Raw genomic sequence first — 237,089 nt, 5'->3', positions numbered from 1 at the left:
CCCAAGACAGATTATGTGCAAGAGCTAGTGAGCTTGAGGATGTGCAGTGTTGCAGCAACTACACTTGTGGGTCCTGCAGATATCACTGTACAACATCTCATTTTTTCAAGTTTTGATTCTATCAGTTATTTCAAGAGGCCGTGAGTAGCGATTCCACACAGATGTTGATTTTCTGTCAAGGGTAAAGTTTTCCTGATATGAAGGAAACTGGGCTCTCTGTACATTATCTTTCACAGTCCATCAAGTGTATTTGACCTGTTTTAGAATAAAGTGCTACAGATGCAGTGTGTGTTTCCCTCATGTGACAGCTACTCTGCACAGACACTGCACAACATTTCAGAGGGAAACATTGCACTTTTACCCCATTACATGTTATTGATCACTGCAGTTAGAGGAGAAGTTGGTGACCTCATTTATTATTATTATATACAGTAAAATAATGTGATGAGTTTATAACCATCATACAATGATACAGATAAAACAATTCAAATCAACTCCCACTTGACCAGCACCAACATCCACAAGGGCCATACGTACTGTGCATAATTAATGACTACTTTTGTTAGCCAAAGTGAACAACAGTCCTTACAAATGGTAAATTAAGCACTGAAGTAAAGATGAATATGAAAATTTAAGTTGACAGCATGTTCATGAAAGTTTATCTCATAGTAGGTTATTCATTCATTTTATTAAGGGGATGCAGTCACCATAAAAAATAAAACATTAATAGTAATTAACAAAATTGTGATTTATTTATTGACTCAAATAAGGTTAAACTCATCTTGACTTGAGCTGATAAGAACTCTGCTCTGCTAAAGGAGACTTCTGCAGCCTTTAGGATTAAGGGAGATCTATAATTGTTGTGACATAATAGGCTATATTTAAGTATGATTTCATTAGTGGATAATTACCTGAAACTAATAATTGTTGTCTTAAAATTATAGCCCTTTATATCTACAGAGAGTGGACCGTCTTCTGTGGAAGGCTCTAGAGAGGGCCTATTATGATTTAACTTCAGCAGACTTGGAAAGGAAGGAGTGGTTATGTGGTTACAATCTGCAACCTCACTGCTAGATGCATGCCACAAGATGCTACACACTAGTCCTTTAATTTGAAACTGGGCCACTTACTATTAACCGAGGACCTGCTGAGGGTCTTAAAATGTTTATAAGAGGAGTGAACGTTTCTTTTCTTACTTAACATAGACAATAGCATCAGTTTACCCTTTGGATGTTAGTACTGTAGTTGTCATAAAGTATTTGAATGTGGTAAAAACCTTTAGCAAAATCATTAAATGAATGACCTTTTTTTGTTAATCACCCCATCCTTCACCTTTCCACTTCTTATCTCAGTTCAGACATGGACAGATCCTGCCCTCTCTCATTGTTTTGTGTCTCTTTGTGGTTGTTTTGTGGTGCTCTGAGACACTTTGTCTAATCCTTATCATCCTTTAACTGAGCCCTGTGATTATAACCAAGCAATATTACTTCACTTCATCTGGACCCGGGGCCGTCCCTGACCTGTGAGGTGGGGGTTTGGGTGACCTGCACATTACTGGGCCTCAGTAATGTGTGCAGATCATTGGGAAGTACTGACAACCATGTGATATAAACGTCAAGAGATGACTGCACTTAATAAACAATTGTAGCCTTGACTAATGTAGGATATCCAGCTGTTGCAAGTTCCATTCACTGTTCCAAAGTTATTTAGTTCTTTACATGTGGCATGAGTGAAAACCATCTCAGGGGAGAACAATTTTCCTTTTTTTTTTTAACCCTGAAAGTAAACAATCCAAATTGCACCATTTATGTAATAGATATTTGATAAGTAACTTGGTTCAATTATACAGTATTTGCATAGAATATAAGAGAACATAGGTGTATTGTGATACCTAACATCCAGTAGCCTACTAAAGCTACAGTAGCTAGGCTAGGCCTATAGCAAGAAATACCAAAAACATCACTCAGGGGCAAGTGTTTTTGCCAAAAGTATAGTAGCTGTAGGCTATACACAAAACTTGTCTATTTTTCTTTCTTTCTTTCTTTCTGGTCACATTTTGTTCAGTAGGTCACCGTATGAGTAGGGCTGTGATTCATTTGAACTGGACTTGGTTGTAAATGATGTTGCCATAAAATGTTTGAAATACACAGGATAACAATAATATGCATTTCATTAGAAAACATAAAAAGCTACAGTAGCCTACTACAGGATGAGAATTAAAAAGAAAAGAGGGGCAAATAAAATAAAATAATTAAATTCAAATTCAGCACACCACCGGACATGTGGGCCATAAGGCAGGTAAAGCTTGATGGGTTGTTCTTGCTTTCTTCCATTCAACTTTTTGCTGCAAAAATGAGTGTAAAGCCCTTATGTCATTTTTTTTTTTTTAAATAATGCAATTGAAGCCTGAACATCTGCACAAAGTTGATGAGGTTGAGGTGTTAGCCATTTAAAACACAGCAACTCAATATCTAATGATCATCTCTTTGGGCACACACATTTGTTTAATTTAATATGAAAATGTGATGTTGAAGCTGAAGGAGACGAGTAGCCTAACCTTGGTCTCCTCTACATTGGTGTCCCTGAGCCCTCAGACCAATGGGCCTTAGTAACATGGAAGTGCTGACAAACATGAAATAGAAATGTCAAAAGATGAATGTGTATTATGCACTGAATAAGCGGTCAGTGAGACAGACAGGAGTCTCAGTTAATCCCACACAGACTGGATTGAGGCTGAGCCGTGATCCCGAAGTGACCGTGTCGCCGCCTTGTGGACACAGCGGGCACTGACGCTGTTTAACGAGGTAATGTTTTTCTCGCAGTAGTATGAGGATAACGAGCCCGCGGATCAGAGTTGCAGTTACCAGCCCTGTCAGCGGTCAACAAGCCGAAAACATCAGCAGCACTTTCTCAGGAGAATATCAGCTTTCTCGGCGAAGAAGAAACCCATCTTTCGCCTCTTTCTTCGCGTTGTTTATTGTGTGTCTTCATGGAGGAGTCGTCGGGCTGGAGTTTGTCTGAGGTCTCTCTGCTGTCCGTGGATTACCACCAGAGTCGACTCCGAAGCGCTATGATATCTGTTTAAGAGTGAAATTGTGGATTATGCGCCTGCATCACGTGTGAATGTCTGCGGGATTTTTTTGGAGATTGTTGTTCCCCAGTTTTGTCGGTAACACAAACTCGTAATTCAGTAAAGTCCGGACAAGACCAAGCGGACACTTGTTGAAATACAATTTACCGAGAAACCCTTTGCCCAACTGCTCCGAGTTGTGCTAATGTCAGTAGCGACATTTAGCTAACGGGGCTAACAACTTTCTCTGGCACTGGTGCTGAATACGTTGGACGAAATAGTTTCTAACATAGTGGAGAGTGTGTTAAATGTTGACCGAAACCGAGTATCCACAAGTTGGTGTAGTATGTTGGTCAAAAATTGTTGAGATGGCACTGACAGCAGCTTAGCTAACTTCGCTAGCTGCCGCAGTTCCTCCGTTCACCTCCAGTGTAACGTTAGCAATGACAGCTAACGTTCTGTCAACGGTAGATTCAAACAAGTGGTTCTCTGGAACTGTGTCAGTGTGAAGTCATAATGAGCCGTTAACTCCAGATAAACAGCACGTCATTCCTCTGTAAAGTTACTAAAGTTAACTTGCAAGCACGGATAATTTGCAAAGGCTTCGTTTACCACGCCGTGTCAGCGTTAGGAAGCCAACTTTTATTATCGGGAGCTTTGACGTTAGCTTAGCTACGTTAGCCGCTATCCGGGCTCACAACAACACACGCCGAGTTGACTCTGAATCAGCCGTAGACAAACCAGTAATGTGTTTCTGTGCTTGTGAAACTCTGATGGGCTCACCGAGAGACTGTAAAAAATAAAGTCCCAGCACCGTCTTCCACTTTGCCCCCCCTCCCTCTCCTTCCTTCCCTCCCTCCACCCCTCCACCACCACCGAGTCGCTGAAGTTGTAGAACTACGGCCCACACAATGTCCGGCTCCCCGGGCACAGGTGGCTCAAACCCCAGGAAGTTCAGCGAGAAGATAGCGCTGCATAACCAGAAGCAAGCAGAGGAGACGCGGGCCTTTGAACAGTTGATGACAGACCTCACAGTGTCAAGGGTAAGGATACATTTATTATCTCAATGCATTGCCATGTATGTCATGCAATGTCGTTCATAGTGACAGGGGACAGCCCCGGCTGCAGTGGGCTGACAGAAGTTTCTGGTGTTCACCATTACTTCTTGTTTCTCTTCGTGCATTCTCCGTTCAACAGTGACAAAGCCCATCTGCTGCAAACGTAGCGCTACTCGGCGCATTAATAGAGAAATGACGCACTGTTAAGCTTTTATAAACATAGCTGTACCAAAACAAAGAACACCCGTGACAGAATTACAACCAGCGTTGAAACAGGAAATGCTGAAGTGTCACAGCTTATATGAGCACCACCCACCTAAAGTTCCCCTGGATGTGCTGTTACAAACCAAAGGAAGCAGGGCTGCATGCTGAGATGTGCTCCTCTTTTATTATATGTAATGGATTGACACGGGTTAAATCTTGAGGTGTCACCTGCTGCAGTCTTTTGGACACACTGCATGGAGGAGGAGGGAGAGGGAGGAGGGACCAACTCAAAGAAGACAGTTCATAATTTGGGTATTTTAGTCACACACACTTAGTTTGTATTTGGCGTGCTGTTGTCCATTTGCAGTGCGTGAGTTCAGGTGACCCATTGTCGACTTAGCAACTAATGATATTTTGAGAAACATGTCCAAGTGTCCAGGCATGATGATTCACAACAGCCACAGTCAGGTGCTTTGTGCCGTCATATTTGGGTATCTTAAGCTCAGCAAAAATAAATACGACCAAGTCTTTCATTCAATTTTCCAGGTATTGCTAACATTAATCTTCATGAAAGTGTATTTCAGACTTCATAGTGAAGCATTGTTTTTAAGGTGCTCAGTTGCCGTGGTTTCTTAGCAGCAGCAGCAGTGGTATAAAAGAAAGAAAACAAATTACGGTATGCTTTGTAGGATATCGAGTTTTTTGTCATTTCAAAATGCTCCTCACAAGTTCTTCGAGTTCAAGATCAACTATTCAAAGAGACTATTCATTCAGTGTGTTAGAAAAAAACACAGGAACTTGGTCATGTTTGGGATTTCTCTAGATAAACGAATAAAGTGGCAATTTTACATTTTTTTTACATTTTACTAATTGGTTTATCAGCTATTTGTGTACAATATGATTCAGTATGGCATGATGCTATTTCATGTCAGCGGTAAATCAGAAAAAAAAAACAGATTTGGGTGCAAATCATGTTTGATAGATTTTTTTTCTGACCCCACACAACATTGAAAGCATAAAATCAATTTGAACAGAACAGAAATAAGAAAGAAGGTTATTTTCTTGACCTGCCTGTTTGCTTGACAGCCGTATTATTCTACTGATGACAAACTTCAGGGTGTGACATACACCACGAAAGATTCCATTACAGTTTAGTGCAAAGGACAGATCCAATAATTTTTTTAATCACTTTCCTTGACACTTAGATGAGATATTCAGTATTTTTGTCAGTTTCTCACAAAACTCAATGGAATAAAATCAGAAGTAATAATGTTGTTGACGATGATGAGTTTGTGCAATCAGATGAGGGTAGTTTGGCTTAGGTGGAGGTATTGGCTCTACTGAGGACCATTCAGTTTAATCTCTTTTAGGTTCACAACTGTTGTCAGACAAAACAACACTTTTAAAGTGGACATCGCCATTGCCTCTGGAAACGTGAGCTGTAGTCAGTCAGTCATCAGTTTTAAAACTAAAATCTAGTGGGAATTTCACATTTGTTCAGAATAATGCAACATGCTCTTTTAAAAGTGTTAATCCTTTGATTTTTTTTCTCCATCCCATGAAAATTTCATGAGTACACTCTCCTGTAGCACAGTGTACACATTCCAGTACACAACAACAGTACACATTGCAAGAAATAAAAATAGTATGGGAGTATATAAAGGCCCTTTTCACATTATTCTCATACCATTGATTCACAATGTGCTCTTTCTGTGAGAGGGAGAGTCCTGAATGGCCAGTCAAAGAGGATGTGGTTTTGAGGCGACACTGAACGAAGTTTGCCATAAGGTATGAACTGTCAGTGACCCCGGTGAGACAGAAAAGCTCAGTCAGTGCGGCTGGGACTGGCCAGGACACAGGACACACTGCCAGCAAACAGCTGGAATTAGAAGTAGCTGCTTCAATATTTATACCAGTGACGAAAGCACTGAACATAAACCCCCCGAGGGCTCCTGAAGAACTGTACATTGAATGCACAAACTGACTCCTCCTTTCTTTCATCAGCTGGTGCGCTGGCAGTTGGCATCCTTGTAAATCGTAAAGTCTGTGTTGGATGTTATGTAAGGCTAACACCAACAGTGGAGTAAGAGGTTTAAGTGGGGATTTATTTATTTTCATATTTTTTTCATTTGTCCCAGATTGGACATTGAATGTTACTGATGTGGACATCCAAGTTGTTGATGAGGATGTCTGAAATACTGTGGCAGTCTTATGTCTTCTTCTGTTCTGTGTTGTGGTTGGCAGGGCCAGACACTTGTTGGCCACAGGTAACTAGGAATAAAAATGTTTCTCATAGAGGAAGCTTTCAGATTTTGTTGCCATAATTATTGGAACTGTTGAAAAGATGAAAAGATGGAAAATAATTTGGTAAAAGTTGCTGGCAAATGGTAAATGCTCACCACAGTCTTAATGAACAGTATGTAGTTGTAGTTTTCACTTCACCATTTTTATTATGTGTGAACTGACAAATGTTGTTGCACCAATGGATAAAGTGTTTAGTCACGTCTTCCTTGCCCATCCCAAATACCCAGTCACGTTTATGATCTCTTGTAAAGATTGCTGTCTGCTCTCTGTAAACCTATTGATAAAATCAAATGGGTTCAACCTTTGAGAGTCAAATTTTACCCTTTTAGCAGTCTAAGGAAGAAATGCCTCTGTGATTTGCCTATTCCTGATCACAGCCAATGATTGGCTCTGTTTACCTTCCCTTGGCAGAACAAACCGCCTTCTGTTTTCTGCGAGGTAATCGTTGTGGCACCTCTTGGTAGGCTGCTGGTTTGGAAGGTAGCTGCTCATTTCCTAGAATGTGTTTCCTTAACTTGTGTTGCTTAAATAGAAAATCTCAGTAATTGTAATGTGTGACAGCCGGAAGAACTGCTTGTGTTGCAGTATGGCATCACAACATTTGAATTCTCCACATCCCCACTTATTTGTGATGTATTTGAACAGGCGTGTATAGAAAAATGATAAAGATATCTTAGGCATTCAGAGGGGCAGCGTTCTGATAGCACATGGCAGGGTATGAAGATGGAAAACAAAGGTCACCAGAGACGTGGTATCTGGGTTCATTTTTCTCATGTAAGAAATGATGACAACCATGGAAAAAAAAGTTCTCTTGGCACCAGAACATGTACTGATGTGTTGATATAGGGGTGGGCGATATGGCAAAAATATCATATCACGATTTAAAAAAAATAAAATAACGATCTCGATTTTATCACGATCTTAAATCAAAAATTGAAAAACAGACAGTTTAGGTCAAAGAGCCTTTCTGAACAGATTTTAATGGACTCTATGCACCGTTCCACTACTTCCTGAATTTAAGGTTGCTCCTTTATTTCCTGTCTTACATTATTGAACAAACTGATGTGTCTGGTAGTCACAATGGTCAGACTAGGGCTGCCACAAACGATTATTTTGATAGTCGACTAGTCACCGACTATTTTTTTCGATTAGTCGACTAATCGGATCATACGTAAATTGAATGTAAAACATACAGCTTATCGCACCAGCATGCAGCTGCCCTTATATACCATCATTAGCTTTCAGCTTGAAGTGTTTAAGGTAAAAATAAAGAAAATTAAGATGATAGTTCATTAAACTTTTAATGAAATATGCAGCTTTAACTGTAGCATAAAGTGCAAACAGCTGAGTAAAATAAGGATAAGGCACTGGCCTAAACAACACCAAAATAAATACTTAAAGGTTTTTTGTCTTTCCTTCATTTGTCTCTGGCATTAAACATAACATTTAAATAAAATGAGGTGGACACCTGAAACTAAGGAATTGTTCACAATAATAAAGTTTTGGTAGGCCTATCAATCAAATATAACTTGTGCTCAGTGTAAATAATAGGAGTCGTTCTGTTAAAAAAAAATCAAATAGTTTATAAGACAATCGTCTTGTCTGAAAAAATGTAAATGTGCCTTTTTACTGTCACAGAAGGAGAAACATAGAAAGACTCAACAGAAAGTTCTGTGTGAAACTGTCAAATGAAAACAAGTGAAACTGAGGTGCAGCTCAAACTCTGCAAGGTGTGGACTGTGATGAGAAGCTACCGGAAAATATTGACGTAGTTTTACGCCGGGAGAGAAGACTTCCTCGTTAAGATGAGCGCTCATTACGTGACCAGGACGCTGTGACCAGACGCGGTAACGTTCCAATATTCTCCAACACCGACTCTCAAAGTCCGCGGTTTTATTTTTAAATGACGAACGGCTGTTTTTCAGTCCGTGATTTAAAACGGTGGAGCGGCGGTACCGCTGCTAGTATCGCTTCTCATTTAAAATGACGAGAGAGAGAGAGAGAGAGGGAGAGGAGCGGTGGCGGCGGCGGCGGCGGGCGGGGGGCGGGGGCGGGGGGTTAGAGAGAGAAAAGAGAGAGACCACCTGTAAACTCACCCTGAGTGAGTGAGTGCACGTGTGTATGTGTGGTGGGCGGCTGCAGCGGTGGGTGCGTGTGTGGAAGGTGCCCCAGCAGTTTTGAGAGAAAAACAAAGTTTAAAAAAAAGAAAAGAAACGACGCATCGACTATTAAATTAGTTGTCGACGATTTTAATAGTCGACGTAGTCGTGACTAGTCGACTAATCGTGGCAGCCCTAGGTCAGACACACCTGGATTCATCAGCCATGGCTCACCATGCGGCTACCGCTACACACACAAACAAGGAGGCGGGTAAGAAAGCGCGTCACTGCCCGTAATTCACTATGATTGGCCGTTCAGGTTGATGACATAATAGGCTACGTCAGGTGCGTCGGTGCATCAGCATAGAACTGGAATTTATAGAATGTGCCCTAGAGACGATCCTACGATCTCTGCACTTTGGCAGATCGTCTACATGCTCTAATCCTTCACGATCTAATATCGTCATATCGCCCACCCCTATGTTGATAACACAACATGACTGAAAATTCAGGCTTCATAAACCCTGATTGGTGTCTGTTTCTTTTTCTTTTTTCTTTTTGACAGGTGCAGTTTCAGAAAATCCAGCAGCTCCGTTTGTCTCAGCCACGGGTACAGTACTATGGAGGCTCCCTGCCCAACGTCAATCAGATTGGCAACGCCAGCGCTGAATTTCAGGTGGGATCCTGTCAAAGTGAAAATATACGATCTCAGCAAAGCGGTCCAACAGTAAAATTAGTTATGGAGAAATAAAACCTTATGTTTTCACAATTTCGACACATAGGCCTACTCAATACCAAATTTACTTCCATGTGGTTTCCAGCACTGGACGCAATTCCTGTTTGAATAAAACAGTTGTGTTTATTCCAGGGTAACTGGGAGGTCATGCACAATATTTTAAGTATTTTCTTCTCCTCATCTGTTTTCTTACCATCGTCTTTTTCTCCAGCGTATTTGAACCAAAATTGTTATTGTTTGAAGTGCGATGCAAAGGACTGCATTGGTCGGAGTGTGTTAAAATGAAATTAAATGTGATCTAGGGAAGGTTATTTAATGCTAATACACTACATATAAGTATGCAGTATTATGATATAGGGATGTACAACTTCATTTATTCCTTGTCTTGATGGTCATGAAGTAAATAGTAGAGATACACTGATAGAGAAGACAAAGCTGTATATACTTGCTGCTATGATGTCCTGCAGTTATGTGGCAGATTTTGTGTAAATGTGTTCCAATGCTTTCCTTTTAAAGATATCTGGTGTAAAACTAAACATGAGTATTTTCTTTAAAACCCTGTTTACCTTGGGATTGCCATCTGTCAAATTCAAGGCCTTGTTCTAATTCAGGGGTTTTCAAGGCTAATTATTTCAGACCATTAGTCTAACTGCAAAAACAGCAAAATGCTGCACTGAGCCTTCAGAAGTGCAAACAAGCTTGTCCCAAGAGTCTTAAATAATTCACAAGAGTTTCTGAAGCCCGGACAAGACGATGGAATAAAAGATCTGTGCAGTGGTTCTCAGCGCTCCCTCGAGCAGCGCTGTATGCGATCTTACAGTGTTGTTCCAAGGCACTGAGCCTGTATCTGTGTCAGCTCTCCAAGGAGTGTGTTGTGTTCAGATACAGAGGGTCCAGGTGAAAGTGCCCTTGTTACTTAGAGGCAGAGCAGTAATTGCAGCAAGGATGCCAGGTCCAGAAATCAATCCCCCCCGTGCAGGAAGAAAGCTCCACTCACTTATGGAGTCCATTCACTTTCTCTTCTGGGAAAAACTCAACAAACTTAATGGCTTCTAGATTCCACTTGATGATAATCATTTGTTAGCACTAATGCAATTAAATGAATGCAGAGTACTTAATGTGGCCAACTCTGTCTCCACTAAAACTGATGGACTTTTATTTAAAGCTGCATATTGCAGTTTGTGAGCAGTGTCTTCATGACTGGCATCCAATGTGGATCATACATTCAGTTTCAGATATTGGCAGCAATGAAAATGTGAACCATGTGGTCCCTCAGTTGTAGCATAATACCACATTCACCTGCAGCTCAGGTTTGATTGACATCTGGCAAAGTGACTGGCAGATGCTTTTCTTTCTCTCTTCCTGCCAAAATGCTGGAAATGGCAGGTTAATGTGTTTGGTGGTGTAAAAAGACTCTTCCTGTGTCTTTCTCAGGGCGGCTTCCCTTCAGGATTGGACTCGGTCAGAGGGACCCGCCACCATGGGCTGGTTGAGAGGGTCCACAGGGACCGCAACCGTATCAACTCCCCCCATCGCCGACCCATTGACAAGCACGGACGGCAGATATCCTTCCAAACATACAATGCTGACAGTAGGAGATGTTAACACACACATGCCCATGGGATGCAGATGTCATCGTGAAAAGTTAATTGGTGATGTGAAAGGTTTGTTTTGTGGCTTACAGGTGGTTTGTCTTTTTATTATGGCTTTTCTGATAGCTTTTGTTTATGGTGTGGTTTTAAAGGCGCTATATATAAACTTTGCCATTCATAAAATCATTGTTTACCTAGCAGTCTAGAAGAATTAGTAGTTCAGCCACGGCCTCTTTCTTTTCCTCAAGCTGTTTACAGTGGGGGGAAAGAACCATTAATATAATGTTTTGCTTCTATGTATGTCACTTCTTTTCTTTGCCGCCAAATGTGTTGCCTTGTCCTCAGGGCAGCAGTACTTCCCCATTTTCATCTATAGTGACTCGCTGTCACCTCTTGAGGTATAACGCAGCAGTGTGTGACAGGACCAGCTGCTGCTAGCTGGTTGGCATGCTAACTTTAGAAGATATCTCAGCAACACAATTCGTAGACATCTACAAAAAAGTTAATTTCTTCACATTAGTGATTTAAAGTTCTTTAATGTCTTTGTTACTGGTGTAGGGAGCTGTTTGCAGCATTACGAGCAGAATTAGTCATTCTGTTAATTTCAAGATTGAGACAGCGAAGGGGTCCTTTAACTCTTGCCTAATGGACTTTGACAGAAAAAGATTCTCAGCACATTCAGATTGAGTGTGTATTGGTGTATTTCTTATGTGCATATGTGTGTTTCATTTATAAAGCATCAGCTCTGATTCTGTGAGGAAGCTCCAGAAGGGTATAATTGTTCTAATGGTGAAAACCCACAGAGCGAGTAACGGAGGAGCGAGTGTTTGCGCCGTAACTCTCAGCTACACCCTTCAGAATCCATTTCCCCAGAGTCTCCTCTCAGCTGAAATGAGTGAGAGCAGAAACTTAAGTTTTTCTCTGCTACATTTTGGTTACAATTTCCATGGCTTCTTGTCATATAACCCTTACATTGTAAGATTTTGTAACTCAGATTGGGTTATGAAAACTGCTCCTATTTACAACGTGGAGCTGAAAACCATGAATGTGTTGCATGTGTTTCATAATTCATTGCAAAGAAAATGTGTCTAATTTCGTGAAGTGGAGATCAGACACTCAAACCAGTGGATGAATTTAGACTGAGAATCACGAGCAGCTGTTTTAAATTAACAAATAATGGATTGGGTTTTTATTAGTGTCCTAAAAAATTAAACACAAATAAGTTCTGCTTCCAACTTTGTCTTGAAGTTTGAGCTACACATAAGATTAAGTCAATTTAAGAACCCTGGAAATCATAATGTATTCGACTGCAGGTGACAGAAGGAATGAATGCGGCTGTTATGCACAGTCCCTAACTATACACAAATATATCAAATAGAATTCAGATTGACACGCAAGTGTATCTGCTGCACAAAGCAGGTCAGATCTTGACTGTCTAACATCGGAGTGCAGTGTATTGAACCCAGAGTGAAGGAGGCACATCCACCTACTAAGACTGGTCTGACACCACAGACCAGTCTAAAAAGTCTTGGTCCCAGGAGAAGTGTTGCGTTAATGGAAACACTAAATGCACCAGACCTATGAGCCAAGCCTCTGCAGTGCCTCTTCTCCTTACCCAGTCATTTTATTCTGTAAAACAGTTTTTGAACGCTGTTTAAAAGCCTCTTTATAAATGTCATGTTTGTAGTAAAGAGGACATGGAGTAGATTGCACGATCTGGATTCACACCCAATATGTCGCATTTACATGAAACACCATTAGCCCACTGATCATCCATCAGCACACCCCCACTTCATAGCGTTTTAATAAGTGGATCTGTTTATTCCCTGCCTCGGGACAGAGATGATTCAGTGACTTGTCACCGTGGTGCATGATACTTAGAGAAGAGTTTGTGCTCTGTCCCAGCGCCATCGTGTCAATGTCATAGTGGTGTATATTTCTGGCGGAGAACAATCAGAAGAGATGCATAACGTCACGGTCAACATGTGGTATGTTCAAGAAAACAGAGGCTTGTTATCGAGCCTGGGCGCTGTATGCTTGGTGGGATGGCACCTTTTTTTTCTTTTCCCATCTTTGTCAGTGCAGGTTGCCTGCATCCAAGTATAGAAATCCAAACCGTTTCCAATTCACTGGAGTTGCATGACCTCTGTTTGCCACGTGTTCTTCAGATCCTGACTCATTCATGTTTACGTTTCCTAGATCATTGGCGTTTTTCTTTCCTTGATTCAGCCCTGCATGAGTTAGCTTTGGAAGCCCATCAGCCTAATTGGCCCAAATACTGACCAGAGGCATTTCATCGTAAATTACTCATGAGTCTATCATTATTGTGGGAATTTTTTCACGATAAGTATCAGAAATGTTTTATCACTCAACTGCACTAGGGCAGGATAATTTAACCAGACTCAGACACATGGTGGACAGCGGATTGGGGCTCCTGGTTGTAGCTCTGCTAGTCTCATCAACAGTTGAGGTTTTTCATCACACACCTGTTGTTCACTGAGCTTTGATCATGTAGAAAAGCAACATTTTCTACTTCTCCAGGCCAGCACCGTTTGTTTTCCACAAACAGCAAACTGAAATGAAGCCAACACAAAAGTACCTCAAACTGCACTTCTTCAAATGACCGCTTGTGTGTGGCTCCAACAATGTCCAACTTGACAGCAGAAATAAACATGTTTACAGCATGGTACAAAAACAGTTATCATCTCTGAAGTTTATTTCCACCTTCATGATGACTTAATGGGATTGAAAAATGTTGATTGTTTTAGGCCTTAAGGTCTATGTAAGGTTTAAAGAGAGTGGGCTCTCTCTCTCAGGTGGGTGAGCGTATGGTTGTCACAAGTCAGTATCCAACGAAGTCTGGGTGCCACACACGTCCAATCCCTTTGACCATTTTTAGATTATCTGGTAGTTAGGGGCGGAGTCAGGTACTGCCAAATATGGCGATGACAGAGCAGCTTACTCTGAGCTTTTAAAGAGTGCTCCTCAGTAACCTGTGGGTGACGGCTACATCCATCTTTATTTACAGTGTATGGTTTTTCAGGAGCACAGCACACTAACTTCAAGCTAATAGTGAGTTGGTATGGGGGCGTTCTGGCGGCTTACCCCATGAGTGCTTCCCATGTTGGCTCAGTCCTAACCGCAGTGGCTGGGGTTCATAACAAGGTCCCAAAAGCCCCCAAATATATTTTAGTAGTGTTTTTTTAATGTATAAATAAGCTGAACTGCAGCTTAATTTCCTACAAACTTTTAACTGCAACAAAAACACCCCCGCCCCCCCCTCCAGCAGCAGCAGCAGAGGTAGGAGGATAGAGGAGATGGCCTTCAGTCCCCTCTGTCTGTGTTTTTCACTCGGTGAACTGTGTATGCACACTTTATGTTTGTTTATTGCGAGTCATATCCATGCAGATTTTCCTCACATTGCGCCACCCCCCAACTCTGTGGCTTGTCTTATATCTTCCCGTTTATTGTGGACATGTGTTGTAATGTGGAACTGGCACTGTAATGTAATGGACACCGCATGGGTGGAGGCACTCCTATAGACGTCTGCTCTTGTTAGTGTCAAAACAGAAGCAGTTGGCCCATCTGTATTTGGTTGGTGGTATTGTCTCCATCTGTATGCATACTGCACAGTCACGTGACCTTCTGTATAGATGGTGTGTTTAAAATGGTGTAAAGGTCACCATAGAGAGAGAGAGAGAGAGAGAGAGGCTGTTAGGAGTTGTTGCTGCCAAAATAGACAGGACTGTCCAGTCAGGTTTTGGTCACCAGAGTGTCAGCATCTCATTCACAAGAGCATTTAAATTGTCACCTAGAGGGAAGTTATGAGAGCTTAATCCTTCCTGCTCCTGTCTTTGTGTCCGTCATAGAAACAGTGCATTTGTTTGAGGAGACATTTGAGTTGCAGGAGAGGTCAGAGGTCAGGGCAGTGACACAGCCAATGCAAAATATGACAGAGAAAAACAAGGCCTGGGGAGTCTTACAGTATAGGTCATGATGTGTGTGTGTGCGTGTGCGTGTGCGTGTGCGTGTGCGTGTGCGTGTGCGTGTGCGTGTGCGTGTGCGTGTGCGTGTGCGTGTGCGTGTGCGTGTGCGTGTGCGTGTGCGTGTGCGTGTGTGTGGTTCATTTTGTAATGTTTAGATGAAAAGAAAACGGATTAAAAAAAAAAAAATCCCATCTTAGTCACTATAAATGTGACATTGGGTGGGGGGGCTCTGTGTGGGTCCTGTTTCTAAACCTGGCAACCTTCGAGATATAGACCATCATATGCTGTGGAAAGTGATTTCAGTGATGACAGGGCGCAGTGCAATATCTTGAAAATGAAAATGTGTAATGTGGTTTGTGGCTCTGGCTTATCCAATCAGAGCACCATATTCTGAAAATGGAAATGTGGTCTGTGGCTTTGATTAGCTGAAGAAATACATGGTGATTCTGGAGTTTTGTATCCCAACGTGCTTACCGCTTAGTGTATGGAGGAGCCTCGGAACCATTCATTCTTTTCTACCCAGTGGCTCATGCCAATTAGTTTATGTCTGATCCTGCCATTACAGGCACTGATAGGTGTTGAGTGAGGTGGCCTGAGCCAGTCAGTGAACCAGTTTGACAGGATTGTTCCCTCTGTCTGGAGAAACCACAAACATGTACATACCACTTAGTTTGTATATTTGTGTAATCTTCAAAAGGGACTTATCCCATGTTTTTTGTGAGAGGTGACGAGCAACAGATCCTCTCCTGTCCGCAGATCTGACTCACTACTGATAATAATTTGTCCGAGGCCTAAACAGACACTCTGTGGAGCAGCGCCTGGCCTTGTGTGGCACCAGTCTCCCTCCCCAAACTACCACCCAGTGCCTGTTTTGTTTCCAGTGTGGAAGAGCTTGCAACTTGCTAACAGTAAAAGAGTGGCTGTGCCGGGCAAGACGACACACCGCCCTCCTCAAGTCCTGCCCTCTCACAGACAATGCCAGGAACTCTGCGTCCGCATTCAGTTGTAAATCAAATAATGTTGTCATTGTTTCTGTAAGCATTTTTAAAAAAGGTAGCTCTGTTGTTGACACTTGTCTTTCACCACAATGGGGCAATGATGATGAGAACAGGCTTACAGTGTTAATCCTTTCTCTTCTCTTAGGACATTCCTCTCAGTTTGAGCTACAGTCGGATCACATCATTTGTTTGATTTTGAAATAGAGCCAGGGTGAAGACATAGAAGCTTCAAGTCAGATTGGCAATGTGTTTTACTGTTGTTGTGTTTGTTTTGTGGTGATATCAAATATATGGTGTTTGTGTATTTGTCCCAATATTTTTCTTAACAAAAACCCACTTGGAGAGCTCTCCATATGGAGCGGTGTACCTGTCCCCACCTCCGGACAACAACTGGAGAAGGTGAGTAGTGCCTCTTTTGAGCTACTGACAGAGTGCTTATTGTCTCCTCTCCTTCCTCTAATGAGATTGTTTTACAACAGGAACTGTTTCCTCTCGCCAGCCTGTTTCCTGTATCAAACCTCTCTCTACCTACCAGTATTTTCTTCCTAGATCCAAGCAGCAGCCATGTCGATCAAACAGATTTATGCCCAGAGCAGCACTGAGGCGGGGTGAGGGGTGGAGCTCTTTGGCCTCCATTGTTTCTGCAGAAATGCTTCACATATCAGGACGCTGTGTTGGGCCTGGTTATGACTGCATCTCACTAAAGGTGTATGACAGATAGCCTTTTGCTTTAAAGGTCATGCCCAACAGCAGCAGTCCTACTGTGAAGGGATTTTATGTTGTCACTGCATCTCTGCCCAATGGCGTACAAGCTCCAACGTAGCAGAAATCCAATAGCAGGACCTGCTAGAAAGCAGTGCTAGGCTAGCAGGCCTCGATGAGAGGCTGCAAGGTCCGTTTTCCAGCCCTGGCTGTGCCTACATTGAGCAGCCAGTGAGTTGGTGGATAGCTTTTGCTCAGTGTTTACAAGGCAGTGAATTATGGCCCTGTGATAAAAAGCCGAGCCAAGCTCCTCCCCACTCACTCTTTCACTCTTCCTCTGTCTCCACACTTGTGCTCAGTATGCTGGCTTCTGGCCGGCTGCCAGTCACCCTGCCTCATCTTCTTCCACAGCGCCGGCACAGGACGCTCGCCAGGCTCCGTGTCGAGCTCACTGTAACAGCTTGTACTGTAGAAGCGAATAAGGCCCACACCCTCTCGTCATTGTTGACAGCACAAAACAGGTTGGCTGACAAACGTCCTCACGGAGCAACCAGGCGTCAGTGTTCTCGGAGTGGGTGTGTGTCTGGTCGAGCCATGTGGCACTAAGCGCCGAACACAGACTCTCACATTTGATTTAAATAGCACTGATTTGTTGCTTACTGCGCTTCTCAAGCAAACATTGAGCATCGTGTAAAATAAACAAACGTTACAGCACGAAAGAAAAACACAACTCCCATTTTCATTCAATGCAGTTTCTGTCAGGAAGCCACATGCAGGCTTAGCTGGTGGATCCGTAGTTTAAATCTGTTTTAAATGCGGTAAAGTGATTGCACATGGTGTGTGTGTTTGTGGACATAAAATCACTCGTTTTTGATTACAGCTGCTTTGTCACAATGAAAAGACGTTTTCATGTAACGCCGTAAAATGGGACACGGTTTATCTCTCTTCTATTCTAGTCATGCTCATCTCTGATTGTTCCCTCTCTTGCACCATTCCCCATCATAGCCTTTTCTATGTGATTGGCATCGGCTCTGTCAAGTCTCTGCAGGCCAAGCCCAGCCTCCTGCTCCAACCTGCAGCAGATTGTCGTCACAGTGTGTAACAGGGATAAACTTCCCCCTCAGCAGTGGATTTTGGCCCACTGCACTGTCACGGGCAGAGATGTAGATATCAGTGCCTTAGTGCAGGGTTAAACTGACTGTGTCCAAACAGACAAGACTCCCAAAGCTTGGAAAGCATCCAGCTTTATCCTCTTAATTTCCAATGATCCACTTATTGGACTCATTAGTGTGTTCCTCGCTGCTCTTTCTGATTCCTTGGAGCTCACTGCATTCCTACCATGTAAAAAAAAACAAAAACAGCCAATGAATCCTCACTTATCAGGATCTGACAGGATTTCATGATTGCTGGCTGATTTTCAGAACATGTAAAAGTGATGCATAATGAAGGTGGAGATGACCATCATCACATAGCAGTAAATGACCAGTACCGTATTTTTATTTTGTTAAGCATTTGTGGTTTTAAGAACCAAAAGCCATCTCTGTAGTTTTACAAATCCTCAGACTTCTCTGTGAAGCTCTCATAACAGCAGGTCAGTTTCATCCTGAAGGGAGGCTCATAGTTAGCAAGCCAGGTCTGGGGGGCCGAGGGCTTGGCTCACAGCGGTGGCAGCTTTGTTGTGACATCACAGTGTTACGGAAGTCCTTGCGGCTGGTTTTCGGGCTCAGTTTCTGAATGCAGGCTGTGTGCATTTCATTGGGGATAAAGGCTACTTTCTACTTTCACAGTATTGTTATAGAACGTAGACCGACTGTATAATCAAAAAAGAAATGTAAATTAATTAGGGATGCAACTAATGATTATTTTCATAATCGATTAATCTGTCGATTATTTAAAGGAGAAAAATGGCAGTGTCAAAAGTGTTTCCCAAACCACAAGATGATGTCCGCAAATCTCTTTTTATGTCCACAAACCAAAGAGATATTCAGTTTATTGTATTCACATTTAAGAAACTGAAATCAGAAAATATGGACTTTTTTTCTTAAATAACTACTCAAACGGATCATTCGATTATCAAAATAGTTGACGATTAATTTAATAATCGATTATTGTTCAGTTAATTGTTGCAGCTCTAAAATATATAGAATAATTCTATATATTTTAGAGCGAACACATAGTATTCTGTAAATTCTATTAGAATTTACAGAATACTATGTGTTTGCATTAACTTTAGTTGTTTGATAGCTACTTAAGCCCTGGGTCCTCTGTTTAGACCTCTAGGTTTGGGCAGAATCCAACAGTAACAATATCAAATTTTAAATTTACTTCTATTTAAGTGCTGGTCAACAACTACTCGGCCTCAGCATTTTAAGCAGATGTTGTTATTGAAACCTGGTAATTCTTAGTGTATACCACGGTTAGTGTCATCACAACAGCAACATTATACAAGAGTGTCCTTGTCCTGCAGGCTATTTTTGTGGGCAACATGAATGAACAGTACATGAGCTTGCTTTTGCACAATCACTGTGTTTTTACTCTGAGTGCTGCTGACTGCGCTTGTAGCTTCAGTCAAGACATAACACACAGACGGAGAGGAAATGGGAAATCAAAGTCTTGGCTGAAGTCATGGCAGATTAGAGAGGCTCCTATTTCAGTCACCTGGGAAATCCCACTTGAAGAATATTCTTCAAGAGGCTATTGTTAATATACGTAGCGTATGTACAGTACATGAAATCCACTCTGCTCTTGGTCAAAGAAGCGATCAGGGGCTCCAGTAAATATCCACCCATGGAAAACGTCTTGGGCTGTTGAAGCAGCGAGAGGCCGATTCTCTGCTTGTCCGTCTCAGGGGAGAGTGGGGCGGTAAGTGTTTACAACGCCAACCACATCTGCACTGCATTACATCCAGTCAGCTCTGGAGAAGAGCCACAGAGCTTTTTAACTGTTTCAGTGCTTTAATTACCACGACAGCGATTGGCTATCTCCGACACATGAACCTCCTCCAGCTCTGATGATAAAAGAACAAGTGTCTCATTTATCTGTGTATTTTTGTTGTTCTGTAGATCCAACAAGATACACTTTTTTTTTTTTTTTTTTTACCCGTGTTTGTATTGAGATGGCTTGGGTCAAGCTTCCCAGCCTGTACTACACCAAAACTTAAAGGCAGTGGGCCAGGACTAGGGGATTGTGAGGCATGACAGAAATGCAGGGGAACGGAGCAGTTCACACAGCCTTTAACCGCTCCATGACCAGCAGCCTGGCCAGCAGATCTTATCCTCTCTCTGGATTTGTGGAGGCTGCTTTTTTGTCTTTGGGGAAAAAAGTAGTGATTTCCCAACTTTGTCCATCTGTAGAGAGTTGGACCAAGACTTTTGATAACCACCATCTGTCCTCTAGAGCCTACTTAAAGTGTAGCGCTTCCTTGGAAACAAGGCATATTAAAAAATGTGACTGTACCCTGGTGTCTGGGAAGTGATGCGCTTAAGGGGGCCAGGATCCTGGGGGTGCATGAGGCATCAGACCTGAGTACGGCCCTGGATGTGTCCCTCCGGAGACCATCTGCTTCAGGGTCAGAGCTTCAATCCAGTCCCACGCCCTCCTCTGCTTCTATTCACCCATCTTAGGCCTGCTATTCCTGTACCAGCCTCTCTCGGGATGAAATCTCAGACCAGGCTCCCTCGAGACTGTTCTGCAAAAAGGCAGTGCAGGGGAGGCATTTAAATGTTTTTACTGCTGCCTCTTCGAGTGATGTGGTTTGATGATTCTTGAGGATGTTTATCTTCATATAGGTGGTCTGATTGTATCTGTTTATATTGAAATATTTAATCCAAAAATCACATCACAAACAGACAAGCATCACATGTAAATAGCATAAAGGTAATCTACTACCTGTGGTGCATAAAAGGACACTACCATGTCAGAGATGGCTCCCTGTAGTGCGACTTGACAGTTGTAATACTGTTGACAGTGACTGCAAATATTTTTGCATTGCTAAATAAAGCAAAACAATGTTTTGTCATTTCTTAATAAATGTACCACTAACCCACTGAAACAGCAGAGCTCAGGACAGAGTAAAGTCTTAGGACTGGTACGAGTACTGGTTAGAATTCAGGAGAATAAATCTGGTCTGTGAAGTCGTTGCTTTACACCAGTGAGGCAGCAGGGTACCTAATTTGTACAAATGAGATGTGGAACTGCTGTAATTTCACACAAAATACTGTATGTTAAAGAAAAATTTTGTTTGTTTTTTTTGTCCACAGTAATTGGTTTAGATCAGGGGTTTTCAAAGTGTGAGAGAGTGAGCCCCCCTTAATGAAAAATAAACAGCTGTGCGCCCCCCCCCCCCAAAAAAGGAGAGAGAATTAAACATAGCCTATTTATTATCAGTTACTATGACCAAAACAATATTTGATTCATTAAACGTATATATTAATTATCATGACAACATAAAGCACTGACTAATAAACCTAAACATTGATATAGAACTCTGTAACACACTCATCACACAAGCAGCTTCATGCTCTCTCTGTGTGATCATCTGGGAAGCAGACAGTCTGAGGTGAGGTTGAAGTTTGTATCAATGCACAGGTGAGACTGTGAAAGGTCTCCACTGTACGACTTGACCACATGTCAGCTGTTCAGCTGTAGTAGAGGAAAACTCCGCTGTTTACAGCTCCGCCGCGACGTGCATCTTTTTTTTTTTTTAGGAGCGGTATATTGCGGCTTTACGCGGTAGGACACGCGGTGCTACAGCTGATCCAATGTATTTATCTGAGCTTGGCCACTGTGAGAGGTACCGGGTCGCTTTGAGCTGCGTTCATATGAAGTTATAGGCTACCTGACGCTCTTCTTTTTCTAACCAGAATAGTTCCGCAGCCGACGTACAGTAGTGCTACATTCAGCCGAGGCCAGCTGAGCTCCGCTCTCCCTGCAACACAGATCACTTGCTCTGAGCGTCACATATCGCCGCGGAGGGGATTGTATTGGAATCAATTGAGATCCCCCTGCGTCGGAATAAAGAAATAAGGCGCTGAGGGGCACCTTGGGCATCAGTGCACAACGCGAAAGGGCCCTGACCAAGCGTCAGTTTATGACGCGTCGGGAGTGATAAGACTGTGTGTTGCTCCCTGACACATCAGTCGAGCATAATCGCAGCCTGTGTGTTACAACAAGATTGTGTTTTATCATATTGCAGTATAATTGCAAATTATAGACTACTGCAAAAAACATTAATCATTAGCCCTATGTGCAAGTGACATGTAACTCATCTTTTGTTTGAATGTTTTCAGTTTTTTTTTTTTTTTTTCTCATGTCGCGCCTCCCCTCAAACTCTCTGGCGCCCCCCAGGGGAGACGTGCCTCACACTTTGAAAACCCCTGGTTTAGATAATCCATCTCAACTGTTCTTTACAACCCATCTGATCATCTCAACACTTAGTTGTAGAGACATCAGCGTGATGCACTTGCTGTAAATTGAAATCAAGCAGAGATATGACTTAACCCTCGACCTTTCTAGACCAAGAAATCACCATAGCTACTTTATTTAAAGCTGAAAGACAAGAACTTTGTGTACATGTCAGGGCTGTCACGTTTTATTCGAATTTGGGAAGAAAAGTTAATATTCAAGCGGTAATGACCTGCTCGAAATGTAGGCTGGAGCCAGTTTCCTTTCGGCGCCCATATTAACTGCTGCTCGCGGCCGGCTCGCGCTCTGCAGCGATCATTTCGGCGTTCAAATTTATCCAAATGAATTACAGGTCATTTGATATTTGTTCGAATCTAATTTTTCTAAAAATTGACAGCCCTAGTAGATGTTTTCTGTTAAGAAAGCATGCCAAGAACATGTCTCCCAGCAGGGCTGTACATCCGACTGCTGAGACCTTAATAAAAAATCCATATGAGTTCTTCTCTTTGCGCTTTCAGAAGTCTGGTTCTTGCAGTGAGAGAAAAAACAAACAGATTTCTGCTCTGTACTTCCAGTCGGAGGGAGAGTTGGTGCCCCTTTTTTTGCTGAACACTTCAGAAAAATCCACTTAGTCACTGTTCCCACTTCATCGTCTCAGGCTTTGACAATGACTCTTCACATCAAGTTGTTTACACTGTTTCTCTCTCCGTCCCGCCAATCCCCCAGAGAGCTGGTGGTGTCGCACCAGCTTTCTCCTCCCATTAGATATGGGAGAACAGCTTGTAACTGCCCCCCAGCTGCAGGTTTATAAACCTGGCTTGCAGTTATTCTTCCCATTAGCGCTCCTGTCTTTGTTTGACTTCATTTTTTCCGTCTCATCTGTCTTCACTCTGCTTTTAATTTACTCTCTTTCCATTTTCCTCAATGTAAAACAGTATTGTGCTGTATTTGAGTGTTTTCCAGTTTTGTTTTGTTTTGTTTTTCTCCACAGATACATAATATTTACATTACCATTATATTTTCTCCTTTTCTTAAACCTCAGGTCAGCAGTCAGGGGCCTCTGCTTTCACCCATTAAATTTGTCTGTCATACTTTTCCTCTGTCTGTCTTTGAAGGGAACAGCAGCCATGGACTGAGGAAAAACGGCCTGGGTTTAGATTAATATCACAACTCAACAGGTGACCCTTGACCCCCCCATCCGCCCCTCTGTTTTTCTCTCTCTGTCCATCTCTCTTTCCCTCAGTCTAGCCTTGCTGCTTTATCCCTCGCTCACACAGAGGCCAACAATTCTGTTCTTTCTCTTTTTCAATCTCTCTTGGCCATGCACAACATCCTGGTTTCTATCCCTTGTAAATCTCTGCCTGATTTGTAACATTTCAATAATCCTCTCCTTTCTTCCTTTGAAGCACTGAGATAAAGGGCCACAAAGCCTCTGCTAAAGGCTGCTATGGTCGATTCATTATTAATAATTTTTTTCTCTTCGTAGTTTTCCACTCATCTTTCCAGTCTGGTATTTCTGAAACATTAATCAATAGTTCCTTTCTCACTAACCTAGCTTCAGGACTCACAGCTCCTTCGCAGTCTAAACTAACCCTAATCAGAGCTCCTTATTCATTTTTTCTGACTCTCAGCCTTTTATGTTTATCTCCCAGTGTTCAATTATTGTTTGAGAATAAGTTCAGAGTTTTCTGAAGTTACTGAATTTGTGCCGTCAGTTGGAAGCACATAGGCAGGACTATGGCATCGCAGGATGAGTTCACATTAAATGATCAGACTTGGTTAAAATTAATACAAGTGTCAGCTTTGTGTTTGAAAAAGTTGAAACAGGAAACATCCTTATTACTGAGGGTTATATGAGATGATCAATAACATATTTAGCTCTTTTCCTAATTTCTTACTTGAAGAGATCTGAGTATTTTTCTATAAAACTCCTTTTGTGTCAGAGCTCAAGCACCTGTGTACAGGGCTGAAATGTGATTGGCTCATCAAGGCAGAACTAACCAGCAAGTATGTTGATGATCAGTGAATTAACTTAAACATTTTTTCACACAAGAAATGCCAAACAACTCTGTAATATAAAGTTGCAGTTAATGGTGGCAGTGTTTGAAACAAGCAGTTTGAAGACCATAACATTTTTACTACTTTTTCAGTTCTTCAGTAAATCTACATAATAATCAGGAAAATCTATTAATGCTAAAAATAATGTTTTGTATATAGTTTATGTTGTGATGCTCAGGCTGGTGAAACACACCATGTTTAATGCTCAGAGATAATAAAATTCACATTAATCCTCTTTCCTAACTTGCATTAAGATGACAAATAAATCAAAATTCTCCAACTGTCAGTCTTATCAAAAGATGACTAATATAGGCTATATAACATGATGTAACTCATAACGGTTGCCAGAGTGAAATGAAGTATTGACCTTGTTGTGAACTTGATGTTTGATGTAAAATATTGCAAATTAATTCCATCTTACATAAGAGCTCCAACATTAGACTGTGAAGTGTGTTTTGGCTTACAGAGTCTGAAAAAAAAGTGTTAACTATGTAGAAAATCTTTCTATATCATCTCTTTATAGATGCTAATGTACATTTCTTCTCCTTTTATTATTTATCAGTTTCCATTACAATTACTACAAGAACCGAACCAATCTTACATACTATTGGACTGACGTGTTTTTCCATGAAACAGGAGCTTTTAAAGCCATCAGGTTTTAATTGATTGAACTTAAAGGACACTTCCCGGCAAATTCAACCTGGAGCTATAGTTTCCTAATATTCTAAAAGAAGGGATCTGAAAGATTTTCTTTTAAAATGCTCCCGTTTTGCAATCGTCGTGTCTGTCCCCACATCGCCACAGCAGCGTATAATGGGAGTGGACCGATCTTACGCTGTTTAGGCTATTTGAATCCCAGAAAACCACTTTTTTTTTTCCCGCAGACAGCGTCAGATGGCTATTCAAACATACACTGAGTGGTTTGTTTACTTCAAGAAAGCCGACATGTTTGTAAACAGAGCTGTAATACAAAGTCTCGTGTGAAGTTGAGGCCTTCAGTATGTTTACAGGCAGAATAAACAATATCCAGACTTACTCTTACTGCTACGAAGACATTGTGGCTTCGAGTTGATATTCCTTTGCTGATAAAACAAACAGGAGAGCCTCAGACGACCTGTAAACAGTTAGCCGTCAACTTGGCGCGAGACTTCGTGAGACTTTGTATTAAACCTCCATTTACAAACATGCCTGCTTTCTTGAGGTAAACAAACCCCTCAGTGCAGTTTTCCTGCGTTCAAAATTGCGTGGCGGCCGCCTCCACCTTTATTTTGTGCCGCCCCCAGCGATATGCAGGGTTTTTTCTGCATTATAAATTTTGGGGCTCATTGGGGCTCCGCTCCGTTCGCACGTTGTGCTGAGCGTGAACCAACGCACCCCACCGCCGCAGAGCGAGAGAGAGAGAGAAGGAGACGCGGTGGTGTCCTTTGCAGCTTGGTGACAGGACTTAGGGTAGGCTACCCGTAAAAGCCGACTCCCAATTTACTGCCGGTCCCAAATATCCAAGGTTACCGTATCAAGTTGAACAGCTTGTGTGTCAAAGACACCAGAGGCAGGATTTGAGCTTATCCAGGTAACTTAAGGGTTAACTCTGGGTCTTCCGTACTACGACGGTGGTTCACTTCTTACCGGGATAAATCTCCATGGTAAGATGCTGAACGACTAACCTGGTCCACAGCAGGTTATGTTCTCTTGGAAACTGACGGGACAGTGAGCGCACGACATGGTTCAATCATCTGACACAGGTCTGTCAGTTTGTCGCTCCCTGAACACTCAGGATCCTCTCACGATCAGCGCTCCGAGTTTTTTTAATTTTTTTTTATGACACTAGTGTGTGTGAGATATTCACACACCTAACTCATATACACCAAAATTACATGTGCGCAACAGGCGAGTTAAGAGGAATATAATGTGATTCCTGTAGAGCCAGTGATTTTATTTAATGTTAGGGTTAGGTTAATGTTATGGACTAGTCTACTGTATAAGCATTGTCACGCAACACCCCCCCCACCCCCGCTGCCGCCTCAGCCGAAATTTTGGCCAGGAAAAACCCTGCCTCAGTGTATGTTTGAATAGCCATATGACGTTGTCTGGGGTGGGGGGGTTGGTTTTGTGGGATGTAAATAGTCTAAACAGCCTAAGATCCATCTGCTCCCCTTATACGCTGCTGCTGCCGTAGCGATACAGGGGCAAACAAAACTTCTGCCTAACAGGAGCAATTATAAAGAAAATCTTCAGAATCCTTCTTTTAGACCTAAACTATTAGGAAACTATAGCGCCAGGTTGAATTTGCCTGGAATTGTCCTTTAAGTGTTATTATAATCATTTCCAACGATGTACAAGAGGAAAAGTAGGAGTGACGCATGAAAGAAGTCATTGAGGCTTAATGGAGAGCACTAGAAGAAGCTCTCAGCTGGAGTGACAGAGGACTCAGACATGTGTGGGCTGGCCGATGCAAGTGAACATGTGTGAGTGTGTGAATTTACAGCTCACATCGGACTCTAAAGAGAGGACCAGGACGGTGGTGATCTCAAATCAAATAATATTTTGTAGCTCTCAGTTTGAATTGACTATAGTTGTAATATGGAGCTATATGGACATATTAATGGAGCTAAGTCCCGGACTTAAAGCAGAAGTAAGCGATCCGGTGGTTTTGGCTAACTTCATGTCAGCGGATGGAGTTAGCGGTCCCCGCCCTCGTCCCTACGTCACCACATTCACGCGCATCCCTTGGCTGCACACACAGAGAGGACCGCCCCTTTATGCCGTTCTCTCTCCTCATTGGATAAAGGTTGTAGGATACAAGGAAAGTTTTCTCCTCGGCTTACAGCAGAGCAGAGTGACTGACAGACCCGTGTTTTAGACCAAACACTCTATATAAGTGATTGCTGTCGGAAGATAGAACTATTTAAGACTTATATTAACACAAACATTCCGCTTACTTCTGCTTTAATACGCAAGTAGGATTGTTTGGCCTTGGCGGAGGAACGAATGCCACCCTAGTGTGACAAGTAGAAACATATTAAATCCACCTGGGTCCAATCAGTCTGGAAAATAACTCCCAAACTTTATTAAGTGCATTAAAGATGGTTAATCCTCACGTCATGTTAAGAGGTTTTTACAGATATTGCAGAGTTGTCAGTTCCTCTGTATTTTCCTGTACCAGTGTTATTATGGATAACAAACATCAACATGTTTACACTAAGTGATTTAGGACGATTGTAATTTCATCTCTGAGCCAAAAGGTGTTTTCATGGCAGGCTAATGAAGAATTAGTGGTGTGCTGTGAGGGTGTTGAAGTGTAAGGTCAGTGTGAGCCTGCAGATGAATGCAGCCTGTGTGGAGGCAGAGCAGGAAGCTGAGTGACTCACTGACCTTATGGTCCTGAGGAACCTTCTGCCTCTGTCCAAGGTGCTGGAACACTTCACATCATTTTCCTCTCTTTCCTCCTCTTCCTCCTACACAGAACCAACTCAGACTCTGCTCTTCATACGAGCGCTATGAATCCAAACCCTCAGGACCCCTTCGGCATGAACCAACAGATGGGTCGAGGTCCCCCCCAGCGCAATGGTGAGAGTAACACACACAGCACAACATACTCAAGTTCAGTAGGCAGCTGTTTTACTTGTCTATATATAAGGGGTGCAACAGTACAGGTAGCCCACGGTACAATACATACCTCGGTTTTTTTGGCCACATTTTTTTTCTCCCATCCCTAGTACATTTTGGTTTCTGTGTCCTTTATGCTAAAGGATGTCTCAACACCACCTCCTATATTTGGACAAAATTACTGTAGGTTCCTAATCAATGAAGCCATGAGCTTGACGCTCTCCCCCCTCTTGACATCCACTTCAAAGGCAAAAAAAAAAACTCCACACGATTCTTTCGTTCCTTTTCATAGTTTACTCCAAGAAAAATAAAGCAATTTACAATAATCCAGCATGACAAAAATATAAAAGGCCAGAGCAAAAAGATTTAGAAAATGTTGAGCAAAGGCAGAGGTAAAGGCAGAGGTCAAAAAAACTGTGTGGCTCCACTCCATGACGACTGACCTGACTGACTGCTTCATGTGAATCACGCACACACATATCAATCCGCATTAAAGGTCACATGTGTGATTTTTTAACCTCTAAACGTGCACACATTTTTAAGTGAAATGAATTAAACGGTAACTTATTAATATTAACTGTTCACCTGTAAATAACCCATTTTTATCATAATTAACAACAACCTCTTTTTAAATGTAAACTTAAATTATTATCCAAATACTAATCAACTAAAAATAGCATTTAGGCTCCTATAATTACTTTTTCCACCTTATCTGCATTTCATTAGTTTCTTCTCTAGTGTAGCTGCACAATGTAAAATCTCATTGACCTCAAGCCACATTTAATCTAACCGTGATTTCAAAGTGGAGAAGTCACCTGTTGTCCAGTGTGATGTGGGCATTTTAAATCTCCAGTCGACGTGTAAAAAAGGACTTTGCAGTGAAGTAGATATTTTATATCTAGCAGTTAGACTTTGAAAATTGAGCTATAACTTTCACAAGGAAGGGTCTTTTTATACATGACTTAGGAAGAGATCATTTCAAACTAACTTGTTTTGAGGTTTGGACTGGCAGTGTTAAACAGTCATCCCTGCCTACTCACCCAGTGTGTGTGTGTGTGTGTAAAACAAATATATTTGAATTTCTGCCTGGGCTTTATTTGGCTGCACTGTAACCTAGCTAGAACTAACTTGGTCTGGCATGTGCTGCTGACCTGTTGTGAGACAAACTTGTGTTGTGTTTTCTGAGTGTGAATGACCATGAGGTGCAGGGCTGACAGAATCTATTAACAGATTAGAAGGAGGTGGAATATTCACAGTGTGACATGCGTACCACCAGCGAGGCAGGAAGCGGCGTGGAGACTCATTCAGATCCACTGGTGAACAGAGACATCACCTCTGACACTCACCCAGTGCGTTGCACCGTGGGAGCAGAAGTCCAGGTCACTGCAGCTCAGAGCCAACGTGTTTGAAAACGAGACACCCTCCCAGTCACATGCAGTGTGCAGACGGCTCCTGCTCTGGGTCCATGTTGTAGTAATCATGCTAGTTTATGGTGTTTGTGTTTCTGTTCCTCTGGTCATTTATTAACAGGGAACACAGTCCACCCAGCCAGCTGCTCTCAGCTCTCAGCTCAGTCACACAACTCACCATCAGTCCAGCAGAAATATTGTGTTTATACCTTTGTAATTGGTCCAAAGAGGACTTTAAAAAAAATCATCCTCTCCTCTCTCCTTTCACATCCTCCTTCACTCGCTTCTCGGCTGAGCTGCTTCCATCGGAGCATCCATTGTGTTTTTGACAGTGTTTGTCACTTGAGTCTGATCTCAGCGCTGATGAAGTGTGGACTAGAGGAGAGAAGTGCTCCTCCACAGGATTACTGCTCACTGTGTTTAGCCAACAAGCTTAAACAGGATATTGCTTTAAGATCTGGGCCAAGTATGAATTTCACATACAAACAGAATCAGTCCAGTATACATGCACAAATTATAGCACACTGTCAGCCCACTTTTTCATGTTCATGAATGCTTGATGCTTGTCTACTCATCTACTGTCAATCTTAACTATTGACTATACTAAACTAATGATTATTAGTTTTACTAATGAGGAGAAAGGAATTTCCCCTAGATAAATAAAGAATCTGTCTTCTAGAGGGCAAGTGTTATTTTAATTATGCAGTGATTTTCTCCAGTGCAGATGGTCTTCAGCCTCCAAAGGACACGGCTGCTAACTGAGAACGCAGCTAGTAAATTGAAAGTCAAAACATCCCAAGTTCGTGCATTATTTATCAAAAGGAGATCATGTAACTGAGCCTTATTGTGAAGACTTGTTTTGGGGAATTTTACCGTAGAGTCAAAAACTAATCGAGACCTGAGGACAGACCTTTTTAATGTGTTTGGTCTGTAGTTACGTCAAACAGCAGTTATGAGGCCCGCTAGGCTCAATTCTTGAGTGCGCATGGGATCAAAATATACAATCATGATGAAATGGGTATCCAGGAATTTACTGTAGTGACTCACATATTTTCTGATTAATATTCTGTCTTTTAATCAGCTTTTAATTGCTGTTCAGCTCTTCTTCTGGTGCAGCGTTATATTCACAGATCATCCAGGCTGTTACATTTAACGGCACATGTAAGGGGTTTGGCATAAAGATGAGCCGGCTGCCTGTGGATTGTCACATACAGTGCCGTCTTCTTGCATAACCTGCTGTATATAGTCCACCAGCACATAGTGCACATAGCAGCGCAGGCTGTATATCCTTCCCTCTAAAAAGAGGCTATGGCACCAAACTGGTTCCTGTTGTGGAACCAGAAGCGCTTCCTCGTCAGCTCACTGCTGCTGCCGCTGCCGCCGTCACAGCGGTACACAGAGCCACCAAGCCCCAGGGCCTCGTTGACACCTCAAGGTTTCAGCTGGTTTCGAGTGGTGTTAAGCCCTCGCTGATTAAAGAAGCATCTAACTAGGAATTACAGCTATGAGTCACAGAGTAACAGCGCTGGGGTGGAAGCACTTGAGAGCAGAGGAGTTTAGCTGCCGTCTTTTTTTCCAAAGGAGCAGCAGCTTTAAGAGGAGATCTAACGGTACCTGTACAGCTGACAGGCCTCTGACTGCTGATGCACTCTTTTTTTCTTCTATTAAACCTAAACATCCGCAACATAAACTGAGTGCACTCTGCCGTGTAAGTGATCCAGCCAGGGACGGCAGCCAGGCATTTTCCATCCCAGTTGTCCTGTTTCTGTCCTAGTTGTCCCTCTGTGAGCAACAGTGACCAGACACCTTTTGAAGAGAGAGAGAAGTGATGCTAGACTTGTTGTATCGCCTCATTGTCCCATCTGTTCCTGCAGCTGAAAAGCAGCCTCTCGAAATGAATGGGCCTCAGAGAGGAATGAGAGCATGGAAGGAAGAAGGAATGGGCGGGCAGTCGATCAAAGGCTAATGTAAGAGAAGCTGAGCTCAAGTGAACGATGAGGAGACAGAGAGGAGAAACTAGGATTTTTTTTTTTTCCTAATGAGCAACAGAGTGCACGGGAAGTGTTGTTGCTTAACACAAGAGCTCGAACAGAGAATAGAGAAAAGTTAAAAGGAGGAGAAGACAAAGGCTCGTGTATCTGGCATCGAGTCTGAAGTGAAGGGGAAGAGAAAGAGCCTCTTTGTGGCATGGGAAAAACAATGGTCCTCTCTTTAGTCCTCATCAGTCTGTGACCCCACCAGCCACCCACCCACCCCCACAATTTCTCTCCCCCCTTTTTCCTCATCTCTGTGACTAATAACATGATGCCAGATCCCCAGCTGTTGTGTTTATGAAGCTGCACGGTAATTGTGGAGTGATTTCCATCGAGCCCGTTCCTGTCACTGGGACTGATTATTGTTCCAGACGTGTCGGAATGATTCAAGCAGCTGCTTAACATTGAACATCCTCTAATGTTCCTCTGCTTTTGTTTTTATGTCTGTCTTTATTTCTTCATCTATCAACCCCCGCCCCCATCCTTCGTCTCCTCTCTTTCTTGTGGTTGTTTCCGTGGAGGCTGGAATGCAGCTAGTGTGAATGAGGCAGAGGTGGATGGCTCTGGTGATGGTAAGTGGCATTTTTCTTCAGTAATCAATAATATAGTTTGAAAACACATATTCATTGAATTATTTCTTCTTCTTTGCAGTCTTCTCCTTCCCCTCCCTGGCTAACGAGGAGAGTCTAATAGGCGTCAGTAAGCCCCTTCCCAAGCAGCTGTGGGAGGCCAAGAAGGTGAGACTGCTGTTTAAAGTGGAAACACAGATCAGACCATCGACATTACACACTACATGTGTGCCTGTGTAGAATGGTCAACATGTCAGCGTAGGTTGTGTCACCTTAAATTCCTGACGTGCCATTGTGTCACGTCGGATGTGTCACAAGTAACAGCACGTGCACAAACCAGTCTTTCCTGTGTGGCGGTAGTAAGGTGATGAGACAAGGACCGGCCAGATATCACAGATCAGGACTGTCAACAACCGGGGAAATCAGGCATGTTTTCAAACCGGATGAGGAAAGAGCCGAGTGCTCGGTGGTTCCCGACTAAGACAATTTTTTACGGTTATGTCATTCCTCCAATCGTTCACCCTGCTTTCTTGTCTCTCCTCACCATCCTGTCTAATAAAGGCATAAAATGCCTGAAAAATATCTAGAGGAAAAGAATAAGTTCAATCATCCTCTTTTCTTAAGCAGTGCATGAGATAAAAAGCAATCAGTGTCATTTGGATCCAGACATGACTTCAGTTCTCAAGTGGAGCGCCCAACCAGAGTGGATGGTTCACGTTCTTCAGTTTAGTACATATAGTATGGGTTGACTATTTAGTGGTTTACACACATAATAATAAATACATATAGACAACAAGAGATGGGGTGGAGATTTGCAAAAAAAAAAAAACCCTCCGGGGGCTTCATCTGGGAAAAGGTTACATTACAAAAAGGTGAGGATCATGAAAACTAATTAGGATCAGTCAGTTGGCTGTAAAGATAATCCATTAGGATAAAACTGCAAAGATAAAAGCAAAACCTTTCTTAAAACAGCTTTCTTAAAGTGAAAAGGGTCTATTTTTGTAACTTTGTCTTTCTATCTGGCATTATCAGATCTGAATATTAATTGAGTGTAAATGAGAAGATAAACAAGGTTAATTGTCCTTGATTTTTTTTTTTTTTTTTTTTTGCCAATGAGAGTAGTGTGAAAGTGCAGTTCAAAAAGTGGTTTCGATAGAAGTTAACAGCACAGATGATACCTGACAACTTAAAAATACTTTGATCTCAGTGACGCATGAATCCTCATGTTATGATCCAAAAATGATCCCGAGGAGTACCATCTAGTGACGTATACAGCTGTCTCATTTTGGTGGAAAGACAGTAGTGGTGTCTGATTACAGTGGTTAGTGTCTGATTGAGGCACAGGGGGAAAATAAAAGTTCAAGGTTTTTGTTGTTGTTGTTATTTTTGGAACATGCACAGCTGTAATATTGGGTTTCTGCTCCAGGTCCAGTCTCTGGCGTCGAGGCCTAAATCCTGTGAAGTGCCTGGAATAAAGTAAGTCAGTTGTTCTGTTATTAATAAATGAACTTTTTTTTGTATTCCATTGTAACATGATACGTCAGGTTTTAATGCCACCGTCACCATGTCCCATATTGAGAATAGCATGCGGCTGTTTTCCACAGGCAGTAACTGCTGCAGTTGGTCAACAGAAACAATGAAATCCTAGAAATGAAATGCCGCACATTCCCACTGCGTCAAACAGGATGTCTGTGTTCCTCTTTACACCTCTAACCCTTTTAACTCAGAGGAACAGAGTTATCACAATCAGATTCCATCGGCATTGTTCAGCGTCAGTTATTGTTTTCCAACTGTAAACCACCTCCGGTGTCGCATTGTGATTGAGAGGCAAACGGACGTCTCTTTACCAGCAGTTAGCCTTTCTGTGTCATGTTGCCAGTGGTCAGTGGTGGGCAAATTCAATTTTTGATTACCGATTATTACTCCCTTTAAAAGGAATCACTTTACTGTTATGATTACTTCATTTCAAAAGTAATTAGTTACATTAGTTACGCTATTCCCAGAACAACAGAACAACCTCTAGCAGGACGGCCGACACTTTGTAGCTATAATCTAATGATCTAATGACTAAGAAATTATAACGTGTAACATTACTCCATTACTAAAAAAGGAATCAAATTACAGGAACATGTTACTAAATAACGTGTTACTGCCCAACACTGCCAGTGGTTGCTACAGTCTGACATGATTTACAATTCCTATAATCTTTATTATTATTAAATTATAGCGACAGTAGTCCAGCCCTCTGAGGAGCCTTATGAGGTTCTTAGAAAATCTCTAGTTCATTTTGTAAATAAATGATAATAAATATAACTAAGTTGCTTTGGCTTCTTTGTTTCACACTTTTCTTTTTCCTTACTGAGAGAGAAACACTGTTGGTGTGTTTGTGGAGGCAAGCATTTGTTGTGCAAGATTGTGCGTGTGTGTGGGGACAGACAACAATGAGTCATAGTTGCTGCTCATTTGCTGTTAATGCAGCATATGAGCAGAGATGGAAATTGGAGGAATAATAGAGGAAATGGAGAGTGGGTGGAAAAAAAGAAGCGGCTAGAACAAGTGGATCGGAGTCAAAGACACATCTTGTCAATGTGAAATGGCGACGGCAGCGACATCCAGCGTCTCTGCCTTCTCCCAAAGCAGCGCAACGTTTCAATCCGTTCAAGTGTGTTTTCTGTCCTCCTTCTTCTGCAGCATATTCCCCTCTCCAGAGCAGAACCCGGGTCTGTCCCACTACCAGGGCTCGTTGAACACAGGCGGCTCCCTGCCCGACCTCAGCAACCTGCACTTCCCCTCCCCGCTCTCCACCCCACTGGACCCCGAGGACAACGGAGGGTATCCCAACCTCAGTGGAGGCAGCAGCACCGGAAACCTACCGGCCGCCATGATGCACCTAGGCATCGGCAACTCGCAGGGTGGGTGGAGTGTGTGTTTGTGTTCTTCTCTTTTGCCAAATACACTGAAGTTGTTAAATAAAAACCGGTCCACCCAAAGATAAGAACTGACCGAAACTTTAGAGCAAACAGAACCAAACCGCCATTTCATCCAAACTTGAGTGACTCCCCTCTCTCTCCTTCTTATTTGCAATATTGTCAGTCAGCACAGTCCACATGGAACAAGCTGTGATACATCAAGTATATCCCCTAACATTCCCACACCCAAACATGAAGGTTTGATCCAGCTTAAGACTTCAAGTCGGGAACCGCTGCTCCAGGGTTTGTTGAGCAGGTTCCAGGTTTCTCCCTCCGCCAGCCGACCGACCGTGCATTATGGGGCTGCTCATTGAATGATCTCTCTGTCTCCAACTTCCTCACTCTGAACTCCGCTGCCTGATCGGATCACACCCACACACACACACACACACCGCTGCTCCCTCTCAGTCTTTCCTTTCTGCACTCTGTGAGTAGGATGTGTGCTTGGGCTCCCATGTCGAGCACAGTTCAGCTTGGCCGAGCACCAAAGTGACAGAGGAACTTTGACCCTGTTTTGGCTCGTTACAATCAGCTCTTTTCTTCCCCCCTCAGTTTCTCTCTGTCTTCTCATTTTCCTTTCCTCTGCTCTCCATCTTCCTCTCCCTCCAATCACACAAAAGTCTAGTGTTTTGGGTCTCGGGCTGGAGAGCGCGCTGGAAAATCAAGTGCATACATCATAACTTCCACATGTTCTCTGTGGTTTCTAAGGGCCCGTATCTGCTCCAGAGTCATAGCTTCCTCATTAGATTCACTGTAAATGTATATTCACACTCTGTTGCTCTGTGAATCTGTTGTGTCATGTTTGTCTTTTTACTGTCCCTGCAGGACTCTCCTCCTCTCTGAGCAATCCCTCCATCCAGGCGTCCCTCAACAACTGCCAGCTGCAGTCATCGCTCAGCAATCCCGCCATCAACTCGTCCCTGCGTATGTCCAGCAACTCCCCTCGGCGACGGCCCGCTCCCATCAGCCCCCTCACCCTGTCTCCGGGAGCTGAGCAGCGCAGGGGTCTGGCCAAGCAGCTGTCCCCCACCATGTCCCCTTCACTGTCCCCCATCACACAGGTACACATCACACAGCCCACTGATAACAGGAGGGATTGTTTTTCATAATTGGAGTTCATTGCTCAGAGATTAACTGGCGGGGATGTTGCATTGAAGTGTCTTTGCATATTGCAAACTTGAGAAAAGAAGGAAAGAAAGAGGGAGAAAGAACTGTCGCCAGAATTATTTAATTAGGCCCTAAGACAGGTTTGTAACAGGAGAAAAAGTACAATTATATAAAGTAAAATCCAACCCACCAATAGAAATTCCTGCCATTGAAAAACACTGGTGCAATTGTTTGTACTCCTGTCTCTGATGGGGGAAGTGGAGCTGAGTAATGGCACTGTGATCAGAAGAAATCAACTTCAAGTCTTTATTAAACTTGTACTTGGTCTGTAGTGACTCCTGCTGGTTTCCTCTGTCCTGTGTAGGGAGTTGCTTTGGATACCAGCAACATGCCAAGGGAGCCGCCCCCACCCTACCCGCTGTACCAACAACCCCAGCATGCAGTGGACCAGGGCCGACAATGCCAACACCAACACCAGCACCAGCATCAGCATCAACACCAGCATCAGCACCAGCATCAGCATCAGCACCAGCAGCAGTCACAACAACAACAACAGCAGCAGCAGCAGCCTGTGTCCCCCCTTCAGAGCATCCAACTGGATTTCAACACGAGCCAAGTAAGTGCTATGTGTGTGTGTGTGTGTGTGTGTGTGTGTGTTTGAGAGAGAGAGAGAGAGCATGGACACAGATATTCTGTGCACTAGTGATGGAGGTGTTCTGTCCCCCTGCAGATGCAATTCTGTTAAACCCACTCTCATTTGAGCAAATACATTACAAATTACTCTGTGGAGCAAAGAGCAAAAAACAAAAAAAAGAAAACAACAGATAACAGTCTTCTGAACACTTGTGGTGAATCAGGAACAATAATAAATTGAAGATTCACTTTCTTTGAATGGAGTAACTCAGAGCGAGGACCTCACATTTGCAACTGCAGGCCGAACTGTTCCCCTCTGGCACTGTAGTCACATCACTGATCAGCTGTTGATCGATCCTGTTCTATTGCACCTTAATGAACCACTGTCGTGTTGTGAACCCTGACAGCACAACAACATGGCAGCTCTCTTCAGCGACCCCTTCATGGAGCCTCAGTTCTCCAATCGCCAGAGCAAGACCCTCCCCTATCAGGTACTGGCTGACACACACACACACACACACACACACACACGTACAGTGTGTATGTTCAACCAGAGTTCATCTTCACAGAGAAATGTCAGCAAGGTTAGCTTGTTGCAAAAGGATAAAGGCTTGTTGGCCTATTTTTCCTTATCAGCAGTGACATGAAGGCCGTCAAACACAGACAGTATCACACTGTCTGGACGTGAGCGTGCAAAGTGTTTTTTTGTTTTTTCAACAACATGAAGGTGGTGTTCATCAGCAAGACGTATCCAAATCTTATCAATGGATTGTCATGTCATTGTAGCCCGGCGGAGTGTCTCTACTGTTTTCCTGAGCTGTCAGTGTTATGAGAAAACACAGGAAACACAGTGAAGCACCCAAACAGGCTGCCAGGGTGAATACGAAGACTGACTCTCATGTGTCTCTCCTCTCCACCATCTGCCGTCTAGTTGGACCAGTTCAGTCTGTTGGAAAACACAATGAGCTCCACAGCAGGGGGTTCTTGCTTCGACCCTTCCTCCTCGTCCTCCTCGCTCTACTACTCTCAGGCTGCTCTCTCAGGACTGGGCGGCAGCCACGGCAACCTGCAGGACCCCATGCACATGAGGGCCAACATGCTGTACTCCAACTGCAGCGGAGGGCTGCCCAACATCATCCTCACCGGTGAGTCAGTGCTGATAGATTTACACAGATCTGATACAATTAGTACTTCATGTCTTCTCATGTCTGTTGTTTCTGTGAAGCACTTTGTTTGACCTCCGTGTTTGATAATGTGCTACACAAATAAAGTTGCTTTGTCTTGCCTGGCCCTGGACAGGAAGAGGTAGGTATTGTGGGTATGTTGATTAGAGCCGCAACAATTGATTGATTAATCGAACAATAATCGCTTATTAAATTAATCGTCAACTATTTTGATAATCAAATAATGGGTTTGGGTTTTTTACATTGTGTAAGTTCTCCTGTTATCTATTCACGAAAATCGATTATTTCGTCCAAAAGTATGTTTTTCATTCATCAATAATTACCCCCATCAACAAACTAAAGTGTTCCTTTCAGCTCTGAATTAGCCATTCATATCATCATTAAATGTGAATTTTTCTGGTTTCTTTGTTCCTTTATGACAATAAACTGAATATCTCTTTGGTTTGTGAACAAAACAAGACATTTGAGGACGTCATCTTGTGGTTTCAGAAACACTGATTGACATTTTATTGACCAAACAACCAATCAATTAATCGTTTAAATAATCAACAGATTAAACAACAACAAAAATAATCATTAGTTGCAGCCCTAATGTTGATTGTTGTTTACAAAAACAGCGGTTGAAGGTAGATATGATGATCCTGATGAATGCCTCAAAGCTGAGGTGAATCATAGAGGATGGGCAACCTGGTGGTCTTACTTTGGTATATGATCTACTCTTCAGATGATTCGTTAATAGTTTCTATATTTAGATACTCTGCAGCCTCAGCAAGGTTGTGCAGCAAGACAACATAATGTAGCAAGTGATAAATAACCACCAGACAAATTCTCCATGTCACCAGAATCAAAGTGTGTTTGGTTATGACACAGTGTTGCTGCAGCTGTGACTGAGAACAGTCAGACACAGCAGTGAGGAAATATTGTGTTCAACCAAAACATTGTGAGACCAATATAAACGTTCAAGAACCTGAGTCATGATACTGGAAGAGAATAATTACACCCTTATGAATGATCATAGAGCTGCAGGTCATTAATGATGCTTCACTGTTTAAATTATAGTAGTGATGTAAAAAGGGGCAAATGATTTCCGACCAACAATGTCTTGTAGTCACTGCCGACGCAGTGTGATTCTACACAGGAATCACTGCAGATATTTTTGCAGTAAAAACATCAATTGTCTCCAGACGGATCAGAAGTGCTCATTGAATATTCACATGATTTCAGCCGCAGGCTTCAAACTGAGCTGTGTGGAGCGTCTGCAGAGCTGCTGCTTGTTGAGGATGGTTTGTATAGATTTCTCCTCTTCAGGAGGAAAATCAACAAACGCTCATGAAGATGTCGACTTGTGTCCATGTTGCCTCCGGCTGCAACTACAAGCACAGAGTTATGTTCTAATTATGGCAAAAGTTTGAAGGCCACAGTCATAACAGGGGGGAGTGTGTCGGATGAGTTTGAGTGGTGGGGGAAGTGCAACTGTTAACTGTAGCAGGAGAAAGTGTTGTCCATACTGGAAGAACAACGTTCACCCACCATCATCTGTTTGTCTACCCCCAGATGACTCCAACCCCAGCCTGTCCAAGGACATCAGCAGCGCTCTCTCCACGGTGCCGGAGTGCTTCGACTCGGAGGGAGGCTTCCCGCTGGAGGACGAGCTGCGCATCGAGCCCCTCAGCCTGGACGGCCTGAGCATGCTCAGCGACCCGGACATGGTGCTGCCGGACCCGTCTGTGGAGGACACGTTCCGCAGCGACAGACTCTGAATGTAAAAAGATGGTCTCAGGCTTCGAGAAGAGCTCACACACACACACACGTGGATTTGCAGTGTATAGAGTGTACAGATCTGAATATGCATGCTAAACAATCTCCGTAGGGCCACTGTGCATGCACCCACTGCCACTAAGATTCGTTCAATGTGAAAGACACCGACAAACACGAACACGGTCGTCATGCGCCGTTTTAAAGAGGAGACTTGTGAACAAACACTGTTTACACCTGCTTCATGCAAAGTTACCCTCACACAGCTTCTTATCTGTCAGTCGTTGTTTTAAACTGAGTAGGGGTGGAGCAGTTTGGGGTTTTAAACTCAGCACTGGGAGCAGGTCTGCAGGTCTCTGAGACCCTGTGTCTGCCCCCACCCCACCCCACCCACCCTCAACCAAAAAAAAGAAGACTTGGATGAACGCGTGAGACGATCCTGCGAGGAGCCCAAGTCCTCCCGCTTCCTTTCTCTCATCACCAGCTCACAGGCCTCCTGGAGCCATAGCAACCTCATCACCATGGTTACACACCATAGCAACCCCATTGCAGCGCTGAACAGCAGCAGAAATGCCAACACACAATTCATCTTCTTGTTTTGTTTTTTTTTATTTGCAGCTCCAATAATATAAGTGAATGGGAGCTAGAGCTGCTGATCCTGCTCACAGCTGAGCAGCGGCAGCAAAACATCTGGCGGCCCACTTCTGTTCAGGTGAAGCCTGAATCCGCGGCTGCTTCAGGCTCTCAAGCAATCATGGTAGAAATGAAGACTAAAAGAATGAAAGTTTTGTTTGAAATGTATTTCTCTGGTATCAGATTATTTTTCAAATGTTTGCCACAGATTTATAAACGTATATTATATGTCACATACTTGTACAAGCCTCAATATCAGTCTGATTAGTGTGTTTTCAAACTAGAGACAAAAAGGGCAAACTGTTTACAAAGATGAGATTTTAATAAGTAAATATTACTAAAGAGTATAGATTTTTTTGAATTTCTAATTAAGAAATACAATTCTAAGATGTATTAAATAAATGCTATATTTTTCCGTGTGATCTGGATGGATGTCCCCCGATGCCCCCCACCCATTAATCCTCTATCACAGTAGAGTCACTGTGATTTCCTCTGGCAAAACTTTGACAGCACTGGGACAGTGTCAAAATCCACTTTAAGAAAGGAACTTCACATTTTGGACATGTTTTTTTTTTTTGTTGTTGTTTTTAAAAAAAAAAATTCTATATGTACATTAATTGCGTATGTTTTATTTTACGTTTTGTACCGACTTGTAATGGCGCTTGTACTGTACTTTAAATCTTGTTGTGAATAAGGGCATGCGCTATGCTACTGTGGATCGATTATGTCCCAAATATCTGTTTGCATCCAGCTCCCTGTCCCTGTGTTTCGGCAGCACAGTAACCCCCCACCCCCCACCCACCCGCCCCCTCCCTCCCTCTGTGGCTGAGCAGTCAGATTGACTCACTCAGAGAGCAGACTGTGATCATGTGGACATCGGACATCATGTAACGTTGCACTTAACCTTTTATTTTTGCACTAATTGTGTGGACTAAATAGTTTCAGAGCAGGTAAGAGTGTTATTGTTTTTTTACTTGATATCCCAAAGAAGTTGAATGAAGCCATTAAAATGAAAAAGTCATCGCACATGCACACCTCCCATAACACCAGCAACAGGTGTTAACTCGTAAGGTGATGTTGAAAACTGATGACATTTATTTTCTGAGTTTGACCATGAGCTCATATTCAGTTGATTATGTAATAACTGGGCCATTTAGGGCATTGAGTGCCCCCTAGTGTCTGTTTTGATAAAGTCAAAGCTATTTTTAATAGTGCTTATTAAAAAGCATTTGGAGCTATGCAACTTTTTGTTCAATCAATGTGTCAAACCTGTTGAGCAGGTGCAACTTGTGCATTATGCAGCGTACACAATGCGCAGGATCAAATTTGTTTAGAATTCACAATATTACATGTGTCCAGTGTCCACAGTGTGTGTTCATCTGCATTGAGCTGATCTACAGTCAGAACAAGAGCGTTTGCAGTGAATGATTTTTAAAGGAGCATTTCTGAATTGCAGACAAATTGCTGCATGGCACTGTTAGTGTGTTGTAGTTGTTTCTTTTAACGTGTCGGTCAGAAGGCGGCACACCTGCACTGTGTGGACTGTGGGGTGGAAGAGATTCAGTGTGATTTTATGTCCAATACAAATCTAGGAGGGGTGTTGGGGTTTTTCTCCAGGTGGTTTTCTTAGAGTTTATATTCAGTCTCAGCTGTTATATTTTTGTACCTGCTCTGTTGTTGACTCTGTGAGACAGTGGGTGAGTGATGGAGCCACTTTGCATTTAAATTTTCTATTTTGTTTTCTTTATTCCTTCCTCTGCCCCGGCCTGTTTCCTGCTGTCTGAACGCCTGCCTGCCTTCTGCTGCCTTACTCTGTTGTATTTTGACTTGTTGTATTCCAGCAGTAACCTGTATCAGCTTGTAGTCACTTCCCTTTAGTTGTAGCTCTGTGTGGTACTAACTGTCCGTGATTGTTTTCTGTCATGTAGTCTCACTGTTCTGTTTGGTTTTTGTTTTGTTTTTTTCTTTTTGGTGTCTTACTTTTTTAGTTGCATATTAAAATGTACAGTTCTGTTATTTAAAGAATGTTTATGTCCACTAGTGTTACTACTTTTTTTTTTTTTTTGTTTTGTAATATCAGTTTTTTTCCCCCCAAGATATAAAATTTTCTTAGTTTGTTACGTATGTTATAGTGCTTATCTCTCTGATTTAATATAAACAATAAAACTATAACTGTGTATGAAGACTAAAGGTTATGTCGTGGTCAGGTGTCAGAGGATGTGGTGAATGTTCCTGCCAGTAGGTGGCAGCAGAGCAGTGATGTTCAGTTTCACACATGCCACAAAACATTGTAGGGAAAAAAACAGCAGCTTTTTTATTGCTTGATATATTTTGTGTTGAGCTCTGTTTTTTTTAAATATATTTTTGGGGCTTTTTTTTTAAGTATATTTTTGGGCTTGTATGCCTTTATTTGATAGCCATAGTAGAGATAGACAGGAAAGGGGGAGGCAGAGAGAGGGGGACTGACATGCAGGAAAGGTCTGCCCGACACGGGATTCGAACCAGGCTTTTTCGCCTTTAATGGACAGGATAGTAGAGCGAGAGACAGGGAATGGGAGGCGGGGGGGGGGGGGGTGACACGCAAGACAGAGCCGCTCGACGCGGGATTCGAACCGGGGCCGCCTGCAGTGAGGGCCACAGCCTCAACACATGGGGCGGGTGCTTCACCAACTGAGCCAAACGCCGCCCCGTGTTGAGCTCTGTTAAACTTTTCCATCTGTTTTATTCTTTAAACAAACTAATAGACCATCAGCTCAGGAAGTGATGAGGAGCCAGAGGTGACGGTGAATCTTAACGAAGTTCAACATGAAACAATCTTTTCCCTCATGTCCGCTCTAATTTGTCGTTTACTCTCAGTCACCGTTCACTGAACTTCATCACCTGTTTTTCTTCTTCACTTGCAAATTCACCACTGTTAAGGTAGCTTTCATAGGCCGCGTCTCTACGGTGGCCTGGAGAGCTCAATGAACCACAGCTTAAGAAAATACATGCCATTGCATGTGTTGTGTTCAGTTGCAAAGAGTTGAGCCCTCTGGTACAGGTACAGGAGACTTTATTGATCCCCACAGGGCAATTCTGTTTCTACAATCCACCATACACATACAGTCAATCACACACAGCCTAACACACAGCAAAGGTAGCATGATGGAACGTAGGGATGTACAAATGTAACTCATATATCTAAAAGTATAAATAAAACTCGTAACACACGAGGCAATGACGATAAAGTGCAATCTTAGGAGAATAAATAAGTAACAATGTTAAGAATAAGAGGTAAAAAGCCACCGTATGTCAGCTCATTGACTTTGCCTTCAAGTCCTGCCCTCTGTCTCTCCGTAGGTGATTCATCACTGACCCAGATCCTATTCTCACATAAAGACGACTTTATGAAGTGTGTTACCACTTGGCATCCAGCTCATCCAGAGGCCGACAGTGAGTCCTTTCAGGTGAAATTGATGGCAGCAGCACTTGTGTTTATTTGCCAAGAACCAAATCAGAGTCAGATGGTCACTGATGGTGATGCGGTCGGACCTAAGTTGTCTGTGGGATTAATGCAGTCTTCTTCACCACCAAATTCTTTCTTTGTTTCCCCAAACAGAGAGTCCTTGTGAACAGCTGTGGGGGGAGAATCACTGCACTAAAATACTACAAATATGTTTTAATAGAAAGGTTTAAATTAATGTTAATCTGCTTCAAGAACTGGACAAACACAAACTGTCATACTGTTGCGTACTACGTATATGACTGCATTCAACCAAAACAGTGCTTCTTGCTTGTTGAACATAAATCCAACATTTGGTGCCCAGCAGGTTGAAATCACAGTCTTTACATTCACACACATACACACACACACACACACACATGCAAATGCCCCATACTGTACATATGAGTGTGTGAGGACAGTATAGTCTGGCAGATGGACAGCGTGGGCTCCTGGAAATCAGCCAGAGCTCATATGTAGAATGCAATCTGGGACTAAGTTCCCAAAACAAGAACACACACACAGGGTGAGGGGGCAGAGCAGATAATCAGTCAGAGCTGGAGTCGGTCCATGAAGTGAGTCTGAGCAGGTCAGGATGCCAACCTGACATTCCTCCCAGAATGGTGTGTGTGTGTGTGTGTGTGTGCGTACTGTCCAGCTGGTGGGAACCTGGAGGAGAAGTGAACTGAGCTGCTGACTGAAAGTAATTAATGAAGCTAGTGGAAGGTTAACTGTGGCACACACCTGCTCCTGTTTTATTTAAGGGAACAAACAGTAGTGACGATCGGCCCATTAAACATTTAGGTTACTAGGATGTAGTAAAGACTGGTTGCCAGGGATAACTGCTGCGTAACAGATTGGTCAGTGGAGAAATTCATTCTTGGAGAAATTGTCATAATTTGTTTTCGGCTGCTGTCAAAGGTTTTCTAGCATCTTGTAAACACAGCTGTAAAACAGGCCTGTGTTTTCAATCAGACATGACACCAGAAAAAAAGCAGTTTTTTCCCATTTATAGCTGCATACTGTACCTCAGTATTATTAAAGTATCAGTATCCGTTTTATTAGGGTCTGACCAATATGGAATTTTTGGAGCTGATACCAATGTCATTATTAGGGAGTAAAAAAAAAAACACAGACTGTTGCATCGATCGATATTCCTCATGTTTAGATCTACTCGGAAATCAACAAGGAGCTCATTTCTAAATTAAACCCAGACAGTTTGAAGTTCAGCTGTGAAGTTTGAAGGAATAATAAAATAAAACAAATCATCTCATCGGTTTATCTAGCCACTGACACTAATATGACTAAGAAACACTCAGATTAAGATTGATTTACTTTCTGACTGTGTGATGACCTGCAGGTAGAGAGTCCTTGATTAAAATCTCTTCTTGTCATGTCCTTGTTGTTGAACCGAGTGTGTGATGAAAAGCCTCCTTCACTCTCTTTGCCTCTGTGTTTCTACCACATGTTTTGCTGATGTTTGTGTGGCTCGACTTGTCCTGCTCTTTAATTCCCCCCAGACCCCACAGAGAAAAAGTGTAGTAGAAAACATCTCCAGACTGGATTTCTTCAGGTGGTTGTGATATTGTGTGCGTTTTGAACACTTTGTCCCGTTTTTTATTTAAAGGCTGGGCAGATTTCAAAAAGTGCTGGCACTGCATGAAAGTCAGGGAGCAGCCCACACTCTGCTCCTCCAAACAATCAGTCTGTGCAGTGTCAAAGACTCGTGACACACAACAATGCCATTTCATGGTTGCATGTGTGTGTGTGTGTGTGTGTGTGTGTGTGTGTGTGAGAGACAGAGGAGATATAAATATGAAAAACGGTTTAGGTTGCTGTGTTTTTGAAATCAGCTCCCGGTGTAAATACCAAGCAGGACGAGTGTTGTGTGGGTTTCATTAAGATTGTTTACATTCTTCCATCAGCTTGTGTTTGATTTCTGTCATATGATTCTGGTTTCTGCACCAAAGCTCTTTGATGTATAAGATGTAAGTGGTGTGATGTGTTTGTCGTCTGATGGCGTAGGAGGCGTCAGTATGTTGGACAAATAAGGTTTGTGTCAGAGCAACTTTGAGCATTTCCTTAAAGAAAATATGTCAAATGACAGGAACGTTTAGTCTTCAGAAGAGTAGAGTTTTAAAACAGAGATGACAGGTCTGGAATAGCAAAACAATTCAGTGATTTATATAAATGTCCTGCTCGTTATTATTAAACACATAATTGAAATGTCTCTTGGTCCTATTGGGATCATGTAGGGATAACGTTGCTGTTTTCCAGTGATCTAATTACCCCCTGAGAGCTCAACACACAAATTTTGTTGAGTTTTAGTTAGTGTGCTGAGCCCTCGACCTAGTTCATTCATCTGTTGGCAGGTTTTGATCTGATCCTCTGGAGTAAACCTGCTCCGAAGCAGGTTTGTAGTTCAGCAGCATCAGTTACCATAGTGATCTACTCTGGTAACAAGAAGAGCCACCGTCGTAGAGCTGATAACCCATTGTTAAACCTGAAGTCACCTAGATTACATTAAATACTGCTTCATAATACAGGCCTCTGGACCACAGACTGACTTTGTCCTCAGAGGACAACCCAAGAGATGAGTCTCATTTGATCCTGTAACACAACCGTTTTTGGATGACCCCATTTTGACATCACAAATTTCTGGTGACCCTCAATCAAGATACGCAAGCTCAGATATTTTTATATACTGCATGTTATTTGATCTCGATTTATATTCAAGACAGTGAAAGTGTGAAATAGTTAAAACTTTTTTACTTTTTTATCAATTACTAGACATTTCAGGTGACCCCACGTCCCGACCCCAAGGTTGAAAAACACTGCTGTAACAACTGAAATGTTTTTAGTGTGTTGTTGGTTGCTGTGTGTTGTGAGTGACTAAAATAAACCTTAACCCCACTCAACGGGAGCAGAAGCAGATCTGAACAGCAACATCTGATCTTAGGTCTGCCTTGTGAATGGATTGGTTCTGGTCTGGTTTGGGCTTTTTTTGTTTACGTGCCTGCGTTATTCTTTGCAAACAAACATGTTGAAGCCACATCACTGCTCAGTGAACATCTGGTGGCAACGAGAGGCTTTTCTGTTTACTACGTGTTTGTGATTCAGTCATTTGTGGATCACTTGGTGGATGTAAAGTTATTTTACACACACACACACACACACACACACACGCATAGTACCATCGAGTTAAGTGACCCCTACAGCTGTGTTTAGTGGCCTATAGGTGTTTGTGCTGAGATGTTTCTTAGACATCCGAGCAAGTGTGCGTGCATGTGATTTATTGTGCCTGTGGTAACATCCAGTGTGCTGCATGATGTTTACTGGACTTCACATGTGAGGGATCGACACTGAGATGATGTTGGCCTGGACAGATGTTTCCCATCCAGATGTCTGGTATACACCAGCGCTGCCGTCTTATTGGTTGGTGTGAAGTTACAAGAAGAAGCAGCGATGTTAACGACCTCGGTGTGGAAGTGTCCTCCATGTGTCCCACACGTTGACGGCCCCGTTTGACAGTAACGACTGATTCAGACAACGTATGTGCAAACTACAAACACAACATGTGGCCCTGTTCAAACAGCTGGACATATGTTTACTGTGTGTTGTTCAACGTGACTCAGGACGATGCTACCGTGACAACAACTTCCTTTTTTTAGAGGCTCGGCTATGGTTCATAGAGGACGTCCTCAATTTGCAAAGTGTCCCCACAGAGGTTGTTTTTTTTTCAGTGGTTGTCCCCATAATAAATGTTCTCATAGTAAATGTCCCCACCGTGAATGTTCTCATAGTAAATGTCCCCACCGTGAATGTATTCATAGTAATTGTCTTTATATGTCCACACAGTAAATGCCCACTGTATTTGTGCACCCACCCACCACCGCACACTGTAAAAAAAATTACCCCCCAAACTTTTTTCTTTTTTTTTCTTTTTTTGAGTTTCATATGGATATGTTTCTGCACAGTTAGTTTCATCTGTCCAGTTTAGAGCAACATGTGACTGTTTGGTTTCCGTGCATCACATGATGTTGCAGATGTTCAGCCTGTTTTACAGTATTCGAACAGAGCAGTAAACGTAGCTGATGGTATTTACTGGAGGATTCAAGTGGCTTTTATGCGTGTTATTTTGTTATGGGAAAGCAGTTGGTTCAAGTACCACGGTGGTCGAATGTAATGAATAGTTCTTATTAGGATGAGTTTGGACAGCACATAACTTTGACTGACTCAGGCTCTGAGGCGGTATTGTTTCCGAGAAACCTGAGAGTGTAATTTTCTTACACCTTCCTGCCTGCAGTAAATCAATCTTATTGTTGTCTTTGTTTCACCTCCTTTATTTTATGAACTTTATGAACCTCATACATCAAACCTTCATGGCCCCTGAGAGTCTCTGCTCTCCACATAATCCTGCTACAGCCATTAAGCCAGCGCCACATCCAGAACATGTCATAACATCACGTCCATGTATACGGCAATGTGTTGCCCAGGTGACGGACGACAGCCTGAGATCCTGAAAGCATGAAGTGCCTCCAGCGTCTCCTGAAGCAGCACATATCTATTTCTCCATCTCACCTCCATTACCACCCATGATGCGTCCTTGGATATGCAGACAATCCGATATCTTTCCTACTTTATACTGTTCCTTCTTTATCATCATCATCTCTAAGGTGTTAGATGGATTAACTTCAGTCTCAGTCTTCATGTGTGTGTTTGTGCATGTGCTGTGAAGCATCCACGTTGCCTTGTTTTGATTAAATTCACAAACATGCTGCTCCCAATGATAAGTATTTTTTCCACTGCTCGATGACTCTCAACCAAGTTTTAATTACCTGCCTGTTTTGCCCAGACCTGCATGTTGTCTTGTTACAGTCACAGTTTCAGCCGCCCACTGAGTAAATATGAGTGTGTCCCACTGCCAAGTTGCACAAGTAGCGTTTTAGATTATTGAACCTGCATGTGCATCGTAAACACACGGATATAATCATCGGATGCATGTTAAGGAAAAACTAAATAGTGTAAATGCTCACAAATGAAGTATGTATACAGTTTACAGACACAAAGTAAACATATATTTATACTGCACGTATGAATCTGGTTGCATGTAGTCCAAAGCCACTTATATCCGGGTGTTTATATCATTCTAAATCTGTACTAATATTTAGAACTTTATGCCAAACAATAGTAGGTTGTTAAGAACATATTGTGACACTTTGCAGTCATTAAATTATCTCTATTTGTGTCCAAATTTGATGTCATGGTGTGAGCTAATCTCCTTTTTCCAATTCCCATTAGAAGAACTTTAGCAACAAACATCTGCATCATGTCATCAGTGTTTTCATAACAGAGGTACGCTTGTGTTTTACAGATTAGTCAAAATGAACCCATGTATTCAGACCACAGGCACCTGCCTGGGGTTCAGTCAGCAACAATAATAACAACAAAATATTTTCATTGATTTCTCTCAAATCCTACTGCACCACTGTGATCAAAGGTCAAAGTTTATTTATAGAGCACATTTAAAATAACTGTACTGTGATGTACAAGCTTAACTATGAAAGTAAATCTAATTAAATACAGCACTAGAAACACCATGCAGTAAGAGCTAAAAAAGAAAAACAACTGAAGAAATTCAACCCAACTGTTGGAGCTATTTATTGTTAGCTTTAGTGTTGTTTAGTTTAGTATTTAGATTTGATTATTCTGAATCATTTGATTTCATTATGATTAGATTTCTGTTAGATAAGGTGTTTTCTTGTTTATTATTTGTGTTTTGGGGTCTTAGGGTAGATGTCACCTTCTGAGGGAAACTATATCGAAGTCAGAGAACAATATCATTCAGTGTGTTTTGACACACTCAGAGCCTGAGCTTTTGTTTACTTTTGTAACATCTGCGTGTAAAGATGCTGCGTGTTGATTGTGTGTATTCTCAAAGCACATGAACCTGTGTCTGTCTGTCTGTCTGTCTGTCTGTCTGTCTGTCTGTCTGTCTGTCTGTCTGTCTGTCTGTCTGTCTGTCTGTCTGTCTGTCTGTCTGTCTGTCTGCCTGTCTGTCTGTCTGTCTGTCTGTCTGTCTGTCAGTCAGTTAAACAGTTGAACCTCTCTGGCTGCTCCGCTCTCCTCATGTTAACGTCTCTGCAGCTGAAGCTCAGGTACTGTAACTCTCTGGCTGCAGCTGTGGAGGCTCCATGTAACCTATATGAGTTTTCACACCAGTGTCGGCAGTCTTTCATCAAGGCTGCGTGTGAAACCCTGTCCACCCATCAAGCTCTCCATTCATGCTGGCAGACTGCCAAGCCCAGTAAAGAGCTGATAGAGGAGGGTGGGGGGAGGATGGATGGAAAGGGGATGCAGAGTCTGCCCCCCCCCCCCCCCCCCCTGCTCCCCCAGCCCTCCTGTAATGTCTTTGAGGAGCAGTGGAGAGCTTCTTCAGTTCAGGAGCCTCTTATTACAGAGCAGCAGGGAAAGAGAAAGAGAGAGCATACATGTGTGAATAGGATGATTACTGTAAACACTTGGCTATCTGTCTCTCACTAAACACACACACACACACACACAACACTTAACGGTGAAGTGTGTTCAGTAATGACGGGGAACCATCGGGAGGGTGGAGGAAAATCTGTCTACATGCAGGAACAAGCACAGAGACCTGGGAGCACTTATCTGATCATTATACACACCGGTAGAGTAGAGCAGCATGTATACACAGTCTCTGTACACCTGACCTGACTGGATACATGTATACATTTATAATGGCTTGTTTAACCACAAGGACATCATCCTACAGTCAGATTTGAAGATGATAAAACACCTTAGTTCGTATGCAGTCGTTTTTTGGCGCAGAACTCCTCTCTTATTTCTTTCCCCACTCGATACACTGGGTTGATTAACAGTAGTTGTGTTTTGTTCTTAAATAACAGCTAGTGTAGTTTAGCCAAGGGCGTAAGCACCGTATTCTTTGGGGGGGACATGCCCCCCCCACCCCCAATATTAGGGGAACACCAATCTGTCCCCCCCAATAATATATGAAATATTATAAAAGTATGTGACATACATTCTCCTTTTAAGAACCCCAGCTGTTAACACATCTGTCTCTTGTTATTTACGGTTTATTTTCCATTTAATTCTATAGTTTAATTACTGTTTAGCACTAGCAACTCCACATTCTGTCTCTTGCATCATTTCTAGTCCACGTCAACTTTGTTTACTTAAACCAACCACTCACTCAGAAACCAACCAGTAGTAAAGAAGTTTTCTAAATATTCAAAAAATCTATACCAAAATCAAAAATATTTCCAATACACTGAATTTGCAGACTCAGGCGGCTTTGCTGTGTTTGCTTTACAGAAATACAAACACATCTCGATGTGTGTTTCCACTGTTTCCACAAACTGTTAAAACACGTTGGTGAACCACACTGTTGCTCTGGGCGACACCTCCCTTCTTAACCATCAACACAACAACACACCGTGGTTTATTTCGACTCAGAGCACTGGAAGTGGATTCATCCCCTCCGAAAATACTCCCCCCACAAATGCACTGTGTGCTAAAAGCAGTGAGCAGCTATTTTAAGAAATGACTGAAGCTTTTGAAGAAATTAAAATACACTTGTGTACAAATATTTCCTGTATGTCTTAAGTACGAACCAGTTGGTTAAATTTGACTGTTATATTTTTGTACACAAAAATATGGGGCAATATTAGAGCCTTATGACTTATGGTTTTGAATATATTTATAGGAAGAATCAACTTGTATCAATACCCACAATCACTGATTCAATGTTTTTTGATCATATCAGACAACGACAAACATGTAGGAGATAGAAAAACTCAACTTGAATGATACAGTACAAACCATCAATAAATGAACAGGATAAAGAAAAGTTAATAAAAGTAAGAAAATAAAAGGTACACAAACAACTGGGGTATTTAAAGGTTCAAGAAATGCGCAAAAGTGCAACATAAAGTACCCTTAATATGGCAGCATAATACAGACATTCACCTGTAAGTCACCTGTAAAGGGTACTGACCTAAACAATGAACCAGAAACACATGGAAATCTCACATGAGTACCCTCCTCACCCCCACCCTCATCCCTCCCCAACACCATCCAGGACTGCAGAACGAACATGTTCCACCTGCCAGAAGACCAATCAGAGTTTGCCAAATGTTCTTAAAATCTGCAGCTTGTTCCTGAGTAATAAAATGGATTCTTTCTAGATTTTTAGTTTTGACCGGCTCTGTGAGTCTCAGTGTTGGAACTTGTTTCTTTTTCCAAACCAACAGAATAGGTTTCCCTGTACTGGTAAGTCAAAATGCTATAGAAACTATTAGAGCAGTTTCAACTTCTGGACTTTTATAGATTTCCTCAGAATTACTTAAATTAGTTTTTTCAGGTTTTATCTGAAACTTCAGTGACAGAGATGCAAAGACATCTCTACAGTAGCCTTGTGTTTTGGGACATACTGTAGAGACAGCTGTGGAGTTATATTTACTTTATCATGTTTTCACATTATAAGCACACAGAATAGACCTTGGTGTAACCTGTGTATGATTTAAAATTGTGTTTAACAATGATGTATATTTATAGTACAGTACATAGTATAGATATATAGATATAACCCAGGCTCTCATCCCACATATCATTTCATATCACTACACCCAACAGTCTTCTCTCTTAGAAACAATGTCTGCTCTGGAAGAATATTCTAGACCTGAAATAATAAGGTAAGATAAGGGAAAACATGGTGAAACAACAACTCAAGCACAGAGGTTGAAGGAAAAACTAGGATATAACTTATATTAAGTAAGAATGAAACTTGAATATCAAAAGTATTTGTAAATGAAATATAAATATAATATTGCATCGGGTAGAATGGATATTGCACAGTAATTAAATTGTGTTGTTGAGGAAGAAAGTGTTGTGTAGACAGCAACATCCCACACACTGGCTGTGTAATACTGAGGGCAGCTGCTGCAGGCTCAAGTTGTCAACATTTGTTGGTTTGTAAATCACTCCTTTGGCATCTGTAATGGCCGCAGCATCACATCCTGTGTACTGTTAAGCGGTCTGATTCAGGATAATATTTACACCGGTTACATGACCCCACACAACCACAAGTAGCAGTGAAGGCTGATAGCTGTGACCCTGAGACGGCTGAGACGCCTTTAACATCCCTGCAGCTCCGTCGTGTTTCCTCTGTTATGTCTGCACGGCTCCTCATGATAGCTGAAGGTCGCGTGCTCAAGCGTAAGCACGGCTCAGATGAATAGTCTCGGCCTTGGCTGAGCTTTAAGGGGCTGTGACAGACGTGAGGGGGGAGACGGTGGTCTGGGTTCACACAGAGGTCAGGGTGGCTGCTGCATTACTAAGTCATCTCATTTGTACTCTGCTCTGGAGGAAACTGGAGAGGAGCTGCGTGTTACTGCCTCATACATCACAAAGTGGCTCCCACTGTAAAACAAAACCTGCTAAATAGGGATGTGGCACTTATCACTGAAAGTTCAGTGAGAGACAAAGGAAATGCCCGAGGGATAGAGTTACACGTTTTACACGTCCCTGTGGAGGAGGATTGGCTGGTATGAAGTGATGATCACAGGAAGGTGTCTTGACATGTAGATGAAGATGAGGTTTATCTCCCTGAAGCAGAGCACGAGGAAGGTGAGGAGAGGCTGATGGGAAGAGAGGGTGAGTCAAACAGGGATGAGGGAGGGGGGGACTGAGGGAAAAATGGAGATGTGGAGGATCATGTTTTATTTTCAAGCTGCTATGCACTTGTGTTTTCACTGAAGCTGTGAACCAGCAGCAGCTCGTACATCCAGGAATGATGCATTGAATATCAGAGTGATAATACTGGGAAGTGGATTGCATCAAAATATCAACATTAAATAAGTTTAAACTCTATACTGATGGATGGAAGCAAAGGTTCATGAAGGAAAGAGTTCATAAACTTCTTGGAGCTTGAGGAAAAAATAACTAATCCCCTAATAACGATTACATACTACAACAAATAATGTGATGGATGCAAAAACAAAAAAGATAATAATAATAATACGGTAATAATAATTGTCTGTCTGTATGATTATTTATTTCATCATTTTTATCCTTATTATGACATGACATATTTCTAATGTCCAATTCTTATATCTTCGTATCTGTTCTCCCACATGCTAATCTAATATATGGACATACATGGACATATTGCATTTCTATATACCATATAACATTTATGTGCATTTAAAATAAAATAATGTGTAAAAATTGTATATTGACCCTTTAAAAAATTAGAAGGATTTCATACTCATAAATACAGTATCTGTGTATGTTTTTGTTTGTATGCCAATGCGACAGACACATTTCATATACCATATATCCATCCCAAGCCTGTCAGTATATGTGGATATGAACAGTGGGTTCAAAAGTCTGAGATCACATTCTCAAAATGTTTAACATTAATGAAAAAAACATATATAGGCTAAGCAAATATAATTTCATATATATATATATTCTGTTTAATAAGTTTAATTATATATAGAATGAACACATATAGTTGCAACACTTTTAATGAAAATATATTCAGATGCTTTGTATAATGTGACAGTAAGGCTACATCACTTTTGATGCAGGGACACACATACAGTATTACATTTCTACATGGGCAGGCACATTGGTTAACTCAATGAATGAATGAATGATACTTGAATGATTGATAGTTAAAATTTTTAATCTTGAGTGATGTTAATTTTCTCTTCCTCTCCAGCGTTGCTTGGCTCACTGACTCCACAGCAGCCTGTCTATACACTGAACCTGCTCCTGTTGGAAGTCTGAATCCACAATGAACTGTTCCACTGGTGTTACAGTAAAACACTGCAGGTGAAGCTCAGTCTCTTTAACCTTTATGATTTGTGAAGGAAAAGTTGTGTTATCTCTGGCGGGCTGTGATTGGAGGAGAGAGGCGTGTTCACCGCAGGAATGTAGCGCTCAGGTGGAGAGAGAGAGAGAGAGAGAGAGAGAGAGAGAGAGAGAGAGAGAGAGAGAGAGAGCTGCAGACACACCGACGGCACCGCACCGCAGCGCGCTCACAGCAGCCGAGGACGGTGCAGCGCAGCGCCGTGACTGACTGTGCGTCTAAAGTACCGGACAGGGCTCCTCTGCCGCTGGACCCCGATCGACCCTCGCGTGCGTTGGGACTGAGAGGAAGAGGAAGGTGAGAGGAGCAAGAGGAGGAGGTCTCAGGTACCAGGAGCGCGCGGGACTGAGCAGACGTGAAACTCACCTGCCCCGGAGGCGACAGGAGACACACACACCCTCTCACCTCACACACACGGTTTACCTACACTGTGTGTCCATGTGGGGAGAAGTGGCACGTGAGGCACAGTCACACACACAGAGAGAGAAAGAGGCTCGTGCTGACTTTTTCCTCACTTGTTGTTTTTGCACCTGAACGCGCAGCAGAAGACGCGTCTTTTTTCTTTTTTTTTTGCGTGTCCACCACAGGGACAACTGTTAAGTGGTGCGTTCAGGGAACTAACACAGCTGATCGGATGGAGAAATCCTGCCACTGAGAACTTTAAAGGAGAAAGAAGAGAGGAAGTTTCTTTGCAGAGTTTTTATAATAAGAAAAGAAGAAGAGGACGCAGAAGGAGAAGAGAAGAGAAGAGAAGAGAAGAGAAGAGAGAGAGAGCTGGACATGGAAGGTGTGGGGTCTGGGGTCCGTGTGTTGGAGCAGTCTGCAGCGGGGACGCACTGTGCAGCTGAGCCGCGACGCTTCACGCCGTGATCCGGGAACAAATCTGCACCTGACCGCGAATGTAACACAACCTGAAGCCAATCCACAAGGCTCGACCATGTCCTCGCTACTGACCAGGTAAAGCTGCTCCTCTGTGTGTGTGTCTGAGTGTGTGTCTGTGGTGGTGGTGCCTCAGGCTGATTGCCCCCAGCCTTGATGGGAGGTGATAAATTCCAGAGACAGGTTGAAGGTTTTGTGTTTTTCTCTGAGTCGGGGCTGTTTGTTCTCTGATTGAGCTGCAGAAATATGTGCTGCCTTTAAATATTTACCTTCAGTTATGTTGTGCTTGCATGGAGCTGCAAAGCCTGGAAATGTCCTGTGCTGTACAGTGAAGGAAGGGAGGTGATAAATTCCAGGGACAGTTGAGTTTTTCTGTTTGTTCTGTGGCTCTGTTTCATCACTGGAGGGAAAAGTTGCTTCATGTTGTGGCTCCACACACACACACACACACACACACACTTGAACCTCGGTGCTGTGGGTGCAGGTTTGCAGTGAGCCCGGTGTCGGAGCTCTGATTTGACTTTTCCATCAGTGAAACTTGATTTGAAGCAGCTCAGTTAATCCCTCAGCCGCCTGTGGAGCGTGTGCGTTTTCTCTGGGGGCAGGAGTCATATCCACTCTGTGGCAGGACACTTCCTGCCAGTGGGGTGAGGTAATCCTCCTGCCATATCTGCCATACTGCAACCACTGGCTCCTGCATTCCACCCATCCTTCTACACCACCTTTATCTCTTAAATGTCAAACTGGCTATAAATACCCTGCTCATATTTTATCTAATCCCACCCCTGCAAAACACAGAGCACAAACACAGGAGGCTGCAGAGTGACTCAATCTCTGCAACTCTGCATGCAATTTTCTTAAAGCTGTTTATTAATATCATAAAATCAAACTAACCTCTTCTGACTCTCATTCCCATTTGGGGACATTTCCACTTTCTGCATTCAAGATGTTCGAGTGTGATCATTAGTTTCATGGGCTGCATTTGAAGTTGTCAAAACCTGGTCTGCAGAAGGATCAGGATTTGGCTTGGGGCACCTTTGCCGTCCCTCTGATATCTCTTTGGAGCAATATTTGTTTGGGAAGGAGCCGCCGGCCCCTTGAACGCTTTAATCTACTTACCATGGAACACTGAGCATATAGCTTCAAAACGAGGACTCTAATTTGGTGTTGCACGCAGTGATGTCACTTTCTCCAGCGGGGAGGAATTTCAATCCTCCTCTTCCCTGTGGATGTGGACTTTTAACACTAGAGAAGCCATGACATCGGTATTTTAAATGAGTCTTTGTGAAGTGTTTGTTTCCTCCAGCACTGGCTAAACCCCAAAAGAGCCAAGAACTTGCGCTGTTTCTTAATTTGAAAATTGCCTTTATTTCACACAGTCATTCGGCGCTGAGGTACATATTAGTAGTGAAAGGTTCAGTTTTTACAGATGTACCATCACAGGCACAAACTATAACTGTCCCCAGATGGAAACAAACACAGTCTCTGATCCACAGCGAGGGTTAGGATTTAGATCTGTAGTGGTGGGGAAATTATTCATCCACCAGGACAGAAACTTTCTGTCCGTTTGGTGATGCCGTTCTGAACACTGTGATGCCCTGAAGCGTGAGACACTGCCTAGAGGAAGCGATATGATAAAATGCTGCAACATAGGCTGGTATATTCACCAACAACTTACCCAGAGTCTGTAGGAGATCTGGTTTAAGTTGCTGAGTCTGGGATGTTTAACATGAAAATGAAGGATGAAGGATTTGTAATCAAGGGCCAATCAAACCTTTTTCTCCTCCTGATTTGTGCTGATACTGCCCGTTCTCCATTACTCCCAAACCTCAAATCCATGTGAGGCAGATGACCATGGATGAATGAATGCAACTCATATTCTAAAGAATGGATTTTATGATGACATTCCTGAGAAAACGGTGTTTAACAAGGGTTGTGCTGATAATGATCAGGGAGGCCAGAGATCAGTCGCAGTGACTTCTTTTCATGTCCCCTCCCCTGAGTCTTTTCATATTTTCTAACACAGCTGTTAATCTTTTGTGTTCAACCAAACATCAAAGTGACCAAATTGCGAGTCCAAAAAAAAAAAAAACACAATTTATAATCCCAAACTTATAATAACAAATTTAATTTATCAACATAATTTCAGCTCTCTTGGCTGGTAACTTCCTGCACCAGCAACAAACATTTATATTCAAACACTGCATACCAAGAATTTGGAGATATCCCTTTTAGGTTTCTTTTATGTCAAAGTCCAGTGCAGATTTTGGCATCATATTATTATTATTATATTATTAAAATATCGGAGCCACTGTGTCTCTGGACTGTGCTGTATTTTGCGCAGTAAAATCTACCCACAGTCAGTAATTTGATCACAGGTTTCCTAACAACATCACTGTCTCCATTGACTAGCCTTGACTGGTTGAATGTACAATGCCAAAAGTTGTTTCTCAATCCTTCACTGTTCATAAATCAAATCAAGTTAATAAAACATGTGATGCTGTAACGGCTCTTTGGTCAGAGACAGACATTGAACAGTTTATAAAATAAAACAAGGTATAAAAGTGAAACATAAAAGACTCAAGGACGTGTCAAATCCAATGAAAACATGTGAGTTTAAGGTTAGTTGTAAAATTGGCCACAGACGGTCCACACACTTTACTGAAAGGGCTGAACTGTTCCAAGGGCAGCTACGGCAAAAGCCTCTGCAGCTTACTATATAGTAAATCTCATCACTGTTCTTGTATCATGATGTGATTGTTGTCATGGTCCAGTTCAAAAGAACCAGACTATGACGCTGAATTGTACTCAGAGGGGTCCCGACTATCTGAGCCCCCTAAAGATTCCACTCAGTCAGTCATCAGTTCAATTTAATAATTAGATTTATCAATTAACAAAACCACATAATCTCCAACAATAGACAACACAAAACAGGAGGTCAGACATGGAGAAAACACACTCGTCTCTCAGTTGTTTGGAGGCCTTTTAATGTTGTGAAGGTTTGGATCCGGCTGCAACCTCCCTCTCAGTCACCCTCACACTGTTTTCAGGTCAGTGTGAACTGGGTGTGGATTCGCTCGTACACGCTGACCCCCGTCCTCCCTCTGAAAGAGAACAGTGGAGCGAGACGCCGATCTCGATGATGGACACGGTTCTAGTTTCAAGGTCCACTCAGATAAGACTTTACAGCTCTGTGTTTGCGTGTCTCTTTAAGATCTTTATTTCCATGGAGGATTACTGTTGTGTTTTTATCCATTCGTGTCTTCCGCTGTCTGTCATCGTGATATTTTAAAACCCTCTGAAAGAATTTCCATGAAATTTGATGGACGCATCGGCTCTGTGCCAAAGAAGGATTGATTTGGTTTTTAGTAGTGATCCAGATCTGGGATTTCTGCCATTGGGCCATTAGTGTTTTTACCTGTTATTATGAACCTGATGGAGACAGAAGCTTGACTCCCACTCCTGCAGGCACAACAAAACAGTTTTTATTTAGTTTTTACTGTGTATGGGTGGCAGTAGTTGAAGCCACGTGTCTGGGCGAAGAGGCAATCACCTGCACTTGTCTCTGCTTTTTAATGTTTAAAGACGTTTTACTCACAGATGGTGTTTGTTATCTTTTGTCACTTGCATGCATGTCTTCATGTTTCTCATGTTGTGAGACCATGACTGTAGATGACCCGAGAGGCTCTGCTTCAGTCAGAGTGGCTGTGAAAAGATAATCTCATAATCCCTGAGGTATGACGGTGTACCGAGTTTGTTCTCCCTGTCGTGGAAGGAGCAAGTGAAGTGAAGCGAAGCGAGGGGAAAGGAAGGGACCTGAGGCTGAGTCTAGACTTTATGGCAACAGCAAAAACCAACAACATGATACTGACATTTGTCTTTCATGTAGTGAAAGTGATTCACCTCAAGCCTCTCTGTTTTTTTTGTCCATACTTACAATTGTATTTAATTTCTTTTCTCTACATTTTTTTTTTACGACATCTTCGAGTGAGGCAGCTGCTGACACACAAAGACCTTCCACTTGTGCTCGGAGAGGCTGGTTTTGTTAAAGCCGAGGCCACTGAGCGCCCGATTGTTGCAGCCTCATTCATAGTCAACACAGATCCAGGGGTCAGAGCTGACCTCACACCCCCAGACTGAACATCTGTTGAGGGTTGTGTCAATTCATTCAGCAGTGCGCTCCATATAACCATCACACCCTTCACCAGCTTCTCCCAAATTCTGGGTGGGTCACCGCTAAATCTCTCGGCGGGTCAAAGGTCAAGACTGGCCCCCGGTTGGAAGACGTATTGCTTTTCCAAACTCTGTGGGTGTGCAGACCATTGTAAAAGAAAAAAAAAAAAAAGACGGCCTGCAGGTCACCATACAGAAACACTTAGACCAGGATCCCACACGAAGGACTGGCGGAGCTGAGAGCGTCATCAGTGTCTCCACCGGTGCCGTCCCGCGGGTCAGAGGACACATTCTCACCTGCCGCGCACTCTGAGTGGCCTCGCCGGCGACGGCTTCAGCGTGGCTGCGTGATAACAGCGTGGGGCTGATGTTTATTTGTGCAGGGTGGGAACGTGAGCGCTACCTGTCAGGGTGTGTTTAAAGGAAAGGTGTGTGAGTTCAGTCACGTCACACAGCAATTATAAATGAGGGTGGGGAGAGTGCAGCGTGTTTCACCTCACGCTCGTCGGCTCAGTTTAAAGGTATGTCACCTGTCTGACTGACCCAGGTATCAGGGTGTGTTACTGACACAGCTGCTAAATAGAATTATTACACAAAATTTATATTTCTTATTATAATAAAAGAAAATTCTTCAGGATCATCGTCAAATCACATTATACTGTTACATTACAAAATTGTAATGATAGGATTGATAGAACAGCTGCACTGTTAAAAAAAATTCCATAAATCAATTGATTGATAAAATAAGTAGGCTAAAGTAAAGCAATAAAGAAAAATGTTCATCACAAGTGACATCTTGACATCCTGCATACCCCACAAATGTAAAACTTTTTGCCAGTTAATATTCTGATCATCAACTGATCCATCAATTGATGAATCAAAAACCAAAGAGGTTTGAGGTCAAGGTTCAAGTTTTTAACTACTGTTGACAATCCCCGAACAAACAACATCATGGAGCCGACAGTCGGACAAACAGGTTGATGGGCAAATATGACATCCAGGAAACTAATGATTATTCTCATTATCGAGGCTGATGATTGATTTGAACAAGAAATCTCAGGAATCAATCAGGGAATCTGGAATCAGAGAAGAATTCAGAATGAGTCTGAACAGTCAGTGTTAGTGTCAGTTTGGATTTAGGGCTGAATGATGTATAAAATATATATATATTGAGCCTGAGTTTTGACAGATAAAGCAATTACTCTCATATTAGTGAGAATATTTTTTTGTTTTGTTTTTTACATTTCAACTTAATGTCAAAATGTTGATCTTTATCTAAACAACTATGCAGCCCCTGAGATTTGTACATGGGGATTTTAGTGATATCTCAATAACTGTTGCCATTAACCTTGTTCAGTTCTAACTGTTCTGTTTCAATGTAACTTTTCATCACATAATTTATTTACGAACCTGCATCAATAAAATGATTGGTGTTTCTCTGTAGCAGAGTTTAATTCAATGGTTCATTAGCACTAAAACGATGTAATTTTGACACACACATTCCCCTACAGACTCACTGAGGAGATGGTTCTAGTCTGATGAGCGGTGTTTGTTTAATAATTAGAGCGGTTCAGTGTTGTTTGTGTTGGGTGTGGCTGAGAGCGACTAATGTCAGTCAAAATAAACAACTAGTCTCTTATTGATTAAAAGCATTTCCCTCTCCCTGCCCTGCAGCTATTCACTAATGTGCTGCTATAGTCTTAATGAGTGCAGGAGGAGGCGGCCTGACCCCTGCTCACCTCTGGGAGGGCCCCTGTGGTGGGGGGGCCGAGCAGTCAGTGACCGGAGCTGCTGTCTTTTCATGTTCAAAATCTGAAGCCAGACATCAAGTGAAACTGAGAGAAATGACTTCATCTGCCTGGACTGTTTTACATGTACCATTTATCTTAAAGGGATAGTTCAACATTTTGGCAAATTAGCCCATTGCCATAATCGGTCTAGGGCTGTTCGATTTTGCCCAAAAATAAAATCTCGATTGTCTTCTCTGAAAAATCGATTTCCGATTACGATTTTTTTGTTAAATGACAAACTATTTTGTGTGCTGTTTGTGTCTTTTTAAATGGACCTAGAGTCTAATTTAAAAAATGTAATTTAAAAAATAACTATCTATCTATCTATCTATCTATCTATCTATCTATCTATCTATCTATCTATCTATCTATCTATCTATCTATCTATCTATCTATCTATCTATCTATCTAAAAACGTGAGAGCTGTAACTGTAGTGGAAAAGGGCCGTTGGTCTTTTTGGCAACAAAATCCTCACTGGTCTTACGTAGCAAAATGCCGACATGCTTGTTTACAGTGTGTGGGGAGAGCAGTGGGAGAGCGTCATTACAATAATTCAGCACAGCCAAGATTCATGAACGGGGGCTTACCATAATTACCCTAGTTAGAGTAAAAAAAATGATTTTTACGATTCCAAATAATCGCGATTACGATTTTAAGTCGATTAATCGAACAGCCCTACTATACTAGTTCGTTACATTTATTCGTTACATTTATTTGTCGGTGCAAGCTATTTTTAGAGCGGCGAAGCAGAGCCGTAAGCTGCTCAGAGCTACACTACGAAGGCTCATGGGATTTCTTGGTTTCCCTCATCAGACTCATGATGAGGGATTATGATTACGATTATGATGATGACCTGATGAAGGGCTGAGAGCCCGAAACGTTGTGTCAGTAAAATATTCTGGAGCAAAAACGAGGTTGTGCGGGCTATTTTTTCTATTTTCTACTGTCCATTTGGCCCAGCACCCCAAGCAAGGGATGTGCGTATATTTTCACTATTTTTCCTCATCAGACTCATCAAATACACAATCCAACAACTCCAAAACGCTCTGGTGGACAAGTTGTGACCTGCACATTCACCACACTATGAGATAATAACAGAACGTTACGAGGCGGAGTTGTTTTAGAGGCAAACGCAGACTGCTTGCCAAAAAACTGCCCTCGACAGGAAAAGGCATCAGCGGTTTTGCATGCTACCGATAGCACCTAAAGAAGGCCATTTGGTCAAAAACATTTGTGTGCAATACTGTAAAAGCCACTGTGATACTACAGTACCTGAGTGTGCGGGCATACCCTCTCTTTTTCCATGACATTTTTTATTGCCCTGCACCTCAAGACAGCGTGATGTGCGTATAAAAAAAACCTTACTTTTCCCGAAATTTGTAATACAAAACATAGTCTGTAAGTAAAAATGTCAAATTTTATGTTCTCCCCAAAATAGGTTTTTACAGATTATACATCACAAATCACTATTTATTGCACTTTGTCTGCGACTCCAGACGACTGCTGGTTTCTGTTCATTACAGTAATGACAAAATGAAACACTCCTGAAACTTATTAATGTTGTATAAACCAGCCAGCTCTGTCAAAAGACCCACATCAGATGAGATTTTACAAAAAGTGATGAAAATACATTTACCCTTTTTATGGCAGGTCCACAGGAACCACCTGAAACTTCCCTGGGGGGACACTTTGAAAAGCACTATTATAGAAATGTATAAAAGAGAAAATGCATTTAGAAGGAAATGTCATTGGAACTTTTCTTTTAACATGTTAAGTAATTAATTCAGCAAGTCAAAACATATTTCAATAGCCTATAAAAATTTAAATACGTTGTCATGCAGTAGGCTAGAGCACACACTTGCCATGTGTTATGATTGTGTTCAGACTCTCACAGCTCAGTGGTGAAGGTCAGAGAAACATCCTGGTCCTGGTCTGGTTTAATACAGGAAGAGTTCACAGCCACTCCAGACATGTGTTTATTATCATTTAACCGGCCTGAACCAAATAACTCCATAATTTAGTGACATATAAACATCATTTATAGGAGCAGGTTGGTCCGTCACACTCAACATCGAGTCTGGATGTAGTTCTGTTAAAGTTACACCAACATGATGAGGTCACTGAGTGCACACTCTTACGAAATTAAACGTATTGTTAAGATTATTGATGCTCTCTGACCAGGACACATTTTTAAGATTCTGCTAAACTTCAAGTGCCTTTGATACATGAAATGCAACTCAAAGTGCTTTCCATAAAAGGGAAGTTAATAAATACAGCAGGATTAATGAGTTATAGTAAGATAATGATAAGACCAAATGAGAAAATAAATAGAAGGAAGAATAAATAAATAAAAACCAGAGCATAAAAGTAGGTCTTGAGCTGCTTTGTAAAACTATCTAAAGAGGAAACTTCTCTTAGTTGTAGATCTGTTCCAAGCCACTGGTGCATGAGAACAGGATGCTGCTTCACCTAACTCTTAACCCTTAACCCTTCTGTTCATTCTTGGTACACTAAGCAGGACAGCACCAGAGGACCTGAGAGAGCGAGCTGGAACACAAAGAGATAAAAGGTCAGATAGCTAAGAGAAGCGAAAGACATTTAAAATCAATCCTAAATGCTACGAGAGGCTAAAACTGAAGCAATGTGATCGCTCATCCCGGTTTTGGTTAAAACCCTGACTGTTGTGTTTTCTACCAAAAGTCAGTAGTTTTTTGTTTTTTTTTGTGATCAACTTTTTATTTATTTATTTGTTACTTCATTTGCTTTGGTGCAAAAGCCACCAAACAGTGCATACAAATCATTATTAAACATACACACAGCAAAACAACAACCAACAACCAATCATACAAAGCACGACAGGGACACAAAATAAAGATAAAAACCAACAAACGAATAAACAAAACAAAAACAAACAAACAAAGCAGGGAAGGGAAAAACTTTGAGGGTAGAGGTAAGGGTAATCATGTACATGTAGGCTACATATCCTCAATTCTCCATGATCTTGACTGTGGAGCCAAAAGTGTTTTGATCATTTCTCTTCCCTTTTCCAGTACCGCCACATCTGTTTGGCACCATGTATTCTTGCAACTGAAATCTCCAAGTTTAAGATATCCACAAAAGTCAGTAGTTGATTTTCACTGTAGGGGAAAATAGTCTCAGTTTAAGAATGACCAACAAAAAGTATCCCAGTTAGGCCTGGGACGATAATAAATTTTGCTGGACGATATATTGTCCCACAAATTATTGACGATAAACGATATTATTGACACATTTTTTTGAGAACAAATTAACCACTAATATAATAATAATATTTCATAATAATGCAAGTAGACCCTTTTAAATGCGATAAACTTTTATTTCTCATTAGTATTTTTTTTTTAACCATTGTAATTGGAATGACAAGAACATATAGCTACTATCCTAAATAAATAAAATAAACAGTGCAGTGCAGCTCTTCTGTCCAATAACATTATACCTGAAGCTTCACTTTTCATTCAAACAAACTAATGTGACTTCCACAGATGTAAGATTTCATCAATGAGACCAGCATTTATCTCCTATAAAGTATTAAACCAGCCGGCGGTAAACCTCTAAAAACCTGCTGATAAGTTTACTTGGATCGTTTTCTTGACTTTCTGGCATGAAAAAATATTAAAACTTTAAAAAGTGACGTGTTAACAGCGCTGCAGCGAGAACAGCTGTTAGCTGCGTAGCTTTAGCTTTACAGCTAGCGCTGCCTGTTGCCACACATGCATTCTGGGAAACAAAGATCCTGTATGACTGAAAGGAGGGTTCACTCCTTTCATTCTGCAAAACAAACGGCCCAGGTGCTGAGACCGATGCACAGAGTGAAGCCTCTTGTCATCCAGCCTGGTTGGAGGAAAACAAATGTGCGCGTGCGCATGTACATGGCGATTTATCGAGGCCGGAAAAACTATCGAATACATTTTCATTTATCGTGCGATTAATTGATTTATTGATTATCGTCCCAGGCCTAATCCCAGTTGTGAAATGTTAGAGCAAACACACAATGGTCCTTCAGTCAGAATAAGGAGGAAAGTTGTTGTTCCATCTGTAGGTCAGTGCGACCTTCCTGGTTCCTCTGATCTGACTTTCCCCATGTAAGGCCAGGACGGGAGCCAGGCTCTCTGAAGGGAAGGGCTGCTCAACCGAGTGTGAGGGAGATGTGTATCGTTTAATTGGATGGGGCAGCTACTGACCTGGGACCGAGCCAAAAGTCAGTCCCAAAAGCTCTGGACCGGCTCCGAGTTTATGGCTCAGGGAGCGATAAGAGAAGGCCAACATACTCAGAGAGAGAGAGAGAGATGTCTGATGGTGGGACAAAGTGAGACATGAGAGAAGAGGGCAGGGCGGAGGAAACAGAGATGATTAAGTACTTCCCCAAATATCTTTTCCTCAGTGTGATAATGAAATTTACACGTCCACATCACAGAGCCGAGCCTTAAACGTCTGACACACTGTGACTGTCAGCGAAACACTGCCCTGCCAGGAAACAGTAACATGAAGGGGCTTTTCCAAGAACCACCGGCTCTTCTCAGGAAAAGCACTTGTCCTTTGATGAGTCAGATGCAGAGACAGACGGTGAAGCTGCGGCTCACAGTTGCCTGGTCGCGTTCGCCCCGGGGGTAAAGACGGAGATGAGGCAGCTAGTAAAACAAACACAACAGGCACTCAACACCGGGCTCAGTAGAGGTCTTATCTGGTAGCAGCTCACAAGTGGCTCACTGTGTTGATACTAGAGCTCAGACCTGTTTCTGACACAGTGTCGATGTGCAAAAACATGCTGCTGTTTGGTCTCTAAATAAAGCCAGTGTTGTCAAGTGAGATGGTGGATCACACTCGAGGTTTATTCAGCCATCGGAGCCAGAATCCACTCCAGGAGGCTCATTATCATTACCCTGATTCATATGAAATGGTTCAAATATTTCAAATGTTTCCTGTATCCTACACTTTTCCTGTGATATGTATTATCCAAAGTGATTGAATTCATGTCAGTCATTGCTGAAAACCGCCAACAACTGTGATGGGACATACTCTTGACAGCATCAAAGTGAATGGAGATCACTAAGTTTCCCAGGATCAGGCTGAAGTTTCTATTTCATGTACGATCATGCAACTATAAAATAGTTGTAGAGCTTCAAACTTTCACAGTTCAGCATAAATGTTTCTGCTTTTCTTATATTCAACAATCTCAATATAAGTTTCAGTCACTGACTTTTCACCTTAGAAATAGGCTTGTAGTGTGACTGTTGTAAAAAAAAAAAAAAAGTATGCAGCCTTGAACTTGCTTGATGTTTCACGTACAAGGAGGCAACAAAGTCAGCCTGCAGATGAAGACTTTGTGATGTAGCTGAAAGCTCCAGAGAAAGACTGAAGTGAATAGGAGACGGTAGAGTCTGGGGGTGAGGAGTCGCTCCACATGTGCACACATAAATCATGTAAGCAACAAATAAACAAACAACCAAAACCTCCCAAGTAAAACCAGGGATTTTTCGCAGCGCTGACTGAGACAATAACTGAGTCTTAAAAACACCCACAGTCTTTTCAACTCAACTGAAAGTAATGGAAATGCAGATAAAACAGGATTTGTGGGCGAGCTTCGACTGCATGTTCACCATCACATCATTTTATTGTCGTATGTGTTTGTCATTTTATGTAACTGGGGTCATCAGTTGGACATTGGATGTACGTATGTGGGAGTTAATAAGACACTGTTGGGGTGGGGGTGGGGGGCTGGGGGTGGGATAAATGATACTTGCTGGATGGGGGGGCATTCCTGACCTTGGCTCCTGCCCACAGGGGTTCGTAGTAGCACAGCAGCTTATTTGTGGATATTATCAATGACCTAAAGACCTCGGCTGTTTGAAGTGTCAGTCGCCTCCTGTCCTTCAGTTTCCTCTCCTGTCCTCTGAAAATGCTGCGGCAGCTTCCACATCGTCACCTTTCTGTGTTTGTACGTGTGTGTGTGTGTGTGAACTGTATAATGTGTAAAACCAGGAGGGTGATGTCACCGTGTGACTGACGGCGGTTTGTTTCTCTCCATGTCTCCAGGAAGCTGACTCTGTGCCAGGCCCTGACCTTTGTCCTGCTGCTGCTCGCTCCCGTCGGCCTGTCCTCCCCGCAGAGCGTAAGTCCAACCAGCTCACGTCAACACGAGTCAGAGCGCTAACGCCTCTGCTGCTATACTGACCCGCCCCCCGGCCCCCCCACCACAGCTCTTTTATACTGGGGGAACCTTGTAATTAGCCGATCACCACTAGCTCCCACCAAATCAATCAAAATGATATTTAAATTAGTTCAATTCAACTCAATTCAGTTCAATTCAATTCAGTTCACATTATGTCAATGCCCTTTATAGCTGAGGTCAAGACCTTCAACTTTAGTACAGAGAGAAATCTAAGAGCAGCACAGTTTGTTTATTGTTGTGACTGTAATAGATTATTATTAGGCTATTATTATTATTATTATTTATTATGATAATGATAACAATCAAAATCCGTATTATTATTATTATTATTATTATTATTATTATTATTATTATTATTAAGTGATTTTTGCAGTTAGAATTACACCTAAGCTGTTGTATTGAGCTATCACGGCCACCTTACATCACAGTGAGGACAGTCTCTGTCATGTTGCTCATTGTCATTTAATTCATTGTTAAAGCAGAAGTAAGCGGAGGGCGGGGACTGCTAACTCCATCGGCTGACAGGAAGTTAGCCAAAACCACCGGATCGCTTACTTCTGCTTTAATATGAAGTTTGATAATATCTAATTAAAATATAATCCTCACTAAATATCTTACTTATCTCCTGACAGAGCTTTGAGTGAACGTATATCAATGTTTTCTTTAACCTGTCCACAGCAGCTCACTGTCGTTCAGCAGCCAGGATTTAGGCCTTTGTGTTGTGTTGTGCAAATACACAAAGCTAATGGCTGGATGACAGTGTTTCAACAAGTGGCACCATGCTACATTTACACACTGGGCCTTGTAGGCCTGGCCCTAACCTGCCGGGGCCCGGGGCCATTTCCCACAATCCCCCCCCCCACACACACACACACACACACTTTTTCCTGCCTCCTCCTCCTCTTCTTCCTCTTCTTCTTATATTTGACAGAGTTAAATGTTGTGATTAGGATAATTTGTGTGAAGAAAACACAGCTCTCAGGTCCCACAGAGAAAAATAGTGCTAATTTAGATAATAAACCAATCACAGCCCTTTGACCGGCGTCAGATGTGAGAGGCTCTGCTGATTGCTGAGGTCTGGGAGCGAGCTGATTGGATTGTTTTTGCAGCGGCAGCGTGTTTGTCTTGCTGTCGCTTTGCCGTGGAAGCGGTGGCATCCTCTCGGCTTCTCCATGCTCTGATTGCTGCTACGCTGCGTTCTCGACTCCGACCGCAGCGTCCATCTTTCATCACTGTTTGTCCTGTTGTCAGGCAGACAAACCTCCCCCCAGGCCTGGCTGGAATAACCAGACATAGACAGAGATAGGCTGTAGCCCCCCCAGCTCGCTCCGTCACATCAGACACAGGAATGTAGTGGCAGGTCAACACACTCAAGATCTGCTTTTTTTTCCTCTGTTGTTAGCAAAAACAATAAGTCAGAAATGTCATTCAAATGAATATAATGACTGGGTAAAATCAGATCATGTCAGTCTGAAGCTGCTTCAGTTGAAGCAGATTGCTGAAAGATTTTCTGCATTCAGTCATCAACGCAGCTGCACTGGCAACAACTCTGCTGACAACATGTGGTCACTGCACAGAAAGAACAGGACGAACAACAGACACACTGGACCAAGAGCTGGAGTCTATTTAGTTTAGTCTTTTAGTTAACGAATTGTGTGTTTATTCTTAACTTGTAACACTTCATATCTATGAATTAATAACCACTTATATAGGAGAAGGTTCATAAGATCATTTATAAAGTGTCAGTAAATGATTAAGAAACTATGTAAATAGTTGAATAGTAAGTACAACTAAATAATAAATATATTATCGTTTACTTACACTTCACTGACTCAAGTATGTTTAAATAAGGTTTAAATATTAAGCATTAACTAATGTGTACTGTACTTAGTGCTACAGTATTACTGCTTGAACTCAATCCCATCAAAGCTGAATAAACTTGTTTCTTTAATAATAGAAAAGATTTGTAAGATCATCAGCGTATAATTCAAAACTGTTCATGATTATAAACTTGTTTACTTATTCTTTGGTTAAATATTTACTGATTCAAATAATAACTTTTGCGAAATCCACACTTTATTATATTTATATTATATAATTGAATATAATATTTGTATATTATATTGTCTTTGGTTGATAACCTGAGTTAGCATGGTAACTAACAGCAAATGATCAAAAAGGACTCACAACAAACTTAGATAAGTAAATTAAAAATCATGTAAAGAACATTTTGGATGAGATAATGAGAGTCATTGAGACAGTTCATGTAAACGTGGTCTCTGTCTTCACTGTCGAGCGGCTCCAGTCGTGTCTGTCAGCTCCAGACTGTGTGTGCAGACTGGGAGAGCTGGTCCGCTGACAGACACAAGGCATGATGGGAAACTCAACCATAGTTCATCTAGTCTGTCCTACTTCTTACCTTCACATGGGACTCTCTCTCTCACTATATGCACTTTGCTTTTTTTTCTGTCTTTGCTCATGCGAAGTAGGGAGTAAGGGGTGGGGTGGGCAGGGTGGGGGGAACTGTAAAGGTCAAAGGTCACTTTCATTAATTTAGAATGCCAGCCCACCCCATCTCCAACTGTTATCAACGCTAATTTGACCGGCGGTAACACTAATGAGGGCGACCTCAGGTGACCCTGCCATGGAAAATGATGGAGAGTCATAGCACAGGTTGCTCTCAGCTGAGCGTGTGCGTGTGCGTGCAAATGTCTGACCAGTTCTATTCCGAGTCTCAAAGTGAGAGCCTCTGTCAGTCTCTCTTTTCTTTCCACCTGAAAATACAAGGTGAACATCAGAGTGGCTTTAAAAATAATAACTACAAAAGAAAGTTTATTTGTTTCCAAGTTTGGGGAGTTGGAATTGAATCAGCAGGTTAAAAATTAAAGGTACGAAAATGGTTCACCATACTATAGTTGTTGTTGTCGTTATGCTTGATTAAAGCTCCTTATTGTCCTGCTCTCCTGGGTTTTATTTTGAAGTGTTGATCCGTGAGAAGATATAAAAACCAGCTCTGTGTTGTTTTACATCTCTCTCTCTATTTATTTCAACGGTTGATTCAGTGTTCAGACAAAATGTTTCACCCCTGTGTTTTCAAATTAAAATATTTTCTCTTCTTCTCGGCCATAACAGCTTTAAAATCATCTCTGTCATCATCAGCTTGAGCTTTTGAAAATTATTAGAAACCTTTATTGTTGTCGTTTTGCACGCTAAAGAAAAACCTCACCAGTTAATGCCAACATGTCATCAACTACAAACACAACTACTTACAAAGTGAAAGAGGAAAACAGAAAAGTGAGGAACCAGTGTGTGTTGGAGGAGAACCAGGTAATCCTTCTGCTTCATTCTGCAAATCAAGTAGACACTTGACTGATACCCCAAAGGAGGAGATTTTTTGTTTTGTTTTGTTATTAAACTTTTTATTTGGGCAAAACTGCTCATACATGTTCCCATCCTGCACAGTGGACGCTCCGGACGACGGCTCTTATCATCAAAGCAGATAAAGAAGAAAAATAGATTAAGAAGAAAAGAAAAGTAAAGAAAAAGAGAAAAAAAATCACATAATTACAAAAGCACCTGCACTCTCTACCACAGTACTCCTATACAAGTATACTTGTACCTAAATTGATAGGCAACCTGAGTATCTGAAAAATGAGAAGTGATAATGATAATTAGAAAATAACAATAACAGCCATAATAATATCTGCCCCATATGCACCTTCCTTTATCCATGATTTCTCCTGTTAACAGTATTTATCTGGGATTTGTGGCTATAATAAAATGCGATGACATGAGCAACACAAATAACTTCCCAAGTAAACCCTTCAAATAAAGATACTTTGCTGTATACATGTCTGCCAACACTGACTCTCTGTAATTACTGAAACACACACACACACACACGCTCACAGGGATTGTAAGCTGCTGACAGTTGCCAGTTGCCACCTGACAGCTTTTGAAGAGTGATGCTGCAGAGTGACAGCGTTGTTGCTGTTTTCTCTCTCAACCGACGAGGGCCACACTTCAGAGGCAGTTAATCAAAATAACACAAACAGATTTTTGTTTTGTTTTTTGTGTGTGACTTGCTTGTCCGTGTTTAACCTGCAGTAGATTGAGATCACATGTAGAGACACAGGCAGATTAAGCTGAGCAATGTGCTGCAGGGGACAGTGTCACTGAAAAATAACAACAACAACAACAACAAAACTTGTTTTAGCCACCAACATTTTCTCCAAGACAGAGAGGATGTACTTTTGCACTGAATGTTTCATTTTGAATGTTTTCACCTCTTTATCTCACTGTCAAACACAGCTGTCGAACTACATTTTTCAACTCTTCAACACCTTTTATATCTTTGATGTGTTTCCACATCAGGATCTGACCTGTATGGTGAGGTGTCCAACAAACATCCTCATAATGCATGCATCCTGAGAGCAATACTGTTTTTGCAGGCCAACATGAAACTGGAGCGAGACAATAAAAAACGTTCAGTTCCCTCCCTCAAGCTATAAATCCTGCCAGTCATTGTGCTTAACCTGCCAGTTAGTTTGTGAGTCTTGGCTGATGCTGTGTCTTTGGCTTGGAAAAGCATCAGCTCCATCCATGAGGATGAGCCTACGTCTCCTACTCACAAGCATAACTGCTAAATTTGGTTACACGAGGCTCAAACATAAATGGTCTCACTTGAGAAATGTTTTCACGTTTTTTATTGTCTCGCTCCATTTCATCTCTGGCCTGACTCACCAATAAGGTGCTCTGTCTCAGGATGCATGCATTATAAAGATGTTTGTTTGACTCCGCTACAGGTCAGACCCTGGACGTGGAAACACATCAAAGATATAAAAGGTGTTGCAAGAGCTAGTAGGGGAGGATACTGCATGGAGAAATGGGAGAAGGAGAGTAATATCACGATGGAGATGGAAACATGGGGAATAAAGAATTTTACAACAGTGCAAAAGTACATCCTCTCTGTCTTGGAGAAAATTTGGGTCTAAAAACATACTACATTTTTTTCAGCACAAAGCTGGAGATCCTGTGGCGAGAGCAAGGCAACACATTTTCATGTGTTTTGGGACTGGCCGGTCATTTCAAAATATTGGGAAGAAAGTTTGAGTATGTCTGGGCTGAGACTGGACACTGTGAGGGACCTGAAAACAAATATAATATTTTACCATTAGCGAGTAAGAAAGCAATCATAAGGAAATGGTTAACATTCAGTCTTAAGCTTGAACAAGATAAGTTTAAAAGTTACTGGAAAATCTGGACAAACTATTGAGCAACTTCTGGGCAAGATGCTGGTTAAAGTGATAAACCCCCCCTAGTTTTTGACTCATCTGGTTCTGTTTTCTGTTTCAGTAATTACACGTATACAGCAAAGTATCTTTATTTAATTTACTATTATTATTATTTGTGTTGCTCATGTCATCGCTGTTATTATCACCCCACGATAAGGTACTGTTCACAGGAGAAATCATGGATAAAGGAAGGTGCATATGGGGCAGATATTATTATGGCTGTTATTGTTATTCTCTAATTATCATTATCACTTCTCATTTTTCAGAGAAATCTCAGTTGCCTCAAACACATTTAGGTACAAGTTTGTGCCCTAGGAGTACTGTGGTAGAGAGTGCAGGTGCTTTTGTAATTATGTGATTTTTTTTCTCTTTTTCTTTACTTTTCTTTTCTTCTTAATCTATTTTTCTTCTTTATCTGCTTTGATGATAAGACTTGATAATATGTATGCACAATTTAGAGCAACATGTATGAGCAGTTTTTTCTTCAAATAAAAAGTTTAATAACAAAACAAAACAAAAAATCTTTGTTTGGGGTATCAGTCAGTGAAGTGTCTACTTGATGGTGCCTCAGCCTCAAACTGAGAAATACCTGGTTCTCCTCCAACACACACTGGTTCCTCACTTTTCTGTTTTCCTCTTTCACTTTGTAAGTAGTTGTGTTTGTAGTTGATGACATGTTGGCATTAAAGTAATGTTGCTTGTCTCTGGTCTCCTCAGACCTCCTGGGTTTCTGCATGGGGTCCTTCCCCTGAGGCCTCTCTGGGCCGCCCGACACGGGCCCGAAGGCAGCTGCACTTCAGGAACGAGTGGGGGACATGGAGCGGCTGGTCTGTCTGCTCTCGCAGCTGTGGGGGCGGAGCCTCAGTGCGGACGCGCACCTGCATCACCAGGTAAACAAGCCACATCCAGACGTGCAACACAGCTCAGTTTACAGTACATGCCAGTGAAATAAACTTATATTAACTAGACCTCACCCAATGGTTGAATAACTTAACATCAAGTTTGGCTCTTGAGAAGCTGACCTATATTGTTAGAAAGAGGGGTTCTGAATTTTATGATTATGGAAGATATTTTTGGAACTGTTGAAAGGTGGAGATTTGGAGGAGGCAATGGGAGAATGAGATAATAAAAATATTTAATGTGTTGATAGGAGTGTATGATGTAACCTATATTAAGAATATTATTATTAATAATCATTTATTATTATTATTATTTTATATGATTATTTTTATTTATACATATTTTTATTTATTATTTATTGCTCAGTAATTTTGCTGACTAATTTGTCTATTTAATGTATCCCCTTTTAATTATTTATTTTACTATGACATTTTATTTATTTACCTTTTCTGTATTCCTATTAGAATTTTCATTATTATTTGTATTACTGCCATATGTTTAAAGTGTTCTATGTTGTTGTATAAATATAAAAACCAATAAAGATATGTTTAAAAAAAAAAAAACTAGACCTCACGGCAGCCTGCACAGTCACTACACTGTTTCTGTGTGTCCCATAAATGTCTTTGTTGTGTGTCTCAGGAACCCAGTGGGTGGACCATGTGCAGGAGACCCCAGACAATACAAGATCTGCAACACCAAGGTCAGTTCAGCACAAAGCTTTTCACACTGTATGAGAAATTGACTTTCAATGCAGAAACATCTTAGAACAATGGCTGATGTTTGCTCCAGCAGTTGGTCACCCGGGTGTGTTCGGCTCAGGTGCAGCACCGAGGATTTCCAGGGTGTGATGTGGAATTTTACTGACAATTTATTTCATAGTGGCACTGCAGTCAGGTAGCAAGGCGACTATTGTGTTGGAGACTTGCTGTGAGGTCAGCGCTTGTGTGTCAGACACACTGTGGTGTGTGTGTGTGGGTGGGTGTGTTTGGACAGCCAGTCACTGTTGCCCATATTGATTAAAGGAAAAACACACAGAAGGGGATGCAGCATGTTGAAGCATGCTTGGATGTGTGTGCATGTGGCAGTTTGTACCGGCAGAGTGCCGACACATCCGTCTCTGCAGCACTTCATGATACCAACGTGAGGTTGTGTGTCACAAAAATCTCCTCACGCTGTGACACATCTGGCAACAAAGACTTGATTTCAGGGATAAACCCAGCATTAAGACTTAGTTAAGAACTGTGGGAAGAAAACAGGGGGTTAAGTATGAAGTTTATGTGGTTAAATGTTGTTTAATGATGTAACCTCCAGTGATGATGATTGTGTGTGTGTTTGTGTGTGCAGGAGTGTTCTCCCGGCGCTGAGGATTTCAGAGAGATGCAGTGTGCTGCCTTCAATGACAGGCCGTTAGTGGCTGGAAACTCCTTCAGGTGGACCACCTTTCACGGAGGTCAGTCAGACAAAGTCCATTCTGCTGATACAAGGTCTTCACACATAGATGGGAGAGGTTTTTAACACAAAACTCAATGTATTTGATCACATCAATACTAAATATGAATTCTAATGAATCAGACCTGCTCACTAATTTTCAGAATTGACTGAATACAACCAGATATTATATTACTGTACATTCCTCCATAGAGACAGTATAACAAGATCAATACCAGTTTGCAAATCTCTACAATCCCCTCAGTTCCTGAAATACTGAAGCTGATTCAAATTTGTATTAAAGCTCCATTTTTTCCTCTTCTCCCAAGTCAAGTCTCAGTGTAGTTTTACATCTCCTCTCTCAGTTGTCTCTCTGGAGCTTAAGTTACAACAGGCCGGTGTCAGGCAATCACAAGAGAGGAAGCTCTGAGCCTCTCTTCTGATTGGTTCACTGTTTTCTGTGTGATTCAACAAAAACAGAGCAGATTTCAGGTAAAACACTCAGAGAAATCAAATCCTGTAAGTGTTGTGTGGTGGGTCCAAGTGGCCGTGCCTGGTGACTGCTTTGTTGTGACATCACAAAGTCACAGAAGTCCTGACAGCTGTTCTTAGGTGTTAATTTCTGAATATCTGAATACAGACTGTGTGCATTCCTCCGTGGACTGAGATTTTGATACTTTCAAAATATCAATATAAAACCTACACCTGCTTTATAACATGGACATCTACCTTTACACTCAATGAGACCTTTAAGTAATTACCACTATGTAAACTGAAATGAAATTGTTTCATCACAACAAACAAATGCTTAACTTATTTCTTTCCTCCGACCTTAAAATGGCCACTCTGGTAGAAAGTAAGTGTTTTCCTCTGCCTGCCCCTCAGTTACTGTGTTGGTGGCAGTCATGTGGTAAATTTCCCATGCTGCCATGACTCCCATGTCTATTATGAGGCCTGCTGGGTGTTTAATCCCACCTGTGTTATGAGTTTTCCCCATGACACCTGCCAGCTCTCTGCCTCCTCTCCCTCTCCACTTTCTCCACTGTTCACCCCCTGCCTGCGTCCGTCGGTCAGCCACCTCCCTCCTTGTCCCCTTTGCCTTTGCCTATGTTCCCCTCTCTAAACTAATGAGCCTCTGATTGAACATCTTCCCCGCCAGGCTCTAACCCCTGTGAACTGAGCTGCCTCGCCGTGGGCCACAACTTCTACTACAACTTTGGCCGTGTACTGGACGGAACAGCCTGCGACAAGGAGCCTGGAGCCATTTGTGTCAATGGACGCTGCCTGGTGAGTGAAACAAGATGTGTGTGTGTGTTTGTGTAACAGTTTTCTTTATCTATTGTTTTCATTAGTTTCTTCGGTGTTTATTCTGATAACCTTTAGAAGACAGAAGAGCTCCACACACACCCCCAAAGATTACCTTGTTGTTATGAACAGTTGGTCAGCAAACAGATGACGCTTTGTGCAGTTGCAGATTTGTGATTTGTCTAACTATTGAATCATCTTCGCTGTCGCTGGTCTCCACCAACATCTCAGGTTCTTCTACTCTTTTGTCTGTCCTTGGTTTGGTGCTGGGCTGGTGGGCAAGTGAACAGTGGAGACAGTACACCTGCTGATAAAACCAAAACCACACAGTGAAAGTTTTCATGAACAGAAACAATGAGCCAAGAGAGGCTGAAAAGCTTCACAGAGCTTCAGAATGAATTCCCAGTGGTTTGTCACTGACAGTGACACCATCTTCATTCTCAGTCTTTGGATCCTCTGCTGATAAAAACATATGAATGAAGCTGTAAAATGCTAACATTAGTTTTAGCTCTGTGATGGGATGTTTTACAGAAAACTCAGTTGTTATTTTTTCACTGATAACAACTGTCTAACTGAGCAGCTTCATGTCCAACCTCATCACCGTTGTCCGTGTTAGGCTCCTACACACCGGTCGATTTTCAAATCCTAACTGAGCATGGAGATTACAGACAGGAGGACAGTTTCAACTGATTTGAATTATTATAATAGTTAGAAACGGCAGGAGTGTGTTTGAAGGGTTAAAATGTGAACACTTGCTTAAAACTTACCTCATGTCTCCTGTGTTTTGAAATTTGATTAAGATTTGAACATGGACTTGTGTAGCCTAACTCCTCCAGACTCAGCTGATCTCTCTCACTCTCTCTCCTCACTCCCTCTCTGTTGTGTATAAGCGATGTTGACCACTCTGACTGCAGCGCTCTGGAGAAGTGAACTCCATGCTGCGTGTAAGGGCCAGAGTGCACTCATCAGTGTGGACTGCAGCCTTCGGTTAGCATTACGGCTCTGCCCGGCACACAGTCAACAGACCAGACCCCCACTCCCACTCCCACTCCCACACCCAGCCTGCCTTCTGCTCACCTCTCATCCACACACAGATGGAAATGAACTTGTGTCCCCTGAGTCCTGCAGCACATGCAGACTAATGGCATTCATACGTAACACTAAGTAGACACATCTGCTTCACCATGCTTTCACTCACAGTCATTTTAAGTTGTTTTTACACAATTGACAAAGAATTAATGTGTGTCTGTGTTTACATATGTCTATATATATATGTCTATGTGTGTGTGTGTGCATGTGTGTGTGCGCTAACGTGTGGCATGTGATGTTAGTAAGTGGATTTATGAGCCGTGGACTCGGCTGGCTGAGGTCAGAGCTGCACAGGGCCTGGAACAGGAAGCAGATGCAGCCTGCAGCTGGTGTGGCGAGCAGATCAGACTCTACAACACACGGCTGCTTTGGCTGCAACACACGTGTACTGTGCGTGGGATTTGTGTGTGCGCCGCATGTAGATGTTCTTGCACGGCTAATTTTGTGGTGTTAATAGTTTTGATTTTCTAGTTGCCAAATGTTTAACTGAAGGTTTGTTTAATCGAGGCAATTATCTAATTATATAATTGTTTGTTCTGCCAATCAATGTGATTGTGAGAAAATGGGGAAAATTGCTCATCACATGTTGCCAGTTTTCTTCAAATAGTCAGATTGGTCGGGCAGACGGCCCAAAGTCTAGGTATGGATTTCATTTTTGCTTTGTTACCATGGATAACAAATAGAAAGAGGGGAGTGCAGCCACGCTGGCTGCTCTGTGGGCCTGTGGTGCAGATCAGTTGATGTTAATATGCTCACACTAAACAACTGAGGATGAAAGGGAATGATTTCGTCATTAATAAAAGATTTGGACAAATAATAAGATCATCACATTTTTTACAAATTCTCCCAAATGAACTTTGAGCGTCTGCATTTTTTCTCTGTTTACTAAGAAGCAGTTGTCAATTTTTTTGGACTCCAGACCAAACAGGTCAACCTCCTGATTCCTGGAGCCCACACATTTCCAGTTGTTGGTGAGATACCATATTGACCTGAATGAAAGACGGTATTTAGAAAAAAGTCAGAAAAGCACGGGTCATCTTCTATTCAGGGTCTGTGTTGTCTTAGTTACCCGCCTGATCACCTAATAACTTTGTATTAGCACATCCAGCTGGTTTCATGTTGTTCCCCCTTTGCTCACTGCGATTTTGAAAATAAAGACAAACTGCTTCAGTCTTTTTCAAATCACAGATTCTCAATAACAACCGAACTGATAGATGAACCCTACATGATGTTTCTCACTCGCCTGTGCGTGTGTCTGTGTTTTCTGGTGTTGGCTCCCTCATTGGGGCCCTTGTGCACTCTGCTACCTTGTCACCGAGGATTCATTTCCTGTTGTGCACACACAGATGCTTGGAGTATTTTTCATGTGTTTTTAAAGGGGCTTAGGGGGGGATGATTATAGGTTGTCCCTAGATTGCTGCTCTCTCTCTTGCCTGGGAACCTCCTCCTTGATTGGTTTGCTCTGCGGAGCGAGAGATGAAGGCCGCAGAAGAAAGCGACCACTGTAATCTATCGAGACTCTCATCGCACCATAAACCACCCGGCTCGTCCTCGATGCTCTTTACTCTGGCATTTTAACGTTTACAGAGACAAGTCTACGACCATTCCTCCCCGCTCCAGGTCCTATAAGCTGCTGTTTTTCTCCAGAGTCAATGTTTGTAAGAGGGAGAAATTGACAGAGAGAAGCAAATAACAGGCAAAAAGAGAGAGGGGGGGGTTGAGGCGACTGTACAGCAAAGACCAATCACAACAGAAAGGTTAGAGGTTGCCAGGGCTCCTTTCAGAAAATGTGTCAACACACTGTAAAAAAGAAGTTTCAGTGGAGACACTCACACTGCTGCGAGCTGAACACTTGAGTGTGTGTGTGTTTGTGTGTCGTACAGAAGCCGGGATGTGACTCCATCCTGGGTTCCAAGCAGCAGGAGGACGCCTGCATGTTGTGTGGAGGACACAACACCACCTGCCTGCACCACAAGAGCGTGTACCAGAGCAACGGCCTGGAGGCAGGTAGGATACATACACACACACACACACACACACACACACATATATGCACGCACACGCACACACACACAAGCACACAATCATCACATTGTCTCCACGAGGAATCAATTGCAGCAGTTTCGGCCCGACACAACCTGGTATAATTCCAGACGCTGTTTCTGTTTTCCCTCCCAAGTGTTATTAGTCAATCAGGATTAGTCAGGAGGTCGTTGTTCTCTGATAATGTGAACATTAACCATGGAAACAGTTTTGCCAAACAAAGGCATTTGGCTGCCGTCCAGGAGGAAACTCAGCTAACAACAGGTTCTCCAAAATTACAGTTCTTAAAGTTTGAGGAAGAAGCAGGAAGAACAGAAAGTTCCTCAGGCCAAAGTCAAGGTGCCGAATGACTCCCTGGACCGACGCCAGCCAAACCTCTTCTACCTACAGTGTTACCTGCAGCGCCGAGGTTAATCCTGTCTGACAGTTCACAGCAAACAGCACCATCTGCAGAGTTCTCCTCTGTTTGCCCATATTATTGAATTAGATGATAAAAATATGATCCTCTGAGCGAGCTGCTCCTCGTTTCATGTGACTTTCATTTTCCTTGGACATGTGAAGCATGAAACCAAAACAAGCCGAACATGAGAGTTCAGTAAAGTTAACGTTTGCTCGGTCTTGTTGATTGAATTGAATTGATTTAATTAACTTTATTGATCCCCCAAGGAGGGAAATTTGTTTGTCCCAGCACCACACAACAATAAAAGGCAAATACACAATATACGTATATAAAAATAGTCAGATAAATACTCTTGGCGCACACACAACATTCATTCATTAAAAATACGCCAAGGAATGAATACATCCAGGTTGCAGTCACCTTTTAAACATGGATGCAAATGTACGTTTGCAAGGATGCAGCAGTGCTGAAGTGTCAGTGTACTTTTGGCTTTGAGGCAGATTTGCAAACTTGTCGCCAGTGCTGAAGATTTTTGCATGAGGCGTTTTCCATTTGCATCTGGACACTCGTTGATATGTGAACAATTTTTAATCGGCGCCAGATGCAGTGTGTGTTTTCAATTTGTAATCTGTCAGTACCATTCTCATGGACGGACCTGCACTTGGACTCAAGGATGAACTGAGTAGAAACTAGAGGTCAAAGGTCAAAGTTCTCAAAGTCAAAGTCAAAAAACACATCTTTTGGCAGAACTGATGAATTCATGATACACTTATCATGGCACACTTAAACTAAAATTTTAAAGTGATTTTATATCCAAAAGGTGAAAGGTGAAACTCACTGTGACATCATAATGTTCTGCAAAAACATCTTCATTCTTGGTCATTATTGTGTAAGTCAGGGAAGAGAGACAGTGTTTCACCAGTTCATCTACAGTATACAAGGCATTTTGTAAAGGCTGTCAAACACACTGTTTGTTAATCTTGAAATATATAAAATGTTCCATTCGCAACATTTCATCTTGATTCCCAAAAGGCAAAATTAAAGTAGAAATCCTGTGGCTCAGTTCAACCTCTCATTCCCCAAAGTGGTTGATGAAAACAACCATCCAAGTTGTGCTACTTGATTACAGATACAGAAAGAAAAGAAGTGTTGCTTGGCATAAAGTCACAAAAGTGCAGAGAAAATAAAAGGTCCCTTATTTAAAACTTGTTTACCATTAACTAGTTTGTTGGCAGAGAAACACCCAAAGGGAGACAACCCACGAGAAACTGGAACTAAAGGTGAATTAGGACAAAATTAGGTGAGATCAGTCTGTCATCCTCAGACTCGTTGAGGTCCTTAAAGTAAACAAAATGTGATCAAAACACAAACACTTTATTTGGATCTTGTGTTTGCCTCCTGAGCTGATCTGAATTGGGTAATTTACCACATTATGGACACACACACACACACACACACACACAGAAAGTAGCCAACACCTCTGGCGTGTGACTTGGCTCAGGTCTGGGCTCAGTAACAGTGGCCTCCTCACACAGCCCTGAGTGCCGAGCTGACAGATGGGAGCAGCGGCCATAATGGCTCAGACCGAGCAGGAGGAAAACAGGCTGATAAAAGCCGCTTTGTTTGGGCTCCTCTGCAGCCTTGGGAGGTTTTCTCTCCTCCTGCAGCTGCGTTTCCCCACGGAGCGAAAACTGACGGAGGGTGGTGGCACTAAATGGCTCCTCACAAGGTCAGACTGCGATGGCCTCAAGCTCATCACCGCCTGACTGTGTCCGTGGCTCTGACTCTTCCTCCGTCACAGTGTTGCGTCTTCATTGAGCTGAAGCCCCGCACATGAACCCTGCGCATAGTTTCTCTCTGAAACGGGTAAGCAGGAGCGACCGGAGTAACGTGCTCTTCAGAGGCCGTGATGAATGGAGTTCACCCTGTAGCTGCTTTTCACTGCAGAGCGGCAGGGGAGCGGAGGAGCAGCGGGGGCAACCACAGAGCTGCCCCTGCCTCCTTTTGTCTGGGCTCAGAAGCTCATTCATAAATTTTCTCTCTTTGTGCCCGTGAACCGATGCTGTGAAACATTAATTGTAGTTTATCATTAACAACATCACATATTGACAGACAATCATCAACCAGGACGGAACCTGACAAGACCTCTTCAAAAGACCATAACTTTATGAGTCAGATTGTGCACGACAGACCAGTTTCTTTCTTTATCTCTTCATGTATCAATAATATGGAGAGCATTCAAAGGAGCTCCAGCAACACTTGTAATGGAACAACAACTTTATTAGACCGACGCGTTTTGGCTTGTGGCCTTCATCAGGGTCATAGAGAAACAAACTCAACACATCATTCAAATAGACACAGCTGAAAGAAATCTTGACCAATCCTCCACATGTCCCAACCAATGAGGAGTTGGTGCTGATCGGTAAGTTGGGAGCACCTGTGACACATCAATTAGCACTGGTATGGCAAACACCTTATTTGGTCATGGACCAAAGAGCAGTGAGATGATCACATAAGGTGATCCACAGCACCACACACACAAAACCAATCAAATATGCAGTATATAAAGCACATTCAGGCATTAAAAACGATCAGCAGAAAAAACAGCAAAGTATAAAATATTAAAAAAAGAAAACCAATTATAAATCAAATGAAATAAAATTTAAAAAATACAATTTTAAAAATGAAAAATACATTGTACACACACAAAATGCATAGAAGACCCACTATAAAAATTCACTAATTGAAAAATCCTCATTCATACCTTGTGGGGAAAGACTTTTCAAAAAAAAAATCCAAAATGCTTCTCTCTTTTTCCTCATGAAGCTAACATCCCCCCCTCTTTGATTTGGTTTAATGACTTCAATAGGAAAAAGTTGCGCCAGAGACCACTCTCTACTTCCAAGCACATGTATCAATAATAGACCTATTACAGTCTTGAAGATGTCTTTTCTATAGGATGTAGTTCTACTTCTCATCTTCCCACACATTTCTGGATTTCACTGCATGTTGTGTCTCAAAGTGACGCTCCAAGTTGTCGTCTTTTGACACGTCATGGCTTTTGTTCCCATTAGTAAACATACAGCTCTGGAAAAAATTAAGAGACCACTTTAAAATGATCAGTTTCTCTGGTTTTAGTATTTATAGGAATGAGTTTGAGTGAAAGGAGCACTTTTGTTTTATTCTGTCAACTACTGACAACATTTCTGCCAAATTTGAAATAAAAATATTGTCATTGAGGTCATTTATAGATAACTTTATAGATAGACAACTGGTTTTAAATTTAATACATTTCCTGGATTTTGTAGGCTGTCACCGTTAATACATAAATGTATGCAGAAAAAAAGTCTCTCTCTTCTCAAACCAAAGTTATACTCCTGTATTTAGTGCTATTAACTAAGTCCCAGCAGGATCATCGGAAACACTTGTGATGAAGATGTTTTCTGAATTTTGCTGCACTTTGTGTCTTTGTATGTTTTCTTTAAGCTACAGTGGTGCACAAGTCGATTTTAACGTGTAAAATAGTCAGAGTGATCCTTTAATAACAAAGACGTGTTTTTGATTTTGAACCGTTTACATGACTCATTGAGTTTGACCTCAGAGTTTTGCTTTGGGTCACATACCAGCGGCCAACTGTAAACCGAACACTGGCCTCCCTCCAGTGTCATCACTGCATCAGTCAGTCTGAAGGGATCAGTGTGTGACTTAACTTTTAATGTTCACTCCCTTCATTTAGATTCAAATCACTGGACTTTAAAAGCTTCTCTTGTCTTGGCATTGTTCACGTTGTTGTTGTAAAGCAGCTCTCAGAGCAGCTCTCGTGCTCGTAAAAAACTGATTTTTCCTTTAATCATGTGGAGTAATAAAAGACAGGGGAGGATAAAATGGAAAGCAAACCTCTAACCGTCTCTGTCTCTGTCTCTGTCGACCAGCCGGACCCTTTGGCTACAACGAAGTGGCCATGATACCAGCTGGAGCCACTCACATCCGAGTCACAGACAACAGCAGGAACTATCTAGGTAAGATTCATCCCCACACACACACACACACACACCTGGGCTGCTGCGCTACTGTCAGTTTCAACTTTATGTTGAGGAGCTCACTTCACTGGCTTCGTCTCTGCAGCCTCTTTTAATGAAATCCTAGACACTTTGTGACTTCCTCTCCCCAGAGACAGGAGGGTCTCATGTGGTCTGTCAACCTGCTGTGTGCTTTCCAGGCAACATAATAACCAAGGGCGTCTATTCTCATCCTTGTTTATGAGACCAAAATAAAACGGGCGCCAAAACAGCACACAGTGCGGTCTTGAACTACGCCCGTAAACGCTTCATCTGACCGCTGGGGTGAGGCAGGTGAAGGTACTTGATTCCATCTCATGTCATGGAAAATCCCTCTGCCTGCACTGAGGGGAAACAGCTGCCATATATAGTCATCTGGAGTATTCCTGCTCCTGACAGTCCGCCTTTACCGCAACTTGACCCACTGACATGATGAAGAGCTAATTGGACTCATTTGTCAACACATAAACACCAAACTTTTCCCCCGTTGCTCCCAGCTCTCCAGAACGGTCGCTCCCAGTTTGTGATCAATGGTAACTGGAAGATCAGCGTTCCAGGCGAGTACAACATAGCTGGGACCAAGCTGCTGTACCGACGCTCCGCGGACACCTGGGAGAGTTTCGAGGTGCCGGGACCCACCCAGGAAGACCTCCATCTGATGGTGAGAGTGCCTGAGATGCTGGAACAGCGCAGTTGGGTCAATGTGTTTGCATGTGAAATACCTATTTACTTTATATTAGAACCAGACTTGTTTTATTCAGGGCCACTCTGGTAAGCTCGTTTTTGTGCAATAGCCTATGCTATTAAACTGAATTTATTCGGCTCATTGTCCAGCTGATCACAGGTTTAAAAAAGTAATTGATTGTTTCCATTCAGGCTCCGTGCAGGTATTTCACAAACTATTGCCTCCCTCTGAGGACCATGGGTCTGTTGTTGTTGAGTTTATCAAACAGTGATAGCAGTGAACTGAAAGCAGCATATGAACACTGGGTACAGACTGTTTCTGTTTACAGCTCCTGCATGGTGAGTGTGAATACAGCAGCAGCCATAATGTCTGTCTGGACGAGTGCCACTATAGACAATGTATTTGAATAACAGGTTGTCTGTAAAGGTATAACTGTGTAACACTGCTGTACTGCTGTGTATCTTTATAGTAGTATTATAGTATATTATAGTATTTCACCTGCATTCAAGTGATTTCCCTTGTCATAAGCTGATCACATCAGGTCAGCTTCTTCATTTTAATTCTGAGCAATTAGGTTAAATGTCAAAAACATTCACATATGGTATTTTATTTCATCAACACCTTGACCAGGTTACCTCTCCTTTATAACCATTACAATAATAATAACAACAGCAACATTTAATTCATTTATATGCATAACACCTAAAAAAGAGTTATACACACCAAAGCAACATAAAGAACAAAATAAGATAAAGAGAATTAATAAAGGCATAAAAGATAAAAACCAGTTAGGAAGAGTAGCTGAATTATTTTTTGTCTTTGAAGATAAAAAAAAGACATAAAAGGAGATAGAAACATCATGAAAACATGAATTAAGAGGCAGAAACAGCATGGAATAAAATAAAGATAGATGAAACCAATGAAAACAATAAAAGAACTAGTAATAATAACTAAGAGCTTGAATTTCCTTTGGGATCAATAAAGTATTGCTAAGTCTAAAACGACAGTAGAAAGCCAATAGACCCTGTGGTGATTATATTTTAGCAGCTACAGAATTAGATATTAGTGAAAGTGTCCCTGAGGCCAATAAACATATTTTTAAGATTGAATATGGTAGATATATGCTCTGTTTAATTTTGCTTCAGATCAGTAGAAGTGGTGATAAACTGACTCTGTACCGGTCCAGGTGTAACAGGATGATGAGAACCTTCTCAGTCCGCTCCACATGTGTCGTTGTGTTGCAGGTGCTGGCGACAGACGGCACCTCAGGCATCGAGTACGAGTACTGGCTGCCTCCAGACCAGTACGCCCTCTACCACGGGAGGAGGAGTCCACTACGTCAGGCTCACCACACTGCCAGCTACCTGCCCTGGGATCAGCCCACCACTACAACCCCCACTACCACCACCACCACCACCACCCGGCCCCCCCCAGTCACCACCCGACCGCACTGGTGTAAGATCTACTTTCCCCAGAATCTAATCTGATTATATGGTTAATAGTTTTGTACAGGGATGAGACGGCAGTGATCTCAAGTGCTTGTGTGTTCAGGTTCAGGTCAATATTGGCTGAACTTTAATTTCCGGGGGAATTAAGAAACTATTAACCAAGTAGAGTCCGTTTTATTGCCTGTGCTTGAGTAACCATTGACAACAAAGCTTCAGCCGCAGCTGCAGCGTTGTTACATTTTAAATGAACTGGAGGAAACAATAGAGCTCAGCAAGGATTGTGTCTCAGATTCATTGATCCTCACTCATCCTCACAGGTGTTTCCGTTCAAACTAGAAGGAAAAATTAAGATGTAACAAAACAAACAAGTGCAACAAACTGACAGGAGAATGTACAACAGAGGATTTGGGCCACAAATATGAAACAAAATCACATTACAAGAATGAAGCTGCAATTTTAAAAGTACAAGTAGTATGTTAATTTTTAAATGTCCTATTATGAAGATAGAGGCTGAAGGTTGAATTATATTTATTATCCCAGAAGTGGGAATTGTTTGTATATAAACACAAACATTCACAGAAATAGTACAAACACAGTCAATTTAAAATAATTTCAGTACAATATTCTTAAAGGGACAACGAGGAGTTTCTATTTGGTTATAAAAAAGTCTCACGTTAATGTGGATGAATCTACGCTACCCACACTTGTTAATGGCTCCATGTTCGATAAATATATCGTTTTGTCTCTATCGTTATTTTGTTATTATTAGTGGTGGCGGAAATGCTGGGCGAGCCAACCAGCGTTTCTTTACTTTCGAGTTATGAGAATAACGCCGCAGAATCACTGTTTATTGTCAGAACTACGACGGTAACTGAACCTCTTTGAACCTTTGACTTTTATTATTGATGAATGAAAACATGAGTCCGTCTTGCGCCGGTTGAAGAATTCTACGGTGCGCGCGGAGGCTCTTAAATGTAGTGTGAAAACGCTTTGCTTTTCCAAAACTCCTCGTTGTCCCTTTAAGTACCCCAAAAAGGTCCAACTGGTAGGGTTTTCAGTTTACAAGAGAAGTCCTAATATATTGAGAATAACGTGGTCATTTTAGCAGCATTAACCTACTTTAAAGTGAGTAACTTTTCACAGTTCTGATGTTTTCCTCTAAATTTGTTATTTTTAATTCTCATAATATGACAACTTGACAACTATGACAACAACAACACAAATATTGTGATATTATTCTTGAAATTACAACTTTATTGTCACCGTGTCTGATTTCTTTCATCCCCTCAATGTGGCCGTGGTCCTTAGAAGGAGTGAGATGTCAGTCCCAGTTCAAACATGCCGACACCGTCCTGAGAGGTGAAACAGGTGAAAACACCGGCAGCGTGGTGGATGAGGGGTTAAAAAACGATCCATCTTCAGGTCACATTTGATTTAGAAGAGTTTATCTGCACACTGACCTGGTTACTGCTGCTGCTGCTGAGGAATGCAGCTGCTTTATCTCTCATGATAAGCCTGCTGTACATGTGTGCTGAATCTCTCCCTACCGCCTTAAATACTCACATTTCGCATGGAAATCTGCTCGCAGCCCGAGGACTTGTGCCTTCTGTCAGAGTCCGTCCACCGCTGTAATAAATCTAAGTAGCTTCTCTGGAAATGTTTCCCAGCTGATGGATCCGAGCCAAACTGAACCCTTATTGTTGCCAGAGATGTGTGTGTGTGTGTGTGTGTGTGTGTATTGACTGTTTGTTATAACAAGGTGATTTTTACCATCACTAATAAGAGTGGTGATTTTTTTCAGTGTGCAAACAGGTCGAGGCGATAAAGTGCAGAGGGCGAGGAAGGGCATTAGAAATTATGTATTTTATGTTTTGTGATATAGAACATTTGTGTCTTGTTGCCATTTGCACGTGAAGTTGGACTGTTTACACACCACAGGCATTTTGCAAGAGGTCTCCCGTTTCATTACCATCAGACCAACATGTCCACACAAAGAATTTGCTGTACTCTTTGATGTTTTGTGCCACACACTAAGCCTAGTCAAAGCCAAATCACAACAAGCCGCAGCGAACGAGGCCCAAGTCACTGATGCATTTTCAGCCAGAACGCAACATGAAGTAGCGGTGGGAATCACTAGAGGTCCCACAATATAATATTATTATCATACTTATGTCACGATGAATTATTGTTATTTTAAACACTGTGATATCCTGAGTATTGCAATAACATATTGTCCCACATTGTGATTCATTAGCTTTTTGCTACTGCTAATTAAGTCCTGAAAGGAAAACTTTGTTGTTTTATCTAAAGTTTTCAGTCTGTTTATTTCACTTAAATCATGTAAATTATGATTGTCAAGCAGACAGACTGATGAACACAGTCAGAATTGATGGGATATTGCAGCTCAGAATATCATAATATGCTGTATCATTTTTCCCAAGTATGAAATCTGTGTTTCCATTGTTGTAGGTTGGTAGTTAAATTACATTCTGAGTCAGTCAGTATTGATTCTATATATTTACATCTTTTTAAGTTATATTTTAAAGCAATTCATTTAATTCCAGTTTGTTTTTGGAGACACTCAACTATTATTGACAACGGTTGTGTGTGATATTCTGTCCACCAGTTTTACGGCCTGTGAAGCCCCCACGCCACAACAACCGCCACCAGAAGCCTCGGCCTCACCAGCCCATCCTGCCCCGCCTGGAGCGGGAGGAGAACCACAGAAACCTGCTGCCTCAGCCTCCACCTGGAAGTAAGTTCTCCTTTATGTGTTCAACAGCTGCAACTGCACATTCAAGAGTTATCCTGGGTTTAATGCAGACTTTGGAAAGTGAAACTTGATCTCCTGCAGGACTAATTGAGAGACGACAACTGTCTCAATCCAGAGGCCACATCTGTTGGAGCCATTTTAGCCATTTTAGATCAAAGAAGTTAAAATGAGACAGCCTGAGTAGATTGACTTATTTACGGATATATTCATTTATTTGTAATTTATTTACAGTTTATCTTGTAGTACTGATAGCCATACTCAACAGCTGTCCAATGCAAGTATTACTGAGCTGATGTTAGAAGATGCTAAGAAGCTGTAAAAAGGTATTAAATGAAGCACAGCTAAATAGAAGTACCCATTTTACAGAGTTTGGTTAAAGAATCAAACATGAGCCCAGGTTATGACTCACTCAATTTACATTTTGCCTAGCAGCTACTTGAATATTTGATCCTCAGGCTCTCTGCCAGTGGTTTTTGCTGGCATTTGATTTTGATTCTGTAATGAGACACAGCTAACATCTCATTTCCTTCTTTTCGAGGTGAACACATTATATAAATAAACTGAGGGTGAAGAGACTCGTGGAGGTTTTCGAAGTCTCCTTTGATAGTGCTACCTGTTTCCAGCAGCCATATGCTTATTTTGAACATGAGTTCCTGTGAAGTGCAGTTTAATATCACTTCTGGTCTGTTTATTCTCCAGGATTTTGTGGAACATGTCAGCGTGTTAAAGGTCGGCGGGAGCGCCAGAGACAGTATTGTCAGAAGGACTTTGGTGAGTCTGAATCTTGTAGTTTTTCTGTTGTTAAATTGCTAGTGACAGAAGTTTGACATGTCTGTTGAAACGTGTGTGTGTATGTGTGTGTGTGTCAGTTTTCCGGGGCAAAGTCCTTGGGAAGTTATACAGAGGCGAGGAGACGCGTTACGATGTCCAGATCATCCACACTTACCGGAACCGCTTTGCCCTGGAGCACCGGGAGTTCCTGTGGGTCCCCAATGTGTGCGACTGCCCTCACCTGGAAGAGGGGAAACAGTACATCCTGATGGTGCGTCGTCACATTAACTATGAGCACACGCTCAACCGCATCCTGCTGGAGGAGGACAGCTACGTGGTCCCGTACAGACCCAGAGAGGACGAGCTGCTGCGACCGCTCGAAAGACTCTGCAACAACCGAGGACCCAAAGAGCCGGCGGAGCCGAGGGGATGAGTGTGGAGACGAACTCTGTGTGTGTGTGTGTGTGTGTGAGAGAGTGACGGTGTGTGAGAGTGTGCGTGAATGTGAGGACGAAGCTCAGACTGAAGCTTTGTTCACTTCCAATGTTTCTTTTCTGGCCCTTCAAAACATCAGCAGACTGTAGAGCGGTGGCCTGATGAGACCCAGAGCGGAGAGAGACGTCAGATGGAACTGGCCACATCAAGAAACCAAAAAGAAAAAAACTCCATGTTTATTTAAAAGCCTGTCCGGCTTACTGTACCGTATCGAGCACTTTAGGTGGAAGATCGCCCCACCTTTAAACACATACCAAAGAGAAGAACATTGACTGAAATGGCCCTTTTATTGATGATTTTCCACAGATGTCATTTTATTGTTTCATTTTATTGTATTTGTTGTGTGTAAAAATTCACCTCAAAATGTACACGACGCAGCTACAAACACAGTTTTATCTTCTCGTCTTCCTGAGGATAAATCCAAGTGTTTACAGTCACCCGCACGCTTCCAGCAGCTCAGCAGAGCTTTTTATCATAATAAGAAAAACTGTTTCTCCGTCCGTCTGTCCATTGACTGTACCAGCTATCTGTGCAGGGGCCCAGCTGACAGTGCGGGGGCGGGGTACATCCTGGACAGGTTTCCAGTATAGAGACACACACCACACTCATGTATATGTACATGTATATGTCATGTAAAGGCCCCAGGCCCAGGAATCAAACCTAGAACCTTCTTTCTGGGAGGCGAGTGTGCCAACTATCACTCCACTGTGCCGCCCAGTGATCCGTCTAGAGCTGCCATAACTCAACTGACGGCCACGATAAAGACTGTTAAATTATTGCCATGACAGACATCATCCATCCATCTTTATGTAGCTACTGTGTATGTAGGTTCAGATTTCTGTTTCTCCACAGAATCAGAAATGCAATGCAGATTCCAAATTTAGTGAGTCACTGCTACTATTCATCTCCCTTTTAATAATGCAGTTGCAGATGCATGTCCATTTACATCTGCTATGGGAGTTCCTGAGAAGCATCAGAATTAAACACACTGAAGTAATTGGAAAAGAGAAAAATATTTGGATTTGCCCAAAAACTAGATGTGCAACCATAAAACACTGATTCAGCTGCATGACCGACTCTGAAGGTGGATTTTTCTTTTAGCTTTCTCCCCAGATACCTAACAACATTCTTCTTCACACTCTTCACAATGTATTTATGTATAAAACTAAGCTTAAATCACAACACTTTACTTATGTGTCACTTGTTTAACATATTTCACAGTGTTTGTGTTGCTGTTTGTGGTATCCAGTTGTTGTTGTTGTTTTTTTTTTAAAGTGTGTTAAATCAGGTCTGCTTTGTGATACTTTCCATGAATGACTATATGAAATATACAGTATTTTATTGTGTGGCACTGATTAGCTGCAAATATACTAAAGCATCATTGTTTTGTTTTTGAGAAACATGCAGCTTGTTCACTAGTTAGTGCCTTTTGTTTTGGATTTAAAACGTTGTCTACATGTGCATTCTCTGTGCGTTTGTCCGTGTGTTGTTTGAATAACGACCCACTTCTCATTAAAAAAAAATCATATGAATTCAGAACAAAAACAACAAGTTTAACATAATTTGGATGTAATGTAGTGATTTTTTCCTTGAACCGTTAAACAAATCAAACATGAGACTTTCAAATTTGTAAGAAAACAATGTATTTACAAAACAGCTTCACATCTACAACAAAGGAAACACTGCTCTAAACTACAGATAATATAACTGCATATATATGAATTTATTTTTTATTATATTCCGTTTGTTTTGACTGAGCCAGCTGCTCATTAACCATTAATAAGTCATCACAGACACTCAGCTCAGCTTCCCTTCAGTAGAGGGCAGAGATGTAGAAACTGCTCCCTGGTTTCCAACATTAATAAAACTCGGGGTGGGGGGTGGGGGCATTTTAAATTAACAACAAAGTTCATCTCAGCGTCTTGCAGACACAACTATTTCATCTGAAGGCATTAGACAGAAAAGCTTCTATCCCATCTGGGATTCAGATTTTTTTTTTCTTCAGATAGTTTTGAGCACTCCTGGTTTCAAATTTAGTTATCAAATGCAAAAACAATATCATGTAAACAATCACATTCAGCGTATTATTAATGAATTTAGAAGTGAATGATGTACTGTAAAGCAACATACTTGTTCCTTGAATCTTTGCCTAAACAAGCAAACACATCTCTTTATGTTGAACTTTGAAGAACACCATACATTTCAGTGTAGCTGCCTCTCAGTCGCTCTTCTGTCACTGTGCATGTAAAGATCAAAACACTGGCAGAGTGAGTTCGTCCTGTGATCTCTGGACATGTTGGGTTTTCTTTAAACGCATGAACAAATCTCTCTTTAGCTTGAGTCTGGAGTTAAGAACCAGCTGGAGTTTTAATACAGTTCATCACTAGATGAAAAGAAGCAGTTAAAGTGGCTCTGCTTCGGTTTCTAACTGTTCGCACAAAGTGAAATAAAGTCCTTACAGTTCATCTCTGTAAGTTCATCAGCAGCTGATTCAGCCTCAGGTTCTGGACTCATTTTCAGCAGTTACACTGAAGTCTGAAAAGTCCTTAAGATACAAGCTGATACAAGCTTACTCACTTTGTTGATCAGAGTGTAACCGACCGCTCTCTCATGTCCCTGCATTAAAGGGGCTGTATGTAAGTTTTCTCTGCTGTCAGATGTGTCCCCAGTGGTGGTCACTTGATACCCCAGCTGTATTTCCGTTAAGACGCTTCATACAGAATTTCAAATTGCAAACTTAAAAAGTTAAATGGAAATACATGGATTTTGGAAAAAGAAGAAAAAAAAAGTGTACATTTGCATGAGGTTGTGGTTGTATTAATAGAAAAAAAACTGACTAATAGATAGAGGGTCAATTTCTGAGTTTAAAACTCAGAATTTTAAGTTGTAAATCTGTGAGACAATAACTGAGGAACTTTGCAAGACTGAACAGATGTTGTTTGTTTTGCATTATCCCTGCATTGGAAGATCGATTTCAACTTTTCAGTTGGGTTTAGCAATAAGGAAATAATGAACCTAGCCGAGAAAAATGGTTTCATTATGGTGCCTGTGCTTTTGCTTTTTGCTGCAAAGTGTAAAGGCATGTTTCATTCTTAAAAAGTTGGAAAAAAAACACACAAGCTCAACTGAGTTCAACTCTTCTGGCCAAACACAGGGGTGAAACCATAGAGACAACATCTGTTGAAGTGTCGAGTGAATATCTAGATCATGTTTTCGATTATGATTATAATTATAATCTAATAGCATGACCAGAACTGGGATTTGTTTTGCACTTGGTTCTCTGCTCCAGCAACGAGAAAGATTTGTTCATGGTCACGAACGTCAACTGCCAAAGATCAGACTTTGTTTTTCAGGGCAGAAAGAAAAAACAAAAAAAAGCAAACATAAACGGGACGTGTTCCTCTGCAGCAATATTACAGCAAATAACTAGAATTTCTGCTCTGTAAAGTTAAAAGTCTAAATACAGCCAACAATTTAAAATAATACTACAATAAAACAGTAAAAATGTATAAATGTATCTTTCTTTACACCAACTTACTTGTAATTCCCACATTAAAGAGAGTGAGAGTTCACTCCTCCGGATCCCTTTGGCAATGCATACTGTAAGTGTGTTTACAAATCACAGTCAACTCCTCGTTAGTGGTTTCATGTCATCTTGTGGAGCCTGAGACATCAGGGTCTCACCCAGTCATCAGCAGGGTGCTAAACCTCCTGGTTGGTCCTTCTCACAGGACTGTGAGTCTTTGAACCCTGACCCCCGTGACCTCCATTCCTGAAAATCCCCTCCCGCGGGGGGAAACCACGAGGAGGCTCCGAGTCATCTGACCCCTCGTCCACGTCTGGCCCTTATCCTCCGCCCTCCTGCCCGGCCCCTCGCAGGGGCTGTCAGACGCTGACAGTGACGTGACGGGAGGACGCCGAGCGGCGTTTGATACGTGAGCGGCGAGGTCTGGATTCAGACTGGCAGCTGCACAGAGGACCCAGCAGCAGCCAGAGGTAGAGGATGACACAGGCCCAGCAGGACGACATCTTCACCCAGAAGGTAGACCAGCTGCCGTGGGTGAAGGTGGTCTCCAACACTGCCGACTCATAGCTGCGTGAGGAGAACACAGGTCAGCTCCATCAGCCAGAGAAAAGTCTCAGTGCTTAGCAACTGGCTGGAAATCTTTTATTTATCAATTGTCAGACATAAAATGCATAGGTACATACAAATAGTATTATTTCTTTTTCTTTTTTTTCACATTCAAAGAACATGAACAATCCCCCCACCCACACTCTCAAAAAATAAAATATAAAATTGGTAAATTAATCCAAGGAGAAGGAGAAAAAAAAGAGATATAAAATAGAGATAATAATAACTAAATAAATAAGAGAATAAATAAGAGTATTTAATTGAAAAGAAATACCTATATAATAAAAAGATATAAGAAACAACAAGGAAAGAAAGAAGGTATGATCACATATAAAAAGAAAAACCACAAATAACAACACAGAAATGTCTAAATATTTAAGTAACGGTCTCCAATGAGTATCGGAAGAACCTCTGAGGGAGAATTTGATCTTCTCCAACTTCAGGAGACCTAAAATGTCATGTAACCAGACTTTGGTTGATGGTGGCTGAGGTGATTTCCATAGCAACAGAATTCTTTTGTGGACGATAAGAGAGACAAAGGCAATAACGTTTTGGATACCTGTAGTACGAAGGTTGTCTGGAAGTTTGCCAAATATAGCAATATGTGGAGTCTGACTTAGATTTGTGCCTAGTATATCTGAAATAACTGGCTGGAAAACTTGATGGTAAAGAAGGAGGCCAACATTTCACTTTAAAGTAATCTTTACTGATACTGAAAACTCAATACCTAGAGCTGTTACCATCACTATGATGCAATTACTAGGGGTGTAACGATTCATAGATCTACATATTGATTCAATGATCAATGAGTTATTAACTTTGATCTTAAATGAAAACACAGACACATCATCATTTGTAAGAGGCGCCTATATTTTAAATTCAACAGGCACATCTGTGCAATAAGCATCTGCTGCAATTTCATGTTTGTGTGTGTGTGTAGCTAATTACCAAGATCGAGAAATATTTTGTTTGAGGCTCAAATCGTAAAATCCTGCTTTAAATACTTAATGTTGGCTCAGTTTCATCATATCATCTTGACTCAATCACTGATGCCTGAATAGAATCAAATTGAAATCTTATCATGGATGGAGTTTATGATATATACAAACATCAAATTGTTGTTTATTTAACTGATATAATATTGTATTGTGATAAAAGTTGTGATTTATACCACTGGCATTTACATTTACCAATTTAAATGCAGGTTCTCATCCACCTGTAGAATTAGGGAGTGTGGAGAACTGACCTGAACCAGTTTGTGAGGGTCATCATCACGTAGAGCGAAGCCAAGAAGAAGACGAAGTGGAAGAAGAAGTAGCTGTAGGCGACTCTCTGCGTCTCGTTGTGAATGACCTTCTGGCAGCCTTTGTTCTCATCGTCTATCACAAACTCCTCTTCAGCTGAAACAGACACAGTTCACAGTGACGAGTGTCAGTCCACCTCAGCTACAGACTGTTACTCAGCTGGAGGAGCAGCTGCTTCCTGAAGCCACACACTCATTAAAGTGATGCTCACATTTGGCTGAAGTAGAAATGGTTATGTTAAAATGAATAGCTAAATTAAAACGATAAAAACAGTGTAATTAATTGCAAATATTATATAATCGTAGTCTAAATTTACAGTTCATCTATTATTTTGCTTGGAGATTACTCTAATAGAAGTTATTAAATATACAGCTGCTCTGGTAACACCAAACTCCAAAGAACTGGTCAGTCGGCGCTTGAATAAAAAGATTTTTTTTTTTTGCGACAAAAGACGTGGTTGCAGCAACTGATTTCCATTTTTGCCACTTATCTAACAAACAATATATAAAGTTGTCATTAAGGTACTCTGTTATAGTTTCTTGTTTCTTCCCCCCATTTTAAATTTCCCCTCATCTTCTTGTGTTTCAACCACCATATATTTATCCTCATGAAATGCAGGCAAAGCTTCTTTGTTTTTCAATATTCAAAATGGTGCATTGTTTACATGCATGTTAGTTAGTTGACAGTCCACTTCTATTCTGCTCCATAGATGCACCAGTGACAAACCCTTCACAGTTTGTCTTGAAGTTTATCCTGAAGGCTTAAACAGAGACATGTTTGTCCTGAGCCTGAGCAGCCGCTCACAGTGACAACGTGAAGGTTACACCAATGGAAATAATTGAAACTGGAAACTTTATTGGCATACAGTAAAAGCCTAAACAAACCTTCCTCTTCCTCGGGGCAGCAGAAGCAGCAGGTTGCTTTCTGGAACTCGTAGCGATAAACTTTGATCATCCAAAAAGGACCAAACACCTCTGCCAGGTACGACGCTTCATTACTGCAGGGAAATCAGATTGTAACAGAGAGAAACATCCGTCTCCAAACATCAACAATTTCTCATCTGAATTATAGGTCAAAACCTCATCAAAGTTTAAGTCTTCATCATGTTATAATGTGATATGACTGTAATAATGGGATAACTTCTTAATGAGATGTTTGTTTACATGCAACTCACCATGCAAAGAGCACGCAGCAGTACATGATGGCAGCTCCAATGATGGCCACGGCGTTGCCCTCGTTCTGGATGCCATCTTGTCCCACACTGGGGTAACAGACGGTCATGTTCATGCCCTGGTAAACCACTGACACAGAGGAAAACACAGTGTGATGGGTTCAGTTACACCAGGGAACTGTCGAATAAGGTTTCTGTCAGTTTGTCACTGGCTTGTGTCAAATCTCCTTTTTCTGCAGATGATGATAACCATTAACAATATACAGAACAAGATGCAAAACAAACATGGAACATTTTACTATTCAATGCCCCATGTTGTCTACTTTTCCAGGGTTTTATTTGAACTTTTTAATATCCCTAGCAGGATTTATTTGTGGTTTTGAGTGCATTTTGTCAGCTCCATATAGTTTTAAATGTCCTCTTTGATGCCTCTCTCCGGAGCTCTGGCAACTAAGCAAAACTTGTTTAGCCAATCAGAGGAGAGGCTCAGTTTCTTTTTCTTTTTCAGTTTCCTTTTTGTCTTTTTATCAGAGGCATTTTTTTTAAGCAGAGGAGGAAAGGAGAAAGTTCTGTCCACTTGTGTTAAAGGGATAGTTTCTAAAAAATGGGCCCCGAAGTCTTCCCTATCACGAAAAAACAATCAAAGTCGCAATTTTCAAAACATGGGACCTTCATTATGTATTTTATTCTGGAAAAGTTGTAGAAAGAGAAACTATGACAAGACATCACTGTTTTTATGCATGAAATACTTTTTAAATCTAAACTTGAGTGTGAAATAAAAATACAAAAAAGGTTCCTATGCAGCATCTTCCACATTCACCTGCAGTTTCCTGTAAGTATATAACAACTTAAATAGCAGATGCTTTAATGATCTAAATGATCCAAAGTGACCACAGTCACTATAAATGTGCGAGTTAAAAATCCTTTACAACAGTCTTGACATCAGATTAGATTTAGAATGAAAAGACTGAAATGAACAAGGTTCACTTTGGATGTAAAGTTAAAATGTTCCTATTTAAAAGAATCTTCATAAAAACATATTTGTAAGACCAGGTGATATTATTTTAATAAAAAGTCGACATGATTGGATATCTGTTTTGGCAGAAATCTTTCAACATAATTTTCATCCATTGTACAAAATAAAAAGTTGTTTTCGCAAATACATTTTTTTGTCAGTCTAGTTCTTCCTAATGCTACATGCAGTTGAAGTTGTTGTGTCACATCCTTCTTTTGTTTTTTTCTCTCCTTCGTTTCATTTCTCAGGAAATTCCTTTCTTTCTTGTAAAAGAGGCCTTGGCTGCACTTTCCTTTCTAGGACTCTAATACACTCGCCCTCTGGACACTCTTGGGCAAAAACAGAACACTCGCAAATATGTACTGTATGCTCACACATGCACATGCATGTGCACAAGCTCATACTCCCAAACACACACACACAGATCCAGCCTCCAGAGGGTTGTTTCTGCTCTGGATTCCAGAGAGACGTTTTGTGTTTGTGAAGGAGAGACGAAGTTGAGCTCAGTGAAAACAATGGCTAATTACAGGGCTCAGACTATATCACACACACACAGACACACTTAGGTCAAGAGTCATCAGGGGAGAGACTACATGCCCTGCTCTTTAAGTTGTGTCTCAGTTGCATTCTCAGGAAATAAGTGTGTGTGTGTGTGTGTGTGTGTGTGTGTGTGTGTGTGTGTGTGTGTGTGTGTGTGTGTGTGTGTGTGTGTGTGTGTGTGTGTGTGTGTGTGTGTGTGTGTCGTTCATGAGGTCATAGAACAGACTAAGCCTTCCGGGGACAGACTGGGCAAACAAAGACCTAAGACAGTAACGAGGATGGATCTTTTGGCTAATGTGCACACACACACACACACACACACATATATATATAAATACATACACTCCCTCTGCTGCTGTGTAACATTTAATTTCCACTTACCATTGCCTATTCATGTGTGTGTGTGTTTGTGTGTGTGTGTGTGTGTGTGTGTGTGTGTGTGTGTGTGTGTGTGTGTGTGTGTTGCGTGCGGTTCACTGTGCGTTGAAAAGTTGTTTTAATAGCAGACTCACAGTGCATATTTTCTCAACAAGTCGCTACAATGTCCTGCACTGCCCCAGGACTCTCACATACACCTACTGTACACACTGTACATACACATACACATACACATACACTTACACACACACACACGCACCACTACTATGCCTCTGTGAATACGAGCGGAGATAAGCAGCATGAAATAATTCTCCTTTAATTAACCTGCCACCCTTCCCTCACCTTCATTAACACAATCTGTGTCGTTCACTTCCCTACAATCTCACACAGTTACTATTGGTAACTTCACAGAGGACAAGCACACAGAGCTGTGTTGAGGCTGCGCTGGTGGAGTGTGTTGAAGATGAACTTGACCACTTCTGATAATTATCACATTGGCAGCTATTTTGTCTTTCATCATGTTGTAAATAGAGACTATAAATAAAGATGGGTGCAGCCTCTGTGATGTTATTTACAGGGTTCTGAAGAGCGGTGAAGAGTGAGTCTGACTCCGCCCCCCCAACTCCTGACTATTCCAAAAATGCGCCAAAGAAAAAGATTTTAGATGGATTATCATCAACAAAGGAAGACCCCACCATGAGAGCTTCATCCATTCATCCATCCACGCTACAACCAGCGGAAAAGAGTCTTTAATTTACTGTGATGTTGGAGCACGAGGATGCAAATTAAGGAGGTAGTTTGAACAAATTCCTCCATCACCCTGCGCTGTGGCTGCATTATGTTCTAGTGGATCATCTGAGACTAAACAGAGACCTGTTTAGTCTCTGTGCTGATTCCTCCCTGCACTGTCTAATATTCATGCAAAACGACAGCAGCCCTCCTCTGGAGCAGAAACACCTGATAAATTGTTTTTTGTTGAAGTTTTAAATCCCTGAAAGAAATTAACACAGAAATTTACATGGACTTGGTTTGACCAGGAATGGAAATATAGATCAAATAAGATGTGAGCAGCGTTTTAACTGGTTGCACTCAAATGAATTTCTTATGTGTTGGCTGTTTTATCAAAAAAGATGTTTAGATCTGAATTCCTCTGAACTTAATCCGCTCACCGGACGAGCTGTGTGAGAACGTATGTAATGACGCTGCCTGGCTGTATTCCTCTGTTATTATGTTGTCAATGGATCCATGAGGAATGTGAAACAAATATCCTTCAGTCTGCCCTCACCACAGGCCACCAGCCCAGCAGGCAGCATGTCAGAGCACATCTCATCCCGGTTTGTGTGTGTGTGTAGGTGTGTGCGGATGAGTGTGTGTGTGTATACATGTATATTTGCGTGTGTTCCGTTTAGATGTAAAACCCGGATAAGACATGGGGCCTCTGACAAGCTGCTGCACTAATGTCTCAGTCATGTGGAGGCTCTTTGTCTTACCTGGAGCCAACAGGTGAGTCATTATGAGAAAAGTAAAGGCAAATTATGGAGGATTGTGTGAGTGTGTGTGTGTCTGTGTGTGGATGGGTGAGTGATGAGAGGGTGCTGTTCTGTGAAAAGCAGGAAGATGAATTTAATCTGAATAAATCTTAGTAAATTTCACAATTAGAGGATTTTATGCTGTGATGAAAATAAAGAATATGATTCTATGATGTTTTCCTGTCTAATAGTGAGATCATGTACATACTGTATGAACAAACTGGAAATCATTTGTAATCCTCCGGTCCATACTGTCAATGAAGTGTAAGTGTTGTGTGTTATATTTGTTTTGCATTTTTATTGTCAAATTAAAGTGTGTGTGTTTTGTGTTATTATATCTTATGCAGCTCATCAATGTCATACGAAATACGCACAAAAATCGCTGTAGTGAATTGCTACTGTACACATCCATTAATGACGTGACAACTAGGCAGAATAATAATAATCACATAAAATTGTTGCTGATATAACAACAGGGAGATCAAATCTGCATTAAATAATTTTCCCTCTTGGGGGCAGCACAACAAGCTGTAAAAACAATGTAAGTAAGTTCTGAACATGTTAGAATAAAGTTTAAAATTTACACCACAGAGCAACAAAGTTCACTCATCATAGCTCTGCTGTTAAAGCTGTTCACCACTTAGTTGCAAACTGTTGTGTATTTCAGAGAGTTACTGGGAGAGAGATCTGCAGAGAGTAAACCACAACATTGAAGTTGTGGCCTACAAAACCGAAACAACAAGGCTGAAAGATGCTAAAATGGGATGTAGGGCTGAGTTGCATCATATCATTATGACTGACCTATATTCTCTTAAAAGCACTGTCATTATCAACAATCTTTCAGCATTAAGAGGACCAGGAGCTTCTTATCTTCCATTTCCGGCACCACATGTTTCTCATTTTAAGCAACATTATATCGTTTGACCTTGAATAAATCCTCAGAGGTGTTTGTGTTAATGATTCACGTTTCAGTGTCAGAGTTAACACAGGACAGAAACGCAGTGTTCAGTGTCTCTAGTGAGTGTTACCTTTCTCTGGGGGGCGGCTGGACAGAGCTGAGAAGGTGAGGTACATGACGTAACAGCTGATGATGGAGGCCTGGAGGAGTCCCGACCGAGGCTGCTCTGCAGGGACAGACAGAGGCAGAGGCAGGGGTAAATAACATAACAAGTAGAAATGCTCTACAATGCATTTATATAAACATTTAGTAATCATTGATTAGAGTTCTTCTATTTGAACCTTTCTAAACAAAATATAAGAATTTATTTTGTTGTTTCAGCAGTTTAAACTGATGATGAACTGAAAAATCTGTTGGAAAATGGTAAAATAAACTTTGATTAGCTCAAACAGTTAAACCTAAATGTGGAGAGAAATGTATTTTCATGAGCGCAAACAAATCAGATGATGAAGTGATGTGTTCAGGAGCTCCTATACAGAGAAACAATTTTCTCAATTTCTTAATAAACTCTAAACCTCAATGTTATATCATATTTACAGTTACCATATAGTACAAAGGTATAAATGATTTCCATGTCTTGTTAGATTATAAATCCAGTCTAGGTTAAATATCAACACCGTGAAAGTATCAAAGCAGCCATCCACAGAGATTGCACACAGCCTGTATCCAGAAACTGAGCCTTAAAACACTGCCGGGACTTCTGCAACTTTGTGATGTCACAACAAAGCAGTCACCAAGCCCCGCCCACCTGGACCCAGCGTCCAACACTTACAGGAGGGGATGGTTTTTATATGTTCAAAAGGAGGAAATTGTTGAAAATTATCCGTGTTATCAAACTGAAACAAGGAAGATTCTTCTTTCTGAAATATAGATACTTTCACAAAATAGAAATATACTTGTTCTACCAGTGGGTAAACGTACTGAGTTGCATCTCAGTTCTGCAAACAGCTGCATGTTTCAATCATAAAAGGCTGACATGTGCAGACAAAGTAAGTCTGCAGTCAGCTGTTGGTTTTAAAAGGGAGAAACAGATAATGTTGGCTTCTATCTAATTATTATTATCTGCAGCAGCACTGGTTTCAACAGGGGGGATGTTTGCATTGCTGGATTTGGACAAAGTGTTATTTCACAGCTGAGAAATGATGACAGACATGCTTGTGCGTTTCATCGACTCACTCTGCTTCACACACGGAGTGATGGCAATGAAGGACATGAGGCCGCAGAGCCCCAGGTTGATCCACAGCAGGGCCTTGTTGAAGTGACAGGCGATGGGGTGTGTGTAGTACTTGTACATGAAGGTGAAGGCCATGGTGGCGATGGTGTAGAAAAAGAGGGTGGCGCACATGACCGCCAGGTACCAGCGCTTGTTCTCTGCCGCTCCGGTCAACCTGAGAGCAAACAGAGGACAGAGAGAAGGTTACAGCCTCACATCCTGATCCATCCTGCTGCTGGGGATTACTCTGCATGTGTGTCACAGAGAAACACACCTGAACAGCACTGACATCTCAAAATACCACCTGAATATTTAGATGAATCATGAAACATAAATCTTGGCCATAAGTCAGAGTAGAAGAAATGTATTCATGGTGCAGTATCTATAAATATTTGAATGATTTTGTCGTATAAATTAATTGTCTTTCTTTCCTCATAATTTTTTTGCATTCATTTGAGTGAAAGTTTCCACATCATGGTTAAACAAATGACTTTGTATTTTGATTCAGATCTAGTGTCACATGAGCTATTTGGATTTTTTTCATTAGTTAAACTTGCAATAACTAATTCATTTGGGCACCAGAGCCAACATCCTGTCTTCAAGCTGTGGTGTTTCAAGTCGATATGATGAACTATTTAGGAAATATTTTTCCCAAATCACACATCCAGCTGTTACAGAGCAAGATTATTATGTATCTTTTTGACGTTGTCTTTGTTTCCACCTGTTGAATTCAGTCCAGTGTTCCCTCTGTGTCTTTTAATTCTAAGTTTAAACATCTGGCTCTTTAGCAGCTAAATGCTCCACTGCATGTTCACCAGTGCAGTAAAGAGATCAGGTGATAATTATCATTTGGTTTGTCATGACGAGCGATACCATATCACATTTAAAAGCTTAAAGAGATAGTTCAACATGTTGGCAAATTGGCCCATTGCCATAATCCCAGTGGGTTCGTTAGCTTTAATTGTCGGTGCAAGCTGTTTTTAGAACGGCGGAGCAGAGCCGTGAGCTGTTCAGAGCTACGCTACGGAGACTCATGGGATTTCTTGGTTTCCCTCATCAAACTCATCAAATACACAATCCAACAACTCCAAAACGCTCTGGTGGACAAGTTGTGACCTGCACATTCACCACGCTATGAGATAATAACACAACGTTACCACACAGAGTTGTTTTAGAGGGAAATTCAGAGACTGCTTGATGAAAAACTGCCCCAGAAGGGAACGCGCATCAGTGGTTTTGCATGAATTTACTTTGCAAACAACTGCGTCCCGTGGGCAACAACATGAAGTAGCCATGAAGGGGGTAACTCGAGTTGGCCAAAACTCGACTTTCCAAGGTACTTGGAAAATGGTTCTGGCATATTTATTTGTAGAAAAAATGAGAAAACTCAGAGTCAATTTCAGTCCACTCTCCTCCTCGTTGTGTCTTTTGTGGTCAAAAGTAGCGCGTTGACATTTTGTAATGCATCCAACAAAAAGTCCAGAGCTTTCCCCTGAACATACGCAGTGAAAACCAGAGCACACAGTAGCAGTTTTGTGGGTGGGTTTTGCCTTGGAAAATGTCCTGAGTGAATAAATCCTCTTAGCTGTCGCAGCTACAACACAAATTCAGAGATGGCTGACGGACAGTGATGGTACAACAGCAACAGCTGGACACGGTAAATAACATCTGGGACAAGCTGTCTGTCAGAGGACGCGTCTGCGTCTGACCGAGTGAATGAGGACATGTCTGAGAGATAAGGAAAAATACACTGACAGTACACAGAGCGACAAATGAACAGGTCAAACAAACAGTACCGACTATCAGCTGAGGCAGAGCAGTGAACCACCTGCATCACCACATCATCAGCTCCTTGACAACCAGCCGAACATCAAATCACATTCAGGTTTACAGAGAGGCCGGTCCACCTGAACTGTCTCACGGTCCATCTGTCTGTCTGTCTGTCTGCTCCAGATGTTGGTGAGGTCAGTGTATGATTTACACAGCTGTGCTGGGTCGAAGGTGAATCCATCATCACCAGTGTAAAGTACAGACTCTCTTCTCCAGATGTGAACCAGGCTACATCTGTATGTGAACGTATGTAAGGAGCTGTGAGGGACTAAATAAAAACTTTCCTGCCGCCCTGTGAGAGCCACATAACTCCATCTACAGCGAGGCTTTAATTTTGTCATTTGAATGTTTTTCCCTTTATGCTGGAAACAAAATGTGACACAGATCCACAGCTGGATTTTAACATCGGCCTGCACCACTATACCACCAGTGGTTTCATCTTATAACAGCTAAAACGTCTGATTGTCACTGACAATAATCTGAGCACACAGAGCAACAAAGTGTGAACTACAGTCATAAATATATGATCTAATATTTTACTCAGAGGCACTCACCAGTTCTTGTTCCAGGTGTGTGCAAAAGCTGTGATGAGGATGAGTTGGATGAGGATGAAGGCAAATCCTCCCACCACACCAACATAATGCCAAGCTGCCAAAAGGAGAAAGAGAGAGAGAGAGGAGCCATCAGTCGGTGATTTACTTCAGGGAAGTGAAAGAGAAAACGAAAAGCTGTAAATCATAAATCAGCCGCCATATCAGGAATGTATCAACATCGGATTTATTGTAGCCAAACAAAGACGAATCAAGCTTCAGAGATTTATGGTCCAATAATTCACAGCAGAGTGTGTTTTCAGGAGCAGATCTCTGCTGCCCTCTAGCAGGGTCTAGCAGCAACACTCCCTTTTCTCTCTGTAAGGGTTAAACAGCCGGCCTCTCTCACCGTGCAGGAAGGACTCTGTCGGGATGAAGAAGGCAGCCGCGCACATCCCGAGCAGGGTGATGAACTTTAGGAACCAGAAGCTGCATGACAGCAAACAGTGAGACAAAAGAGACCAAGTGTCACCAGTTAGTTCAAAGATAAATCAATAAATAATACATTCTATCAGTGTACACCTGCTGTTATCCTCTCTGTTTTTGTAATGTGCAATACTTTACCAACTATTTCACTGCACTTTACTCCTACTAATGTGTTACAACATTGTTGACACAATGATAGCATATAATCAATTCTATATTTTTTAAGTGAAAATTAAAAGCAAAAGTGAACCATTCACACAACATCTGCCCTTAAAACTGCAATATGTTTTTTTTTCTTTTTGGCAAATCTTGCAACTCTATGTACATTTTTTTGTTTTGTTTTTTGGTGCTAATGTATTTCCTTTCATTTTTGCTTTACTTAAAATGGCTATTAGATATAAATTATAGATTTTGCTACATAGGTAACATTAGCAATAATGGCTGCTTGAAACTGGCCAGCTGGGCCTAAACCAGGGGGTTAAGCAGCTATAAATCTCAAGTGATAAATAGCTCATCTGACTTTGTGAGACATTAAAGTGTCATCCATCCTGTCGTCCTCTGAGTGGCTTTGAAACTGTTTACAGATACAATAATTATTGCACATGATGACTGCTCTGATGTAGAACTAAACCTCCATCCAGACAGTAAACCTGCACAACCAACAACCGGCTCTCTGGTCTTTTAAATGACATACAAGACTTCAGCAGGGCAGTGGGTCACGTCCGGCCTTGACCCCCCTCCTCCTGCAGACCACTCAGAGCTGTAACCTTTGCCAAAGACCCTGAAACCTTTCACCGAGGCACCGATAAGACTCTTGTGAGTAGATTTATTCCAGAGAGGAGCAGCAATCCAGTCGGTCAAATCCTAATCTGAGCGACGTCACCACTCTAATCGAGAGCGCCACTGTGGAAAGTGTGACAACAAAGAGCTTTAAATAGAGCAGCAGGCCGGGTCAGGTGAGCAGAGGGAGAGACACTTTCTCCTTTAAGACTCTAGTGAAGTATTTTAAGATGGGTACAGGCTGGATGTGGGCAGGTCCTTTCTAAATGTTCTCATTCATGGAAATGACATAAAAGTCTATTTTACTTAAGTGTTAATTCAGAGAAAATTAATTTAGGAATTTTGAGAGGAAGACACTTTAGATAATATGTTAATACTTAATGACTGATTAAGAAGTTTTGTCATCTCGGAAATTTAAGTTTATTTTCATCTTGGGAAAAAATTTGGACAGAGGTGATAAATTCAGTGCGTTATGTCTTTATTACACTGTTCATTTTAAAGTAGCGTCAGGAAATTATTAATATATCCATAAAACTGGAGAGTTGATGATTACGATCATAATATAAGGTATACAAGGCAGCTCTAGGCTCCAAATTAATAATGTGAAAGCCTCATTCCACAGAGAAATGCACACAATCTGTATTCAGAAACTGAGCCTTAAAACCAGCTGTTAGGACTTCTATGACTTTGTGATGTCAAAGCAGTCACATTTGTTTTCTCCAAGTTTTTTAATCTGAAATCTGCTCTGTTCTTATTGGATCACTTAGACAACAGTCAGCCAATCAGAAGAGAGGCTCATAGCCTTCTCTCTCAACACCTCAAACTAAAACACCGGCAGCGTACATTACAGATTTTCATGACTGTAACGCTGTCTGACCAAGTCTAAAAAAAAAAAAAACACTGTTGTAGCCTTCTTCTCTGGAGGAGAGTCTGGCGAGCGAGACTATAGCCTTTGTAGCCTTCAGATCAATACGATTTTTACTGCTGGGTAAAGAACATCATGACCCACACTGATCACAGTAACGTCTTGGCTGAGAATAAACATGTGTGAGGGGGGTAAACTCTGGCAAGGCACTGACCCGTTGTGTATGAGTGCCCTGAAGTCCTGACTGGACTTCACGTCTATTAGGAAGATTGCCATCATCAGGTAGAAACAGGAAGTGCCAAAGCAAACCCTGTAGACTGCTGAGTAGCCCACCAGCATCTCACAGTGGCCTCCGCCATGCGCCTGGTCACAAACCATGTTGAAGAAAGGCACCTGAAACACACACACACACATTATTGTAAAAAGAAAAAATCAATCAATCAATCAATCAATCAATCAATCAATATTTATTTATTTAAAATGCAAAACCACCATGGTACATGGTCTCAATACACTTTCCAATAAAAACAAGTACAATAATAACAACAGATAATAAAAAAAAACATTTGAAGAAACACCAGAGGAAAAGGATAAAACAGTTAAAAGTTTGTTTACAATAATGACAGTCAATAAAACAATAGTAAAACACCAGAGGAAAATGCTAAAAAAGGTTAGTTTAATCAAAGTATTGGGTAAAAAGGTACGTTGTAAGACGGGATTTAAAAATTGCGATTGATGTGGCGTTTCTGATATCTTGTGGGAGGCCGTTCCATAAAAAAAAAAAAAAGATGATAATAATTCATCATAAAATAAATCATTGGTTATATTTCATAGTATCAATAGTAGGACTTTCCTTCAGACAACGTAGGCGATGGCAATGTAGTTTACATTGTCTGAAGAAAAGATCTATTGATCTATCTATCTATGAACAAAGACAAGATGAACTATTACATGGTTCTATTTCAGTTGAATTTGTGTCAATCTGATCTCCTGGCAGCTCCTCGTGGTCTGAGGCCATGATTCACTAATTGAAATGACCTTCAATCTAAAGTCTGAACTCCACACACAAAACAAATTAACCAAACAATGATTGAAAAGATCCAGGACTCACATTTTCCCTGACGAGCTCAGACACAGTTTGGGACAGCATGAGGCAGGAGACGGCACAGCTCATGATGTGGAAGAGGGTGTACATGACCCGCGTGCTGGTGGAGGATTTGACCGGAGGACAGAAGGCACAGCAGAGCGAGCAGGGAGCCGGACCACAGCAGCAGCAGATCTGAAGAGGAGAGGACGGAGGAGGCGGCTCAGCATCCAAATGCATCAACACATAAATACAAAAACACACTGTGATGTAACAGAGGCAGCACTGGATGTTTTTTTTAATATACTGTTTAAATTGTTTATTCAAGGTTATTTATTCCTACAGTATCAATTTGTTGCTGTGTTAATGACGTAGAAATAGTGTGATGCTCTCGTCCTACAACAAACAACAGCAAAAATCTTTTCTTTACTTGCAAATGCATCATAATTATGAAATGCATTAAAAACACAAGGACATGAATATAAGGGAAAGTGAAAAAAAAACAGACGTATTGATCATCCGTCCATCACTGAGCTCAGACAATGTTATAATCTATATTACTTCTCCATAAATATGTTGACAAAGTCTACGCTACTTCCATGGCCCAAATCTGGGCCATGTACAGCACAGCTGTCAGAGTCTACTTCCAGTCACTATTGGAGCAGCAGCAGGACTTCAGACTCCCAGACATAAGGTTGATTTTACTATGTTGTTTATAACATATATTCTTCTTGTTATGAAAATATATAATATATTTGTATTTAAGAGAAAACTTTATTCATCCTTAAAGCAGAAGTAAGCGATCTGGTCGTTTTGGCTAACTTCTTGTCAGCCGATGGAGTTAGCAGCCCCCGCCCTCGTCATGGATCTATTGGTCCTCGTCCCTACGTCACCACATTCACGCGCATCCCTTGGCTGCACACACAGAGAGGACCGCCCCTTTATGCCGTTCTCTCACCTCATTGGATAAAGGTTGTAGGATACAAGGAAGTATACAAGAAGTTTTCTCCTCAGCTTACAGCAGAGCAGAGTGACTGACAGACCCGTGTTTCAGACCAAACACTCTATGTAAGTGATTGCCGTCGGAAGATATAACTATTTAAGACTTATATTAACACAAACATTCCGCTTACTTCTGCTTTAATATGAAAATTTACGATTAACAGCAGTTCGAGCATACAAAAGAAAAGAAAGAAACACAGACAATGTACATACACACAGTTTAAATAAGAATGGGAGAGAACGGGAAGTACTTGTAATTGAAAAAGAATGACAGTAATTGTAATAGTAGAAAAAAAACTACTGAAAAGCTGAAGTTGGATTTCAGAGAAATAAAGGTATTGTAAGAACTGTATTTCTGATTATTTAACTTAATCTTCTCATGACACAATATTGTCTAATAATGTACAGTACAGGACAGGACAGTACAGTGCAGTGTGATGTGTTATGGAGGTTTTTTTTTGGCAGATTAATCTAATGAGTCTAGCAGCATCTGTCTGGTTCTGATTCTGACAAATTTGGGCCGTAGACAACTGGACATGAGCCCATCGCCGCTGATCCTGAACTAAATCTAAGGAGGCAAAAACCTGCGTGCACATCTGTCTGCGGCCTCAGCTAACTCAGCAGATTACAGTCTGGAGGTCTGTCTGCGTTTTCAGGGTCAAGGGATGATGTGAGGGGAAGGAAAAGTGGTGTGTTTTTTTTGCTTTCTCTCTGAAAATGCTCAGTGACTTTCTCAGAACTAGTCTCAGATAATGAAATGCTCTGGGCCTGCAGCTCGCTCTATGGATCCAGATATATATTATTATTCATCACGTGCAGATCATAAGCTGATGGATAATGCAGAGAAGCTTATCCAACATCTTCTCATTGAAGAGAAGACTACATAAAAATAGAGCTGTAATCATGCACAGTAAAATGATTTGATCCTGTCACAGATGAAACATGATTAAAGGGACAGTTTGTCCTGTTTTTCATCTCTGTCTGCATTTACAGTATATTTAATATACAGCTGTGATGCATCAGGTCTTTTAGCATCTTGTCAGAAACAAAATTAAATGTGTTGTTGTGTTGTTGATTTACACTGCAAAGATCAAACCCTGTGAAGTTTCCTGTCCAGGTCTTAAGGCTCTGGACTGACCCAGCAGCAGGTTTGGCCTCATGTTCAATCATTTCACATTTTTATAGCTTCATACTGAAATGTTTGTTTAAATATTCAGTTTCAATACTGTTTTTCTGTTGTTTTGTTGTGTTTTGTTTTAAACTTTTAAACATTTTTAAAGCTCAGAGCTAGTATGTAGTATGTATATGTAAAAAATAAACATCAACATTTGGGGTTTTTTGTGTATTGAAGTAATCAATCGATCATCAAAGATCATCAAACTGACTGACAAACTGACTCATTGTTATTTAAATTCCACAAATATCTTACTTGAAATTAATTAAATGTCAACCCAAGTTGTCCATATCTTTATATTAATTACATATTCCTTATGTTCCCTTCGCTTCTGAGTTGTGTGTCAAACTGTGTTGTTTGTCTCCACATAGAGAAGCAGAATTATTCTGTAGTTTCATCACAACCTCAAATCATCACCAGTCATTCACCATGGACGACTAAACAGACCAAGTGTCAGGTCACTTCTGTCTCCAACCTCTAAAACTCTTATTATATTATGATTTATTAATGTTATTTGAATGTATGAATGAATGAATGAAAATGTACAACATTTGCTCAGACGTCTCACAGACAGACAGGTGTTTTACGGTCATTAAAACTTCTGCATGTTTGACTTGGAGCCTAATTTAATTATCATTTAATTGAATGTTTATCACACAGGTCTCTCAGTGAGTCCTAATAACAGTGGGTTGTATTCAGGTCAAACAGCAGTTCTGCCGTGAGCGTGGTGGAATAATCAATGAGCAGAGCGTCCTGCAGTTTTAGTGACACAGTCAGGAATCGAACAGTGTGCAGAGCAGACGAGCTTGTCAAATCAGAGACAGGCGAGTGCTTTGGGAGTCGGGACGTTGTCCTCTTGTTTGTCTAGAGATGATTATGAGACCTCCTGCATTGTTCCAGGTATTCAGGTGGCTAATCTGAAAGCTAATCCTGCATGAATCACATTCTTAATGCACCAGTGATCCAAATGGACCTGTCAACACATGCAGCAGCTACTTTTCAATACATGTATAATGTTGTATTGATTTCAGAAAATCAAATACAAAAAAAAAAAATATATATATATATATATATAGCAGGATATTAAAAAAACAAGCAATCTACTCTAATTTAAATAGGTTTTGTCCATGTTGTCAATATTATCAATAAGCCAATCGCCAAAAACCCAGAGACCAAACCCATCATCGATCTAGAACCAACAAGAGTCTAAATGGAAAGTTTGGGCTGATGGTAGCGTTAGATGAAAATTCTGTGGATTATTACTGCAGTTCATCCAGAGGGGAACATGAACATCTGGACTGGATGTCATGGCAACTCAAACTATAGTCATTGACTCAAAAGGCCAGGGGATCAGCAGAGAAAACAGGAGCAAAATATAATTTGTACATCCAATAAGTGTGAAGATGTTTCAATAAGGACCAAATGGGAAAGACCAGGTTCCTGTTGGTTCAGTAACATTTACTAAAACTACAGTGGTCAGCAGCTTCAGGAATCAACTGAGTGTCCAGCACTCTGTCTCAAACAGAAAACTGTATTCAAAAAGACAACGATACTATACGAGGTCCAGATGTGCGTCCACACTACTACGTTTTCTTTTTAACCCAGGGCTGGCCTGTGGGATTGTAGCAACAAAACAAGTCAAGGTGCATATAAGGCAGGAACCGCTGATCAAAAATGTTGCAAAGGGTGTCAACATTGCCAGAGCCGGCCCTGTTAAAATACATTCATTATCATTCTGTTGCATTTCATTTTCTACCTCTAGTCAACATGACAGAGACTTTTGGAAAAGCTGTGACCCAGTTTTAGTTTGAGTCTGGGGGTGTGAAGTACTGTGGATGGATGAAACTGAGACTTTTGGAAATAAAGATGTAAATGCCCACATTGGGTCTTTATCAGCCTCAGCTACAGAGGTGAGAACTACATGATAATGTGTCACACAAGCTGATGACCTTGTTATCTTTGCTGCAGTTGTTGAGGAATTTAATTTTACACCTGCATTTCTGCAGGGTAGACAATCTGCTTCCTGTTTACACAGGATTCAAGAACGCCCAGGTATGCGTACGTTTATGGGTGTGATTGTCTGGACGAAGGTTGTTGGAAGGAGTGCGGATGGAGCCTCAGTTCATGTGCCACCTGATACAAAAGCCACAAAACAGCAGGTGCGTGATGTCACATAGAGATTTCTCTCTTTTTCTAGGAAAGATGAAGGGGAATCAGCTGACAGACTGTGGTGTTTGGTAATCTGCATCACTGCTGAGGGAAAATATTGGACAAAAGTCCCATGGGAATCCATAAATATGTAACAGGTACCGGGCTGCCGATGCCTGTTGCCATGCAGTTGTATTTATGTCTGAGAACTGAGCAAAGTGTACAGAGTTAGCAGGGCAGAGGAACCCATAAATGTATATAGAAAAGAAAATAATTTGCAATTGATGAGTGGATGAGGAAGGCATCTGATTGGCTACAGATAATTTCCTCTTGTATGGCATTTGGGTCATGTCAGGGTAATCTCAGCCATTTGTAAATGCAGATTAAACTGTTTCACAGTATAAATGTCACAACATACATAGAATTGAATGGGAATCTAAATACATCTGTGATTTTCACAATATATATTTAAAACAATATAAATTAGTGTGTGCATTTTTTTCATTTATAGAAAGATAGAATATAGAATGACAAAAATGACGCAATTTTGTGTGCATTACTAAATACATTTTGTGTAATGTATGTGCTCATTCATTTTGACACTGACTTGACTCCACAGCTTGAACTCTAAGTGATCAGTTGTCAATCATCACAGTCATTTTGGAGCTTTGAACTATTGGGCCATGAAGGACAGGAGCTCTGACTGGACTCACAGCTGTCTGATTCACACAGCTCTAAACAACTGTCACTGAGAAACCTGCTGTTTGATGCTGGCAGCAGTGACAGTGACTGGGCTCTGCAACCAGAAAATAGTGTGTGGGCACAGGGTTTGGTTTTCTACCTTTGTTTCACATCTTATCATCATAGATTCTGACATGACTGACTCTCTTTACACCTTGGCAGATTCACTTGTTGCACTGCTCTCATCTCATCTCTGACAACTCTTCACAAACCCTTGAGGAGTGTGAACCCACACTGAACAACACAATATGAACACCTGGCGATCTGATACAACTGAGAGGAGCGACACAACAGACTTACAGCAGCAGCAACAAACACACTGACTATTCTGCACTGCAGACTGTATATTCCTGCTGTTTCAACCAACTCGATATGACAGAGAAACACTGCAGTTGGCCCCACTATCACTGACACCCACCCACTGCCACTGCACAATGCACATATTTGTATTGTTTCATTTTTAAATGTCAAGACGATCTGAGCACCTTCATTTTAGTCCTCTTAATAGTGTATTATTTTGATTTTACACCAAACATATGTTTATAAAATATGATGCATCACCACTACATTACAAACGCTGCTTAAATGCTAATGCATTAGTGTATTAGTATATAATCTATAGTAAAATGTAGGCATGCATGGAAGGCAGCATTCTGTATGAGAGGTCCTCTTTTACATGTCCACTGTTCTGAAAGCAGGACAGCAACTTGTAATGAAGTACTTTACACTCTGGTATTAATACTGTTACTTAAATAAAACAGCTGCTTACTTCCTCCACCACTAAATGAATATCTGACCCTGAAAAAGCCTTCAGACTCCAGCTGCAGGCGCTGCCTCCTGTGCTGCTGCTCATCAGCACTCACCTGATAGGCCACCATGTTGAGGAAGTAGTTGTAGATGCCACTGCGGTTCATCCCCTGAGTGGCCGACATCGTGCCCTTAAACTGCTTCTCCTCGGCCACCGCGGTTCTACATTTGGCCATGAACCTCCAACAGCTTTTCTCTCAAATGGCCTGCAAAGTCGGTACGGTCACATCCTCACGGGAGGGGGGTGGCGTGGGGAAACACCGCATCTAACAGGCCTGTCAGGAGATGGAAATAAAAAGTAAAGCCACAGCGCTCAATCCGGCAGGTCGTCCCTACTCTCTCCTTATGCTGGATTAGCGGTAAATCTAGTCCAGCTGGGCTCCCTGCAGCCGAGAGCCTCAGCATGAGCGCCGCTTCAGCTGCTCTCAGTCCAGCCTCACTGGGGAATAAGTTGTTTTTTTGCCCATATCCTTCCTGCGTGCTTTGGCTCTGTGGCTGCGTTGGGTGCTGCCAGAAAAGAGGGAGAGGTGGTGGAGAATGCCCGGTGCCCTCCCCCTATCCTACCCGCTCAGATTAGGCAGAGAGGGGGAGGAGTGGGTGAAGAGGAGGAGGAGGAGGAGGAGGAGGAGGAGGAGGAGGAGGAGGAGGAGGTCGACAGTGACCATGTGTCAGTCCCGGCCATCTGTCCCTCCCTTCCCCACCCCCCCCCCCCCCCAGCAATGCACCAACTCCGCACTAAGTGAGAGACTGGTGTTTAATCCAGATTTATAAAATTAAACAATTAACCCCGTGTGATTTGTAGATGCTGATGCCTGACTCCTCACAAACCTCCAGCTGTAAATATTGACCCCCCCCCACCCCCCCCTTCACCAGACCTCGTCTGAGTCTGTGTGTCACAGAAAGAGGCCACGTCCATAATCCCAACAAGTTATCACGACTGCATTACGACCCAGAAACAGTGAAGTGGGACGGACCAAGCGCAGCGCTGTCTGTGATGGAATCAACAAAAGCAGGCAGCATTAGGAGATGTGCTCACAGCTTAATATAAAACAGGGCAACGGAAGTTAGGAATGGGGGGGGGGTCTCTAATGGAGGGATGAAAATTCACCCAGTGGAGAGTAAAAACTTTGTTATGGATTATGGTTAATGTTTTGACTTCCATAGGCCTACATGAGCTGCAAGAAATTCTCTCTGAACTCTGCCTGATAGGTCAGTCACCAGATTTATCACCGTTTATCACGTTTTCTCCTGGCCTGATGACACGACCAGCTGAAATCTAATTATCTCCAAATATACACGCATCAGCCACTTCATCAGGTGCACTTGCTTGGACCCCTTTCACTTCAGAAGTGCTTTAAAGGGATAGTTCACCCAAAATTCAAATTTCACTCATCATCTACTCACCCTCATGGGGGGGGTCCGCGCAGCAGTATTTGTCCATAATGGTTGTGAATGGATACCAACTTTCTTCGTCCAAAAAGACACACCAAAAAACATCCAAATACCTCCATAGTGCTCGTCTGTAATGTCCCTCTTGTATTGAAGCCCCGATATCAGAAATTGTTCCGAAAAAAATTAAATAAGTCTATATTTTAAGCTTGTTTGTAGCGGAAGCTCCCAGTGTCTCAGTTCACTGCTCTTCCTGTGTCAGTGCAACCGGCGGAACAATTTCTCATGTCGGGGCTTCAATACAAGAGGGACATTACATACGAGCACTATGGAGGTATTTGGATGTTTTTTTGTGTGTCTTTTTGGACGAAGAAAGTTGGTATCTATTGACAACCATTATATGGACAAATACTGCTGCGCGGACCCCCCCGTAACTCAGAGAAGGGACGGAGGACTCTGAAAATTCTCACAGCTCTTAGTCGACATGAGGGTGAGTAGATAATGAGTGAAATTTGAATTTTGGGTGAACTATCCCTTTAACTCTTGGTGTCATGGACTCAACAAGCAGCTGGAAAGATGAGAATCTCCTGTTCCACCACATCCCAAAGGTCAAAGCTCTGCTGGACTGAGATCTGGGGACGGTGGAGGACGTTTGAGTTCAGTGAACTCAGCATTGTGTTGAAGAAACCAGTTCCTCTGTGATCCTACTGGAAGCAGAAGATAGTTCACTGTGTCATACAGGGACGGACACGGTCAGGGACCTGACTCACGTCCTGATCAGAGTGAACGTGTAAATAAAGCTTTTCATAAGTCTGTGATCAGTGCCATTGTAGAAATACTGAGGTTGTTTCTGTGTTGCTCGGTAACAGTGAAATGAAACAATGTCAGTGTGTGCGTGTGTGTGAGCTGTTAAAAAGCGCTGAGTGCACGAGGAGAGAGTCAGATTAGATTTGGGTTAGTGTGCAGGGCGGAGCGCCGAGATAATCCTGTGGTTGTTCAGCCTCCTCTCAGTCACGATGACCTTCACTGGGCCAGACGGGACGTTAGCAGCTGCAGCCTGTTTGGGTCTGAGCGCGGCTGCTGCACTCAGCCAGAGACTGTCACAGCCAGTGACAGTTTGTCACTGTGCTGCTAGCCAGCGGGTGACACACATACGAATGTCTTACATGTCTGTATCCACAAGATGAAATGATAAAGGCCCAGTCTCTCGCTGTGACCTGTTGAACTCACAATAATAAACCCCCAACACACCCAGCCATCCCTGCATGAACTACACATTGATCAGCTGTGAACTTTAAATGTTACACTGATGCTCAAACTCAAAATACTGTCACCGCTAGAGATGTCACGATAATAGATTTTCTGGGTACGATTATTGTCAGAGAAATAATCACGGTATTACGATTATCACGATTATTATGCATTAATTAATTTCACAACACTATTAATGCGTAAAACCAAATATAGTTAAAATATACATTACTAATTATAAAATATTTTAAATAACTATTATGACCAATTATTAATCCGCCAGGGGAAGTGTTTGAAATATTCAAGTCATTAATTGTCATCGATACCAAATAGTTAATAAACGTTATTTTTAATCTTTTTTTATTAATTACAAATAACACTCTAGCATTTAAAGGGACAACGAGGAGTTTTGGAAAAGCGAAGCGTTTTCACACTACATTTATGAGCCTCCGCGCGCACCGTAAAATTCTTTGACCGGCGCAAGACGGACTCATGTTTTCATTCATCAATAATTAAAGTCAGAGGTTCAAATACGTTGAGTTACCGTCGTAGTTCCGACCATTTATGGCCATTCAGCTGCGTTATTCTCATTAAGGAAATGCTGGTCGACTCGACCAGCATTTCCGCCACCACTAATAATTACAAAATAACGATAGAGACAGAACGATATATTTATCGAAAATGGGCCCATTAACAAGTGTGGGTAGCGGAGATTCATCCACATTAACGTGAGACTTTTTTATAACCGAATAGAAACTCCTTGTTGTCCCTTTAAATTCCTAACAATTCAATGCTACGTTAGATAAATGGACCAGTATCTGTGAATTTACCTTTACTTTGGTGCTCATCTGCCGACACGGTTCATACATAATCTTTTTTTGGAAAAGGAAGGCATTTAGGAATCTTTGCGATCAATTAAAGCAGATATCAGTGGAATGTTTTTGTTAATATAAGTCCTAAATAGTCCTATTTTCCGTCAGCAATCACTTACATTTCAGCCTAAACACGAGTCTCTCCGTCACTCTGCTCTGCTGTAACCCGAGGAGAAAATTTTCCTTGTGGGATACAAGTGTTATCCAATGAGGGGAGAGAACGGCATGAAGGGCTGTGTGTGCAGCCAAGGGATGCGCGTGAATGTGGTGACGTAGCACGAGGACCAATTGATGCCTGACAAGGGCGGGGGCTGCTAACTCATGGTGCGTTCAAGGAAACTCGTACTTTGTGTTTTTCCTTCCTGTGAAGTCATACCAGTTCGATCTGGTACGAGTTCACGGGTCGGAAGTTGCGAGTGGCCGTTATAGGGAACTTTCACAGACAACAGGACGGTAAAAACACGAGCTACGGGTTACCTGGAACGCTACCAAGTCGTAGTTGTGACTTGAAGCTGTAACTTACGGTTTCAAAAGCCTGCCTTGAACACAGCATTAGCCGAAACGGCCGTGCCGATGATATCTGCTTTAATTGTGGCATTTAATACCGTGATTAGTTGTGAAAACAAGTAATTGTGACATCTCTAGTCACCGCATCTGTTTATGATCTTTAAATCTAGCCAGGTTCATGACACCCTGGTGATAAACTACAAAACCCAACTGATCTGATGAAATGTATGGAAAGAATATAAGTTGGTAAAAATAACATATTGGAGTACAGGTCAACAAAAATACAGGGCAAAGGAGAATTAGAAACACCCCCTCATGGTTGTATCCATCCGCCGTTCGGACTAGTTCCAGGTCACATCATGTGTATCCAGAATATTGCTGGTTTGAATCCTGAGTTGATCTTTACTGTATGTTATCTCCAGAGTCTCTCCCTGTTCAAAATAACTGCATTCATCAAAATCTATATTAAAATATTAAAATTATATTACCGTAAATTAAAAATATCCAGCTTCTTACTCTATTTCAGAATATGTATTTCATATTATGCAACTGGATTATAATTGTGCTGATGCGTGTGCTCATTACTTAAATGTTCCAACAAAGATGCAAAGAGGAGCTAATATGCTGCAGGGTCACTTCTAAAGTCCATATTAATACATACATAGAGTATTGACATAAGTATTGACATAGAGTACTGAATGGGTATTGACATAATCAAGTAAGTGGGGAAGCTCCTATGCTAATCAATGGCCAGTGTCTATTTTTGTTCATTTTGCAGTGACATCAGTTTGTTCTGACGTCAGTGGTTTAATAAGAAAAGAAGAAACCTCAGCACAAACAACAACAGAGCTGATCTGGACCTGTTTACTTGCATGTTGGAAAAAATCAGCCTGTGCCAAAAACTTATTGTGTAAATCTTCAGAGAAGCCACAGTCTCTACAGATTCACTTTCTAAGAACCGAGCAACAAACAAGAGGTTAAATAAGAGGCTATAGCTTTGGTCCAGACTCAGCTAAGAGGCTTGGACTTACAAACCCACTGAATGAAAACTCTCAGAACCTGAGAGCAAGTCAGTTGTTGTAGTTGTAGGATTATGAGTCGGAGGTCAAGGAAAACAAGGCCAAACAACCCTACCTGTCTCCTAGTCAGTTATATTCAACAGGTGTCACATTCAACTGCACACAAATTGTCGTCTGTCCGTGTTCTACACAAACAACCTAAACAAAAGTATATACTGTATGTAATCCCATTGGAATTATGAAGATTTATCTGAGATGTCTGTCAAAATTTGGCAAATCACATATTTTCATTCTGTGACAACTTATCAACATTATATGAGTTGTTTCCTTGTTTTTTCATTTTTAATTTTGGATTTCTTATCATGACGAAAAAGGTTCTACCTCCTAAGTTGATAGTTGGTTTTATAAGGTACAAATTCTGAGCACTGATCAGCACTTTTAACGCACATGACCAATCAGGCTCTGCTTCTTTATCATGTTGTCACTCTTTGACTCAATGACAGGTGCCACAAAGGCAGACAAGACATTGGGTATGAAAACAATGTCTCACACCAGAGATTTATCAGGAAACTAAATAGAATTTGATTATAAGTATTAATAATTATTATTTTGATTAAGACTTTTGTATCAGTATGCTTTGAGAACCTTAAACTTCCAACAGGATGATGTGTCTAAATATCTAATGTGTGTTCTCATCAATCAAAAACTGTACAGCTGAGATGTATTGACGTCACAGCCACCTCTAACAGGTCATCAGAGAGCCTGGCTCAGTCCACCACTCTGCTCCAAACTCTAGACTGAAACATCTCTTCAACAACAAAATTGATAATCATGAAAATGAGGAAGATTGGTTCATGGTCCCAGGAGGATACACCGCCATGAGGTGGACAAATGTGGTTCATACAAGTTGCTAACTACTGAGGTTTTTATATTTTTACTTCTACTCTTCATTTCAGGAGATGATATTGTACTTTTAACTCACTACATCGATCTGACAGCTACTTTTCAGAAAAGGATGTTATAGTCACAGGATATAATCACCTTCGTGTAATTTATATATTGATGTATATATATTTATCACAATTAGTTAAACTAAATTTGTTTCCTTATATTATTTTATTTATTCACAAACACTACAAAATGTGTTATTCTATTTATTTTACTCACTGGTGCTCATTACATTGACTCATGTTTGTTGATCCATCGCCACTGACATTGCTGTGTATATTGACTGACCCCAGCGCACTGGTCACAGAAGATTTGACACCCTCTTGGCGTCAAATCTTGAGCAGTTCTACCATTTTGAACAGGAATCTTTGTGAGGACACTTACAAAGACACATCAGATTTAAATTTACATCAGCTATCATTTTTACTTTATAGCTATATAGTAATGTATTTTAAATAATTGTTTCACTGGCTTCTTTTTCTTTTTTTACAGATTTATATTTAGGCTACATTTAGGGAGAAGAACCTGTCAGTGACTGAAAAAGGGAAAAAAAAGACTTTATTAAGCCTATAGCTTAGTCATATGAACACTAGTGTTAATTATGTTACATCAAGAGATTTTTCTTTTTCAGTTCTGTTGTTAAAACACACTTGAATACAGATTTCAGGAAGAAGAAATTTCACAGTTTCACATCAGATCTCTAATCTCACTCTGGATTATTCCCTCCACCGTGTGTAGGTGTAAACCAGCTCTGAGTCCCTGTGATCAACACGTGTTGCTGTGAGCGGTCCAGGCCGCCGTGGCCCAGCATTCCTGGGGGCCCCTTTCACTCTTAGATAATTGCTGCTGCCTTGTGGGAGAGGAGGAAGTGCCAAAGAGAACAAACAAAGGCAAATTAGCGGATGCAAATCTCCGCTTGAGCGAAAGCACTCAATCTATGGTTTCAATAGGCTTGCGCAATAATAGTTGGCTAAAGTCCAGGCCTTGTTTTTTTTTTTTTCTTTAAAGGACACAAAAAAATGATCCATTCATCAGTCATTTAGGACTCAATTTGAACAAAACTAGAGTAACGGTTTTTGGCCAGCATTGTTTTTCTTAACCTGTTTCAGTGGGTAAATATAACGTTGGGAGTTGTAGATGATTCATGTGCAGTTACAAGCAATAATTGTCCTTCCCATAGAAATACAATGTTCCCATTCATACATGGATGTGTCATGAATGAGTGAACAACCTGCTACTGTCACAGTGGGACTAGAGTCCAGATTTCACCTGCAACTGACGTAATAATGGAGAGAGGTTGGTGTTTTTATTGGTCTGACACCAGCATCAGAATAAAAATGACACTGAGACTGATCTTTCAGCCAAACTTTTTTTCTTTTATCTATTGACTCATGACTGTGTGAGTTTACAATATATGTCCAAACTAACTAACTAATAACTCACACCCACTGCACTCATCAATCAATCAATTTCGCAGCTAGAATCCTCACATGAGCATGCAAATAGAGGCCAACAACCAGGAAAAACCTGATCTAACGTTGAATTTCTAACACAGAGGTATTCATCCGCTGTCCGGCTCAGTAGTGACCTGCTAGTTTTCTTTTCACTTAGCCCAGAGTAAGATCCAGTTCGTCAACAGAAGCTTTAGTCACACTGCTCTCTGGAACAAACTGATTTCAGATCACTACTATTTCCACGTTGAAAACAAACTTAAAAGTGGTCTTAGTTACAACTAGGGATGTCACGATTACTTGTTTTCACAATTAATCGTGGTATCAAACGCCACAATTATTTAATCGTAAAGATTCCTAAATACCGTTACTTTCACAAAACGTTGATGTTGGAACCTTATTGGCAGATGTGCGCAAAAATAAAGGTAAATGCACAGATACTGGTCCATTTAACTAATGTAACATTGAATTGGTAGGAATTTAAATGTTAGCCTGTCATTTTTAATTAAAAAACAAAACAAAAAAACATTAAAATAAACGCAAACATTTGGTATAGATAACAATTCATGACCTGAATACTTAAAACATTTCCCCTGGGGATTAAGAATTGGTCATATATTAATAGATACTTGAAATATTTTGTGTAAACAATGAGTAATGTAATTATATTTTGACTATATTTGATTTTACACATTCATAGTGTTGTGAAATTAATTAATGCATAATAATCGTGATAATCGTAATACCGTGATTATTTCTCTGACAATAATCGTACCAAGAAAATGTATAATCGTGAAATCCCTAGTTATAACTTGTTTCCTCAAGCTTGGAACTACGTAGCTCTCACCTGAGTGTTGTTTCCTTCTCTATGCTGATGTTAAGCACCTTGAACTAACATACAAATAAAACAGACAAGCTTTTGTCATCCTGGCATCTTGCACCTTCACCAAAAAACAGTTGCGTCCTGCAGAGTCTTACCTGAGGCCAAAGCCAGTGTCCTGTCATCCTGGCGCTGAGGCCTGAGGTGATTGGGTCTCCACACAGTCAGGCAGCCATCAGTCATAGAGCAGGATGAAGGGGTTGGTGTGATGACAACCACGTCCCTCCAGCCCCAGCGCCATTCCTCCAACCACCCATGACCACTTTACATGTCCTGAAGGATGAAAGCATGGACACCTGAGAGCGCTGATGTGGTTTTCAGTCCTGCAGGGTTTCTCTTTCCTTTAATCTGATTACAGCGGGTGGATTGAAAAAGCTCAAGCACACGGAAGGCCTGGAAAAGTCAAGAGACAGAGGAAATCTGTTACAGTGGTTGAAAGGCTATTTGCATTAAAGTGCTGTAAACCTCTTATAAGAGACAGGAATAGAAGTCAGAGGAAAACACAGCATGCAGTAATCCGGACAGTTAAAAGACCAAATAATCCACTTATTGTCTTTTTCCGCTCTAAAACAATAACAAGATGCACTGCAATGCATGCATATTAATAGCCTGTATTTTCTTAAACCTTTAGCCTAGATTAATCCATAATTGATTCGGATGAAGGTCTTGAGCATGGTGGCCCTGAGAGCTCGCTATAACTTCACAAATTTGACATGCGTGGTGCAAAAACCATATCACATTCAACAAACCCAATGCAAATTCAGTCTTGTGCTGTTTTTTTTTTTAATAGTTAAATTTATATCTGAATATTCGTTAATGGTTAATTCTGGAAATTAACCACAATCCAATGTCACCGAATAAACTGGTAGGTCGTGAACACTTCTCTCCTAAACTTCTCACTGATTGATGTCTAAAGAGTTAAATAATGCTCCAAACTTTACAAAAAGCAAATATTGTAGAAAATAGCTCAGAACATATTGGTAGCCTAATAGGCTAATCCAAATTTGGACACAGTTTCTGTAAAGGGACACACCTGCAATCTTGCAATCTGCATCTGATAAGTAATCAATAACGCAAATAGCAGAAAATAAAAATACTCCATAAGTAAAAACCTCAAAATGTTAAATAGCTGTGCAAATATAAAATTTTTCCACAAACAGGATAACATTTATTGTAAAAAAAAAAAAAAAAATTCTGCTTCACATCCGGTACTACCTCGTTTTACGTCCGACGTTTGGAGGAACCTTTCTTTTTGTTCCGGCCTCATTGGAGCAAACATGGCGGCCGAGGGAGACGTCGATTTGGACCTGGAAGCGGAGGAAAACTGCACCGGGAAACCAGTGGAAAAGCCTCGAAAACATGACAGCGGGGCCGCGGACCTGGAGAGAGTCACGGACTACGCGGAGGAGAAGGAAATCTCCAGCTCCGACCTGGAAACGGTGAGAGCTGCCGGCTCACGTTAACGTCAGCCCGGAAACATGCGGCCGCTGCTGCCTTCACTGTCCGCACATCATCGCCGGTCCCGGCCCATGTGAAGAGTTCACCCGTCCAGCCTCATTAAGTCTCCACTTTACTACTTGTTAATTAGATGTAAAAGAGCATTTAGCTTTTGTTTGTGGTTGTGTGGGCAACGATTAGCTCAGTGGCTAACTAACTAGCTATATCTGTATACAGCTTTGTTATAAAGCAAATTTACTATCAGTGACAGTCTTTAACTTCACACATGCAAGAAGAATGTGTCAGCATAGCTTGATAAGCAAGTCATCTAGTCATTACTACAAATGAGCACAATGAACAACAGCAAACAGTCCTGGTCACGACTGAAGCTGACGTCTCAGGCAAAGCCAACTAACAATACAAATCAGAGCAGAGGGAAAGGAGAGATTTAAAAAGATGACGTCTTATATTTGTAAATCAAGATAGTGTTCTCTCTTTACTGGTTTAAGTAAAATGATCTAGTAAAATAAAGATCTTTACATAATTTATTTTAACCCGTTACTGACGTCATTAATTTAGTATCTATTTATATCTATGTATTAGTTATAACTGGTTATAATTTAGCAAAGCTGGCTGTAATGCTGTTCCTGACCTCTGACTTCAAATAATATGTTTGTTTTTTTTAATTGGTTAATCCTTTCCTCCATGTTGAGCTGCCACTGCTACAGATGCAGGTTGTTTGAATGATTAATTACTTATATTTGAGTGATGATTACCAGCAGTAATATAAGAAAATGAATATTCATGATAAACAGTCCCAGACCTTGTAATCCTTATTGATTTATTATGGAAGGGTAATAAATCCCCCTGTATGCCTATGTAATCAGAAAAACTTGAAGTGAAAGAAACTGTGGAAGTGATTTAAAAATGAGTAACGGTGTTTGTTCTTTCAGGCGATGTCAGTGATCGGAGACAGAAGGTCACGAGAACAGAAAGCCAAACAAGAAAGGTAAGATCGGGATTGACCCTCTGACAATGTGTAGTAAGATCTCAGACAAAGCAGAGGTAACTATGAGAAGGCAAATAATATCTGTAATCAGCAGACTGAGTGGTTTTCTGGACCTTTCATCTCATAACATCCTGATGTTCAGTGGTCAGTTTAATAATAAAATGTTTGTCTTGGTTTTGTGTTTTCAGAGAAAAGGAGTTGGCCAAAGTCACCATCAAGAAGGAGGACGTAGAACTAATTGTAAGTTTTTCACTCAGACGTCCTGGCATGTATTTGTTGGGATGTGACTTTCTAGTGATTTTAAAGCCACTCAAATTACTGGTACAGTGTTTAGACACCATGTTAAAGCAGCGTGATAAGAACATTTCATACCAAAACCATGGGCATTAATCTGCTGCTACAGCAGGCTCTCTCTTCTAGGAATTTTTCTATAACTTTTTCAAGTAATCTACCATTTTTTAAGCACTGTAATCAATTTAATAATCAACAGGGACATATACTAAAAAAGCCTGAAATGTAATTAATAAAAGTTAATCTTTCTTGCTGTAGACAGCAGTATGTGTCTAAAATATTGTTTGTAGTTCCTGACTGGAGACATTTCAAAGCTCTAAAGTTAAATGTAAGCATCCTAAGTCCCATCAGACCTGCAGCAAACACTTGTCACTTGTGAATGTTGCATAGATAATCAATAGTAAAACCATTTGTTAGTTGCTGCTCTGGCCATTTTTATAATCAATGTGTCAGTGTGAGCACTTTGTGTTAAGGTTAAAGCTGTAATTTTATTCTGTGTTGGTGCTGATGCAGATGTCGGAGATGGAGATCTCAAGGGCCGTGGCAGAGCGCAGTCTGAGGGAACACATGGGGAACGTGGTGGAGGCTCTGGTGGCTCTCACCAACTGAACAAACAACATTGACACAATGGACTGCTTCACTTTTTTTTTTTTAGCTGAGGCTCAGTCGGTTTAGTGGGACTGAACTGGTCTCAGTGGAATAACTGGTGTAATCTTTACCTCCAAATCTTTCTTTTTTTTTTTAAATAAAAATTTACCTTTGCCCTGCCTTGTCTTTACTTGCAGTGTCACCTAATTTGACTACATGTTTGAAGCTGTAGAAAAGTTTAAATAGAGGTTGAAAATACAGATTTTATTTGCAAACAAATCAAGTGACAACACTTGCACGTCAACATAAATGGAGAATCACCACATTAATTTCAATAGTAAATGTTAGAAGCTGATATTTACAAAATTACTTTGCTGTAAAACTGAAGGAGGTATCGGGGTGTGATGACGTTTGTAGGACAAAGCTGATCTTGCTAAGATTTTTCCTCGTCTTTTTACAGCCAAAATTCCACATGACAACCATGTGAAAACAAACTGAAAACTAGTTTGAGGAGCCAACACTTTAATGTTGTGCACCTTCGTGTCAGATTTAAAAAAATAAAAAAAAACGTTCAGAGGTGGGATCAGTCTATTTGCTGCTTTTGCTCCACAACATAAAGTCCTGGGAAGAGACTGAGCATCCTGGGAGTGGGCAGGATGCAGCTCGGACTCTGAAGCTGCAGTGTGGCATGATGAAGTCGGCGCTGCATCTTAAGTCTTCCTCTTCTGCACTGTGGGTCTGTCAAACACGTCCCTCACGCCTGCCGCCTTCTGCTTGAAGAACTTGCTGTTCTGAGCGCTCTCCTGAGCCCAGGCCGAGTCGAATGATGTGGTGTCCTGGTCCACCAGGTGGGTGTACTTGGTGCGTCCAGACCGACCAAAGTTTTTGACCTTTTAGGGGCAAAAACAAACCACAACAGGTCAAATCAGAAAACTTAATGTAGCCTCCAATGTATACTGTATATCATAACAGATTAAATTGTCCTGAATAAGATGGAAAAGGTGGATGATGAGATGGGAAAGTGACACCACACAGAATAAATCTATTAATTATTTGTCTAAGTATTATAAACAAAATATTTGTTCTATAGTTTTGGAAAAACATTAAAATAAGTAGGCTACATAACATATGAACATGTTTTTAAAAAAAAGGGCAAATTTAAGATGCCAGCATGCTGTTTGTCATATATGCAACTCTAACGTGTTTTGCCTGAATAAGACTCTTATACTTTTAAAGGGTTAATTCATCACACAGCACATTAATGTAGAAACTGTAGCAAACTTAAGAACTTGAAAAAAATATTTTGACAAACTTGGATCTCAAGCTTAAAATTTCAAGTGTGTGATTGATCACGTATGTTTTGCTACAGAAATATCAATAAAAGTCAGCATGTGTTGCCTTGAGTCCAGTATTGTGTGAAATACAAGGAGAAGCAGCAGCTGACCTGCATGACTTTGGGTAAGATGGTTTTGTTGAAGTGGTCCTCCAGAGTGGGCGCGCTGAAGTCTCTCTTGTACACGTCCTCCTCCTCATCCTGTAACACAAATCACAAGTTAGTAACAGTGACAGACCAGTCATGTTTTATTCTTTTTCGACTATTATTATATTATAAGGGACTACGGATGTAAATTAGCAGGCTTGCTATCTCTGGCACATTTATATACTGACTGATGTTCATTAATGTGTATTGTCCCTTTCAAATAAATAAATGTTCACCGTCTTCTCATCAAATTCAACTTTAGAAGCTCCTTCACCAATCTCAAAAAATAAAATGAAAACCACGCTGACTGGTTACTGAGGTGAGCAGTGTTTTACAGTTGTCGCTGCTCCCTGGTGGACAAACATGTTTCTAAATCCCAAACTTCACAAGCATTTGCAGTTTCTACACACGTATCGGCCGATACACTGCTGTAGTTTAGTTAATCAATACAAATTCAGAGCCTGAACCTTTAGCTGGCGAAGTGTCAAACACAGCCTGAGACATATTTGATTTGATTTACATATAAAAGAGGTGACACGTGTAGCATTCCTTCACCTACGAAATATAGCCAAGATCAGACAAATTCTGTCAATGAAAGATGCCGAGATCCTTATTCATGCCTTTGTTACATCTAGGCTCAATTACTGTAATGTTCTCTTATCTGGACTATCCAGATTTTAAGGTGCTTTTACTAACTTTTAAAATCCTAAACGGCTTGGCACCTTTGTACTTGAGTGACTTAATTAATGTGTATGTGCCCACACGGTCTCTACGCTCCCAGGGGAGTGTGTCTCTTTGTGTTCCAAAGGTTAGGAAAAAGGCGGTTGGTGAGCGCGCCTTTTCCTATCGTGATCCAACTCTGTGGAACAATCTCCCTTCGGACATCAGGCAGGCCTGTTCAATTGGGGTTTTTAAAACAAAGCTTAAGACCCACTTATTTACTGTTGCTTTTGGGTCTTAGGTTTTCATTATTAAAGTCTTGCCCTGTTTTAAGTATGTTCTGTATTTTGTTGTTTTGGAATGTCTCTGCTGCTTGCAGTTTTGATGTGTTGTACAGCACTTAGATGAAAAGCGCTTTATAAATAAAATTATTATATACGGTGTCAGACCAAAGTGAATCGCCCTCCACAGTGACCTACCATGAAGAAAGCTCCTCTGTGGTAGTACTTCTGGAGGAACTTGTATTTGCCCTTGGAGGCCTTGTTGGTGACCTGTCTTCCTGCGTTGCGGAGCTCGGCCCTGCGCTCCTCCTCCGTCAGGCTGTGGAATCTGTCGATTTCAGCCTTCTCCTTCTCCATGCTGAGGACAAACACCGCTCGTTAATTCATCACTCAATTAACGGAGCTTATATCCGTTTCGTGTAGCGTTCTACTCACGTTTCTCTGGCCTCTCTGTCCCTCTTGATACGTTTCAGCTCTCTGACTTTCCAGGCTTCGTATTCTTCCTCCTCGTTCTCCCCGTCAGTGTCCAGAGCGTCCAGAGCAGCCAGCGTTCGTCTGTTCTCCTCAAACTCCTTCTTGGCCTCCTCCTCCACGATCTTGAGGGTGTAGCGCCGTCGCTCCTCCGCCTGCTTCTTGAGCTCGGCCTCCAGCTCTCTTTGCTTCAGCTCCTCTGCTTCGCGCTCCGCCACCGTGACTCTGTCCTTCCTGTGGTGCAAACACACGTTGGTGAGGAAGAAAATTACAGGAGCATTTATGAGTCAGATTGTTTCTGTTCTTGGAAACAAGTTTGGTTGTTTGAGTTCATACTTGCGAATGAAGACGGGTTTGAGTCGCGGCTCTGCCTCGTCCTCGCTGTCGGTGTATTCTTCATATTCAGACTCGGACTCGGACTCCTCCCCTGACTTCCCTTCTTCCTCCACCTCCATTATCTCCATCTCTTCATTCTTTCGCTCTACGGCTCGCTGCCGCATCATCGCTCGCCTCCTCTCAATTTCCTGCACACAATGACAGACACAACATTACAAACTCTATTTGATATAATTTACAAGAGTTTGTTCAGTGGCAGCCAGTCAATCACCTCACCTCATCATCCACTTCTTCCTCTTCCTCCTCCTCTTCCTCACTGCTCTCCTCACGCTCTGGGTGCCACGTGCCCTCGTCAGAGTCCTCGCTGCTCTCAGCAACAACTTCAGGCTCTGCGATCTGTCTGTGTCTCGCAAGCCTGAGGACAAAGACGTTGAAATAGCATTTCAGCAACAAAATGTTTAGTAATAGTTTCAACTTAAATCTGCAATCAAATGGTAAGAGCTGAGCTGTACCTCTCCTCGACGTCTTCAGAGACACGGTTGAGCAGACGTTTGAGACGTGGGTCAGAGACATCCTCTTCCTCCAGCTCCACTTCTTGCTCCATTTCCTTTCCCTTCTTCACAAACTGGAAGTCCTCCTCTTCCTCATCCGACGACTCCATCGGTGCATAGTCAGGTCTTTTACCTGACACGTACCTCTTCACCTTCACCTTCTCCATCGAGAGCTCACCTGGCAAATGAAGACACATCTAATGTGAGTTTGGTCTTCAAAATGTTACATTGATTTTTCAATCAAATGTGTTCAGTTTTACCAAAGACACCATCATTATGCATTACAACTCAGAGCAACAGCTAGCAACCAGACGTTTCCCTTTTTATTACTCAAAATGTTATGAGTTATTTTCCAAGAGGAAAGCAACACATAATTTAAATTTACATGCACTGTAGTCAGGGATGCAAACGGGTCAGGACCAAAAAAGAGAGGAATTGTCTGGCGTGTGTGTGTGTGTGTGTGGGGGGGGGGGGGGGGCTCACCATTAACAAATAATTACATTACAATATCATGGAAAAGTCAATTTCCAGTAGTTCAACCCCAACCAAGTATTGAGTGCATATAGATGGACATAGTTTTCAGAAGGCCAACATTTCTATATTAAAAATGCTTTAAAAAAAAATCCTTTGCAATGTTTAAATTTTGGAGATACTGAATTTTATGTCTTCACTGAATGTTAGTCATAATTATTACTATTAAAATAAACTGAATAAATAAAGACATGGGATGTTTCATTCAGTGTGTAATGGACATATAGGCCTCTATAATGTGTTCGTTTCACTTTAATTGAACACATTCTACATCGCGGAGGCGACGTCTTTCCACTCAGAGCTTCCTTCACCTCTGAAACGGGGCAGAGCTCCGTGGGAAACACCTGCCTGACACAGCAACGTAGGGAACCGTGCATGTCCGCGGCGCACAGCTCCACAATACACTCGCCATACACAGACATGCACGGGGGAAAACGGCGTCGCCGTCGCACCGACTGCACGCGGATACGCGCCGCTTTAATGAGCGCGCACGTCGCGCGTCTACATTGGAGGTCGGCTGTTATCAGTATAATCAGAGACCATGAATGAGTTCGCCTCACGTGATTGTCACTGTCAGCCTGTTAGAAAAACATTTTACTGACCCCAGCTGAGACGCTGAGACACTGAGACCCCCCCCCCCCCCTCCTCAAAACAAAAACTCTTCGGATCTGAACGATTCACACAAGTCACCTAATTGGTCATGAAAAAAGCGAGTTTCGCTTTTCGGCGCGCTGTTTGCATCCCTGTGTAGTTCAGTGTTAAAGCAGTGTCATAATTTGTTATGCTATGAGTTATACCAGCATGGCTGTTCATAAGGCATGCAACTGAACAAATAATTATAAAAAAAAAAAAATCTGGTACTCTTATTTGTGTATTTCTACTTGAATCGATATCGAAGCATTTCAATCAATATCAAATCAAATCGATATCGAATCGTGACCTAACGAATTGAAATCGAATCGAATCGTGAGATTCTCAACAATACCCAGCCCTACTGGAAACACTTTCTATGTATTCAAAACTACTACTAAAATTTAAACAACTTAATCATTAATCATTTAAAAACATTGAGAAAGAATCTGGTTCCATTGACTCAGTTATGAGGACCATCATCTATCTCGGGATCTTGATCCCTGGCTGTTGAGTGTCTGGTGGGTTAAGACTAGTGACTAAGTGAAGTCACTTTGGGCTCTGGGACAGCCTAAAAACAATTGTTCCAGATCTTTTACATTCCTGTACGCATGTGTATTTTGCAACAATAATAAATGTGCTCAAATCCAGGAACCACACATACTTATAATGTAAGTAAATCCATGTGAGTAACATACAGTACTTTTATCAGTAGCCACAGACTGTATCTCAAACTGTAAATTGTATTACTTGACATTTATTTACACATCATTACATCATGGTTTTGGGTTGTTACTGAGACATTATCCTGATATGTTACATCCTCCATAATTGTTGAACAGTAAACAACAAACTTTATAAAATATATTACACCCAAATCTTTTTGTTGATTATTTAGTTGTTTATAGGGTGTCAGAGAACAGTTGGTTCAGCTTTTATGGTTAGAGTTTATGTTGATGTTAAGGATTATGTTGCTGCAACCAGCTGGAAAGGTTTTTAACAGACACGTAACGATTCAGCCAATTAAGAAACCTTATACTGACGTACACATTTTTCTCTGTTTTAAATAATTTAAGTTGATGAGTTCTTTGAAACTTTTTCTTTAGAGAATATCTATATAGTACACTGTTTAAGAGAGCAATAAAATAATAATGCATTAATACTGAACGTATTGCTGATTAAAGTCGTACAGGAAATTGCTCAGTTGAACTGACTTCACTACAAGCTGTTGTTTGTGTTAGCAGCGAGGTCATACTACGTTACACGGTGGAAACAAATAAAATAACCAATTACATTGATTTTTAATAGGTTTTTTTTCAACTGAACCCGTCAAATGAACAGGTTTGATCTTGGTGAAAACAATGTTAGCAGCAGCCCTGTTAGCCGCTAGCTTAGCCAGCGGCTAGCCGCCTCCTCTCACCCTTCTCGTTGCGGACCGGCACGGCGCCAGCCGTCGACTGGATCGGCGGCAGCTTCATGTTGAGGGCTTCACGACTAGACATGGCTGCCCGGTCGATGGTACCAGCTGGATGAAAACAAAATCGAGTCTTTCAACTTGGACGAAATTAGCTAAGCTCGTCGTCGTTGTGCCTGAAACGGAAGTTTAACAAATTGTAACGGACAGGAAGTGGATTTGTTCCGACGACACACGCGATTCATGGTTCCGCTCAGTGAGACAAAATAAACCATACGGTATGTAACAGTTTTACCAAATTACAGAGTCAAGTCGAAGCGTTAAAAAGTAACAGTCCTCTCTATGTATAAGTGACTGTAATTATTGTTTCACTATGGATCGATTTTTTTTATTCTTCATTTATTGATTGATAGCTCGGTTAATCAAATAAATACATTAATTCATGAAAACAAAAGACGCCACAATTACCCAGGTCTAGAATCATTAAACTAATTAAAGGGGAAAACATCAAATCCTCATATTTAAAGAGCTGTTGTGTCATATGTTTGACATTTTAAGAGAAAAACAAAAATTATCAAAATATGTTTGTTTTTTAACCAAGTATCAGTTAGTCTACTCAATGTTTAAGCTTTACTTATCTGTACATGTAAAAGCATCATACTTTTCCATTTCAGCCAATTTCTTATTCAACCCATATGCATATCTAAAATATGAATTGTCCCCTGAGGATATAAAGATTTCACAAAATAGAGTGATATTTTTTTAATATAGTTATAGACAGGATGTTCAGCAAGTGACTTGATAAATGTGTCTTGTAACTTAAACTGAGAAACTTCTTGGCACTGGAAAGTGCTCCAATGCAATATTGTTTTCCTTCCAGTGTCAAGAACAATCCTGTGTTTGCAGTGAGAGTGAATCAACCTCTGTATTTTGGTTATTGGCATAAAATTCAGCAGTGTCTTGTATTCAAGCCACCAATTCATAGGCTGAACAAAATAGCTCACATTACTTTCAACATACCCTCAATTTACCTCAAAAATATGGAATAACAAATGAAAGGCCACACAACTTTTTATGAAAAAGTGATATATTTGTCCTTTAAATAAAGTGCTGTGTTGTGTTGTCAGAGCTGAATTCCTCTCTGTCTGAACAGCTCCTCCAGCTTCTCCTCCAGAACAGGATTGGTTCCTTTCAGACCGTTCACCACCTTACTGGCCCACACAAAGTACTCCTGGACCCGCTCAGCTGACCAGCCTGCCAAAGAAACACACACAGAGTGAAAAAGTGCAGTAACCAAGTACAATTTGCAGCTCTAAAACAAACATAACTTTGACATAATCCTGTTTGATCAAGTCATGTACAGATTGTGGAGCAGTTAACATTAGCATTAGAGTAGTGACAGGTGCTGACCGACAGGTGTGCAACGATTCACGTCTCTCAGGTTGTACAGTTTATCAGCCAGTTTGACCAGTTTGGCCTGGCGGCTGCGGTGAGGCGCATGTTCCACCTGCAGACGCTTCCTCTCCTGCTTGGGCAAACTTTTGTCATCCGTCACTTCCGCAACGATTCGAGCCACGGTCGGTCCAAACTTTGCCTCGAGCTCTTCAGGAGAGGTGTCTGTGTCCTCCACCGTGTCGTGAAGCAGAGCCGCCTGCAGGGAGGGACAGACAGACACACACACACACATAGAGACAACACACAAGTTCAGCAACGCAAGGAATGTACTCCACACTGAGTCAACACTGGCACTGTGATAACAACATACCTGCAAAACCTCAATGTCTGTGACGCCTCCTTCATGGCTGAGGATTCTTGCTACTCCTTACAAGCAGAAAGACAACAAGACATGTCATTGTTTTCAGCTGCTGTCAGGAAAGTCAGGGTCAATGTAGACAGCATGATATAGTAAACTACTAAACTTACTGTAGCTGTCTATTAACTACAATTTCAATAGCCATTAAAAGGTTGGCAAACACTGGCACAAAGACTGCATACAAAGCACTGAATTTTACTGTACAAAGCAAAATGTAAACCCATTTTAACCTATTATGCATTTCTGTTGCACATGCCCTTTATGGTTATGTGTGGAGTATCTCTGAGTATCATGAAAACTATTTTGTGACTAAAATGCAATTTCACCTTCAATATGTTCAGCTTTGACCTACAACTATGATACAAAATGTAACTTAGTTTTACTGTTTCATGACTTATATTGACCTGCACCAGACTACTCCACAAAGCCAAAGTGTAATACAAACTGACAGATTTACGAGCAGCATAGACAAGGCATCACTATATTCATATGAAGGAAAAAGAATTCCTGGCACAATACACTGCTCGTTTACTCGTATACTGCTCTTTTGAAACGCGTTTTGTTTGGTTGTTTGTTTAAGTTGGTTCTCCTCACTTTTACCTACCGATGGGGTGATTAATGTACGGAGTTCCGTCTGCGTCTTTACGTCGCTGGTTACGATGCTTTTCTGCGGCAAAATTTACTGTTTCTATCAACAAAACCGCGTCTGAATCCATGGTGCCAAATTACACGTAGTGACTGACTGATAATCACATAACAACACAAACGTCAAGTGCAACGAGTATCTTTGCTGAGGCGGCGCTGTGTGTTGGTTTTAGTGTCCGGGGGGAAACAGCTGATGATGTCAGCAGTTCCGCTTCATCAGCTACGGAAGCAGGTAGATGCTAATATTCAGCTTAACGCCCTTTTAAAAATATTTTCACAGACATTGCAGTTTATATGCTGTTATTTGTAAGACAGTTTTGTGTAGCTATTTACATATCAGCGTCAGGTGTTTGACTCTAATCTTTGTAAACCTGTTTGAGGTGGAGGATGGATGTGTTTTTAGCCTTCAAGCTAACCGAGCTGTTCGGTTAAACCCCAGCACAGATTTTATCGTCAGTGTGGCTCTTTTGCTTGTCGCTTCTCTGTCACTACACATTCTGTTCCTGAATCAGTAAGTGAGTTGTTGTAGTGTGTTTGTGCAGTGGATGAGTGGCCGTCGTCCTGCCCCTGTCGTGGCCCAGCATGGCTCACAGTGCCAGGAGAGACTCCCCGGAGCTCCCTGACTTCTCCCTGCTCAAGAGGCTGGCCAGAGATCAGCTCATCTACCTGCTGGAACAGGTGAGTGCAGCCTAGGCCGCAGTAACATGTCACTGCTTACACAGGCACGACTGGCTTCCACACCTTGATACTACTGCAGACACACCAGCAGCAGTATGACTGGCATGTAGAGTATGTGTCATCATTGTAACACATTGACTAAATAGAAATGACAAAATAGAAATCAAAACAGAAACACATATGTCTTCACTCTTAATTACAGTGCAAGGATGATGTGCAGGTATGAGGCAGCCATTGCAAAGCAGATGTTGCATTTATGACCACACCCACCAGTGAATGTGTAACATTAAAAAAATAAATCAAATTTAAAGTACACACCTGGTGATATTGTGCAGTTGTTGGCTTTATCTTAATTAATTTCATTATCAAAATGAATAATCATCATTGTGAACAAATCTCATAAATACTCACTAAAACACTAAATGTGGATTAATCTGCTGCAGGAAAGAGTCCCCCAAATATTCTCTGTGTAGTGCCAGCCTGTTTTAAACAGCTGACAGGCTGAGGCTATGATAAAAGTGCATGCTATGGAGCTACTTTTAGAAAAACCAATAGACTTGTGGACATAAAATGGAAAGAGGAGAAGCCAGAAAGGATCATTGGACATGATAACATGTCCAATGATCCTTTCCATTGTGGGATAACAAGGTTGTTTTCACTAAAAGAAGAATGATTTCTGTGAATAAGTGCTATATTTTAATGCAAATTGCTTATTTATTTATTTATTTTACTTTTTGAAATTTAGAAGTGAATGTTTCTACTCGCAGCATTGCCGTTTGTTGATTTAGATGGACAGAGAATCCTTTCTGTGTTTTGCGATTGTGTCAATTGATTGTTTTCCTTCATTCTACTTTCTTCCTCTCTTCATCTCACAGCTGCCAGGGAAGAAGGACCTGTTCATTGAGGCGGACTTGATGAGCCCGCTGGATCGTATAGCAAATGTGTCAACACTAAAGGTGAGCGTCACCAGATGATGCTTCCCACGACTTACTGTACAGGTCCGGTGGCTTCTTCAAACACTCGTCTTTCTTTTTTTTCTTCTTGCAGCAACATGAAGTCGACAAACTCTACAAAGTGGAATACAAACCTATTATCAGCACCTCAGATCAGTGAGCACCCCTTTATACCTCTAATAATCAAAACATTCATCACACACGCACACAAATGCCCAGTGTGACTGCATAACAATGTGGTATTACTCTGTCATAGGCTGTGTTTCCTGATCCGGCCAAGAATACAAACTGTCAAGTGGATATGTGGTGAGTGGAGTTGGAAGTTTTCTGTTGTGGAAAACACCAAAACTCAGTAACATTTGATCGTATTTAACCTCTGTAGATTTTTAGTGTCATCCAAATTGTAGTAAGTATTGGTTAACTTTATGAGGTGAGTTCAGGTGTGTTTCATTCTGGATTCCATCTTATTCCAGATGTGGCCAACGCAGACAAGGCAGCAGGAAAATATAGGAGATACAAGATCATCTTCACCCCTCAGAAGGTATTTCCCATCTCTGCCGATGTTTTCACATGCTGCTTTGATCGGTTTCAGGTCAAGTGTTTCATATTGACCTGCTGACCCTCTTGTGTTGTCCAGTTCTATGCGTGTGAGGCGGTGCTGGAGGAGCAGGGGATCTTCGGTGGTGAGCGTCCTGCTTCACTTTCTGTTTAAGACGCTCTGATCAGTGTGAATGAAGACTATTTGACGTGTTTGTGCCCTCCCCCCACAGATGTGACCACTGATGAGTGGGCATTCTACCTCCTCCCTCTTGACGATGACATCATTAGTCTGGAGTTGCCTGAATTTTTTCGAGATAACTTCCTGGTAAAGACACAAAAGAAATGGACTCAATTGAATAGTTGATTATATTTAGTAAAGTGACACCTCATTTTGAGAATTGGTAAATCATTTCAGATCAGATCATCAGATGCTGGCAAACTGCAGAGAATTAATTGATTAAATAAGTAAAATTAAATTCTAACACTGAAGACCCAGCACAGGTGCATCAGCGTGTATGTATTTAATTCAAATAAAGCTTTATTTTGACAGGCCGGGGACCAGCGGTGGGTTAGGACGGCCGGCAGCGCTCTGCACCTCCTTCACTCTGTTTACGGGCCGTTCTCAAAGCTCTACGGGATTGGTCGATGTGCCAAGGTGCAGTATGAGCAGAGACTGGACACAAGTGATTGAAGAAAATATTTCTGCTGCAGTTTGAAACATGTGTGATGAAGATTGAAGTATCATTACTTGTTGTGTCTGTCTGGTACAGATGACGTACGAGTCCTGGAGGGAGCAGGTGGAAGAGGGAGAAACAAAAGGCCGTCATGCTGAAATCGGGAATGTTTTTCTTATTGATAGAGGTAAGAGTTCACCTTCAGTATCTTGTTCCTTAGTGGTTGGCATCAACATGCTGTGTTTCGATCTCTGACACTGTCATTGTGCTTTACAGACGTGGACTTTGTCACTCCTCTGTGCTCACAAGTTGTCTATGAGGGACTGGTAGATGATATATTCAGAATAAAGTGTGGTGAGTATCAAAGCAGTGTGCAGAAAGTTTCTTGTGTAGTAGGTCTGTAGCCCACATTTTAGCACCTGAAGAAGGTTAAACCACTTGATCTTAATCCTCTGTTGGTCAGAAAACAATAAAACCAGGCATCACAACAAACATGTGTCCAGTAGGAGGACAGACAGCGTGATGTCAGAAATCTGATCTGATTTTGAGTCTAAAGTGAAAATAAACAAAATATCACATAGTGCTATGAGGGAACTTCTTTAAACTAGTATGCACTAGGGCTCAAGGGTTTGCTTTTTAGACTATGGTGTCTTTAGATCAAAGGTCAAACTGATGGTGACCTCAGAACACATCATTTTTGGCCTAAGATCTCAAGAGGAAATCCCTTCAATTTTGGCAAAAACTCGGTTTAACGTCAAAGGTCACAGTGAACTCAGAAGACGTTTTTTAGCCATTACTCAAGAAGACCTCACAAAGCAGTTATAAGAACATTTCCCACAAATGTCTCATTTCCTATGACTGGATCAACAGGGACGTAACCTGGGACTAGTCTGCAGGGCCGTTGCTAGGAATTCTGTGGCCCCTGAAAGAATACTAAAGTGGCCCCCTGACTTTTCCACTTTTTCTCTTAGACTACATATGTATTATCATTTTTTATTTAGCCTACTTTGTTTTGATGCTAATGCAGCATTACCGTACTATGAGTATTAGTCAGGGTCTTATGCAGAATAATTTAGTCATACAAAGATTAGACTACTGGGGTTTTTCTGGGCCCTACTGGGCGCTGGGCCCCTGGAATTATCACCACCTTTCTCCCCTATACAACGGCCCTGCTGGTCTGAGTGGTGGAGGGACACCAAGAGTGTATGGCAAGCCATTTTAACATTTAAAAGCCAGATTGGATATGTGTTGTAGATATCTGTAATTCAGTTTTGCCGAGTCAAAAAGAAGATTTCAGATATCTGCAACTACATTCTTCCTATCCACAATTGTCATTTCAGATATCCACAACTACGTTCTTCCTAGGACAAATGACGTCATTTTTGCCATTCATGTGTATGGGGTTTGTCATTACAGATATCTACAATTCAGTTGCAGATATCCGCAATGTGAATTACAGATATCTGTAACTGAATTACGACTAGTACTAATTCCAGTTTGAGATATCTACAATTTGATTCTGACTAGTCATAATTCCAGTTCAAGATATCTTTAATTCACCTCAATTAAAGATATCTACATGTCCCTTTTCGGATATCTTAAATTAAGTTTTGACTAGGCGAAATGACGTTGTAGATATCTGTAACTGGAATTATGACTAGTCAAAATGACGTTGTAGATATCTCAAACTGGAATTCGTACTTGTCGTAATTCAGTTACAGATATCCGTAATTCACATAGTGGATATCCGCAACTGCAATTGTAGATATCTGTAATGACAAACCCCATACACATGAACGGCAAAAGTGACGTGAATTATCCTAGGAAGTACGTAGTTGTGGATCTGAAATGACAATTGTGGATAGGAAGAATGTAGTTGTGGATATCTGAAATGTTCTTTTTGACTAGGCAAAACTGAATTATAGATATCTTGAATAAAAAATCCAACTATTCAAAATGTAATTACGACTAGTCAGAAAGATGTTGTTGATATCTACATAATTCTGGATAGTCAAACTTAGCTTTTAAATGTTAAATCCGTTTGCCATAAGAGTGAGGCGGTTGATTCTAGTTTGAAGTTGCATCAGGACAGTTGCAGTTGCAGATGTTTTTTTTTTTATGTACGCATGTGTTAACGTGTCGTCTTGTCCTGCAGGATGTGTGGAGTTTGGAGCTGATGTCACCTCCTCTGACAAAAGTGTGAAGGTCATGCTGAACTCTCAGGACAAGGTTTGGCCAAAACCAGAACTGCAGCTTTTTATTTTGTCGCCATGATATAAAAAAAAAAAAAAAATCTCCCTCTGAACTCCCGTGTTACAGGTCTTCAACGAAATCAGGAACGAGCATTTCTCCAACGTCTTTGGCTTCCTCAGTCAGAAAGCCAGGAACCTCCAAACAGCATATGATGTGAGTAAATGTGTCGTACACCTCATCAATCACGTAACTAAGGCAACTGAAGTAACCGGCACTTGCTTTTTTTTCCTTGAATTTCACAGAAGCGTCGGGGGATGGACATAAAGCAGATGAAGACGTTTGTGTCGGAGGAGCTGAAAGGGTTAAAACAGGAGCACCGGCTGCTCAGCCTGCGTGAGTGTCGCAGCAGTTCACTGGGTGTCACACTGATCGTGGTGTGTTTTAAGTAAAGCTGAACAGCACGCTCTCTTTCAGACATCGGTGCCAGCGAATCGATAATGAAGAAGAAAACGAAGCAGGATTTCCAGGAGCTGCTGAAGACAGAACACTGTAAGAAGACATTCAGGGTTTAGTCCCACGTGTTTCCAGATGATTAAATCTGCTTCAACCTCACAGGACATGATTGGTTTTGCCGTGTATCTCTTTATGTTCTCATTTCCTTCACATTGTTTGTTTTTGCTCTAGCGTTACTGGAGGGATTTGAAATCCGTGAATGTATTTCCTTCATAGAGGAGCACATCAACAGACAGGTGATTAAACATACAGTCAGTCTTATGTAGAAAGAGGTTAGAAAATAATAATAATGATAACAAAGATGATAATATCTTTCTTTTTTTTTTGCTTTTTCATTTCTGCAGGTCTCCATGATAGAAAGTCTGCGGCTGCTTTGTCTTCTGTCTCTCACAGAAAATGGTGACTTGTCTTTACACGTGACTCCAGAGACAGAGTGAGATTCTCCTCATGTCGTGTTAATAACTGTGTGTGTCTGTGTGTGTTTTTCTCTCAGGTCTCCTGCCAAAAGATTTCCGGTCATTGAAGGCACAGTATCTACAGGTGAGCCTCTCGTGTGTCTGAGTAAGTGAAGCTTTGCAGTAATGAAATGAAAATAAATGCTGCTTCCAAAGGTTGTCAAGCCACAAAACGGTCTGGACATCAAACCAGTCCAGCTTTAAAAAAATAAAGTAAAACACTGTTTTATATTTGTGTTAAATAGTTAAGAAAGGACTCGTGACAAAAGTAAAGAGCTTCCTGTGTTTTAAGAAATCAACTTTTTATATATTTGTTTCTATTCACAGTTGAGGTGAGAGCAGTTTTCACCATTTTCATCTTTCTTGCACTTGTGCCTGTTTGTCTCTCATTCAGATAAACCATGAGACAGGTCTCAGAGAGACACACCTGTAGTTAATGATGCAGAGGATTCTGGAAATATGTGTAAAAAAAATTTGTGCTGTTATATGAAAAATATAGGAGTATCCTTATTAGTCCTACAGTGCGGAATTCTGAAGCATGTTAGAGCAGCAAAATGACAATACAATGAAAGATACAGTGAACAATTAATAATATTAAAATAATACAATGTACTTATTGACATTTGCTAAAAACACTACACTGCGCATCTCTTTTGGGCCTTAAGATCAACAGGTTAAGGCAGAGAGATCATACAGCACTAAGTGACCTACAGACTAATGCATTGTTGTTTTTGGTCTTTTTATGCCCTTTTATTGACAATAATAAGATCAGATCAAAGAATCAATCAATCAAACTTAATTTGTAGAGCACTTTTCATACAGGAAGCCGCTCAAAATTGCTTTACATGATAAAATAAAGAAAGAAAGAAAATAAACAGAGAGGACATTTACACATATGGACTTACACACACATTCATACACCCAAAAATTAAAACGGGGGAATTAAAAACACTGAAGAAACACTATCTTAGACTCAACAATTTGTACTTTGCAGATGGGAAATCACTAGTGAGTGGATAAAAAACAGTTACAGTCTATGGATAAAATAGGTAAACGGAATAGAAAAAAAAAGGGGGGCACTTTATTGTACCATTCAGGGAAATTTGTCTTGGGCATGAAAAGTGCATGGTGCATAGGTACATACATTATAACAAACAGGGCCGACAACAACGTAACAATAATCACGATCAGTTAAATCCAGCAGCAGCAGCAGCATCATCATCATTCTATCTCAGTCAACATTTCCTCTGCTTGACCTGGTCAGAGCTACGGCGTGGACCACCTGCTCACATTTGCCAACCTGAGGCAGCTGGGGCTGCTGGTGGAGCAGCAGCCGGGGGAAACACTGACGGTGATGGAGAGCAAAGTGGGCAAACTGGTCAACGACAAAACTGCAGGTGAAGGAGTGAAACAGTTTCTGGGTGATTTAGCGTAACCGTCTCGATCTTCATCATTATTGCTGTTTTCGGTTCTTTTTCCTCCAGGAAAGCTGACAGATGCCTTCTCTTCTCTGGCAAAGAAGAGTAATTTTAGAGCACTGAGCAGAAAACTCAACCTGGTAAATGTTTTTTAAAAAAGACTCCAGTGTTCTGTAAATGCTGTACAACATCTGTAAGTAAATTATGATTCTTTGCTTAAAGGTGCCAAAGTCAGATGAAGAGTACGACCTGCGTGTCCCTCGAGACATGGCTTACATCTTCAGCGGCGCCTACGTCCCTTTGAGCTGCAAACTCATTGAGCAGGTAACACATCAGCAGGACTCACTTGCTCCACATGATCTGACTGTTTTGTCTTTTTTTTCCACTGCCAGTGTCATGATGAAACTTGTTGTGTTTGTCATGTTATTCCTGGCGGGTTGTGTTTAGGTGTTGGAGCGAGACGGTTGGACAGGCCTTGAAGAAGTCACTCGGCTGCTGAATGGGCATGAATTTGCTGTCACAGGTTAGTTAACGAGGAGATGCTGCTTCCTGCAGTAAACTGGTTTCTGGAACACTCTGTAAACTCGGCTGAGGAAATGAAAGTTTAGTCAAACCTTATTTCTTTTGCAAAATTCCCCTCGGAAGACAGTGTTTTGTCAGTCAAGTACGTTTGGAAGGTTTCAAAGTAGCTCCGTCTTTTACAAAGTGACAGGACAGAGCTAAGGACAGATGATCGTACAAGCAATGCATCCTTAGATGTAAAATAAAAGTCTGAGTCTGAAACTCTATAAGTAACACTGCTGCCTCTGGAGGTTCAAGTTGCTTGTTTTCCAGCATTTTGTTTAAATTCAGACTGGACTGTTAAAAACAATGTCTGTCACCACAGCCGGTCCTCTAATGTCTCTCCATTCAAATGCTCTATGCTCTGACAGTTGTTTTTCTGTCTCTCATTAGGTGGTAATGGAGCTGATGTCAGAGCAAAGAGTGACGCTCAACGCATCGTACTGGTCATGTTCCTCGGTGGCTGCACCTTCTCAGAGATTTCCGCCCTTCGTTTCCTCGGCAGAGAGAGAGGTAAACACGGCCTGATGCTCATTTTACTCCTGGTTTTCAAATGTTTGCCTGTCACGCAGGTTTTCCTTCTTATTTGGAGTTGCCCTTACTGTTAATAATGGATGATGTGTTATGTGACTGATGTGTAATAACCTGGCATCACATGACAACCATGGGGCAAACAAAATTTGTTATTGTTGTGTTATTGTTTCTGTCATAAATTTGGAAAGTCACACCATTGACATCAATTCATCAATCAGCCATCAACATAATAAGATCTAAACAAATGAGAATGGTCAAATAATCAAAAACATCACATTGGATAATGTAAATTTGGGAGTATTTAATTTCTTATGAGACAACCAGTTGTATACATTTTTCTTGCATTGAAAGGACAAAAGATCTCTGAGTCAGTTGGACTGAAATTTCAGATGTGAACGCTCTGACTGGGTTAATATTTCATAAAATCTTTGAGGGTCTGTCTAACCTTTGGAGCAAGATGATGTTTTTCAAAAGTTAAAATGAAACCCTCACCAAAGAAATGTCTGCTGTTGCTGTGGTTTGTGGAGAAATTCACTTGTTGCTTTGAGTCACAAAGACCTAGAGGACAATGATTTTGATGAAAGTTACTCTTTTCTTCTCTCAGGTTATAAATTCATTGTGGTAACGACTGCGATAACAAACAGTTCAAGGATGATTGAAGCTATGCTGGACAACCATGTATGAAGCCTGTCAGCACATCATGAACAGAAACATGACACATTCCTGCAGGCCCTCGTCATGCATTCCCTCCAGCTCTGGCAGTACAGATGGAAACTGTTCCCTCATAGTCTGTGATTGCCATCAAAAGAACTGTAAAGATGTATAAAGTGAATAAATGTTTTTTTAAAAAGTTTTAGAGCTTTGCCTTTATTCCTTTGTATCGGTTCGTATTGCACAATATGCAAAATGACAGTTATTATGTCATTACAAGAGGGATTAACTGACAGAACAGTTACAGCAGGGCTATATTGGGACACAGTTAATACATTTTAAAAAATGACTTAACAGGCAGAGAAAGGGGGTGTATTTAGCCTATATGACAAAGTCATAATCCCATGAATAAATAATATAATGTGCTTAGTGGCTTTTCCTGGTTTCTGGGCTCTGACACACTTAGATAAAGTTATAGGACAAACACATTTTGACAGACTTCTTTTGAGAAACATTTCAGAATGAATTTTTCTTGTTACCAATTTAACCCCAATTCATGTTACAGAAATTTTAACCTTGCATTCATAATAGGTAAAAATATATATATTGTTTTTTTCTGGTCAGTTTTCATGACATGTCTTTACTATAAAAGTTTTTACAAAATGTTTCACAAATGTTAGCAACTGTAGAATGAACGTATTATTATTTTCTTGTTTAGTCATACAAACATTGTAGTTACTAAATGTTTATTGGATACATTTTACGTATTATTTTCAGTTGCATTTCTCTTATCTTGTGTGTGTTTATCTTTGTTGAGACTTTCTGCAATATTAGTGAATGTTTTGTCCATGGGCGTGGGCAGGACAGTTGAAGGCGACATCCGGACTGTACATGGAGATGACGTCGTACAGCCTCTTTTACAGTACAGTGATCTTTTTCACTTTTCACTGTGGGTGAAGAAAAACTGTGTGTTGTGGTGTTTGCCGTGGTTTCTGCGTGGTCTGAAAGTTTTCAGTCTCATACATTACAAGTTTCACTGTCAAACTGGTGCCTTTGTTTGTATTCATGAGCTGCTCTGCGGCGGGCGGTTGAGAGCTCATAAGATGGTGCTAAACGCTCCCCGCCCCGACAGCCGGGCGTAGTTTTACACATCGCGCGCCCCCTCCAAAAGAGCCAATCAGAGAGCAGAGTGCGCGTGTTTTGAAAAGTGCACAAACGGCCGCAGAGAGAGAGAGAGCAGCAGGGGATGCTCCGCTCCGCTCCGCAGCTCAGCACGGATCTTTGACAGGTCTTGGTTGTTTTAATCTATTCAACCGACAAACGCGACACGGTCTGGAATTCAACGATGAGAAAAAGGTAAGATAAGTTTTTCACCGATAGACTCGGAGTTTGAATAAACAAGGTTTTATGAGAATTAGGTAACCGTGGTTGCGACTAGACGCCAAACCAGCGCTAACGTCGGTTAATTGGCGCAGTGGAACGCATAGTGTGAAGTGTTGGTGGTAGTTATTGATTAATAACCAATTAAAAAACGGGTGACCGATAAACGTAACCAACCATGTGTCCCCCGGTTGTCTGTCCCTGTAGCGAGGTGCTCGCAGCAGAGGCTGTGTCGTGCCTAAATAAAGCGCTGTGCCACCTGAAGGACATCTGGGAGGAGATCGGTATCCCAGAGGACCAGAGGCTGCAGAGGACTAATGTCGTCAAGAGCCACATACGGGTGAGCAGTGGATCATCATGTCGGTGTACACCTGGTGTTATAGGACCTGCTGCAATGGGACATCCGTGGTGTTTAAAGTCTCAGATTTCTGAAAAACGATCGCTGTTTTTTTTTCACCTACACAGCAGACAAGGTCTGGGGGGGAAAAACCCACTACACATAACGTTACTTGTTTGATCTGCACTAGATTGCAAATAAGGTGTAACTACTGTGTAGTACTCAGACTGTTTAATGCACTATACAACATCCAAAATAATGACCAAATTACTTTACAAAGATGTAATAAAAGATGAAAATTAAATAAGATACAGGAACAGATTCTATTTTCTAGATAAATGAGTCTTAGCTTGAATTTAAAGAAGTGCCAGTCATTAATGCTTGTAAGTCAGGAGGCAAACTGTCCAACGTTTCGGAGCAGTGATGGCAAAAGTACGATCACAAAGGACTTAAAGAGCAGTCAGCCAGTAGACCAAGAGCTCTGATATGTTGTTGGAAACATGTGAAACATGTTTTGTGTTTATTTTATTTCTGGAAACAGAAGCACATAAAGGCAATTTCAGTGGTCTACTGTTCAGCTTCTCCCTAATGGGACTTTTTTTTCTCCATCAAGGCAAGACTAGTGAAATATATGGTTTATATTAGAAGAGTAATTAAAACACTTAGTTTTGTGAATCCTGTCATAAATTACTTGGCATAAACACGTTTAACACATGGGTCTGAATTTTAAACAAAATCAGGTTTGGGAGTGAGAGAGTGGGTGTGAGTGTGTAGTGGGAGGGGGTGTGTGCTACACAAGACAACACAACAATCATTATGTGTGAAACTAGGCCACTGGAAAGCAGTCAAAGCCCAAATACCATGAATAGACTGTAGTACGAGACATTTGGAGTGGAGTTTCAGTTTTGGGTTGTCTCTATGTTGACTAGAGATCCTAGTGAGTGTTACTATATTTCTTGTGGCTGATACCAATATCCAACATAATAGAAATATTATCAGTGACTGGTCTTAAAAATCAACTGGAACTTCTCAAGTTTTCCACAACTGAATTGAAGAACTTTGTTTATTTCCTTAAAAAAAAAAAACAATGTGGTAATAACCCATGACTAGTACTGTATCAATAAAGCAGTGTCTGTATCTGACGGCCAGTATTTACTACCAAACTGAGTATGATTGAAAGTAGATGATTGATTGGTGGGATTGCAAAGAAATGAAAATATCAGCAACCTTTATCGGTTAACCTCCACTATGATCATGTACTGGATATTGGTAAGAATCTACACACATCCTTCTGCATATGTTTAATTGATTTGACTGTATTTATCCAACCAGAGCCTATTAGATATGATGATCAAAGAAGAGGAGACTCTGAAGAACAGGCTCATAAACAGCATCCAGTCGTGCAGGACAGAGATGGCGAAACTCTGCCTGGAGCTCCAGCTGTCTGTGTTTCAGGTAAGCACACGTTCAATGTAAAGATAACTGTTCTTCTGTTGACTGGATTCTGTCACACCACACTATAAATCCTCCTTAACTGATGGATCATTTATTGCCATCTTCTGTGAACATTCAGGAGGAGGAGGGTGTTAGCATGCTCCAGCAGGAGAAGAACATCCGCACACAGATGGAGGCTCTGGTAAAGGAGAAGAATCAGAGGATGCAGCAGCTGAAGTCTCTGTTGGAGCAGGACCAGGACCTGTGCGACATCCTCTGCTCCATGCCGTACGGAGTTGCTCCAGACTGTGTACCATCGCTGGAGCAACTGGAGAACTTCAGCCAACACATCGCCAACCAGAACACAGAGAAGGTGGAAGCTTCCTCTCTTTTACATCTGCTGCTCCTCTGCTCAGCCATGCAGGACTAGAGAAGCTGTGGCAGTGCAGGCAGAAACTGATTGAAAAATATCAAATGGAAAATAATCTGTGTGTTTGTGTTCTGTGTAAATGTGCTTTGCGGTGTCCTGTCAGATGAAAGCCTAAGTTTTCATTAGTGGTGGATAAATGAAGTACTTTTTAGTTTAGTAAAACTCCTTCTTTAGTTTTTTTGTAGCTTCTAACGTATCTGGTGGCATCTTGTGTTTTTGCAAAACTTACAGCAGTCAGTGCATCTAGAGTGGACTGACTCAAAGAGTTTCTTTCCATTGTTCAGATAATGGCCATTAGATCAAGCTAAATTTAAATCGGTGTTATTTGTTTTTGACCAAATGTTGTGCTGCTTTCATGTTTTCAGGCGAAGCGACACGAAGAGTTCATGGAGCTCAAAAAGCAGATCATCCTGTACATGGAGGAGCTAGACCACATCCCTGAAACCAGTTTTGAGAAGGACGTGGTCTGTGAGGACGAGGACTCCTTTTGTCTTTCCAGAGACAATATTACAGCTCTCAAACTGCTCGTGTGTCAGGTGAGACGGTGCAACCATCTATTTTCTGCTCCTTATCCAGCCTCTTAATTCCTAATGGTTCCAACAATATCTGTAATACTTTGGCTGCTGTGAAACAAGCTTTGAATTCCAATTGTCTTTAAAGGGGACCTATTATGCTTCACTAGCTTGTCAGACGTAATACATTTAAAATGTTGGATACTTGTTCTAGAGGACGTGGAAGCATATCATGAGGTAGCCATGTGTTGAAGTAATTCCCAGGGGCAGTTTCTGAACCGCTGCAAACGCTCGAGTTTGGAGAGTTTTAATTGGAGGTTGATGTTATATCTAACCGTACAATGCTAATATGAGATGTGGTGGCATTTAGCGGTTACCATTCAGAGACGTCCTGCAAAAGTCGTTGCTGCGACAGAGGTTCAGGCTGTGGGTGCTAGTTTCACACATAATGATTGTTGATTGATAGAAACTTTCAATAGTGCTGCACTGGGGTCCAGTATTATATTAAAAGCCCCTGAAATAAGCATAATAGGTTCCCTTTAAACATCTTGCATTTAATTCTGTGATTTCCTAGACTCTAGAGTTTAACTTTAAGCCCTTCTGAGGATAAAGAAAAATTGTTTTTATGGGCCCCATAGATTATATTTGGAACTTTAAAGGTATATTGTGTAAGAATTACTCCCATCTAGTGGTGCAGTTGTAGATCGCAAGCAACTCAGTCATATTTTTCATGCTGCATTCACGTGAAATCGGTTAGATGGCAGACGGACAACAGCTGCTGCAGGTAACGGCTTAAACAAGCCTTTATGTAAACAAGTGGCCGTCAGCACGAAGCAAAACAATACACGTGACAATATGTTGTCATGGCGATGTCGTATTGTTGACCTGACCCACGTTTTACCTAGCCTGGCTCTCGCCAGACCCTTGTAGTTCCGCAAAGCTCCACCAGAGGCGCTACGCTCAGCTTCACACAAGGGTCTGGACTCGAGGCCAATGCAAACTTCTTCCCCGGAGCAAAAAATAATGAACCAATCAGGATCGCCGGGCGGGACTTTCTGAGGTGTGACGTAGCACTGAAGCGACTGTTTGAGTCAAACAACAATGGCGGCTCGCAGTGAGGAATCGTGCGTTGGCATTGATTCTGCTATTTCAACTGTTTTGTCGAATCTATCGAATATTAATTATTTGAAAGATGAACAGAGAACGATGTGAGTGGCTGAAGTAGCACGTCATTCAAGATAACGGACAAGTGGTTTATCCAATCACATACAAGATTTTTTTACAAGGCCCCGCCTTCTGAAATGAATCGCCTATGGAGCAGTCCCAGACCCTTGTGTGGAGCTCAGCGCAGCTTTGCGGAACTACAAGGGTCTGGCGAGAGCCAGGCTACGTTTTACCGGCTTTCTCTGGACTTCTGTGACTAAAATGACATCTGGTTTGTTACCAACGGCCGTTTTTCCGACTGCACCTGAATGCAGCATTCACGTGCAGTCCTCACAGTCCTCACTGCGTTACCGCAGTGACTTTTCACAGACGCCACCTCGACCTGAGCCGACAGCTCCGGTGTCTCCGCTGAGTTTCCGTGGTTTCCTACCGTCACGCTGCCACTGAACGTAAAAACATGGCGACACCACATGGCAGCCAGCACCGAGCTTACCCGCTCCATGTAGATATGAATGATATGAACGGCTAATTCAGAGCTGAAAGGAACACTTCAGTTTGTTGATGGGGGTGATTACTTAATTAATTAATGAAAAACAGACTTTTGAACAAAATAATAGATTTTCGTGAATAGATAACAGGAGAACTTACACAATGTCCCTTTAAAGCTGACTGGCTGAATTTGGGGACTCATTCAAATGTGTATCATAAGCGATCCAGCTCTGTAGCCACAGTCACACTCAAAGCTGCTGAGTAGCGAACTGATGCCACTGTCTTTTTATTGATCCTGCAGCTGGAGGAGCGTAAGGCTGAGAATGAGGCCATGTGTGAGAACCACAGGGAGAAGATCCAGCAGCTGTGGGACAGACTGCAAGTTCCTCAGGAGGAGAGGCAGGCCTTCAGTGAACACATGGTCATGTCCAAGAAGAGGAACCTGGAGGCGGTGAGAGGAATTGCCGTGGTTACACTTTCAGAGCACTGTGGCTGCTGTTTTCATGTTCGCTTTACATTTTCATTTTCTTCTTCAGTTACAAGCAGAGGTTCAGCGTCTGGAGGAGCTGAAACTGCTAAACATCCGCAACGTCACGGACGCCATCCGCTCTGAGATCGCTGTGTTCTGGGAGAAGTGCTTCCTCAGCACTGACCAGCGACAGGCGTTTGCACCATATTTTAGCGGTGGGTTCATTCGGTATTTAAGTTGTTTTAAACCAAGTGATACTGGAGTTTGTACAAGTGATGATACTGAAGCTGTGAATGACTGTTTTAGAGGATTTTACCGAAGAGTTGTTGAGTCTGCACGACGCTGAGATCCAGCGCTTAAAGCAGCACCATGAGGACCACAAAGTGCTTTTTGACGGGGTTCACCAATGGGAGGAGAGCTGGAGACTCTTCCAGGATCTGGAGGTGAGTCCTCAACAATACAAGTTGTCAATTCAATACAAGTCATTTGGAAATTGTAAATAGAATAGCCTAAATTAGAAAACCAAGTGAAGACAGCAGGGGTGTGACGAGATCTCGTGCCACCACTTAAGAAAATCCTAGAGGAAACATACTGCACATAACATTGTTTGCACTTGAAAAAAAGAAAGGAATATTTATTTTTATTTATTTTATTTTAACTTTTATAAATTTTAGTTTTAGTTTCAATTTGTGGAAGTAGAAGTGTATTAAAAGCTCATGCTTACATCATGCATGTAAAGAGTTATAATAAAACATTGCAAAATGCATGTGCAACTCGGTTAAATAAAAGTCTGTTGGTCCAGTCATTTATTTTGTTATTGTAGTTTTCTTAAAATCTTGTCTTGTCTCGTCTCGTTCTCGTGAACCCAATCTCGTGTCTCGTCTCGTCTTGTGAGATGGGTGTATCGTCACACCCGTAGAAGACAGTTAATGATTATTTTCGGGCTGCCTCAATAAATGATTCAGGCCAGTCAGTCTGTTGGCCATCAGTGGTTAGACCCATTGCTTGGATATCTCCAAGAAGAAATTGTATACAAATGCTAAACTGAGGTTATTTAGTAAGAGTGTCACCATTACACTGCCCCTCCACCAGAGAGCACTGTAAAACTTTTTTTTTTTTTTCCACATTTGATCATCAATAAGACCCCCAAAAACAGTTTTATTGTTTTAGAGGTTATGTTTGTTTGTTTTTTTGTTAGCCATCACAATGTTTTAATGTAAGAATAATTAAATGTTGATTTTGATTTGATCATTCTTCATTTTCTTAAAATACAGTTACCAGTATATTTAAAGTTCTTTCTCACATGCGTCATCCTTAAACTTGGACAGTGTGGTTCAGCTGCTCAGTAGAAGATTGTTCAGTTTCAGAGTTTTGTTCAAATGTTTTAGGATCTGATGTAATGAAACTTTTTAAAATAGTTTTAAGATGAGATGCTCCACAGCTAGAATACCTTCCCAAATCATTTAGTGTGTGTGTTGTCTGGTTTTGTGGCTGCATGTTGGAAAGAAGCGCCTTATTATGCTCATGATGTGAAACTTTAATCTCTCTCTTTGTCAGAAAAAAGCCACAGATCCAACAAGATTCACAAACAGAGGAGGGAACCTTCTCAAAGAGGAGAAGCAGAGGTCTGAGCTGCATAAAAGCCTGCCAAAGGTGAGACATGACCACCTATTAGGTTCTAAACTGATAGTATCATTCTTAAGCATTTAAGCATTTGACATATATCATATCTGTTGCTGGATTTCTTTTAGCTTGAAAAGAAACTAAAAGCCCAGATTGATGCATGGGAGAGCGAACAGTGTCGGGAGTTTCGAGTGAACGGCCAGAAGTTTCTGCAATATGTGGAGGAGCAGTGGGAGCTGCATCGAATAGAAAAAGAGAAGGAGAAACAAGAAAGGGTAAACAAGCTGTCTTGTTGTGTCAGAGGTTTAGTCGCTATGTTTGCTAAGAAATGTGTTGACACTTGTTTACTTACTCTAAACAGCACCTGAAGAAGAGCAAACAGACTGAGGAGGACATGCTGTACGGAACAGCAGTACGAACCCCGACCAAGCGCAGATTCCTCGGCACAACGACACCAAATAAAACAAGAAAGCTGGTAAAGTTGTTTGTGCCTTACTCTTGTAGTTGATGAAAGGTTTGTTGGGTTTATTGGTGCGATGGTCTGTGTATACTATCGGTACTAACGCACTGCCTCTTTCTCTCATCAGTTTAACGCCACCTCCAGTATGTCTAGCGGCACCTCTAACAGCACCATGCGCTCTGCCTACGGTGGAACTGTCTGTCGCTCACCTGTGCCCCGCCCACCGCTTTCATCCAACAAGGTCCGTTTCAAAATAAACACAAGACATACTAGAGCTGGGTGATATAGCCTTAAAATAAAACCTCAGATTCAGTATTTATTTATTCATTTGTACAATTTTGATCAGTTTTGAAAGCCCCCTCATCTGTATTGTCTTCCCACCACACAATGGGGAAATAATTGCACTAATGTTAGCTGCTTGTTAGTTGGCTTCTACAGCTGTCGATGCAAAACAGCTTAGTCCTCCCACTGAGCTGCTGCATCTGTTTGATGCTGAATAAATGAGTTGTGCTGCTGCTTTTAGTTGCCGCAGAGTTTTACAGACTTTAAAGTGACAGTGGTTTGATCCAGATCAAACATTAAAAACTCCACACGCCACATCCAGACGACTGAGGAGATGCTGATCTCCTCACTGTTATTAGCTCATGCTGCCATGTTGGTGTTTCACTTGTGTCTGAAAAGAACTCTGTGTTGCTATGGAAACTCAGGGAAGAGGTGGTGTCTCTGTACCCTAATTACCAAAGTTAAAGTTTTTAAAATTTAGTCCTAAGGCATAAATACAAATCAATCAATTTATTACCCAGCTCTAAGATGTACACACATCAAACCTTAACTCTAAGCTGTAACTCTTAACTCCCATTTGTCTGATCAGTCTCTCCCACTCTGTGTCCTCCAGGGTCCAGCAGCAACAAGGACACCAGGAGGCACTAAGCCCCCACACCCACGAATACAGAGCTGTAACAAGGAGAACGAAGCCACCTTGAAAGGAAGCCCTCTGAGTGGTGCGTTGCTGACTCCCGCTAGTCCACAGCGTAACTTCAGCATGGCTTCTGTTGCCAGCACATATTCAGAGTTTGTGGTAATTTACACTTTTGTCTCTAATTTCTCTGCTTTGCATCTTTATTCTGTACCATAACACATTTAAGTGTATTATAGACTTGACTGATGGTGCACCAATGCTAATGATGTAAATTTATATTTTAGAGGGACTTGGTCAACCCTGAGTCTGTTCAGTCAAGGTGTGTTTGAGAGGTTTAAACCTTGTGTGATGCTCACTAATCTTTTAGCTTCATTGCATGGCTCTAATCAAGGGTGAGATTACCCATTTACCCCCTGACTGCCGCCGTTCCCACCCCCTTGGACAGGGTTTTTGCTTTAGCGTCACTCCAGCCTGCCCAGTGTCGACACGAGATATTTTAAAGTTGTCAGACAGACAATGATCCAGAGTCAGATCTGTTGGTTTTGGCCGGGCTAGGGAGTCAGATTGGGAATCTACTAGCATCAGCCTAGAATACCTAAATGCTTGTTATTTTGTTGAAATAATTACATATCTAAGAATGAGGGAATTAATGTCATGTCCATTTTTTTTTTTTTTTTTTTTTTGACAAATTAGATTTGTCTTTTTTCGTCTTTTGTCTCTAGAAACGGAATACAGAAATACTCCAGTCTAGAATCCATGCTACTATATGAAAGTGTTCATTTAATGTTAAATTGCTTCTGAAGTTACTATTTACCATTTCTCTCCTAAATTAGTTAGCGTCTCCTGTGGATAGGTGAGCATATGTCTAAATGCCACCACCCGTGAACAGTGTTTCATTGTGTTCAATGAGCAAGATTAGTAGGGCTGGGACGATATGCTTTTCTCCCAATTCGATTCTTCTATGATTTTTTGGATGGCGATTCGATTTAAATTGCGATTCTACGATATTGCCGATTCTCTCGATTTTTAGTCTGCATTTTTAACATTTATCTGCACACAAATACTGTAGGAGCCTATACATTAACATACTCCATTATAAAGTTGAGTTAAACTTAAACCCTTTTCAAAACCTGTACTCTCTGTATGTAAAAAAGGCTAAATGCACATTGCACAATATTAAAAAAAAAAAAAACTTTTTGATATTGCGATATTTATGTGAATCGATTTTTTCTCCCACCCCTAAAGATTAGGCTCCGTTCATGTGCCTCCATTTGCTCCAAATGAGGAATGTAACTTGTAGAGGAGATGACACAAGGTCACACTACGTATATGACTAAATGGCATTGAATCACAAGTTGACTTGATTTTAACATCCTGATGATACTTTATGCACTTAAAAGAAAAGATGGATCAGTTGGAGTTCAGTCTATTAGTTTGTGTTATTGTCTCCTCACTAATTCACACTAACAGTCTTCAGTGTGTCATTTCATCATGATTATCAATTTAATTGTTATTGGCAGGTTTTGCTACATGTTGTCTCCATTTCCACTTTCTGTTCCATTATGTACAAGGAGTTGAAATTAACAGCTGCTGTTACGTTTCCACAGCGAGACCTGTCCCAGGCCTCTAACGCCAAGGTCCAGCACAACGTCCTGAACTCCACCATCACCAACCTCTGACCCCTCCTCAAGAATCGTAGTCCTTCCAATGAAGGCCTGATCTCCTATAAGGTGGACAAGATGGATCATTACCCGTCACTGCTTTCTGCTTTTATATATAAATGAAGGTAATAATATATTCAGTTTTAAGGCGGTGATAAGCAAGGGACAAGGAATCAATTGTCATTTACTGAACCTTTCCTTTTCACTGTTTGAGAGCAGAAAAATGTTTGTATCATAAGTTAAACTAACACTACTTTGGCTCCCTGATTGTGCCAGATACTGAGATGTAATAAAAGTTGTCTACATCTTGAAGCTACTGCACATTTTTTAGAAATTGAAGAAAAAAAGAAAACAAAAGAGGAAAGAGAAAGTTTTGCTTTCTGGAGTTATGCAATCTGGAGTTACAGGCCAAATGTATTATGAAGACTTTGCACTTTTGGTTTTTTTTTTAACTTGGAAAATATATTGCAGCGCATAGTGTAATATTTTATGCACACTCACACTGTTCCTTCCAAATCTGTTTTTATACATGTATGTATTTGTGTGTGTATATATTCCTGTATCTCCTGTTCTCACCTCTCTACTGTTTCACAAAGATGTTAGTTCAAACAGGCTGTTTAGACTGTTGGTTAAAATGTGTCATATTGGTGCTGTATAGCTGTTTAAATTAGTTAAATCACATGGATTTGATACACTATCATGGCTGATTTGGAAAAAGCTTGTACAAAATACATTAAAAGCTTTTTCCCTTGAAAAGCACAGACTGGTTCTGTTTCCAGTGATGACAAGGATTCACTTTTTTTCTCCTTCCCTTCCTGCATTGACAAACAAAATATCTAAATTCACACATTCTCCTGCATTTTAATGTATATTTGGAAAGTCTAAACTTCGCATTGTTTTTGAATTTTGTCCAGTAAGAATGAATGTGATTGATCTGTTGACAGAGCAGCATGGACAGGTTTCAACACTGAACAGAGAGAAGTACAGCTACATGATAATCATTCTCAAAGTTACCCAGACTACTGCTTTTCTTTCATGTCAGCAAGACAGGAAAGAACATGTAAGCCTCAAACCTCCTGGATTTCAAATCTAAATGAAGTTTATATTGACCAAATTAATCTCACCCTGTTGTATTACCTTATAACTTAATTGTCCGAAAGGGACTATAACAAAGAAAAAAAGTGTGATTTAAGCTGTTTTTGGGCTAAATTCATACAGTACTTGATTTCTTACAATCTACTCTGCATCTGCAGTCTGTTAGAATAAGATGCTAAACAGGGATTTTTCTTTTTTTTGGTTGATATCAATATGAACCACTCTTCATATTGATGCAAATTGCTCAACATTACAGAGTATTCTATTTATGCCTGCAGCCTCACCAACTCTTGTAAGCTTGTCATTGGCCAGCAATGCAGCTATTTAAATAATGGGATTGAATACACCAGATATTCCATTACCTGGAAAACTCATTTCACTGAGCCATCTGTCTGGCAGAACCACGGCATAATTATGAAAATGTTTATTTGACCCAGTTAGAACATTACATCATTTAGGTGACTACAGATCACAGTTTCTATTTCTAAGAGTGGACAATCAAACATACCTCTTTGTTATATGTCATTATTCAGGAGTTCTTATCACACTTCATTCCTGCTCTTATACAAAATCAATCTGATCTCTAGGTAAATATGCAGGAGTGAAGACCTTTGTACTCAGGCAGTAAGAGCTGACATCTGTTTGGGGCAAACTTTTTTTTTAATGTTTGTTATTGTTATTTTAAAAGAGAGTTTTGAAGAGTTAAAAAAAAAATGCAAATGATGAAACAAAAACTACAGGAACCTCCCACTTCCAGTAAAATGCCACTATCTATTGCAAACAGGAATAAAACACAGACAAACATAAACAAGTGAGCAACGACTTCATGTTGCTCTTATCTGTTTACCTTTAGAGAAGCTCAAATATCAGAGAGAGGACAGAGATTGATTATTTGAACCACAGACCACAGGAGGACACGGACAACTGTCTGTACCTGAGCAAAGATGGAACACATACAGACTTTACTTCTGCTCTGTCCATTTCTATTCTTTACCACCATGGCATCAGATGAGAGTGGTATGTGCTCATATTACTGGTTTTCATGTTTTATCATTTGATTTTAAATGCCTGTTCAGTCTCTTACAAGATAGACTTTTGTGTAAGGTTTCTGTGTAAGTAGAAAGATCATGGTGCAATCTAAGCCAAATATTTCATTCACAGCTTGAAATGTGTTTTTACATTTCCTCTGCTCTTCTGACAAGAATCTGATTTTCAATTTCATTTTTAATATTCATTGACATGTTCTGTCAAAACTTTTGACGAATTTCCAAGGTGAGGGAGAAAGATGTGTTTTGTGTCCTTTTTTAGATTATTGTTTTATCACGTAAGCAATGGAGTTGATTTTCATTTGTTGGCAAATACACACACACATATATACACACACTGTTACAAAATCAATCAAATCCTCATGTCCTTACAGGGTGTCCTAGGCCTGAGCTTGGAGCCAACATTAAGATGGATGAGATCCAGAGATACTTTAACCCCGGAGCAGAGTTAGCGCTGTCCTGTATACTAGGATACACACCCACGTCAGGACCTCGGGTGATTGTGTGTGGGGCAAGTGGAAGATGGTCAGGGACCAATTTAGAATGCAAACGTGGGTTTCCATTATTCTAGTGAGATTTTGTGCACTCCAAATTTATTTTAAAAAATAAAAAAAACTTATGCTTTATTGTAATTCAACTGTTGATGCAACATGGAATAGAGTACACTGGTAGATTTTAAGAAATATATTTGTTAAGCTAAATTAATGCAAAAACATTTCTTCCATATTCTAATTATTATACTCTTTGATTATTTATGCTCTAAATATGTAGGTAATAATATTTGTAATAGTAATGATTAGATATGATTACCTGGTAATCATATTTAATCATTACTATTACAAATATTTGGTAGATTTCTCTTGCATGCGGTGGTATAATATGTATAGTCAGGAATAAAGAAGAAGTTATTCATTGATTGATTGTGAAAAGAAAAAAAACAAATGTGTTATAATTGTGTGGATAGGTTGCAGAATGAAATCACAGTTTAACTTTGCTAAGGTTGCATGTTATGTTGCAGTTACAGCAGCACACATGTAGTTCTTTATTCTAATAATTCATAAAACTGAATTGCCAAAATGTCTGTTTACACACTGCAGCAATTCTGTGCCCCTACCCTAATGAAATATCTAATGGACAATTCCACTCCATTGCTACTACGTACCAGAGTGTCGTCGACTACAGTTGTAATAAAGGGTAATGTGAAATCATTCTATTAAATTTTATTGTGTGACATCTTTCATAACTTTGGGGATAGTCTGTTAATGAACCTGCATGAGATCTCCTGTTGCGCAGATTCATAAGCTGCTATTTTAGGCCAGATGTTGTCCTCTTTTTTTTCTTGATCACCTTTCTGTTCCACCACAAAGCTGTGGTATTTTTAGTATTTCTGTGGTATTGCTTATCAAGTTACTGCTGTTGTCACTGATTATAGTATATTAACTATTTAAGCAATTAGGCAACTCGTCTGAAAATAGATTACTTATTATACTATTATTACTATTATAATGACAATTCTGTTCAATTTACATTAGCAATAAACCAAAAATCAATAGGCTACAGTCTTTTAAAATGTTTTGCATCTGACCTTTCTTTTCTTTTTTCCTCTATCTTCAAATGCATTCATCCTCCATCCATTGTCAAATATTTTGTGAATATCTTTGTAATCTAAATATGAACTGACTGCTCTGCACAGGTATATCTTGGATGGACCCAGTTCTGCTGTATGCCAAGCCAATGGAACATGGAGTGGAGCAGAGCCAGTGTGCAATCGTACGTAATCCACTGCAAATAAAGTATACACAAAATACACAACTCACTCAAACGAATATTTTCTGTGAAAACTTTTTTTTTTTTAATCTAGAAATAAAACACAACAAATATCTAATTTTAGTTGTCCTGCTTAAATCTCAACATGACTAAATGGCTAAGACAAACATACAGTAAACGCATGCATATCAATACATATGAACTGGCATATTCTCTCTCCTCTCTTGAAGCTGTGAAATGTGGTCTCGCTCCAATTCCAAAGTATGGGATGATTGTTTATCTTAGGAAGATAGAAGGGAGCACCACTGTGTATGGTGACAGCGTGACATACAAATGCCTGCCTCCATATGCCGTTATTGGTGAGGAAACTGCAAGGTGCACTGAGAGTGGCACCTGGACTGAGACACCTGAATGTAAAGGTATGGAATAACCACCACAAGACGTGTTGTCTGATTGTTGAACAACATTATGTTTCACAGTTCACTTTTGATCTTAGTATCACTGACTTTCAAATGTCCAGGTTTCTCCATGTTTTTCCGAATGCAAAATTACACCTACTCCACACATAGAAAACAACAGAAATAATCATACACAGCAGAAATTCTCCTCTCTGATCCCACACAAGCTGTCCAGTCAAGAGCAACAAATCACAAGAATCAGTATCAGTGAGGTGTTGGGGGGTCCAGTAGATGGTCAGAGGCCTTTTCAGCCCAAAACATACACTTTTTTTTTTTTTTTACATTTTGTTGAGACCATAATAAGCTTATTGATGGTACATCATTTCAGTACAGTAGTGACTCTTAACAATATTAGAAATGGTTTTACCAACTATTCATCTGAAAGTAAGAATCTTTAGGGTAATCAAAAACTTTTAAACATTTCTTTTTTTGTTTGAGTTTCTATTAAAAGTACTTTACAATCGTCCAGTTTTGCTGTGCTATAGGGGTTACAAGTGTAGGCTATGTAAAATCAATCTGTATATAAAGACGGCTCAGAGAATATGGGTGAATTTCTCACTGTACCATGGAAAAGAAAACACTTTCTTCCATGTAGAAGGGTATTATTATGCAGCAGGGTGAACTGAAAACACATGACAATATACTAGATTGAATCAAACCACATTTGGTTCCAAAGAAAAAGTTCAGAACACTTAAACCTGCAATACAACTGTATAATCAGTAACCATAGTACAGACATGAAATTAACACATGCAGTCTCTCACTGAATTTATTTTGTTGTTATTGTTTTTTTGCAGTGGTAACATGTCCTCCACCAAAGGGCATTGATAATGGCTTCATGTCAAACAGTGACCAGAGAGAATTTCAATACATGGAAGCAATCAGATATGGCTGCGACAAAGACTACGAACTGCTGGGAAACATGGAGATTGTCTGTCAGAAGGATGGGAGATGGTCTGAAACGCCATCCTGCAGACGTAGGAACAACATTACAGTTTTTTTTGTTTTTTTTACATTACATGTTTTGGTGACAACTGCATTCCTTGGATGTTTTTGTCCTGGCCAATCTACATGTAGTAGGCCTATGCAGCATGGACCACTGTGGTTATGTAAATAGAATCACACAAAAGTTTGTGCTACTACTGTTTAGACAAACAGGAGACCAACTAGATTCTTGTTTTCACTTAAATGTGTCAGCCAACATGGGATAAGACAAGATCTTGGGAGCATTTCCCCAGTTAGGGTCACCAGTTACTGGTTTTAGTTCTGGTGGAATCAGTCCGTAAGTACCCACCACCAGTATCTGTCCGGGGACTGGTTTTGTGGGTTTGTTACATTAAACATTCAGTGGTTAATGTGGTAAGATCTGTATCCATGTACTATTTACTTTGTGCCTGTAATACCAGAGGATGTTTCAGCCTAAACAACTTAGTTAGGTAAGTTTAGATCAGGAATAATGGCAAGGAGGAAATAATATCCTTCAGATTTAGCTGTGTGGCTGGGACTTGGTCACTTGGTCTGGTAGCTTTGTAAACATAAGCACTACAGCTCAGGCTTTGTTTGCGAGCTTTGTGTAGCTGGTTCCTACTTTGTGTTTTGTGCCTTATGGCCACTGGGTGGCTTGTTGTGAGCCTTTGGTTTTGGAGGAACCTTTGGGTTTGCTACTTTGACGTGGTGCTGTGTTAATTACAGTTTTGTGTGTTTGGTAGCTGGGATTTTTTGGCTATGAGGCAATGAATTTCTTGGGCGCGTGACGTCAGTCCGACTTCCCGAGGGCCTTGCATTTTACCACAAACCAAGGGAAGGTGGGAACAGTGTTTTATAATATGGTTGTCTTGTATGTTTTTGTTTCAGGTGTCAATTAGAGATCTTGATTTTAAGAGGGGAGGGGGGCTGACAACGCTCCCATTATCTTGGAGGTCGTCCTGGGCAATCCCGACCAGCAAAATGACTCAGATGTGAGGATCATCAGCTGATGCAGTTCACCTGGGCCGTCCACACTATAAAAGCTTGGCCATGTGTTAATTTCTCTCCCTTCTATCTGGTGATATCCCTTTTGGCTTTGATTTTGCACATCCAACACCTCCATAGCACACATAACGCTCATCCATGCACTGCATTCATGATAGAACTTGCAGACTACCACACCTCATTGTGTTTTCTTTATGTCGTTGTTATAATAAATTGTTTGCTTTGAGTTTAACTTTGTGTGGTCTCCCTCCTTGTCACATTCATATTAGACAGAATTGTACCATATTTACTTCAACAGCATGACCAATCAGTGACCAAAGTGGCACATATAGAAAAATAACACAGATTCCAGCTGTCTCTATAATTAATTAACTGAATTTGTTACTTTGCAGTGGTGATATGCCCTCCACCAGAGGGTATTAATAATGGCTACATGTCTAACAGTGACCAAAGAGACTTTGTAATTAGGGAAAAAACAAATGTGGCTGCAACCAAGACTATGTACTGTCGGGAAACAGTAACACTGAGATTGTTTGTCAACCGGAAATGGTCTGACTGTGAAAAGCCTTATGTAGGCTAAACTAAAGCAGAGAGGTTACAACAGTTCAACCTCGGTATCAAGTGTAACAAATCGTTAATTAGAGCTAAAGTTGTCAAGTGTTAGCACAGCCTGTGCCGGCCTTTAATTTAATCAGTGTTGAGTTGCCATTATTTGATGTCATCTAACTTTGTTTTGAGTATTGTGATATGATCATGAGACTTCTGGATGTTTCCATTGTTTTATGAATGGCCAAAACAAACAACAAACAAAAAAAATAATGGTTGTCAATCATGAATAATAAATTGTAAATTGTTGTTTATTTAACTTTCATATTCAATGTTAAATACAAACAATTTTATATCAAGTATTCACAAAGAATTTACGAAGATTTTGTAGCCTATTATGCATTATGTTGTTGATTTCAAGGAAGTCACGGGATTTATTTTGAAAAGAACCGTCCCGGAAGTCCTGTTGTCAGCGGGGCGGATGGGGCGGACTGTCGGGGGAGGAGTCGAAAAGCATCCATGGAGGAGTGCATGGTGGCCGGCTGACAGGTCGGACTGTACAGCCTGTGGACCAGAGACACCACACACAACATCGGGGTGTGGTAGTGATGAAAAGCTGAGAGTCTTTCCGTAGTTAATTCATACAGACAGCAGGTCAGCCATGTCCGGAGCGTTGGCGAGGCTGCTCTTCTACCCCACGTTGGCCTACAACGTTGTCATGGAGAAGGTGTCCTCCAGGCGGTGGTTCGACCGGGTGGACCAGACGGTGGTCCTGGGGGCTCTGCCCTTCAGGTCCATGACCAAACAGGTGAGGCTGCACCGCACTGTCCGGAGGAGGACACAACAGATAGTTCACTGAAGTTAAAGGAGAAATGTCACCGTCGGTTATTAGCCATGTTATTAGCCTGTTAGCCCGACCGATTCTCTCTTGTTTTTGCAAGGGGTTTAAACAGCCTGGATAAAAACACTGAAACTTTGTGAAAACGTAATTTAATTGAACCATAAAGTTTTAAAGAATGTATGAAAAGTAATTAAAGGATAATGTATCCTGAAGCCACACTGAAATGTCAGATAGCCTACTTGTAGACTTAAATGAAAGAACAATAAATAAAGAGAAACTCATAATAATATTAATGATAGTCATAGTAAAGAAGTGTCAAAAATAAAGGAAAACAATAGAGAAGTTATGACAGATCAACATGAATAAGATATTATTCATACAAATAATAATTAAAGTTCAGTCTTAAAAGGAAAGAAAAAACAACAATAAATAAATAAATATATCAAAGATATTATTGTAAATTATTGACAGCAGAACTAAGGGCTGACAACAGGAAGGGGCTAAAGTAATAGGCCTACAGTATGTGCTTGGCCATGAGATTGCAGATTTGGTCCAGATGAACAAATCAATATCTAGTGGTTGTTGATGTGGACTTGTGATCTTGATCAGGATATGAAAAAATAGATTTGCATTCATATCATAAATCAAATAAAATTAGTAAATTGTGAATGTGATTTTTTTTTTCTGTTGATTTACTTATTCACAAAAAAAATGCACATTTATGGATATACATATAATTATAGAAAATAAAGTGTATGATTGTCTCTATTATTGTGTCACAGCTGGTAGAAACAGAAAATGTTCGAGGGGTCATCACCATGAATGAGAAGTACGAGACCAAATATTTTTGCAACTCAGCTGAGGTGAGTTCACTTCCCTTGACTTCTCACTCTGAAGTTGAAGCAAGTAGTTGTGATACAGTCAGTTCAATTATTATCATTGACTTGATTGACTTTGAGTTGTTTTTGTTTTTTTGTCATTTGTCAGATGATGTAGATCAGGTATAGCTGTAACAGGTATTACCTGCTTGTTGATGGTTGATGAACAGTCAACAGTCTCAGCTTCTTTAATGTGAAGATATGCTGCATTATCTTTGTCATATATCAAAGTGAACTGAGTGTCTTTTTCGGTGATCAATGACTCTTTGATGCATGACACATGCAGGAATGGCGGGCTGCAGGCGTGGAGCAGCTGAGGCTGAGCACTGTGGACCTCACTGGTGTCCCCAGCCTGGAGAACCTGCACCGAGGCGTGGAGTTCGCCCTGCAGCACCGAGAGCACGGAACCAGCGTGTACATCCACTGCAAGGCTGGACGCTCCCGCAGCGCCACACTGGCTGCTGCCTACCTCATACGGGTCAGTATGTAACAGTATGGACGATGCACCATCATCTCCACCTGAGAGACAGTTTTAACCCTAACCCCTAACTCTTTATACTGACATCTCCATATATTGAATGAAAAGCATAGTTACTGGAAATAAATGTGTTCCTGAACTCATCTTAGTGTAGGTATTGGGCAGCAAACTCCACATTATAAATTGTGTTTTCACTAGTATGTCTAGTAACACAAAGAGGAAACTCTGTAAGCACAGTAACTCAGGATGGTGTCCTGTATCACTATGAGCAGCTGAACCACTCAGTAAGGGTGTTAGTGTTTTTCAACAGGGCCACACAGCAAGGTAAAGATGTTTACCTTAATGGAGGTAAATGAGTCACAAAGCAGAGTTAACAGATTGTCCCCTGCAGCTCTTTTCACTTCACTGTGGATGTTTGTGTTGGTTTGAACTGTTCCCACTGCAACATGCAAAACTGAAACACTGTCTACCTCTGTAGCCTATCTGGTCGATTAGATTAGGTTTTGGCTTGTGTTCACAGTTAATTCTCACATGGTTTCATGATTCTACATTCGAGCACTGGATATTTTTGAGTTTGTTTGACATGGTTTATCTTTGCTGACAGTTACACTGCTGGACTCCAGAGGAGGCCTGTCAGAAGCTGGCGTCTGTTCGGCCGCACATCCTGGTGCGTACGGCTCAGGTGGAGATGTTGAGGAAATACTACCAGGAGGTGTGTGGGCAGCTCAGCTGAGAGCGCAGGAATCGCGACGGGTCAGACTTCAATCCGCTCACAGCAGCAGAAAGACTGGACTCAGAGCCTTATTTAAAGGCGAAAAACGTGCCTGTGGTTGTATCAACCAATCCTCTGTATCATAATGTGCACCCTCTGAATAGTAAATACCAAACATTGTTCCTCTCTTGGTCTCAACCTTGTTTTTAGAAGCAAATTTCATGGCTTTTATTGGAAAACTGGTGATTTTAGTGGTTAATCCAGGACAGCAGACAAGAAGCACCACCATGGATTATGTTTTGCATTATTCATTAAATAAAACCTGTGGCTTCAAAGTATCAATATGGATGCTGACTCTTCAAAAATGTTTTAGTAGCTGAAGGGAAAAGATCCTGGTTTTATTTCTAGAACACGTGAGAATTTAAGTTATAAAAGAATATGAACAATGTCCCCCAAATACATCCTATTTTTTAACCAGATTCATTCAAATTCAATAAGAAATACAACACTGCAAAGTGGTTTGCTTCTGACTTGAAGAATAAAAATATAAAGGAACTTCACTGGATTGTTGATGTTTGTTTCTTATAAGGATGCTTAAAAAAATAAGAGTTGCTGAGTACAGTGGAGAACCAGTTATTTCAGTTAATCATATTTTCTTCTGGTGCCTTATTCCTATAAACAATATTAAGCAAAATATTTGTGAGATAAAAAATAGTCTCATGTTGTTTACCGGCAAATGCATGTTTTCATGTGCATTAAATGAAAAGTGTTTTTTTTCCCCCTTTGGAGATAACCCCAAACCTCATTACAACTGCTGCATGTAATCTCACCTGGTCCAAAAGTGCCCTGCACTGGCATATATACCAGAAGTGATTTCAAAATTCTTTAAACTATGTATAAAACACTACATGCTTTTGCTCCTAATATGTCAAGGACTGTTCCTGCATAATGAGCCATCCAGAGGCCTGAGATCATCAGCCAGTGGTGAAGCTGCACTCAGCCATCATGCTCCAAAAAGATGGGCTGCTTTTCCTAGCAGTGGTTGAAATGTCTATACACTTAGGCCTAGTTAAGAAAAAGTTTCTCTCACTAGGCAAAGCTCTGGTTGGTTTTACTTCCATTTTTCTGTATAATCTGCACACATGATGTAAACCTTTTCTAATTCACCCATACATTCAGGGACATCTGATTTCTTACTGTATTCCTCTGTGAAATGGGCAAGTTGCATGAAACGACCCAATGTAGAAGATTCTCAATATTATCATTATTATTATTTTTCCTAAGCCACAAGCCACTTCATTTATTGAAAACAAATAGAAAATGTAGAATCGAAATCCGAGGAGTAAATCCATGTCCACAGCCGCGGTCCCATGTGTCCTCCGGTCCATCAGGGGGCGACAGAGCGCTGACCGCCGCTTCTCCGCCCGCAGACAAACGACCACAGAGAGCGAACATGGCGGCGTCGTTGGTGCGGTTTGTCCGCGGAGGACTTGGAAGGAGTTATAACAGTAAGTCGGCCAGAAACTCTTTTGTGTTTCTACGTGCCGTTCGTTGTAATTGCCAACTTGGCTCTGGTCTGTTTTCAGGCCACCGACAGCGACACTGTGTTGTTTACAGCCGATAAATGTCTCAGGTTTGACCTTCGAGCTAGCGTTAGCTAATACTAGCGTTAGCCTGCACCGGGTTGAGTGACGGACAGGTTGCACAGTTGAGTTTATGTCTGTGACACACAAGTCCACTTAGGAAACAGATGCATAAGTATTCCGAGTCGACGATGAACGAACCCTATTGTGTTTTAATCTATTTTTCCTTCTTGGTTTTGCATAATAGTGACACAAGTGTGGCGTAAGTGACATAAACAGGAGGTAGTCATCTGCAGCAGACCAAAGACTGAGCTTAATTTTGAGTCACTGGAGGCCAACACTAACTTTTATTTAGGCTAGTTTCATCTCTCAGACACAGTAACTTGGAGTACAGAGACAACACACCACGTAATGTCACTGTGCAAACAGTATTGACCTACATGGTTTTAATGATACCAAATGTCTCCAATATGTTTATTATTAATACAGTAGGGCTGGCTCGAACTTACTGGGACTGTTTCTACACTGTTATTGATGCAGTGTGTGTGTGTGTGTTTAGTCAAAGGTTTTGTCTGATGTAAAAAAAAAAATCACTGAATTCAGTTCCATACAGTGTCAGTATCTTTGCTTTTCATCCTTGGTGTGTTGTTTTCATAACACCACTTCATCTGTAGTTCAGTAGATTCATTTATCAGAGGAGTTATATTATTCACTGCTCTGACTCCTGCTTGTCTCTCAGTTGCAAGGACGTCGTGTCTCCTCCAGCAGCAGACGAGACTGCAAAGCTCCACCACTGAGACTAAACGTGAGTACACAATGACTGATGCTACAGCAGACTTCTAATAGAAGATATTTTGGATGTATTCATCACAAATCTCATGTTTAACTCACATGAACTCCGATTTGTGACTTTAATTTGTTATGAACATGCTCCACTCCCAGCAGGCTATATGCTTAGAACTGACCTATGTTTGTCCAGCAACTACAGATTTCATATAGCATCGCTGCTTTTATAGCCATGCACTGTCCTTGTTAAATAAGCCAAATAAATATGAATGATTGGATTTTTTTTTTAAATCAGGAAGATTAATCAATGAAAATGAAAGCAGTGTTGCACTGTAACCCACTGTTACTTTTGTCTTCTCTGCCCTCTGTGCAGCCACTGTCAGACCTAAAGATGCTGTAACCCACAACCAGCTGGCAGCGTTTGGGGAATATGTGGCTGAGATGATGCCCAAATATATCCAGCAGGTCCAGGTCAGTTCACATGTCCATAAGACGATCAGAATCCTGAACAGGGTGTCAGAACTGAGACTCTGTTGAATTTAGATTTCAATAATAATGTAGATGTATTTAAATGTGTGACTTTGTGTTTGTTTGTGTGAAGGTGACCTGTTATAACGAGCTGGAAGTGATGATCCATCCTGATGGAGTGATCCCGGTGCTGACCTTCCTGAGGGACCACACCAACGCCCAGTACAGGAACATGATTGACCTGACTGCTGTCGACATCCCAACACGACAGAATCGCTTCGAGGTAGCTGTCTCAACACACACACAAACACACACACACACTAGAAACATGTCATAATGGTGACATAGAAGAAATTGCCCTTTTTTACCGTTTGTCTGTGTCATTTTTATCTCACAGTTTCCAATAGTGGTGAATGTAACAGAAATGTGTGTATGACTGAAATGGGCTCTAGCAGTCATAGTTGAATTCAAAAGTTTTTGTTTATACAGACTAGTACCTTTTGACTTCCTTTTTTTAAATCAAAGAACTGGATATTTTCTAACACAGTTGCTTAATCTTCAGTGACAATGATTTAACTTTCAGAGCTTATCCATAGATGAGCTCTAACTGTGAGTCATGTAACATTGTCGAAAAGAAAAGAATAGGACCTTTACTTCTGTGACCAAAATAGCTCCTCGCCCACTTCATATCCATGTTTTTTTCTCTTAACTGTGAAGTTAAGAGGAAATGTTCCCAACAAAAACATCTTAAAGGACAATTCCAGGCGAATTCAACTCGGGGGTGTATTTTCCTATCATTTTAGGTCTAAAAGAATGAATCTGAAGATTTTCAGTTTAATCGCTCCTGTTTTGCAGTAGTTGCGTCTGTCCCCGCATCGCCACGGCAGCAATGAATGGGAGTGGATGTAAGTTCCGCTGTTTAGGCTGTTTCCAGCCCTCCAAGCCGCATTTTTTTTCCACAGACAGCGTCAGATGGCAACTCAAACATGCACCGAGAAGTTTATTTACTTCAAGCAAGCCGACATGTTTGTAAAACTAGATCCAATTCAAAGTCTCCCGGAGTCTCGCGCGAGACCCAGTTGCCGTGCTCGGTGTGTTCACATGCAGTGGGAAAAGCTACCGTTTGTGTCATAAACACAGGAATATCAACTCTTTACTTGCTTCAAGTAAAAAAAACTTCTCGGCGCATGTTTGAGTAGCCACCTGACTCTGTCTGTGGAAAAAAATGTACACTTCAAGCAAGTAAAGACTGTAAACACTGCTGACACTCGGGCAGCGTCGAGAAGCTTGTCGGGCTAGCAACGGTAACTAAGGGGGGGCGGGGCGGGGCGAAAGGTCAATTGATTTTGTCTGATCTAAAATGCCAGCCGAGCCATCCCATGTAAACAAACTCTCTGAATGTTTTTGTCATGATGTCTGTGCTGATTTACAGATTGTCTACAGTCTGCTGTCTTTGCGCTACAACTCTCGTATCCGCGTCAAGACATACACAGATGAATTAACACCAGTGGACTCTGCGGTCCCAGTCCACATGGCCGCCAACTGGTACGAGAGGGAGGTGAGTCACAGCCTGCGCATCAACTCATCATCCAGTCGTTCATTCACTGACACTCAGAAGTGCTTTACAAACAAAAAACAACAGACGTGAGGAGAACACACACATAATGGCACTGAAAACAGATCAGCACACTGCTAGCACTGATGAGTCAATGTGTCAATGTGTCAGGCAAAAGGATCCTGACTCAAGTCACAGCTTGTGCTTACTCATGGTAAACAGCATGACTGGAGCAACAGTAAACGTTGGACATAGTATCTTACAAGAATTAGTATTTGTCATTTCTTACGCATTAATGTACATTTAAAAAAAAGAGATATTGTTCCCCCAACAACTACCACAGTGATTGTTCAGTATAGTAATAATAGTGCTGAGATTAGATCAGATCAGAGGTGGGGCGTGGCAGTGGAAGAGGACACAGACCATTAATAATTTGGATGGCCTGAGGGGAAAAAACTGTTGAGCATCCTGCAGGATCTAGAACGGAGGCTCTGATACCTCTTCCCGGACGGCAGGAGAGAAACAAGGCCATTAGAAGGGTGATGAGGCTCCTTTATGATGTTGGTGGTCCTGCGAGCACACTGCTGGTTGTAGATCTCCAGCAGGGGGGGGAGAGGGGCACCGATCGATCATTTTACTGGCTGCTTTCACAGTCCTGCTCAGCTGATGTTTTTTTTTAATGATGGCCGTGGTGTTGGTGGTGGAGGGCAGGTCGTCTGCCAAGTGGATCACCAGAACTTGATGCTGTTGACTCTCTCCACCGGGGCGCTACCAGTGGTCAGCGGCATATGATGGTGCTCACTGGACCTCCTGAAGTCCACCCCCCTCTTTTTTTTTTGTTTTATCCACGTTTAGGTGCAGGTTATACAAACTGCACCATGATGTTAGACTCTCTACCGCTGTTGTTGACGATCAAACCCACCACTGTCATGTCGTCAGCAAACGTGATGATTGTATTGGTGTTTGAGCGGGCAGTGCAGTCATGGATGAGCAGGCTGAACAGCAGGGGGATAAGGACACACCCTTGAGGGACCCCTGTGCTCACTGATATAGTTTTGGAGGTGCAGCTGTCCACCCCGATCCTCTGTAGTCTCTGCGGCAGGAAGTTCAGAATCCAGCTGCGCATGCCCTGATCTACCCCAAGCAGCCTCAGCTTTTCCACCAGCTGCCGTGGGATGATAGTGTTAAATGCAAAGCTGAAGTCATTGGACAGGAGCCTGGCGTATGGCGTTTTTCTCCTCTAGGTGTGACAATGGAGTGCTGCGGAGATGGCGTCTTCTGTGGAGCAGTTGGCTCTATATGCAAACTGGAATGGATCTAAGTCGAACCTTTCCTTATCTTATCTCATAGTGACAGAGCTTTAAAATTGAATGCAACGAGAGTAGAGCCAGTTGATGATAATGAAGGGAACTACAACCCTGGATAGCGAGGCAGAGCACCGTCTTTTGATACAGACTGTCTGTCAGTCAGAGATGTCAGGCAGCTGACAGCCTCTGCAGCAGGGTACCATTTCATAATTGAGCCTGCAAACAACTGTGTGAACTAGTTGTTCAGCACATTCAAAAGATGCAATAAGGTTGATATCAGGGATATTTCCTTACTGTCAATAAATGTGATTGCACAAACTTCTTGTACAAAGTTTCACCTCTATTTTTACTGTTTGATGTCACACACGTCAGGATCTGCTGCAGATTCTTTAAAGGTGACATCTGTTTTTAATTGTACCACATTGCAGATATGCAGCATCATCTTTTATACTGGATATGAAAGATACTGGATCGTCACATTTCACAGACATGTAGTGCCATCTAGTCTACACAAAAATAATAAGATGTGTTGCTAAAACTTGACACTGACACTGCCCTAGACTGAGAATTAAAGTATGTCCATGTTTGTGTTTGTGCAGGTGTGGGACATGTTTGGTGTGTTCTTTGCCAACCACCCAGACCTGAGGCGTATTCTGACAGACTATGGCTTCGAGGGTCACCCCTTCAGGAAGGACTTCCCTCTGTCGGGTTACGTTGAGGTGAGTTCTCTCAGGAGCGTGTCCTCTCAGTGCAGCCATCAGCTTTATTTAGCTTCATCCATGTGTGATTCATATGTTTCCTCCAGCAGATAAATGTAGTCATATTGGCTGGATGTCAGAGAGACAGACAGAGTATAAGCTGTGCCCAGACACTTTAGATGTCCAACTCTGCTGGATCCTGTGATTTCTAGTTATTTTTGTGTTTATTTTTTTAGCTCATTATGATTAATCCAGGCTTCCCACAGGCTTTGAAAGTCCTCAATATTTGGGGCTGTGAAAGAATAATTTATAGCCTAAACTGAATAGATTCCCATCAGAAGACTGGATCAATTATTTATATCAACACACGATCAAACAAAAATCATCTTATTTACTTTGCTCGGTCCAAGAATGAAGACATCACATTCTGGTTGAAAGAGAACTTTTATAAAATTCATCTTTTGATCAAGACGTCCTGACAGCATAAGCCCTTACTAATCTTATCCTATATTTTTTTAAACGTTGAAATGACGTTTAGTGAAATAAAACGTGTTGTCTCCCTCTACAGGTGCGTTATGATGACGAGGTGAAGCGTGTGGTAGCCGAGCCCGTGGAGCTGTCACAGGAGTTCAGGAAGTTCGACCTGAACACACCCTGGGAGGTTTTCCCTGCATACCGAGAGCCCAAAGAGGCTGCACCCAAACTGGAGGCTGGTGACCAGGCCCCAGAGAAGAAGTGATGCCCATCTGTTTAGTCTACACACACACACACCATCACCATCATTATGTTCTGTCTGTCTGGGACTCAAGCCCCCTGAACAAACCCTTCTGAAATATTTATGTAAATAAAAAATACTTATGAAACAATGCTGAAATGACTTTTGTGGAACTGTTTTCATGTGTGACAAATCAACTCTAACCTGTGAGTGATCCTTCAAGATTTAAACAATAAGCAGAAAACAACCATTTTCTATATGTAGATATAAAGGAATAATGGTCAGCAGACAGTGAAAGATCATAGCCCCTCTATATGGGTTGTAATTTATACAACAGTGAACAACAAGTGATTTTATTTAACTTATTGAAAATATGAATAGAACGTTGTGTCAAGGTTTGAGTTTGGAAATAAATTTGTGATCTTTGACTTTGTTAAATCATTTTGAGTGGGTACCTCCTCAAAGACTGTAACTTAGCCTAAAGTAAAAGGGGCTGCCTCCTATCCAGTCCACTTTATTTATGAAGTACAGATTACAAACAAGGCTATCAAAGTGCTGCACAGTGAATTAAAAAAATAGTTTAGACTAAATTATGTAACACTATAAAATACATGAAACTATAAAGCACACAATGCACAACCAACAGACATAAAGAAACAATAAAAACATAGAATTTCTGTTACTGAAAATGTAAATATAATAAGAAAATCCATGTGCTAATGGTTTTGAAAACCTACTGTAAAGTAAATACTCGAGTTCTACAATAACTCACCTGGAAGAATATACTGGTATGTTATATAAGTGAATTAATGATGCATCAATATACATCACTCCAGGGTTGCAGCTAATGAAGGTGCTGCTAATTTAAACAAAGTTGACAGCAGGGTAGCTTGAACTTTGACAAATTTTTAGTGTTTATAATGCAAATCTGCACAGTTAGAATGAACTTAGACAGTCTTTACCTATGTTAGATTAACAACCCTTGTCTCTAACTCTTAAAATAAATAAATTACGTTGGTTTGTCAGAAGGGAGGAGCCCTGATAACTGATGGAGGAGAAATCATATTTTTTTGTCGGCGGCACTTGCACGTTCATGCACGTAAGGGTAAGGCCCCGCCCACAGGTGACAGCTGACAGGTAACAGGTGTGTGGGCCCTTTTACCAGAGTGGAGAACATTTCCTGAGGGTCAAGGACTCAACAGAACTCTGGCATTTCTTCTCTTACGTAAGTAATTTGTGGAAACACAAGATTACATGAATGTTTGCATTAGTGACTGGCTTCAGTTGGCATGACGAGTTAAGCTAACTCGCTGTTAGCCATGAACTGAATTTGTCAATGTTGGTAATTATCGATATTTAGCTTAATGCTAATGCTAGAGCTGCACGTGCTTTGCTGTGGCGGGCTAATGTGGTTGTGGCTGATTATTTTGTTGGCTCTTGTGTACACAGCTGAGCTTCTTGTTGTCTGTTGAACAGTCATTTTTCTTGGAGTGTATGTGTATGAGTTGTTGAAGTACATGGTCGCAGTTACTTCATACAGTCAATGCTTATTATAATCTATTTTATTTACTTTGCGGTTGTACTCAAGGTATTTAAGTATTGAATGGAATCTGAGTAGTGATGTCTGTGGTGTCTGTCAAATGTCTGTCAGATTTTGTCTGTGGTTTGTTCATTATTAGGGAGCCTTGTTGTTTGTTCTTGTTGTGTCATGTATAAATGTGTGTTTCTCATGTGTATGTGAATGTATGTTTCTTATACTGTGAATGGATGTGTATGTTGTGTGTATGTCGGACCCCAGGAAGAATAGCCGATGCTGCTGCAGGTGCTAATGGGGATCCTAATAAAGAAAAGAAAAAGAAAAGTGGGCTATTTGAGGGAAGGCAGACCAGATGTGGCCAGGCTAAAGGTTTTGTTTCAGTGTGAAATGTTGGTAGCCTAGTGAAACATCTAGTGGCAGTGAAGATCAATTACAGAATCTTAAACCATGCTTGAGTACACTAGCTAATTGAGCTAAAGTGCACCAGGAAGGTGAGCGGGAAGGCCTGCTCTACTTATCTACCCAGCTGCAGATAAAATAATGATGGCATTTTCATGGACTTTTGGACAGAAATGCAACCCATGTTCTATAAAACAGATGAATGTTTACTGGTTTGGATAGACAGCACTGATAACTCTATGCACACTGATCTGTCTCTCTTCTCTCCTCTGTGTCTGTCATTATGCTTTTAAAGGACATAAACCTCCAGGTACAGTCCACATCCTTTTACAAGCACGCTTAAATCAGCTGGTGAGCCTATGGGCATATTCATGTCACATGGTGCAAAGAAGTTGTCATCCCAAAGTATTGATAGGGAGATGTTCAGCACTGATGCTGCGGGGATACTGGTAATAACCATAAGCTGTTGGATGGGGTTGAAGTCAGGCAGGGTCTGCAGGCTGTATGTTAATGTTTCTTTTAAACTCTTTTTAACACCAGAGAGCTGCAGAGGTCTGTCAGGCTGAGAGCAGCTTCTCCATACAGAGCTACTAATAGAGACAAAATGTAAGCTGTACTGAGATGAGCATTTTCAGTCTAGTGTTAGCATTTGAACATGTGATTGGATCAGGTGCCAAACAAAAGAGCAGATTTCAGTAGCTGGAGCATATTTCTACTCTTGTCACTCACAGTCATCCATACGGGAGTCAGCCTGCAGATGGTGCTGCAGCACACAATGTAGACTCAAGAACAATGACATGCAGCGGTGAGCCTTTGCTTTCATTTGTCAGTTAATCAGCAGAGTTCACATTATGCAGTGCAACAACAACAGTCAAGGTTGTACATTACTTCCTTTTTATTTTGTCAAACATTTTTCATTGAAGCATTCAATTTACATGTAAGAAATACTCAAAACATTTCAAAGAGTCAACATGAGCCAGACTACTTGGAGCAAGACGTGAGTCAACATGTTTTTCAGTATTTAGTTTGGTTATTTTTCCATCACCACTGGATTTGTGCCTTTGGGACACAAAGCCAAATCGAGCAATAATGTTTTCAACCACATTGTGACCCATGTCTGGTTGACATAGTTTCTAATACACAATGAGCAACCTTTCATCAGGAAAGAAAGAAGCACAGACCAGAGACATCCAACATATTGTCAATTACTGCACAGATAAATCACTTGTCAATAAAAATATACAGTTAACAGGCATCAACTTGGCCCATGAAGCTGGCTGCAAATATGAAAGCATCTTTTTTATTTTTTATTTTCAGTAACATGCATGCATCACATTAGTGCTTCTGAGGCCTTGTCCACACGGAAACGGAGCTTCCCCCGAAACAATTTTTTTCTTGTTTGTTTTATGAAAGTTTTCTGTAAACGCAGCATCATTTGAAGAAATATCTGTGTACACACGGATCCACTCAAAATGACTAGTACATATGCCAGGCCTTGTGTGCCGCTGTAACGCTGCCACGCAAATACAACAAAAACAAAGAAGATGTAGAAAGCCTTCCTGTAATGTATTCAAACTCTAAACATTATAAGTCGACTAAATGTTGACTGGAAGGCATGCCAGTCCAAACATGCCGATCGATGATGATTTGACAGGCGTGTATCTGAGGGACCCGTCAGTCGGCTGTTGTTGTTGTCATGTTAAGTCTAGTGTTGTGGCTCAGGTTACAGGTAAGAGAGGTGGGGGTATGACATCATTGTTTCACAAAAGATCCGTTTTGGGCATCTACATGAAACCGGTTTTGAGATGTACCCACTCTGGGCTCTGTTTCCAAAAAATACTGTTTTCAGCCTCCCAAAGCGCCGTTTCCATGTGGACGAAACGCCAAAACGATACACGGATACCAAACCCGTATCCGCGTGGACGGCCTCTGAGTGTGTCATATGCTCAGGTCACTTCACACATCATGAGTTTAGTTAACAGGGATCGCCTGTGCAGAGCGACCGCGATCTACTGAACTGGGTCAGGTGTGTTTGTTAAAGTCAAACCGAGGCCATGGCAGGGCCACCTCTGTGCACCGCTCACTTCACTGAGAATGAAATAGAGAAACCACCAAGGGTCGGACTGTGACAGAATACATTATTTTTCTGAAATGAGGTTCTCTCACAGTATAATTTCTTACTTTCTTTTTAGAAGTCAGTGTGCAGCCATGAAGGACAGGAAATTGTTGATTAGTAACGCTGTAGTGGATACAGGCCTGTTATTAGTTTCTAGAGAAACTGTATGTTCCTTTCCCTGAGCACTGCACTGTGTTGGCACCTTTTCTGGTTCATTTTGATGGCTTTTATTTGACTAATTTATTTTTATTTTATTTATTTATGCAGGGTAAGTTGACACATATATATATTCTATTTCACTGCACCAACCTGTTTACAGTTCAAAGAAATCACAGAGATGAGAAAGAAGGAGAAACACATTAATAAAACAGAAGTTAGGGTGCAGTCTCAGTGAAAGTAGTCACAATCAGGAGTAGAATGATATTTGACTTCCTGAAGTTACAGGGAGGTGTGAGTGTTTCTCATTTTCAACTGAGCACGCAGAAAATGTAGTGCATTTGCTGCACTAATGGCAAAGGTTGTATATCAAAGGTTCGAGGCTCCTGAAGCATCCACTGTTCGTTCAGTGTGGCAGCAGAGATGAGATGGGAAAAGGTAGCTTCCCATCAGTCGGGCTTGGATAGATTGATACCAGTGTTTCTGACTGAGATACCTCATATGTAGTCTTGCTGCAGTGTCTTTGTTTTGATTTTGAGCTGCTGTTTCCACCTGGTTTGCGACTGTTTTGATTAAAAATTGATCTACGTATATTTACTGTTTGTGCACTACACGTTCACTAGCATGCGACAGCGCAAGCTGAACCAATAATGATACTGTCAGTTAAACTGACTGCTGCCCAGTTTTCTATGTTTGATTCAGTACCAGAATTTTGTAGATGCCCAAATATACGTGAAAGGGTATACCTGTAATCTCTTCTTTATCAACCATGCCGAATGGCTCATTGCTGTTCCTCTGTTGTTCACATGAGCAATGGATGTCTTTTTTGTTGTTTTTATAAGAGAGCTGTTCCAATAATGAAAGTGTTTACACTGTGCTCTGTGGACTAGCCAGAGAATCGGGGCAGTTTTAAAACTGCACTAAGATATCTTGGCTGCTTTGGGCTGATGGAGTAAGCTGTAAACAACATTGACATATAATAATAAAACAGTTGTTGTATTTACACAATATTCAGACACATAACATTAGCATTGAACTTGTCACGTTCCAAACCACGATTTTTTAGTTTATATTTTTGGTCTCCAACGGCTCATGAGAAAGATGCTAAATGATCTGTTACGTTCATCAGCTCTTAACTAAGCGTAACTATCATTAAATTGGTGGTAGTGGTGGTGGTGTTTCATTTTTCTTACTTTTTTTTTATTATTTGGCTGTAAATGAAGATGAGTATGGTGAGACTGGACCAAAACAATTCTGCGCTGTAAAACCAGAGAAACAGATATTAGAAGAGTCAGGGTCTCCTCTACATCACATATAGTCATTTGGGCAGCAATCAGGTGAACAAACCACTTTAAACTGTAGTCTAAGGTATTATTTGAATTTATAAATCTGTTTAGAGTTCTCAATCTCATGTTGAGTTAGTTTTTTATCAAATCTAAATCAGTTTGACACATAAATTGGTCTACCTGCAGTGTTTTTCGACCAGTTTACATGACATCTCACAAATGTACCTCCAGTTAAAGTCTAATAAACGTTCAATCAAAGTGAAGTATCACTTCACATGGTGCCTCTCCCAGCAGGGGAGGCAGTCTCATAAAGTCAGGGTTCATCACAATTTGAAATGCATCATCTTTTCCCCCGGTGGTGTGAAATTAAACAGACATGCATGTTAGAGTGGCCCGGGAGAAGCAATCCAATTTTCCCCACAGTGCTCGCCATCTGAAGAAATGAATTAAATGTTGCTAGAATTAGAAATCAAATTATGGTCCAGATCCCCGCAGGCTCAGAGGTGGCATGTGGTCAAGAGTCGGACGGGTAAAACAGTCTGCACTCTTTCAAAACTGAGTGAGTTTGGTCCCATGGCGCTCAGCTTGGAACCAGCGACACTCCAAGATGAAGAGCGGAGACATTCTGACAAAACACACTGTTCATTTAGTTTTCACATGCCTCTAGAGACATACAGAAAGTAAAGTGACTCTTTTTTTTTTTTTTACATACAAGCAGAAACACCAAGTCTTTGACAAGGATAACAAATGCACTTAAAGGAAGATTTCACTTAGAAAGGAAAATTCTGTGATTATCTCCTCAACTTTGTCAGTTCAGTTTCCACTAAATATGTGGTGTCAACAAGTCTTGCCCACAGCTGAACAATTCAGGTCACATTCATTCACATTAATAATCTGATTCAATTGTCGTTTCACTTTGATCAGTCCATTGATCATAAACCAATACTTTGATCAGGGTTAATAATGGAGACAGTATCTGAAAATGATGCATTAATGTGTACGCTAACGTCTTGTGTAGGCTAACCATCAGAACTTCATGTTAAGGTAAAAGCTTTCACACTGCAAAAGTCCGAGACCCAAGCCGGACCAAATTTTGGGTCTTTGGTCCCTAACATAGTCTGGGTGAGCTTTCACATCTGTAAATTTGGTTTGGATCAAACGGAAAAGTCAGAAAGTCCGGACCAAATGAGGTAGGTGTGAAAGCCCCCTAAATTGTAATTTATAATGATTAAATACACTGTTATAGATGTATTAGTTATACAAATAGAAATGTTTGTTTTCCTTTTCTTAATTAGCTTAGTCTTTTCTTAATATACTTATGTTTTTCTGTCAATTCACTCATCACTTAATCACATAGTCTCGATTTATTTAATTATTGTTCACAATGATTATTTTTATGGACTGTTCAGTTGTTCTGTAAACATAATATTAAAAACTAACTGTAGTCGTTAAGTAAAGTTGGAGCAATAAAAAGTATATTTCTGTCTAAAAGCATAATGTTGCATAAAATGTAAATACTGAACAAACTGAAGTTTGTCCTCAGCTGCACTTCAGGTTTCATTTAACAACTGTGAATGTCTGATAACCTGGGCATCATTGGTTTTTGGGTCATGCTGACTTTAATGAGAGTTGGGCTGACACAGAGGTGAGCAGGTAATGACTGAGTTTTCATTAGAGTGAAATATTCAATTAGAGTTCGCATTACTGTCGTTCAGGGTTCCACATTATACGTGAGATGAAGTCATATCCTGCAAAACCATTAACTGGAAATTGGAGAGCTTTTCATTTCGGCTCTTTGCTCAGTCCAAGGTCCCTGTGACTTTGTGAAGGAATTCATATGAAGAGGAAGGGTCGAAGAAAACCACAAAGCAGCCACCCCATGCTCCACTCTGCATACAACTCAGAAACTGTACAACGCTTTCAGTGGATGGACTTTTCTATCTTGTATGAATTCCCCCCACAGTGTTCAGTCTCTATAGCCCGTGCCTTGCAGCTAGGGCTTCTTATCTGCATATGATTGGCTGCTGGCGGTGGTGGTGGTGGTGGTAGTTGTAGGGAAGTCTGGGTAAACCAAGAAGCCGGTAAAGGTGATGTACTTGGCGTGGTTGCTGTAGGCGCCGAAGCCATCCCTCTGGTGCGAGTAGAGCCAGACGGTGTCTCCCGGTTTCAGCGCCAGCATCAAGCTTTGACTCTGCAGAGCTTTCTCTCCCTGGCTGTCGTCGTAGATCATGGCCTGCACCTCCAGACGGTTCTTCATCAGCTTCACGGACAGCGTCTTCTGCGGCAGCTTGCCCACGTTGAAGGAAAAGTAGTACACGCCGGGCACGCGGCACGTGAACAACCCCTCCGTCATGTTGAAGTCTTCGCCGATGTTGACAAACGCTGTATCGAAGCTGATGGGCTGGTGCTGTGGCAGCCCAACTTGGTCGACTCCCACGATGCTCTGGGTGCGACCCACTGAGAAAGCAGATCTCTGGTCGTCCTCTTCGTCGTCATCATCGTCGTCCTCCTCCTCCTCTTCCTCTCTATGTTGTGGCTCCTTCTCCTCCGCCGTGTCTCTCGTACCAGACCGGGTGTGATCTGGGTTCTGGTTTTCATTCAGCAGAGGGACGTTGTCCTGCTGGGGCTGCTGGGAGTTGTAGGCCGGATGGTGTTGGTGGTGGTGTGTCTGGTAATCATAGGTGTCGGGGTAGACGAGGTACCCATTGAAGGTGGTGTAGTGTCCGGTGTTGCTGTAGAGCGCGTAGCGAGGGTCACCATGGAGACGGAGCCACACCGTGTCACCGAACTCCAGCTGCAGCATGACGCTCTGGCTCTGCACCTGAGGACAGAAAAAGACTTCATTATCCCAGCCACAGAGTCACATCCAGGTCTGTTTTGCATCAAGGCACCAACACCAAACATAATCCGATCATCTATCTCACGCAGCCCTTCATCCAGGGAATTTGCTGTGTAATCCCTCTGTTCTACTTTCATTACCCACCTCGAAGCAAACACACCCTCTGTGAAGAAAGCCGGGCTGAACTGCTTCAGTGCTTTGACATGATAAAAGACTTGTGTAAACACTTCCTCAGATGAAAAAATCTATACTGAACATAATTCATCCATTTTTTCTCTAACCAGAGTCCGTCTCTATTGTTAGACCTGTCTGCTCTGAGAAACAGTGACTTCATTGGTCTGTAGCTCTTCAGGAGATGGTCACAACTCTGCATCTAGTCCAGACCTGGTCATGTAGATGTCATGCTTGGCCCATGAAATCAAAGACAAACCAGAATAATTTACTGATGAGGCTTATTTTTTTAATTGAATGAAATTATCTTTTTTGCTTTTATTTAGAAATTCCCTGTGTGTCCTCCAGTCTGTAGACTCCCCTTGACCTTTGCTCACAGTGACTTAAACCCTATTCGCACGGGATTAGTATTACCTGGGGACCTCTGGTAATTTGTAATAATTGTGGAGGACATCTGTGATCTTAATCCCGTGTGAATGCGCCATGTCAGTAATTTGTAAAGTAAAAATTCCCCTGCAAATGACCTACTATATTTCACCAAAGACCGACGTCCCGTGGTAAAACTAGTCCCGTGCGAATCTGCATCTCAGTAATCGAGGGGCGTTTTTTGTTCTTCCCCGGTTGAAACCATACTGTACGGGTTGACATGGGGGCTGCGGTGGGAATTATGAGTGGCATTTTCGAAGGCGTTTAAGGTGCAAACATGGGCTTGTATCGGTGCTAGAGACTCATTTAAATAAACAGCTCAGATCCATAAAAAGAGCGAAATTCAGGAGGATATTGACATGCGTCTTTTTTTTTTTTGGCTTTTTATGCCTTTATTAGATAGGACAGTTGAGAGTGTGACAGGAAACAGGAGGCAGAGAGGAGGGGAATGACACGCAGGACAGGGCCGTCCGACGCGGGACTCGAACCGGGGCCGCCCGCAGGGAGGACTATAGCCTCAACATATGGGGCGGGTGCTCTACCAACTGAGCTAAACACCGCCCCATGCATCTTTTTAATAGGCCATGACGGCCTGTTATTGCGACAACAACTGTACTGTTGCGAAGTCACTTTGCTGCTTTGACATTTTATTTACATTTGCTTCGCACATGGATGTGACAGCAGCGGATGTTACGACGTGCACAGCTTTGACGTCATATCGGAGCCTTAATGTCAGTAAATTTGAGTAAAATACAGACTTCACTTATCCCGTGCGAATGCACCGCAAGAAACACAGACGTGGGGGGGTAATTTACAAATCACCAGACGTCCCCAGGTAATACTAATCCCGTGCGAATAGGGCTTTAGAGTTAATGCGACAAAACCTTCACAAGTGTACTCAGAATGAACCAGGCAATGTGTTTGTCTGTAATTTAGTCTCATCTATGAAAAAAAAGATAAGAGGCCCACAGAGGTCTGCTGCTTCAACCCTCTCACTGCAGGTATTCAACATTTTTGGCAAATTGGCCCATTGCCATAACCTCTATAGTCATAGCAGTAGGTTCGTTACCTTTGATTGTCGGTGTAAGCTATTTTTAGAACAGCCGAGTCACAATTTTACAACAATGTAATTTTTTCCTGAGTGAAGTATTCCTAATTCTGATTCTGTTGAATATAAATAAAATTCAGATGACAAAAAAATAATTACAGGATACAGAAAACAAGCCTCTCTTTGGACAGCTGGGCAGCAATAATAGGCACCTTGTTGTCATCCTTTCAATCTTCGCTGGTCCAGAAGGTTCAGTTTAATAATGTTAAAGACTGTGCAGGTTGCAGTTATTGAAGAGAGGATTTTTCAGTTCTGGAAAGTTGTCATAGCTGCTATTGTGTAGCAAACAGCAGAATTACACTGATCTTGGTTCAGCTTCTTTGACAACTGATATTGTTTACCCGCAGCCCCAGGCCTGTTGGGCTGGCCCCATTCAAATGAACGAGAAGGCTTTGTTTTTATTATGTAGCGCTCAGCCTGTTCTGAATGCAGCCCTGGCATGTTGCTCAGTTCCCCGTCTGTTGCAAACCACTGACTCCTTCATACAAGAACCTTGTAATGTGTCAGGATTATGTACTTTTGCTTTCCGAAGGTTCAGTAATTAAAAAGAAGAGGTTGCTGCAGTTTTTAACAGCCGTTACTCAAACAGGAGTAAAATGGAATTAGCTTGGGTCCATTTTCAGCAGCAGATTAATTCACCTGTGATTCTCCTGTGAGTAGTTGACCCAGCAGGACGGTGTTTGGGCCTATAAGTCCAAAATAAAATACGGAGTGTATTCATAATGATGAAGGCAAATGTCACCCAGTGCAACAGAGTGGCCCCCCAATGTGTTTTTAATGGAGCGCTACAGCTCAGAGGAATAAGATCCTCATTTATACACTATTACTGTAAGGTGGATTCATTGTTGTTTTTTGTTTATTTATTGATGGCAAGAAACAGCAACTGCAGCAGGAGAAGGAGGAGAGCAGGCATCACTGCAGAGTAGGACTCCTACTTGTATTTTAGTTTTTTTTTGTGTGTGTGTGTGTTTTTTTTGTTGTACAATGACAAAACATGTGAAATGAAATTTTCAGATGTCTTACATGTTTTTGAAGCCAAAATTAAAACGGACAAATCACAGTTTTTCTTGAGAGACTCTCTTTCACAAAAATGCGTTTTTCTTAGCTTTCTAGAAAAAAAGTGGTCTTTTTGGTGCAACCAGGCTCTATTCAACTTAAGATATATCAAGAATGGAACAAGGTACAAACAAATCGTTTTTTCCCTAGTTAAATAGAGTCTCCTCCTTCCTTTGAGCTGTTTTGTGTTTTCAGAGTCATAGTACAAAATATTCTGTGGGTCTTGAAATATTACTCAAAATGCCCCGAAACGCTGGCACACGGCACTGACCATTTTATAAAAGGGCTGGCACTCAATGAGTTAAATATCATTTGTTCTGTGGATTTCTTTTCCCCACACTGAGTCCACCTACCTTTCTCTCCTCTCCGGCATTTTCCTCATACACAATGGCCTGGACCTCATTTCTGTTCTTCATCAGCATCACCGACAGGTCTTTGTGTGGGAACTTTCCCACGGTGAAGGAGAAGTAGTAAGCTCCAGGGATACGGCAGCGAAACATGCCGGCCTTGGCGTCAAAATCCCCACCGATGTTGACGTAAATTGCATCAAAGGTCACTGTCATCTTAGGTCCACCTTCCATGCTGTTGGTCCGTGCGACGGAGAAAGCCGAACGTAGCTCCACATCGTCCAGCAGACGGGCAAAACCCCCCACACTGCTCACAAGGCCCAGGCACAGCAGGCCAATAAGCACACTCGCTGGGGGCAGCATGGTATCTGTTGAGACAATAACACAAGAGAAACCATTCAGCTTTTGAATATTGGACACATTCTCAGATTTCTAAATACTGTAGTAGTAATATGGCAGCAGTTTTTCAGAGTGCAAAGTGAAACTAGGGATTTCAAAGGTAACACAACAGTAACATGTAAACTCAGATTACTTTTAACATCACAATTTTTTTTTGGACGCGATTAACACACGTTCCGTTATTAAGGTCTTTTGGTCTGTCACATTATTTGTTAAAAAATGATGGGCATAATAGGTCCTCCTTTAAGATGCATTTTGAAGAAACGAAGAATGTCTGATTAATCTTTGTTTTATGTGATTAACTTTGGACCCTCAAGCATTTAATTGTGATTAAATTTTTAATTGGCCTTGGCCACTATTAATGAGTAAGTAAGAAAACTAATCTCCAATATGACCCAAACCTCTGTCCTAATATTTACTAGTTGGAAGCTTTCAGTGTAACAAAAGAGTAACACAAGGCTCTATATTGGCACCACTTTTTTTTCTGTATTTTACAAAGATTCATTATTATGCAGATGTATGTACATATATGTTGCATCTTCTTTAAACCAGACTACATTTTCTACTCAACGTACTGCATTTTGCACTTCACTTATCATTTGTAGCACTTGAACCTACCTTAGACAGAGAACAAAGGTTGTGGCTTCCTCAAAAAATGTTCATATTCTGCAAAACCTGATTAACATCATCATCTATTTTTAAAAACCCCTTTTTTTAGGAGTTAAATGAGAAAAAAAATCTCTGTACACAGATTTGTCCAAGTCAGTCTTGTTAAAGAGATAGGGTTAGATTTAATTAAACAACATGATGTAACACAACTTAAGTACTAACATCCCAGAGTTGCCTGAGGACGATGTTGCTCCCTGATTGTAATGTTTGTAGTAAATTAAACAACACATTTTCATTAATTTCCAGATTGAGAATCACATCATTTCATACCTCACTGCTCCTGGTCATTACAGATCAGTATATTTAGAACACAGAACTGTTGTTTTCCTAACAGGAGCCTTGAGTCAGTGCAAAACCTGAGCATTTCTTCTTGGAAAAACCCTACGGTTATACTTTTTGTGTCACTTACCTTAATTTCATAGTTTAACAGTGCGACTTAAAGGGATAGTTCGGGTCTTTTGATATGAATCTATATGGCATCCCCATCACCAGTTACGTGCTGTGACAGTGACTTTCCCCGGACTGCGTCCCGTGAGCGGAGTTCCGGCCTGGTTTCGGTGCTGACGAATGTAGTCCGGCTAGTTGTAGTCCGTCTGTAGACGGCTGTGCGCGTTTCCATCAGCTGTTTCACTGAGTTTACTGCTCGGATAGTTCACATAAACATATCTGATTATGACACAAGTGATGAAGCCATCCCTTGTTTTAGCACAGAGCCAAAGGGCATCACATCAGGTTCATAAAGCTCTCCCTTTAGCTCTGTGCTAAAACAAGGGATGGCTTCATCACTTGTGTCATATCAGATATGTTTATGTGAACTATCCGAGCAGTAAACTCAGTGAAACAGCTAATGGAAACGCGCACAGCCGTCTACAGACGGCAGCGCGCAGTGATACGGAGGGAGAGAAAATAGCGCCAAGCGATTGCGAGGTCAGACTTTTTCGTGGACAACACGGTTTGTGATGCAAATGTATCACTCTTTTGAACGCATATTGTTTTGAGAGGCAAAACGCTTTATTTCCGTGACCCCAGCCAACTAGCCGGACTACATTCGTCAGCACCGAAACCAGGCCGGAACTCCGCTCACGGGACGCAGTCCGGGGAAAGTCACTGTCACAGCACGTAACTGGTGATGGGGATGCCATATAGATTCATATCAAAAGACCCGAACTATCCCTTTAAAGGAAAAGTTAGTACATATTGAGGGGATGCTCCATTTGAATCAAGGACACTGCAGGTATGGTTTGTACCTTTTAGACTTCTGTTTCATTTTAAGTTGTGTTTAAGTGTTAAATGTGAAAAGCAAGTAGCTGTCCAGAAATCTCAATGAAATTGTTTTAAAATGACTTTTATCTGAACCCAAGTTAACCTAATAAGTAGCAGCAGACATTTGATGGTAGAGTTTAGTTCTTAGCAGTTTCCTGATACCGACACATTTTGGTTGGTAAAAAGAAAAGGTCTGAAATAAATATCACTGCAGCTGCAGTTTGGCCACCACAACACACACATGGGCAGACAATACTCAGGCAGACATATACACATCAAAAAGACCAGACAAAACAGGTTTCAACAAATGTGCCAGCCTAAAAGATGACACACACTCGTGCGCACACACACTCACAGAGTCCCTTTGCTCTATTTAAGTCATTCATGCAGATCGCTCTCGGTAGAGGAGGCATTAATGTGTCTTTTATTAGCAGAGACGAGCGCTCTCATCATCTCATTGTCCTGCTCTAACGAACCAACAGGAAGCAGACAGATGCAGGTGGAGCTGTCAGCGCTCTCAAAGCACCCTGAAAACAAAGGGACACGGTGTATGGTGTACTCAGCTACCAGACCCAGAGGAGCGGCCTCCATGTTCCACATACACCTCAGTCGTCCATGTAGTTCATCAACGTGCAGGAGCGCAAAGTAAAGTGAGAATGCTTTGAACACCTCCCAGATGGTACTGAGTGATGGATACCTAAAACACTTGCATGGTAAGACATATAACATTTATGAAATTATTGTGTCCACGTACTTCTTTCCAAAGCTGAATGACATTCACACCCACTTCACACTGTGAATGCCCAGCTGTGTGGAGGTGAAGCCAAGGACATAACTTCTCTCTCAGCTCTCTGTTTTTCATTTGTTACTCAACTATTTGTGGCACTTTCCATGTGAATAACAGCAGGAAGGTGTAAACAGCCTCCTGGTGAGACTGCCTGAGAATGTGCGCAGTAATAATATGGTCACATGATAATCCACTTCCACTCACTTATAGACACACTGTGTTGGAACCACTTCTTTTCTGGAGAAACTGAGCCTTTATCCTTTCAGTCCACTAATATCTCTGGCATATTTCACAGCAACTTGCCCAATAATTGTTGTGATATTTCAGTCTGTAGCAAAGCGCTGAGCAGAGCAACACCAGTTTCCCCAGAGCCACTTTGCCCTTCATACAAAATGTCTTTGCTTTAACAAAGGGGCGAAATTACTGTTTCGGGAAAGCACCAAATGGTGACACAGCAGAATTAATACAACAACAGACAGGGTGGTCATAGGTCAGGTGTATACAGTATATTAGGACTAGGCTTTTTCCACGATTCTCGATTCGATACCACAATAACAATCAAAAGACAGAATGAACTCCCAAATTCACTACTTTATTAAATAACTGTTTCACATCAAACTTTTAAGTATTTAAGCTCCACTGTGCTTCAGCAACTTCAAAAACTGCATAGAGGGAAATGTGGAAATACTGTGCACCTCAATTGTGTTAGCTGAGAAGCTCACATCTGTAAAAACAGCTTGCAATTGCAACTGACAATTAAAGGTAATGAACCTACTGCTATGACAATAGGGATTATGGCAATGGGCCAATTAACCAAAATGTTGAAATATCCCTTTAAAGTGCAGACAGCACCATGAAGTTAAGTACAGAGTTGAAATGGTAAATATGGCTCGATACAAACGGAAAGTAATGAAGTCAGTACTTATGTCCTTAAAGTAATTCAACGAGGACTGTTTTTTTGATTAATTAAAGGGATAGTTCAACATTTTGGCAAATTGTCCATTGCCATAATCGCTATAGTCATAGCAGTAGGTTCGTTACCTTTATTTGTCGGTGTAAGCTATTTTTAGAACGGCGGAGCGAAGCAGCAGGCTGCTCAGAGCTACGCTATGGAGGCTAAAGGAATTTCTTGGTTTCCCTCATCAAACTCATCAAATACACAATCCAACAACTCCAAAATGCTGTCGTGGACAAGTTGTGACCTGCACATTCACCACGCTATGAGATAATAACGGAACGTTACGAAACGGAGCCGTTTTCGAGGTAAATACAGGGTAAATACAGAGTCTGCTTGCTGAAAAACTGTCCCTGAACGCAACGTGCATCAGCGGTTTTGCATGAATTTACCTCTGAAATGGCTCCGTCTCGTAACGTTCCGTTATTATCTCATAGCGTGGTGAATGTGCAGGTCACAACTTGTCCACGACAGCGTTTTGGAGTTGTTGGGTTGTGTATTTGATGAGTTTGATGAGGGAAACCAAGAAATTCCCTTAGCCTCCATAGCATAGCTCTGAGCAGCCTGCTGCTTCGCTCTGCCGTTCTAAAAATCGCTTACACCGACAAATAAAGGTAACGAACCTACTACTATGACTATAGCGATTATGGCAATGGGCCAATTTGCCAAAATGTTGAACTATCCCTTTAACTTTCAGGGTATTTTCACACATTTTCACAGCCTAATACTGGTGTGACCAAGATTGAAAATGATAGCCTACATTGTTCCATCTTACAGCTGGTACAGTTTGCGTTCACATACGTTTGTTTTCACACTGGTCCAAAAGCTGCACCACTGGCAGAGCATCATGTTTCCATGGTGACTGATCGGAAGAAGACGCGTTGTACATCATGTTTACATGAGCTCACACTTGTGGCCTACACCAGACATGGGTCAGGCTGCGTTCACATAACAAACGGACTGCAGGTTCCACTGGAGTTGCTCCTGGGCCCTGGACACCCATGACTTCAGCAGCCTAGAGAACTCCGCTCCCTGAGACATTTTGTTCTTAAATCACTCTCATATTTTCCTGATTGTGTTGCGGTGGCAGATGTAATCCTTGGCTGGTTCAGAGGCAATGTTTTTCTAAATGAATGAAGCGCTGCACTTAACAGCAGTGGAGCCACCAGGAGGCGGTTGAGATGGATGGCGGCTGTACAAAAGACCAGATTGTCACACAGGAGATCTGGATTCACATCCACAGTATCATCTGTGGTCAGGTTACCACAACACTGTGGTTTTCATTCTAATCTATCTGAACATTTTCTGTAGTAAACCAGCCTAAGGTTTTTCCCTGGGCTGTGTCGGCGTTTTGTACAAATACTGAAAAATGTTGTCAATGTGTAGTTTATTCTTGGGCATTCAGTATCAACATATTTTGAATGCCTAAAATTAGGGCTGCACGATATATAGTTTTACATTGCAAATCGCGATGTGCGCATGTGCAATAGCCACATCGCAGAATGTGCAATGTTTCCTCTCTTTCTTTTTTTAACATTTCAACTTTTGTTTCACTTCAGAAAAGCTCGTAACCAGCTCCTTGCGCCGCTCTCTCTCCCTCACTTGACTGAGCAGGCGGTGGCGTCGCTCCTCCCCCCCATGCGCACACTCATGTTGGGGCTGTGGCGTGAAGGTGAAAGGGAGAAAAAACCTGGAAGGAGGCAAAAAATGCAATGTTTCGTTCATCCACCAGGTGGCGCTAAGCGATTGTGGGTGGGTGCGTTCAGGGGCGGCCCCTCATCACTCATGTGAAGTTTGGAGTGAATCGGACAAAGCATGAGGGAGTTATGAGCAGTTAATGGTTCATCCACCAGGGGGCAGTAATGGGATGTGTGCAGGTGTGTTCAGGGTCAGTCCTTCATCACACATAGAAGTTTCGAGGAAATCGGACAATGTTAATGCAAAAAATGGCACTCCCTGTTTCCACTAGGGGGCGACATGAGCGACACGCCTATCAGATGGAAGAGGTCGCCACCCTGGACCTGTGTATCAATTTTCATGATGATACGAGTTCATTAAAGCCATCAAAAGGGCAAACGTATTTTCATGGCGAGGGACGATAGTCGCCCCGTCGCCACACGGACGCCATTACTCGTAGCTTCACAGCGTTCATGATGTAGCTTCACCAACTTGTTCTGCATGTTTTAGAAGTGGAATGAAGTTAATGGGGTCAACTATGTGCCATCAGTACACGTTAAAGGAAAACCTGGCTACTTCCTGTTACCACCGGGGGGCGCTATGAGTGACGTAGGAAATTAATATATCGGGGCGTTCAGGGTGGAGCCATCATCATGTCCAGCAAGTTTGAAGCTGATCAGATAAAGTATGTGGACGTTAGAGCTGTTCGAAGGTGAAATGGCGAGCAAACGAAAAGTCGCCAAAATTCTCAAGGCCCCAGAAGCCACGCCCTTTGACCTAGAGACCTGCGGAGCACAACTTTTGATCAGCATGGCATCTCGATGGTCTGTAGCCAATTTGAAGTCAATCGGACGAAATCTGTAGGAGGAGTTAGTTCAAAGGTTCAAATCAAAATGGCCGACTTCCTGTTGTGATTTCACCATGTCGTTAAGAGGCTTTCTTGTGCGTCTTGCCATGTTCTGTAAGCCCACCAAATTTCATGCTTGCAGTCGCCGCTCGGGCCCTAAAAAGGTACTCCAATGCAGTTATTTTAATTGCCAAGTACTTTATTTCAATAACTTGACAATAACAAAAACAGTATACCCTTTGTGTCCCCTAAAGCGCTTAACTGGGGGGGGGGGCGAAGTAGGTAGTCACAAATCGATGTCCAGAAGTCTTGATGTGTAAAAGGGAGAGCCGGCATGAAATCAATCAGCCACCACAATGAGGGGTCTTCCTTAACGGCATTATAGCGGGATCTCTGTTTAAAACAGGCTTCAGAGTGTTCACAGGCAAGTCTGTTGCCAAACGACAAATGCTCTGAACCGAGACAATCAAACCGAACGGTTTGGAGCATTTTCATCAACCGTTCCATCCCTAGTTACAACAATGTGCAATATGTAGCCTATATAAAGAGCACTGTACACTGTGTCAATGGGTGAATGTGACTGATAGTGTAGTGCTGTGAGTGGAAATAGAGACTAGCTCTGTATAAATGCCAGGCCAGTTGTATAAAATGTAATTTTTATAGAAACCAGGGCACAACCCTGGTTTCTATAAAAATTACATGAGGCGATAAAAGACTCTGGTGTTGAAATAACATGGTTTATAAAGATGGATCTATAGATGGATGACTTCATTAATTTCTAGGGAAAATTCAAATCTCATAGCTGCATCAAAAACAATCTAATAAAAAGACAAAAATACACAGAAAGTGGTATGGATAGAGTGTAGGAATATATATATATATGTTTTTGTGTGTATGTATGATTTTGTTTGTTTGAAAAAAATGTTACCAGAAATGTCTTGATGTTGCTGCATTTTAGAAACGGCATCACTGCAGTGGCCTCTGAGTTATTTACTGTTGAAACTAAATGTTCTTCTTGTATGTTTATACTTAATCGACCTTTTTAAATGGAAACTAATTATAGCAGTTAATTGTACTTAAGGCGCTGAGGCATAACTGATGGTTCTTGTCTGATCACTTGTCCCACTGCAGCAGGGGAACAAATCCACTCTGCCTGAGTAAAACATGCTGTGATGCCAGCCTGAGCCTCCGTCACACATTCTCATTTCCCTTCATAAATCATAGCACACTTTGTTTTCAATATCTTAAAATATGGAAAAATCGACAATGCAGCGGTTTGACTTGTTCATATAATGGCAGCTTGTATTAAGAAAGTGTTTGTTTGTCTGTGTAATGGCAGCAGTTTTGACTAGTCGTGTTGACAGACTGTACTCCTTAGAGAGCGTGATGCTTCAGGTTCAAACAGCAATGAAAGAATAGATCAAACAAACCTCTTCCATAATGAGCACCCATGGGAGTAAAGAGACACAGAGGAGCAACAGCATAGAAAACAGTGGAGCAGAATTAGTCCATGCAACTACTAAAAGTACTCTGTTCAGCGTTTTAAAAAATCGGACTAATTAGTCACTTTCTTGTGTCCTACACACTTAAAATGCACCATTCTTAAATGCATGTTAGAGGCTATTTCCACTTCATTATACATAGAATTGAATATTATTATTATGTGCTGGTGTGGCTCTGTCTACTTTCCGGAATTAGTTCTTTAAGCTGTAGAGGCCAAGGATATGAAGTAGTTGATGCGTGCTTTGGTATACATCTGACTACTACATTACTTCAGCTAATTACTACATAAAACTACTACCATTACAAACTGCAAACTGCCATGGCAGCAGCTTCTTCTGTCTTGTTAGCAATGCTGCTAAGTAAACGTGCCTCTGTTCAGTGAGCGTACTGTCACTCAGGGCTGATGGCTCAGGTTCACTGTGTTGTACCTTCACTGAACGTACTACAATCGACACAATTATACGTTCGTGAATGGCACGACACGTTTGCGATCATGTCGTTTACTGAACGATTACTGAAAGTAGTGTCGTGTCGTTGTGTCGCACGCGAACGTATCAGTAGACTACATTCAGTGAATGAACTACACAGTGAATGTGAGCCTCAGGGCTGAGTCATGAACTGAATCATGATTGGCTGGGAGTCAGACTACAGTATGCGTCATGCAGTCAGGGCTCCCGCCAAGCACTGAACGATTCGGTGAACAGATTTTTTGAACAAATCTTTTCAATGAACTGATTCCAGTGATTCAGATCTCTCAAAAGAACTTCCAGTCCCAACACTATTGAGGTTATGGGTGATGATCATACTGAACAGTGAGAGCACAGAAATCCTGAACTTCACATCATGGATGATTTACTCCAACAGTGTGTGTTGGAACAAACAAAAAGATTTCTAAAATGTATGTTTAATGAACCAGTAACAGTTTTACAGATATTTTATCCAAAGCGACTTACAAGTGAGGGATGTCTCTAAAGCTTCAGTGCAGTTGGTGGACACCTTGGTGCAAGTATCTGTTCAATAAGGCAAAGTGTGAGGAGAGGGCAGTGAGCATAAGTGTGAGTGAGACATGCGAGGGTGTTGGAGGTGTCACTGTCAAGACTGGAAGTGCTCTGAGAAGAGAGGAGTCTTCAAGAGGTTTTTGAAGACAGAGGGACACTGCTGCTCTGAAAGTCAGGAAACCACAGAGCAGAGGAGACAGGTCTGAGACTGCCTCGTGTGCAGGGACAGCACCGCCGCCAGACCGCCACCCTCAGAGGAGCACAGCGCGGTGGCTGAGACGGAGCGTCTGTGTACTGTAACTGAATTCAAATAGACCCAGAGGTCACTCTGTAGGGAGGGAGGGAAGTAATACTGACGTGAATCTGATTGGTTTTGCTGTGGGAAGACAGTGGAGGGTGATGAGTAACCAACTGACGTGGCCTTTTAGACTGATTTAAGACCGGACACAGGTTTTACTGTGTTCAGAAGAGCACCACAGTAGTGCAATTATGCAAAGAATAACTTTCTTAGTAGATTTTGTGTTGTGTTTCTGGAAGGTGACTCTACTTTCCATTGTCCTCCTCTTATCCACAGACAGGTTGCCGTGGCAGCAGGTCAAGCAAATGAGATCTTAATGTCTCCCTGTTTTGTGTTTCCTCTTCAGTCCAAAGTGAATCCAAACACTCGCTGAACTCACTCGCACTTTCTTCTGAGCCTCTCAGCACGACCACACTGTTTTCCACTGAGCAGCCTCACTGGAGGTGAGGTTAATTGCCTTGATGAAAGAAGTTGATGATGCTTGTTTGAAGAGGAGAGGATATTATATATTCATTTCCTCCCTCGCCGTGGTGCTACTGTCCACTCATTTGCGAATGTGAGCCAGGAGCCATCCAGCAGATTTTACCTGACGATTTACTCTGAACCTCAATTACCAGGAGTAGGATGTCTTACTGTGGCTCCAGACAGGCGTCTAAAACTAATGAGTACATTTAATATAATATGAAACAGAATGACTCACAATAAATAATGTTAAAGTAAATTAAAGTATGCTGAAGGAAACATTGAGCACAAACACAATTATTTTCCTTTGTGACTTGAAAAATAAAATAAAAACGTACATCTTTGAACGTGCTTCAAGTCAATAAATGTTCATGATAAAGTGACAAATGTCAGAATTTTAGTGCAAATAGTGAACTGCTTAGCCTGGCTGTTTTCCGTATTAAGAATGCAATGAAATGTAACCAGTAACCAACCAACCAAGTAATGTAACGAACCAACCAATGTTTTATCAGTTCTGATTACTTTGTAACATAAATTTGCGACTATACAGTACATATTTGTGAATAATTTCAAACTCAGTTACAAAATTTAACACTGAAAACTTTTTATATAATTGTGATGGTTAAATAAATGACTTGTAACTTGTTACAGGGACAATGGAGGCTCTCTGCCTTCCACGTAGCTTCCACGTGGATCAGCACCCAGCTCTCGTTTCTACGCCACCGCTACACAAACGTGTCCGTAAGCTGTAATCTCTTGTTTATGACAGATAAGACTACGCAAATATACACATCGTAACATCTGTATGATAAATTACATTATCCATCACTCTATGGATTACTTTGTCACTGGCTTCGTTAAAAACAAATGCACATGGAGGAGAGGAGGGTTAGCAAAACAGGGGAAAAGCGAACAGACTTTCATAGTTCCCCTTTAAAGGATAATTTCCGTTTTTTACAACCTGGACCTTATTTCTAGCATAAAATACGATCATTTTACTCACCCAGACAACTTTGGTGTAATTTGGAGTTGTTTTGACGAAATTAGCCCCAGTGGAGCGGCGCGTATATCCGTATAATGCGAGAACACGTGGCGCGCAATGCAGCCTCTAAATAACACATTATCTGCCGCAAAACTCGTTCATTTCGCCAATATTTTGTTATGATACACTAGTGCTATTCCCCTCCGAGCCCGTGGTGGCATGTTATCAACATCCGGCGTCTGTAGGTCGACCTACTGACCTCTGACCTGGATGATGTCATCTCCGACCGTGAGTAAAATGATCGTATTTTATGCTAGAAATAAGGTCCAGGTTGTAAAAACGGAAATTATCCTTTAACAGTCCACATTCAGGGAATCACTTATTGTTCACAAAGGGATGTTTTGTGAAATGAGACAACACTCAGCAATTTGCAGAGATAATCAATCACACTTTATACACCCAGAAGAAGCTTTTGTCATCCTCCACTATGTCCATAAGGACACGCTGATTGTAGCCTACTGTCATAAACAACTCAACCAAGTATCATCCTCTACTCTTTTCTTCATGCATCATGTCATCTCTTCCTCCCCAGCAGGGTAATTATTCCAGCCATCAAACTCTCGTCATCTGTGCTCCACAATCTACAAAATATCTGTCGGTGATTGTAACGGTGTTGGACATTCAGAGTCGGCTTGTTCAGCCAAAAAGGATTGATGTGTCCTTGTAAGAAAAGGTCAGAGGTTGCATGAGAGAGAAAGGTTATTTGTGTGTTTTCAGGCCAGCAGAAACCTGTCAGCTGAAGCTCTTTTGTCTCCAAAAGGTCAGCCTATCAAGGATTTTTATTTTTAGATTGACCTTCATGCATTTTTGAAATTATTATGGTTCGTGAAAGTGTTTCACAGGCGTGTTTCCTCGACACCTGGAGCCTCCACCTCATTTTTTAATTTGAAAGAAAAAGGAAAAATACGGGGGGAAAAAAAAAAAGACACCGCATTTGCATATCAGTGTAGGAGTCGTCATTGTGTTCCCACTTGCACCAGAGTGAACCAAACATCCTTCAACGTAGGAAGGTTTATTACTTAACAGACTTCTTCTTTATTTGACTCTTTTATTGCCGTGCCATTAAAATTACCAGCTCATGATCTCGGCTGCATCTGTGCTTCAACTCTCTCTCTCTTTCTCTCAGGTTGTGGCTCTCCCTGAGATCTGCTCTGGGTCTAAAAATAGAGGGAGGAGAAAGGCTGATTTCTCCTCCCTGGAGACAGATCAATAACTGATGATTGAGACGGGGATGAAAAAGAGGACAGGAGCAGGGAGAGGGGAAGATGATGAGAAAGAAAGTTGATTCTGAATTCCTAGCGAGAGTGGATTTCGATGTGGGAATTTGTTTGGCTTTGTTAATTTTATTTGACTGGATGTACTGTAAGTGTGTGTGTCCTACAGTATGTGACTTGGCTGTGTGGGTGGAAATGTGTGTGCTTGCGTAGTTTTAGCTGCGTAGGTTGCTGTTGGTGTGTGTATCTGAGGAAATGTGTGTGTGCTGATTAAAAGTGCGTACTGTGCAGCCACGTGTGGTATTAACAAGATGATCACGTATGTGTCATTTTATTTTTGTATCTAGATGAGTTACGTGCTCATACCACAGTATGTTTTTTTCCCCCTGTACCTACTCAGGTCTGTGTACATGCATGTGCTTCCAGACTTGTGTCGGGTGTGCCTTTGCATGATATGCATGTGTGACAATGCCTGTGTGTTTGTGTTTCCGTGCGAGCGAATCGCTCCTCCACGCTGGGCCATCTGCTCTAGGTGATAACAAACACATTAGCTCCTCAGATTGAGGCAAAACAACCACTCTGGCTCTCACTGGCCGTTTGAGGATCACTGGTTTATAGTACCTTTACGTCTGCTCTGAGAACCTGTTAATTTGTTTTCATATTTCCTCCTGCTGCAGTGCACATGCGGCCGTGTAATCATCTAAATGTCACAGGAGTCCATTTAACCCCAACCAGGCACTCCCAAATTTGCCCCCCAGCTGCTAAGATTGAAGTTGGAGGATGATTCTTGGGGGAGTTGGAGTCGTCTGCTTAGACTGAGTCGAGCTATAACCCTCGTCTCCAGCAGCAGCAGGCTGCTGTTTTAGCAGCTAGTTGTTGAGGAAAATGAAATATCCATAGACTGTAAAAAGAATGGACGTAGCACCCATGACGTCACCCATTGGTTTTTTTTTTCTCTTTTTTATTTTTTATTTTTATTTTTTTACTTTCTTTATGTAAACATGAAGAACAAATACAATGACATACTCATTTCTGTCCATATGTGCAAATCAAATCACAGTAGTTGCGTTTCCAGAAATTCGTAAAAAGGCCGTAAATGCGTATAAAAGTTTTTACGTTTTGGGGGGGTGGATTTGTCAGCGTATCGATTAAATGAAAATGCGACTTTTTGTTATGGAAACAGGTTATGCGAATTGAGCCAGAGTTTGTGGGTGAAGTGCTGCTGGACTTCACCCAGCGACGTTCAAACAAGTGGAGAACGACGCCCCGGTCTCCCAGCTCTCGTCTCTGCACCGCAACACAAACGCGCTCCGTAACCCGTAATCTTTTGTTCATGGCGGTAAGACTACACAATCACACGCCGTAACATCGTTATGTAACGTTATCCACCGCTCCATTTATTGATTTTTCGCCGGCTTTGTTGTCAACAGATGCATATGGGTGAGAGGAGCGTAACCAAAACAGCAGAAAAGCGAGCGGACTTGCAAAGTTCCCTACTGTCTTTCTGTGTAAATATCTCATGTTACAACATGAAAACCTGAGGCTTATATTCAAGTGCGGCCTATATGTACAGTATTTTCTTTTAAAATTTAGCTGGTGCAGCTTATACAGGTGCGTCTATAGTCCGGAAAGTACGTAAATTGTCAATGATGTTGAGTGTCAGCTGAGTGTCAGCTGACAGCTGGGGGGGCAATGTATACCCATTGGTTTAGTGGAGTCTGTTTTGTGCTCCTACTACGGGCATTTGAACTGCGCCATCTTGGATTTTAGTGGGGGTGTACTTTCCATATTTGGAGAGGTGCGGCGGTTAGCCGGCCGAGAACCCGCCCACTGAACTCAAAGCAACCAATTAACAGCCGGTAACTGTCTGCGAACCTGTCACTCAATGTAACCACGCCCCCATTCATGTACGAATTTGAAGCCTAAACAACACTAAAACGGTTGTGGTACAAAAAATTTCACCCCCCACAGGGTTCACGGAGGTGGAAACTATCGGTAGAGACCAAAAAAATTAAATGTACCAGGCTGTAAATATGTTTTTTTAAGCTGTAAAGTCGGCTATTTTAACATGGGGGTCAATGAGTGTTATGAACTCCCCTGGGATATGTGAAGCAGGTGAAGTGTAAGGGCCAGGTGAGGTCAAGGTAGACTGATCCACAAATGCACAACATAAACATATCACGAGATGGGAGGTAGCTCACTTAACCCAATGAGTGGGCGGAGTTGAGTTGACCCATATCACCTCGGCTGGAGGCGGAAGTGAGAGACGACTTCCGGGGTCTCGAGACGAAGAGCAGCAGGTCTCCACGAGACCACGCTGGCGACAAACACACACCGCACCGGAGTCACACACCAAATGAACTAAGAACCAAGTGCCAAGTCGAGCGAGCTGGCCGGCTGTGGAGCTGCTGTGGCCGTCTAGCGACGGGGAAACCCTGAGCTACGGCAGGGTTTCCTGCAGCGCTTTCCTGTTAAGGCGGCCGCCTTAACAACAAAGAGCTGCCGCCTAAACTAATGTCTTAAAAAAAAAAAAAAAAAATGTAGCGATATTCGCCGCCGCCGCCCCCCTCCTCTCACACACATACACACCACAGAGAAGCGCGCATGCATAACAGCAGCGCGTCTTGAAACCGAAACTTAATACGGCGCGGCGCGGTGCGTTCCCCCCCCGACGATCGTCCCCCCCCCCCCCCGTCAACAGATCCGCCCCCCCCCCTGTCGACAGGTCAGACACCACCTTAACCGGTCGCGCCGGGTCTTACCGGGCCTAGAAGCGGTAACTACGGAGCGGGTAAGTGAAGCAACTCCTATGCTCAGGTAGATACACACACATACAGACAGGTACACAAACTCACGTCTATGCATACACTTGAGAGAGAGATAACCACAGGAGCAAACGGGAGGTTTCAGGACAGGCATAGTTTAATAAACGAGCTAACATAATATCATGTTTCATGTACCAATGCAGTCCTGTTTGTCCGCGTGTGTTACAATGAGTTGCTCACTTCTGGTCCCAGCCCCCAGAGGCCGCCGCTGCAGTTTTTTGAACGCGGAAGTGGTCTTCACTAGTTGAGCCCACAACTCCCCCCATGGAAATATCTAACAACCCAAGAGACAGTAGCATTTCAGAGCTAAGGGAGCACTTAACACTGGCCTTACATTCAGCAAGAACGCACATTTTTCTAATGAAGTGGTAATGATATTCAGTCACATAATATGTGATTTGCAAATTGCTTGTTATTAGTATTGAAGATTCATGCAGTCTAAAGGTAGATGCTAATTTCAATTTTAACTCCACACAGTATAAAGTTGGATGTCCATGTGTAGTGTGATTAAAAAGCAGGTCTAGGTTCAATATTAATACTGTGAAAGTATCAAAGCCTCAGTCTGCAGAGAGATGCACACAGTCTGTATTTAAAAAACTGAGTCTTAAAACCAGCTTTCAGGACTTCTGTGACTTTGTGATGTCACAACAAACAGCCACCAAGCCATGTCCCCCCTGGACCCACCATCCAACACTTGCAGGATTTGGTTTCTCTGAGTTCTGAGTTTTATTGGATCACACCGGCTGTACCAGGGACTCACAGATCTCCTCCCTCTGCAGACCTCAGCTGCAAACTGATCACAATAGATTATCTCTTCCATTGGAGTTTTGCAGAAGTATTACAAATGGATGATGGCCCAGACATCCTGTGGCTCTAAGTGGCCAAACAGATGAGAGGAGGATGTTCCACAAGCTGGCAACCCCGGAGTAGTTCTTATTGATGGCCAACTCTTATGCAAAGCATTAATAAATGATGTGTTTCCCGTTAACAAAAAGACAGACTGTGAACTGTTTAGACTTGTCCTGTCCCAAAGTGTATACAGATATTCACGAGTCAGCTTAGCCTATGTGCTCCAATTTTGTTTGAATGAGAAGCAATAACTGTGCCAATTAATGTCTAAAATTAGTTTTAGTATCACTCTTCAAAAGCACATGGTTGAGTTTCTATTGTAAACGCTCTGGTGAAGCTCAAATAAAATCAGTTCTTGGAGAGGCTGTTTCATTCTCAGCGTGATCCAAATTCATCTTGCTTCCCTGAACTCTCTCTCTCTCTCTCTCTCTCTCTCTCTCTGTCTCTGTCTCTCTCTCTCTCTCGTACCACCACCTCTCTCTCTTTCCCTCTCTCTCATTAGATCAAAGCCACAGTGAGAACTATTGTTCAGTTGTATATTCGAGCATGACTGCCTGCACTGAAGCCAGAATAACAAAGAAACACTCATCACACATAGGCATGGGTGCGTACACACACACACACACACACACACACACACACACACACACACACACACACACACACACACACACACGCTACAGTTATTGTTTTTATACTCCCTCATTTACATACAAGAACATTTCAGCTTAAAGCTTTCAGGTTTGTCTAACGTGATGCGTAATGGATCTACGCTCATGGTTAGATAGTTACAGTGACAGTGTTTGTTTCATTAATTATTTACATATTTATGTTTATGGTCAACTACTTACATGTTTATGTTAACATAACATAATTATTATTTCTGTATTTACCAGTTAAATTATTTACTTTACATGTGCACTCTAAAAACTTTAAAAATAAGTCCTCTGATTGCAACATAAACTGAACTGAAGCATAAATCCACCTTTAGTTGTGCTGATCACGAGGCTCTAGCACCGTGCTTCCCTCACACATGATATCATTCTAATACGTTGTGAGGTAATGTTGGGTCTGATGCATAAACAATCTCTTAAAGAGTACGGTTTATCTGGGAGGCGCCCTCAGATCACCTCTGTTATGATTTGGAGCTGTATAAATAAAATGGACTTGTCCGGGTTCAAGGACGTCTCCATTTAGTCGCCCATGTTTACTCTCTCTCACAGGATCAAACATCTTTTCCTTTATGAGTTTGGACAAACATCCATTGTGAAGCTCCGGCTCGAGGCCGACCTCCCTCCCCTCCTCTCCTCACAGCAAAACAAGGGGGTGGAGCGGGGTGGTGGCGGTGGCTGCTGCTTCCTCCTCTCCCACTGCCATCTGAGTACAAGCTCCTTTGAAAATTGTTTTTGTTAGAAATGCGGCACGGAGCCTTGAAAGCCACACAGATATGAAATCAGTGAGAGGAAGTCCAAATCCTCAGTAGCCGAGAGGAGAGACGCTTGATCCTGATGAGGAAATAATCAGGGCCTTTAGGGCGTCATATAGCTGACTGGGTTAAGCAGGTGCCCCATATGCAGAGGCTATAGTTCTCGCTGCAGCCGGCCCCGGTTTGAGTCCCCCGGGTGTGCCCCCCCCCCCCCGCCCCCCCATTTCCTGTACAGTATCTCTACTGTCCTGTCAATTAAAGGCAAAAGCCCCCAAAAATACTTAAAAAAAGAAAAATAATCAGAGCCTTTGACACTTGTTCTGAAGCAGCGTGGAGTCTTATAAGCAACACGACGGCCCGATAAAGGCCAAAGAGACTGACTTTGTGCTTATTCATGATCATTTTTTCCTGCTCTTCTTATGTGCGCTGTCATCAGCAAGAATATTACTGCAGATTAAGGCTAAGTCTGTGGGCTCTTGCTGTCAAACAGCATCAAACTGTAACTTAAGGAACTTATTTTCTGTTGAAGTCACTGCATTTTCTTTCCTGGAATCAACAGTCCTGTCAGAAAGTATCAAGATGTGATGTTGTCATTGTGTCCTGAGGTTGAATGCTGACTGCACCTCTTGTTTATGCCCATTCTGTCTGAGCAATAAAGGACTTAAAGCACGTTTTGACTTTAAAACAGCTATAGTCGATATTTAATGATAACTTCTCAATGAATATAACCAGTACTGCATTAACTTAACAGGTTCAGCCGAAGGCAGGGGATGCCGGTTTACTGACAGACGCCTCCACAGTCACTCTGTGAGTTACGAGCTTAGTTGTATTGCATTGGCAAAATTATAATAATGCAAATTGCATTAGACTTCGTTCATTGTAATAGTGTCCTCAAATTTTCTATTTATGGGCATATCAGCCTCCGCTTGTTGTGCACAACCATAGCACACATTATGGTTTCCATCCACAGTGCATATTCATGTAACATGGATTCAATTTAGGAATAAAATTATGAAAATTACTGGCTTGAACACAATTTGTGATCAAATTAATAAAACATGTAATCATCTAATAAATCTGAATTAATCACATGCTTCTCTCAAAATTGCACAGTCACATCTATCTATCTATCTATCTATCCTATCTATCTATCTATCTATCTATCTATCTATCTATCTATCTATCTATCTATCTATCTATCTATCTATCTATCTATCTATCTATCTATCTATCTATCTATCTATCTATCTATCTATCTATCTATCTATCTATCTATCTATCTATCTATCTATCTATCTATCTATCTATCTATCTATCTATCCTCAGACGAAAATGAGCTCAAGTACAGAATGATGAGAACGGTCAAAGCACAATGATCCTTTAACGTCTGCATACAATGACCATCATCATTATTACTTTATGGGATTTTAAAGCTCATTCTCAACAGAACACATAATCTAAACAGCTACCAGTCAGGGCAACGAGGTCATAGCGTGCTCAAACTGTGCTGATTTATCACAGGTTGTGTATAAAAGTCAATTGGTCAGTACATTAGGACACATAGTGAGCGTGGTGCCCTTTCACACCTATTGATCGTAGCCAGTTTAAAGAAACGATACAAATCAATGCGTGTTTCACCTGATTCTGTCAGAGGAGCTGAATGACTGGTTCCTCCCAGAGCTCATTAGACAGAGCAAAGTACTAGGTCTGCCCTCACCTCCGCATATCATCAATACCATGCAGAACCGTGTGAAATTGAAATTGCTCAGTCCTGCACGTACTTGCCCTCACATGCATAGAAAGCTCATGGAGGTTTCCACAATGATCAATAGTACCGTTCTGTTTCCATGAGGGCTGGAGGGTGTGACTGATGTTCTGAAGCCGCCTCAGTCAGCCTCCTATACCTGCTGCGAGGGCAAAATCAAAGCGCCGGCTTCTGAGGCGGGGTGGATATGAAAAGTTCACACCTCCAATAAGGAGTCAATACCAAAATGTTCACCTTGACTGAGGACAGACATCAAAGTCCTAAGTCCAACGTTATGATTATGGCCATCATCAGGATGTGCAAATGTGGAAATAGGATTGTAGACGCCTGAGATCACAGAGCCATTATGTTATTGTTGATGAGGCAAAGATTTGTATTGTAGAGAAACGTCTTCAGAGCAAATCCCACTGACTTTTCTATTGCTCAGTTCATAGAATCAGTCGTGTGTGAAGACAAAAGATTGGAGGAGTCTGAGGTTTCTGTGCAGGAGAACTGACAGAGAGAAGCTGGAATCTCAACTAAAATACCATTTGTGGTCCTCAACGTTTGTCCTCATACATATTTAATGCTTTTCCTTCACACTGGCTTGGGTTTTTTTGGGATGTAAAATACACTGTAATTAAAAAAACAGCACTTAAAGTTTTATCTTCGAGAGAAAGTTTAAAAAAAAAAAAAGGATTATGATTCAAATTTGACTGTGCATTTCCTGTGGTGACTAAAATTGTGATCTTCTGATAGATTTTGAAGTGTTGTCGGCGATTTCATGTGTGTCCTGCATGGGGGTTGTTGGAGTTTTACCCATGTTGTGATGCTCAAGATAATACAGAGACATAAAGTGGCTCCTTCACCAGCTCAGACAATCAGGACACTGTTAGCTGTAGGAACCATCTGTTCCTCTGGAAAGAGTTTGAAGAATGAGATCTTGTGGTGATGAAATCTGCCTGTTGTCAGCATGGCTGCACCTGACCCACTGAAACCATGTGTGCATGCAATGATCCACATATGTAATTTGATAATTTAAGGCAAATTTAATCAAGTAGCCAGATACTCGAGAGGGAGGAGAGGAGCGCTGGAATGACCCAGACATGAGGAAATGTAGAGATATAAGAGTTTTTACTCATGCAGGTATTAAATCAATAACCGCAGAAATTTTCGCAAAGCTGTGCCAGTTAAGACTTGCCTTTCAAACATGCTTAATAACAACAACACAAAAACTGCCACCGCAATCTCTTTCGGGTTTGGTAAATCATATTGCGTGCGCTAAATAAATCTATTTGCATCTACTCCTCCCAATATTTAGCATGTTCTGGCAGAAACGCCCATATTTGCATATTCATTAAGGCAAACACTAGGGGTGGGAGAAATATCGTGATATCTTTTTTGACGATTTTTAAATCGATTTTTTTTTCAAAAATCGATTTTAAAAAAATAAATAATTTTTTAAAAATATTGTGCAATATGCATTTGTTAGCCTTTTTTACATACAAAGAGTCCAGGTTTTGAAAATGGAGTATGTTAATTTATAGGCTTCTACAGTATTTTTGTGCAGATAAATGTTAAAAATGCAGACTAAAAATCGAGAGAATCTGCAATATCGTAGAATCGCAATTTAAGGCAAGGCAAGGCAAGGCATCTTTATTTATATAGCGCATTTCATACCAAGGCAACTCAATGTGCTTTACATAAAGACAAAACATTAAAAAAAGAAGCATAAGACAGAATAAAAACAAACAAAACACTAAAAACAGAGTTAAAAGCAAGAGCAAATAAAAGTAAAAGAAAAAAAAATAGATAAGTTTAAAGTTCTCAGCTATAAGCACATGAAAAGAGAAATGTTTTTAACCTGGATTTAAAAGTGCTCACAGTTGGGGCTGATCTCAGTTCTGCTGGTAGTTTGTTCCACTTGTGAGCAGCATAACAGCTAAATGCTGCTTCACCATGTCTGGTCTGAACTCTGAGCTCCACTATCTGACCTGAGTCAGTAGATCTCAGAGCTCTACTGGGTTTATACTCTACTAACATGTCTTTCATGTATTCTGGACCTAAACCATTCAGTGATTTGTAAACCAGGAGCAGAACTTTAAAATCTATTCTGTAGCTGACTGGGAGCCAGTGTAAGGTCTTAAGAACCGGGGTGATGTGATCTGATCTCTTTGTTCTGGTTAAAACTCGAGCTGCAGCGTTCTGAATGAGCTGCAGCTGTTTGATACTTTTTTGGGGGAGACCAGTCAGAAGACCGTTACAGTAGTCAAGTCTACTGGAGATAAAAAGCATGAATCAGCTTCTCCTGATCAGTTTGGGACATAAAACCCTTAATTCTGGATATGTTCTTCAGTTGATAAAAGGCTGATTTGGTAACTGATTTGATATGGCTGTTGAAGGTCAGATCTGAGTCTATCAGCACGCCAAGGTTTCGGACTTGGTCTTTAGTTTCTAAAGACAGTGACTCAAGGTGTTTACTGACAGCAACCCTCTTCTCTTTATTTCCAAAAACAATGACCTCAGTTTTTTCTTGATTTAACTGAAGGAAAATTTTGGCTCATCCAATTTTTGACTTGCTCTAAACAGTGACATAATGACTCTATTGGACTGCAGTCATCTGGAGACAGTGCAAGATATATCTGTGTGTCATCTGCATAACTATGATAGTTGACATTAGAGTTCTGTAGAATTTGACCCAAAGGCAGCATATACATGTTAAACAGAAGGGGTCCAAGGACTGACCCCTGAGGAACTCCACACGTCATAGCCACTCGATCGGATTGATAACTACCAATGGTCACAAAATAACTCCGTTCCTCTAAGTAGGACCTGAACCATTTTAGGACTGTCCCGCTGAGTCCTGCCCAGGTTTCCAACCTGTCCAGCAGTATACTGTGATCCACAGTGTCAAACGCAGCACTGAGATCCAACATGACCAGAACTGACACCTTGCCTGAGTCAGTGTTCAACCTTATGTCATTTAACACTCTAATAAGAGCTGTTTCTGTACTGTGGTGAGGTCGGAAGCCTGATTGAAATTTGTCAAAGAGTCCACTGGAGTTTACGAAGTTGCTGAGTTGATTAAAAACCACTTTCTCAACGATCTTGGCTATAAAGGGAAGATTTGAGATGGGTCTGTAATTGGTTAAAATGGTAGTATCCAATGTTCTCTTTTTTAAGAGCGGCTTGATGGCAGCTACTTTCAGGGGTTTAGGAAACGTGCCTGATTGAAGTGAGCAATTTATTATTTGCTGCAGATCTGTTTGGACAGAGCTTATAATAGTTTTAAAAAAGTCAGATGGTAGATGGTAAATAGAATCCCCATTCAAAAAATCGTAGAAGAATCGGATCGGGAGAAAAGGATATCGTCCCAGCCCTAGCAAACACGCTAAATGGATTGTAGTGTTTTGTTGCCTGTTTGGGAGACACAATCCTCAGTTTGCCTGGTGTTTGCGCGTTCAATCAAGCTTGCACACATTTTTACACATGCAAACCTTTCGTAAACCAGACCCTTGCACTATGACATAGTTTCTCCATATTTGGTGCAAACCTTGACTTGGATGAACTGGTGGTCAAAGGTCAAGGTGACCTCAGAAAACACCTGTTTAGCTATTACACAAGTGACACTGAAATCATGACAGCCAGACGACCATGAAGAGATGGTTCTGCTTCACAGAAACACGGTGGGGGGTGGGGGGTGCGGAGAATCTGGGCGTGACAATTTCATCCTCACATCCTCTCTCATTATTGGATCATTCTTCGATTCTGCTTTTGTTGTTTTGATCTATGCAGCAGCAGCGCCCTCCCCTGCCGCTGCATCCACTCCCCTCCCCTTCCCGTAACAAGTGCATAAAGGGGTTAAAAAACAAGAAGATAAAGCACAGGTGGCTAATAAGCACCCCTGCCCCCACCTCACTGGTACAAGCTGTGGATGGAGCGACCTGGTCACTTGGGACAGATATCAAAGAGAGTCGGGGGGGGCTGTTATCTGGAGGTGCAGTGACAGACCCCTGCTGCTGCTGTCCCTCTCATTAGTCCCTCTCCCTCCCCCGTTCCTCCCTCCCTCTCCCCTCCACTGCTTCTCATCCACCCATCCTCAGCACTTGTCACTGTGCTGTCAGCTGCCTGCTCAACTGTAGACACATGGACCAGCCTGGGGAGCAGAGTGATGGCATAGATGGAAAGAAAGACAGAGAGAAAGAGAGAGGGGATACAAAAGAAGGAGAGATTGTGAGGTATGAGCCAGGCTTGTCAGCCACAGCAAACAACAGAGGAGATCTATTTCTATGAACTCTAATCCGTCCTGTAAACGTCTCTCTTTCTCCTGCCAGAAACCTGAGTACAAAGAAAACCTGGAGCAGAAAGAAAGACTCCTCTCTCAGTCCTGTCAATTCCACCACAGAGATGGGAAAAGAAACAGGGGGAGAGAGAGAGAGAGAGTAACAGCCACGGCAGCATCCCGGTGTCTTGCCAGGAAACATGGCAGGGTTCGATCCACCGGTGACAGACGAGACACGAGCGAGGCGGCTGACTGCTGCCTCTGCTCATTATGTGTGTGATTATAGGGACCAGTGTCACTCATGCTGGGGCTTAAAAATGTGATTGTAGAGTTGCGCACAAAAATCTCAGTGCGATATTCAAACACTAGCAAACATCTACCGGCGAATTAACTTGTGTTTTTGTCTCTGGATTGTTCTCGAGTTGTTTTGAGGTATTTCCAGCAGAACAGGACAAGTTCCTCTGATCTGAAACATCAACTCTCAGGATTTGAAATCAAAGAGCTTCTTTTTGGAGCCGCCATCTTGCTGTAACAGATATTACAGCAAGATGTATTGTTGATATATTGACATATTCAACAATCAGGAGACACATTTCTTCACTTCTTTATGGTTAATCCATTTAAATGCACTGTCTCCTCCTCTCCAAAAAACACTCCCAACGACGATCAGGTCTACCATTAAAAACTGAATAAACAAACAACAACAACAGACCAGGGGATTTAAACAGAGAGAAACACCCATACAGCAGTTTCACTTTAAGAAATCAGTGATTCACACACGCTCTTTGGGGGCGACAGGACGTCCCAGAGCTGTCAGACGTTTACTCAGCATTTTCCATACATCCAATGACTAAAATCCTTCATCTGGTCAGAATATATGGTTGAAATAAATAACAGAGGTATAAAATTTGTATAAGAGGCCATTGAGAGAAGATTCATACGTTTTAAACATAGTTTCTTAATCGCACACATACACTACAATAACCTCTCACATACACAATTCACCCATTGCTATACTCTTTTACATCATGATCACTGTCTTTTATTTACAATCACATTCTCATGCACACAACACTGTTCTGTATTGGTGACTGTACTAATACACACTTACTGTATGCATCATTTGTTTGCATATTAGTCTGTGTAACAGAGGATAATAGTAAATGTATGCACATGTGGTTCTATGTAAATGTAGTTGGCTAATAAAGCTATAACTATAGTATATATGTATGAGGAGATAATGTTATATTTGAAACAGAGTAGCATGCTTAATAGAAATAAATATGAATGTAGAACGTGATAGTAAATGTATGACAGAATGTGTGGGATATGTGTGGGTGTGGTTGTTTGTGTGTGAGAGTTTGGTTGAAACTGAGGGGAACTCGACTGAATAGGAAATATTAGTAAATTCTTAGTGATCCTTGATGAGGTAACAAGAGGCTGCATATCTCTGACCTGGTTCGTCTTCTCTGACATGACTGATATGGGAAGACAGCTGACCAAGGCATTGGCCTGTCAAAGACAGACAACCCCAACACTGACGTACTGTATATTGGGAATATCGCCTGTCCCATGTGACACAGAGTCTTACTATATTAAAATCATATATTTCTCTGGGTTAGAGAACTGCTGGAAACATTTGAGATAATGTAACTACACCTAGTTTATAACTGGCTGTTTTTAGATTATAATCACTGTCATGTCCGGAAGAAATATAATTTTCACGATTTTTGCTAACTTCATTTTTTCTACTTTGATGCTGCCTGATGTTTAAAATCATCCATAGTCTTACACCCCCACCTCTTAGTGGATTTCTGCCCCAACCAGCTGTGGTATAGAGCTGGTGGGACTGGAGCATCCATTAGTGGTGACTGGGTCTCCACTGCTCTCGTCAATCTGCCTCTAAAGTTACAGCCATGAGGTGGTGGAACTTCATACCTACAAACACTAGAGACTCTGAAAGCTCTGTAATATTTACAGAACTAACTTAAGTACTATACTATACTATACTATACTATATTGATGGTACTATACTATGGTACTATTGTAGTGTTTTAAAAAGCGAATGCTCATATTTATGGATTTTCTTTTAGATATATGTGAAGTCTAGTGACACATGAATCGACCTTTTACTGTACATATTCTGTTGTTTTAGATGATTTGCTGTTTTGTATCTGCCCAGCGACAACATATGCAAATTAGCCACCTAATTAACTCTGGTGGAATTACATTTAACTGTGCACTCTCCCTGCAAAAATAAACAATTCATTAAGATATCATAATGCAGACAGTGACATATTGCACCTTGAAAAACAATACATCTATCATTCTTGCAATTATAATTTGAGTTTTTTTTTTTATCACTTTCTCTGATTAAGTGAAGATTTCATATGGTGAAGATGAAGCTTCTGCTTTGCCCTTCCTCTCTCTGAAAACTGAGAGACCTTGAGAGCCACAGGAAAAAAAACAAGACAAAGAGTGTGTGCAGTCATGTTCGTGGCTCTGAGAAGCTATCCAAGCTGAAGATTGCTAGTCTGCAGAAATTGCTATAATTGTTTTGTAAATGACTGCACTCATCAGTCAGTGCCTCATACCACAAAGCAAAAACAGACTTTTTGCACATGTATAAAGAAACACAAACAGACATATGACATTTGACGTAAGAATTGAGGGTCTTTATTCGGTATGTCAGAGAGGTTTTCAGGATGTTGCAGGAGACAGATTAGTGCAGCAACAGGGGGATTATCAGATGATGCCACTCTGTATAACTCTAAGACATCCTCTCCTCTGCTGCAGCACTGTCATGTTTCTCTGCTCAGGGCTTATTTTACCACTTGTTTATATCAGACGCTCACATTTATCCAAACCTTTAGGGTGTGAACTCAGTGCTTAAAAATAATCTGACTGCATCTCCTCACATCACACTCTTTTTATTCAGCATCTGGATAATCTCTTGCAACTGGCTGTTGATTGTGGTTTTCTAGCAACTACGTCCGTCTGCTACTGTTCTGGCTGCTGCTTGTAGAGGTGGACTCAACAGCAGCTCAACCGGCTTTGCAACTGGTCTGCACTCACTTTCATGTGGATCATAGTGTTGACCTGGTTCAGTCCAACGTCCAGTGGCGTCTCATCAGTATTACTGTGCAGATAAAAGCCTCTACCAACTGTGAATCCAGCCTGAGTGAGCTGGTGCATGGTCAAGAAGGAGTCCTGACATGTGATAAATGTTCTCCAAACTCTTTGAAAATATCACAGTCTATTCCCTGTGGCTTAGAAACTATTCATTTGTTCAAATATTCTTTCTGCAAATCGCCCTGCAACTGTTGTGCAGCAGCTGAGGAGGATTTCAAAGATCAATCCATCACCACCACCACCATCCTCAGCTGACTTATGGAAGGTCACTCGTGTAATGCTTCTGCTAATTCAGGATTCACTTGTGGAGAACAAAATCAAAGCTTCAGAAATGAAAAAAGATTGGTTTCAGTATTGCCATCCGGCACTGACTCACAGACATTTATCAAAGACGGCGAATTGAGATGCTATCTTATAATTCTCATCTCTCTGTCCGCCTCTAATTATGATATTTTTCTTGTAATTATGAGATACGGATCTGGTAATTATGTGAAGTCGTAGTTATAATTATTTCATTTTTTCCTTATAAATGCAGTGTGTTTGTGTTGGCCGGTTTGAACCAAAGCTTAAAACAGTGTAACACCTCCGTGCTGAACGGGCGGAGGCTGAACTGCACCACGACACAACCTCTGTCAGGGCTGGTTTCTTATTAGACCTATATGTGTTACACTGGGACATCTAACAACCTCCTGAGATGACATGATGATATTTACACAGGCTACATTTTTCACATCATACTATATGTCTCACAGTTGCCAGTTGTCATAGTAACGCAACCCTTGTTTTTTTAGTTTTCCAGATGCACAGCAGTAGAAAATACTGTCTACTAAAATATTTTAGGCAGTGTATATAGCGCTGGTATATGTAGGAGAATCCATGCTGGGCTTTAGGTCGTAGCTCATACACTGTTGGTGGACAGGGGAGGCTGGTGGTCTGACAACTGATAAGATACTCAAAATGTTATGGGATTGAGAGATGTAAAGAAAAACATAATTCATAAAATAGAACCGAGTAAATCAATTTAACCAAATGACACAGTTAAAGTTTGCTATTCAATATGCAAATCTGCAGAGCAGCATGGCCCACAGCCTCTGTTTTTGGCTTAAGCTCCTTCAGTTGTGTACTGCTGCTTTTTAACCTTCATTTAATCACGTCCCATGGGGGTCTAGAGAGTTGTGTCCTGGAATAAAATGCCTATAAAGAGAAACTGTGGTTTTCAAAGAAGCAGTAGAATTACTGATTTATATACTGTAGGATGGGAGATGCAGTGAGAAAATGTGTGTGATATGTAAATATGTGTATGAAGAGCAGGTCTGTTATCGTCTCCATCTCAAGTGTCCGTATGTTATGAGAGCCAAACTGGATCTAGAAGAAACTGTAGCGTGAAATAGAAGAAGACTGAGTCTTGTAATGAGAAAGAGTTTGAAATCATTTTAACATTGTGAGTCAGTGCAGGAAACTCAACAGCAAACAGCAGAGTGATGATTTACCAAATGAAAACCAATGGAAAACCACAAGAGCGACTGCCTGAGGCATCAGGGCTGTGCCTCGGTGTAAATGTAAAGAACATTCTTATACTGCTTAATGTTCGAACAGGGTCACGGGCAGAGTGGCCATGGCACTAGCAAAGTGTGCATCTCTCTATGTGTGTGTGTGTGTGTGTGTGCGCTTATTTTCCCATTCTGTAACCTGCAGCACTACCTGCAGAAATGCTCCAGTGAATACGTGCTTTGAGTATCAAACACACACCTGCTGTAAAACGTTTGGAGCTGTTTCTCAGATGAAAGATGTTGCAAATTGTTAAATTTATGCATAAAATTTAGCTTAAAGCCCCAGTATGTAACTTATTTGGCTTTTTATTAGCAAAAATCAAATATTGCTTTCATAAATACGTATTTCACTGAAGTCGAATCACACCTGCATACAAATGAAAGCTTCCTCGTACCTCAGAATGAGTTGTTATTACAAGTCGTTACAAATATACAAGGGGGGGGCGAACGGAACGGAGGCTGCCATGTTGCATACGACATCATCATGACAACGCCTGTATTGTTTTGCTGGCGGACCACTTGTTTACATAGATGCTTGTTTATCCTGTTACATGCAGCGTCTGTTGTCTGTCTGACGTCTGCCCCATTTCACGTGAACGCAACATTAAGAATATGTTCAGATATGCAACCGCACCACTAGATGGGGGGAATTCCTACACATTATACCTTTAAGATAACAAAAAATTACTTTTGATCAGTGCCCATATTTAGTGACGTCCCTCACATTGGATAAAGCAGTCGCCAAATGAGTGAATGTAAAATGTAAGTGCTGTAGCAACGAATGAAAGCAGCAAGTTTTTCATCAATACAGGCTGCGCTGACTGGTTTGAGAAGTTTCTATAAATGTGTTGATAGTTTATTCACAGTCACTTTGAGTTCCTATTGGACTCAGAGTGCTGAACATCCAGGATGACTCCAGCTTCCTCAGGGCTCCAAACTTTTCAGAACCATCCTCCTCTGAGCCTAGAGGGGATGTTATTTTTGATTGTGTATCTATCTTGTCATCAAAGTATGTGGATGTGTGTGTGATACTGTGCGATATAGACATGGCAATAGATAACAGTCTTGTAACTGCTGCTCTCTTTGTTTGCACTCTCCACATCCGTCTTCAGTAAGAGCAGCTGGATGCAGGCGAACAAACACACACAGATGCTGTAAATAACACAAGCATAACCCTTGTGTAATGTGTAATCTGCACACACTGAGTCAGATGATGAGTGTGTAGCCTGTAGCGGGCGTGTGTTACACTGATGCGGATTAAGATACTGTATCTGCAGACAAAAGGAGTCAACCTCCTCGGTGTGGAACAGCCAAGCTGAGATAGGGGAGATCTCATCTCCTCAGCTGCATTCATAGCAACCTGGATCTCCCCCCACAGATAATGACAGATAAATAAACCATAGGATATCCATGCACGGTGTCTGTGGCAAGATGTTACAAACAAGACAAAGCGCAGCTGAGCATACAAAAGAGGCATCTTGCCCCCTCTGCTCTCCCCTCACTCTATTATAACAGTCCAGCTCTCACATACTGTATAATATCAACTCTCTGTGCATGAATTTATTAGAGTATATACATTCCCTCCCTCTGCCCCTGTTGAGGTATCGCTGTTTCTGGAGATCAGTGCAGATTAATAATGCATGCTGCTCAGATGCGGCACGACTGCTGAACGCACACAGACAATATACTGTAGCTCTTTTCTCCAGCAGCAAGTGCACAGCGAGCAACACTTAGGGAGAGCTCCCATCAATATCACAGCAACACTTACAGAGTTCATCTGTGAAACCATACTTATGCACTGGGATGAAATATTAGTGTTAACACCAGCGCATTCCTGACTCTTTGTCCCTGTTGTTTGTGAGGACGCTCGTCCCTCAGGGCACAACAGAGACCCCCCCCCTCTGCTGATGCACCGGGCTTCTCGCTGCATGCCTGCACACTCCCCAACTTAGGCTGCGGACGAGCACGGAGTCAAGTTCACCGCACTCACACAAGCGTTAACCTTCACACCAGCATCATCTTAAATAAAAACCCCTCACACACACACACACACACACACACACACACAGAGGTGAGGAGGAGGAAGAAGAGTTGTCTCACCTGTGTGTAGGTTGCGTGTTGTCGTCCCTCCTTGACCGTGTGTGAAGCACAGAGCTGAAACTTCTGCCTCACCAGTGCTGTGTTGGATAAACCTCCCCTCCCTCCCTACACTCTCTCTCTCTCTGTACTCCCCCTCCTCTCTCTCTCTCTCTCTCTCTCTTACTCTCTCTGTCTCTCAATCTGCTCTCTCCCACTCTGCTTGCTCGCCTTTCTTGCTCTTTTTTTCCCCTCACTCGCTGTTTTATTCTCCATCTGCCTCCTTCACTGTCTTCCCTCAACCTGCTGCTGTCTTTGAAGCGGCATCACACAGCCCCTCCCCCAGTCATCACCTACACACACAGTATATATCCACACATATATCTATACACACACACACACACACACACACACACACACACACACACACACATATAAATACATACAGTGTATATAAATTCTAATGGAGGTTAAGATCTGATCAGGAGGTGCAATGCGTACCACTGCAGTGAGGATGCTGTTGAGATGGAATCCGATATGATGCTCTGTTAACCTACATCCTCTGTGTGTGTGTGTGTGTGTGTGTGTGTGTGTGTGTGTGTGTGTGTCTTTGTGTGTGTGTGTGTGTGTGTGTGTGTGTGTGTGTGCGTGCGTGTGTCTGTGTGTGTGCGTGTGTGTTAGTGTTCATGGATAAATAGGAGGGGAGGAGCAGCCTCACCATAATAACCGTTGGGCTTCACTGTGTGGTAACAACACTGCCAACTTCCTCCCTCCTGCTCATTGTTGGGACTCATTATCTCACCTCTGGGAGGGAGGGGGGTGAGGCAGGGGATTGGGGAGGGGGCGAGGAGAAAAAGAGGAGAGAGAATACATCTAATGCTCTCAAATTGAAATTCATCCTACCCCCGTCTCCCTTTATAATCTCATTCAAATTCCACAGTCTGTTGCTCGCTCATATTTAAATGAGCACTTGACTAAATCCCTCCTGTGCTTTTGCTTTTTCTCGGTCAGCGCTTGGCAGGCTGCCTCGCTCTGTTGCATCTGAGCATCCAGGATGCTTCTCGGGAAACTGGCACGCTCTTTGTGTTTTTGGCCAACGCACAGAAATAGAATTAAAAGAGTGGGCAGCGCGGCCGCGCAGTGATGCTAAACAGATTTTGTGTCAGCATCTCTGCTCTGACCGAGAGAAAGTAATGGGCCGTGGAGCCGCCAAAGCTCAGAACACACACACACACACACACACACACACACACACACACACACACACACACACACACACACACACACACACACACACACACACAGGGCTCAGTTCACACCTCTCACAGATTCTTGTGGAAGTTTGTTGTTCACATAAAGACTGAACTTGTTGCTCTTGTCTTTGTAGGACACAGGAGGAAGTCAGGTGGTTATAACTGATGACATTTACACCACTGCTCACTGTAGTGATGAGCCTCTACTGAGTGGTAGAAACTGTCCTCCTATAAAAAAAACCCCCCACAAACAAACATGTGCCATTTGTTCAGCTTGGTTACATCTTCTTAAAAATAAAGAATGATTCACATGAGTCATACTTATGTTTACCAAACTCATGTTCTTTATCTAACCGTAACCAAATACTGCCTAAGTAGTTGTTGTGCCTAAACCTAATGAAGCCATGATCATTGTGTTAATTATGATAACCATGAGGTCCATTACACATGGCACTGTTGATTATATTGAACTGCTCCACGATTCTTGCTCAGGGTTTTACAAAAAAACCAGACATATCTATTTTTGTTCCTGTGAAAATCAGTGCATAAATCAGATGTTGTGCAGAACATCTGTTTTTATTTTCAATTTAGCTGTGAAACATCAAACTGTTAAAGGGACAACGAGGAGTTTCTATTTGGTTATAAAAAAGTCTCACGTTTATGTGGATGAATCTCCGCTACCCACACTTGTTAATGGGCCCATTTTCGTTTTGTCTCTATCGTTATTTTGTTATTATTAGTGGTGGCGGAAATGCTGGTCAAGCCGACCAGCGTTTCTTTACTTTCGGTTTCGTGGTGAGTCATGAGAATAACGCAGCCGAATCGCCGTTTATGGTCGGAAGTACGACGGTATGTGATTGTCTTTGAACCTCTGACTTTAATTCTTGATGAATGAAAACATGAGTCCGTCTTGCGCCGGTCAAAGAATTTTATGGTGCGCGGAGGCTCATAAATGTAGTGTGAAAACGCTTTGCTTTTCCAAAACTCCTCGTTGTCCCTTTAAAAGTAGAAAAATGTCAAAATATAACAAAAAATTCTGCAATGGTGTAAAGGCCTGTCTGGAGATGGATGTAAATTTGCAGTAATTTGTGGAAATATGGGAAGAATGAATAGCACATTCAAGCTCTTAAGGAAATTAAATGGCCTTTTTTTTTATTTGGGGTGCATTTTCCTGAGGTTCACAGAAAAAAGAAAACATTTCTTCTCAGCTTTGACAAACTCTACATTTCCCCATTACTTAAATGAACAACTCTAAAAAATAGGACAGGCTGAATCACCGACCATTCCCCCTGATGGACGTCTATTTCTGGGCTCTTTATTCTGCCATCTGCCACCTTCAGCAGGTGTTCCTCATCCTGCACCATGAGACCAGCACACAGGACAGACTCAGTTAATGACCCAGCCCAGCTACCAGCTAATGATGGGAGAAGACGGCAAATTGGTCCTACTGTCACCCTCATCTTCTCTTTTCCCTCTTGCACATTTTCCTTCAACATCTTCACATTGCTGTCATTCCTTTTTTCACCCTCTCTCTCCCCTCATCGTCATCAATCGCTCCATCCACTAGGGATCAGCCAATTAACCTATAGCTGGTGTAAATGTGCCAGACTGCGAGATGAACAGAGCCAGTGCCTCGCTCTCTATCTGCGAGTGTGGGAAAGAGGAAAGTTGTTTCTGTTGCTCTTGGTGAGTGAAAGTCAGGGTTGTCTTTTCTGGCATTAATTAGTGAGAAAAGCATCTGCTGCGAATGCAACTGTGAGTCCAAAAAGCTTTGAAATGTCATCTCATGAAATACAAATTTTAGGAATAGAGGATGTGGGAAAAAAACAACAAGAGGGAGATATGGGAATATTTAATTTTTATTTTTATTTTCCCCAGTGTTAGAATTAAGACTATATTCTGCAGATAGAAGATGATGCGGTGCGTAGGCAGCTCCAGGCAACCTTGTAAATAACAAAGCACAGTCTCATCTGCTGGAGTAGAGATACGGTGATGAGCCTGCGACATGACATCTTCATCCTCCCTGATATTATGTTTTATTACTGATCCATGCCACCCAGAGAGATGTACTATATGGATGGATGGATTGATGGATGGATGCATGCAGAATAAGAAGATGAGTAGATGTAGGGGGAGGTGCAGCAGCAATCGATGATAGGGTGAGAAACAGAGAAAAGGCAAATATTTTAATAAGGGAAATCTTGTTGAAAAGCCTGTAATTTACTCCTTGTGAGTGGTGTTTAAAGGAACACCAGTAATCTAGGGTGAATGTGCAGCTTGTGGGTGTGGATTTAGGCTCTTTGCCCACTTGGATTTTCTTTTTTATATATGTAAAGCCTGCTCTGAGCTTGAAAAAAAACAACAACAACAAATGAACGATGAAATTAATTCTCCGCACTCTTTGTTAGAAGCATTATATATTCTATGTTTGATGTTGCAGTTGTTGTGCATACATTTAGTCCAAAGAGAATAAACTACTTTTGGATATAATTTAGAAACATCTTCCAATGTTGAATGGCATGTTCCAGGATTAAACATTTGACATCTGCTTCTTCTGATGATGCAGAGACTGGAAACTTGAAAAATCCACCCTCAAGTTCTAATGGAGCACACCACTCATCTGGTTTGCAAACATTTTATGTTAGCCTACTTTGGTATGTGCTGTAACTTCAGCTGTATAATCTTATGACTGGCCTATTGGAGTCATGAAGCTCAAAAAAGCTTGCCCCCCTAGCTGGAATTATTTTTGATGCCCACAGTCACAAATATTACAGAAATGAGAATGTTGTTAGTGTTTCTTTCTGTAGGCTACAACATAAATAAATACTTAAATCTTTACCTTTTGTAAATTGCAATCTTATGCAAATTCAACAGATTATAGCAAAGGGATTAAGCATATAAAGCAAATTCTTTGCGTTTCTCTCAGTTTCAATGCTTACAAACTTTCTTTTCCTCAGTCTGCACTTTGTGCCTTTGTGGAAATGTCCAAGTGTGAATACGAGTATCCAGTAAGCTGATAGTAAATGACTGAGTATTCCTCCCCGGCAGTGATGTAACGGGCTGGTTTCATTAAAGGGATCCTGATTTCTTGCTGTTTAATTATTCATCACAACGATCCATGAGCACTCACTGTCTTCTGACTCCTGCTCAACCTCTGTGGAGGGAAGTGGTGCCTTCCACTTTTCTGAATATTTCAAATATTTGAATATGTTAAAGTCAGACCAAGTTGCTTTTGATTTGCTGGAGTGATTTGTTGTATTACATTTTTTATGATTATTTTAACGGTCCGATCTGTATAGCGTGTTTATATTGGTATGAACATCTTTAATGTCATTCCCTCATTTGCAAAACATAGATACATAGCAGCCAGATACGTATGCATCGTACCCCATACAATTTGGATACAAATTTGCCTCGTTGCATCGATTAATGTTCAGTCTGTCTCATTTGAGATAAAAGAATATCAAGTTTCTGATAAGTCCGGTGCTTACTAAGAAACTGCAGAGGAATGATCCAGGTGTTCAATTTTCCCTTTACAGCAGAATATGTTGTTGGAGGATGTGTTTCACAGGTTCTTAGTGTTGTTATTATTAACATCAAGGCCTTCAGAGAGAGTTGCTTCAGGTTGCAGGGGGCTCTGTCACTGTGGGCTGCCCTAGTTTCATCATTAGCTCTGTTTTTATAGAGCAGGCTGGCAAACTAAATATAGCCGCTCAGTGGGCTCAGCCACACAGCCCAGAGAACAAAACTATCACTGCTTGTTGTTGTTGTTGTTGTTGATGATGATAATGTTGATTATGATAAATGTGATGATTGAGATGCGTCTTAACTGCAACATATCTCCACTCCTTATCTGCTGGGTTCACAACTTCCTCACCAGTACACCACAGGCTGAAAGGATATAGGCACAGTCACATCACCGACCATCATCACCAACACACAGAGATGGACAGAGTACTCGACCCCAGTACTTGAGTAAGAGTACAAATACTACTGGTCAAAATTTACTCCGTTACAAGTAAAAGTAGCTCAGTCGACATGTTACTCGAGTAAGAGTAAAAAAGTACTTGCTTTTAAATTTACTTTAAGTAAAAGTAAGAGTAAGAGTAAATTTCTTATTTTTCACATCAATGAATTACTATAATTTTTTCTAAATGAATTTAAGGACCTTTTAACTCTTGTTTCTGAGAATTAACTCTTTGAAACCAGCTGCACTGATGTGCTGCTTTTAGGGGTTAGGGTTTCCTTCTTTGACAAACACAGCTTGTGTCCAATAGGATTTTAGGAAAAAAAAAAAAGACCAGACCTGAAAGTAACAAGTACTTTTCAGCCTTCCTAGAAATTAACGAGTAACGAGTAAAAGTAAAAAATATTTGTCTTGGAAATGTATTCAAGTAAGAGTAATAAATACCAAAGAAATCTAATACTGAAGTAAAGTACAAATCCTCTGGATATGTACTTAAGTACAGTACTCAAGTAAATTTACTCCGTTACTGTCCACCACTGCCATCACAAATGACACAACCAAACAGTTGAACAGGTCAGCCATTTCAAATACCTCGGACTCACTATAGACAATAAACTAACATTTGATCAACACATCACTAATATTCACAAAAGGTCCCAGCAAAGACTCCATGTCATCCACAAGCTCCGTGCCCTCTCTTTTGTCCCCCACCGCCTGTCATCATCACTATACACTAGCATCATTCAACCCATCCTGCTGTACTGTTTCCCCTGCTATTACAACATGCTGTCCACCACCAACAAGACCAGGCTCATATATAGTAAACTGCATCCAAAATCATCAGCCACACCAAACCTTTCAGAGCTCAACCACAGAGCTGTCACACGCCTCGCACGGACAATAACCAATGAATAGCATCACTCCCTCAACCCGCACTCCACGCTGCTGACGTCAGGTCGCAGGTCCAGGACCCTGAGGAGGAGACGGGCTCGTTTCAGCCGGGGCTTTGTCCCCTCTGCCATTGCTGTACTTACTGTAAGAATCTGCTGCTGTGTTGGGATCAGGAACAATGCTTTCCTCAACCTCAGGTTACTTAGAAAGAATTTGCCTTGGATGGTTTATCAACATCACTGTGACTGCACACTGTAAAGAGAAAGTCAAAGGTGTGTTGATGGATGCTGCAAAGGACCAGTCCTCTGATGATGATGATGATGATAACCCTAGTAAAATGCAGGTCCAGACTGGTCCCACTGGAACAGTGGTAGTGTTATTTTATTGTTGTTGTTTTAAAATTGTGGGTAATGAAGAAGTTGCCACTTTTTTTGCTCCAAGCATTTTCTGTTGTGTGTGTGAATTAGCATTGCAACCCATACTTCTGTTAATTCTTTCTGGCTGTAATCATTGTCATCGCTTCCCTTCAGAGTTTTTGCTTATCAGCCTGTGAGCATTATCCCCAGGCCAGGTAGGCGTGTGTGTGTGTGTGTGTGTGTGTGTGTGTGTGTGTGTATGTGTTGCACTGCCGCTGGTGCAGTTCTGTCTCGCTGCATTGACTTTGTAAGTGGGCTCAACCAATACGATACCAATTATTTCTAGACTTACAACCAATATGCCAATATAAAACTACTGCTGCATGAGGTCCCCATTTTAAGTCAGTGAAAGTAGGCTGGATAAAACACCTGTATGATGCAACACAGTGCCACTCACAATGTCCTCCGCAATGATCACACAGTTAAATCAACTAATGTCTGAAACAGCTTTAATAGAAACTGATCAGAACCTTCATGAGAGAGGGTTTCCTGCAGGATCGCCATGTTACTGCATCAATTTTAGTTGGAGGTTCCTAATGAAGTGACACTTACAGTAAGTGTGTATATGCACCGGCTGCAGGGTGCCTGATTTGAATTAATAGGTTGAATTTAGTGCCGTTCTCACTCGGGGCTTATTCACTCAGCAGCCTAAAGATGCTCTTTGATTTAATAGTTGCATCATGTATTATCATTTTTGCCAAATAACACCTTTTCTCCTCCACTACCACTTTCAAAAGTTTACTCAGAGACATTTCAGCTCCTCATTGACTCTTCTGATTTGCTGACATCAACCTGTTGTCACTAGATCTACAGAGAAAAGCTGGGAAAGGAGAAGCTGAACTGCAGTTGTAGTGGAAAAATATGAGAGGGGACAATGCAGGAGATGACGGGTGGGACATTCAGGGATTAGATGAGTGACCGGAGGACAGGTGCACAGGGACGGCTCAGGGTGCAGATGGTCCTGGGACAAGAGGTCGGAGGGAGGAATCAAACACAAGATAGAAACCATAGATCCAACAAGTGTGGACCTACCGCTGGTCGGTTGGTATCCTCCCTGTAGCTTTGCTGCAGCTGTCAGATTTCACCTTTAAAGGGATAGTTCACCCAAAATTCAAATTTCACTCATTATCTACTCACCCTCATGTCAACTAAGAGCTGTGAGAATTTTCAGAGTCCTCCGTTCCTTCTCTGAGTTACGGGGGGGTCCGTGCAGCAGTATTTGTCCATATAATGGTTGTCAATGGATACCAACTTTCTTCGTCCAAAAAGACACACCAAAAAACATCCAAATACCTCCATAGTGCTCGTCTGTAATGTCCCTCTTGTATTGAAGCCCCGACATGAGAAATTGTTCAGAAAAAAATTAAATAAGTCTATATTTTAAGCTTGTTTGTAGTGGAAGCTCGCAGTGTCTCAGTTCACTGCTCTTCCTGTGTCAGTGCAAATCTCGCGTGATTTGCACTGACCGGCGGAACAATTTCTCATGTCGGGGCTTCAATACAATAGGGACATTACAGACGAGCAGCATGGAGGTATTTAGATGTTTTTTGGTGTGTCTTTTTGGACGAAAGTTGGTATCCATTGACAACCATTATATGGACAAATACTGCTACACGGACCCCCCCGTAACTCAGAGAAGGCACGGAGGACTCTGAAAATTCTCACAGCTCTTAGTCGACATGAGGGTGAGTAGATAATTTGAATTTTGGGTGAACCATCCCTTTAACACTCTGATTAGCAGGTGAAGGCTGATGGAAATCTTGTGTAACCTGAGAAGAGGTCGTCACCAAACAGAACCTGAAACTTTTAAGTGTAGCTCCAGGTACTTTTCCTCAGGCACCCAAAGGTTCCTATAGCACGTTGTTGTCAGTGTTTCCACTTTCGTCTGAGGTGCTGTGAAGATTATGCAAATCAGGCCGACAGGCGTACAGGAAAACCTTTTTATTTTTTAAAAACATTTTTAACTTGTCTCCTACCTGTTTGACAGTGTGGGTGATGCTGAGCTTGCTCCACCCTGTTGTTATTCTGGCATAGACCTTTTTGTTTCCAACAATTCCAATTCTTGCTAAATACATCATCTTCTGCACAGACGTCTGAGCGAGGCCTGCACCTCGTCTGTCAGTGTTATACTTCCTTATTGAACTCATTCTTGCACCATGATGAAAAACAGACTCAAATCAAAACAAACTGCACCTTTTTAAACATGCCACAAATTCAAATTCAAATTTTTATTGTCATATGCACTGAAGACAGCGTCACACAGTACAATGAAATTCTTACTCCGTGATGATACCTCCGGCAACATTAAAAAGCAAGTAATAATAAAAACAATACTAGTTAAAATGTTTAGCATTGAAGCCCACATGCCCCAAAGTACCTGAACCTTTGGAAGCAATATAATGTGATTGTATTTATGTATTTATTTATGTATGTATTAGGGCTGTCAGAGTTAACGCGTTAATCGCGATGAGATTAATTAAAAAAATTAACGCATTAAATTTTTTAATCGCGGTTAATCGCGGCCCATTTTGTCCTCTGTCTGCTGGACTGGAGGACTGGAGTGTGGGACCTCCAGTCCAGTAGGTGGCGGTAAGCCACCTTCAAGTTGGTTGCTACACAAATATACACAGTCTAACATATATCCACAGCTCCATCCATTGATTTTTTGACGGCTTTGTTGTCAACAAATGCACGTGGCAATGTATTGATTTTTTTGACGGCGGTTGTCAACAAATGCACGTGGCGATGTATTGATTTTTTGAGGCTTCTGTTGTCAACAAATGCGCATGGCCAGGCAAAGGTGTAGCAACGTAACGGGCAATTTCCACTGGATGCAATTCGTTTCAATTCTGTGTGAGTTTCATGCATCATGTGTTATGATTAGGTAGGCCTGCTAGGTCTGGTCTAAAAGTTGTTTGTCTAGAGATTATAACACTTTGGAGTGTTGAAAGTCCAAAGCGCCATATATAATATTTTTAATAGAGATTAATCGCGAGTTAACTATGGAAAAAATGTGATTAATCGCGATTAGAAAAATTAATCGTTTGACAGCCCTAGTATGTATGCATGTATGCATGTATGCATGTATGTATGTATGTATGTACGTATGTATGAGACTATTTTGGGGGCAAATCAGTTCCCACTGAACAAAATTAGACCCTGGTTCCTGTGGTCGGAATGCATATAGTTTAATGGCCCTGCCAATATGAGATTTCTGGGGGTCAATATTGATATTAGGGAGTTGATTACTGTTTTCTCAAGCCCTCGTCAGTCCTACAGTGTTGTGTGGAGCAGAAATGAGAGAACCACAAACTGAATGAACACAACACTCACATTATTTTTCTCTTGTGGATCGACTAATGCAAGGACATCATTTCTAAATTAAACCCAGACAGTCTGCAGTTCACCTGTGAAGTTTTAAGGAATAAAAAAGAACAATACACTGATAATGATACGACTGAGAAAGACTCAGATTAAATGATGAATCATTCGGTGGCTACATAGTTCCTTTGAGGATCCTGGTTCCTGGGGAAGCTGCGGTGGAAATGAGGCTGGAGTTGAGCCTCGGTCAGAACCAAGGCCGTAACCATGGAGTCAACTTTGAGGGGGACCAAATTTCTCTCTTTCTATATATACCGTACTTTCTGGACTATAAGCCGCTACTTTTTTCCCCACCCCAGTGTCCCAGCTCTGTAACCCGTAATCTTTTGTTTATGACGGTTAAGACTACACACGCGTCGTAACATCGTAACGTTATCCACCGCTCCATTTATTGATTTTTGGCCGGCTTCGTTGTAAACAAATGTACATGGGCGAGAGGAGCGCAACCAAAACAGCGGAAAAGCGAGCGGACTTGCACAGTTCCCTACTGTCTTTCTGTGTAAATATCTCATGTTACAACATGAAAACCTGTGGCTTATATTCAAGTGTGGCCTATATATGTATTTTCTTTTCAAATTTAGCTGGTGCGGCTTATACTCAGGTGCGCTCTATAGTCCAGAAAGCACAGTAAATTCACACATGGGATACTTTTTTATTTTTTAAATCAGCTAGCTATATATTAGGGGGGGACATTTTGAGCATATCTGAATATATATAGTAATTACGGCCTCGGTCAGAACAATAGGAAACAGTTGTGCAAATATGAAATCTGGACACACAATAAAAGGTTTGACGGTTGAGCTTCTCACTCATCTCACACCTGCAGTCTCTCTCTCCTGCCAATACTTTAAGAGCATTTGGGGCTGAACGTCTTTTAAATGCACTGAACCCGCTCCACCAGTGAACGTGACTGTAAATCAGCCTGAAGCCACAGCACAGCAGCTGCGGCGTGTGACAGGAGGGAGTCTGAACGAACAGAAAACAAACACAGGAATGATTCACATGTAACACTCTGCTGTGTATGATATCTCCTGTGGTATTTGAAATCCTCACAGTGTACACTAGCAGCAGCTCATGTGGGCAGATGTGTTTTCTTCTGAGAGACATGGTGAATTTAAGACACAGCAGCACGTGAATGCAGAGACTGAGCTTCCTGAATTTCCCCAAAGTGACTTTGACTTTTTTCTCCCTCTGCTGTGAGTCTGGCTCTCAAATGGACCTGCTCTATTTTCCCACTATAATCCTGTTAGTACATGTTGGTGGCGTTTCAGGAAATTTCGTATACACCTGTCCTTGACACCTCTCTCTCCATTCGGCTGCTTCTCCCTGTTCTACTTTTGTCACATGCACAATATGTGTGTGTATGTGCAAGTGTGTGTGTGTGTGTGAGAGATGTGATGATTACCTGCCATCACTGACTTCAAGTCTCACACAAGGATATTTATGCTCACTCTGTGACAGCTACTCCACCTATCTCTGAGGTGACTGAACATGCACTCACTCACTCACACACACACACACACACACACACACACACACACACACACACACACACACACACACACACACACACACACACACACAGGTGGTAGTAATCTCCCAATGCTGACATGACCGTCTCAATCTGTCTCTCTGCCCTGAGGCCTCTATTGCTGGGCTGATTCAATTTACCTCCATCAAAATGCAATTTCTCTGCTTCGCCATCTCCTCCTTCCCCTCCCCATCCCTTCTTCTTCTTCCCTCCCTCCCTCTGTCCTTCATTTTCCTCCTTGAACCTCCCTTTTTCCGTCTTCTTATCTCACACCTTCACTCATCTCATCTTTCTTTTTTCATCTCTCAGACTTTTTTTTTTTCCTTTACAGGCTAGATGCTGATATTTCCCCAGGGCTCCTGCCTGCCTGTCTCCTGTTGTTTCTCCCTGGATGAGCAGGCTGTGATGGTGGAGATGGGCAACGGCGGCAACTCTTATCTCATCACAGGACGATTGCACTCACATCACAAAGGTTACAGGGATGATGAGGTATGACAGAGGAGGGGGGGGCGGGGTGGGGGGGGGTGAGGCCTGGAGCCTCTTTGGGCTGTCTGCTGGTGAACTCTGCCACTGACGGCTTGATAAAAGACGATGATATGCATGTAAAATGATTTAAAATTGGGCACTTTAAAGGCAGACTTCAGCGGGTACATCACACATCGATGTCAAAGCTCCTGCCACCAGAGAGAGGCTATGAGGAAGGGGAGTGAATACATGAACAGCAGAGAACAGAACAAAATTCAGAACAGAACAACACCGCTGTGTATTTACTGCAGATTTAATTCAATCACCGCTCATCGTACAAATTGCATTTCTTAAGTAGGAAATAATACGATTTTCCTCTGAGAAAAGGCACAACTAGAATATAGCCGAGTTACGAGTGAACAGCATTAATGACTGACTGCTGTGTGTCACTCACACACACACGCACACAGTGGAAACCTGAGACTGCTCCACGTGACATAATGCACTGCAACAACAACAAAACTTCCACTGTTTGAGTTGTCCTTGAGTCTGTATGCATCATTCTCATGGACATGATATCTCAGAAACAACTGATTGTTGATTGAGTTGTGGCACAAACATTCACTCAGTACAATTACATGACACTTGAAAAAACTGAATTATTGCCTTAATCCGACTATAACTGGATAACTGAAGTGCATGTAAACACCTTAGTCCGACTGAAATCGGAGTTGGAGAACTCCGATTAAGACACCCAGATAATGCGATTGGAATTCGATTTTCTCTGTCATGTATATACGCCTTAGTCGGAGTATAACTGGACAATGCATGTGCGCATGCTCCACAACCGTAGAGACGGCACCAAGGGGAGCAGAGAAGCTGCCCGAACCCCGCAAAGTAAAGACAGAAAAGTCAGGACAGGCGGCGTATTAACCCGCTGAAACGACGGGTGATGCTGCATGAGGGGGCGGACCCCGTCAGTTATTCGATTTTCTCAGTTGCATGTAAATTGAGACAAAGGACAGAAGTCAGATTAGACGCCAAAATCGAATTTTGAGCATAGCTCGATTAAGCTGTGCATGTAAACGTACTGACTGGGACTGAAGGATGAACTGATAAGATTTTAGGGGTCAAAGGTCAAGGTCACCGTGACCTCAGAAAACACTTAAATGCTTCGAAGAATTTTATGCAAATGGTTCATATTTCTTATAACTCTGGATAAACAGGGATGTAACCTAGAAATAGTCTGAGTGGCGGAGGGATACAGCCATGAGGAAGTGATTCTAGTATCATCATCAGTCACAGGAAGCTGCTTGAAATCTGTGTCAACATGTTTCATTGGAATAACACAGATCGAAGAGGAGGCTCAGCCTCACATTCGTGTTTTTGTTAACTTTTCTAGTTGAGCGTCATCCTGCTGGAACAAGCTGATCAGAAATAATACACAGACTGACTGTGACATTCAGACCCAGCACACCAGCAGCCGCAGAAGTCTGGGCCAGGCTTGTTGTGTCCACAGATTCATGCTGTTGACCCTCAGTGGAAATACAGAACCATTAGACCAGGGTGTCTTTTCAGTCTTCTTCTGTCCAATGTTCAGTCTGAGTCCACTGCAGATCTCAGCTTTCTGTTCATGGTGACAGGAAGTGGAACCTGACGTAGTCTCAGCTGTTGTCATCGATCCGCCTGAAGCTTTGATGTGTTATTCACTGCGATGCTTTTCTGCTTAGCACAGTTGTAGAGTGGTTATCTGGGTGACAGATAAGAGCGTTGACACTTTCACTTTTGAGTTGCTGTGCAGTGGAAGCAGGTGAATGTGGAGGAGAAGCTGGGATATGGGTCTAAAGCTTCACTTTAGTCTGAAGTGCTGAGAACTTGTGGAATTCAGTGATACTCTCAAACTTAAAGGTACATTGTGTAAGAATTACTCCCATCTAGCGGTGCGGTTGTAGATCGCAAGCAACTCAGTCGTATTTTTCATGCTGCATTCATGTGAAATCGGTTAGATGGCAGACGGACAACAGCTGCTGCAGGTAACGGCATAAACAAGCCTTTATGTAAACAAGTGACCCGTCAGGACGAAGCAAAACAATACACGTGACAATATGTTGTCATGGTGATGTCGTATTGTTGACCTGACCCACGTTTTACCGGATTTCTCTCCACTTCTGTGACTAAAATGACATCTGTTTTGTTACCGATGGCCGTTTTTCCGACTGCACCAGGTGCAGTCCTCACAGTCCTCACTGCGTTACCGCGGTGACTTTTCACAGACACCACCTCGACCTGAGCCGACAGCTCCGGTGTCTCCGCTGAGTTTCCGTGGTTTCTTACCGTCACGCTGCCACTGAACGCAAAAACATGGCGAAACGACATGTCAGCTATACCGAGCTTACCCGCTCCATGTAGATATGAATGATATGAACGGCTAATTCAGAGCTTACCGGAACACTTAAGTTTGTTGATGGGGGGGATTATTGATGAATGAAAAACGTACTTTTGAACGAAATAATCGATTTTTGTGAATAGATAACAGAAGAAGTTACACAATGTACCTTTAAGAATAAAAGCTATTAATCAACTTTCTCAAGTCTAAGAATCACTCCTACTCCCCCAGATATTTAAGAGACCTTGAGATGTGTCCTAAGTGGTAGGAGTTGCCAGTAGGGGATGGCACTAAGGCGAGAGAGACGTGTGTGAACCTTCCAGAAGCAGAAGGACATTCTGGTTTTGTTTGATGACGAGCAGTTGATCAAACAATGTCGACTCGTTTGTACAGAGCGGGTATCATCCTTGTCACAGATTTAATATGGGACGTCATCACAATGCTTTCATTTCTTGCCACTGGAAAAATGCAACAATGTAATGCTGAATTAATGAATTGGAGACATTAGGAAACATTTATTTTTGATTAATTCCCAGTGTATATTTTGTAGATTATTGTCAAAATATGGTTGAATACACTCCCATTGGCCTTTTAACTATTCACTGAGATTTCTAAGATATGTTCTTAGATAAGGACCTCCGTTCAGCGATTGGCCACTGGTTAATGGCACATAGTACAGAGACTGGCACTTAAGATTCAGTCCTAACTTAGCTAAAAGTGTGAGTAAGACACTTGATAACTAACTTTTAAGTGCAGCTTTCAGTGAAGAATTTATTTTACTCATTAGTCAGCTCACAGCAGTGTTCTTAGGAGTAATACTAAGAAGCTTGATAAATACGGCCCCAGATCTGTATCTAATTCAGAGCCAAGTATGAAAGTGGTTCAAACGTGACGGGAAAAGATTAGACTCCATGTGGTTTGTGCCTTTCACCCTGTCATTAAACATCAGATGTGGGTCATATAGAGGGAAAAATCACATTGGGGCCACTTGGGCCCCTGTGTGGATTTAGTCATAGGGACAAATTTGCTCCCAAAGGAAAATGAACAAATGCAACACAGCCACACTCACGATCTGTTGCTGATAATGTGTGAAATATAACGACCTCTCCAGTGACATTTGAGTAATTGGAACAAAAAGCACCTCTACAACAGTCTCTCTCTCTCTCTCTCTCTGCAGCCTGTGCTCTGCCGACTCTCTCGCTCCAGCCTTGATGTAAAGCCCACAGCTGAGTACAACAAGTTCACTCTGCTTTCACATCGACAATAATGCTGCGTTCACATGGCAACGGCAAACCGGATGTCATTTTAGTGGACGAGAGAACGACGGTAAAACTTGGGGGAGGCCGGCAAAGAATACCGTCGACGGCAACGGCAAAACCGCCCGGAGTTAAAGGACAATTCCAGGTGAATTCAACTCGGGGGTGTATTTTCCTAACATTTTAGGTCTAAAAGAAGGAATCTGAAGATTTTCAGTTTAATTGCTCCTGTTTTCCACAGACAGCGTCAGGTGAAGCAAGTCAAGAGTTGATATTCCTGTGTTTATGACACAAACGGGAGCTTTCCAACTGCACCTGAACACACCGCGCACGGCAACTGGGTCTCGCGCGAGACTCCGGGAGACTTTGAATTAGATGTAGTTTTACAAACATGTCGGCTTGCTTGAAGTAAATAAACTTCTCGGTGCATGTTTGAGTTGCCATCTAACGCTGTCTGTGAAAAAAAATTGCAGCTTTGAGGGATGTAAACAGCCTAAACAGTGGAACTTGCATCCGCTCCCATTCATCGCTGCCGTGGCGATGTGGGGACAGACACAACAGGAGCGATTAAACTGAAAATCTTCAGATTCCTTCTTTTAGACCTAAAATGATAGGAACATACACCCCCGAGTTGAATTCGCCTGAAATTGTCCTTTAAAATATTTTAACTTTTGCCATCCACCGCAATGGTATCCTTAACCGGGTGTGACGTATGTGTTGAGTATGTCGACATCGCCATAGCAACATAGTGACGCGTTTTGCCATCATGCCGTCCCGTCGGGCCATTGGTTTGTTTTTACCGTTCCGTCCAGCGGCACTGGCCATCTGCTGTCTGCCATCTGCCGGACTCCATGTGAACGCAGCACAAGGCCTCTTGTGTAGATTTATGTCAGCATGGACAACCAGAGGAAACCAGATGAAACAAAGCAGTAAACACTTGGCTTCATCATAGAAAATATCCCAGATTAAGTGCTGATAATTTTCATTGTTAGCAGGTTCTTCTCAATTTTTAGCAGGTGGTTTGCATCTGCTGGCTGCTTGGAAACACCGGCTCCAACACTCATAATGCTTACTTTAGGCTTGGTTTGTTCTTCTATAAGGGCGCAACGCTCAATTTAGGTGCCTGAGAGTCTTGATGACCAGCCAGTCGATATCTGCTGTTGAGGCTCAGCAGCTCTAGATGCTCCTGTCAGCTCTGATCAGTGTGATGGAGCGGAACGCAGGCAAACAGGGCAGCAATGTGCCACAAGGGTTACCGCAGTATCAGAAAAACTAATATCAGTCTTTGCCAAGTCTCAGCTTGAGAGGAAGTCCATTTGAGAAATGTGAGTGAGAGTCTGTAGCGACACATGCAGCTCTGTGGCGCTGCACTGCTCATTAAGAGGACAAATACGCTGTGTGAGATGGATAAAAGTTGGTCTCTGAAGTTTGCTTGTCTCTTGTGCCTTCTTAGCATCACGTCACTTTAATTTAATTTGCCCCCAAAACTGAAAGTTTCCCTCCAAGGGCATGTCATATTTCAAGTAAATGAAGGAAAGTGGCTGGAGGGAGGTGTCAGAGTGAGGCTGAGTTGACACTGCTGTGTGCCGGAGTCTCATTTTCCTAAAATATGAGACACCAGTGACAATAACCAGGGTTCACACTGATAATGCCTGCATTTTTGCGGGACATATTTTTACATAAACCGGTGACACCATTAAATACCATTTACAAAGTTCAGTTTGAATCATTCCTCAATAACGGTTTTATGCACAGGTGAGGTTTGCATAAGGACAGTCCCTGCTGATATTTGAGTGAACCTGCTTGTAGACGTTTGTAATTACATCATATTAGATATTTCCCATGTGCCCTCCCAAAGGCTGCGTTTCCATGACGATTCTAACATTTGATTGACTGAAAGAGCGGGGCCTACATGCACAAATATCAGGCTTCCTGTCAGTGGGGGGGAAAGCAGATCAGCATGGGCCAGTCCCCAGATAGAAACTAACCGGCAGCTACTGTGATTTAAAATTGCTTCATATTATTAAATTGCACTGATGCAAATTAATAATAACATATAAAAAAGTGTGTAGACTCGAAATGAAATAGAGAGATGTTAAAATGTCTTTTTTTTTCTTTCTGAAGATATTAATATTCTTTAAAAATTCAAGATATGAAACTGAAATTAGATAAGTTTCATAGAGAACATACTGTAGGTAAACCTTTGTGGTACAGTAGCTCTACCTGATTTTAATGAACCCAAAACAAATGCCACTGGTCACCTTGCATGTACATGTTACTGTACCCTCCACTATAATTGGTATGACAAGAGGTGGCTCATTCAGCTATAAACACCTGCAGAAGAAGATGCAAAATGACAGAAGTATGAGCTCCATGTTTACAGCAGTGCCCTCGTTTGGTCTGAACACAGCCTCAGACTCTTTGAGCTAAGTTTTGTGCTAAAATTGTGCAAAGCCAGAACACTCCACTCCACAATGAGGACAGGTCTTCTGAGATACTGCTGATAAACAACTCCAGTGTGGGAGCGTTGAACATTGTTTCTCACGTGCACCAGTTTACTCCTGTTTCCAGCTGAGCTTCGCACCCAGAGGAATCTCTGGATCGATCAGTGATGAAACTGGTCTCCTCAGCAAACTCCTCAGTGTGGATGTTCCTTCTTAGTCCAAATCTTCTTTATGGAAAAGAAAAAAAAAACGTTTATTGCGTTTCCAACACAATCCCCTCGAAGATCTCCGTTCTTCCAGAGATTTGTATTCTGTCCCTGCATGAGAAACCCATCATCTCTTACAAACAAAATGTCTTGTTGATAATTGAACTTTCTTCTTGAAAGGCTGACATGGGAATCATTTCTCAAATATTTGAAATCAACATCTGCAAACCTAACCTAATTTTTATGAGATGTGACTGTACCCCTTTTCATCCACTATTAAAGCAGAAGTAAGTGGTCCGGTCGTTTTCGCTAATGCTGCATTCCAGGCAGGCTTTTGAAATCGTAAATTACAGCTTCAAGTCACAACTTACGACTTTGTAGCGTTCCAGGCAACCCACTCGTGTTTTTCCGACCTGTTTTACCGGTGAAAGTCACTCTAACGGCCACTCGTAACTTCCGACCGGTGAACTCGTACCAGATCGAACTGGTACGACTTCACAGTCGGAAAAATACGAGTTTCCTTGAACGCACCATAACAGTCCTCGTTCCTACGTCGCCACATTCACGGCATTCCTTGGCTGCACACACAGCCCTGCATGCCGTTCTCTCTCCTCATTGGATAAAAACTGTAGGATACGATAAATGTTTTCTCCTCGGCTCAGAGCAGAGCAGAGGGACTGAGAGACCCGTGATTCAGACCAAACACTCTATGTAAGTGATTGCTGTCGGAAGATATAACTATTTAAGACTTATATTAACACAAATATATCACTTACTTCTGCTTTAATCATTTTCTAAAACTGGTGTACTCATTTTATTCACATTTTTAAAGCATATTTTTTGAGCATTTTTTGCCATTATTGAGAGAGACAGGAAATGGGGAGGAAGAGAGATGGGGAATGACATGCAGTAAAGGGCCGCCCAATGCCAGATTTCGGACCAAGGCCGACTGCAGCGAGGACTATATAGCCTCTGCATATGGGGTGCCTGCTCAACCCACAGCGCCACACGGCACCCCATTTTATTCACTTTTTAATAGACATTTCAGTATGCAATGTGCATATTTATTCTATCATGGAGGGGTTAGGAATGGGGGGAGTTGTCACAAGAAAGACTCTGGAAAAGTGATGAACAATATTCAAAATAAAAACATCCATGCATTGATTAGTTTACCTATAGTTGCAAACACAAGTAAAGCATCACTCAGGTGCACCATGCGCTGTGTGGCGGTGGAAGCGATCTGTCTCCGTAGGCATTAATTCACATGGTAACATGTTGGCAGAGAGCCAGCCTATCAGAGAGCCTCTGGAGAGCCGTGTGAGAGCTCTGTCTTGGCTCAATAGCAGTGGAAACGTGCACGCTCCACCGACTCCTCTGTTTCTTCCTGTACCCATGTGACTCATGCACATTTTCATTCAGAGTAAAAACCATCCCGCAGATTTTATTTCCCAGTGAATTGCTTTAATTTTAAACGGCCTGAGGGTCCTGACTTCTTCTCTACAGTCCAGAGTTTATTTTCCATGTCACAAAAAGTGAAAGAAAAAAAAGTGAAAATGAGAAGATGGATAAATTCTTCTCAGCAGGGAATCGACCATTTACTGAGCCCCTCTTCCACACAGTGGTTTCCCAATCATAACTTAACTGTAATCAGGCATGGCAGGTTCGTCAGGGATTGGTTGACTGTCATTTCATTACACCTTTCCACAAAGCAAAAAAACTGAGCCAAAGTGTGAGGACATGATTTAACAGAGTGATAAAGTCACAGATGTATGATCTGAAGTAGTGTCCTCACTGCAGAGCCCAAGAGATGGCACATTATTTAGTTAATGAATTTAAAATGCACCCTTAAAAATAAGAAAAGTGCAAAAAAGAGGTACAAAGATTTAAAAGGAGACTGCTGCACCCCACAGCCTTTGTCCCAACTGTGGCAGCCATGAACTCAAATCTGACCCACAACCCCTTGCTGCATGTCATCTCCCCTCTGTCACTCCTTGACCTGTGTGTTATACTCCACTGTGCTTTAATAGTAACAGTAAAAAGGCCTAAAACTAACTTGAATTTAAATATGAGATGGTGGAGCAGTTTTCAGCTTTTAAGTCTACTTGCTATCATAGTTTGTCCTCTGTCTGTCACATTTCAATATGTGATCCATGTTCACTCTACATTGAGTACTCATTGACACCGTGTTTTCCCTCATGTGTTTACAGAAACAGTTTTGTTTGTAGATGTTGATGATCCCTCCCAGCTGGCAGTGCAGAGTGAACTGCCGTTCACATCGTCCTCAGGGACTTCAGATTGCTAAATGCATTTCTTTTCTCAGGAGGGGCAGGACGTCATCCTTCTCTGTTTACATTTGACTGCATCTATTTTCACTGATTGCATGTGAATTTAAAATACAACTGAGTATTTAACTCAGTTGTGGATGGTGTTTTCTCTAACACCACCCATTTTCATTTAAATTGATGTTGTTCAGTCATTCCCATTCATTTCCAAACAGCATGGGAATAGACGGTGCTTTTTCAAAGCTATTTAAAATCCAATCTGGCTTTATGTGTTTAATTAATTTAAATTCATTGTGTAATTGCAGTATAAGTCAGACTAATGATGCTTTCTAGTGGGGCACGTAATATGTCACAGCAGGTGAGTTCTGTTTACATTGTAGAGAACAAAGACATTGTTTTAATGCATGCTAGACATCATCAGGAAGATTTCTACTGCTGATATTATTTCTGAGAACTCGCACCCACTCCCTCTTGACGTTATATGTCATATCCAGCAGTGTGGAAAATGCATTAAAATACTCTACTGAGGTGGTTCATTGGTAACAGCAGGTATTAATGGCTCTTAATTTCCCTTCTGTCTTATCATACTGCAGCTATTTCCTGCTCCAGCGGGAGCAAGTTGTTGCAGAGGGTGTCAAACCAAATGCTACAAGCTATTAGTACTTGTTGGTTTGCTTAGAAAATAATATAGCTGGGTGTGAGCTGCCCTCTATCATCAAATGTAATTAACAAATTCATGGCAATAGGAGTAATTAGCGTTAAATGGCAGACCCTGCTACATGTGCTTCGTGTTCAGTCAAATAGAGGCGTTCAATCTGAAATCCAAAGTAGCAGTAAAAATAACACAGGGCTAACCTAAAGTCACATCAGAGTGCAGGAAAAAGAGTGACCTCAGTGACCTTGAATGTGACATGATTGTTGGTGCCAGATGTTCTTAGTGTGACAGATGTGCTGGTATGAGTTTATCTGAAACGGACGATCCCCTGGGATTTTCACATAGGACAGTCTCCAGAGTTTTTCCTCAGAATAGTGTGAAAAACAACAAACACACAGTGAGCAGCAGCTCGGCCTGAGGAGAGTGGACGGACTGGCTGGAGCTGAACACTCTGGCTTTAGAGAGAAGCAGCTCACTATGAGATGCTGAGGGACCACACCCTGCTGTTTATCTCCTAACATTTGCATGTCTGAAAAAAACTGAAGTTCTTTACTGAAGAGTCTAACTGCGCTGAGAAATGTGTGCTCTCACTTAACATGGATGAAGAATGTGCCTTTAGTCAGTCGCTCATAAACAGTCATTCTTTTTAAAGTCTTCCCTGTTGTCACTATCAGCTGTCACTCGACAACGTCAGGAATCTGTGGCCCGCCTCTTCCCTCCATCAGCCGACTGTTGATGCCTCTTCTCCAGGGGAGCTGTCTGATCAGAGAGCCCTCATCATCTCCACAACTGGGGCAAGTTTCCTCCAAAAGGAAGCACCTTTAAAAAAAGGTGAAAAATTGGAGTGGAGAGTTTTTGTTTAGCTACTTTTGCTTACAGTACAGTAGATCCCTTCATACAAGGGCATGCAATACAGTCATACTCTGACTTAACCTGCAGTAATTTGTGCCCGCCACAATTTCCTGCAAAAAGTTAAATTACTGTATGTACAGTATCATACCTCTTTATATGCAAATTCTACTTAATATGGATCCTCACAGCTCATTCGTGTCTCAGTTGTGAACTTTCAAATCAAATTAATCACGAGAGACGAAGCCTAATAATAGGATTTATGTGAAGGACCAGAGTGAAGTGAAATGCAGTTTATTGTGAACACTAACAGAAGGAAACTCACAGAAACTTGCCCCAGTTGTTGTGATGAAGAGGAGAGAGCGATAAGAAGCAAAGGGCCAGAGGTTGAACTCCACCAGGTGTTCCTCACTTCCCACTGGAAACGTCCTTGTTGTGTTGTTGTGACTATTTTCGGCACAGGTCGCAAAAGTCAAAGAGATGAAGATGTTTTCTCTGATGTGTATGATTGGAAATTGGATCACCTTGTTGAGTATCACTTTGGATTTGTTTGTAACTGAACTGTGTCTCCTCCTTCACATGAAAACCCAGCGGTAACTGAGCCAGGTGAACCATCTTCATAGAACAGGTTGTCAGGACGACCAATTAATCCAGATTAGCTTTAAACACCTCGGGGTTTGTTTAATTTAATATGAGGATGTCTTTAAGATGTATAAATATATAAAACAGTTTGGTCCCAAACTGCAGAGCCACCCACCCCCACCCCTCCAGGTCACCCTCCACTCATTACCTCCACCTGAGCTCCACCAACAGCACGACTCGAGCCACATGATAGTATCAAATGAATTGTGCTCACTTCTATGGCAACACATACCAGGAATGTTGAGCACACCCATTAAACCACAACACACACACACACACACACACACACACACACACACACACACACACACACACACACACACACACACACACACACACACCGCCACCGCCACCATTCACACTCAAACAAATTAATGGATTAAACAACCACATGAGTTGAATTCTAAGTGAAGGGCAGTCGTGATGCTCTGACATCAAACACCTGCTGCGGTTTGGTTCGTGCTGTGAATCCACTCAGACATGAGCGTCACGTCAAACGAATCAAACAAGGACACCGAGTGCAGTTTGTTCATAATGTATCAGGTGTGTTGACAAGAGCAGAACAGAGTAGAATAGCTAATCAGAGCCTTTTATTCACTAAATCTATGAAGGTGTGTCCTTCTGGTCTATGGAGGACTATTATAAAATCAACATCAATTCTTTTTTTTTTAATCCCAGTAAAAAATACTGTTATTTTAAAATAACTTTCCTGACACCAACTGACCTTTTGCAGCACTAATCTAGATTGGTTGAGTAATTGTGTTGCGGGTTGATTTAAAGAACTATGCAAGATTTGTACCTTAATTAAACAGCTTCTGGGTAATTTTGATGGTTAAATAAATTACTTGTCACTTGTTACAGGGAGAACCGTTGAGGCTCTCTGGTCTCTTTGGCCGAAAACCAACTTCACAAGATCAGAGCCTCCGACCCGGTTGTCTTGCTGTCACGCAAAACAAACACATCCCACACCCATAATCTCTTTTATGTTTATGATAGATAAGACTACACATAAATACACATCGTAACGTGTACATGATATATAACATTATCCACCACTCCATGAATTACTTTCTCGCAGGCTCGCAGGAGGGTTAGCAAAACAGCAAAAAAGTGACTGGACTTGCAGTGTGGACTTGTAGTGTCTCCCCTTTAAGGTGTGCACCAAAATTTTTACCAGTGCTCTGAGTGGAAACAATTTGTCTGAAACCCAGACAATCTTGTGGTGCTGCTATGACACATCGAGTCTTGAAATTCATCCTCTAAATGAAGCAGCCACACCGCTTTTCTTTCCCTCTTATGCACAGATGAGGAGCAGTTTGTTACGGGTCTCAAGTGTGAAAAACCACAGTAGCAAATGCTTTTGGTTCTACGTTGCTCCGTTCCCTGGAAAACACAGTATTGAGTTCAGAGGAATGAGGATGTGTGAACCATGCATTTATCTTCCCAAATTTCCTCTGAGGAGTGGGTGGAGACCCCCACATCGAGGGACCGAGGCACAACACCACCTTTGCTCATTAGTTCCAGTAAAATTTAATCTCAGTTGAATAAATCATTTTGGTCGTAAAGCCTAATATTAAATGTTCTACTTTTACCAATAGCAACAAAATATAAGCTTTGAAATGATACTTACATTTATGATATGTCAATATACCTACTGAAAAAAACACTACAGTCAAAGAAAAATCAGAA

At 41.5% G+C, this 237,089-nt stretch overlaps 12 protein-coding genes across 19 annotated transcripts; 8 read left to right on the top strand and 4 right to left on the bottom strand.

Annotated features, from left to right (window-relative positions):
- The first annotated feature begins 3,773 nt into the window (after positions 1–3,773).
- On the top strand, positions 3,774–42,283 carry crtc3 (CREB regulated transcription coactivator 3). 4 transcript variants are annotated; one of them, XM_085770145.1, is made up of 15 exons: positions 3,774–4,113; positions 9,301–9,411; positions 10,906–11,034; positions 16,385–16,446; positions 23,268–23,330; positions 27,674–27,777; positions 31,780–31,830; positions 31,910–31,995; positions 33,254–33,303; positions 34,519–34,739; positions 35,622–35,857; positions 36,268–36,519; positions 36,944–37,027; positions 37,468–37,681; positions 39,275–42,283. In XM_085770145.1, the coding sequence occupies exons 1-15, from the start codon at positions 3,982–3,984 to the stop codon at positions 39,478–39,480; spliced, it is 2,001 nt and encodes a 666-aa protein (XP_085626271.1). In that variant the 5' UTR covers positions 3,774–3,981; the 3' UTR covers positions 39,481–42,283. The 4 variants fall into 4 exon arrangements, with proteins under 4 accessions (XP_085626271.1, XP_085626279.1, XP_085626289.1 ...); XM_085770153.1 differs by having other exon boundaries at positions 31,792–31,830; positions 39,275–39,691; XM_085770163.1 differs by lacking the exon at positions 23,268–23,330.
- A 12,340-nt stretch (positions 42,284–54,623) lies between these two features.
- Positions 54,624–90,806, top strand: adamtsl5 (ADAMTS like 5). 2 transcript variants are annotated; one of them, XM_085770103.1, is made up of 13 exons: positions 54,624–55,461; positions 67,420–67,495; positions 73,567–73,739; positions 74,389–74,449; positions 75,094–75,199; positions 76,337–76,464; positions 79,455–79,578; positions 83,947–84,033; positions 84,570–84,733; positions 86,002–86,212; positions 88,832–88,960; positions 89,678–89,749; positions 89,848–90,799. In XM_085770103.1, exons 1-13 carry the CDS (start codon positions 55,442–55,444, stop codon positions 90,180–90,182), a joined length of 1,686 nt encoding a protein of 561 aa, XP_085626229.1. In that variant the 5' UTR covers positions 54,624–55,441; the 3' UTR covers positions 90,183–90,799. The 2 variants fall into 2 exon arrangements, with proteins under 2 accessions (XP_085626229.1, XP_085626238.1); XM_085770112.1 differs by having other exon boundaries at positions 54,815–55,461; positions 79,455–79,579; positions 83,951–84,033; positions 89,848–90,806.
- A 1,150-nt stretch (positions 90,807–91,956) lies between these two features.
- Positions 91,957–122,549, bottom strand: serinc4 (serine incorporator 4). 2 transcript variants are annotated; one of them, XM_085770135.1, is made up of 12 exons: positions 122,347–122,549; positions 113,988–114,206; positions 108,087–108,254; positions 107,190–107,368; positions 105,254–105,333; positions 104,869–104,962; positions 102,448–102,659; positions 101,342–101,437; positions 96,855–96,981; positions 96,565–96,677; positions 95,623–95,776; positions 91,957–94,337 (listed from the first exon to the last, which is right to left on the bottom strand). In XM_085770135.1, exons 2-12 carry the CDS (start codon positions 114,105–114,107, stop codon positions 94,130–94,132), a joined length of 1,551 nt encoding a protein of 516 aa, XP_085626261.1. In that variant the 5' UTR covers positions 114,108–114,206; positions 122,347–122,549; the 3' UTR covers positions 91,957–94,129. The 2 variants fall into 2 exon arrangements, with proteins under 2 accessions (XP_085626261.1, XP_085626252.1); XM_085770126.1 differs by lacking the exon at positions 122,347–122,549 and having other exon boundaries at positions 113,988–114,482.
- A 918-nt stretch (positions 122,550–123,467) lies between these two features.
- On the top strand, positions 123,468–125,747 carry hypk (huntingtin interacting protein K). The gene is made up of 4 exons (XM_085770089.1): positions 123,468–123,687; positions 124,639–124,694; positions 124,883–124,934; positions 125,499–125,747. Exons 1-4 carry the CDS (start codon positions 123,526–123,528, stop codon positions 125,592–125,594), a joined length of 366 nt encoding a protein of 121 aa, XP_085626215.1. The 5' UTR covers positions 123,468–123,525; the 3' UTR covers positions 125,595–125,747.
- A 387-nt stretch (positions 125,748–126,134) lies between these two features.
- Positions 126,135–132,128, bottom strand: mfap1 (microfibril associated protein 1). The gene is made up of 8 exons (XM_085770080.1): positions 131,934–132,128; positions 129,314–129,530; positions 129,078–129,216; positions 128,802–128,989; positions 128,430–128,699; positions 128,193–128,352; positions 127,018–127,107; positions 126,135–126,463 (listed from the first exon to the last, which is right to left on the bottom strand). The coding sequence occupies exons 1-8, from the start codon at positions 132,013–132,015 to the stop codon at positions 126,284–126,286; spliced, it is 1,326 nt and encodes a 441-aa protein (XP_085626206.1). The 5' UTR covers positions 132,016–132,128; the 3' UTR covers positions 126,135–126,283.
- A 601-nt stretch (positions 132,129–132,729) lies between these two features.
- Positions 132,730–134,573, bottom strand: hddc3 (HD domain containing 3). Its single transcript, XM_085770066.1, has 4 exons — positions 134,345–134,573; positions 133,693–133,748; positions 133,338–133,578; positions 132,730–133,181 (listed from the first exon to the last, which is right to left on the bottom strand). The coding sequence occupies exons 1-4, from the start codon at positions 134,454–134,456 to the stop codon at positions 133,051–133,053; spliced, it is 540 nt and encodes a 179-aa protein (XP_085626192.1). The 5' UTR covers positions 134,457–134,573; the 3' UTR covers positions 132,730–133,050.
- Positions 134,530–143,758, top strand: vps33b (VPS33B late endosome and lysosome associated). The gene is made up of 24 exons (XM_085770054.1): positions 134,530–134,617; positions 134,928–135,063; positions 135,939–136,019; positions 136,111–136,172; positions 136,273–136,322; positions 136,490–136,557; positions 136,654–136,699; positions 136,787–136,881; positions 137,107–137,211; positions 137,327–137,417; positions 137,507–137,584; positions 139,386–139,459; positions 139,550–139,636; positions 139,726–139,816; positions 139,898–139,972; positions 140,108–140,172; positions 140,281–140,335; positions 140,430–140,476; positions 141,656–141,788; positions 141,876–141,949; positions 142,032–142,133; positions 142,257–142,332; positions 142,764–142,883; positions 143,509–143,758. The coding sequence occupies exons 2-24, from the start codon at positions 134,968–134,970 to the stop codon at positions 143,586–143,588; spliced, it is 1,851 nt and encodes a 616-aa protein (XP_085626180.1). The 5' UTR covers positions 134,530–134,617; positions 134,928–134,967; the 3' UTR covers positions 143,589–143,758.
- Positions 143,759–144,766: 1,008 nt separating this feature from the next.
- prc1b (protein regulator of cytokinesis 1b) lies at positions 144,767–155,199 on the top strand. Of its 3 annotated transcripts, XM_085770048.1 has the most exons (15): positions 144,767–144,911; positions 145,143–145,275; positions 146,605–146,727; positions 146,846–147,079; positions 147,502–147,672; positions 149,603–149,752; positions 149,838–149,985; positions 150,077–150,213; positions 151,328–151,423; positions 151,522–151,668; positions 151,755–151,868; positions 151,981–152,098; positions 152,756–152,931; positions 153,057–153,091; positions 154,380–155,199. In XM_085770048.1, the coding sequence occupies exons 1-15, from the start codon at positions 144,901–144,903 to the stop codon at positions 154,426–154,428; spliced, it is 1,842 nt and encodes a 613-aa protein (XP_085626174.1). In that variant the 5' UTR covers positions 144,767–144,900; the 3' UTR covers positions 154,429–155,199. The 3 variants fall into 3 exon arrangements, with proteins under 3 accessions (XP_085626174.1, XP_085626175.1, XP_085626176.1); XM_085770049.1 differs by lacking the exon at positions 153,057–153,091; XM_085770050.1 differs by lacking the exon at positions 153,057–153,091 and having other exon boundaries at positions 152,756–152,854; positions 154,380–154,745.
- Positions 155,200–156,421: 1,222 nt separating this feature from the next.
- On the top strand, positions 156,422–161,002 carry LOC146990181 (beta-2-glycoprotein 1-like). Its single transcript, XM_085770047.1, has 7 exons — positions 156,422–156,545; positions 156,949–157,125; positions 157,672–157,768; positions 158,268–158,344; positions 158,572–158,760; positions 159,597–159,776; positions 160,654–161,002. Exons 1-7 carry the CDS (start codon positions 156,473–156,475, stop codon positions 160,662–160,664), a joined length of 804 nt encoding a protein of 267 aa, XP_085626173.1. The 5' UTR covers positions 156,422–156,472; the 3' UTR covers positions 160,665–161,002.
- Positions 161,003–161,775: 773 nt separating this feature from the next.
- Positions 161,776–164,780, top strand: ptpmt1 (protein tyrosine phosphatase mitochondrial 1). The gene is made up of 4 exons (XM_085770046.1): positions 161,776–162,124; positions 162,940–163,020; positions 163,322–163,513; positions 164,118–164,780. The coding sequence occupies exons 1-4, from the start codon at positions 161,978–161,980 to the stop codon at positions 164,244–164,246; spliced, it is 549 nt and encodes a 182-aa protein (XP_085626172.1). The 5' UTR covers positions 161,776–161,977; the 3' UTR covers positions 164,247–164,780.
- Positions 164,781–165,667: 887 nt separating this feature from the next.
- Positions 165,668–171,496, top strand: ndufs3 (NADH:ubiquinone oxidoreductase core subunit S3). Its single transcript, XM_085770044.1, has 7 exons — positions 165,668–165,733; positions 166,548–166,613; positions 166,968–167,065; positions 167,196–167,345; positions 168,495–168,620; positions 170,524–170,643; positions 171,191–171,496. The coding sequence occupies exons 1-7, from the start codon at positions 165,679–165,681 to the stop codon at positions 171,359–171,361; spliced, it is 786 nt and encodes a 261-aa protein (XP_085626170.1). The 5' UTR covers positions 165,668–165,678; the 3' UTR covers positions 171,362–171,496.
- A 6,661-nt stretch (positions 171,497–178,157) lies between these two features.
- c1qtnf4 (C1q and TNF related 4) lies at positions 178,158–213,067 on the bottom strand. Its single transcript, XM_085770043.1, has 3 exons — positions 212,801–213,067; positions 182,785–183,146; positions 178,158–179,652 (listed from the first exon to the last, which is right to left on the bottom strand). The coding sequence occupies exons 2-3, from the start codon at positions 183,139–183,141 to the stop codon at positions 178,825–178,827; spliced, it is 1,185 nt and encodes a 394-aa protein (XP_085626169.1). The 5' UTR covers positions 183,142–183,146; positions 212,801–213,067; the 3' UTR covers positions 178,158–178,824.
- Between the last annotated feature and the right edge of the window lie 24,022 nt (positions 213,068–237,089).

Source organism: Trachurus japonicus, chromosome 3, assembly GCF_045865225.1.
Source record: "Trachurus japonicus isolate A0001 chromosome 3, Traja_1.0".
NCBI lineage: Eukaryota > Metazoa > Chordata > Actinopteri > Carangiformes > Carangidae > Trachurus > Trachurus japonicus.
This window is presented reverse-complemented; position numbering and strand designations above follow the sequence as displayed.

Bases quoted from the DNA above. Each gene is read 5' to 3' on its own strand.
- vps33b (XM_085770054.1), top strand. From the start codon at position 134,968: ATGGCTCACAGTGCCAGGAGAGACTCCCCGGAGCTCCCTGACTTCTCC. The intron at 139,460-139,549 runs GTTTGGCCAAAA...CCCGTGTTACAG, and splicing joins TGCTGAACTCTCAGGACAAG to GTCTTCAACGAAATCAGGAA. The intron at 142,134-142,256 runs GTAACACATCAG...GGTTGTGTTTAG, and splicing joins GCTGCAAACTCATTGAGCAG to GTGTTGGAGCGAGACGGTTG.
- ptpmt1 (XM_085770046.1), top strand. From the start codon at position 161,978: ATGTCCGGAGCGTTGGCGAGGCTGCTCTTCTACCCCACGTTGGCCTAC. The intron at 162,125-162,939 runs GTGAGGCTGCAC...ATTGTGTCACAG, and splicing joins TCAGGTCCATGACCAAACAG to CTGGTAGAAACAGAAAATGT. The intron at 163,514-164,117 runs GTCAGTATGTAA...CTTTGCTGACAG, and splicing joins CTGCTGCCTACCTCATACGG to TTACACTGCTGGACTCCAGA.
- hypk (XM_085770089.1), top strand. From the start codon at position 123,526: ATGGCGGCCGAGGGAGACGTCGATTTGGACCTGGAAGCGGAGGAAAAC. The intron at 123,688-124,638 runs GTGAGAGCTGCC...TTGTTCTTTCAG, and splicing joins CCAGCTCCGACCTGGAAACG to GCGATGTCAGTGATCGGAGA. The intron at 124,935-125,498 runs GTAAGTTTTTCA...GTGCTGATGCAG, and splicing joins AGGAGGACGTAGAACTAATT to ATGTCGGAGATGGAGATCTC.
- crtc3 (XM_085770145.1), top strand. From the start codon at position 3,982: ATGTCCGGCTCCCCGGGCACAGGTGGCTCAAACCCCAGGAAGTTCAGC. The intron at 4,114-9,300 runs GTAAGGATACAT...TCTTTTTGACAG, and splicing joins CAGACCTCACAGTGTCAAGG to GTGCAGTTTCAGAAAATCCA. The intron at 33,304-34,518 runs GTAAGTCAGTTG...CTTCTTCTGCAG, and splicing joins TGTGAAGTGCCTGGAATAAA to CATATTCCCCTCTCCAGAGC.
- ndufs3 (XM_085770044.1), top strand. From the start codon at position 165,679: ATGGCGGCGTCGTTGGTGCGGTTTGTCCGCGGAGGACTTGGAAGGAGT. The intron at 165,734-166,547 runs GTAAGTCGGCCA...CTTGTCTCTCAG, and splicing joins ACTTGGAAGGAGTTATAACA to TTGCAAGGACGTCGTGTCTC. The intron at 166,614-166,967 runs GTGAGTACACAA...CCCTCTGTGCAG, and splicing joins CTCCACCACTGAGACTAAAC to CCACTGTCAGACCTAAAGAT.
- adamtsl5 (XM_085770103.1), top strand. From the start codon at position 55,442: ATGTCCTCGCTACTGACCAG. The intron at 73,740-74,388 runs GTAAACAAGCCA...TGTGTGTCTCAG, and splicing joins ACGCGCACCTGCATCACCAG to GAACCCAGTGGGTGGACCAT. The intron at 86,213-88,831 runs GTAAGATCTACT...TCTGTCCACCAG, and splicing joins CACCACCCGACCGCACTGGT to TTTTACGGCCTGTGAAGCCC.
- hddc3 (XM_085770066.1), bottom strand. From the start codon at position 134,456: ATGGATTCAGACGCGGTTTTGTTGATAGAAACAGTAAATTTTGCCGCA. The intron at 133,749-134,344 runs GTAGGTAAAAGT...TCTGCTTGTAAG, and splicing joins GTACATTAATCACCCCATCG to GAGTAGCAAGAATCCTCAGC. The intron at 133,579-133,692 runs GTATGTTGTTAT...CCCTCCCTGCAG, and splicing joins CAGACATTGAGGTTTTGCAG to GCGGCTCTGCTTCACGACAC.
- c1qtnf4 (XM_085770043.1), bottom strand. From the start codon at position 183,141: ATGCTGCCCCCAGCGAGTGTGCTTATTGGCCTGCTGTGCCTGGGCCTT. The intron at 179,653-182,784 runs GTAGGTGGACTC...TTCTGTCCTCAG, and splicing joins ATGCCGGAGAGGAGAGAAAG to GTGCAGAGCCAGAGCGTCAT.
- serinc4 (XM_085770135.1), bottom strand. From the start codon at position 114,107: ATGGCCAAATGTAGAACCGCGGTGGCCGAGGAGAAGCAGTTTAAGGGC. The intron at 101,438-102,447 runs GTGAGTCGATGA...CTGTCCCTGCAG, and splicing joins CACTCCGTGTGTGAAGCAGA to AGCAGCCTCGGTCGGGACTC. The intron at 95,777-96,564 runs GTTTGTTTAGGC...TGTCTGTTTCAG, and splicing joins CTGCCCCGAGGAAGAGGAAG to CTGAAGAGGAGTTTGTGATA.
- LOC146990181 (XM_085770047.1), top strand. From the start codon at position 156,473: ATGGAACACATACAGACTTTACTTCTGCTCTGTCCATTTCTATTCTTT. The intron at 157,126-157,671 runs GTGGGTTTCCAT...TACACACTGCAG, and splicing joins GACCAATTTAGAATGCAAAC to CAATTCTGTGCCCCTACCCT. The intron at 158,345-158,571 runs GTACGTAATCCA...CCTCTCTTGAAG, and splicing joins AGCAGAGCCAGTGTGCAATC to CTGTGAAATGTGGTCTCGCT.
- prc1b (XM_085770048.1), top strand. The intron at 145,276-146,604 runs GTGAGCAGTGGA...TTATCCAACCAG, and splicing joins TCGTCAAGAGCCACATACGG to AGCCTATTAGATATGATGAT. The intron at 147,673-149,602 runs GTGAGACGGTGC...TTGATCCTGCAG, and splicing joins TCAAACTGCTCGTGTGTCAG to CTGGAGGAGCGTAAGGCTGA.
- mfap1 (XM_085770080.1), bottom strand. From the start codon at position 132,015: ATGTCTAGTCGTGAAGCCCTCAACATGAAGCTGCCGCCGATCCAGTCG. The intron at 128,700-128,801 runs GTATGAACTCAA...TTTGCACCACAG, and splicing joins AAACCCGTCTTCATTCGCAA to GAAGGACAGAGTCACGGTGG. The intron at 127,108-128,192 runs GTAGGTCACTGT...TTTGTGTTACAG, and splicing joins ACAGAGGAGCTTTCTTCATG to GATGAGGAGGAGGACGTGTA.